The 256,205-nt window shown below is 42.1% G+C and overlaps 1 protein-coding gene and 1 pseudogene across 1 annotated transcript; both read left to right on the top strand.

Moving 5' to 3' along the window:
* The first annotated feature begins 24,331 nt into the window (after nucleotides 1–24,331).
* On the top strand, nucleotides 24,332–175,125 carry PAX2 (paired box 2). The gene is given in 11 exon segments (XM_032232084.1): nucleotides 24,332–24,434; nucleotides 27,262–27,430; nucleotides 28,128–28,325; nucleotides 88,786–88,871; nucleotides 97,887–98,006; nucleotides 143,969–144,144; nucleotides 148,435–148,561; nucleotides 164,946–165,047; nucleotides 170,120–170,206; nucleotides 174,985–175,025; nucleotides 175,027–175,125. Coding segments are annotated over 11 exon segments (1,248 nt in total). The 5' UTR covers nucleotides 24,332–24,391.
* A 22,713-nt stretch (nucleotides 175,126–197,838) lies between these two features.
* On the top strand, nucleotides 197,839–198,617 carry LOC116518717 (annotated as a pseudogene).
* Nucleotides 198,618–256,205: the final 57,588 nt, after the last annotated feature.

Below are 256,205 nucleotides of genomic sequence, written 5' to 3'. Positions count from 1 at the left end.
TAATTATTGCCTTTGATAAAGAAGTAAGAAATAAGGAAGTTATCAAATTTACAGATGATGAAAAATTAGATGGCACCATTAATATTATACACTAGAAGACCATCAACATTCAGAATGATCTTGATTGCTAAGAGCACTGCTCTGCAAATAACGCACTTGTATTTAATAGAGTGAAATGTAAACTCCATCCATTTAAAAAATCAAGTTTACAGGCCTATAGTGTGCAACATATAGCTTAAAAATCATGGATAGAAAAAGGAATGTGAAGTGTGATTCATCACAACTTTTATGTGGTTGCATCAACAGTAGTATACTTTTGTGTTGAAAAACCTATTGCTGTAGTTGCTAATGTTGTTTGGGGGAAATGCCCCAATGGCATCCTCGTCGTTATGGTTCTAAGGCCCTTTTCCCCATTGCATGTTAAAGCTGCATGATGAGAATGTGTTAACATTGCCAGTTTTCTGCACTGTTCCATGACATTGCTTCTAGTTCATCCACAGGCGTTGAGTGAAAGTCAATCATCAATAGCTGTAACAAGCATAAAAGTAGCATTTCCATCACAAGTGTTTGTGTGTCTGTGTGTAAACTCTGCATCACTTTGCTACCTTGGAAGTTAAGCCAAATGATCAACAATAGATAGGTCCAGAGATGGGTTGGGAGGCATGGCCACAGTCCATTTCCTCTGTTCTCCAGCCAACCTCTGTGATGGCCATTTCACTCTTTGCCTTTGTCTTCCCTGGTATACTGTTTCCTTTGATAGCTGTCAATTCCACAGTTCCTGCCAGTTCTCACCTCTTCTATAGAAGAGGTTCCACAAATCTACAGTGCTGTTTAGAACCGGTTCCAGCTCCCTCCCCCCACCCATCCACACATCATCAAGATGAAGAGCAAGAGGAGGAATTCTGGGAGTTGAAGTCCACATGTCTTAAAGCTTTCAAGTTTGAACACCCCTGGGTTTTTTTTCCTTAAGAGTTAGGGGTTCAAGGGTATTGTAATTTGATAGCTTTAAGACTTGCGTGCTTCAAATGCCAGTTTCTGAGCCAACATTTTGGTTGCTAAGCAAGAGCTTTGTTAAAGTGAGTTCCACCACATTTTACAAGTTGGCCACGCCCACCCAGACACATGGCTGGCAAGCTACTCCCACCCAGTCACATGACTGGCAAGCCACTCCCACAAAGCAGGCTACACCTACAGAAGAGGTTCTAAAAAAATCTGAAACCCACCACTGACACACAGCCCTATTTGTTTCTAGCATGAAGTTCTCTTCAGGGTCCCAGCAATATAAGAAATCATGCCTACACTCAAGGGTGGGCTTCAAAGGTTTTAGCAAGGAGTTCTCTGCCTGGTTGATGGGTGGGTGTGGCCATGGTGGGCATGGCATTGTCAGCCTCCTGCACCATGGCAGGATGGGGGAGTTTTTGCCTTTCCTGGACTCCAGAAGGTTTCCTCAAGTCTCCGGGAAGACGAAAACGGCCTCCCCAGGCTCCATGGGCCCTTTGGAGGTTGGAAACCGGCCCGTTTCCCGCCTTCCCAAACTTCCAGTAGGCCCGTTTTTCACCCTCCTTAAGCTTCCATGCACACCCTGCACTTACCTGCATCCAAAACAGGCTCCGTGGGGACTCCTAGGAAGGGCAGGGTGGGTGTGGCCAGCCAGGAGTGGGATTTGGGGGTTCTTCAAACTGTACAGAATCTTAGCTAGAGGTTCTCCTGAGCCCCTGTGAACCCCCAGCAACCCACCCGGGTGACTGTTTTATTTGGGAGAAGAAGGCAACCATAGGAACTCTATCCTGAAGTGAGTAGAGCTCCACCTTTCTAAGTGCGAAAGGAATCTTTTCACACACTGCAACAATATTCTGAAGTATATGTTTACATTTACTTGCAGCCACTCCGTTTTTCTTCATGGCAGTGCCTCGAAATCATGAGGGATGTCAAATTTGGCCTTGCCAATTTCCCTATGTTTGTTGATTAAAGTATTCCCTTTTCCTTCTCCCTGAAGGAAAAGGGAGGTGTAAAAGCATCTACTATATTTTTCAGAGTGTAATATGCACCTTTTCCCAGTATTTTTGGCCTCCCCAAACATGGTGCCCCCTTTGCAAAAATAGCCATGCATAGCCTTTAGGAGGCTTCCAGAATGCTCCTGGGAGCTGGGGAGGGCAAAAATGAGCAAAAAATGGGCCATTTTTTGCTCATTTTGGGGCCCATACAGCTCCCAGGAGCACTCTGCAAGCCTCCTAAAGGCTATGCATGCCCTTTTTTTGACAAAAAACAGGCCTGTTTTTGCAAAAAGATTGGGCCATTTTGGGGAGGTCTGCAGAGTGCAAAAACTTTTTTTTTAATTTCCTCTTCACAATCTTGGTGCATCTTATACTCTGGTGCGTCTTATACTCTGAAAAAATATGGTAATTGTACCATCATGGCAGGGCCTCTCTCCCCTCCTCCCTACAGCTGTTTGGTGTCTTCCATTATGTTTCTTCCCATTTTTTTTTAACTGAGGAGTTGCCCCAATGGACTGTGGGAGAAAGAGCTGACTAACTACCTTCAAGAAACCAGACCAGTAATGGTATCCTATTATCTTCATTACCAGTTTGGTAGGAAGGGCTCTTCTACAAGGCACCAATAGTGTTGACATCCTATGCAGGAGATGGCAGAAAAGACCCAAGGAACCAGACGGACTATCCCCACCAACCTGAAGGATCCTGATGGACAGGGAAGTGAGCAAAGCAATGTGAGAATATCAATTGCTTTGAGTTTAAGTAATGACGCACTCAGTGATCAGGACAGCATTATAGACTTAGGGCTCTTCTGGGGCATCTTTCCACCTCACCAAGCAGAAAAGGGGAACTACTAGAGGACTAGAAAAGAGTTGACTTGGTTCCAATCTCCAAAAAAAGGAAAGAAAATGGATACATGACCAATCACTTCTTCCAGCCCTTGTTGGTGCTGGGCATGCCTTGATCACTCCGGGAGGCATGCACCAGTCTTCAAAATGAAGTTGCTTGAGTTCCTTGATTTCAAAACAAATTGCAGCAGTTGCTGCCAATTAACCAATAATAAAAAAGTATATCATACCAAAAAATAAAAAGTCCCACCAATGTTCTCCAGGCTCAGCATACAGCTTCTACAACTGAAATGCTCTTGTGACATTTTATTGGTATTATTACCATATTTTTCGGAGTATAAGATGCACCTTTTCCTCCCCAAAAGAGGGTGAAAATCTGGGTGCATCTTATACACTGAATATAGCATTTTTTTGCCTCCCGAAACCCTGCCCCCATCACCAAAATGGCCATGCATATCCTTTAGAAGGCTTCCAGAGTGCTCCTGGGGGCTGGGAGGGCAAAAATGAGCAGAAAAAGTGCCTTTTTTGCTCATTTTTGCCCCCCCCCCTCGGCCCCCAGGAGCACTCTACAAGTATCCTAAAAGCTATGCATTTCATGAAAAACAGGCCATTTTTTGGAGGTCTACTGAGTGCAAAAACTTTTTTTAAAAAATTTGCCTCTTCAAAATCTTGGTGAGTCTTATACTCTGAAAAATATGGTAATCATATTGCCCAGTTATGGATTTTGAAGATTTTGCATTGGAAGGGAGAAGCGAGCTGGGAGGAGATGGGTTGCAGGTACATACAGTATGGTGGTGGGGAAATACTAGCCCTAATAGTGTATGTAATGTATACGTGAATACAATCAATACTATACAGTGGCAGATGCAGTCTTTGGAGTGCTTTGCATACATTTGTGAACATTTCTACTGTACCAAACTCTGCCATTAGAAGGCTTTGTGTAGGCCTGGTGCCTCAGCAGAGAAGGCCTTGTCCCTTCGGCACAAGAAGCAGCACCAAAGTCAAGAGCCGAGCAGCTGGAAATAAGGAGAAACTTTCTGACAGTGAGAGCAATCAACCTCTGGAATAGCTTGCCTTTGGAGGTTGTGGGAGCTTCATCACTGGAGGCTTTCAAGAAGAGATTGGACTGTCATCTGTCTGTAATGATGTAGGGTTTCCTGCTTGGGCGGGGTTGGACTAGAAGATCTCCAAGGTCCCTTATAACTCAATTATTCTAACAGAATGTTAGGTCTATGGGTTGCAGAACCAAAGAGAAGCAATGTACAGTAGTGGCCAAAATTGTCGAAACCTTTTTGGAAAAGTGTATTTTTGAGGTTTGATGGCTAATAACACCCCTTTTTTTTTTGAGTTTCAGGATAATCATATTCCACTGCTGGAATGGCCTGGCGATAGCCCAGACCTTAACCCAACTGAAAATCTATGGAGCCAGCTAAGGAAAATTGTTAGTCAGAAGCAATCCAGCAATAAAACCCAGTTAATAGAAGCAATCATTCAATCTTGGTTTCACATTATAACAGCTGCAGAACTAAAAGACTTGGTTCACTCCATGGGAAGATGTTGTAAGGCTATAATTCATGCTAAAGGTTACCCAACTAAGTATTATCTGACATGGTGATAATTTTTGTATATCTCATTTTTTCTATGGTGATAATTTTTATACATCTCATTTCACTTTTTTTTCTTAATAACTGCTATTCTAATAGCAAAACCTTCAAAAAAAAGTTATTGCATTACATTTTTGATTAAGGTATCTTTCCATTGATATATAATTTTATGGCATGACTCAAAAAAAAAAAGTAGTGTTATTAGCTCATTTTAGAAAATACACTTTTCCCAAAAGGTTTCCACAATTTTGGCCACTACTGTAGAACTAAGAAAAAATGTCCTAACAGTAAGAACAATGGGACAGAAGTTGCCTTTGGAAGTTGTGGGAGCTTCATCACTGGAGGCTTTCAAGAAGAGACTGGACTGCCATTTGTCAGAAGTGTTGCAGGGTCTCCTGCTTGGGCAGGGGGGGAGGTTGGACTAGATGACCTACAAGGTCCCTTCCAACTCTGTTAATCTGTAATCCACTCCTTTTCCAGCCTGCTTGCGACTCTTCCTGGGATTTTCCCAGGGGAGAAATGCCAATGGAAAGTCCTGGCTGGCTTTCTCAAACTTTCTTTTGAGAGAAAGATTTTTTTAATTGAGTTTTTTTTATGTTTTCCATTTTCATAACATATAATCACATGTATACTATTGCATAGCCAACATCATATTGTATTGTTATATGTTTATATCAATTCACCTTACCATCAGCTCCCAAAAGCAATTATTGGCTCGGTTCCACCACAAAACCGCGGTCGACTAAAGCGCGTGTGACTAAAGCGCGGTGACAAAACCGCGCCGTCAAAACCGCGCGACAACAGCGCGCCGACAGAAGCGCACTGTAACATAACCCTAAAAATAACCCTAAACCTAACCCTAACCCTAACTAAACCTAACCCTAAACCTAACCCTAAACCTAACCCTAAACCTAACCCTAAACCTAACCCTAAACCTAACCCTAAACCTAACCCTAAACCTTACCTTAAGTTAAATCACGCTTCTGTTGGCGCACTGTTGTCAGTGCACTGTTGTCGGCGCGCTGTTGTCGGCGCGCTGTTGTTGGCGCGCTTTTGACATCGCGGTTTTAGCACCGCGGTGTTGTCGGCGCACTTTTGACGTTCGCGGTTATGTCGTGCCACGAATGGCTCTTCTGCTCTCCATACACCATATTTGTACCTTATCCATCACTTTCTTCTTCCTCTGTCCTCCCCCCTCCCTACTTCCTTTCTTCCCTCTGTTGCCCTTCTCTTCTCTACTTCCCCTTCCTCTCTCCTTCTCCTCCTTGAGAGGAAAGTTTGCGGGGTCCTCCTGCCCACAGGACTTCCACCATTCCCATCTCCCCAGAGCCATGGATCATTGCCTAGGCAGGAACCTGGCTCTCTCAGGGCTTGTGGGCCATGTGGCAGGCCCTTCCTGAAAGGAAGTGCAAGAAGAGCAAGTAAGATGATGAAAGACCAGGAGGCTAAAACATATGAAGAACGGTTGGTTGGAGGATTTGGGTTTGGCTAGTCTAGAGAAATGAAGAACTAGTGGGGACATGACAGCAGTCTTCCACTATTTGAGAGGCCGCCCCAAAGAGGAGGAGGTGAATTTATTTTTCAAAGCACCAGAAGGCAGGACAAGAAACAATGGATGGAAACTAGTCAAGGAGAAAAGCAACCTGGAATTGAGGAGAAACTTCCAAATAGTGAGGACACTTAACCAGTGGAACAGTTTGCCTCCAGAAATTGTGGGCGCTCCATCACTAGATGTCCTTTGAGAAGAAACTGGCAGTCACTTGTCTGAAATGCAATAGGATCTCCTGCTTGAGCAGGGGGCTGGACTAGAAGACCTCCAAGGTCCCTTCCAGCTGCATTCTGATTCATGATTCAAGTGTCTTGAAGGGGGAGGGGGGGAGGGCAAGTCTTTTGCATGGAGGGGTGAACTGGCCATAGCTGCCCCTTTCCCTTTTCCTTTGGGCCTCTCTCAGGGCTGCCTTTGCCCTGGGAACTTTCCTGATGTCAGGTTAATGAGTAACCGGTGCAGAAGGAGGCATTTTCTTGGGAATGTGAACTATTTCCTTTCTGGTAAAGAAAGAAAGAGCAGGTGGGCGATTAAAAACTGGGGGTCCCAGGTTACCACGTTTTCTGCTGGGAAAGGCAGACCCAGACTCACTTCTTAAGAGGAGGAGCCTGCGTGAAGCTCCATCATGTCATCCCCCCCTTCCCTTTGTTCATTCATTCATTCATTCTATCTATCATCTATCTATCTATCTATCTATCTATCTATCTATCTATCTATCTATCTATCTATCTATCTATCTCTATTCATCTCTCTCTCTCTCTCTCTCTCTCTCTCTCTCTCTTAATCTATCTATCTTCTATCTCTATCCATCATCTCTCTCTCTCTCTATTTCTCTCTTAATCTCTCTCTCTCTCTCTCTCTCTCTCTCTCTCTCTCTTAATCTATCTTCTATCTCTATCCATCATCTCTCTCTCTCTCTCTTTCTCTCTTAATCTATCTATATCTATCTATCTATCTATCTATCTATCTATCTATCTATCTATCTATCTTGGTTTGTCAAGCATGTATGAGAAAACAAGTATATGTATGAATTTAACATATGAACATACGTATAAGTATCAGCAGGTATACATATTTACATAAGAAATGAGTAAAAATAGATGGGAGCAGTAGGACAGGGACGGTATGCACGCAGGTGTGCTTATGCACGCCCCCTTACAGACATCTTAGGAATGGGGTGAAGTCCACGGTAGAGAGTTTAAGGTTAAACTTTTTGGGGGTTTGAGGATGTAACAACAGAGTTGGGTAGAGCATTCCAGGAGTTGACCACTCTGTTGCTGAAGTCGTATTTTCTGCAATCGAGTTTGGAGCAGTTTACCTTGAGTTTGGATCTATTGTTTGCCTGTGCATTGTTGTGGTTGAAGTAGTCGTTGACAGGTAGGGCATTGTAGTAGACAATTTTGTGTCTTATGCTTCGGTCAGACGATAAGCTAGTTCTAGGTTGTCCAGGTCCAAAATTTGAAGCCTGGTGGCATAAGGTATTCTGTTCTGAGCAGAGGAGTGGAGGACTCTTCTCGTGAAATGCCTCTGGACCTTTGGAACTAAGAAGGGCAGTCTTGTCCCCCCCCCCTTGCCCCCCCACCCAAAAAAAGTTTCGGGCCATGCTAATTCTGAGAAGTCTCTTGGCTCTGGAGAAGGGACTTTGCCTGGCTCAGCTGCTTCAATATTCTGGCCAGCTGGGAGTCCTGGCCTGCTCCCTGTAAAAGGGACAAAGGACACAAAATTTGCTTTGGGTTTGCACTTCTCTGGGACTGCCCAGCCCTTAGTTCTCCCAGATGGTCCCTGCCTGCGACCCAAAGAGACAGAACATCCAGGAAATCAAGAAGACTTAAAGGAAGCCCCTTTGTAATTGGGCTAAGGAGAGGCCTGGATAAGGAGCTGCCCAGCCGCAAGCAAAACCCTCCTTTTCTTGGAACGAGAAATCGAGTTGGATGGGAATGGAGAGCTTTCCTGGCAGGATGGAGTTCTCTCCTGCTTTCCTTCTCTGGCCAAGAGTGCTGATGCCTCTCAACGCCCCACTTTCCCCCTCCATATCTCTTTCCCTTTGCTCCTTTTCCTTCCCTCCTCTGCTTCCTCCCCAAGCTCCTTCCTTCCTTCTTCCCTTCCTTCCTTCTTTCCTTCCTTCTTCTCTTCCTTCTGTCTTCCCTTCCTTTCTTCCTTCTTCCCTTCCTTCCTCTTCCTCCCTCCCTCCCTTCCCTCCTTTCCTTCCTTCCTTTCCTTCTTTCCTTCCTATCCTTTCCTTCCTTCTTCCCTTCCTTCTTCCCTTCCTTTCTTCTCTCCTTCCTTTCTTCTTTCTTTCCTTCCTTTTTCCCTTCCCTTCTGCAGCCCAGAACCGGATGGTGGTCTCTGAAGTTCCCAGTCTAACTGGCTGGTGTCAAGAATCCCTCACTCGCTCTCTCCTTAGCCAGCCTGGCGTGACGGATTAAACATCAACTAGTTAAATAAAAATTAATATCAACGGCTTCCTAACTTCTAATGTCATGTTGTTTATAACTAATGAACTGATTAGGGGGATAAACATCTTCGGAAGACGAGGCGGCTGCTTCTCTCGGCTCTTCGTCAGAATCGGCGGCTTCGCCCGGCTCTTCGGCGGTGGCTTCAGGGCGACCCATCCCCGCGCCCCCCTGCGCCATCCAAGCAGCCGCGGAGAGAAAGGAGAACGTGGAGCCCAACGCTGTGGGGCGGCAGGGAGGAGTGGAGCGGGGCGGTGTATTTGGGAGCAAAAAGGGCTTAGCTGGGTTTAGAGGCGGGAGGCTGAGGGTGTTTAAATTGTCACGGTTCCCATGGCAATAATGAGCAGCAAAGCTTGGCCGGAGGGCGGAAAATTATTCTTACAAAGCTGGGAGGGGAGAGAGGGGGGAGGGGTGGGGGGGAGAGAATCTCTTCCTTCTCTTCCGAATCCAGTTCGCGGCCGGTGCTCGTTTCAAAGTTACTTTGATGAGAGTTAGACGAATGTCCCTTCTTACAAATGATTAACTTTCCAAAGTCCCGACTTTTTCAAAAACTATATGAGACGAAGCTACAAGCTTACAACACTCTTCGGGTGCGCGCTCAGATGGGTCCCTTTTTTTGGGGCCGAGATTCGTAGCCCAGTCAGATCGCAGACTCTTTGGAGGATCTTAAACCGGGGTGAAATCCATCAGGTTCTGACAGGTTCTGGAGAACCGGTAGAGGAAATTTTGAGTAGTTCAGAGAACTGGCAAGCAAATGCCACCTCTGGTTGGCCACGTCCCATCTATTCTCTGCCTCCCGAGTCCCAGCTGATTGGGAAGGAATGGAGATTTTGCAGTATCCTTCCCTTGCCACACCCACCAAGCCACGCCCACCAAGCCACACCACACCTACCAACCCACGCCCACAGAACAGATAGTAAAAAAAAAAAAAAGAATTTCACCACTGCCTTTAACCTGCTTCTCCTCCAGATTGACATTGGAACCTCGCCTGTTTCCCCCCCCTCTTTTTTCCATAAAGTATCACGAGTCTAAGAAAGAATGCGACACCCCCTCCCCCCAAGACCACTTTTTACAATTTTGTTCAGCAACAAGTTTGACAAGACCAGAATAGCAGGGGGAGGGGAGGGGACAATGTTAAAAGCGATTTTAGCAAAAGGCAACTTTAATGGAAGAATCAATGGGATGATGGTTCATTTTTTTCCTGGGGTACCTAATTGGAAGTTGAGACACTTTCCATCAAGGAAATGGGGTTAGGGAAAGGATGCTCCCTTGAGTATCCCAAATGCATTCGTTTTTTGCCATTCTTAGTTAAGGCAAGCGTTGGATAACTACATCTCAGAGAGACACAGCAGGAAACATCTTAGGATCGATTTGACTGGCTTGAAATTTGGCTTGAAATCTTGCCAGATATTGCAAAAGCGGAATAGGCATTTATATTGAAGGGTACCCCTTAAGAGATCGTTTATACAGATATTTCAGAGGTTGTTGTTGTTAGGTGCCAAGTCATGTCCCACCCATGGACAATGTTCCTCCAGGCCGTCGTGTCCTCTTCCATCCTCTGGACATCATTCAAGCTCACACAGACTACTTTGGTGACTCCATCCAGGCACCTCATTCTCTGTCATCCCCTTCTTCGTTTGCCCTCAATCTTTCCCAGCATTAGATTCTTCTCCAGTGAGTCCTTTCTTCTCATTAGGTGGCCAAAGTACTTGAGTTTCCTCTTCCGGATCTGGCCTTCTAAAGAGCAGTCAGGATTGATCTCCTCTAGGACTGATCGGTTTGATCGCCTTGCAGTCCAAGAGACTCGCAGGAATCTTCTCCAGCACCATAGTTCAAAGGTCTCCATTCTCTGGCGCTAGCTAAGCCTTTCTTATGGTCCAATCTTCACAGCCATCCATTCCAACTGGGAAAACCACAACCTTGACTAGATGCTCTTTTGTTGGCAGGGTGATGTCTCTGCTTTTTAGCATGCTGTCTAGATTTGCCATAGCTTTCCTCCCCAGGATCAATCGTCTTTTGATTTCTTGGCTGCAGTCAGGGGTTCCCCCTTAAATAAGAGGTGGCTTATAAGCATCTTTTCTTTGGTCTCCCCCGGGAGAGAGAAAGGCAGGGGGGACTCAGCACAGGTGCTCTTCTCAGGGGTTTTCCTCTAAATGCTAGGGGGGGGGGGAATTTACATCACCTGGGATGAGATTTCTCCTGGAAATGCGCTGGCAAAATGGCAATGCTCCCAGTCAAAAAAAAAGTTCCCCTTTTGGTCCATTTTTTATGCTCTTCTACTCAGGTCCTGCTTTGCATCCCTCAAGAAGTCTTCCAAGCTGGAATGCTACCCCGAGAATCCACTAGAGAAAGAAAATAAGGGCAACAACGGAAATGAGAGAGGAAGAGGAGGGAAGAGAAGAAAGGGTAAAGCAGAGGAAGTAAGGGAGGGGAAGTAAGAGCAGCAGAGAGGGTAAGAATGAGAAGAAGGGAGGAGGAGTGGGGGAAGGGGAAGGGAAGAAGAAAAGAGGCAAGAGAGGAGGAAAGGAGAAGGCAGAGAAGGGAGGTTGAGAAGGAGTAGGGTTGTTGCAAAACAAGATGGAGATACTCGGTGGCAAGAAAGTGACCCCAACTGTGATTTCTATGTTTGTAAGAAGATTGTGATAAACGACAATAGTTAATAGATATATGTTAATACTATTTACAAGAAGGTATATTTGTGAATGTATATGAAAGGAAAAAATAAAACTTTATACAGAAAAAGGTAGAAGTCCTCCAAGCTTCTTCTACCTTAGGAGTATTATTGGATGCCTTGGAGCAAGAGGGTGGAATTTGCCAGCCAAAAGGTCTTCTCCGATGAAGTTCTGACAGACAGGAAGTCTAACCCGGGCGATGATGTTTTCTGGGCATATCAGCTGTACACAAGCTGGGGAATGTCCCTTTTGGTGCTCCACTCTACTTGTCTTTTTCTCGGGTGGGTCAGTGGGATGGCACAGCGGTGGCTCTCCTGTAGCTGGGGCGACGCCTCTTCTTCCCTTTCTCCCTTCCCTTTTTTCTTGTCTTAGCTCAACGCTTGTAGTTGAGGTGGTCGCAGCCAAGTCAGCAGAGCGGGGAGCCAGCGAGATGGCCAAGGGGAGGAATATGAACGGCTGCAGCTGATCTGGCGGGCTGGGGACCAGTGGGGAGACGCGCTGGGGCCTGGTTCACAGCTGTAGCAGGAAAGCAGAAAAAAGGAGTGGGTGAGCAGCTCCAACGGTTATTTATGGACTTCGAAAGAGGCGCATCCATCCCCAGAACAGCGACTTCTTGCAGTCAGTCCCCAAGTGAGTGCAATCTGCCCCAAACTCTGCTTCTCTGACTCAATCTCCTAGTGGATGGAGCGGCGCCAGAAGTTCAGCCTGAGCAGAAGGCAAATATTTGGGTTCAGGAACCTCCGCCGTCTCCACTCAGGGTGCGTCGAGGCTTTGGGCGGCGGGGGTGTGGAAGAAGGCACCTTTTTCCCGTATCCCCAGGCTACATCTTTAGCTTCGTGTAAACCAAAGGTACATAACTTCCTGGAAGGGAGATCTTGGTGGGGGAAAGGAAGAGGGGGCGAAGGAAGAAGCAAAAGCTCCCGTTTCCAAAACGGCGGGGGGGGGGGGGAAGGCAAGCCATTTCAGGATGTCCCCAGAGGTGGTTTTCTTTTTCAGACTTAGAAGTGGGGATTTTTCCAGCACGAAGAAAAAGAACTTGGAAAATTGGTTTTGCTTAGCCTGATGACTGTGGATTCGCTACTATACAGGCGTTTCCAACAGTCAGTTTTAATTAGTGTGGTGCTAATGTCTATTTCACCACTTAAAAGGCTTAGTTATATACATATACATACATCCACATATACATACATACATACATACATACATTTACAAGGCTTTTAGTTATATACATATACATACATATATATGTATAACAAGGCTCTTAGTTATATACATATACATACATATATATGTATAACAAGGCTCTTAGTTATATACATATACATACATATATATGTATATACATATACGTGTGTGTATGTATATGTATATAACTAACATTCTTGTAAGTGGTGAAATAGACATTAGCACCATGCTAATGATTAAAACTGACTTTTGAAAACGCCACACACAAACACACACTCACACCCATACCCACACCCACCCACACACAAACCTGGAAAACCAAACCCCACCAAATACCACTGATTATCTGAGCGTATTAAATATGCACATATGGCATATTTAGGGATTTTAGACCATCGTCAGCTGATGGACACAAAGAAGCCCTGTGCAGAGAAGAAAATGTTCGTTTCAAATAAATGTTTTCATGTAGGTTTCCCGTTTACAACATGAAAGAAGTCCTTCCCAGTCTTTTATTCAGCATTTTAGATTTACATTTTTTTAAAAAAAATAACATATGCCCTGTCCCGTTTGCAGTCCCCTCTGTTCTATTTCCCTTCTGTGTCTCTAAAAGATCTGCCCAAGTCGCTTTGCATCTGAGGTTTAAATAGGAAGATCAATAGAAAACAGTTGTAATGATCTAATTAATTATAGCAAAATTAAAAGCGAGTAGAAAATCAATCTCTGATGGTGTTGAAGATGGAATTAAATTGATAGTCCATCTGTTCACCTCCTAGACCGTATAAATTTGCAACCCAAGGACGGAGCTAATGGGATCAGGCTGCCGGGAATCTCTTCCGGTTTCACCCTCCACCCCCACCGCCCCCCAACTCCATTGATTCTTGAGTTCAAACTTGCAAAATCGGATCCTTTCGCCGTTGCTCCTTCCCAAACTTGCATTTTACCCCTCCAGGTACCAACACCTCTGTCTTCCCCCTTCTTTCTCTTCCCTCCCTCCCACTTTCTTTCTCTTCATAGAAACACTCGCCCGCTGCGCCTGCCTGAAAATCCCTGGCAGTTTACAACTAGATAAACATTTACAGGGCCCGGTTTTCTTCCCTGTTTATGAAGGTTGGATAAACCACTTCGTAGCGCAAAGAAAAATTGTGGCCGCTTCTCCCCTTATCCCCCCCCCCCCCGTTTTAAATCAGGCCCCATGACGAATGATAAATAGAAGCATTTTTTTTAAAAAAAACGGATGTTTTCCCTCCCTGACCCTAAGTCCACTTTCTTGAAGGATTTTTTTCCCCAGAGATTGGGAGATGCGGATTGAAACGCCCAGATCAGCTTGGCGGTGGTCCCGAGACTTCAATCCTTAGCTCTGCCACACAATGGACTCGTCTTGTTTTCTGGTTGTTTTTTTTTTTTTAAAAAACGACACCGGTTTAAAGGCGTTCATAAATTTGTACCGCTCTTAATCGGGAAGGAAAGCGGGGGAAAAGACCACTGATATGAAAGGAAAACACGGAATCCTCTGAGTAAATAAATGGACGAGGTTTGATTGAATGTTCGATTGAATTAAATCCAACAGCACCGTTCTCCCAGTATGCAAATATTAGCTTCAAGTACCCTGCCCGGGGCGAGGGTGAGAGGGAGAGTGAGGGGCTGAAGGCAACGAGGGAGCCCTGGGAATGGCAGGAGTGACCCCCCCCCCGCCTACAGATATTGGCCGATGAATTTGGTGCTGCTGACTGCGGAGGAGGGCGGCAGGCTTTGGGGAGGGGTGGGCTGGGGCAGCCTTTTGCTTCACGTACACCTCGGCCCACCCAGGTTACTACTACTCACCCTTTCCTCCAGGAAAGGGCGCTTCTGCCAGCTGAGCCACCCAGCAGGTGCCTGGTGACCTTCCAAGCGAGAAAAAGGGGAGGGGGTGTTTCTCAAAAAAAAAAAAAACCAGCACCACAGGCTAAAGCAAAAGTAATGGCACTGTTCATAACACCACCCCTCCCGCCCCGCAGCCACCTTAACAGCCCCGCTACTCCAGCAGACCTCTTTATCTTGCCGCCGTCCTCCCTTACCCCTGCGGCTTTGGCTTTGCTTGTCGGCCTATTGGGGGGGGGGAGTGTCCTCTCCTTCCCTCTTTTAGGGGTTAAAAAATGAAACGGGGGAGGGGAGCCCTGCCAGAGCATTATGAAATTAGTAGAGCAGAAACGCCGTCTATTTATTCCCTTGGATAGAATCTCCTACCTAGGGGCGGGCGGGCAACCAAGCCAGGTAGTAGTGGGGGTGGGGTGATATTGGTCAAAAGTGGAAAGGCAAACCTGGACACTCTTTAGGGTGCCCCAGCACTAGCTCTCTAATACCGGTCTGTAAAGCGGGGGGGGGGGGATGGAGGTTAACGAGGTGGGGAACGTTATGAGAGCGAGAGAGGGATTTCGGTTGCGTGGATAACTAAAGCGACTCTAGATCGACTTGCCTACTTGGTAAACTGTCCGTCTTAGAACGCTGTTTGTAATATCCTTTTTCCTTTCCCTTCCCTTCCCGTCCGCCTTTCTGCACACATTCTGCCCGAAGAAAAAGCTGCGTTTCCAACTCCCAGGAGAAAATTTTTCCTTGGCCTTGACGGCGACTGTACAGCTCCCCCCCCCCCCTGCGGCTGTTCCTGGCAGCATTACGACGGTCGGCACAAGAGAAAAGTTCTTTAGATAGTCCACCATACTTTCCCTCCCACCTTAAATTTGTTTTTTTTCAAGTCTCCTAAAGATGTACTAATCCTCTGATTAACTTGACCACTCAAAACCGATTCCCAACAAATCGCGAGAGCCTTTCTTTTCATGTTGAACCTCGCTCATTAAATTGGGCTGGAGAAAAATAACGCCGTTCAGTGCCCTACTCCTTCCCTGTTTCACGAGGGCCGAACTATGAAAAGCGCGCAAATTGCCCGTGCACGGAAAGTTTTCAGATGGTCGCAAGTCCCGAAGCAAACCTTTCCTTTCTCTACAAGATACGGACCAAGAAAACGGCCGTCTGAACCAACCCCTTCTGAGCAAATCCTGCCATTTAAAAAAAAAATAAAAATAAAAGAACTCAAGTTTCTTTCTCTTTGAGATGAAAGAGGTATTCCCCAACCCTCCACCTCCCAGGGAAAGGTTTCTCCCAGCAGCTTACCCTGAACCCGCTTGCAACGAATTGTGGAGCAAAGTTTGCCCAAGGCCGGCAGTCGTGAGCCGGGAGAGGAGAGCCGGTCTCAAGGCAAGGAAATCGGCTCCCGCTTTTCGCTTGCCAGCGTCCCTGTTGGAGACGTGCGAAGCCCCCCGGCGGCTGCGGCACGGAGCGAAGGCTGAAACGAAGCCACGCAGGACCCGAAGAACCCGGCGGGCGGGCGAGGGAGGGTAGTGCCGGGCTGGTCTCAGGCAGCCCTCTCCCAGCTCCGTGGTCTTTCGTTTTCTCTCGCTTCGAGTCGAGAGAGAGGCAGCCTGTGCGCCTGGAAGGGTCTTGGTGCCGCCACCGCCCGCATCCCCGTCCTTCCGCGCTCGCTTGATCCCCAAGAAACTCTCCGAGCTTCGCTGGGATCGCCCCTGGCTCTCTTGTAATCCCTAACCGGGGGTGGAGGTGCCAGGCCTTGCATTGGTTCACAAGTTCTATCCCCCCCCCCCACTCCACCTGGAATAATTTCCACTTGCAATTAGCTTGGCTCTACTCTAGCTTTTAACTAGGGGATTCTCCTTTACCCCTTTTTATTATGCGTGGTTTGCTTGGGGAGTTGCACGACGCGGGCATAAATAATAACTCAAGATCCCGAATCTGCTAATCCATAAGCGTTTTATTAGATCATTGTTTTGGGTACCCTGTATGTTATAAAATCCAATTTTTGAAGATTTTAAGTTCACTTAACTGAAGAAAGTTTTGCTTGGTGGATTAGTTCTATCTTGGCAGCATCAGATACAGATATGCTTTTTTCTTTTTGAGCTGGATTCCCTTTGGCTCCAGATATTTTCTGGTTGCCCCTTATTAATTCTCTCTTTCTCTTCCCCTCCCCCTCCTCCCACCCATAACAGTTCTTGCCAAAGTCAAGTGACTTGGACCATAACAGATTTAATTCTGAGATGTAGTGGTTTCCAGATTTTATACAAAGCAAGAACAATTTGTAACACAATGGTAATTGTCATTTAAGAAGGAAAATAAACTTTCGCCGGCTCTTCGCTTCTCCTGGCCAATGGAAGCTCATTACAGATTGGGAGGGTTAACTTGCAAGACGGAGAGTGAACTTTCCGTTTTGGATCCGGAAGGAAGGTCTGGTGCTACGACCAGTAAGAGCTTTGACAGTTTACTGCTTAGGCAAAACAATGCCTAAAGACAATACTGGTCATCCTTCGTAGGGATGAGCTTCGTTGTCAAACGATAACTTGTATCACCTTCGTTTATTTACTTAGTAAAGAAGTTACTTCATTCTGTTGAAATACATCGCCAACGTAATTTAAAATAATGAAATATTCGCCAGACATTTTGAGAATGTGCTGGTTACATTGAAAACAAAGATCCCACAATCCTGAAAAGAAATCAAAAGATAAGAATAGCAGGATTCCTCCCCCCCCCTTCCTATTCGGGCAAATATTCTCATTCCCGGAAATTGTCCAGATCAAATATGGAAGATTTAGAAAAGAGAAAGAGAGGGAAAGAAAAAAAAAACGAAAAAGAATTAGAGGAATTATGCTACTTTCTCAGAAGGCTATGCAATTAAGTCGAAGTCAGCTAGGAAGTTCGCAGAGAAACTTTTTGTCCACTTGACTTCCGGGCGCTGCTTGGAATTAAGATCAGGAGAAGCTTCCTGTCTTTTGAAACCTTCCTTTTAAAGGCTGCCTTGTTTCAAAATCCTCACCCTTTCCTTTAGCCCACTTTATTCCTGATTTTTTCCCCCAGAGAATTTCCCACAACGGGCAAACTCGAGGCGTTTTGCTCATCCACAGCACTTTCCCGCACAGATCGGTCTGAGTTTTATGGGGGCCCTTGCAGTGAGTGGCCATCGGCCACGATTTGCTTGCGACGTCTGTAAATCCAAATGTTTGCAAGAAAGAAAGAAAGAAAGAAAGAAAGAAAGAAAGAAAGAAAGAAAGAAAGAAAGAAAGAAAGAAAGAAAGAAAGAAAGAAAGAAGAAGCCGCCTCAGGCCACGGAACGCCAACCTTGGATGAAAGGATGGGGGTGGGGTGTGGTGGGATGGAGGGAGAAATGATTTAGGGGGAGAGGAATATTTCATCACCTCTGATTAAAACTAGGCTTTTTTAAAAACTAAGCTTTTAAATTCATTAACTGAATATTTGAAGGAAGAAACGAGAGAAGTCCAAACTATACCCACCCAGTAGGGAGGAAATTGCGCAAGAAGGCCTCTTTCCAGCAGATGCCAGTTGGCACTGCCAAAAAAAACCCGAGGAAACATACTGTGGGGTGCTGGGAGACCGGTTTGTTGGATCCAAAGATTTGGGGGCCTAATATACCTCCGTTTCTTCTCATCCCGACGGCTTCCTAAACATAAAAAGACCCCCCCCCCTAATAGAATCTAGTCAGGCCGTGGTGACCCTTCCCACGAGCAAGACCCTACCCTCTCTATTTCAGATGCTGTTTCTCAGTCCACAAAGTGCGCGCCTACAGCTTCCGGCACTATTCTCCTACAGACGTCTAAACCGTTCCTGAACTTTGGTGGAAGTTGTTGTGCCCCCCCTCCCTCCGCCCCCCCTCCCCCCGCAAGCCCGCTGGCTTTTCTGGGGCAAAGACCGAGGCACGGCGGGAGGAGACAAGCAGGCACCACCGCGTGGGGCAGACCTCCCAATTATTTTATTTTTTTTCCCCTGGCAGGAGCGCGTTTGGCCCTTGAGCGAGCAAGCTGGTCTCGCTCGCTGGCTCTGCAGCTCCCCCTCCTTAGTCTCCGACCTATTGTTGACTTCCCCTCAACTCAAACGAGGCTGTAAAAAGGTCTCCGGCTTGTCTGAAGGGGGGGGGGGCTGTTCTAGCAAACGCGCTCTTGTCAAGAGAAGAGGTTAAAAGTGCCCGGCGCCCGAATAAAAGAGCAGCGCACGTGGGCTTCTTAAGCGGTGGCAGGCAAACAAATGCAGCGCAGGGAAAAAGCCAACAACTGCAGGAGGCCATCAGCCCGGCCGGCCGGCCCGCCTGCTTTTCCCTCGGCTTGTTAAGTGCCCAAGGAAAGCGTCGCCTCCCTAGCGAGGAGGAGGAAGAAGGAAAAGTAATAGTATGAAATGGCAGCGGGGGCTCCATATTGTAGCAGAAGCCGCGTCTCCATCAAGGTGACGGGTGGGCGGGGGGGGGGGAAGCAGAAGGAAGGAAGGGGACGGATCTGGGCTCCAGGCCGACTACAACGCCCTTGGTCTCTAAACCTGTCCTGCGCGACGCGGTAAAAAGACGCGCGAGGGACGCCTTGGCCATTAAGTTGGAAGCACTTGAGCCGGAACTATTTCTTCACGCTTGGAAGCGGAAGTGTCGGAGGGCCGCGCGTGGGCGTCGCTTGGAACCCTCGGCACCGAGAGGCTCACGTGGATCCCTCAGCTCCCTTCTCGGTTACCCTGGCACGCTTTTTAAGCGGCATCGTGAGCTGGCCGGGATGGTGGCCCGTCTTGGTCTAGTCCGCTCCCTTCGCCCTTTCAATCTTTGCACTGCCCTCTTGCTCTTTTACTCCTAGTGGCAGGGGTGAAATTCAGCAAGTTCTGGAGAACCGGTATCGGAAATTTTGAGAAGTTGGGAGAACCGGCAAATGCCACCTCTGGCTGGCCCCAGAGTGGGGTGGGAATGGAGATTTTGCAATACCCTTCCCCCAGGAGTGGGGAAGGAATGAGAATTTTGCAGTATCCTTCCCCTGCCGTGTTCACCAAGCCACGCCAACAGAACCGGTAGTTTTTAAAAAAAATAAATTTCACCACTGTACCTGGGCCTACCCAGGATGGTGTATGCTTAGGTCCCAAGCCGGACTCTATCTCTTTACTTCCAAATTAGAGCATTGGCAGCGTCGTCGTGTTGCCCCAGCTAGGGCGAGGGTCTTCTGCCCCCTAGGGTGTCTTCCCAAAGTAGATTTGAGTGGTAGTGGTGGAGGACTGAGGAAAGCGAGAAAAGCCGATTTAACAACCTGGCAGGGGAAAAGGCACCGCCTTGCTTTTCCTTTGGTCTGAAAGCATCGTTGGCTGTGTAAAAATGCGGCAATCAAAGCTCCCTTATCAGGACAGAGCAATTAGTCGGCAGCGGTGGAGAGTTCGCTGAATTAGCAGACCCATCTCGGTCCCAAACATGACTGGAGGACTCAAAAAACGCAGTAACGGCCGAGGCACCCAGAAAGAAGCAAACGAGCTGCTTGTTCTCTATCCCAGGTCGAAGACCCCAAATCAAATAAAACCAAATAAAATGCAAGATTCTCCGGAAGGAAGAGAAACCACATTGTCCGTAGAGTCCAGGGAGAGGGCTGAAAGTTCATATTAGTTGGGGGTGGGGGTGAGTGAGGGTGGGGAGGGAGGATGAGATCAGTGAGTTCGCTTTGCTTGATCAGTTGGGCACTGGAGGTAATGAAACAAATGCAGAGATTGCTATCTTCCCAACCTTCCCAAAAGTTTATTTTTCGCCTCCTCTCCAAATTTCCGCAGAGACGCGGGTGCCGCGTTTGAAGTGTAAATGCTCCGAGTTGGAAGGTGTGGGGGTGTGTGTGGGGGGGGAGAGAATGAATAAGCGGGGAGGGGGAGACGCAAGAAGACCCTCTTTGAAAAAAAGGAGAAAAGAAGATTCATTTAAAGTAAAACTAGCGGGAGCACCCAAGCTTGACCAGCCGCGAGTTGGGCTCGGGGAGTTTTCCGAAAGATAACAGAGGAAGGGAGGGGAGGGGAGGGGGAGCGGGGGGGAGAAGGAAATTCTTTATAGTGATTGAAATCCCTTCCTTCCATCTCTTTGGGGCTAGGAGGAAGGAGAGAGGCAGGAGAGAAGTGAGTTCAGGGATCCTTGCTGGAGGAATTAGCATCCTCGTCGCTCACACACACACACACGCACGAAGAGACACACACCACCACCCCGCCCTCGGGCTGAGAGAAATTGTTAGGTAGGTTTGACTGTTGACAAAGCAATTCCTCCAGGAAGTCCCGCTCAGGAAGAGGTGACAATTTGGGGAGGTGAGCCGAGATTAGAGGCTCCTTAAAGGGGAGGCTCCTCTTGTGCTTTTCCACCAACAGAGATGTTAGCCCTACAAAGACGCTTCCCAAAGCTGCCTTTTACTTTCTTTACTATTTTCTTTTGTTTTGATTTTATCTCAAGATGGGTTGCTTTTGATAAAGGTGTAGCCGAGTTTAATTTTTATAAAGTACTGCTGCCAGAAGATTTCAGCACTTTTAGCAAAAGCTGCCCAACCCGCTTTGCTTGGATTCGCTCTTCCAAACCCCAACCTTCCTTAACGAAACTTGCCTGTGAATACCCACCGCGCTCAGTTCGTCCCGTTCCTTTCTTGACTTAGGAAGACCCGCCCGAGAGGTTCTTTCAGAGCGGCTGCCATCAATATCTCTTGGGGCGTGCCATAGGGCTAAGCGGGTTGACTGGGGAATGGAAAGCACTTAGCCAGGGGTCCCAGGGCGAGAGGCCCGATGTGGGGCAGCCGAGACAGGAGGCAGAGGCCGCGCTGGGGCTTGGAGTGAGGTTGATCGGCTGAGGCCAGAAGCAGTGGCCGGAGTTCAGTTGACTTAGAATTCAGTTAGAATTAGAATTGGAATTAGAATACAATAGAGCTGGAAGGGACCTTGGAGGTCTTCTAGTCCAGCCCCCTGCTCAAGCAGGAGAACCTATGCCATCTCAGACCAGTGACTATTCAGTCTCTTCAGTGGCAGGCGTTAGTTGAGGATTTTGGCCAGATACCGGTAAGTCCTGACGGCCCAGGTATTTCCCGGTAGACTGCGAACGCTCTGCCAAGGTGGAAAAAAGCCGGGATGAACTGCAGTGACCGATTAATTTTTATTTTCTGGCGTGGCTCAGACCAGAACAGGGGCCTTGAAATAGATTGGGAGGAGGTCTCGGGTTGGGGCAGATCTTAAAAGAGGGTGTGATTGTGTTGGGTGCGCCTCGCTCAAATACCAAGTTCATACAAAGCAGCGCGGGGGTGGGGAGATGGCTCAGCTTCGGGGTGATCAAAGGTCTTGGACTAAAAGTTCATTTAGAACAGAGGTCTTCAAACTTGGCAACTTTAAGACTTGTGAACTTCAACTCCCAGAATTCTGCTGGCTGGAGTATTCTGGGAGTTGAAGTCCACAAGTCCTAAAGTTGCCAAGTTTGGGGAACCCTGATTTACAAACCTGGTTTAGTTTGAAACTTTTCCCGAAATCTAAGAAGTAGCCAACCTCTCAACGCCCTCTGTAGGAGTCGCTTGGAACAATCTCGGTTGCCCCAAAACTACAGTGGCGTGGAGAAAACCTTCCCCCCACCTGCGTCCGGGATAGGGTCCGCCCCCCCCCCCACCGCCCGCCCCACACACCCCTCGGCTCCCTCCGGCCTCCAGCTCCGTCCCGACCCGGGAGGAGGGAGAATTTCTTTCACCGACCTACCGCTTCGGCTACCGCTGCCGCAACTGCGCCGGGGCCAAGCCATACCGGTTGAAGGGTGATTGGTGGAGGGGAGGTCAGAGAAACTCGTCTCCCTGCGCGTGTGAATTTGTGGACTTGTGTGAGTCCCCGAGGTACGATTTCCGTGAAAGGTTTTTCCCGGCACAATGTCAAAAACTGGAGAACTGTTTTCGGCCAACCGTCTCTGCCTCTTTCTCTGCCCTGTAAATGGCCCGCTTGATCCGAGCACAAGGGCCATTGCGTTGGGCATTAAGACCGGCCCAGTCACACGCAGACACACAGACACACACCCCGGTAGGACAGAAATAACATAACAACCAGCCGAGGCGCAGGGGGCAAAAGGATCATTGGCGGCAGCAGTGGCATTTCGCCACGCAACGTTCTGCTTGAAAGGCAGTCTGCCTAAGCTGTCGGAGCCTATAAGGGCTCCCGAAGTGGGCAGGCGAGAGAGACAGAGGGAAGTGTCACCCTGATTGATGTCATCCCGAGAAATATTCCACGCGAAGAGGCGCAGCTGGTTGCGAACCTGAGCCTTTCCTGCTGGCGAAGCGGAGAGGCAGGAAAGATCTAAGCAAAGCGGGGCGAGGGGGAGTTTCAATTCGCCTACCTGGAAAAGGACGAAAAAGAACCCGCGTTGAGGAGCAAATGGCAGGGAGTTTATTGATTTGCCGCAGGCTCCTCGCCCCCCCTTTCGTTTCCCAACCGTTTCTCAGAAGTGAAAAAAACACTTTTCCTTCATTTTGCAATCGATTGGTCTCTTTTATACATAGTAAACGTAAAACACACACACACACACAAACACACACACATACACAAATACAAAGTTATTCCCGGAGACGGTTGAAATAGCAAAACAAGAGGGTTTCTTTTAAAAAAGTCCTGTCTTTGGCAGAATGAAAATAGAAACGCAGGGCAAGCGCGCGTCGTAATGCCTTTTCTTAGGAAAAAAAAATCTGGGGTGGTCGAAATACGCATTGACGGATAGAATGCTTCCCCCTCCCCTTTTCTATGGCGCGTCCAGCTAAATGGGACTTACTTGGGCTTGGTACTACAAAAGAAAGTGCCCGCGAGTAGGTTTCCTTCCCTTCCCTTCCTTCCTTCCTTCCTTGTCCCCTTCGGACCAGCTCGGCGCCACAACCCGCAGCCCCCTAGGCCGATCCGCAGCCTTCTCCTTCCTCCAAGGTGAGTCTGTCTGGGGGGACGGGGGTAGGATTTCCAAGAAGGCCCAGTTTCAAACGGCGCCCTTGGTGGATGTCGTGGCGGCGGCTCTTCGCGCGGAGCGGGGGAAAGGCGCATCTCCGGAGCCGTGGCGGCCGGCTGGCCTGTGTCTTACGCCCGCCGCGCTCAGGCCAGCGCTCTTGGCGCAGAGGATCTGGCTTCCCCCAGCTTCGTTCGGACGCGACCTTCTGACGGCAGAAGGCCTGGGTATTGGGAAGGCGCGGTGATGATGAAGATGATGATGGCGGCGGAAGATCGGAGTTTACCGCCACACAAACACCCCGAGGTGGCCGGGAAGGTGCCGCCGCGGCGTCTGGGAGGTGGAAGAGCCCATTCCCGCCGCCCCCCTCCTCAAAAAACAAAAACAAAAAACCCCGGCCAACCAAGTAGCGAGGCGAGAGCAGCTATCAAACCAGGTGTTCTCGGGCTGTCCAGGAGCGGGGATGGGCGGATGTCAGGGTCCCCGCCAGCCCGAGGCCCGGGCGTGCCTGGCGGGGGCGGTTGGAGGATCGCCGGGGCCGAGCCAGGGAACCACTGGCCGGGGATGGGGCGCTGCGCTTTGGCGAATCCGCGAGTGTTGGAATCTACTGCCTTTGTCTGACAAGTCATCCATCTCCCGGGCCGGCGCGCGGGGGTGGGAGGGAGAGAGGGAGGGGTGGAGGTGTGTGTGTGTATGTATGTGTGTGTGTATGTGGACGAGGGGGGGTGCCGGGTGCGATCTGGAGGGGGCTTTGCCGCTTTTAGAGAGACGGGCACTGGCGGCGGCAGCTCCATTCTCGAGGCGCAGCTCGTGGCAAGCACATCCCCACCTTGGCGCAAATCCGCCAGGAAGGCAAAGAGGGGGAGGAGGAAGAGGAGGAGGAGGAGGAGGAGGAGGCAAAAGTCTGGCCGGAGCAGAAGGAGCCCTCCACCACCGTCGCCAAGGAACCTGGAGCTACAGAGGCGAAGAAGGCTGCCTGGGGAGGGAGCGCCAGCGTGCCCGGACTGGCCGCAGCGCGCCAACTTCAGCTCAGCTGAGCCCGGCCCGGGAAGGAGAGTCGCCGACACCTTACGGGGACCCCGCCATGCCTTGCTTCGGGCCCCCCTTAGCCAGCCAGGCAGGGATCGTGTGAACGCTGCAGAGGGCATAACTTCCCCCTCGGCTCGCCAGCTCGCTCGGCCAGCAGCGGGCTTAGGGCAAGGAGGCTCCCCGCGGCCCGCCGGCCGGGCTTCCACGGCTTGTCCTTCTGATTCTCCCCCAAGTCCTGAAGTCGAACCTCCGAGGCGAAACGGCGGCTTCAGCCGACTTCTTCCCTTTCCTGTGCCTCCCCATGGATATGCACTGCAAAGCAGACCCCTTCTCCGCGATGCACCGTGAGTACCGGCCGCAGCCTCCCTTCCCCCGCCCGGCGGCTGCCTCCTGAATCCCGCAGTCCGCTAGAAAGTTCGGGCTTTTGGTTTCCCACCGTCTTTCCGCTGGGGCCCGTGGAAGCCGCTGGCCGCTCGCCGCTTTTGGATCTGCCAGAAAGGCAGTTGAGGGCTCGGGAACTCCCGGTCCTCAAACCGGCGCGGCTCCTTCCACATATTCCCCTAGGAAGTCTGGGTCCCGAAGAGGCCTCACCGGAATGCCCACGGTCAGGCTCCGGCGTGCGGGGAGTCGAAGGGGCAATCTTGCTGCCTTTTCGACCTTTCCCTTCACTACTCCGAAGGCGGCCCCGGCGGAGGAACAAACGGCGGTTTATTTATATGCGTTTATTTCTTTGGGGAGGGTAAAAAAAAAAGCACACATTTCAAGGTCGAAAATATTAATTATGCCGCGTTTTATGGAAATGTGGGTGCGTGACCGATTTTTGTGTTTGATTCCAATTCCCTCTCCCCCCCACCACAACCTTGCCCTGCAATTTAAAACTCATAGAAGGAAGGAATTATGTTGATTCGTAAGAAATAAAGACGCGAGGCAAAAAACGGGTGGAAAATCCAATATCTCCGTCAGGCTGGTTCCCCTCCCCCCACGCGTTAGTCTATTTTTTTAAAAATACCCAAAACCAAATAAAATCAATTTCGAGTTTAGAACTTTGAAGTAAAAATAGAACAGGCGATTGAAACAAAGCTTAAGTAGTAAAATTAACTTTCTACCTCCTTGGCTTTTAGTTTTGCCTTAGCTAACAACAGGCTTATAAAGAAACGAAAATTGATCTGTTAATATTTTAAAATATTTTGAGGTTGTAAAAACTGGGAGGACAGACAAAACGCATTTTTTAAAAATGTTGGGAAGCTTTATTTTTCTGAAATTTTCCACGGCTTTTTTTTTTTTTTTTAAAAAGATTATATACAATGACTCATCTTCCTTCATGTCTTGTTCATCGCTTAAGGAACAAAACTGACTAGTTCTGGCTTTAATTCAGTTGGAAACGAGATCAGGTTTGCAGACCGATTTTCAGGTTGGAGCCACTAAAACAAAGTAAATCATTTATCTTTAGCGCCTTCTACAATATTTTGTGTTTTCCCCCCTAATGGAGGAAATTTGCTTTCTTATGAAGTATATCTTGCATTCAATACAAAGAAAAGCCAGGAAAAAAAGAAATACGGTTGAACCCCCCCCCCCCCCCCAACGACCTGCAAGGTGCAATGCTCCGGGTTAGGAAGTAGCAGGTGCAATACGCTGAATTATTAATCCCCGTGATCTTTTTTGCATCTGTTGCCTTTTTAATACTCTGTAATGTGAGTTATCAAAGGTGTTTTGAATTATTCAGAATTGAGGTCCGGGAGAAATTGCTTGGCCTGCTTGTAACTTTAGAGGCAACATCTGCAAAAGGTGAATCAGATAAATGAAGGGAATGAGCAGATACTTGGAGAGGCGAGTGCGGGATGGTTGGGGGGGGGGGGAGAGAAGGAGGCAAGGAAGGCAATCCGAAACTCCCACCGGCTTCCCCTTTCCCTGACACGGAGCACACAACCGTGGCAGTTGATGAGGGGCGAAGCACATTCGTGTTCCAGTACATGCTGATAAATAGCTACTAACCGGACGCAAGGATGGCGGTTCAGCATTCTTGAAAGGCCACCGCTATAGAAAGGAGATGGGGAGAAAAACTTAATTTGCCAAAGGGTTGGGATCGATAGAGGGCAAGAAGAGTTTTCACTGAGTTCAGAGACCATAAGTCAGTATCACAAAGGGGGGGAGGGGAGGAGAGAAGGAGAGACTGGGCAAAAATGCAAACAGGTCATTTTTCAACCCAGCCTCCGATTTCGGTTCAGCTGCTCCCGTCGGGTGGGAAGGAAGCTCAGGTGTGTTGTCTACGGGGAAGGTTGGGTGGTGGTGGTGGTGTGTTTCTCTCGGATCCACCTGCTTGGCCCTCTCTCGTAGCCATTCAGATCTCTGGAGATCGAAACCGCCTTGGGGATCCCTTTCCCTTCCAGAGCCGCAGCAGCAACAGCAAGCGCTGTAGATTTCCTCCGGAAAGCCGAAATGGAGGTCGCGAGGTTAACTGGGTTGAATAATCAAAAGCGAAGAAACGGGGCACAGAAGCGACTTCGCTTCTCAGGGCTGGGCAAAGAAGTAAAGTCAGTTTTGTGTTTTTTTTTTTTTTTTTTAAAAAATCGCCTTCCTGAAATTCTGGCTTATCTCAACCTCCATCCTGGTAGATTTTTAGGCTAAAAAACCAAAAAAAGGTCGAGGGTTGTCTTGTTTTAGAACGTTTGAAAAAACGACTTAAAAATCCAACGAAATGAAAACATTTCGACGGCTGTTGGGTTTTAAATCTGGAGAAATTATTATCCCCCCCCCCCGGAAAACGAGAAAGGAATAAGGAGCGATAGGAAGAGCAAGAGCAAGCGTCGTTGTAGTAGCAGCAGCAGCTGGCGGAAAAGCATTTAGGAAATAAAAGGAACATTGTCATTAACGGGGAAATGATGAGTCTCTGGATTTCGTTTTTAAGGGGGTCGATTCCCACGAGTGGCGCGACCAGCTTGGGAGCTTCAGTCTCTCGCCCGGCTTGCTAAGCACTGGGGGGGGGGGATAGGAAGGCCGAGACTTTGCCCCCCTCTTGGGCCCAAAAGTGCTGGCAGAGTGACCCCCCCCCCAAAAATCCGGCTTCCAGCTCGCCCGAACTGCCCCGACTAATGCCTTTCTCTCGTTCTTTTTTTTCTTCCCCTTCCCCGCCCCGCTCGCCTGCTTTTCTGTCTTTCCGTTCTCTCTCCCCAGCAGGGCACGGGGGTGTCAACCAGCTCGGGGGGGTGTTTGTAAACGGCAGGCCCCTACCGGACGTGGTGCGGCAGAGGATCGTGGAGCTGGCTCACCAGGGCGTGCGGCCTTGCGACATCTCCCGGCAGCTACGGGTCAGCCACGGCTGTGTCAGCAAGATCCTGGGCAGGTATGAGCGGGCGGCGGCGGCGGCGGGAGGGGAGGTCTGCTGCTCGGCTGCCCCTCGGGGTCCCTCGCCCTGCCCGGGCCCGGCGAGCCCCCACCCCGCTCCTTCCTGCCGCTTTCTTTTGTCTGGCCTGTCTCGACACAGGGACCTGCGGTGGGTTCGCAGAGAGGGGGAAAAGCCCGACGAGCCCGGGGACAAACCGAGCGCCGCCCCGCTTGCGGTGAGACCAGCCGGCAAGCATCCCCTCCCCGCCTCCCAGCTAAGCCAGGCCGGGCCCTGCTTTCTCTCCAGCCGCAGGTCAGCAGGAACCCGGCCCGCGCGCCGCCGCCGCCGCCGCCGCCTTCAGAGAGCTCAGCTAGGATGGGAGTGGGGAGCCGGCCAGCCGGGGCCGCCAAAGAGACCGACGGCCGGGGGGCAGAGTTCAGCCCGAGGCCGGAGAGAAGAAAGAGTCCAGGCGGCCTTCTCTGACCTCGGTCCCTTGCCGGCCTTCTCAGCCTCTTGGGCCCCTACGAAGGGACTGGCCGGCCCGGGCAAGGCGAGAGTGGCCCGGAGCGAAGGCGGGTGGGGGAAGCCCGGCCTTCGAATCGTGGCCCGGGCAGGCGGGTGGCGAGGTGCTGGCGGGGCTGCGGCGGGGACCGAGAGGCTGCGACGGGAGCAGCGCCGCTGAGCCGGGCTCTGCCCTCCTTTCCAACCACCGCAGGTATTACGAGACAGGCAGCATCAAACCGGGCGTGATCGGCGGCTCCAAGCCGAAGGTGGCGACCCCGAAAGTCGTGGATAAAATCGCCGAGTACAAAAGGCAGAACCCCACCATGTTCGCCTGGGAGATCCGAGACCGGCTCCTGGCCGAGGGCATCTGCGACAACGACACCGTCCCCAGCGTCTCCTCCATCAACCGGTAAGTCGCCGCGTTTTGTGGCCCTCCCCGCAGGACGGCTCCCCTGGGCTCCTTTCTCGGGAGCGGGGCCTTTGGAGTGAAGTTCTGCCCACCCGAGAAAGCGAAACACGGGCAGCGGGAGCCCTGGGACGAAAGCCCGCCCCGCAGGGATGCCCGGACGGGTCAAGGCGGTAGAGTGAATGAATTCCTCCTGGCGATTTCTCCTGGGCTATTTCCTCCTCTGGGCAGAGCGTCTGTGGGGCTTGGGGGGGGGGGGGCAAGGAGGACAAAGAATTGGGGGTGGCTGCCTGCAAGGCACGCCTTGCCGTGACTCTTGGTGGAGGTCTGCAAGAGGACAGAACAGTCGCTGGTTGATTGCTTGCTTTGAATGAACCTCTGAGCACATTCACTCTCGCCTTCGGAAGCTTTTGCCTGTCTAGGATCTCCGGTGGGAAATCCCTATTGACCAAAGCCTTGGGGTGGGGGGGGGGGTGGAGTCTGCTCCTCTACAGGATTTGGCCAGGCCTGCAAAGTCCCAAGCTTCCCCACCTTCAGCTGGGGCTGAAACACATTCCTGGGACTGAATCCAGGCAATGGCCGTAATTTAGATTTCCATGTGCTTTACAAGGTGATGCTGAGAAAGGAATTGTGCCACCTGTGCCAGGCAGATGTACAAAAACGCCCCATGGAAAAAGCAGAGTAGTGCTCCGGTCTATTCTGTGCACTGGTCTGGAAGAGAAACAGACGGGGGTGGGTGGATTGGGGAGGGGGGGAGAGATGCACCGAATGGTTCTTTGGACAGACACATAATTAACGATGCTTGAAAAGTGGGAGATGTCACCTATCCATAACCCATTCTCACAAATGCTGAGCTGTCACTAATTACAAATGAACAAATGCAGCCTGCATATTTGTTTGAGCTTTACACGGAGTACTTTTTCCGCGGGCATCAAATGTTTTCTGAAGCTTTTTTGAAGTTTCATGATCCTCTAGGAACAAACCTCTAACAATCTACATGGATCTCTTTTTCCGAATGCATAAGCTGAGATTTGGGTATCTTCAGCAACGAGCAGCTGCTGCAAGTATGCCATATTATAAATCTCCATGTCCAAAAAAAAAAGTAGCCCTATAAAGATATTTTGAGTCAGGCAGAACCCAACAGCCGACAGTTCCATTCCAACAGCTGTTTAGTTCAATAGTTATATAATAGTAAATTCAGCACTTTTTAAAGAAGGAAGCAATGTGCATCAAAAGCATAGAAACAGTGGTGTCTTTATGTAAAAAAAGATGGTTCTTTGTTCTTACAAATAATAGACGTTTTGTAAACTTGGCAACCTGGGTGGCTTTTTATAGTTTAGGGAAAAAACGATGTGGGATCTTTATTTATCTATGTATTTATTTATTTGTCAACAAGTACAAGGAAACAAGTATGAAAACACATGAAAAAAATGGCACAAATAAATGGATAAAAATAAGGAAAACGTAGCCATAAACACATAAAAAGAGTACATATAAATGGGGACAGGAGGACAGGGATGGTAGGCACGCTGGTGTGCTTATGCACGCCCCCTTAGTTTGGGACATCTTAAGAAACACATAAGGTCCACGGTAGACAGCTGAAGGTAAAAGGTATGGGGGTTAGAGGAACTAACAACAGGATCCGATATGTTGTTCCACACATTTACTACTCTATGGCTGAAATTGTTTTTCCTGCAATCAGGATTAAAACGGATTACACTTAGTTTGTATCTATTGATAGCCCTTGTGTTATTGCAGTTGAAGTAAAAGTAGCCATTAGAAGAATAATCCCAAATCATCTCAAAATAACAGGTGAAATTAACCAGGGAGCCTCCCTTGGGCAAACAGATGCCTCCTCGATGTGATGGCTCTTCGTAATATATGGCTATGTTATCCCACCAAATTATCCCAGTGTGTGCTATCAATATTAAAATGGCCATTAGGTTATGAACAGAGTTAAGTTCAGTCAGACTGGCTGACTGATTATGCACCTTCCTTCAAGAAAGGGAAGCTCCACCTGTCTCAGGGATGGAGATAATAGGAGTAACAATCGGAGCCTCTTGAGAAGCAGCTGTAGAGAGCTGGACCAGAAAGAGAGAGCTGTATGGTATTTTTTGGGGGGCAGAGGGGGGCTCAGAACTAGGCTTTCTGGTAAAAAAAAAAAAGATGTCCACTTCTCCGATGTTTGCAGAAAAGGTGACAAGCTACCTCAGGCATCTGCTCAGGTGGTTAAAAGTGTCCTGGGTTGCAGACAGGTGGGGCAAGGGGTGGTGGTGGTGAGCAAATAATTTATCCCCTCTCCAGGAGTTCTTCTCAAAGAGACCCCCCCCCCCCAGCATCATACCTTAGTGTAGTAAAGACCACACATTCGGTGCAGTGGGAAGAATCCTCTGCTAATAACTGAGATCATTTTTATCGAAGGATAAATATTTATCTGCCTCAGGGAATCTCGCGTGGATCTGCACTGTAGTGTTTCATGGCTTGGTCATTCGCATGTTTATCTCTAGAAAGATGCTAGCTTGGCCTTTTAAATGTTGACTAGATGGCAGTTCGCTGGAATAGCAAGAATTTTCCAGATAAACTGCAGCAGCCAAACACCAGGCATGCGGAAACATAAAAAAGTAAATACCACAAATTGTTCCTTATAAGCCCAAGGCAGCCATCAAGAATTCAGGATTCAATTGGTCTCTGTGAAGCCTTGACTTTTCTACCCATTACCTAATCTATCCCTGAAATGAGGTAAATGTGCCACATTGGGCAGCGTTTTGTCATTCAGTCTAAGCCAGTATTTCTTAGGGATACTAGAATCAATATGGGGAGCTTCTGAAATGAAACTAGGAAGAAGGTAGTCTTTTATATAGTCTTGATACTTACAAAGCTGATTTGGTGAATACATGTACACATACATATGTTGTGGTGTGTGTATTTCCTTGATCTCTGAAATCAATAAAAGAAATTGCTCAATTTGTCACAACAGAAAACAGAACTCCTGAAATTATATTGTTCGAAATTAAAAAGAAGTAATTAGATTTCTCTCTTGATAAATATTAGGATTAGGGCCAATAATTATTTCATACCCTGCACATACCATATAGATGTATAAACAAAGGAATTATTATAGAAAAACATTAAAAATATATTTTTTCCATCTTGCCTGAAAATTTATGTCTGGATATTTCTTAATTTTCTCTTCCTAATTCTCAAATCATAAAATAGATTTATATAAAGAATAATTGTAAGTGATATGTCAGTACTAAGTTTTACATTCAGCGCCTTGAATCTCATAAACAATATGACATTTTGAATTACGACTCTTAATGCTTGCCTCAAATTTTCCCATAATCTTCTTTTCGTATACTTTCTGGATTTAAAAGTTGTGTGAATAGAACTGATGATCCAGAGAAGTGGTAGTTTGCTATTTGCTAGATGTTTTAAAGCCCAGAATCTGGTATGTTTTAATGTGGACTCCTTCACTAAGTAGATGGCTAGATTCAAATAGGTTGAAATGGCAGAGAAATTTAAATTAAACATTAAATACTGAATTTTCAATACTACTACTACAACTACTACTTCAAGTTGTCACCAATATGGCCACATTGCAATAGGGTAGGTTAAAGGAGAAGTTTCCAACATGGCCCCACACCATTAAAACAGCTATTATTTGGTTTTGCTCATTTAGTACTTTTATTTCCCCTTCCCTCCTTCCTTTTTTCAAAGGGGAGAAAAATGCAAAATTGGCTAAGATGCTTCCTTTTGTCCCAATTACTATTTGTCTAGATACAATATAAATTCTTTGACCATCAGCGCCCCAAGTATCCCTGGCCACTTTATTCCCTCCGCTGCATACCTGACAGTTTTCTTTGTCAACTTTGTTCCTTATTTTTTTTTGAAGCAGTGGGTAATCAATAAAAGAGTTAAATAAAGCCACTAATGAGATATGTACAGAAAATGTCTCTGCTCTGATCAAATTAGTCTAACTGGAGAAACTGTCATAGGAATATCACATAGCAAGCCCTTGGAAAACATGGAAGTGTCCTTCTAGAAAGAAATTAAGAGTATTCCAGACCTTTTTGTGCTGTAGTATTTTATCTTAAGAGAAACGGGGGAATTTTCTGATGATACAAAAATGTAGTTGAGTGTGTGTGTGTTATCAAATGATGCGTCAGGATACTTGGAGGAAGAACTAGTTTTTTGAAAAGGGCAGCTACCAGTGATTAATAGGATAAAATTCCTCATACCTTAATTGTTTGTCAAACTAGGTGGTAAATTACAGTATAGCAAAAGTAGGCAGGTTTTATTGTTACACAGGTAATACGACACAAACATATCCTCAAAAGAATTCCAACCCTAGAGATTAGAAATAGCAAGAATGTCATTTCTGTGCTTCAAACAGCGGGGGACACTAATTTATGGAAATTACGTGTAGATTTTCAATATCTTTATAATTTTTTTGGGGGAGCGAATGCATTTCTCGCGCCTGGATATCTTTCATCTTGTTTCACTGCAGCTATTTATATGATTCTTAAGAACTATCTCCATCTGTCTTCTTTGGAGCTTCTAAAACACTGGTTTGTTTGGCAATTTTCGAAAGTATAAAGTTACCTTAAGCAAGAATAGTGCAGGTAGCATCGCAGGTGGCTGATTTTCTGGAGCATGAAAGTTTTTTAAAAATTGTGCTTTAATTCCGTCTGGGAGCATTCTTGTGAACTGTGAGAAAGGAGAAAAAGTCTTTATGCAGTTTTCCACTTTAAGAATGAAAGTATTTGGGCTGAATAGGATCTCTCTGGACCGCAGAGGTGGAGGCATTTGGTTGCTATTTTTCCTGTAGAAAATTTTGCCTGACTACCACTGATTCAAGTACAGTTACTCACTTCTGAACTATATCCTGTAATTTGGCTTTTAATGGTTGTTTAATTTGTAGTAGAAAATGGGAGCCTTATTTCTTTTTTTGCAGATTATATTGCTGTTAACAGCACAGGAGTAGGCATAATAATATTCATGTAACTACTTTGTAATCTGTTTATTTCTATGTGCGTCTGCATCATTCAACATTTGTTCCTTCATAGAATCCAATACAGCTATTTCATGCTCACCAAAATCCGGTGACAAACTTCCCTAGAGAGGGGAGATACAAATTTGCTTAAAAACAAGCCAAAATACTCCTTTTCTTATCATCTTCTTTAGAACATTTCTGACTTAGTATGAAACCTATGTGGCAATTGTATGTAATCCATAGGAAAGTAATATGGAATATTTTTGGTCTGATGCGAGAAAGAAATGTCTCCCCCCGCCCTGAAATGATATTTCTATTGTCTTAAATTAGAGGAGGGCAATCTATGCAAGATTTCCCTTTCCCTTCCCTTCCCTTCCCTTCCCTTCCCTTCTCTTCCCTTCCCTTCCCTTCCCTTCCTTATCCATTTACTTCCTTTCCTTTTCATACCTTTCCTTTCCCTTCCTTATCCATTTACTTCCTTTCCCTTCCTTTCCCTTTCCTTCCTTTCCCTTCCCTTCCTTATCCATTTACTTCCTTTCCTTTCCCTTCCCTTCCTTTCCCTTCCTTATTGATTTGCTTTCTTTCCTTTCCTTCTCTTCCTTTTCTTATCCATTTACTTCCTTTCTTTTCCCTTTCCCTCCCCTTCCTTTCTCTCTTTTCTTAGCTCCATGAGCTCTTTTCAATCATATTTGCTGAAGTTGAAGTATTTCAGCTGTGTAGTTACTGAGAATCATTATGAAACCATTTCTTGGAAATTTGAGAAAGAAAACAAGAAATGTAGTGGCTAATAAATGGGATAGACTTAGCAAAGATAAAAAGAGCAACAAAACCCTCTTAGCCTGGGCCGAGCTCTTCCCAAAGAAAACATCCATTCCTGCCAGTGAACTTGCTTCCACTTCACAAAATTGTTTTGCCATTTTAGTCCTCTCCCATCTAAAGAAAACATTCAGTGTAACCACTTCCAGACACCAAAATGTTGCCCATTCTACAATCATCTGACTGCATGAAAAAAATAATATGACTATTTCTAAAAGTAACAGACTGATTATGGCATTATTTACTATTTAATTGTTAACCAATAAGTAAAGATACACTGAAGCACATTATTGTCAATATTAGCATTTTCTATCATCCTGTTCGTGTACCACACTTTTGTGTTAAACCCTATTATGTCAAAATCACTGTTTATTGTCTGTCTATGTAGCACCCCAGGGCTGGCCGAAAACTCTTTAGATTCTGACACAGATGTATGTAAGGCTAAATACATGGGTAGATAAAGCCATTGATTTGGTGTGATAGATTATAAAATAACATAGCTGCAAATTTACTTATAGAAGTCTATTACTACAAATTATTAGTGACTTTAGAGAATGATTTTCATTTTACTAGCAACTGACTAAGAGGCTTCTGCAGGAGTTCCTATCTCTCTTGCCTCAGAAGTAAATGCCTCTGAATTCAATAGGACTTCTCGTTAAATAATCATAAATTGCAGTTTTACTCATAAATGTCTTGATTATGTAGCCTTTATTAATGAAGAATCCAAAGAGCAATAGAATAATTCATTTTGTAGAATCAGCTAAATTATAATTAGTGAAGTAGCTTTCATAATTTACAAACCTCTTCTTCAAATTAGCTATTAAACAAAAGGATGCTTTCACTGCATCCTTTACCATTAAACCCTTGGAATAGATGCTTATGAAAGGATCAAGGCATCCAAAGCAGAAAAATCAAAGGAGAAATTCCAAGCTGGTTCAAGCTGTGGAAAATAACAATCGCAGTAACATGCTAATGAAACCCTAGATTTCATGAACAGCACTATATAGTAGTGGCCAAATTTGTGGAAACCTTTTGGGAAAGGTGTACAGTATTTTTGAGGTACTATACTACTCCAAAAAGTAAGTGGCGTTATTAGCCATCAAACATCAAAAATAGACTTTTCCCAAAAGGTTTTCACAATTTTGGCAACTACTGTCATGTGAATCTGGCATTAGCTCTGTCATATATGTCCAATTCAGCAATATAGCTTAGGCGGGATATTAACTAACTTGAGCACCTTCAAAAATGACCAGCCAGCATGCTATGCAGAGGTGAGCTTCATATATTTTTACCATCGGTTTGCCGTGTACCAAAAATGTGAGCGCGCATTCCACGCATGCACTTTGCTTGTGCGTGCAGCTTGCACACCCACAGGTCGCCACTACCGGTTCGTTCGAACCGGCTGAATACCACCATTGATGCTATGGCATGGGGAAAAATGTTTATGATGCATTATTGAAAAACAACAAAATAAATAAACCCTAAAAATTGTCATACAGGAAATGGCTGCCTAGTGGCAAGGAAGTGGTTTCAGCTTAGCCTTGGGTACACAACCATAATGCCTCATGAGATGTAGTTTCACATTCATCTAAGATACTTAAGGAGAATCTAGACAGCCAACTGTTAGAGCTTTTTTTGTCACTTGCAGTTGGTTGAAATAGCTTGAGGAGTGCTACCTCTTAACTGGCAGCTTCTGAGGGCAACAGAGAGTGGTACGTAGAATGAGAGCTAGTCACAAATATTTGAAAACCCAAGAGAAAAAAAATATTTTATATTCCCTAGTTCACCTATGAAAGCTTCCAGTTTACATAGGCTGAATCTAATGTGCAAAGAAGGCTAAATTTTCTGGGAATTTTCTCATAGAGGCTTCCTTTGGCACTTGGTATATTCTATTTATATAAGGAACGCGGTGGCTCAGTGACTAAGATGCTGAGTTTGTCGATCAGAAAGGTCGGCAGTTCAAATCCCTAGTGCCGTGTAATGGAGTGAGTTCCCGTTACTTGTCCCAGCTTCTGCTAACCTAGCAGTTCAAAAGCATGTAAAAAATGCAAGTAGAAAAATAGGGACCACCTTTGGTGAGAAGGTAACAGCGTTCCGAGCTCTTTCAGTATTTTGTCATGCTGGCCACAAGACCATGGAGATGTCTTCGGGCAGCCCTAGCTCTTTAGCTTTGAAACGGAGATCAGCACTGCCCCCTAGAGTCGGGAACAACTAGCATATTTGTGCAAGGGGAACTTTTACCTTATTGTCCTTGGTTTTATTTACGAATGTATTAAAATATACATTGTACACTTTCTTTTTCTTTTAAATAATGCCTCCATGCAGATACATATGCATTCCGACTGAAAACATTTAATGAATGAGACATAATTCAAAAGCATACTTGTAAAATTCCATGGAAACTTTAAAAGCTGATATTTTAAACACTAGCTTTTCAGCTGTACGAGAAGGCAGCACAAAGACAGCACTGCTAAATGCTAAGCAGAAGCCTGATGCTGAGTTTACAGAATAGAATAGAATAGAATAGAATAGAATAGAATAGAATTCTTCATTGGCTAAGTGTAATTGGACACAAACAAATTTATCTTTGGTGCATATACTCTTAGAGTACATAAAGAAAAATAAAATACATTCATCAAGAATCATAAGCTACAACACTTAGTGATAGTCATAGGTTACTAAATAAGCAATCAAATCATAGTAGGAAACAAACAAAACAATGTAAATCACAGAGATACAAACATAGTCATAAGTGGAAGGAGATAGGTAATAGGAAGGATGAGAATAATAATAAAAATACAGTCTTAGTAAATAGTTTGATAGTGTTGTGGGAGTTAGTTGTTTAGCAAAGTGATGGCATTCAGGGAAAAACTGTCCTTGTGTGTCTAGCTGTTCTGGTGTGCGGTGTCCTATAGCATTGTTTTGAGGGTAGAAGTTGAAACACTTTATGTCTAGGATGTGAGAGGACTGTAGATATTTTCACAGCCCTCTTTTTCATTGGGGGCTATATCTCAATAGAGAAGAAAGTCCACCACTAGGTTGTTTTTTACAGGAGTTTTTTTTTTGTGTGTGTGTGGTATCCATTGATTTTGTGTTTTTCTGTTTTACTTTTTGGAAGTTCTTTTCTCTGGTTTTATCTGTGGAAAATATATTTTGTCTTAAAAACGAATACAGTCATCAGGTGGAATGAAATTTTTAATCAATAAATTAATATCTTTCTTTTTATTTACATAAAACTACTGACAGTTTTAAAAAAACCTCAGGTTTGAAGTTTGGTGATGCTTGTCCTGACCACTCAGTACAGGTCAAAGTAATTTGCAAGCAGAGCTCCTAATTCACGAGGCATTTCTTTTGGTCTGTTCTTGCCAATTACACATTATTGGCAAAGCCTCTACAATACTCTTAGAATCAGGACTGAAAGTTGAAAACACTGAGAAAAAATAACTACAAAAGGTCTCAGAAGAAAAATATCACCTGTAACTATGAATATCTGGAAGCTTTTGAAAGAATTCTTCTGTGCGATTTTCTCTCCAAATATTCCTTCCCGAAGCGATTGAGGCCAGGATGGAAATGCTACAAGAATATGAAAGAAAACAAATAGAACATTAGCCGCTTCTACCACATAACTCCTGGCACATCCAATACTGTATTCCATGCCTGTAACCTGAAAGAAGGTGTCTCAGTGGCTAAGATGCTTGTCAGTCAGAAAGATCGGCAGTTCAGCTGTTCGAATCCCTAGCGCCACGTAACAGAGTGAACTCCAATTACTTGTCCCAGCTTCTGCCAACCTAGCAGTTCAAAAGCATGTAAAAATGCTAGTAGAAAAATAGGAACCACCTTTGGTGGGAAAGTAACAGTGTTCTGTGCTCCTTCGGCATCTCGTCATGCTGGCCACAAGACCATGGAGATGTCTTCGGACAGCACTAGCTCTTTAGCTTTGAAACGGAGATGAGCACTGCCCCCTAGAGTCGGGAACAACTAGCATATTTGTGCAAGGGGAACCTTTACCTTAACTTGAAAGTCAGGCTAAGACTGCAATCCAAACAATGGACATGAGTTTGGGAATAAAGGATCTAGTGAAAATCTGAAAATTAAACACAAGAACAATAAAAAATAACTATCTCAACAATTAAAATAAACTCCCAAGAACAGAACAAGGGAAAACAGTGCCAGATATATTTTTTTTTGGGGGGGGGGGTAACAGCGGAAGAACTTTTTTAAAATCTCTATGTCATCATTTGCCTAACCAGCACAGGTCTAAGTTTTAAACATCTTCAGTTGCAAAGTCTGTGAAGTTTTGGAAAAACTTTCTACCTACAGGCACAACTGTTTTAAGCAGGACCTCAATTAAGAAGGTGTCACTTAATTAGCTATTCCAGATAAAGTGCTTTACTTGGTTTCACCCAGCAGGGGGCTTGTTCTGAAAATATTTTGGCATTCCTCCTTCATTCCAAGAAGTGAAGAGTTCCAAATCCACAAGAGCACTTTCTAAGCTAAAGGTATGCAGATATTTCCTAAAGAATTCCACTCAGGTTATTGTTTTGGGTGACAACAATACCTTACAACAGAAATGCATACAGGATCCAAAAAACTACAATCACTTTCAAATCCCTTCTGATGATATTATCTATTCAGTCAAGTTTGATTCTTGGTCATTCTATGGACCAGGTCTCTCCACGTCTTCTGATAACAGATTAACAGAATTGGAAGGGACCTTATAGGTCATCTAGTCCAACCCCCCTGCTCAAGCAGGAGACCCTATACCATTTCTGACAAATGGCAGTCCAATCTCTTCTTGAAAGCTTCTAGTAATGAAGCCCCTCGAGGCAAGTTGTTCCATGGATTGATTGTTCTCACTGTCAGAAAGTTCTTCCTTATTTCTAGGTTGAATCTCTCCTTGTTCAGTTTCCATCCATTATTCCTTGTCTGGCCTTTGGGTGGCTTGGAAAATAGCTTGACCCTCCCTCCGCTCTGTGGCAGCCCCTCAAATATTGGAAGACTGCTATCATGTCTCCCCTGGTCCTTCTCTTCACTTGACTAGCCACGTCAGGTTCCTGTAACCATTCTTCATATGTTCTAGTCTCCAGTCCCCTAATCATCTCAGTTGCTCTTCTCTGCAATTTTTCTAGAGTCTCAACATCTTTTTTATAGTCTAGTGACCAAAACTGGATGTCTTATTCTAGGTGTGGTCTTACTTAGACTTTATAGAGTGGTATTAGTACCACACTAGATCTTGATTATATCACTCTGTTAATTAAATTTAGGATTGTGTTGCCTTTTTTGGCTTTTTTTTAATCTTGCACTACTTTTTTGAATTTTTCTATGCTCTGACTGGTGTCAGCTTTGATGGTGTTCAACAATGGTGTTCTTTGATGGCTTGGTTACCACTGGCCTGGTAAAAATCACAAATTCTTCTTCCAAACCTAATTACTTTCTCCAGCAAATTTCCCTGCATGACTGGCCAAAGCAAGTGAGACATAGTTTCATGATTTTTCATTCTGGTGACCCGTTGGATCTGTGTTTATGTTTAAAAAGGGTTTGCAGAGGAATAATGTTAGTTCTTTTTAAGTTCATTCATTTATTTTTCATATTTCTTACACCGCAACAATCCAGAGTTAAAAATCTGCTGTTATGTAGCTATTTTAACCACCATAGTTTTGAATTAATTGTAGAAAAGGCCAGTTATGCATCTCGGTGGAAATGTACCACTATGAAGTGGTGGGTTCCTACTGGTTCGGACTGGTTCAGCTGAACCGGTAGTGGTTTGGTGGCCTCGGTTGCTGGAACTGGTAGTGACCCAGACCTACCATGCCCCCAAATTGGTTCTCCAGGTGGTGCCATAGGGGCCCCCATCTTGTTTTTCTATTCTGTGCATGCGCAGAACAATTTTAATTGCACTGTGCATGCGCATGCAGTGTGCATAAAGCGCATGTGCGTGTGCAGTGAGCCCATGAGCAAATCAGCAGTAGTGCCTGCAGCAACCCACCCCTGAAGTGGTCAATAGCAGAGGACAAGAGCAAACACAATGAACTAGCAGTAGTTTGGTATCTACCTGCATCTTGAGATTTCTTATGCTTCTTCTAGTATTGCAAATATGCAGTTGACGGGACTTGCGGAAGATTCATGTGCTTTCATCTCTTCCTCCTTTCTCCCTTTTCCCAGAATTTCCTGGTTACTAAGCATGATGCTCTGTTCTTCAGAAGCACTCTTCATTTCAGCACTTTTTCATTTGTCCATAAATTCCCTTCTTTTTGCAAAGTATTCATAGCAACTTCCTGATATATTCCCACGTTCATCAGCCGAAAGCAAAGCCGGTTTGCCCTAATAAAGTGTTGCATACGTTGAACAATTGGCTGCGATACTCTCCTGAGGATTTTTTTCCTCTAGTCTTCATTAATTTAAAATCAATTGCTTAGCTCTTGACCCCCTTTTTTTTCTCTAAATCCATTTCAAGTTAGGAAGAAATGGAAATAAAAACAGAATTATGCTATCTTTAGTGTCACTATAATACATTTGTAAAAAATACCAATAATGGTAGAAAAGATGTTCACAAGAACTAAATGATCAGGGGCTTAGTACTCCTTCCCAATAATGAGAAGAAGGAGAAGACGCTTTAGTGTTTTTAGTTTCAAGAAAGTGGAAGGGACATCAAGAAGGTTTAAACCTCATAGGCCGTATTGAAGAAAGAGAACAGGGAGAATATAATTGCTCTATCTCCTAATACAGTGACCCAAGGTCATTCACTTGGCAGGAGGTAGAGAGTAACAAGAACAAGTGGTTTTTTCATGTAAACCATAATTAGTAGGGTTGTGCAGGGAGCACTTAGGATTCAAAGGCAAAAAGATGTTTTAGTGCATAGGGTCATATTTTGGGGCCAGGTACCTACTTGGAAATATCCATGGAGCAACCAAACTCTGATCTTTCTCTTGTCTCACCCGGGAATTCATCAGAGAAAGAAAATAGGCGAGGGCAACAACGGAAAGGAAGAAGGATGAGGAGGGAAAGGAAGAAAGGGTAAAGCAGAGGAAGTAAGGGAGGGGAATTAAGAGTAGGAGAGAGAGTAAGAAGGAGAAGAAGAGGGTTCCACCACAAAACCGCGTTCGACTAAACCGCGCTCGACGAAACCGCGTAGCTGACGTCATCAGCAAGGTTGTTGCGAAATAAGATGGAGGCATGGGGTGGCAAGAAAGTAACCCAAACTGTATTCTATATATTTGTAAGAAAATAACAATAAAGGTTAATGATGAATAGATAAATGTTAATAGTAATTATAAGAGTGTATATTTGTGAATGAATTGGAAAGAGAAAAATAAAAAACTTTTTTTAAGAAGGGAAGTAACCATGGGGCAACCAAGCGCTAAACTTTCTCTTCCCTCATCCCTAGTCCATGAGTAAATCAGCCATAAGTTTTCATTAGTTATGTCAGCACAAACATTTGCTCTCTCCTGACAACATTCAATGGCAACCTCAGGATGTATACATTCTGGTGTGCTCTATACAGAGTGTGCTGTATGCCAGACTCTTCCAGCCTTTATCTTCTCCATTACATTTTTGTTTCTGGAGTTGCTTTCCAACCTGCCGCTTCCAGAACTTTCTAGTTTGAATCCATCTCCTTTCCAATGTCAACAACTGAGAGCAGAGCAGAACAGGGCTTCACTGTTTCATCCGAGGAAGAATATATGGTGTATTGGTATATAGAATACAGAATAACAGAGTTGGAAGGGATCTTGGAGGTCTTCTAGTCCAACCCCCTGCTTAGGCAGGAAACCCTACACCACTTTATACAAACGGTTATCCAATCTCTTCTTAAATTCTTCCAGTGTTGGAGCATTTACAACTTCTGGAGGCATGTTGTTCCACTGATTAATTGTTCTAATTGTCAGAAAAAGCTGTCATATTACATTATATTATTTATTTCTCCTTAGTTCTATGTTGCTCCTCTCTTTGATTAGTTTCCACCCATTACTTCTTATTCTGGCTTCTGGTGCTTTGGAGAATAGCTTGACTCTCTCTTCTTTGTGGCAACCCCTGAGATATTGGAACATTGCTATTATGTCTCCCCTAGTCCTTCTTTTCATTAAACTAGACATACCCAGTTCCCCTAATCCGTGGTGGGATTCAGCTAGTTTACGCCACTTCGGGAGAACCGGTTGTTAACTTTCTGAGCAATTTGTTGGAAGAAATCATTAGGGCAGAGAACCAATTGTTAAATTATTTGAATCCTATCACTGCCCTAATCATTTTTGTTGTTCTTCTCTGCACTCTTTCTAGAGTCTCAACATCTTTTTTACATCGTGGCGACCAAAACTGGATGCAGTATTCCAAGTGTGGCCTTACCAAGGCATTATAAAGTGGTATTAATACTTCACATGATCTTGATTCTATCCCTCTGATGATGCAGCCTAGAACTGTGTTGGCTTTTTTGGCAGCTGCTGCACACTGCTGGCTCATATTTAAGTGATTGTCCAGCATGACTCCAAAATCCCTCTCACAGTTACTACCATTGAGCGAGGTGCCACCTATACTGTACCTGTGCATTTTGTTTTTCTTGCCTAAATGCAGAACCTTACTTTTTTCACCATTAAATTTCATTTTGTTAGATAGTGCCCAATGTTCAAGTATGCCAAGGTTCTTCTGTATCTTAAGGCGATATGGTATTTATTGTCACTTTCTCTGCAATTGTTAATGAAGCCAGTTCTCCTCCCATAGCTAGTTGCACAGCCATGCCAGATTCTGTCTCTTTCCTTTGTGTAATTATTTCAGCCCTGGTGTTTTTCCACTGGTTTCTTTAGTACGCACGATTTCATTTTAACTTGGGAAGTGGCCAAGTGGGTTGTGTGAGGAAGGGGAGACCAATCAGTCCATGCAGAACCCCAAGTGTAACCTTCCCCATTCCTGCTGCAATGCCCCTGATTGGTGAATGTTGTCCCCGCAAAGTGGAAAGGGAGGGTAAACGATGTCAGAGAAGAAAACCAACAAACCTTGTCTCTCACAAGTGCAGGGTTGCAAATCAGGCCACATCATCTGATTCAGAATGGACACAATAGAAACAGGATAGGAATTGGCAGTGGGGTTGTGAATGCTACGCCAGCCTTGTTTTGTGCTGTTCCAAAGATAGGAGGTTAACACTTTAACAGCTCACGGCTATATAAGTAGTCTGTGATAAGATTGAACAGTGTCTATGTCAGTGATGGCTAACCTCTTTGTCCTCGCGTGCTAAAATCAGGTGCATGCATGTGACAGTGCGCATGCGCAGACCCACAGCCACAATGCAATGCACCCCCCACGCATGCAAATGACCCCCTGTGCCCCGTTTTGGGCCTAGCAAAACAAAAAACAAGCTCTGTGGGGACCACCTGCATATGCACGTGTGACCCCCAACCCCCACGTGTGACCCCCAACCCCACACGTGCGTGCACATCTCCCACATGCGTGGCAGAGACCCGAAAATCAGCTGGCCAGCAGGAGGCACGCAGGCATGCGCAGTGGAGTTGAGCTGGGCAACAGATTGTGTGCTCACAGAGAGGGCTCCGTGTGCCAGTTGTGCCATACATTTACCACTACGGGTCTATGTTCTCTGCCATTAACAGTGATGAAATGGAATCTCATCCACATCTGTATATTTATGGTACCATAGTAAAGTTAACTGCTTATACATTCATAGAGGTCTAACCCTAACCCTCACCCTGACCCTAAGTGGATTTTTCTGCCAATGGGATTTTTCCATGTATTTCCCCAGGAATATGAAATGGGCCAGATTTGAAAAGTAAGAGCTGTCCTAAACATATTCATGTGCTCTGAAATCGTTGGTGATTCCATTTTTCTGTCCAAATTCATGGAGACCTAATCCTAACCCTAACCTTAACCCTAACCCTAACCCCTAACCCTAACCCTAACTCTAAGTGGATTTTTCTGCCCATAGGATTTTCCCTTGTACTTTACCAGGAAATGCAGACAGGGCAGATTTGCAAAATAAGTGCCCTCCTAAATCCATCGCTCCAAATCCATCTGCGATGTCCATTTTTCTGTCCGAATTCGGGTTGTTTCAGCCTTAGTCATAAAAGCATTGCAGTTTAAACAAGAAGCACAAATTTAGGAAATGATTCCTGAACAGCTACAGATTAGAAAAATAATATTCTTGGAAAAGTCATGTTTCATGAATATTGTACATGTAAGGAAAAAATTGCAATATTCATAGTTAATGCCCTGTTCTTCGCATTGAAGCCTTGATATACCACCAGTTTTGATTCTAGACGTCCACAAGTTGTATCCACAAGTGTGGTCTGTGGGCTGACACAGAGGTTGCGTTACCTAAACAGTGTTGCCGTAATCACTGACGTAAAGGTTGCTAAGCAAGTATGGAAGATCCCTGGTTGTTTTCTAGCCATGTCTTTGTAGCACATAGAATATCAGTGTTTCATAGTACCTCTCTTTATACATGGGTGTCAGAGGAAAAAAATGACGAGAAAGGTTTCCTGGCCATTTAGCCCTTTACTGAATAATATTTTTTCATTAATTGCAGTATTTCTGGTCAAGGATGAGTATTTCTCTCCAAGCACTCAAACACGCACTCTTTGCTTTGCTTTGCTTTGTTCACCCCCACCCCCCGCACTCCAAGTAAACAGGATATTTCTCCTTCCTGCTGTAGGCATCTCCCGCTCCCGAGCACACAGTTTATGTTTCTTTAATGATCACACTATTTCTGCCAGGATCACAGCTAGAGTCACTGTAGCTAAGGGAGGTGGGGGGGGGGGGAAGGATGTTCAGTATATATGAACAGCCCTCCTTAAAGGGCTCATTTCCAAAGGATAGCGCTTCTTTTTCACAATCCCATCAGAGGAATGAAAAAAAAGGCTAGGGCAGCGCCACCAAAAAAAAAAAAAATCTATAACTAAATAAATAAATATAGAGCATCCCAACCAAATGGAGAACTCAATAAAACAATCACTTCAAATACGAGAAGATATAAATCTTGGGCCTGCACAGGTAACCCTCTCAATTGCTTTTATTATCACTCAGTCCGGCTCTATTTATTACAGTCGGTGGCCTGTGTGAAGGATGCTGCGTAGAGGGTGGTCTCCCAGTGCAACCCTATCCCCCGGAGAGGCACAATCAGCCCATACACTGGCAGATTCCACAGGAGGGGGGGGGAGAGAGAGCGGACGTTGACAAGCCCATCTGTCTGCAGGAAAACCAATCAATAACTTTGTAACAAGAGCCCTTGTTGCTGTGAAAAGGACAACAAGAGTGTTGGATGCTGGTGGGCCATGGAAGGGAGTCACTGCTATAAGCTATAATGGAGGACGGACCGCAGGCTCTGTGCGCCGAAGAACGGTGCCTGCATTTGCACATAGGCACCGAGGACTTAGTGGGGAAAGGCGAAGAGGGGTACAGTGCTTGCTTGCCCCTTTAAAAAGGCTGCATTTCATCAGGGAAGCCATCCCTTCTCAAGTTGTTTGGTGTCCTGTTTGAGCGGATGTTAAGAAAATACGTGAAATGCCATCGTTTCAAAGACACCTGCCAGATGAAGAGATAGGCTTCAGTCCGGCTCCCTCTTTGCGTGGTTGGCTCTGTGTCTTCTAAATTGGAATGTAGGCCCAAACAACAGCTATTGCCTGGTGTCCTTAGATTCATGCGAGCACAGAGTTAAATTTGCCTTGGAGAATTGTACCCAGAGCCCTTCTCCTCCTTGAATTGAATACAATTTGTTTGAGAGACAGTTTAGTGATTTTTTTTTTAAGCTGAGCCTCGGGGCATTTCCCTGCCACCCCCAGACTACGTACTTCTTCAATAATTGTACAGATGCTCTTCAGCTGTTGCAGTTGTTCTTTTTGTGGATCATTTTATCAGTGGAAAATACAGTCTCTCTCAGCAAGTAGGGGAATTAGCCCCACTTGCTGAGTGTGGTTGCACTACTATCTCAAGGGTGGGATTCAGAGGTGGGTGAGTTTTAATTTTACCACCAGTTTGGCGCACACCAAAATTGTGAGCATGTGTGTGTGTGTGTACACTTGCTTCGTGAGCACGTGCACCTTCTGCACATGCATTTTGCTTGTGCATGTGACTTGCATGCATGCACGCAGCTTAGAAAGCATGGCTAAATACAACAGCATAGAGCCGGGGCAGGGGGGCAGGTGGGCAGGTGGGTTGTATCAGAGGTGGGATTCACTTACTGTTACTGGTTCATCCAGCACCGGAAATGTGAGTGTGTGTGTATCCGTGCATGCATGCGGCATCACAAACCAGGCAATTCACTTGTGCATGCCATCCACATATGTGTGCGATGTCAAAACCACAGCAATATAGGATGGGATTGCGCCTGGGCGGGTGGGCGGGAGCAGTCCCACCCACAGGTCGCCACTACTGGTTCGCCTGAACCTGTCTGAACCGTCTGAATGCCACCACTAGTGTGATTGCACTACTATCTCAGGAGCCTACTAACTGTAAGGTATGCCATCACTCTAGCACAAAATCCAGACCATTTCTCCTCCCACATTTTGCATTATTTCATCTATATCTTTCAAAACTTTTTATTGATTTTATTTTATTTTTGTCCATATATATATATGGACATACATATAATGTATGTATGTATGTGTGTGTGTGTATATATATATATATATATAATCAGCACAAATAAAAAAACACAAATATAACAAAGGCAACAGTAAAAATATTGGGTTTCTGTCGTGATGGACTCTTGTGACCAGCCGATTGACAGATGATGGAAGCAGTTAGCTTCCTCCCATAATTGGTGCTTACCAGGGGTTGTGACTCTAAATATATCTATATATATCTATATATATCTGTATGTATGTATGTATGTATGTATGTATGTATGTATGTAGGAGAGACAACACTTTCTCCTGTTTTAGCCTGTTGTATTCATTTTCCAAAATGGGGTGGAAGAAGGGGGAGCTTTTTATGAAACAATTAGGAACCGCTACAGAGGTGGGTTTCTGCCGGTTCGGCCCAGATCGGGTGAACCGGTAGTAGCAGCAGGAGGCTCAGCCCACCCGTCTGTATGCTTCTGCTCATGCGCAGAAGCATCATGTGCATGAGCAAACCGGTAGTAAAAAAAATGGAAACCCATCACTGAAGCACTACCGTAGCAAGTTAGCCTACACAAATGAAATGTTTTTTTTTTTCCTCCTGAAAATTAAAGATAAAAGCACATTCAGTTCCTGGAAATTCTCAAAGGGAAGAAAGCCCTCAGAGGTCTCCTCAGGGCAGCCGTTGCAGTTTCAAGTTCAGGCAAAAGATGCCAGAGGAGGATAATATACCAGAGTCGCTTATGTTCTCTGATGTACAACTGCATTTGCTAACTTGTTTATTTTCCTATTGACAAATGCACAGTTGTAACAAGTTAAAAGAATAAAGTATGCATAAAATTATTCCTATACAGTATATTAAAAAGGCTAAGACTGTAACATTACCTTAAACTATGCAGATATGTCATATGCCTTGTTTTTCAACAGCAAAGGAAGAACTTCTGTTTGGAACTTCCCGTAGGCCTATTGGGCCCAATTTTCGCAGGCTTTCCTGGAACCTGGGGAGGGCGAAAACGGTCTCCCCAATCCCCTGGAGGAAATACCAAGCTCAGCTTGGAGGCGAGCAGGGGGGGAGAGTGGTGTGTGTGTGTGCACACATGCTCATGTGGAGGTGCCGGCACACGCGTGTGCTATTGCACATGCTCACATTTTTGGCACCCAACAACAACAAAAAGTTAGCCATCACTGTGCTAAATCATCCTGGATAAGTGGCTATCCACCCCAATCTGAAAGTCCCTGGTGAAGAGGATGCCACTAACTATTCCAGGAAGACTTTCCAGAATTTATCAGATTTTACTCTCAAGACATACTTCAAGTTAGTTGCCACAATTTTCATTTCTTTGAATGAATATCTATTTCTTCTTTTGTACCCATGTAAGGAAATGTCCATTCATTCACCTGCTCACCTACCCACCCCTACAGAGCAGAGGTGGTATTCAGCCAGTTCGGACTGGTTCCGGTGAACTGGTAGTTGCGACCTGCGGGTGGCCCCACTTACACCCAACCCCCCGGGTGCAATCCCATGACATATTGCTGTGGTTTTGATGGCACACGCATGTGCGGATAGCATGTGCAAGCAAATTGCCTGGTTTGTGATGCTGCATGCATGCCCAGATGCACGCACATACACATTTCAGGTGCTGGGAGAACCGGTAGTAACAGCAAGTGAATCCCACCTCTGATACAGAGTGTTGACCACACAGCATCAATCTATTACTGCATCAGACCGCCTCTCCTTTCTCTGAAAATATGACAAGAGAAGGAATCATTAACTGGATTTCATTTCTCGGATGAAATCATATCACAAGTCATGAAAAGTGATTCAGGTTGTGATCTCTCTCCCTTCCTCCCTCCCTCCCTCCCTCCCTCCCTGCCTCTCCCTCTCTCTCTGAGATATGTTTATTTATTGCATTTTGGATCCACCCTTTACTGGGTAAATTACAAGTTACTAAAACATTTTTAAAAATCAAGCAAATAGTAAAACAATGAAGAGAATAAAACCCTATTACAAGCTAGCAGTGGAAGGGTATAAAACTAGAAAATCTATAATGCTAGAACTATAAATCAGAGTTACTAGAATTTGAATGGCAAGTAAACTCTAGTGTTATGTACAGATATCTGCTGTTAGGAGCTGTGGAAGAAAAGAGCTTTCGAAGACACCAATTTAAACACTTTCAAGGTCAATAATGCATTGAATGCAACTGTATAAAGTAACTTTTCTGAAACAGGAAAATGAGGAGTCATGAATGACAAGAAGAGTTGATTAATTCCACTTAATTGATTTTATTCATGAACATATCTGTATATCAGGGGTGAAATCCAGCAGCTTCTCACAGGTTCTGGAGAACCGGTAGCGGAAATTTTGAGTAGTTCAGAGAACCGGCAAATACCACCTTTGACTGGCCCCAGAGTGGGGTGGGAATGAAGATTTTGCAATATCCTTCCCCTGCCATGCTCACCAAGCTATTCACCCGGTAGAGAATTTTTTTTTAATTTAACCACTGCTGTATATCTCTGATCATAGCAGACTACACAAAAGGCATTAAGGACTAGAGATAAAGTAAGAGAAATATAGTTCAAAGGTAGTCTATTTTTAGCAGTTTCTTTTCAAATCTATTACCATGTTTTCCTGAAAGTAAGACAGGGTCTTATTTACTTTTGACCCCGAAATAAGCACTTGGCCTTATTTTTGGGGAGGTCTTATTATTTTTGAGATGCAGGAAGTGGTGAGCGTGGTCACCTTATGGCTGCTGCTGTGTTGCAATATTTTCAGGAAGGGCTTATTTTTGTGGAAGGGCTTATTTTAGTGCATGCGCACAAGAGCCTGATCGGGTTTATTATCTGGGGAGCTCTTATTTTCAGGGAAACAGGGTAGAATTTTGCCTCTACTCAGCAACATAAATCAACATTGAATATGTGGAATGAATGAATATATATAATTTAATGTACATAAAAATATTGTTATTGATATATTGATATTATTATATCCCATAATTTAATTACTAACATGTCAGATGTATCAAAATTGGGATGCATGAACTTTTGAGGCAAGATTTGCATTATAAGACAAAAAATATACAGTAAGAAATGCTGGATTTTTGAAGAATAGACTAAAAAAGGTAGGTCTTCAAGGAAGTATCAGGATGGAAGCAGGCCCCTTCTTTGGATTTCACAAATTATCTGGATACCTGAATCAGATAATTGGATTTTGAATCAAATTGGAAATTGCTTTAATTTAAAGTAATGTCTTTTTCTAGAAAGTAAAAGAAACATCTTATTAAAGCGGCAGCCCTGACTATACTCTTAATGTTCATCACAGGTTTCATGTGACATGAGTATCCTACATGAAAATAGCATAGGATCCCTGCCAATTATGGTCCTTTCTCACTTTCAAATCCTGTTAGCAAAAGGACATTTATATCCCATCAGGAATGAAAGTATCACTTTACCCCATATGCTCTGAATCCTTGTGCAGTTTCCCAACCTGGCAGAGTAAATGGTGCTGAATTGGGAGACATTCCAGAGGAAAAGAAAGTAACAGGTGAGGATTTCTTATAAAAAGACAATTCAGATTTGCCTTGAACTATGAGATGGCTGGCAAATAGGTAGGTAGGTAGGTAGGTAGGTAGGTAGGTAGGTAGATAGATAGATAGATAGATAGATAGATAGATAGATAGATAGATAGAAACATAGATAGATAGGTAGGTAGGTAGGTAGGTAGGTAGGTAGGTAGGTAGGTAGATAGATAGATAGATAGATAGATAGATAGATAGATAGATAGATGATGTTCGCCCATTGTGTTCGAAGAGGACCTTGACATCTAACAGGTGGTGGGCTGTCTATGATGTGTCTGCAGGTGGCTGGTAAGGCCTATACGGGCACGAAATGTTCTGCCACATGTTGGGCAGGCATGTGTGGGCATCACTGTTGCAGCATTTGCAGCTCTGGCTTTGCAGATTGCTCGCATCTCTTGTACTATGGTTGTTCTTCTGTCCTCAAATGTCTGGCAGCCTTGGTGGATCAACGTGCACCATGTCGATCAGTCTTGTATTAGGGTTTCCCAGGAGGTGGTGTCGATACCCACGGACTAGAAGGAGGCTTTCAATGTGTCTTTGTATTGCTTCCTTTATCCCCCATGCAATCGCTTTCCTTGAGACAGCTCACCATAGAGGAGCTGTTTGGGGAACACGATGGTCAGGCATTCTTGTAACATGGCCTGCCCAGCGTGTGTGAGCTTTCATCAGCAGGATGTGAGCTGATGGCAGGCCTGCTCTGGAGAGGACTTCTGTCTCTGGCACCTTGTCCTGCCACTGGATCCTCAGAAGTCTGCAGCGGCAGGTCCTGTGGAAGTGGTTCAATTGCCTAGCGTGCCTCCTGTTTACAGTCCAAGTCTCACTGGCATACATCAGGGGAGTTAGCACTACTGCTTGGTAGACTTTGAGCTTTGTAGCAAGGCTTATTCCATGGCAGTCCCACATGTTGGTCAATAGTCTGCCATATGCAGAGATAGATAGATAGATAGATAGATAGATAGATAGATAGATAGATGATAGATAAATGATAGATAGATAGATGATAGATAGATAGATAGATAGATAGTAGATAGATAGATAGATAGATGATAAATAGATAGCTAGATAGAGATAGATGATAGATAGATAGATAGATAGATAGATAGATAGATAGATAGATAGATAGATGATAGATAGATAGATAGATGATAAAGAAGCATAATGGCCTTTAATGTGTTCTATTTTATACTTTTCATTTGTGGTTGGTCTGGGGGCATCTGGGGGCAGCAGAAACAAGTTTGCATAAGTTTTGGATGTGATTAACTTTCCATGAAACCTAACTTTCATAAATGTAGGTAAAAAGAACAGGATATGCAATTTCTCTCTCTCTAAACTTACTGAGGAAAAATACAGTCTGTTTCCTGCACTGTTTTTAATCATTGTTTGTTGAATAGCCTACGCTGGGTTGTGTTTTCTGTCATGCTAAGCTATAATACAGTTTGTTGGTTTTGGTTTATTGTATCACATAACAGGGACATACCTCTTGCACAAATTAAAATCACAGTTTTCCCTTTTAATAGAGTAAACACTATTAACATTCCCACAAGCAAATTGCAATTAAATCACATATACTCACATTAATTGCATCTCTTTTTTTTGTCAGCACCGTTCATAAAAACATATTTTTCTCCAGAGTCCTTGGTGTTGTCTGAACTTGGTTCAAGCACAGATGACATTACCTAGTTTGCTAATGAAACATCTGCAAAAGGACAACCAAGTATGAGAGCACTAAGGACTCCAAAATTCAGTCTTGAGCTACAAATATTCTCTTCTATCAATATTCTTTTTTCTTTTGCAGTCTCAAAAAAAAATCACATTTAATTCTTTCCTTATTATAAACAATATGTTTCCCCGCTCCTGCTTTCACTAGGCATATCCTGGTTAAAGGTAGTTTGAAAGCATGTAAAAATGCAAGTAGAAAAAATAGGAACCACCTTTGGTGGGAAGGTAACAGCGCTCCGGGTGCTTTCAGCATTTAGTCATGCCAACCACATGATCACAGAGACATCTCCGGACAGCGCTGGCTCTTTGGCTTTGAAATGGAGATGAGCACTGCCCACTAGATTTGGGACGACTAGCACATAAGTGCAAGGGGAACCTTTACCTTTAAAGGTTCCCCCGCACATGCTGCTAGTCATGTCCGACTCTAGGGGGCGGTGCTCATCCCCGTTTCAAAGCTGAAGAGCCAGCGCTGTCCGAAGACATCTCCGTGGTCATGTGGCCAGCATGACCAAACACTGAAAGTGCACGGAACGCTGTTGCCTTCCCACCAAAGGTGGTCCCTATTTTTCTACTTGCATTTTTTACGTGCTTTCGAACTGTTAGTTTGGCAGAAGCTGGGACACGTAACGGGAACTCACTCTGCTATGCAGTGCTAGGGATTTGAGTTGGCGACCTTTCTGATCGACTAGCTCAACATCTTAGCAACTGAGCCACCATGTCCCTACATCCTGGTTATGTCTGACAATTGTGGGGTGGTAGTTTTTCCTGTTATATTCAGTAAAACAGAAACAGGAGGCCTAAAGGACTTTCTGAACGTTTTCAACTTTTTTCCCTTCACCTCCACCCCCCACACCCCAGGGCAATATTACAGAATGACATCACAAAGGCCTAATAAAGTAACTATGCCCTGCCCACAAGTCATGCTCAGGTGAGGTAAGAGAGAGAACAGTGGTGCAGTGTTGCTTTTGATCCTGCAGATGCTTCTGTCTTCACCTTCCTTCAAAGTTGTCTACCTCTAATCATACCTGAGCTGTTTTATGGGTAAGCTTTGCCATCCTCTACTTCGCCAGAGCTTAGTTTTCGCCAAGACTTTCTCCAATTTAAGCCAGCTACTTCTCATAAACGCGTATTAGCTGCCCTTTGATTTCCAGGAAATCTGAGTTAAAAATAATTAAACTCACACAGGGACAGGCTGGAAAGGTTGCCATTCTGTGAAGTGGGCAGGATCAAAATGCATCGGTGATTTGCTTTTCCGAAACTTGATTTCTTGTAAATGGAGTCTGTGGCTGCAAATTTCCCCTAAAAATAATTAATAGGTAATCCTTTCACATTGAATGCTTAACATGCTTTTTTTTCCTACCAACCTGCCATTTTAATGAAAGCATGGAATTCTGTTTCTGAATAACTTTACCTGACAAACAGTAAGTTGGTAAAACTAATTCTCCAGTTGGTAAAAAAAACAAAACATTTCTCTCAATTTTTAAGTAAGAATTCAAAGTAAATAGAGGGACGTGGTGGCTCAGTGGCTGAGCTTGTCGATCAGAAAGGTTGGCAGTTCGGCGGTTCGAATCCCTAGTGCTGCATAACAGAGTGAGCTCCCGTTACTTGTCCCAGCTTCTGTCAACCTATCAGTTCGAAAGCATGTAAAAATGCATGCAGGAAAATAGGAACCACCTTTGGTGGAAAGGTATTATTATCCTTTTACATTGAATATTTAACATGCTTCTTTCTCTACCAACCTTCCACTTTTCTGTTTCTGAATAACTTGACCTGACAAAAGTTGGTAAAGATATTTCTCCAGTTGATTAAAAAAAACATTTCCCCCAATTTTTAAGTAAGAATTCAAAGTAAATGAACAAAAAAAGTTTGGTTACCCCATGTCCTTATCCAATTCCAAATCTTCTAGTATTGCACCGCCATCACTTTTGAGCTCTCTTTTGCAATGAAGGTGGATTTCCTATTGCCACAACAATCACTGGGTGAAGCAGTAAAACGCCATGAATTGCCCTGTGGAATTGGCTTTTATCAACATTTTGAAAAGAATAAAGCCACCCTGAGTGATGTGAGTGTGATAGAAAAAGACACGAGGAAGAAAACCAGACAGTATAAATTAGAAGGGAGAGGAAATGCACCTGATGCAGTTTTCAGATACATTTTTTTTCCTTTCAACAACGCAACATAATTAAGACAGAGAAGACAATTCATTTCTGGCTTTTTAACCTACGCAATCTTATAAAAACTATTGACCTAAAATCTAGAATGAGATGTTTCCTTTCCAAGGAAGCTAAAAAGCTAACGGTTACCAAGAGATTAATTCTCCGCTGTAAGGAGGCTAGATACAAAAAAATTGGTTGTGTATCTCTGTTTCATATGGAGCTTTTGTACTCTCTAATCACCCCCACTTTTCAAATTTACATTCTTAATAGGTTTCTAGGAAACCTATGTTTAGGTGTAGAGGAGGCCGATAATAACAAACCCAAATTACATATAATACTAAAGGTCATACACAAATTAATAAGAGACAAGGAAAGCAAGGAGGTAAAAAGATGCACAGTACTGTTCACCAATATACTCTTATTATGTAACTACCATTTTTTTAAATCATTGTAATACAACAAGATGGCTTCTCATCTGTAATTCATATATTTTAGCTATAGTGTAGCTACAGATAGCGTTGTTTGGTCTCCTTTGCACAATTAAGTTTGCTTGTAATTATGAGAAGAATATGTATTACGGGAGGTGGTAGGGTGCAGCAGGACCCGAGGAATGAAGGGGGAGTAGTGTAAAGTGGTGGGTCTGTTATGAAAGTAATGAAAGTGAGCTTCAAGGGGTGTCAGAAGGAAAGAAAGAGCCCCAAGTGGCAAAGAGGGAATGCTAGGCTTAAGTAAAGTCTTACTCCTGGGTTGCAAGTGTCATCACCCATGCCCAAACCACCACTCCAAGTGGAAATACATCAGAGGAAGGCGTAACATCAGGGGGGGGATTCAAAATTTTTTACTACTGGTTCTTCTGTGCATGGCTTGGTGGGTGTGGATTGGTGGGCATGGCAGGGGAAGTATACTATAAAATCTCCATTCCCTCCCTACTCCAGGGGAAGGATACTGCAAAATCCCCATTTCCTCCCGATCAGCTGGGATTCGGGAGGCAGAGAAGAGATGCGGGAGGAGCCAGTCAGAGGTGGTATTTAGCGGTTCTCCGAGCTACTCAAAATTTCTGCTACCAGTTCTCCAGAACTGGTCAGAACCTGCTGAATACCACCTCTGTGTCACACACTGTAACAACTGGTTCACCCAGCACCGGAAATGTGAGCACATGTGCCTTCCGCTTTGCTCATGTGCCTTATGCATATGCATGCGGCGTCAAAACACATGGCAATTCGCTCACGTATGCCTTTCACACATGCATGCAGTGTCAAAACGCAGTGATATAGGATGGGATTGCTCCTGGGTGGGTGAGTGGGGGCGGGCCTACTCCACCTGCAGAACACAACTATCGATTTGCTTGAACCGGTCCAAATGGGCAGCAGCCCACCCCTGAAATACACGCAGATGGAGAATTTGAATAATTCTGCTGCAAATACAGATCAAATAGAGTTGAAGGGAAGAAAAAGATTAGAACAAGACAGGCCCCTTCTATGTGGGGACATGGAAAACAATAAGGTGTTTCTCAAACACAAGCAAAATGGTTTGGCCAATTCCAGTGAAAATTCCTTGAATATGGAACTGAATCTGAATATGCTTGAGTTCTTCCGGGGAAAGTCAGTGGTGTAAGTTGCGCTTTGAATGTGAAAGTTTTACTTCAAAAATTACATTTGTATTCTTTAAATTGTGGGTCTTTCTGGGTTATTTTAGTTTCAGAAAGAAAATTTATATTGGGAAATACTTCTTTCTCCTTTGCAGGAAAAAAGCAAATGTTTTCTAGTAACCAAACAAAGTTCTTTTGTGAGCCATGGCATAATTGTTACAGATACATGGGATTTAAACTCTAGTTCTATGAAAATTGCCCTATTGGGGCTGAAATTCAACAGTAAAGGATACTGGAACAAAAATTCAAATTTTATTTATTTCACATAACACATAATATATTACTTTATACACATGCCTAAAATTTAAATACAATTATTAAACCTACTTCCCATATACCCTGTTTTCCCAAAAATAAGACCTAACAGGAAAATAAGTTCTAGCATGATTTTTCAGGATGCTTAAGCCCTACCCTCCCCCCAAATAAGACCAAGTTCAGATTGTAAGATTGATGGATGCATTTAGTACCGTATTCCCCTAAAAAAAAGACCTAACGAGAAAATAAACCCCAATGCATCTTTTGAAACAAAACTTAATATAAGATCCAGTCTTATGTTTGGGAAAACACGGTATTTATTAATGTTTGGACATCTAATAATTACTACTGTGGCAAATATTTGAGGAGTGCTAGTATCAACTCCCTAATATTTTTAGGGGGTTCACACCAATCTGGAGAATCAGGTTTTGTTCTTTGGATTTATAACTTATGCCAGTGATGGCTAACCTTTTTCTAAAGGCGTGCCAAAATTGTGTGCACGTGTGTGTGTGGCCATCCCATAATGGAATGGCCTCACCCACCTGTGCATGCACATGTAATTCCCCCTGTGCATACGTACGTGACCACCACTCCCCATGCAGGGGGGAGAGTTTACACCCTCCCCAGGCTCCAGAGACTTTCCTGAAGCATGGGGAGAGCGAAAACAGACTCCCCCAGCTCACCAGAGGCCCTCCGGAAAGCAGAAATGGTTCATTTTTAAACTTCCAGTTGGCCCGTTGAGCCCGTTTTTCACCCTCCCCAGGCTCCGGAGGCTTTCCTGAAGCCTGGGGAAAGCGAAAACGGCCTCCCCTGGTCCTCCGGAAGGTCAAAAACCAGCATGCATGTGCCGGAGCTAAGGGTTGCCATCAGGGGTGGGTTTCTCGCCCCGTTCCAACCGGATCGGTTGGAACGAGGCCGGCGGCGTCCTCGCGCACGCACGCGGCGTCCTCCCGCACGCACGCGGCATCCTCACGCACGCACGCGGCATCCTCGCGCACGCACGCGGCGTCCTCGCGCACGCACGCGGCGCGCGCATGCGTACTAGCGTCTGCGCGATGCTCCAGCTGCTCCTGGAGGATCGTGCAGGCGCTGTATGCGTTCTGCGCATGCGTGGAAAGCGCAGAATTCGTAAAAACCGGGTAAGGAGCGGGCGCGGGTGTGCGGGCGCGTGCGGGCGCGGGGGGGGGGCTTCGCCGTTCCCGGAAGTTACTTACTTCCGGGTGCGGCGACCAACCGGATCGCAGGGACCGGTGCGAACCGGTCGAAACCCACCCCTGGTTGCCATGCTGGCAAATATGGCTCCGTGTACCACCTGTGGGACATGTGCCATAGGTTCACCATCATGGACTTATGCCATGCAAAATGACTAGTTTTAGTACATTTAGACTATAATTGTTGGATGACCATGTCTTATAATTCCAGATATTAAAGATCTTGCTGATATTTGGTTATCTGAGGTCTCTAAGTTTTGAGGCTCTTCTGCTCGAATGAGGGGTGTGTGTTTGTGTTAATAACAAGAGTCCCTTCAAACTCTGTTATTCTGTATTCTATAAATGTGAGTTTGTATTGTAGTTATGGGAAGTCTTAGTTCTGCAGGGCTTTCGTCAGAGGTGGGTTCCTACCAGTTCGCACCAGTTCGGTAGAACCGCTTCGTCAAATCTACCAAACCGGTTAGAAGAGGTTCCACCAGAAAGCAGGCCACACTACAGAAGAGGTTCCAAAATTTTTTGAAACCCACCACTGACACACACACACACACACACACACACACACAGACAGACTCACACAGAGAAAGAGAAAGAAAAAGAAAGGAAGAAAGAAAGAAAGAAAGAAAGAAAAAGTGAGAGAGAGAGAGATGAAAGAAAAAAGGAAAAAGGGAGAGAGAGACAAAAGGAAGGAGAATGAGAGAGAGAGAGAGAGAGAGAGAGAGAGAGAAAACATGGCCGACAATCCACTCCCACCAGGTCACATGGCCGGCAAGCCACTCCCACAAAGGAGGCCACACCCACAGAGTAGGTTTGAAAATTTTTTGAAACCCATCACTGGCTTTCGTAGTGTGCTAAGCTGGCCTGAGGAATGGCTTTGAAGTGCCAGCTCAAAATGTGAGCATCCTCGCCCACAAATTTTTTTGGGAAAAGTGCAAATGCAATCCATTCTAAGGATTACAGCTATTTAAAACGGCCAAGCAAGTCTGTGTATGTGATAAATGATAACGGCACTAATCATATTAAAGAGACCCTTACACATTTTTCATTCTTTTTCAATGTCACTGCCACACAATGAGATTTTTAATGTGCAAAATAAAAGTAAGATTCAGCAGAATTTCCTTCTGTTGGTAGAATTATGTCCATCAGCATTGCCTGCCAGGTTTTCTGTTAGATGTTGGCAATCTTAATCAAGACTACTGATTGATGGAGAAAGTGGGGTTTTCATGGTAAAATTGTGCATACTCAAGATTAAAACTAGAAAAAAAAATGCATCATATTAAAGAAGGAAGATAAGAGGCTAAGTGAGCAAATAAAGGTAGCTGAATGCTAGTATTCAGTTTTGCTGTCAAAATACCATTTACAACAATGGTCCTCAACCTTTCTGCCTTGGCAGCCTGGCCCCGTGCAGGGTGTGCATGTGAGTGGCAGGTGCACACGTGCATGCACAGCTCCATTGGTGCAAATGAAGGGTGAGTGTGCCTTCCATTCGCCAAGTGGAGCTTCGTGTGTAAGCAGAGAGTGCTCACACTAGCATAGGAAGCTCCACTCGTTCAAGCGGTGGGCACTTATGCTTGCATGTGAAGCTCCACTCTTGTAAGTGGAGGGCACTTGAGTGGAGGGCACTTGTGCTGTTTCATGCTCCACTCGTGTGAGCAGAGAATTCTCAAGCGCAAAGCTCCATTTGCGTGAACGGAGCTTTGCGCGCAGACACAAAGTGGAACTTCGTGTGCACTCATGAGTTGTAACTCCGTGTACTCTCATGAGTTGAGCTTCATGCACGGGTGCGCTTGCCCACCACTTGTGCAAGTGGAGATTCACGATCAAGCAGAAGACCCTATACCATTTCAGGTAGGTGGCTGTCCCGTCTTTTCATAAAAACCTCCAGAAGCCCCTACAACTTCTGAATGCAAGCTGTTCCACTGGTTAATTGTCCTCACTGTTAGGAAGTTTCTCCTTAATTCCTTCTCTCCTTAGTCCTTCTTTTCTCATACCCAATTCCTGCAACTGTTCTCCATATGTTTTAGTCTCCAGGCCTTTAATCATCTTAGTTGCTCTTCTTTGCATTTTTTCCAAAGTCTCAGCATCTTTTTTTGTAATGTGGTGACCAAAACTGGATGCAGTACTCCAGGTCTGGCCTTGCAAAGGCTTTATAAAGTGCTACTAATACACGTGATTTTGATTCTATGCCTCTGTGTATATAACCAAGGATTGTATTAGCTATTTTGGCTATTGCCACATGCTGCTGGCTCATGTTTAAGAGGTCATCCACTAGGACTCCAAGTTCCCTCTCACAGTTAACTGCTTTTGAGCCAGGTTTTGCCTAATCTGTACCAAAGCCTTTGGTTTTTCCTGCCTAGGTGTAAAACCTTGCTTTTCTCCACATTAAATTTCATGTTGTTAGGCCCATTGTTCAAGTCTGTCAAGATCTTTTTTGGATTCTGAGTTTGTCTTCTGGGGTGTTGGCTATTCCTGCCAGCTTAGTGTCATCTGCAAAATTGGTGAATTCCCCTTCTATTCCCTCATCTATGAAGATATTGAAGAGTTCTGGGCCTAAGACAGAACCTTGTGGTACCTCACTGCTTACTTTCCTCTGTATAGATGTAGTACCTTTAAGGACTACTCATTGAGTATGGTTTGTCAGCCAGTTACAAATCCATCTGGTGGTGATGCTGTCTATCCCACATTTTTCTAACTTACCAGTATGTAGGCTGTGGTCTATTTTGTCGAATGCCTTGCTGAAGTCTAAGTATACTATGTCCACAGAATTTCGCTGGCCTACTAATTTAGTCACTTTGTCAAAGAATGAAATAAGATTGGTTCGGCATGATCTGTTTTTAGCAAACACATTCTGGCTATTAGTTATAATTTTCTTTGTTTCTAGATGTTCACAGATCTGTTTTTTGATTATTTTTTCTAGTATGTTCCCAGTATTAATGTTAGTCTGATTGGTCTGTAGTTTCTGGGGTCTGTTATTTTTCCCTTTTTTGGAGATGGGAACCACATTAGCCCTTTCCCAATCCTCTGGTAGTTCCCGGGGCTCCAGGATTTTTTAAAAAGATATGGTACAATCAATGAGATAACATCTGCCAGCTCCTTCAGAACTCTGGGATGAAATCAGTCAGGTTCCAGCGATTTATATTCATCAAGGTCAGACATGTGTTCTCTTACCATTTTCTTGCTTATTTTTATTTTAATTTCTAGTCCGTCTTTTACAGTTATGTTTTTGGTAGGTTGGTCTATAGTTTCTTTTTGTGTGAAAACTGATACAAATAATGAATTAAGCAACTCCTCTCTAATGCCTGTTACTTCCTTGCCATCTTCACTCTTTAGTGGACTGACTGTTTCCTTGACTTTTTTCCTTGTTATTTATATGTTGAAAGAAACTTTTTAAAAAATTATATTTGACTTTTGTTGCAAGTCTTTGTTCATTCTGAGCCCTTTGCTTTCATGACTTCATGTTTGCAGACTGAGGCTATCTGCTGATATTTTGCCTTAGTTATGTGCCCCTCTTTCCATTTTTTTTTGTATTTATCATTTTCAGTTTATCAGAGAGATCTTTGTGCAGCCATGCTGGTTTCTTCTTGGATTTCTTGTTTTTCTTTTTCAGTGGTGTTGTGTTGGACTGGGCTTTTCTGATCATATTTTTCAGAGTTTCCCACACTTCCTGAGTTATTTTCCCCTTTAGGATTTTTTTCCCATGAATTATTTTTTAGATTCTGAGTTTGTTAAAATTAGCTCCTTTGAAGTTTAAGACACATGCAGGATTATATTCTATTGATTGTGTTTGCATTATATTGAATTCCAATATGATGTGGTCAGTGTCGCCCAAGCTTCCAGTAACTTCAACTCCCTCTATCACTTCTTTTCTATTAATAGGAATTAAGTCCACTATAGCTTTTCTTGTGGATCCCACCTTTAACTTGACAAAGTTGTCAGCTAAATTGGTTAGGAATCTGTTCAATCTCCCACTTGCTGCAGAGTTTGTCTTCCAATTGATATCAGGGTAGTTAAAGTCTCCCATTACTATTGTGGTATGCTTCCTACATACATTTAATGTTAATTGATTAGCAAAGAGTTCATCTCAGAGCTGAGATGGCGCAGTGGTTAAATGCAGCACTGCAGGCTACTGCTAGATCAGCAGTTCAGCGGTTCAAATCTCACCGGCTCAGGGTTGACTCAGCCTTCCATCCTTCCGAGGTGGGTAAAATGAGGACCCGGATTGTTGGGGGCAATATGCTGACTCTCTGTAAACCGCTTAGAGAGGGCTGAAAGCCCTATGAAGCGGTATATAAGTCTACTGCTATTGCTATTTCTTCTGGTTAGTTGTGCGGCCTGTAGTATAGCAATGTCATTTACCACATTTTATATTGACCCATATGGATTCTAGGAGGTTTTCATCCTTGGTTTTGTGTATTTGTATAGAGCTGTGGTGATCTTTTATATATAATGCAACTCCACCTCCTCTTTTGTTAGGTCTGTTTCTTTTGAATAGTTTATAACCTTCCATCAGTACATTCCAGTCATGAGTTTCATTCCACCAAGTTTCAGTAATGGCAACTATGTCATATCTGCCTTCATGTACTAATACTTCAAGTTCACCCTGTTTGTTTCCCAAATGTTGATCATTAGTGTATAGGCATCTGAATCCTTTATGGGTCTTGGTTATGTTTCTTATATCTCCTAATTTGTAACTGGGATTTCTACCCTTTCCATCACCCTCTACTTCATTATGTTTCTCTTTTTTTCTTTCTTCTTTCTCTTTATTCCCTACCTCCTTATGTGATTGATTATCTAGTGGTTTTTGCTTAGAATTAGATTCTAATGTTTGTGATGATTGACCTCCCCCCTCAATTTTAGTTGAAAGCCCTTTTGATAAGGTGAGCCAGTCTTTTCAAAATATATTCTTTCCAATTCTTGTGAGGTGCAGACCAGCCCTTGCCAGTAGCCCTTCATGTAGGTAAATAATAAGAGATTAAATAGATGCTCATGGCACAGGAGAGAAAAAAAGCTATCGCCTTCATGCATACAAAAAATCCATGTATTGGCTCCTGCTAATGCTGTGATTTTTATAATGTATACTCTGTCTCGTTTACTCATTTGCAATGAAAATGTTCATCTTCATTTGGTACATCGTCCTTATAAGTTTTTAATAAAAGCCACAAATGAGGCATTCCCTGTATGGACTGAAACAGCAGGAATATTTTATCATGTTAATCATGTTACACATGTCTTAAGCTTCCATGGATCTCAGTCAATTTCATCAGGCAAGCTGAATATAATTTGAAAGAAGTGTTGTACAGATTCGTCTATTGGTGATCAGGTTAGGGGATGAAAAAGAAGGGAAAACAAGGCAGATAAAACAATCGGCATTAACGAAGTTGTACTTAAGTGAGACAGTTTATTTAGCAGTATTTGCATCCTATTTTCTTATAAATAGATCAAGATGGGGAAAATACCCAACACACCTTTGAAAAATGGCATTTTTCAAACAGCAGGCCACACAAACATACAAACATGCAATAGATAAGTAAAATATACAGGCTTGCAATCAGTGGTCCTGCATTTTTGCTAACACGTTTGAGTGAAATTATTAATGATACCTATGACTGATTGATAGGCTTTATAAGCTGGCTTTCAAAATAATATTTCCCAAGTGGAACAGTTGTAGAAAAAGAGGTCAACAACTCTTTTAATTACATGCTTTTTCAATACAGTTCACTTAAATGTAGTATGTATTTTAAAAATAATATAGTTGAATTGCAGTTACTTGAATATGATAAAAGAAATTATTGGAACTGTCGATATAAAAAAGCAAAATCATATTTAATATTGACAGAATTATGACATTTGATGTTATTATTTAACAGCTGAGAAACCTGAGATTCCCTGCTTAGTTAATATTGAAGAATTACAAAATAATATTAATAGGATCAGTAAAAATGCAACATTTAAATGTGGTAATGCAATCATACTTATTTACAATAGAAGAATCTAAAAAAGCAACCACATTTTTAGTATATGGGAGTAATACATATTTAACATTTACCAGACCTATTACCCTGTTTCCCCGAAAATAAGACCTCTCTGGATATTAAGCCCAGTCAGGCTTTTGAGTGCATGTGCTAAAATAAGCCCTCCCCCAAAAATAACCCCGGTCCGAAAATATTGCAACACACCAGCAGCCATGAGGTGACCATGCTTGCCGCCTCCTTCACCTCAAAAATAATAAGACCTCCCCCCAAAATAAAGCCAAGTGCTTATTTCAGGGGTCAAAAGAAAATAAGACCCTGTCTTATTTTTGGGAAAACACGGTAGAATATGTGGATTTATTTCTTCATTAAAACATTCTAAAAAAGAACTTTATAAATGGGTGGCATCAGAGCACTGTATATTTTGGAAATCTACTTTTGATAGGTTAAAAGAATATGCTTATGCAATGTCTTTGTGAGACACCTTTAAGAAAGAAAAATGCTGTGTTAGAACTGGATATAAAATATTAAATGCCAAGGGATTGATTCCTTAAACATCTTTGCTTGTCCTTGTTGAATATAATTAAGGCCTTGAAACACAATCTTTGCAGCTGGCTCATAGAACAAATCTTTTCCAGGCCCTCCATTCCTTTAAGGATGGTGACAACCTATGCCTAGTTCCTCAAAGCTGCCAAACCATTTAATTTCCCTAGTACCTCAGCATTTTTCTTGTCATAAGACAGTCGTTCGGGGGTTAAAAATATTGTTGAATGAAATACAAACAGTTCACCTGTACATTAAATATCAACTGTCTAAGGCAGGGGTCTCAAACTCAGTTTCATCAGGGTTGTGTTGACCTTGGGGGCCAGAGTGGGTGTGGCCAGCTTGACATCACTTGTGTTGGGAGCACCTTTGGCAGCCCGAGCGCTCTGCCAGCGAAAACGGGCTCCCGAACTCCATTTTTGGCTGCAATGGCCTCCTGCAACCCTCTGCCAGTGAAAATGGAGCCCAGGGGGGACCCTCAGCCCTCCTGAGCTCTGTTTTTGCTGGCAGACTAGTCCTTCGTTGTTTCCAGGGTGACCCCATGGGCCAGACCTAAGTATCCTGCAGGCGGGATCTGCCCCCCCGGCCATCAGTTTGTTCCCTGTGGTCTAAGGTTTGTCTTTATGGTCCTCTAGTTGTGACCAGAAAATGCCATTGTTTTATTGTATTATGTCTTCCTGACAATGGCCTTGGTTCATCTTTTGTCTGTTCTAGTTTTAAAACAATTGTATTCCCTTTTCTCCCCACACATTTTGTGATGAGTCCAATATATGGTGTTCCATTAATGAAGAGACTAATGATATAGTTGGAGGCTGGGACCTGCCCAGCCCCGGTTGGCCAGTTGAGACTGCTTCAAACATGCCTTCTCCCATCCAGACACTGAAGACTATCTTTTGCAGGAACAACTGCCTGTAAATTGTCTGGTCAATTCTTGACAGGATCTTTATATACAGTAATGAGGTAAAATTCTTGAAAAAGCTACTAGACCCAAACAGGAGCTTAGCATTATTTAGGAAGAGTACCAAAATTGATTTTTTTAAAAAAAAGAATAGGACTAGCTGTCAGGGCTGCTTCTGTCCATTTCCTAGGAAAGAAAAATCCTCCGTAGATTTAGAGAAAAGCCCTTTTATTAGGAACAAACCAAAAGCAAAAAATTCCAGGCAAGCTCTGAGGCAAAGTGCATGAAAACAGCAACTTGAAATAAACCGCATAGCCCAATCCCCTTGTAGCTAGACAACCAGGGGGCTTCTGCATACCAATGCTAGAACTGTCCTTAGAGAGATAAGCAAAGTTCAGGCTGTAGTTGCAAAGTTGCAATGAAAAATTCCCCACTGATCCCTCCCCCAACTTTTCTAGCAGCAGGCTAGCTGACATTTGGCCCCTTGTAACAGAGACTTTAGCCATACAGAGAAAATTTATGCAGGTAAAACACAATACATCACACCAAGAACACTGATTTCTTCAGGGTTTGTCGGGGTATTTTCTATGAAAAATCTGGAGGAGTTTAGGTGCCCTGTTTAGCATCCACCCATTCACACTGTGAAGGGGTGGGGGGAATGTTTCCAGGCAATGAGGAATTGGACCTTCCCTCTATGTTTCCTGGAATCTAGAATTTCTTTAACTTCAAAATGCTGCTCTCCTTCAATTAGAGTGGGGTACAAGAGGAGTGTCAGGTGCAGGGCAAAGAGGTGGCACAGTTTCAGGTTTCAACAAATTGCAGTGAAACACAGGGCGAATACATTTAAGGTTCTTGGACAAGTCCAGTTGAACAGTGATTGGGTTAATTACTTTAACAATTGGGAATGGTCCCATGTATTTAGGACCCAGTTTCTTAGATGTTTGGGTGGAGTACTTCATGGAGAGGTAAACTCTATCACCTACTTTAAAATCTTTTGGCTTCACATGTTTTTGTCAGCTTGTTTCTTATGTGCCTGACATGCCTACTCCAGTTTCTTATGGGCAACTGGGCAAGTGTTCTGCAGTTGGGCTATCCATTCCGCTAAGAAGGGTATGTGTGGTTCCTCCTGAGGCAGCTCTGGCATAGTTACAAAGTCCTGACTAGAGGCCACCTTAAATGGGTGAACCCTGTGCAACTATACACGGAATTGTTATATGCTGCTTCTGCAAAAAAGCAAAAGATCAATCCAATTGTCCTGTTTGTAATTAATGTAGCACCTGAGGGGCTGTTCCAGAACTGAGTTGGTTCTCTCAAATGATCCATTAGTTTGGGGGTGATGTGAGGAGCTTAAGCTGTATGCTGTTCCCACAACTTCAAAAAATTCCCACCAAAACTCTGAAATAATGCACTTGGGCACATTATTGTGCAACCTATGCACTTGTTGTGTGAAAAGTTTGGCTAACATCTTTGTGGAGGGAACAAAGTGCACCTGTTTTGAAAAAAGATCAGTGACAACTCAAATAATTGTGTTCCCCCCCACTTTCAGGCAATTCCACAATAAAGTCCATAGATATTTCTTTCCACAGTGTCTGGGGGCTTGCCACAGTCTGTAAATGCCCCATGGGATTCTCCAGAGGTCTCTTTGCCACAGCACAAACTGGATAACTAGCCACATAGCTTTTAATATCTTTCTTCAGGGAGGGCCACCAAAACTGTATCTTAACCAAGTGCAAGGTTTTTACAAATCCAAAATGTCCTGCTGACTTAGAGTCAGGAGTGCCCTTTAATATGGTGCCCCTCAAGCTTGAGGGCACAAATAATTTGACTCTGACCCAAGCCAATCCATCATGCATGGTGCAGTCATTCTTATGAGTAGTGAGCCATTCATCAACCTTTAGCAATTCTTTAAGCTTCCCACATAGCTCATTTGGAATCTCAGGCTCCTTCTTCTCCTGAACTGTAGTAGTTACTGAGGTTGGGCCACTTCAGCTTTAGAGCTGTTGTATTGGGGCAACCTAGACAAAGCATCTGTCATAAAATTCTTCCCCCGGGACATAATGTAGGGTGAAGTTGAAGTGATTGAAGTATTGAGCCCAATGGATTTGTTTAAGAGATAGCCAGCATGGAGTTTTCAGGGCTTCCAGATTTTTATGGTCAGTCCATACCTCAAACAGGGCCCATGCCCCTTCCAGGAAATGCTGCCAAATAAGTAGGGCCCACTGCACTGCATACACCTCCTTCCCCATTTCGCCTACCTCTTCTCAGTATTGGTGAGTTTCTAAGAGGTGTGTGTGCATGGCTGTAGCAGTTCTTTTACTGAATTACAAATGGAGTGTTTGCATCAGGGTGCTGCTGCAAACAGTCATTTGAGTTTTTCAAAGACTGCTTGGCACTCTGTGGTCCACTTAAGTGGCTGACCCGGTTTCGGCTTCCCCTCACCCTTAGTCTTTTAAAAGGTTGGTGATTGGCAATGCAATCTTTGCAAATGAGGGGATGAACTGGGGAAATTGACAAAATCCAGGAAGCTTTGCAATTGCCTCCTAGTGCAGGGAGGGGTCCACTATAATACTGCCTTTACCTTTTCTGGGTCCATTCCCACGTCTTCATTTGAGATACGGTAAGCTAGGTAATCAATTTTATCTTGGTGAAATTCACACTTGGAAAGCTTTGCACTTAGACATATACTACTTCACAGTGCTTTCACAGCCCTCTCTAAGCGGTTTACAGAGTCAGACCCCAACAATCTGGGTCCTCATTTTATCCATCTCAGAAGGATGGAAGGGTGAGTCAACCTTGAGCCTGCTGAGGTTTGAATTGCTGAACTGCAGGTAGCCAGCAGAAGTAGCCTGCAGTACTGCACTCTAACCACTGAACTACTGTGACTCACTATATGTTAGGAAGAATGACTAATATTTCCCCCCCTACTGAGAGGTAGTACTCTATGATGAGGAAATGAAACCAGGGAAATTCACTAACAGCTTTTCTTAACTTGTCCCACTTTAAAGGACAGGAGATTCACAAGCCTCATCACCGAGGCAGTAGTGGGTTTGGCCTAAGACTACAAATGAAACTCTAGCACATTTCTCGACAACTATAGTTGGGGTGAATTGCTCCTTAATATTCTGTGCAGTTGCACCCTAACTTATAATGGTCTCCCCACCAGGGATTGATGTTTCTGAGAAATCTGCTAGTCAAAGCAGATTGCGGCCCTGTGCCACTCTGACCAGGTAGCTTTAACCTTAGTCAAAGTGCTTCTACCCAACTTCGTCCTTTTTGTCTGTCAGAATATCAGAAAGTACTACAGATCTTAGTGAGCTCTCAAAAGCTGTTTTTTCTTTGACTTAGCCTAGTACCATGATGGTGAACCTATGGCACATGTGCCATAGGTTGCACACAGAGCCATATCTGCAGGCATGCAAGCCGTTGCCCTAGGGTCAGGTCCAGCGCATATGTGTGCACCAGCCAGCAGATTTCTGGCCTTCTGGAGGGCCGTGGAGGTCATTTTCACCCTCCCCAGGCTTTAGGAAAGCCTCTAGATCCTGGGGAGAGTGAAAAATGGCCCCAACCGGCCTACCCAAAGTTCGGAAATGATTGGTTTCTGGCTTCCCGGGGACTGGGGGAGGCTGTTTTCGTCCTCCCCAGGCTTCAGGAAAGCCTCCAGAGGCTGCTAGCCCCAAAACGGGATGGGAGTGGGGTCATGCGCGCATGCACAGGGACCGTGAAGGGGGCATTAAATTATGGGTGTGGGCACATGCACATGTGCTATGGCACGCACATGCTCAGCACCCAAGCCAAAAAAGGTTAACTATTACTGGCCTAGGAATAGGTACTTATTCTCTTACGATAGAAATATGCTTGTGAAAATATTTCAACGTTTATACATTCTCACTTGTTCTTGTGCATGTTTCCGAAAAACCTCTGGCTAGTTGTGTTCTTCTCTCGAAAATAGTCTCAGTGGTCCACTGTGGATATTTGTTTTTCTTCTAAGGCTAAGCTGTTAAACATTGAGGGGTTATTTTGTTTTTTCTCTGTTGCTGCTATTGTGCCAAACTCCTTTCAACAGCTTTAAATGTTGGCATACTTTTGGCATTGTCTAATCCATGATTGTCTTTCTAGTAGATGGATTTTTCCCCCCATCGTGGCATTTTTATAATCTTGTAGTAAGCAATTTCAAAATGCGTACACATTTAAAACAATATAAAGCATTTCAAATAAATCTACCACGTTCCTTCATTTTAGTTGAAATGAATGGCTGGCAGGCAGTATCTGGACTTGACCTCTCTCCATCCTGTAAGGGGTTGTCAGGTTAGGATGATCTCAGATGCTCGGTATGCTCAGCTGCTGTTTCTGTAGAAACACAAAAGAAGAGGAATTACCTTTCTCTTGTTCCTAAGTCAGAAGGCAGCTCTCTTTAAAAACCCGAGTAAGAGGAATCAGCTGATTCTTTTTTTGAAAAAAAAATGTAGTCGGGGTGAAGTGGATGGTTTATGCAGGAATTCCCCTTCCTTTTCCAAGTACTTGTTTCTCCAAGATCTCATGCTTTGGTGTTCAGTGAGTATTGATTTAGTCTGCAAGCAATTTTAATATTTCTTCAGGGACTTTCCAGCAACAGCAGAAGTCATTAATTCATCCTCCCAAATTGCTTATTCAATAGCATGAACATGGCTCCTGAATAAAGTCTCAGAATTTATATGACTTGTACGAGTCAGGAGGTCAAGCAACTGTTATGGAGTGAAGTTAAAAATCCAAATAAAATATTGACACTTTTTGGAAGAGTGGGAGGAGGAGATGGAAGGAGGCAAAGGTATTTAAAATAGGGGCATGCCACCATGCCTCCAGGATAACAAAAGAAAAGAGATACAAGACAAGTTAGGGTTTGAAAAATCAATGGGTTATCACATTCAACCTTCTATACAGACACATAAATAGAGATTTACCTTTTGAGATTATTTGGCTAAGAAAACACAGCCTCTTGATCTGCTTGTTTCACATAGTTTGCAAAGCTAAACTGGAGTTAACTACTTTATGACTCAATATATTGTACAAAGCCACCATGACTATTTAGTCTAGGGATCAAAGTGTTGTGTGAGCCTGAGCAACTGAGTTAATCCAATTAATCATGGTTCAGTGATATTTGGTTGAGATGCTGTTTTTATGCTATACATCCACTGCATTATGCAGCGCTGTTGTATAAACTCTGGAATTAACTCAGAATAAATATATGTATGCAAACATTTCTCAGCACATAGATGTTGGATAATATTTTGAATAGCATCTGCTAGGAAAGAGACAAGATTCTCTATATTAGAGTGGCTTTTTATTTAATATCTGTGGCTGGAAGATGTTTCTCCACTGGTATGGTCACTTTTACCCCAATACAATTTGGCCCCAAATATTCTAGATGTATTTGGAAAACGAATGATATAGAAAATGGGGTGCACATGTAAACATATGTTCATTGAGGAGACATAGGTAAAGGTACCTCACACATATGTGCTAGTCGTTCCCAACTCTAGGGGGTTGTGCTCATCTCAGTTTCAAAACCGAAGAGCCAGGGTTGTCCAAAGATGTCTGCGTGGTCATGTGGCCGGCATGACTAAATGCCGAAGGTGCATGGAACACTGTTACCTTCCCACCAAAAGTGATCTCTATTTTTTTACTTGCATTTTTACATGTTTTGTAACTGCTAAGTTGGGACAAATAACAGAAGCTGGGACAAGTAACAGGAGATCACTCTGTTACGCGGCGCTAGGGATTCGAACTACCAAACTGCCGACCTTTCTGATCGACAAGCTCAGTGTCCTAGCCACTGAGTGTCCTAGCCACTGAGACATAGAGACTATGAGGAGACATAGAGAATAGGACAAATAAGGGGACAGGATTGAATTGCAACTTATCACTAGTAAAATGCACTGATAACACACTTCTTAGGAATACAAAACACACATGCCATCATTTAATAAACCCTTATTAAGTTTTTTAAAAAAGATTGAAAACATAACATGAGAACTAAAAATACGTCTACGATGATTTTGTACTAAAATATACTATTCTGTTTCAAGTTTTATTGGTATGAATTACACAATTTTCCATCTTGACATCTATTCTTTCTATGTAAGCTAATATTTAACTTTGTCATTTACATAAAGAATAACGATATTAGTAGTGACTAATTGTTCTTAGCTACATACTGCATTAATTTTGAACATGTGAATTAAAAAAAGAAAAAGAATTATTTGATTTGATTTTATAGTGTAGAAAAAAAATCAGGAAGGAAATGTGCATGTAAAAAGCTTCAATGTAAATGTGTACTATATGTTGTTGATTGATTTATCAATTTAAAATACATAGTTTTGGATAGCTTGCAAAAATCTATTAAAATAGCTATACAAACAGTTATTAAAAGATAGAACAACAGAACAATAAAAGCAAATGCAAAGACTTAAATAGATCCATCTATTTTAAGCACTCTCCTAGATCTTGGGAGGGTTGCTGTTTTGTGAGCTTCATTACTGGAAAAAGAAGGGGAAGATTTTGGGAGGAAGAAACACTGCATGGTTGTTCTTTTTTTTACATAACACAGCACGAATAAAAATTAGGGTTGGTCACTTGAAAGAGTAATCTTGAATATGGATATGATTAGCGGTGGGATTAACTTAACTTCCCTACCGATTTGCAAATGTGAGCATGCACTCTGGCTTTACTCGCATGCACTGTGTTTCCACATGCGCACTGCCTTTTGTGCATGTACAGTGCTCGCACATTATGGCAGGGCAGGTGGGCGGAGCCTCCTCCAGCCACCGCTACCGGTTCACCCCAACCAGAGAGAACCGGCTGAATACCACCTCTGGATATGATCAGGGAGGAAATCTAATTTGCCTCTCCTATGCTGATTGGTGCAGCATAGACTTGATGATTATCCCTTGTAGTTAGACAGACTCTCTTCTGGACATTCACCATGGTTACTGAAGCCATGTGTTCCTGCATTTTATCATTCATAAAGGCTTCAAATACCACAATATTTTAGAGACCCCAATATAGGATAAGGAAACTGGAACTCTATTCTTGCTAACAGAGGCAATAGAGGGGGTTCACCTTGCTGGAACTTTGGGGGAGAATGACCATGTCATGTTGGAATTCAATATAATGCAAACACAAGCAATAAAACTATAAGCAAATGTTATGTTGGAGTGGGGAGGAGCTAAGATGGAGGGCAGGCAGCAACGGCTGTAAAGAGCTCTTCCAAAAGTTAACAGGTCTTTCTTTTTCATATCTATATATCTATATCTATAATGTGTGTGTGTGTGTACCAGGTTTCCCTGAAAATAAGAGGGTCTTATTTTCTTTTGACCCTCAAAATAAGCGCTTGGCCTTATTTTCGGGGAGGTCTTATTATTTTTGAGGTGCAGGAGGCAGCGAGCATGGTCATCTCATGGCTGCTGCTGTGTTGCAATATTTTCAAGAAGGGCTTATTTTTGGGGGAGGGCTTATTGTAGCACATGTGCTCCAAAGCCCAATTGAGCTTATTATCCAGGGAGGTCTTATTTTCAGGGAAACAGAAAATATATAATATTTTAACTCACTTTTAATCTGCAGCAGACTTTTTACAAAAGCACATATCGTGTGGCTACCAATTTGTTTTAGATACATTTTTAACAATACTACAAGTCAGGATTTTAAAGCTAACTTCAACCAATGTAGAGAGATCTTGGGAATGATTCCATGAAAGAAAATCTTAAAGGTGAAAACAACTCAAGAAGCTTGGTAAACTATGAAAAATATTATTATAAAAACCCAGCCAGCTAAATGCTACTGAAAAGAAAAATAAGAAATCCAAGAAGAAACCAACATGATTGCACCTAAACAGATAAACTGAAAGACAAAAAGGGTTAGTACAAAAAGTGGAAAGAGGGACATATATCTAAGGCAGAACACCAACTTGCAAAGATGGTTGGAAAAGCTGAGGCTTAGAATGAACTAAGACTTGCAAGAAATGTCAAAACCAATAACTAAATTTTCTTTCAACATAGAGAAAACAAAGAAAAAAGTCAAGGAAACAATTGGTCCACTAATGGGAGAAGATGGCAAGCAAGTAATGGGCTGTAGAGAGAAAACAGAACTGCTTAATTCATTCTTTCTATCTGTCATCACACAAAAAGAAAAAAAAATAGCTCAGCCTAAAAACATAACCATAAAAGACAGACTACGAATACAAATTAAAATAAGCAAGAAATTTGTAAGAGAACACCTATCTGCTTAGAGAAGTTCAAATCACCTGATGGATTACACCCCCAGATTTCTGAAGGAGCTGGCAGATGTGATCTCAGAAACATTGAACCATATCTTTCAAAGATCCTGGAGTACTGAACCAAGGAACTACCAGAGGACTAGAAGAGAGGTGATATTGTTCCCATCTTCAAAAAATGGCAAACAAACAAACAAACAAACAGATCCAGGAAACTATAGACCAGTGGTAATCAACCTGGTCCCTACTGCCCACTAGTGGGCATTCCAGCTTTCATGGTGGGTGGTAGGGGTTTGCTGTAACTCTGCTTTATAAATTTTATAAAGTAAAGTTACTTCCTTACTTTATAAATCACCATTACTGTGGAACTGGTGGGCGGTTAGAAAATTTTACTACTAACAGAGATACAAAAGTGGGCAGTAGGTATAAATAGGTTGACTACCCCTGCTATAGACCAATCAGCCTGACATCCACACCTGGTAATATCCTGGAAAATGTAATCAAGCAACAGATCTGTGAATACTTAGAATGAAGCAAAGTTAAAACAAGCAGCCAACATGGGTTTGTCAAAAAGAGTTCATGCCTAACAAATCTTATTTCATTCTTTGACAAAGTGACTAAATTAATGGACCACTGAAATGCTATGGACATAGTATACTTGATTTCAGTACGGCATTTGACAAAGTAGACCTCAACCTACTCCTTGGCAAGCTAGAAAGATGTGGAATAAACAGTATCGCCACCAAATCGATTTGTAACTGGCTGACATCACACTCAATGGGTAATCCTTAATGGAACTACCATATTTGTCGGAGTATAAGATGCACCAGAGTAGGGTGCATCTTATACTCCGACAAATATGGTAGTTCCATTAAGGATTACCAAGGTTTTGAAGAGGCAAATTAAAAAAAAGTAGGTAGGTAGATAGAGGGATAGAGATGGAGAGGGAGAGAAATACAGTAGGTAGGTAGGGTGAGAGAGAAAGTAGGTAGGTAGGTAGGTAGGTAGGTAGGTAGAGGGAGGGAGAGAGAGAGAGCGAGAGCAATACAGTAGGTAGGTAGGGAGAGAGAGAGAGTAGGTAGGTAGGTAGATAGAGGGATAGAGAGAGAGAGAGAAATACAGTAGGGAGGGAGAGAGTAGATAGATAGATAGATAGATAGATAGATAGATAGATAGATAGATAGATAGATAGATAGATGATAGATAGATAGATAGATAGATAGATAGATAGATAGAAAGAAAGAAAGAAAGAAATACAGTAGGTAGGGGGGAGAGAGAGTAGGTAGGTAGGTAGATGTTTCCAGGTGTATTTATCCATGTGCTCAAGAAGGAAATCACTGACAACCTGACTTCTTTCTGCTGGCACAGCACTTGATCAATGTAATTCTCATCAATCACTCTAACTAAAGAGCTTTCTGGAAGGAAAAAAAAAGTTTTTGCACTTTGCAAATCTCCTCAAAACCCATTTCGTGAAAACGGGCCCATTTTTTTTCAAATAAAAGTCATGAATAGCCTTGGGGTGGCTTGCAGAGTGCTCCTAGAGGGGCAAAAATGAGCAAAAAACGGCCTGTTTTTCATGAAAACGGGCCTGTTGTTTGTCAAAAAAAAATTGCATGCATAGCCTTATGGAGGCTTATAGGGTGCTGCTGGAGGCTGGGGGGGGGGGCGAATGGCCCATTTTTAGCTCATTTCTGCCCTTCCCAGCCCCCAGGGGCTCTCTGAAAGCCTTCATAAGGCTATCCATGGCCATTTTGGTGAAGAGGGCGGGGCTTTGATAGGCAAAAAAATGCTGTATTCGATGTATAAGACGCAGCCAGATTTTCAGCCTCTTTTTTGAGGAAAAAAGGTGCTTCTTATACTTTGAAAAAGGAGTAGTACATCTACTTGGAGGGAAGTAACAGTGGGGTACCCCAACATTCTGTTTTAGGTTCAATGCTCTTCAATATCTTCATAAAGAATTTAGATGAAGGAACAGAAGGGGAAGTAATCAAATTTCCAGACAACACTAAGCTGGCAGGTACTGCCAACATCCAGGAAGATAGGTCCATGATCTAGATGGATCTTGACAGACTTGAATACTGGGCCCTATCTAACAAAATGAAATTGAATGGAAAGAAAGAAAAAACAAATGTACAGATAATATATTAGGTGAAATCTGGCTCAATAGCGTGAGAGAGATCTTGGAGTCCTTGTGGATTATCACTTAAGAGCAAGTAGGATGCTGCAGCAGTCAAAAAAGTCAATGCAATCCTAGACTGCATTAATAGAGGGATAGAATCAAGATCACATGAAGTATTAGGACTGCTTTATAATTACCTAATATGACCACATTTGGAATATTGCATCTAGTTTGGTAACTGAATTATAAAAAAGATGTCGACACTCTGGAAAGAGTGCAGAGAAGAGCAGCAAAGATGATTAGGAATCTTGAGATTAAAATGTATGAAGAAGACATTTTGTCCTATTAGCACAAAAATGAGTAGCAGGGAAAGGACGCTACCAGTCTTCCCTTCTGAACTTTTTGTATTCTGCTATAGCAAAATGCCGAACTTCAGCCAAACGCCAAGAAAAACAAAACAAAAACAAAATTTTAATCTCAACTTCCCTTACGCAAACTGAAGTTGAAGGTGAATTCTGCTTCTTGCCAGGGTGGGAGTCTTGGGGTAGAAAAAAGAGAGAGATTTGATTGTTGTGTGAATTTCAGAACAGAATAATAAAACATGACCCATTGATTTGACTGATCCATTGCTCACTGCTCTTCTGAGCCCATTCAGTTGCTTTCCTAATGTTACATGTCGTGCTAGAGTTTGAGAGATAAACTTTCCCTCCCACCTGGAATGGTTTGTGAGGGGCCTACTTTTTGTCTGCTTCGGCTTTCTACACCTCGGCAGCTTTCATTAGTGCTGTTTTTACAGTGCTTCTTACACCTAGTCTGGTACGCATCCACTCACTGGGCCGGCAAGGGGACAGCAGTGCCTGTGGGTACTTGGGAATAGAGATGAAGTCTAACCCATTGACCCCTTGGAATGGGGTGAATCCAGTGCTACTATGCATTGCGTTGTTGTATGCCACCTCCGCAAACGGCAGAAGAGCTGCCCAATTGGTCTGCAACAGGGGTGGGTTTCAACCGGTTCGTGGTTGGTCGGCGAACCCAGAAGTAAGTAACTTCCGGGAACGGCGAAGGGCCCACCCGCCCGCCCACGCTCCTTACCGGTCTTTGAAGGCTTCTGCGCTTTCACGCAGGCTCATGGCACATACAGCGCCTGCGCGATTCTCCGCGAGCAGCTGGATGGCACATACAGCACCTGCGCGAGTCTCCGCGAGCAGCTGGAGCATCGCGCAGGCGCTAAGACGCATGCATGAACTGCACGCGTGCACGAGGACGCCGCCGGCCCCAAACCGTTTGGAACAGGATTAGAAACCCACCCCTGGTCTGCAAGTACCATAACATTTGTTCCGTCTGAGATTCCATCATTAGAAGGTTGTATTTGGGCAGTGCCTTGGCCTGCTTGTGAATCAGGTCACAGTGCTTCCCTTTACCTTCAGTTCCAAGGACTGATAGTTGTAGACCAAATTTATAGGGGTGGGTCAATGTTTGTTGCAGAAATAATAGCTTAACCAAAATGTAGAGATAAACTGTGTCTTCTATTCCAGCTGGGTTATATGTGACTCATCACAAAAAGCAAAGTTAAATACCCCTAGTTTCCTCCAATTTCTAGATTAAATGGCATCATGGGTAAAACCTGATGCCATGAAGTGACTGAACATGATAACATGATTTACAAAATTTACTAGTGGGAGTGGGTAGAGGAAAGTAAACTCATCTAAAGAGACTTGGCTTGGTAAAAGTACTTGTGAAAAAATATTTTGAAATAGCAATTAATTGCAAATTTAGTATGAGCTAATTAGAATAGAAATAGGATAACACTTCAAAACTAATTCAGAGATTCTGAAAAAGATTCAGAGAAGATGACCAATACCATGTTTCCCTAAAAATAAGACAGAGCCTTATTTTCTTTTGACACCTGAAATAAGTGCTTGGCCTTATTTTCGGGGAGGTCTTATTACTTTTGAGATGCAGGAAGCGGTGAGCGTGGTCACCTCATGGCTGCTGCTATGTGGCACTGCTGCAACACAGCCGCTCGTCAGCTGGATGCTTTTCAATCAAAGCACCACTCAGCTGCAGGAGTAAATGGTGGTAGGGAAGGAGTGGGGCGCATGGCACGTCGCTTGACCTGCCACGCTTGTTGCGGTGGCCATTAGTGTGACAAAACTGACATGGTGGCTAGGGTTGTGGCAGCAGCCATTAGGTTTAAATATTTTCGGGAGGGCTTATTTTGGGGAAAACAGGATGTAATAAACAAGGTTGAAGGAGCTGGTATATAGATGACTGGGGAGGCTATGTTGCTGTATTTCAAACACAGAAAGGCAGGTTCCTTCTTGTTCAGAGTATAAGACACAATACATGACCTGTGTTACAGGAAAGCAGATTCTAATAGTGTACTATGTGAGAAAAATAACCCTTCCTAATGGTTTGACAATGGAATTTATTACACAGGAGATAGTTGAGTTACCATTCATTTGATAGGTGCAATTAGGGGCTAGGCAGCCCTCTGTTGGAATGCTTTCATTTCATACTCTGTTGGACATTTAGATAATCTAAATAGTGACGTTTCATGTCAGGGTTCTCTGAACCCAAACTTATATCTACTGATACTTAACATGTGTTTGAAGTGCTGAGAAAGATCCTATGTGGGTTGTGAGCAAATTATCATCTATACACTAAGTTGGCTATACTTTTTTCTCCTGCAAAGATTCAGAGTTGTCTGTCTCAGAGACTGTTGTATGTGTCTTTGGGCTGTAAAATATTGGATTGTCAGAGGAAGCTGAAATTTAATTCATACTTGAGAATAGAATAGAATAACAGAGTTGGATGGGACCTTGGAGGTCTTTTAATCCAACCCACTGCCTAGGCAGGAAACCCTACACCACTTCAGACAAATGGTTATCCAATCTCTTCTTTAAAATGTCCAGTGTTGGAGCATTCACAACTTCTGGAGGCAAGTTGTCCCACTGATTAATTGTTCTCACTGTCAGGAAATTTCTCCTCACTTCTAAGTTGCTTCTCTCCTTGATTAGTTTCCACTCTTGCTTCTTGTTCTACCCTCAGGTGCCCTCTTCTTTGTGGCAACCCCTGAGATATTGGAACACTGCTATCATGTTCACCCCTAGTCCTTCTTTTCATTAAACTAGACCTACCCAGTTCCTACAACCATTCTTCATATGTTTTAGCCTCCAGTCCCCTAATCATCTTTGTTGCTCTTCTCTGCACTCTTTCTAGAGTCTCAACATCTATGTACATGTCATTTACTTCCTACTTTCTGAGAAGATTTATTTAGTGTAGGTCTTGGTCAGAATGCAACTCCAAGTGTCAACTGCTTAGATGAAACTGGAACCAGGAGAACATTTACTGCTCCTTTACACCAATGTGATAAATCAGTGCCTTTTAGTTTCATATTAATTTTTTCTGTCGTGAGAATGTAGTTTTAATCAAGCTGAACTTGGGTTACCTCCATCTCCATGCAAGTCTTTGATGCTTTTAGTTTTGAATGGTTTTATGTTTTATGGGTTGACTTGATTGAATTTTAGATGATAGAGCCACAGAAAGAAAGAGGGTGGCAAAAAAAAAGATTTGTGTGTTTGTGTGTGTGTTTGTGTGTGTGTGTGTGTATTTAAAATTATTTAAAACCCTAACTGTTCAGTTCACACCCTGCTGATGAAAGCCCAGACACACTGGGTAGGCCATGTTGCAAGGATGCCAGACCATCGTGTCCCCAAACAGCTCCTCTATGGTGAGCTGTCTCAAGGAAAGTGATCACACGGGGGGCAAAAGAAGTGATACAAAGACACATTGGAAGCCTCCTTCTAGTCCCTGGGTATCGACACCACCTCCTGGGAAACCCTGGCACAAGATCGACCACCATGGCACACACTGATCTACCAAGGCTGCCAAACATCTGAGGACAGAAGGGCAACCATAGCACAAGAGAAGCAAGCACTCAGCAAAGGCAGAGCTGCAAATGCTACAACAATGGTGCCCACACATGTCTGCTCAACATGTGGCAGAACATTTCATGCCCATATAGGACTTACCAGCCACCTGTGGACACATTGTGCACAGCCCACAACCTGTTAGATGTCAAGGTCCTCTTTGAACACGATGGACGAACATCATTTAAAAGTAGAAGTAGATGCAGATTATTGCCCATTGAGAGATCAAAATGAAGACCATGGGGTCAGGAGTTGGGAAACTGGCTCATAACATGCTATATTTTCTGGAGGCTTGTAAAAGTTGAGTAGCAAGTCTATGCAAAGCTTTCAGAAGACATGTTTCACAATACCCAGAAGTGCATACCACGGGCCATCTTGAACCGTGAAAGCAGCTGGACCCTTTGGAGGGCTTGGGCAGCTGCGCTGGAAATAGCTTTAGCTGTCTTTTCAGAAAACAAGCACTATTCTCAAGATTAAAGGTAAAGGTAAAGGTTCTCCAGCCATTCCCGACTCTAGGGGGCAGTGCTCATCTCCATTTCAAAGCCAAAAAACCAGTGCTGTCCAAAGAAATATGGTGATGTGGACGACATGACTAAATACCAAAGGCACACGGAACTGTGTTACCTTCCCATCAAAGGGGGTCCCTATTTTTCTACTTGCATTTTTACGTGCTTTCGAACTGCTAGGTTGGCAGAAACTGGGACAAGTAACAGGAGCTCACTCCATTACGCGGTGCTAGGCATTCAAACTGCCGAACTGCCGGCCTTTCTGATTGACAAGCTCAGCATCTTAGCCCCTGAGCCACCACGTCTCTTGCCATTCTTGAGATGAACTGAGTTTCAATTAAGTTGCAAGGGTTACGTCTGTTGACCAGAGCTTAGTTGAGTGACCCCCAGCATTGTTGGAATTTACATTGGTCCCAAAGGAAACACTTTTAATTGTGCATTAACTAAGGTAGTCAAGAGGTTTCAGAACTCATTCATTACCACGAGCATATTATTATATAATAACAGAATGTTCTATAAAGGATAGGCTTAATTCAGAAGCCCTCAGGCAGGTTTTGGATGCACAGACTGATGAATAGATACATTTATACTAAGTATACATACATTATATTGTTGTATTGATTTTTGAAAAGTTCCAGGTCTGACAAGCTGTAATGAGATTTTCGAACTTTGGGCTGTGATCAATGAAAGGAATATTATTGGCCTGCAGAATTGATATAAGCCCTCTCTGTGGATTGCTCCGCTCCCAGGCTGCTCCAGCCCCCCACATATAGGATTCCATCAGACACTTAACCTCTTTTACGGTGTCATCAGGCTAAAAGGAATCTAATAGTGACACAGGACTTGTGCGTATCTCTCCGGCACTATTGCTTTCCTGTCACAAATAATTTATAGCTTTCTATTTCCATTCCTTTTCCTGCACCCCATCACTGCTTCCTGGGGCTGCTGCAGGAGGGGGGCATGAGTAGAGATGCGGGATCAATATGCTCATACATGCAGAACCTTATAGTGCAGCCTGGCAGCGGAACAATGGTGAAATTTGTCCTTTCCTACTTTCAGTAAAGAATAGCTCTAGAACGTACCTCCACTACATGCTTCGTGTTACCTCAAAGCAGAGGTGAGTTGCTATCGGTTCGCATGAGCTGGTGGTGGTTTTTTGGCCTGGGTCACAGGCTAGCCATGCCCCCAAACCGGTTCCCTGGCTGCTGCTGGCATTGTCGGCATGGTTTATTTTGTCCATTTTTAATGTTCTGCCCATGCGCAGGACATTTTACAAGCAACTCTGCATGCACGCAAAGCGAACTGGTAGTAATGCTGGCAGCAAGCCACCCCTGCCTCAAAGCTACAGTGGAGGGGACATTTCCCCTGTGCTCTACCATAAGGTCCTTCCTTAGGTTGAGTGTCTCCAGCAGGATGTGAAAACCAGATACTCCTGAAGAAGTCATATGGACTTAATAACCATGGCTTCTCACTGTGGTCTGCTGTTTTGAAACAAGGTGCCTCTGAGTGTTGACGTTCATTTCATTATGCTGAACAGATGTTTTAAATTGTATTAGTGGAGACAAGTTACGGATTTTCTTTGTAAACACTCAAATATTGGCCATTTGTACCTCTAATAAATGCAATAGTACTGTATTTTTCAAAGACACATCAGAGTATAAGATGCACCAAGGTTTTCAAGAGGCAAATTTTAAAAAAGGTAGGTAGGTAGATAGAGGGATAGAGAGGGAGAGAAATACAGTAGGTAGGGAGGGAGAGAGAGGAGTTAAGTAGGTAGGTAGATAAAATGATAGAGAGAGAGAGAGAGAGAAATACAGTAGATAGGTAGGGAAAGAGAGAGAGAGTAGGTAGGTTGGTAGGTAGAAGGATAGAGAGAGAGAAATAGAGAGAGAAATACAGTATAGAGAGAGAGAGGGAGGGAAGGAGGGAGGGAGGGAGAGAGAGAGAGAGAGAAATACAGTAAGTAGGTAGGGAGAGAGAGTAGGTAGGTAGATAGATGTTTCCAGGTGTATTTATCCATGTGCTGGAGAAGGAAATCTCTGACAATCTGCAGTACCTAAGACTTTATTTCTGCTGGCACAGTACTTGATCGATGTAATTCTCATCAATCAAAAGGAAAAAAAGGGTTTGCACTCTGCAAACCTCCCCAAAACGGCTGGTTTTTCATGAAAATGGGCCCGTTTTTTAAAGGCATGAATAGCCTTGGGGGGGGGGGGGCTTGCAGAGTGCTCCTGCGAGAGGCAAAAATATGCAAAAAATGGCCCATTTTTCACAAAAACAGCCCCTTTTTGTCAATTTTGTTTTGCATGCATAGCCTAATGGAGGCTTATAGAGTGCTGCTGGGACCTGGGGGGGGGGAAGGGCCCGTTCTTTGCTCATTTCTGCCCTCCCCAGCCCCCAGAAGCTCTTTGAAAGCCTCCATAAGGATATGCACGGCCATTTTGGTGAAGGGGGTGGGGTTTCAGGAGGCAACAAATTCTGTATTCTACGTATAAGACACACCCAGATTTTCAGCCTCTTTTTTGAGGAAAAAAGTTGCATTTTATAATCTGAAAAATACGGTAACTATGCTTTCTGAAAAGAAATATTTCTTTTGTGAGTTAGATTTGCAAAGAATTTAACACGCTTCAGATTCCTTTACTTTTTAAAAGATTAATTGTTAATTATTGCATGCTTACTCCTAAAGTTACAATCTCTCTCCTTCCTTCCTTCCTTCCTTCCTTCCTTCCTTCCTTCCTTCCCTTCTTCTTCTTCTTCTTCCTCCTCCTCTTCTTTCTTCTTTCATGTGTGTGTGTGTGTGTGTGTGTGTTCCAGCATCTCTGGAACACCTCGAGCATTTTCAACCAGTTAGTACACAGATGGCTTATTCTCTGGAAACAAATACTATGGGGGAAAGACACCCCTAACACCCCATGGGGTTTGTGTTCTGTTAAGATACACCCTGTTGTACCTTAAAATGGCTTCTACCATACTGCTGTAAAATGGCTTCTACTGTACAGCGCTGTGGAGTTGCCGTGGTAACAGCTTCACAGTACTCCACAAGGAGGCTTCTTCTGGTAAGGGGGAAAATCCAACATTAGAAATTGCGGTGACGTTCATGAAAGGAGGGTTGGGATAAATAAATACCTGGGCAGCACCCAATTATTCTAAGTGGCTTGGTGATTCCCAGAATGGATCTTAAACCCTAGGGTTTAAACCATTTCTTATCGATTCTTTGATTATCTATTTGTTTGTTTGTTTGTTTGTTTGTTTGTCAAACATGTACAGGATAGCAGGTATAAATATGAACATGGACATAAAACAAAGGAAATGAATACAAGTAAATTGGGATAGTAGGACAGGGACAGTAGCCACGCTGGTGCCCTTATGCACGCCCCCTTTATGGACTTCTTAGGAATGGGGTGAGGTCCATGATAGACAGCTTGAGATTGAAGCTGTGAGGGTTTGAAGCTGTAACAATGTAATCAGGTAGAACATTCCAGACCTTAGTTGTGACACATTAGTTGTGCCTTGGAACAGTTATTTCCTTAAGGCCAGGCCATTAGCCAGTTTGTGATCCTCTTTTGCTCTCTTTCCAGGTCTTTCTGTATGTTTAAATTAGTGTGAGAATACCAGGTTAGTTTATGAGTGGTATTGGCCCCCAAACGGTATTCACTGTCCTGTGAAATCTTGGGGAATAAATATTAAACCATATCGTTATTTAAAATTTCATTATTGATGATCAATGTAGTTAAAGGATTTGTTTTATTAGTGCTAAAAATTTATCTTGTCAGTGTAGTGCAGGGGTGTTAAACTCAAGGTCCGCAGGCCGGATGTGGCCCACAGGGTGCTTAGATCTGGTCCACAGGGCCATCCTGGAAACAATGAATGACTGGCCCATGGTGCTTCAGCCAAAACACAGATCAGGAGGATCGTGTGTGGTTCTCCCAGGCTCCATTTTTGCTGGCAGAGGGCTGCAGAGGCCTTCACAGCTGAAATCAAAGCCCAAGAGGGCTGCATGCGGCCCTCCCGGGCTCCATTTTCATTGGCAGAGGGCTGCAGCAGGCCGTCACAGCCAAAATGGGCTGCATGTGGACTTACCGGGCTCTGTTTCCACCGGCAGAGAGCTGCAGGATGTCAAACTGACCACGCCCATGCCAGCCACGCCCACTGCCCTTTCCCCAAGGTCAAATACAACCCTGATGAGGCTCTTAATGAAATTGAGTTTGAAATCGAGCTTATCTATTCTATAGATTTGTAGAAGCCTGTGAGGATTTTTCCAGGGAGAGGAAAAATTGCAGTGCTGAAGCTAGTTTCTTCAGAGTCACTGACAGGCAGCGTACAAGTTGAATATATCATAATGATGAAGATGCACATAACAACACGAAATCATGGATGCTAGTTCCTAGCTCTGATTGGCCTTCATATGAATCAAGTTCTTCCAAAAAATCTAGGATGTTGTAATGTATCTGAGTAGTATATGAGTCACGGTGGTGCAGTGGTTTGAGTGCAGTACTGCAGGCTACTTCTGCTGGCTGTCGGCTGCCTGCAATTTGGCAGTTCAAATCTCACCAGGCTCAAGGTCTACTCAGCCTTCCATCCTTTCAATGAGTCACCTTGAGACCTCCTACAACATATTCCTGCTAATGATTAAAATGCTCAAGAATTCCAGGTTGTTTTAAACAAATATATCCTGGTGAACGGATAACAATTTATTTTAAATCCAGATGAAATGGATTAAAAAAAGTCAGATGAAAGAATTCCTAACTGATCTGAGTATCATTTTGGAGAGAAATGCAGAATACAACAAATCTGCTGAGTAAGCTAGAAGTTGAAGTCCACCCATCTGTAGGACACAAATTGAGAAAGTTACCTCCAAGACCATCTTCACTTTCACCAATTTTTCAGGCACTTATGAATTTTTCGAGCTTTTGATTTTCCATACAGTATGTATTTCTCTTTCTGCAGAGAATGGAAACAGAGAAAGATAAGCCCAATGCCTCTGCCTAAACCACAGGGGTAACATGGCTGTGAGTTGTAATGCTAGTGTCAGGCCTGTAAGCCATCTTGGGCATTAGATCTTCAGGCTTGCCACATTTAGTCTGTGGGAAACTGGGAAGGAGGGATTGTTTGGAGCTGGGGAGAGATATATAGTCATAATAATGTTCCTTTCTCAGAGAGTCAAGGGCAATTTGTCCTGCACCTGGAAGGGCATGACTAGGAGGTATCTCCAGTTGGGATGGTGCCTCATTGGGCCATGTGATGACATGTGGGTGCTGGGTAGGTGCTTGGACTTTATTTTGGGTGGAGAAAACCTGGAAGCTTTCAGATTCGGGCTTTCCCAGATGTGCCAATATGACATCGCTAATAAAATGGAACTTTGAGGAATTTCAAGTCTCGGAATCTTCAGTCATTGGGGATGTTATATGGAAACCTGACAGCTAGTTGTAGGTCATGAGAAAAAGGTTGAGATGGTGGAAGGGCATAGGGATATAAATTGTAATAGTAATGATGTCAATGATTGTGATTTTCTTTTTTTGGTGACGAACATCTTTGCAGACAGAGAAGAAAAAATAGTTGACATGCTCAGATGAGAGTGTCAAACAGAGGTGGTATTCAGCAAGTTCTGACCAGTTCTGGAGAACCAGTAGTTCGGAATTTTGAGTACTTCGGAGAGCCAGTAAATATCACCTCTGGCTGGCCCCGCCCCATCTATTGTCTGCCTCCCAAGTCCCAGCTGATCGGGAGGAAATGGGGATTTTGCAGTAACCTTCCCCTGGAGTGAGGTGGAAATGGAGATTTTACAGTATCCTTCCCTGCCACGCCCACCAAGCCGTGCCATGCCCACCAAGCCACACCCACAGAACCGATAGTAAAAAAAATTGAATCCCACCACTGGTGCCAAATATGAGTTTTAAAATATATTTATTGTATTTATTTACTAAGGCTTCTATGTCATTTTAATCAACCAAGACTCAGTGGCTTACAAAACCCTAAACAATAAGAGATTTAAAAACAATAATTTCTATCCATTAAAAAGAAAAAAAAAGACAATTACAATTAAAATCTACCAGAGCGTGAGTATCCATTTGGAGAAAATCAAACAGTGTGAGAGGATTTAATGGAGAAACTGTTACTAAGCATGAATGGACAGGGAAAGAGACTATATCCACACATTCAATTATCATTGAAATGATATTTTTCAAGCATGGGGCAATAAGCATGGCGGCACTGCAGCTGGCACCTCCATCTTTTTTTCATCAGTGCATACATTCATGCACAAATTCTGAAATGATGTGGTAGGTTAGTAGATCAGTAGCTTCCAAATAGCTATTTCTTTTTAGGAACAGATTTCTGATCTGATTGAGCTCAGGGGTAAACAGAGGTTCTACATATTGTAGAATCAAAGAATTGGAAGATGTCTGACAGCTCTACCCATCTGTTCCATGTAAGATCTGCAAAATATGTTAGTCAGATGGCTATGGTGGAAGATCTGCAGTTAAGGTGAATATGCTACTTTGTGAGGTACCTCTTTCACTTTATCAGAGTCACTTATAGAGATGGATGGATGGATGGCTATAGAAATCAAATGCATTTATAAATAAATAAACTGGCACTTTTATTTTCAGAAAATTCATTTAAATAATGTAACCTAAATTTACTTTCCTGGAATTTTTGATCCTGCCTACTGAAGCAAGAGAGAACAATACCCCTCCTCTTTCATTTGACATTCCTTCAGATAACTTAAAAAATACCTGCTTTTTGACACCTCCCCCCCCCCCTTGCTCTTCTTTCTTACAAGGTTTAGGTTGGTTTGGCATGAACTGTTCTTGATAAACTCATGCAGGCCCCTGCCATATTATGCATGCTTTACTAAGGCCATACAAACCAACTGCTTAAAAACTGTCCCACCCTTTTGTCTAGAATCACTTTCAAGCTGTCGAATCTGCCATCTCTTGGGTCTCTTTCCTGTTTTTGAAATATAAGCAACATTTGCCTTTCTCCAAATCTCATATCCAGAAACCAGGAAATCCTGCTTTCTAGCTAATATAAATCGCACGTCACAGCTGATCATCGGATATACCAGTTCGCCTGAACTGGAAGCATTTTTTTTGTTTGGGCGAACCGGTCCGAACTGGTAGCATTTCACCCCGGTCCATCCTCCATGGTTTCTTACAGAAAGGAGCTTTGGATAACATCCTCAGGTTCCTTCTATAAAATTGAATGTAGATCTATGTGGCTTAATAAGATTGTGTTGTCAAGTAACAAGAGATAGAGTGAAGACGGAAATAAAGGAACATAGGTTAAATTGCCATACATACACGCCAGTTGCCAAAGGTCCAAACTTTGATTGTGTGGCTATGTGGATGCTGCAACAGTTGTAAGTGTGAAAAATGGTCATAGGTCACTTTTTTCAGTGTCGTTGTAACTTCAAATTGTCACTAAACAAACGGTTGTAAGCCAAGAATGCCCTTGAGGCTTTTTTGGAAACTACTACTAGTTTCACAGGGATAGGGTGGTTCAGTGGCTAAGATGCTGAGCTTGTCGATCAGAAAGGTCAGCAGTTTGGTGGTTTGAATCCCTAGCGCCGCATAATGGAGTGAGCTCCCATTATTCATCACAGCTCCTGCCAACCTAGCAGTTCAAAAGCATGTAAAAAATGCAAGTAGAAAAATAGGAACTACCTTTGGTGGGAAAAGCATTCCATGTGCCTTTGGCGTTTAGTCATGCTGTCCACATGACCACAGAGATGTCTTCAGACAGCGCTGTCTCTTTGGCTTTGAAATGGAGATGAGCACCGCCCCCTAGAGTCGGGAACGACTTGCACATATGTGCGAGGGAAACCTTTACCTTTACCTTACAGTTAGTTCAGAATGCAGCCGCCTCCTGCGTGTTGGCAGATGCTCAATGCTGATGATCATATTACACCAAGGCTGCATTCAAGGAGCAAGATCTTATTTCTCTAGGATGGCCTGGGCTCACTGAAATGGGAAGAATTAGTAAATCAGAAACTAGTAAAAACTGAATTATTCCAGGAGGCTTTGGAAGTATGAATGTCATAATCAGGTCCTTTGATTTAATCGCTTGCTTTCCCCCCCATTGTGAATATGTCATATGCTATATCTTTGTAGAATGCTAAGTCACAATATTTGATGGTATATAAATATAATAAATAAAAAAATAAGTGATGTGAAAAGCTAAAATATCAAAAAGAAACGTATGAACCAATGTATAGGCATAGTGGAAACAAGGCTGGGTAAGAAGACTGCTAAGTTATGGAGGGTTATGGTGCATAATGTCAGCGTAAATTAAATTTAGACGCATATCATTTTCTCTTATCTCTCACATTCAACTTTTTTTTTGCTAATTAGTTCCTATTGTTTTCATTTTATATAATATTGCATACTCCAAAAAAACCTATGTAATGGGTATCTGGGTATCTATGAATCTTTCTTTAGCTGATGTCAGGTTGACTCCTTTTTTGCAATTTGCTTCATAATTTGTTTTGAAAATAATTTGTGCAGAGGGGCTCCATCAGGGGTGAAATCCAGCAGATTCTGACAGATTCTGGAGAACCGGTAGCAGAAATTTTGAGTAGTTCGGAGAACCGGTAGCGGAAATTTTGAGTCGTTCGGAGAACCAGCAAATGCCACCTCTGGCTGGCACCAGAATGGGGTGGGAATGGTGATTTTGCAGTTTCCTTTCCCTGCCACGCCCACCAAACCACACCCACCAAACCACACCATGCCCACCAAGCCTCAGAACCGGCAGTAAAATAATTTGAATTTCGCCACTGGGCTCCAGGGTTCTCTCCTAGGTGAACCAGCAAGGAATATGGATGCCTGCTGTTAATCAGTTATTAAGGATTAAAACATTAAATTTATTTATAAAAATGATTTACTTATAATTACAAAATATTTCTAAAATGTTTCAGATGATCAGAGGTTCTTTAGATACTCTGCAATTTCTTGGTCTTATAATAGTTGTGTTACTATTGTTATCAGAGGTGGTATTCAGCCAGTTTAGACCGGTTCACTTGAATCGGTAGTGGAAATCGCCCACCTACCCTGGCTCTATGCCATCCTATTTAGGCACGTTTTCAAGCTGCGCACATGCATGCAAGCCACATGCACAATCAAAGCACGTGCATGGAAGGCCGAGCACATGCACAGATGGGCATGTGCGATCACATTTGTGAACTGGTAGGGAAAGTAAATGCATACCACCCCTTATTGATATCACTATTATTTTAATCAATATAGGCCATTGTGCATGGATCAACATAAAATCAAATATTTTATTTGCAGTGCCTATCTCAGACTAATGTGCTGTGTTGTGTTATGGCGACAGGATCATCAGAACCAAAGTACAACAGCCTTTCCACCCAACACCGGATGGAAGCGGAACAGGGGTAACTGCACCTGGACATACTATAGGTAAGAGGAAAGTTGTTTAGGTAACATTAAAAAAAAAATCATGAAAGCATCATTAATACCAAAGAAGGCTCTAGTTGGACTTAATTAGCATATGGCGTCTAGTTGGATTGATGCCAGCTGAATTAGATTCAGATCTGAAACCACTGAAAATTTTATGAATGAATGTAACATTTAGCCAAATAAATCTTTTTGATGAAATGCTAAGCTAAGCTAAAATATTGTGCGTTATGCAGGGCACCCCCTTGAGCAACAACTGATGCACTGTTCCATAATCTTATTGGAGCTTATTTATGTAAATCAAAGAGCGCTTCTGTATTAATGGTGTTTGTTGATGCTCCACATACTATCTTATATGTACTTTATCCAGGAGTGGGATTCAAAAGTTTTAGCAACGGTTATCTGCATGGTTGCTATGTGGGCATGGCCTACTCAGCCTCCTGCACATGATTGTGGGGGTGTTTTCACCCTCCCCAGGCTTCAGAGGCTTTCCTCGAGCCTCCGGGAGGGCAAAATAGCCTCCCCTGGAGGCCCTCTGGAGGCTGGAAACAGGCCCATTTTCAGACTTCCAGAACTTCCGGGAGGCCCATATTTTGCCCTCCCAGAGCCTCTGCGCAGGCCCTGCCATTACCTAGCATCCAAAGCTGGTGGTGTGAAGACTCCTGGGAGGAGAGGGGAGGGGTAGGGGGGCAGCCAGTCCTTGCAACTACCGGTTTGGTGAACCAGATGTAAAATTAGCATCCAGTTCACTCGAACCGGCTGAATCCCACCCCTCATTTTACCCATATGATTGTTGCCCACAATTATTTCTAGGTTTTACAGCCGAGAAATAATTATCCCTACTTTCTGAATAAGAGTGACAGGGATCAATGGAGGCTCTGATAGAGTTACTATTCCAAGGATCAAAATAAAATCCTAATTTATATGTAACGAACCCCCACCGTTGTTCCTGTTAAGAAAATATTTATTTTCATCAAAGAATCAGAGTTTCTGCCAGCTGCATTTCTACCCCAATTTTTCCTTCTTCATCTGCATCCCTTATTTTTGAGGCTGGTGTATGAGAAAATATGCATCTGAAATAATGGTGGATAACAGATGGCTTGTTTTTGAGGCCCTGGAGTCATTTGCAGTTGTGATTGCTAGGAATTTGTTGCATAGTTTGTGAAAGTACATAAAAATGTATTAGAAACTTTAAAACAATCAGCTTTAATTTTCCCTATATGAGAGATTGCAACCCATGTGAGTCAATAATCCTTATCTGATGTAGCCTTCAGCCACCAGAAATTATTCACCTATTCCCCACATCCAGACAGAGATTTGAATGTCAAACCCAATAACAGCATGATACATGATATGCGTCATAGCAATAGTCATAGCACTTAGACTTATTTATCACTTCACAGTGCTTTACTGCCCTCTCTAAACAGTTTACAGAGATAGCCTATTTTCCCCAACAATCTGGGTCCTCATTTTACCCACCTCGGAAGGGTGGAAGGCTGAATCAACCTTGAGCCTGGTGAGATTCGATCTGCCAAACTTCTGGCAGCCAGTGATCAGCAGAAGTAGCCTGCAGTACTGCACTCTAACCACTGCACCACTGTGGCTCTTAATATACATAAAATATACATAAAACAGCATGGTTTGCATGCCAGTGATCAGTAGATCACATGATATGCATGCTGGTGATCAGCAAATCACATGGTTTACATGCCAGTGATCAGCAGATCACATGTTTGCATGCCAGTGATCAGTAGATCACATGGTTTGCATGCCAGTGATCAGCAGATCACATCGTTTACATGCCGGTGATCAGTAGATCACATGGTTTGCATGCTGGTGATCAGCAAATCACATGGTTTGCATGCTGGTGATCAGCAAATCACATGGTTTGCATGCCAGTGATTGGCATCCCATGATCAGCAGAAGTAGTCTGCAGTACTGCACTCTAACCACTGCCCCACTGTGGCTATTAATGTACATAAAATATACATAAAGCAGCATGGTTTGCATGAAAATCTACAATAGTTCTTGATTTATATATCACAAGTAGAAGCTGGCTTCAGTTTTTCTGTACTTGCTAGGGCACTGGACCTTTCCAAACAAAACTCCTCTCCAAAATTTGTTGCTGAGAAGATTTGCTTCTCTATCATCTTGGTACTCATTTCTTGCCATGCTTTTATTTAAATGATTATAAACGTGCCTACCTAAAACGGGGGAAAAACAAATTAAATGAAAAGGTAGCATAGCACTTCTTAAAAGGAGAGAGAATCTTTAACGAATATCCCACAATTTTAAGTTTAAGTTTAAGTTTAAACTTTAAGAAGACTAAATTAAGAGGACTGGGCCGAGGTCGCACAGTGGTTAGAGTGCAGTACTGAAGGCTACTTCAGCTGACTGCTAGCTGCAGTTTCGCAGTTCATATCTCACCAGCTCAAGGTTGACTCAGCCTTCTATCTTTCCGAGGTGGGTAAGATGAGGATCCAGATTGCTGGGAGCAATAGGCTGACTCTGTATCCCGCTTAGAGAGGGCTGTAAAAGCACTATGAAGCGATATATAAGTCTAAATGCTATTGCTATTCATGTAAATATGTATACTCGACAGGCACTAGCAGAGGACTACACTGTATAATAATTGGATTTGTATCAGATTTCCATTAATTTACAACCTATCTAATTTGTTAAAAAATTTTGAAACAGGAAAATATATTTGATTTTGATTCATATGAATAGTGCATGTGCTTCCCATTGGGTTTTGCCACTGTGTTGAATATACAGGTAGATGACCACAATGACTTATAATCATAACTGACCCCAAAATTTCCACTGCTAAGCAAGACAGTTGTTAAGTTGAGTTTGGCCCCATTTTACCATTTTTGACCACCATTGTTAAACAAATCACTGCAATGTTAAGTGAGTCATGTGGTCATTAAGTAAATCTGGATTTTCCCATTAACATTGCTACTTGGAAGATGGCTGAGAAGATTACAAACAACGATCCCATGATCCGAGATGGTGCCACTGTCATTAATATATGTCAAACGCCAGAATTTTGATCACTTGATCATGGGGCGGGCACAATGGTGATAAGCATAAAGAATGATCATAAGTCATTTTTTTTCAGTGCCGTTGTAATCTTGAATGATCAATAAATGAATGTTTGTAAGTTGAAGACTATTTGTACATGTGTTTCCTAAAAATCATATTTTATGGCATTAAAATGCCATAACAGTGGGATTCTTATAAATAAAACTTAGGTAATGCCAGAAAGAAGGAAAGGTTTTACAGCCAATATTTGCAGAAGAGCAGAGGTGGTATTCAGCCGGTTTGTACTGGTTTGTCCAAACCGGTGGTGGAAATCGCGCCCACCTGCCTTGGCTCCATGAAGTCCTATTTAGCCACATTTTCAAGCTGCATGCATGTATGCAAGCCACATGCAGGATTAAAGCGCATGTGTGGAAGGCTGATCACATGCATCGACATGCATGCTCGCATTTGCGAACCACTAGGGAAAGTAAGTGAATACCACCCCTGCAGAAGAGCCAACATAAACAGTAATACAGCTCTCTGAAAATGAAATACTGTAAGCCATGAGGAAACCCTGCAACCAAATTCACAATTTAGTGCAGGAATTCCAACTCCGAGTTTCCTAGTCCACAAGATTACATCAAGGAAATAACTGAAATAAATTGTTATTTGTTTCAAGTCAATATTCAACACATTTGGATTTTTAAATCTTTTTAAAAGATAAATCACATCAGAAAATGGGGCTGGAAATTAATATATGATATTTTTGGCATTAAATCAGGGGTGGGTTGCTACCGGCAATACTTCTGGTTCAGCGTGCAGATTTTTTGTGCGCACACACATTTGCACCTAAAAAGGTCTGAGAATGCGCATAATGTTAGAAAGGGGGAAAAATTTTTTGCAATGAAGATTGTTCTGTGCATGCGCAGAACCAAAAATCAAGATGGCGCCGGTGCCGATAGAACCGATTCGGGGGTGTGGCAGGCCAAGTTACTACCTACTCAGCCAAACCGGTCCGAACCAGTAGGAACACACCTCTGCATTAAATGTATCGTATTTAAGGAGATGTAATCTTGAATAAAGGATAATCTTTGAATTGCTTAGTAATGTACTTATTAAAAAGAACATAGACCATAGAATAACACAATTGGAAGGGACCTTGGAGGTTCTCTAGTCCAACCCTCTGCTTGAGCAGGAGACCTATACCATTTCAGTCATTTTTTGAAAGCCTCCAGTGATGGCTTACTCACAAATTCTGAAGGCAAACTATTCCATTGGTTGATTGTGGTCACTATTAGGAATGACTTCCTAATGGTGACTTAAATATTCTTTTTCTTCTTTGACATTCTATACTTCCAAACAAGAAGTGGGTCATGCTCTAAAACTGGCACTTTTTAGTATTTTTTGACTCTTGGTGCATTAATAAAAACAAAGAATTATTTCAAACAGATTGTGTGACAATCCTCACTATTTCCTAAGGCAGTTGAAATAGATATACACCTGGCTCAAAAAAACAACAACAGAATAACAGAGTTGGAAGGGATCTCAGAGGTCTTCTAGTCCAAACCCCTGCTCAAGCAGGAGACCCTATACCATTGTGGACAAATAGCTGTTCAATCTCTGCTTAAAAGCTTCCAGTTATGAAGCATCCACAACTTCTGGAGGCAAGCCATTCTGCTGATTAATTGTTCTCACTGTCAGGAATTTTTTCCTTAGTTCTGGGTTGGATTTCTCCTTCATAAGTTGTCATCCATTACTTCTTGTCCTGTATTCAGGTGCTTTGGAGAATACATTGATCCCTTCTTCTCTGGGACAGCCTCTCAAATTTAGGAAGACTGCTATCAGGTTATCCCTAGTGCTTCTCTTCATTAAACTAAACTTACTTACTTCCTGCAAACATGCATTGTATGTTTCAACTTCTATCCCCCTAATCACCAATGGTCGCCCTCAAAAAGTATTCACCAATGCTCATCATCAAAACTAAGAATAGTATCAAGAGGGATATCATAAAATTCAATGCTGGGAATGCTTCTTTTTTTTTAGCAGACTTGGATAAATACATAGGAATGCTTATGTTTTTGAAAGGGTACAGCAGTAGATAGAACATTTCCACAAAAACCTAAATAACTATGAAATTTAATAGAGACAAAGGCAAAATTCTTCACTGGAGGCAGAAATCGAGCCAAGAGCTATAAGGTGTTGATTTCTGACTAGGTCATAGCTGTTGCAGAAAAGCTGTTGGAAATGTAACTGACAAATTGAATATGACTCAACAGCTTAATATGAATGCAAAAAAAAAAGCAAATACAGTTTTATATTAACAAAATATATATTTTCTAAAACACAGGAAGTTATTTTTCCATTTCATTCTGTATTGGCTCACACTGCATCTGATTTTTGTATTAAATCTTAGACACCACGCGGTGAAGCAATAAAGAAACATGGAATTCAGATAGACAAGACAGATGAATAGGAACTAGTCTAGAAGAGAGATCTAGAAGAGGAAACCAGAAATAGTTAGCTCTGAGAAGATTGATGAATGATCTGATGACACTCTTTAAATACTGTAAAGGATATCAAAAGGCTAAGACAGATTGGTGTTACTGAAAAAGAAATGCTGGTAGTACCTTCTCCAACTATTTTTCAATGTTGCTTGAAAAAAGTGCTACCAGATTTCTTTTGCCACCATAGACTAATATGGTTCTATATTTCTGTACCTGCAGTTCAAGAGGAGGAAGCTAGATTATATAGAATTATATAGATTATATAGAAGTAAAGCAGTGATAGGTTCTGGCCAGCACTACTGCCGGTTTTCTCGTGTGTGCACTTCACTTGTTCTGCGCATGTGCAGAACTGAAGAACAAGACAGCATTGATGATGCCAACCAGGGAACCTGTTTGGAGGTGTGGAAGCCCTGGGTTGCTGCCGGTTCCAGCAACCCAGGCTGCCAAACCACTATTGGTTCATCTGAACTGGTCTGAACCAGTAGGAACCCACCTGTGAAGTAAAGGATAAAAGGACACAGTGGCTCAGTGGCTAAGATGCTGAACTTGTTGATCAGAAAGGTTGGCAGTTCGATGGTTCGAATCCCTAGCGCCGTGTAATGGAGTGAGCCCCTATTATTTGTCCCAGCATTCCATGCACCTTTGGCATTTAATCATACTGGCCACATGACCACGGAGACATCTTTGGACAGCGCTGGCTCTTTGGCTTTGAAATGGAGATGAGCACCGCCCCCTAGAGTTGGGAACAACTAGCACATATGTGCGAGGGGGAACCTTTACCTTTACTTTACCTTTAATGGCTAAACAGCCCTTGTTCTGAAATGCTTTAATGTAGATTCCTGCCCAGAGAATGATTGAATTTGGAGATCTTATTGGCTTGCTCCAAGTCTATAGATTGACCAGAAATACTTTCTGAAGCTGGGCCAGATAAATATACTGTAATGTAGATGAAGCTTCTCTTCATAGCAAAGGGCTACTTTAGTTCCTGAATCCTTTCCTTCTATCATTCTATAGAAGTTAAAATTGTTAAAATTCTGGCTTTGAAGAATAATATTTTTCACATGAATAGCACAATCTATTATTGCAGGACATCTATCAACTATTATTTTTTGTAAGACATGTCTGTGTTGACTGCATTAAAAGGAAACAGCACAATGCAAAGAGAAATGTAACAGGTTCTAGAAACAAAATTATTAGCTCAAGGAAGCGATATAAATCCCAATAGATTTTAAGCAATTAGGTCTTCACCAGGAAGCTGACAGAAAAAAAGTTATCTCACATTTATTGTAAGTTTAGCTACCCCTGTAGAAGCCAGTAGGTCAGTCGCTCAATTTAGGGATGGTCATCTAAGAAATTGTAACGGATGTGGATAATTTTTTTCCCTGGCAGTCCTTTGATGAAAATTGAAGGACTTGAAAGACTTCCTTTGTATCATTTGGCCTAAAATATTGTCTCTTGGCAGTGTTTGGGTTGCATTCTCTCCAGTGGTGGGTTTCTATTTATTTTACTACCAGTTCCGATGATCACACATCGCACAGCTGATTTTCAGAACTTTTTTTTTACTTTTTAAGCATTTTTTAAATATTAAAAAATATTAAAAATATCCCATTACTTGTCCCAGCTTCTGCCAACCTAGCAGTTCCAAAGCAGGTAAAAATGCAAGTAGAAAAATAGGGGCAAAAGTCTCTGATGATTTGATAGGTTAATTTAGGATTACTTAAACAGCATTTCATGAAGACTTGGAGCTCTTACAATACAAGCTCTTGCCCAAGGCAGAAGAATTAATTCCATCCCAGACAAATGGCTGCATAATCTTTTGTTGCTGGAAGTTTTCAAGAAAACATAGGAAACATTTGTCCAGGATGGAATAAGGTCTTGGGCAGGGTGTTAGACTGGAAGACTTTTAAGGACCCTTCAAGCCATATGATTCTGTGATTCTTTGGTTCTATGATTTGTTTGAAAAAGAACTCTATTACAATAAATGGACTGAAACAGTGGTCACCAACCTGTGGTCCGTGGATCACTGGGGGTCTGCGAGAAAATTTTGGTGGTCCACAGAAAAAATAATTGCATTTTTTATATTGTAGTATATTATTTATCTTTTTAAAAAATTAATATTAGTGGTCCATGGTGTTGTAATATAGTTCCTTGTGTAGGCGTAGCGGTCACCCATGGCCCAGTTCATACCAGGGCATGCAGAGCCACGCTGAACCACACAGGAGAAAACAAACTCCTAAAACCCCATAACATCCTGATAGTTCATAACATAACATCCTGAGATGTGCCCTACCAATGACGCCCAGGATTTGACCATATATAGACAGAACTTCCCTGAGCAGTAGATTAGAAATTGTACTTTTACAGGCTGTTTTTAATCACATGCTATTGCTCCTCTTGCCTTTGTCCTATCTCAATAAAAGGGGCTCTCAGATCCCCAATCTGGGTCGCTCCATCCCGAGAAAGATTGTGTCCTGTCTTTTCTCCACATTGGCCTCATGGACGAACCACGGGAACGTTACACCATGGGAGTTAAAATTATGAATTTAGTGGTCCCTGAGGTCTGAAAGTTTGGTGACCCCTGGACTATAGCCTGTTTCCCTGAAAATAAGACCTCCTCAGATAATAAGCCCAATCGGGCTTTTGAGCTCATGTGCTAAAATAAGCCCTCCTTGAAAATATTGCAACACAGCATCAGCCATGAAGTGACCTCAAAAATAATAAGACCTCCCTGAAAATAAGGCCAAGCTCTTATTTCAGGGGTCAAAAGAAAATAAGACCCTATCTTATTTTCAGGGAAACACAGTAATATTACGATGAAGCTACAGTACAAAGCTAATTAGGAATACAGTGGAAGTACATGTTCACCCATGCTCTCCCACAATTCTGGCCCTCAAATGGCTTTCTGCCTTTTTGTATCTCTCTCCCCCATCCCCAATGACAAATCTTACAGCTGGAAAATAGGGCTGGAAGGAGGCATCATCCCACCAGCAGCCAAGTTTCGGTTCCAGTTGCAAATACCCACATCAGATAAGCCAAGTTTAGTAATGGAGTTTCCCATTACTAAATTCTAGTTAGATTTGGAAATATTAAGATAGGCAATGTAAGGCACAGAGGCATTTTTTGAAAGTGATTCACAATTGGTGACACTCTTAAGCCTGGGGTGGTATTCACTTACCTTCGCTACCAGTTCGCAAATGTGAGCACGCTCACTCGTGCGCTCATTCCGCTCATGCTTGCCACCTTTGCACATGCACAGGTCCCATCAAAAATGGGACGTGATGACGTGCAGGCAGGTGGAAAGATCCTCCCTCTGCTGCCGCTACCGGTGCGCCCGAACCGGTGCGAACCGGCTGAAGCACATATTTCTGGATCTTGGCTTAACTGGAACTGGTCTCTTGGCAAAGGTCTTAAATGAGGTTGGGGATATATGTCACTTCCTAGCTGTTGGCTCCTACTCTTCTGAGCCCTTTTCCTTTCTCATTTTGTCCAGTTCCCAGTACAGCTTCCCCTCCTGTCTCCAGTGCCTCCAATGATCCAGTGGGCTCCTACTCCATTAATGGGATTCTGGGGATTCCTCGATCAAATGGTGAGAAGAGGAAACGTGACGAAGGTAGGGGAAAGTGTTTTTCTCCTTTATTGGTTCGCTTCACTTCACTCCTTTGGGAAAGTAATTGGAACCCTAATAAGTGCTGTGATCCACTGGTGGCCTGTGGAGCTGGTGGCAGAGTCAAACAGTGAGGAGGTTGGGGAGGAACATGGGCCAGTCCTTGAGTCTGGGGAAGGCTCGGATGAGGGCTCTGTGTCAGAGACAGAGAGGGGGCCAGGGCCATCTGGGAGTTATGTGCTGCATCCGGTGCCTCCGGAGTCAGACATCAGCAAGTCAGAGGAACAGGGGGAACCTGTTCCCAGTGCTGCATGCGCAGAGCTGCCAGAAGGCAAAAACAGTTAAAACAAAAGGGATGACTTGGGAGTAAGGCTTGGAGGTGATTGTCCCCTCCCATAGAACGTAAAGGAGAGGAGCAAAGGGTCATGAGCCTTTGCAGGAAGCAACTTTGTTCGTGGTGGTTTAATTCTGAAGCTCCATTTTGACTCTTTGCTCCATGTGGCCTTGCCAAGCTAATTGCCAATTAGGTCTTTGGCAGCATTTCAGGGAAGATAAAGGTGGGTGCTTGTCAGCCTTATTCCGAAAGACTTTGGCAGAGCACTATCCGACTCATAACGGGCTGTGAATGAACCTAATTCACAACCTTTGAAATAAAAAACGGTTTTGGGGACTAAGCATGTGCTTTTTACTGTATCAGGAAGCCTAGGTCAGCACAATAAGCTGAGAAACTATTTAAAATAAAGTAGGAAAGCATTTGAGTATCATAATCCAGAATACTTTTTGAAAGCAAGTCTCACTGAGTGGAGCAGTCAGAATGCAGCTGTAAGCATGGCTAGGCAATTGTACATGTGGATAAAGGCTCCTATCAAAGCAATTTTATTTCTGCTGGAACTGCAGGTAGTCCTGGATTTATGACCACAGTTGAGCCCAAATTTCCTTTGCTAAGCAAGACGTTTGTGAAGTGGATTTTGGCCCATTTTATGACCTTTCTTGCCACAGCTGTTAAGTGAATCACTGCAGTTGCTAAGTTAGTAACACAATGGTTAAGTGAATCTCACTTCCTCATAGAGTTTGCTTGTCAGAGGATCTCAAAAGGTTGTCACATGAGCCCAGGACACTGTAGCCATCATAAATACATGCCAGTCACCAAGTATCTGGATTTTGCTCATGTGACCATGGAGATGCTGCAACTATTGTACTTATGAAAAGTGGTCATAAGACACTTTTTTCAGGGGTCACTTAACAAATGGCTGTAAGTTGAGGACTACCTATAATTGTAGAAGACCAGACCCTCAGTAGCAGGAAAGGATGTAAGAGTAAGAGTCCAATCTTTAAAAGAGAAATTTAGTAGGATACTAGTTGGCCCCATTATTTCAGTAGCCTCCATTCCATTCATTTTGGTCGCCAAGATGTAAAAAAGATGTTGAGACTCTAGAAAGGCTGCAGAGAAGAGCAACAAAGATGATTAGGGGACTCAAGGAAAAAATATATGAAGAACGGTTGCTGGAACTGGGTATGCCTAGTCTGATGAAAAGAAGGACTAGGGGTGACATGAAAGCAGTGTTGCAATATCTCAGAGGCTGCCACAAAGAAGAGGGAGTCAAACTATTCTCCAAAACACCTGAGGGCAGGACAAGAAGCAATGGGTGGAAACTAATCAAGGAGAAAAGCAACTTAGAACTGAGGAGAATTTTCCTGATAGTTAGAACAATTAATCAGTGGAACAACTTGCCTCTAGAAGTTGTAAATGCTCCAACACTGGAAGTTTTTAAGAAGAGATTGGATAACCATTTTTTTTGAAGAGGTGTAGGGTTTCTTGCCTGGGCAGTGGGTTGGACTAGAAGACCTCCTTCCAACTCTGTTATTCTATTCTATTCTACTCCCAATGCAGCTTTATTCTTATTTATGCATGTCTTTGATATTCCCTGGTTCAATTCACATTACATAAAATACTAAAAATACATAAAAATCCAAGTTAATAAAACTTGACTCTTGGGCAGTGGTGAAATGGTGTGGCTTGGTGAGCATGACTTGGTGGGGGAATCATGTGACTAGGTGGGCATGGCCAACTTTTTTAGCATTTTTAACTACCGGTTCTCCTGAGCCAGTAGTTAAAAAATGCTTTTAAAAGTTTTTAAAAAGTTCCGATGATTAGCTGTGTGACCATCAGCTGTGCTGCACAATTGTCAGAACGTTTAAAAACTTTTTAAAGCATTTTTTAACTACTGGTTTAAAAATGCTTTAAAAAGTTAAAAAAAAAAGTTCCAACGATCAGCTGTGCAACAATCAGCTGTGCCGCATGATCGTCAGAACTTTTTTAAAACTTTTTTTTAGCATTTTTTGCTACCAGTTCAGGAGAACAGGCCTGAACTGGTAGCATTTCACCTCTGCTCTTGTGTCCACATAACATGTTGTGTTCAAACAAATAAGTCTCTTCAGCTAAACCCAATGGCTTGAGATAACCTGCTAATCCAAGGACTTCATTCATCTCAGCTGCTGTATCAGAAACAAACTTCTCTAGCCAAGCAGATTGTGTGGACTTTGGGTTGCCGAGAATGGGGTTTTCAAACAACACTCTGTGGAACCCTTCACATCAATGGGAACTCAATGGAATTCTGGGCACAAAAAGTAGACAGATGCATCTGTCTACTACCCTTAAAAGGTTGGATCTTGATCAGGTTCTATTTTTTCTTTCTTTTAAACAAACAGATTTACCAGCTTAACAATATTTGAAAGCCCATTTTAGGAAGCATATGAAAAACATAGAGAGAGCTGTTAGTGAGATTATGAGGATGACAAGTTCTGCAAGGATGCATTTTTGAGATGTTTTTCCTCTCCTGGCAGTCTTATAAATGAAACTGAATAGACTGTGGCTGATAGGAGCAATTTACCTTCAGAAAGAGAACAGAACAGAATAGAATAGAATAGAATAGAATAGAATAGAATAGAATAGAATAGAATAGAATTCTTTATTTGCCAAATGTGATTGGACACACAAGGAATTTGTCTTTGGTGCATATGCTTTCAGTGTACATAAAGAAAAATAAAATAGAATACATTCATCAAGAATCATAAGATACAACACTTAATGATAGTCATAGGTTACCAATAAGCAATCAAATTATATTAGGAAAGAAATATAAATTTTAAAGATACAAGCAACATGGTTATAGTCATAAGTGGGAGGGGATAGTATTAGGAAGGAAGAGAAGAATAATAGTAATAGAGTCTTAGTAGATAATCTGACAGTGTTGTGGGGATTAGTTGTTTAGCAGAATGATGGCATTCGAGGAGAAAACTGTCCCTGTGTCTAGAATAATAAAGTTGGAAGGCACCTTGGAGGTCTTCTACTCCAACCTCCTGCTCAAGCAGGAGACTCTATATCATTTCAGACAAATGGTTGTCCAGTCTCTTTTGAAAGCCTCTAGTGATAGAAGTTGCCCACAACTTCTGAAGGCAAGCTATTCCATAGGTTGATTGCTCTCACTGTTAGGAAATTTCTGCTTAATTCTAAGTTGCTTCTCTCCTTGCTTAGTTTTCAACCATTGTTTCTTGTCTTGCCTTGCCTTTTGGTGCTTTGGAAAATAGCTTGACTCCCTCAAATATTGGAATTCTGCTATCATGTCACCCTACTCCTTCTTTTCATTAGACTAGACATACTCCATTCCTGCAACCATTCTTCGTATGTTTTAAGTCTCTAGTCCCCCTAATCAATTTGGTTGTTCTTCTCTATACTCTTTCAAGAGTCTCAACGTTTTGTATTGTAGTGACCAGAATTGGATACAGTATTCCAAGTGTAGTCTTACTAAGACATTGTGAAATGATACTAGAACTTCATGTGATATTGATTCTATCCCTCTAATAATGCAGCCTAGGATCACATTGGATTTTTGGCTGCTGTTGCACACGGTTGGCTCATATTTAAGTGATAGTTCTCTAGGACCCCAAGATCCCTCTCACAGTTACAGGCATGAAGCCATATTTCACCCAGTCCATATCCTCACAGTTGGTTTTTTGCCTATGTGTAGAATCTTACTTTTATCTATGTTCAATCTCCTTTTGTTAGATAGGGCCCTGTCTTCAAGTTTGCCAATATCTTTTTGGAACTTGAGCTTGTCTTCTGGGATGTTGGCTATTCCTGCCAGCTTACTTCCCTCCATATGAATGTAGTTCCATTCAGGACTACATGCTGAGTTTGATTTGTTAGTCAGTTGCAAACCTACCTGGTGGTGGTGCCTATCCCACATTTTACTAGCTTGCCAAAACGTAGATTGTGGTCTAATTTATCAAATTCTTTACTGAAATCTAAGTATACTATATCCACAGGATTTCACTGATCTGTTAAATTAGTCACTTTATTGAAAAATGAAATATTATTTGTTTGACAGGTTCTCTTTTTGACAATTTTTGACAATGCTGGCTACCGTTATAACCTTGTTTGCTTTTGGTTGTTCATAGATTTGTTGATCGATTAATTTTTCAAAGATCTTCCCAGGAATTAATGATTGGTCAGGCTGATTGTTCTGTAATTTCTTGGATCTGGTTCTCCCCCCCACTCCGCTTTTTTTTTCCCTTTGAATTTGGGAAACACATCAGCTCTTTTCCAGTCCTCAGAACTGGATCCAAGAACTTTGAAAGATGTGTTTCAATGGTTTTGAAATCATGTCTGCCATTTCTTTCAGAACTCTTGGATATCGTCCGTCAGGACCTAGTGATTTGACTCCATCTAGAGCTGACAAGGGTTCTGTTATTTTATTTTTTTTACATATTTTAATTTGCATTTATGGTTCTGTTTTTAATAAGTTGAGTAGTGTTTTCTTTTTGTGTGAAGGTAGATGCAACAAATGAATTAACCAGTTCCGTTTTCTCTCTACTCTCCATTACTGCTGTGCTATCTTCTCCCATTAGGGGACCAATTGTTTCTTTGACTTTCTTCTTGTTTTTTATGTGTTGAAATAAACTTTTTTTATGATTTTTGACATTTATTGCAAATTTTATTTCATTCAAAGCCTAACTTCACCTTTGGAGGTTTGAGGTTTTTGTTGGTATTCTGCCTTAGTTATGTATCCCTCTTTCCATTTTTGCACTTGTCTTTTTTTTTTATCTCAGTAGTTTGAGAGTTCTCTGTGTATGTCCTTCTTGGTTTTACTTTTTTTCTTCTTTTGTGTTTTTTGAATGGACTGGGCTTTTATAACCATATTTTTCAGAGTTTCCCAAGCTTCTTGAGTTGATTTCACCTTTAAGATCCATGAGATCCTTCTCAAGCTCTCTCTGAGTTTGTTAAAATCAGCTCTTTTAAAGACTAATGTTCTTGGTTATGTTCTATTGTTTGTGTCTACTTTATATTGAATTCTAATATGGTATGGTCACTCTCCTCTAAAGTTCCTGCAATTTCAATTCCCTCTATCACTTCTTCTCTGTTGGTCCCTTTGTGGAGTATTGTGAAGCCATTACCATGGCAACTTCACAGTGCTGTACAGTAGAAGCCATTTAAGGCAGTACAGTAGAAGCCATTTTAAGGCACAACAGGATCTTAACAGAACATATACTCCAAGGGGTGTTAGGGGTGTCTTACCCCCACAGTATTTGTTTCCAGAGAGCAAGTCATCTGTGTACCAGGGTTAGGGTTAGGGTTAGGCTGGAACACACACACACACACACACACACACGCATCAATATTTCAGTCAGAAACTTTCACAGTGCTAGTTGTGTACATGAAAATGAAGTGTTTGTGTTCACTCCCACTGATATAAATGCATTGATGTTTTAATAAATTCCTTCTCTGGGTGGCGCATTGGATTGATCTACAAGATGATCTACAAGACCCTTTCCATTCTGATTTTGTGAGATAGACTGGGGCATTGTTTTGTCCATTGCCACAACTATACACAATAATACTGTTCTACAATAGTGGGTTTTTTTGCTCAGTGGGTTCAGCTGAATGTAAACCTGACAGCAAATGTACTATCAAGAACCAGAAATACCAGAAAATGCAGATAGTTTGCATTTGTTTTGCCCTTGTTTGACATTCATCAGCCTTTGTTTACTGTTGGATCAATGGTTTAGACCAGTGGTGGATTTCAAAATTTTTTAGAACCTCTTTTGTAGGTGTGGCCTGCTTTTTGGGAGTGGCTTGCCAGCCATGTGACCGGGTGGGAGTGGCTTGCTGGCCATGTGACTGGGTGGGAGTGGCTTGCCAGCCATGTGATTGGGTGGGAGTGGCCAACTTGTAAAATGTGGTGAAACTCACTTAACAATGCTCTTGCTTAGTAACCAAAATGTTGACTCAGGAACTCTGACATTGAAGTGTGCAAGTCTTAAAGTTGCCAAGTTACAGGACCCTTGCACCCCTAACCCTTTAGAAAAAAACCCAGGGGTGTTTCAAACTTGACAGCTTTAAGACTTGTGTACCTCAACTCCCAGAATTCCTCCTTTTGTTCTTCCTCTGGATGATGTGCAGATGGGCGGGAGGAGGGAGCTGGAACCGGTTCTAAACAGCACTGTAGATTTGTGGAACCTCTTCTATAGAAGAGATTAGAACTGGCAGGAACCCACCCCTGGTTTAGACATATTTTTTATTTAGTTTGTCAAACATGTAAAAAATAACAGGTATAAGTATAAACATAAACATTAACACAGCAAATGAGTACAAATAAATGGCGACAGTAGGACAGGGTAGGCACACTGATGCGCTTATGCACGCCCCTTACAGTCCTCTTAGAAATTGGGTGAGGTCAACAGTAGACAGTCTTGGGTTAAAGTTTTGGGGGTTTGAGGATGTAACAACGGAGTCAGGTAGTGCATTCCAGGCACTGACCACTCTGTTGCTGAAGTTGTATTTTCTGCTATTGAGTTTACCTTGAGTTTGTATCTATTTTTTGCTCGTGTATTATTGCTCGTGTATGTATTATTATTGTATTATTTTTGAAGTATTGGTATCTTTTGTCAGGATTCAATTGGCTAAGTCAGTTGATTAAAGAGACACACATTAAACTTGGTCTTACAAGTTTAGCAAATAAAACAAGATTTAGACATGATGTTCTGAGAGAAGGGAGGGGCTATTGCTTGTATGAGTCTGAGAGAGACAAATAGCATTATTTTTATCTGCTGTTAAGTCTTCCTAAGGCCAGATGTTCTACATTCTTGCCTGCCCCTTGCAATTCTTTTTAAATAATTTCCTCTTCTATCTTTGGGGCAGCTTTCCAATTTATATATTTGTACTACAATTTCAGTTTCCTTAGAAAACATTACCGGCTAGGCTTCTTTGCTACAAATCAAAATGTATAAAAATAGTTCACGTTTCCAATCACTGCATATATTATTTGCTGTTACTGTGATAAGTGCTTTTCAGGGTCACATCAGTGGTATACAAGGGATCTGCATCTCAAGGAGCATAATTTCCTTGAAATTCTACTTCAGCCATTTTGACTGGTCAGCTGTGAGCGTGTGGGCACAATTATAATGGTAGCTCTGTGTACCACAAATGGGCATATATAGAATATAGAATAACAGAGTTGGATGGGAGCATGGAGGTCTTCTAGCCCAACCCTCTGCTTAGGGGGAAAACCCTACACCACTTCAGACAAATGGTTATCCAACAGCTTCTTAAAAACTTCCAGAGTTTGAGCATTCACAACTTCTGGAGGCAAGTTGTTCCACTGATTAATTGTTGTAACTGTCAGGAAAAACTGTCATTTTATATTATATTATTTATTTCTCCTCAGTTCTAAGTTGCTTCTCTCCTTGATTAATTTCCACCCATTGCTTCTTGTTCTACCCTCAGGTGTCTTGGAGAATAGTTTGACTCTCTCTTCTTTGTGGCAACCCCTGAGATATTGCAACACTGCTTTCATGTCACCCCTAGTCCTTCTTTTCATCAGACTAGACATACCCAGTTCTTGCAACCATTCTTCATATGTTTTAGCCTTCAGTTCCTTAATCATCTTTGTTACTCTTCTCTGCACTCTTTCTAGTGTCTCAACATCTTTTTTACATCATGGAGACCAAAACTGGATGCAATATTCCAAGTGTGGCCTTACCAAGGCATTATAAAGTTATACTAACACTTCATGTGATCTTGATTCTATCCCTCTGTTTATGTAGCGTAGAACTGTGTTGGCTTTTTTGGCAGCTGCTACACACTGCTGGCTCCTATTTAAATGGTTGTCCACTAGGACTCCAAGATCCCTCTCACAGTACCTTGATCAAGGTACCACATATACTGTACCTGTGCATTTTGTTTTTCTTGCCTAAATGTAGAACCTTACTTTTTTCACCATTGAATTTCATTTTGTTAGATAGTGCCCAATTTGGAGGGGGGGGGGGGAGAAGTATCAGTACCATTCCAATTCTTAATAATTCATGGTTGAATAGTACACATGCACAAATTTTATTTCAAGAATTCCATTCCCGTCTATTTACTTATTGTATACCTAGAACATTTATTTGTGTGCTTTTTTAAAACATATTTTGTACATCTTATCTTTAAAAATCCCAACGCATTATACAATAAATTTCCAATTAAATTGTTTAATTAAACCATTAATGTAGTCATATCAGTGGTGGGTTCTACCAATTCAGATTGGTTTGGCTGAACCAGTAGTGTTTCAGAGCCTGGGCCGCTGGAACCAACAGCGAGCCAGGCCTGCCATGCCCCCGAACCAGTTCTCTGGGTCGTGCCATAGATGCCACCATCTTGGTTTTTGCTTCTGCACATGCACAGAGCAATTTTTTTGCACTGCGTATGTGTGCACATCAGGCATCAAGTGATTGCACATGCACCAAGCATGCGCAGGCTGTGCTCCCACAAGCGAACCAGCAGTAGTGACTGCCAGAACCTACCCCTGAATCATATAGTTATTATATGCATTAACTGGAAAATAAATGATTAAAACTCGCAATAAAAAATTAAAAGTATCATAGCATCATTGTTATTAAAATTGGTAAGAAAATACATATGTCTTCTACCCTAGCGGTTATATCTATTTTTTTGCAGTAGCTTCAGATACTTAGCTCATATTCAGTCTGTGATCCACCAAGGTCATATTATTATTTTTTTAATGTAGGACTTTACATTTGCCCTTAGTAAAATTAATCTTGCTGACCACTGCTCTAGCCCACCAGAATTTTCTTGATACTGTTTTGTAAGGTGTGCTGACTCCAAATATGATAAATATACTTTGTACAATCTCAGCCAAGTTCATTTCTAAATAGCACATAGCCAGATAATGAAGTACTGTGTATACCTCTTGATCAGGAGCCACTGACATGTACTTGTTAATATAACTGTCCAACCGGGTCTGAATCCATAGACAGTAGAACTGTCAAGCGTTTTGTCAAGTTATTCATTTGATCTTAGCATCCCTTCTCTGGCTAGGTGGGTAAAGGTGCAAACTTAAAAACATCAGTCTTCTCTCCATTGTGTTAATCTCCTACAATATTCTCAGTGCTCCTACTCTTTCCCTTTTACCAGTAGCAGTTGCTTTTTTGGTTTTATATTATTTACAAATGTAATTTCTTTTTGGATTTTTCTAGCTTCCCCACCCAATATTAATGGCTTGCTGGTGTACCTCTTTGATGAATTCACCTGCCTTTCATTTCTGATACAGTCCTGTTTGCTCTTAGCTCAGTCAAAAGCTGCCTGTGAAGCTGTAAATGTGTTTTAAACTGCTTTCCATCTTTTTTGTCACCATAATGGTGATTGCTGGCACTTCCAGTGTTTTATTGCTGAGAAATTCTTAGACTTCCGTGGCCTGAGGATTTCTGCCCATTATTCCATTATGCTCCAATTTTTCCACTGTGCTAAAATTTCTTCCTTATATTACCTTAAACCCTCAAATTGATGTGTCTACTTCCTCCCAAAGTTTCCAAAAGTTTTATTCTTCAGCCTCATCTTCCTTGTTCATTAGGATTAGGATTCAGTAGAATTCAGTAGAAAGTAAAGAGAAAGAAGAAGGAGAAGGAAAAGAAGAAAAAGGAAAAACACAATCAGTTAGAGAGAGATGGAAAGATGGAAAACCCAATTACAAAGTAGGAGATATAAGAACCATACCCAAGACCTATAAAGGACTCAAATGCCTATACGCGAATGCTCAAAGTTTAGAGAACGGAAAGGGGGAACTTGAAGTACTAGTTCATGAATGGCAACTATTACTGAAAAATGGTGGGATTAAACTCATGACCGAAATGCACTGATGGAAGGATACAAACCAGAGGTGGTATTCAGCAGGTTCTGACCAGTTCTGGAGAACCAGTAGCAGAAATTTTGAATAGTTCGGAGAACTGGTAAGTACCACCTCTGACTGGCCCTGCCCCCATCTATTCTCTGCCTCCCAAGTCCCAGCTGAGTGGGAGGAAATGGGGATTTTGCAGTAACCTTCCCTTGCCGTGGGGAGGGAATGGAGATTTTACAGTATCCTTCCCCTGGAGTGGTGAGGGAATGGAGATTTTACAGTACCCTTCCCCTGGCATGGGGAGGGAATGGAGATTTTACAATATCCTTTCCCTGGAGTGGGGAAGGAATGGAGATTTTATAGTATTCTTCCCCTAGAGTGGCAAGGGAATGGAGATTTTACAGTATCCTTCCCCTGGCGTGGGGAGGGAATGGAGATTTTACAGTATTCTTCCCCTGGAGTGGTGAGGGAATGGAGATTTTACAGTATCCTTTCCCTGGAGTGGGGAGGGAATGGAGAGTTTACAGTATTCTTCCTCTGGAGTGGGGTGAGAATAGAGATTTTACAGCATCCTTCCCCTCCCACACCCACTAAGCCATGCCCATCAAGCTAAGTCATGCCATGACCACCAAGCCATGCCAACAAAACCAGTAGTAAAAAAATGTGAATCCTACCACTGATGCAAACTATTCAAAAGCAATAATAAAAGAGGAGGTGGAGTTGCATTATAGATAAAAAGATCACTATATCTCTACAGAACAGCATCACCACCAGATGCATTTGTAACTGGCTTACAAACTATATTCAATGAGTAGTCTTTAATGTTACCACATTTACCTGGAGGGAAGCAAGCAGTGGGGTGCCACAAGGTTCTCTGTTAGGCCCGGTGTTCTTCAATATCTTCATAAATGACTTAGCTGACGAAATAGAAGGGGAACTCATCAAATTTGCAGATGACACCAAGCTGGCAGGAATAGCCAACACCCCAGAAGGCAAGCTCAGGATGCAAAAAGATCTTGACAGACTTGAACAATGGGCCCTATCCAACAACATGAAATTTAATGTGGAGAAAAGCAAGGTTTTACATCTAGGCAAAAAACCCAAAGATACAGATTAGGTGAAACCATGCTCCAAAACAGTAACTGTGATAGGGAACTTGGAATTCTAGTGGACGATCACTTAAATATGAACCAGTAGTGTATAATAGCAGCCAAAAAAGCTAATACAATCCTTGGTTGTATAAACAGAGGCACAGACTCAAAAATCACATGAAATATTAGTAATATTTTATAAACCCTTAGAAAGATCACACCTGGAATACAGCATCCAATTTTGGACACCACATTGCAAAAAAGTTGAGACTTTGGAAAAAATGCAAAGAAAAGCAACTAAGATGATTAAAGACTTGAAGACTAAAACACGTAAAGAACAGTTGTAGAATTTCTTTTGTAGATAAAAGAAGGGCTAGGGGGATATAATAACAGTATTCCAGTATTTGAGAGGCTTCCACAAAGAGGAGGGGAGTCAACTTATTTTCCAAATCACCAGAGGGCAGGACAAGAAACAATGGATGAGAACTAATCAAGGAGAGAAGCAAACTGAAATTAAGGATAAGTTTCCTAACATTGAGGACAATTAGCCAGTGGAACAGCTTGCCATCATAAGTTGTGGTCATTTTATCACTGGAGGTTTTTAAGAAGAGACTGAACAGTCACTTGTCTGAAATGGTAAATGGACTAGAAAACACCCAACTCTATTTCAGCTTCCAGCTCTATACTGATTGATATGGTCAAATCTAGGTGAGCATGCCTTGACTTTTCACTATGCTTGGTGTTACGATTTAGATGACACCCAATTCTTGGTAATGTATCTGGAAGAATGTAACTAAATTAAAGTTTGGTCTATTGTAGATAATCCTAAATCCAGGTAAAGGAGTGAAGGAAAAGACTCTTAGAGGGTGCTATATTTATTATTTTTCAGATGTTAATGAAGTGGTGGGTTCCTACCGGTTTGGATCGGTTTGGCCAAACTCGTAGTGGTTTGGTGGCCTGGGTCACTGGAACACCCCTAAACTAGTTCTCTTGGCAGTGCTGTAGGTGCCGCCATCTTGTTTTTTGCTTCTGCGCATGCACAGAACAATTCTTATTGACCTGCACATCAAGTGCACCTCGCATCAAGCACAGTGTGCATCAAGTGCAGCATGCACACATGGCGCACCCACAAGCGAACCAGCAGTAGTGACTGCTGGAATCCACCCCAGTGTTAATAGATACAAAACTCCTCTTGAATGGTCCTATTAGAACTGAGACCAGAACCATGTTATCAGTTTTGGCCGATTTGTCAGTTACACTGTCCTCTGGGGAAAAATAGATCTAAACACTGTAGTGCATACATCAACAATCTCTGTATTTTACCAACTCTGTGTCTTTAAATGTTTTATTATCTTCGTCTTCTTGAGAACACATCTTCTTTTTCTTTCTGCTTTTTGAGATAAAAGCATATCCATCCTGTAACCGCTGAATCACACTCCATATTTGTATTTTGGGTGATAATTCCTAAGCCCTGGAATTGATTACTAGTAATCAAATTTGATGAATAAAACCAAATGACTGGCAGATTTAAATAAAGATGTTCTCAGGCAACCTTTTAATAACTGCTATCAACAATTTTTATTGATTTAATCCTGTTGTATGTGAAGGAGGGAAGAAGGTTCTGATTTTCCCTCTCAATCTGATCCAACTCCCAGAATTGCCAGTTAGCATTGGAATTGCAGCAGCAACTCATCTGGAAGACCTCAGGATAGGGAAGATTATTTCAGTTATAAGAATCTATGTAGAGCAAATCTAATCAAGGAAGCAAAATTCCCATCCAGGTAATATAAAAAAGGTAGAAAAGGATACTCCAGGTTACTAAAACTGTGCACAACCAGTGTTACTATTTTGAGACAACCCAGGAGCAAAATACAGTAAACAGAGGTTTGCCTTTCAAACAGTGGTTTATCTTTACAAGGAATATATACATACATGTACTAGGCAAAGTCAGGCAATCGATCATCAACTATAGCGCAGAAGCACACACCAAGAGAGAGATATGCCCCAACAAGTCCTCTCTTATAATACAGTCTCTTTTTTATTTTTATTTTATTTTTTATTCTCTCACATACCATTGTAAGTACACATTCAAATATTTGTTATTCTTCTTTACATTTGTCATTCTTATACATTTATTATTTCATTTAATAGGTTATAATATACAGTTTGGGTTGTTTTATTTACCATCCCTTCATCCTGTTGTAATACCACCTTATTTTCCCTTTCTTTTCTCTCTCCCTCCCTTCTCTTTTCTCCCTTCCATCCTCCTCTCCTTACCTCTTTCTTCTTTCCCCCATCTTCCTTTCATTCTCTCCTCCTCTCTCCCTTTCTTTTTCTATTGTTATAGATGTCTCTTTCAAATCTCAGTTTATGTTTCCTTGGGATGGTATTTCCGCAAACCCAAATATAATTTGGTATCATTTCTTATCCCCTTACCTTCGCTAATCTATCCTAACTATGCCCCCCTCTTTATATCTCACTCTTGAATATATACTTGTATATTTAATATTTTCTTTTCTATTTTCCCCTTCTCCCCCCCCCTTTTTTCCATTTAATAGTGCATTGTCTGGGTTCTATAATACAGTCTCTTAAAGTGGTAAAGAATTGTTGGAAGAAATGTCCTTCTGGATTCAGTTCCAAGTGGGGAGAAAGACACTGTAAACATGAAGGCTGTTTGGGAGGTTGGTTTAATGGTGGACAGGATCACATGGCTTGAACTCCTGAACAGGATCACATGGCTTGAGTTCCTGAGCAGAAAAGGGATGAGATGCTGAGAGAGCCTGAGTTTTATACCCTCTCTGGGCTTTGAACTTCCTGGGGCACAGGAAGAGTATCCTGATTGGTTGCTGTCAGAGGTCACAGTCAGCTCTGTAGGTTGTCTGTGTGCTAAGTTTGGTTGAAACTTGGTGGGGCAATGAAGGGCAATGAAATAGGTAGAGCTTTGTTATGAAGAATAGGCTGGGTTAGGCCTTAATGGCCCATTGACAAAGTTGGTGGGGGATTAGTTTCAGCCCCCACTTTTAGGGGAAAATATTATGCCCTTTTAATATCTCCTAAAATATTTCTCTAAAATATTTCATTTTCTAGGAGAGGGGTGGGTGTTAGCTTCCTACAGAGTCAACCCTGCTGACTCATTACTACCGTTGCATCATCATTACAGCATTGCAGCATTACAGCAGCTGGTCAGCTATTATACCATCATTACCTGAACAAAAACTCAGAAGGAAAACTTGCATCGTAAATTCCATTTTGATATCGTGAAGAAAAGATGGTGGTATATTAGAGACATAAACCAACGGTAATCTGTTCTCAGTACAGGGATTCAAATTCGGGGACCATAAGCGCCACAACGGCAGCAAAGGCCTATTGGCATGTACAACAAAACAAAGATAACTAGAAGACCTTCTGACAAGCTTAATTCATCATTGTGCTGGCTTACTTTTTTTTCTTTTCATGTTCTCATTATATTTGTTTGTAAAAGTGGAATTCAATTTTGAAGGTAATTTCCCGGAAAGAATGGAAGGGGGTGGTAGGATGGCTAGATAAGGTGGAGATAGGGGAAACGGGAGAGAAAATTTAGGCCAGCCAGGCACAGCCCAGGGGCACCTCTTGGCAAGGTGAAAGAAAATTGCATATTCAGTCTCCATCCATGAATCTTTCTTAATGTTGCCCGCCTCCTTCTCAAAAAAAAAAAAAAAAAACCCCAATAAAAGCTTTCTCCCCTTTACAAGACAGGCTGGAAGTCCAGGACATCAGCATTCACTTTAAATTCAGGATCATTAATTCACCTGATTACCAGAGGAGACTGCAGTGGTGTCGTTTTGAAAGGGACCTTCTCTCCCCATCCCCCCAATACACCCGTTCTTGTAGGTGGTGGACATAGAATTGAACTCAAAGAGAAGCTTTTGCATTCTCAGGCATGTCTGTCATGAACAAAACGAAAGCTCAACCTGCGAGTCATCCAGGTTGTGTGAGGGAGGACGAGTGGATTGCAGCCATCACTGCTCCAGTCTCCATTGTACTGTTACTACAAATTAAAAGGAGCATGTTTTTGCCCTACACGATTGTCTCTTGAGCAGAGAAGCCAAATGTATGTCAGCGTGTATGTTGGGGAGAGGGTTGGGGGGGGGGGAGAGAAGGAGGATTTATCATTTCCTTCTTCAGAAGCCCAGGCGCTGTATCGCCATGTGAGATGACATTTGAATTTACAATTCTGCTGAGAAAAGCTATTAATTCACAAATTAACATCCCCCCCTTTCTCTTCTTCTCCCTCTTACGTGGATGTGCAAAGCAATTGAAAAGACAAAGGAAATAGCCTCAAGGAAGAGTCTTTACTACTTGTCTGTCTGGGTAGAGATTGCTTCCAGGTAGATAAACCAATTACCTGAGCGACTGCTCATGGCAGAGTTGCTATTGCCTTCCTTTCTAGAACTGCTTGGGCCATGGCTGGATTAAGCTTTATGTATCTCATTAATGTATGCAGGTAAGGAACTGGCCAGGCCCCCCTCATCCAATGTGTTTTTCAGGAAGGCTGAATGGGCTAAAAGGAGGATGGATTACATTTATTTATTTTATTTAGTTTGCCAAACATGTTCAAGATAACCGGTAGAAGTATAAACATGGACAGGAGCACATGAAATGAGTACAAATAAATGGGGACAGTGGGACAGAGACGGTAGGGATGTCGGTGTGCTTATATATGCCCCCTTAAAGTTTGGCAGTCCTATTTTCTTTCTACATGGAAAATGGGCAGTTTGAAGCTCATCCCACCAAACCTATTTTGGCACCAGCCCAAATCACTGTTGCTGACGTTTGATGGCATCGCAACTCGCACATTTAAGGCAATAGAGACATGAAGGGACAGAAAGTAATGGAAAGGTGTGGGAGTAGGGAGCAGGAGACACAACAAGTATTGTATTAAAGTGGTTAATTTTTATTTATTTTATTTATTTATTTGTCGACAAGTACAAGGAGACAAGTATGAAAACACATGAAGAAATGGCACAAATAAATGGATATAAGCAAAACATAGCCATAAACACTGCCTTGGGGAACACCACTGTTAACTGGTGCAGGATTAGATATAGCTTTTCCAATTTTGACTACTTGTTGCCTGATAGGAATGCAGCTATCCACTTGTGCAAAGATCCAGAAATGCCGTAAGAACTTCGTTTTAACCGAAGTTTGTCATGTGCCACTGAATCAAAGGCTTTGCAGAAGTCAATGTAGATTGCATCTAGTGCTTTACCCTGGTCAAGTTGAGAGGTCCAAATCTTTTTGTAGTGTATGAGTTGCAGATTACAGGATAATCTTTTTCCTAATATTTTTTTTTTGCCTGCTTAAAAAGGGAAAAAATTACGAGATGCTCCATTCCTTAGAGTTAGTTAGTTAGTAAGTAAGTAAGTAAATCTTTATTATGGTCAAAGACCAGCAATGCACATTAGTTTTACACTATGTTAAAAAATACTGACATTAAGATATAATTAAAAGGTATTGACGTTAAAAATGGAAAATAACATACATATTCTCAGATTGTTCGGGTCACTCCCGGGTTTACCTGGATACAAGGCTGTTAAGTATAGGAGTAAATACAATGGTCCAAAGATTGTTAGAGATATGTCCAGATAATTGGTACAAGATGACAACTATACTTCTGTAGCCAATTTTTTTTCTTATGGACATTGCAGCAGCACAGAACTTAGAGTTCATTAGGATTTAGCACCACTGCAACATAAATTAAAACACATGTAAGTAAAGTCAAAAGAGATGCGTTCGCTAAGACACTGAGCTTGTCGATCAGAAAGATTGGCAGTTCAGTGGTTCGAATCCCTAGCGCCACATAACAGAGTGATCTCCCGTTACTTGTCCCAGCTTCTGCCAATCTAGCAGTTCAAAAGCATGTAAAATGCAAGTAGAAAAATAGGAACCACCTTTGGTGGGAAGGTAACAGTGCTCTGTGCACCTTTGGCTTTAGTCATGCTGGCCACATGACCACGGAGACGTCTTCGGACAGCGCTGGCTCTTTGGCTTTGCAACGGAGGTGAGCACCGCCCCCTAAAGTCAGGAACAACTAGCACATATATACGAGGGGATATTCCTTTATCTTTTTAAAATGAAACTCAATGAAGAAATATATAATTATGATTAAACAAAACTATATTTTCAAACTTTATAATTTTAAATATTAAAAAAATATAAGTAGTGACTACATTTTGATTTTTCCATAATCTTCATTTTTCTCAAAGTTTCTCTATGCAAGAAATGATTTTTATCACTTCCTTCAAAATTTTCCAGAAAATTAATTCAAACGTTATATAAAGCACTAGATCACTTGCACAGGCATAAAATCCCATTATCTTCTAATCTTTTTATGCACAATTAAAACCCCATTTGCCCTTTTGCTCCAATTCAGATTTAATGCCAGATTAAATGACAATTCAGATTTAATGAAAATTCTGCTTTGAAATTTTAAGCTTATTAAAACATAAGGTCATCGTCATAGGCCAAACACTATTTAGGTTTAGTGCACAATCGTTCTCCAAGTAGACTGTTTTCCTGAGGTTTTCCTATAGAAGAGAGAAGAGTGTTGAAATAGGGAAATTGTAGTCAACATCCCTTAATAAGTACTTGACTGGTCCAAACTACAAGCATAGTAAAGAAAAGTATCTAATTCGTAGCAGTTCTACGGATTAGAAGCAGGATAAAGGTAAAGGTAAAAGCTCCCCTCACACGTATGTATTAGTCATTCCTGACTCTAGGGGGCGGTGCTCATCTCTGTTTCAAAGCCGAAGAGCCAGCACTGTCCGAAGACGTTTCCGTGATCATGTGGCTGCATGACTAAATGCCGAAGGCACACTGAACACTGTTATCTTCCCACCAAAGGTGGTCCCTATTTTTCTACTTGCATTTTTATGTGCTTTCAAACTGCTAGATTGGCAGAAGCTGGGACAAGTAATGGGAGCTCACTCCATTATGTGGTGCTAGGGATTCAAACCATCGAACTTCTGACCTTTCTGATCGACAAGCTCACCATCATAGCCACTAAGCCACTGCCTTCCAGTAGAAGCTTTAAAAAGGTGTTTCAAAGAGGTACTTCACTCACAGCTCCTTTCAAAGATCTGCAGAGACCTATAAAATTATTTTCTTTTCAGTAGCTGTTCATGTTTTCTATTTTCAATACATAAACTTTTTTCATCTTAAGTGAGCTTCCATTGTATTTAATCTAAATTAAACAATAAACCTAGGTCTTATTCTCCTAGTTGTGACCAAATTTAAGGGGCTGGGGCCATCTCCATTTCTTAAGCCAAAGAGCCAACATTTTCCGTAATAGTTTCCACAGTCATGTGGTTGGCGTGATATCATGCCGCAGCACAGAGTGTATGGCAAAACATGGATCACTGTGACTCTTCTTCTCTGTTTATCTGTGGTACCTATTCATCTATTTGCATTTGCATGATTTCAAACTGCTAGGATGGCAGGAGCTGCAACAAGTGACAGTATCTCATTCCGGTTATGGGAAGGTGAGGAGAAGTGATAACGTGAAAAACAGGGCATTTGTCCCAGTAATGGTATCCTATTATCTTCACTACTGTTTTGGTAGTGGGAGCGCCCCCCCCAATCTGGGTGCCTGTCTGGGCATGCACAGAACCTTATGTGCATGTGCAGAAGGCCGTGATGACATCTGGGTGGGTGGGCAGAGCCTCGCGCCACCACCAGTACCAGTTCACCCAAAACAGTGCAAAGCGGCAGAATACCACCTCTGATTTGCCCACATTGCTGATATCTGAATAAAAGATGGAATTCATGGAATGGCCATTCCATTTTGTCAGGTTTGCTACCGTTCAATGGTTGATAGCTTTGGTCTGTATATGAGGCAAGTCTTGCCATGAAATGGGGGAAAGCTGAACGCAGTGATATCTATTCTTCCAGTTGCTCAACTTTAATAAAGCTCTTAACACCAGAAAACATAACAGAAAATTAATGGCTTCTACTGTCATTTTGATGCAGTCATTTGCAACCCAGCTTTCCGCACTGAAGACTTCATCAATAGAAGCACTTCCTTTACACAAGGTTGGTTAGGAACTGAAAGCAAAGTCATTTCCTCCCCACCTCCAGTCCACTGTATGTCCTCTGAGCGAACAAAATATTTTGAGGATATTTGGAGACAATATTGATGTCTATAAAAACATTATAGTCAACATTAAGGAGGCTGCTCTTATAGGATAAATATTACCTACTGCTGTGATGGTGAACCTACGGCACGCATGCCACAAGGGGCACCCGAAGCCATATCTGCTGGCACGCAAGCCGTCAGCTCCAGTGTGCATGCGCATGCCGGCCAGCTGATTTTTGGCCTTCCAGAGTGCTGGGGGAGCCCATTTTCACTCTCCCCAGGCATCAGGAAGCCTAGGGAGGCCGAAAAACAGACCCAACAGGCTAACCAGAAGTTCGGAAATGATCCGTTTCCGGCTTCCGGGAGGCCAGGGGATGCTGTTTTTGCCCTCCCCAGGCTTCAGGAAAGCCTCTGGAGCTTGGGGAGGGTGAAAACGGCCTCCCACGCCCCCTGGAGGAAATACCAAGCTCAGCTTGAAGGCGCGTGGGGAGGGGTTGTGCATATGTGTGCACCCTCACATTTTTGGCACCCAACAACAAAAAGGTTAGCCATCACTGACATAGAGTCTTAGAACATAGAATAAGTTGGACGGGATCTCAGAAGTGTTCTAGTCCAATTGACTGCTCGAGCAGAAGACCTTATACCATTTCAGACAAATGGTTGTTCACTTTCTTTGAAAGCCTCCAGTGATGGAGCACCCACAACTTCTGAAGTCAATCTATTCCATTGGTTCATTGCTCTCACCGTTAGGAAATTTCTCCTTACTTCTAGGTTGCTTCTCTCCTTGATGAGTTTCCATCTGCTGCTTCTTGTCCTGTCTTTTGGTGCTTTGGAAAACAGTTTGGACCCCCCCCCTCGTCTTTGTAGAAGCACCTCAAATATTGGAACATTGCTCTCATGTCACCTCAGTCCTTCTTTTCATACCCAATTCCTGTAACCATTCTTCAGCCCCCTGCTCATTTTTGTTGCTCTTCTCTGTACTCTTTCCAGAGTCTCAACATCTGGAAAGAGTACAGAGTACATGTATTGTGGTGACTAGAGCTGGATGCAGTATTCCAAGTGTGGCCTTACTTGGTACTTACTTACTTACGTGGTATTAACATTTCACAGGATCTTGATTTTATTCCTCTCTTTATGCAACCTAGAACTGTGTTGGCTTTTTTTGGCAGCTGCTGTGAATGCTGGCTCATATTTAAATGGTTGTCCACCAGGACTCCAAAATCCCTCTCACAGTTACTACTATTGAGCAAGGTACCACATATACTGTACCTGTGCATTTTGTTTTTGTTACCTAAATGTAGAACCTTACATTTTGTACCATTGAATTTCATTTTGTTAGATAGGGGTCAGTGTTCAAGTCTGCCAAGATCATTTTGGATATTGAGTTTGTTTTCTGGGGAGTTAGCTATTTGTGCCAGCTTAGTGTCATCCACAAATTTGATGAATTCCCCTTCAATTCCCTCATCTGGATCATTTATGAAGATATTGAAGTGTACTGGGCCTAAACTGGAACCTTGGGGTACCCCATTGCTTACTTCCCTTCTTGTGGATGTAGTTCTGTTGAGGGCTACATGTTGAGTACAATTTGTCAGCCAGTTGCAAACCCACATGGTGGTGCTATCTATTCCACATTTTACTAACTGCCAAGAAGTAGATTGTGGTCTACTTTATCAAATGTTTTACTGAAATCTAAGTATACTATTTTTGCTGATCTACTAATTTGGTCACTTTGTCAAACAATGAAATAAGATTAGTTTGGCATGATCTGTTTTTGATGAACCCATGATGGATACTGGTTATAACCTTGTTTGCTTCTAGGTGTTCACATTTGTTGCTTCAGTTTTTTTGAAGATGGGGATCACATCAGCTCTTTTCTAGTCCTCAAGTACTTCCCCGGTGATCCAAGAACTTTGAAATATATGTTTCAATGGTTCTGAAATCACATCTGCCAGTTCCATCAGAACTCAGGGATGTAGTCTATCAGGACCTGGTTGATTTGAATTTGTGCAGCCCTTACAGGTGTTTCTTACATTATTTTTGCATATTTTCATTTGCATTCCTAACCCGTAATGTATGGTTTTGTTTTTGGTAAATTGAGTAGTGTTTTGTTTTTGTGTGAAGATAGATGCAACAAATGAGTTAAGCAGTTCTGCTTTCTCTCTACTATCCATTACTGCTTTGGCGTCTACTTGTTTTTTATGTGTTGGGAAAAAACTTTTTTTGTTTTTGACATTTGTTGCAAGTCTTAATTCTTTCAAAGTCTTAGCTTTCCTAATTTCATTTCTGCATGTTCAAGCTATCTGGTGCTATTCTGCCTTAGTTATGTGTCCCTCTTTCCATTTTTTATACTTGTCCTGTTTTTTCTCTCTCGTGTGTGCTGAGAGTTCTTTGTGCAACCATGCTATTTTTTTTCTTGGTTTTCTTTTTTAGTGATATTGAGCTGAACTGGGTTTTTGTAATAATATATTTCAGAGTTTCCCAAACTTTCTCTGAGTTTGTTAAAATCAGCTCTGGTTTGATTATGTTCTATTGCTTGTGTCTGTTTTATATTGAATCCAATGGTGAAATCTATTTTTTTTGCCCACTAGTTCTGTGGGAATGGCTTGGGTGGGGTGTCATGTGACTGGGTGGGCATAGCCAACTTTTTTTCACTTTTTAAAGCATTTTTTCCTGCGCATTCGGGTGAAAAAGCAGGAAAAAATGCTTTAAAAAGTGGGGGGGGCTTCTGACGATTGCGTGGCTTACAACTGATCTGCGTGTTCATTGGAAGCTTCTCCCCCATTTTTAAAAGCATTTTCCCCCTGCCTATTCACCCGAACCGGCAGGAAAAAATGCTTTAAAAAGAGGGGGGAAGTCTCTGAAGAGCAAGAAAGGAGCCGTGATCTAACCTTATTCATGGCCCAGAGTATACTAGGGTGTTGAATGAATCATAAAATTATAGAAAGCAAGGATTGGGAGAGATCTTGGTGATCATCTAATCTCATGCCCTACTACTATCTCATGATCCTGTTCTGACCCAGCCTTAGCAGAAGCAAGAAACAGACTTCTTATCACAAAAAAACCCTCTTTATTTACCTCTTGTCAATTAATTGCATTCACCCACCGAAAAGTCCAGGCAATAGTCCTTCAAGGAGTTAGTGCCCCAGCACTTTAAGGAGGCAGTGGTCTGCTCTCTTCTTAAGAAGCCATCACTGGATTCCACCCTGTTGAATTCTGTTGATTCTGACCTGTCTCCAATCTTCCCTTTTTGGGGAAAGTGGTTGAGAAGGTGCTTACGTAGCAGCTCCAGAGATTTCTGGATGAAATGGATTATCTAGCAGTCAGGATTCAGGCCCAGATATAGGACAGAAACATCATTGGTCACACTTTTGGATGATCTCTGGAAGGAGCGGGATGGGGGTAGTGCATCCATCCTTGCTTGATTGCCAATATGCTACTGAGTGCAATTCAAGGTGCTGGTTGTCATCTTTAAAGCCCTTCATGGCTTGGGATCAGGTTATCTGAAGGACAGTCTTTTGCCAGTCATATCTATCCGACCCATCAGAGCAGGGAGGCAGGGAATGTTGCAGGTCCCATCCCCAAGGTAGATACACTGTTGGGACCCAGAAGAAGGGCTTTCTCCATGGTGGCTCCCTCCCTCTGGAGCATCATTCCCCCAGAGATTAGAATGCCCCCCCCCACTCTAATACTCTTCCGGAAGGTGCTGAAAACCTGGTCTGCCAGTAGGCCTGGGGAACCCAGAGCCCATTAAATGGCTCATGTGATATATTATTGCCAGGGAAGGGGGTTATTTCATTAAGTAATTTTATTAATTTATTATTGATTCTATCTATCTATCTATCTATCTATCTATCTATCTATCTATCTATCTATCATCTATCTATCTATCTATCACATTTTTGCTGATAAAGAAATGAAGGGAGACTGGTATACATCTATTTCATGCTATTTAGCTCTCATCAGCTAGTGATAACTTGAAATAGATCTATACTAGTCTCCTTTCATTTCATTTCATTTCAGCAAAAATATAACACAAAATGGTTTGTTGTGTAAGCAATTGCCTGGAAGGCTCCTGGAGTGGGGCTGAAAGGCAAAAGGGAAGCAGTATGCTCCCTCCCATATTTGGGCAAACCAGGTGCTTTGACAGAAGAAAAAACAATCTCTCCCCTGGCTCAGCTGATAAAGGGAGGAGAACTTGTGGCTTAGAGGTTAATACAACTGCCTAATATGTAAGCAACCTAAGTTCAAATCCCAGCAAGAGTATGCCTAGCTGATGAGAGCTAAATAGCTTGAAATAGGTCTATACTAGTCTCCATTCATGTCCGAATAGGCCCAATATAAATTTCTAAATAAATAAAGTACTGAAGTTTGCAGGTGATACAACAGTCATTGGTCTCATTCAAGAGAATGATGAGTCTGCCTATAGACAAGAGGTAGATCAACTGGCCCTGTGGTGCAGCTGGAACAAACAGGAGCCGAACACTCTTAAAACTGTAGAGATGATAATAGATTTTAGAAGAACCTCTCCTATTCTACCGTTTCTAGGCTCTCTTATCTCCAAAGACTTGAAATGGACACCTAACATTAGAAAAGGCACAAAGAATGTGTTTCCTGCATCAACAGAAAGCTCAGATTGCTCTGCTGATCCAATTCTACAGAGGAATGATTGAGTCTGTCATTTGAACCTCACAGCACCAGGCAGGACAGATACAGACTTCAATTAATAGTTAGGACTACATTATGGTACCATATTTGTATGGTCACTTATTTAAAAAAAGAAAAGAACAATTTTGTTTTTCAGGACTTCTTATTGATATTACTAAAGAAAATAATGCATTCTTTACTGAATGTTCACAAATTTTGTAATAATATATTACAGAGTTTGGCCTGCTGATAACCTCAAGCTTCACCTACCTATGCCATCTTCTTTTCCTTACAGGGGGACAGTTAGATATAGGACTAATATTTGCTCTTCTTCAGTCCCTTAGTACTATGCTGATCTTCCATGATTGCTCAAACACCACACAAAAAAGACTCTTATGTTGACATCTGTAAATGCCTTCAAAACTCTTGGATATAATCATCCATGGAGACCTGCATTTTGCAATTGACTGATGGGAAATTTGTAAATGCCAATGATGTTCAAGTGGTACTCAGGTCCCGGTGATTTGTATTCATCAAGATAATACAGGTGTTCTCTTACCATTTTTTGTGTGTGCTTATTTTAACTTTTATTTCTGGTCTGTTTTTTTACAGTTATGTATTTGATAGGTTGGGCTATAGTTTCTTTTTGTGGGAACAGCAGTGCAAAGAATGAGTTAAACAGCTCTGCTTTCTCTCTGCTGCCTGTTACTTCCTTGCTGTCTTCTCTCTTTAGTCGACCAACTGTTTCCTTGATTTTTCTCATGTTATTTATATGTTGGAAAAAACTTTTTTTTAATTATCTTTGACTTTTGTTGCAAGTCCTTGTTTATTCTGAGCCCTTTGCTTTCATTACTTCATGTTTGCAGATTGAAGCTATCTGCTGAAGCTATTTTGCCTTAGTTATGTGTCCCTCTTTCCATTTTTTCTACTTGTCCTTTTTGTCTTTCAGTTTGTCAGAGAGATCTTTGTGCAACCATGCTCATTTCTTTTTGGATTTCTTGTTTTTCTTTTTCAGTGGTATTGTGTTGGACTGGGCTTTTATGATTATATTTTTCAGAGTTTCCCAAGCTTCTTGAGTTGTTTTGCCCTTTAGGATTTTCATACAAGGAATCTTTCCCAAGTTCTTTCTGAGTTTGTTAAAATCAGCTCTTTTAAAATCTAAGACTCTGGTATCATTATGTTCTATTGCTTGTGTTTGCATTATGTTGAATTCTAGTATGACATGGTCACTCTCACCCAAGGTTCCTGCGGTTTCAACTCCCTCTATCAATTCTTCTCTGTTTGTAAGAACTAAATCCAGTATGGCTGTCCCTCTAGTTCCCTCCTCTACCTTTTGGACAACAAAGTTGTCAGTTGATTGGTTAGGAACCTATTTGATTTCTCCTTTGGTGTGGAATTAGCCTTCCAATTGATGTCAGGGTAATTGAAGTCCCTCATAACTATTGTAGTGTATTTCCTACATATGGTTAGCAAAAAGGACATCTATTTTTTCTGCTTGATTGGGTGGCCTGTAGTATACACCTATGGCAATGTCATTCTTTTTTCCCCTTTTGTGTTAACCCATATGCCTTCTAGGAGGTTTTTGTCTTTGGTTTCATGCATTTCTGTAGCAACATAGTGGTCTTTTACATATAGTGCAACTCCACTTCCTCTTTTACAGGATCTGGGTTTTTTTTAACAGTTTATATCCTTCTATCAGTATGTTCCAGTCATGGATTTCATCCTACCAAGTTTCTGTAATTCCAACTATATCATATGTATCTTCATGTATTAATAGTTCATGTTCACCCTGTTTGTTCCCCACACTTTCTGCATTTGTATATAGGCACTTGAGATCTGTATGTCTGACTCTGGATATGCTTCCCATGTCTCCTATTTGGTGTTTGAGTTTATCTTCCATCCCATCCCTTCTTACCTCATTATTTGACTTACTTTCTCGGGTTCTTTGCTTGGAATCAGGTCCTGGAGATCCTAAAGAATGGGCACCCTCCCCCATCTCAATTTTATTTCAAAGCCCTCCTGATAAGTTGAGCCAGTCATTTTCCAAAAACATTCTTCCCAGTCTTTGTGAGGTGCAGTCCATCCCTTGCCAAAAGCCCATCATGGAGATAGTGCAGACGATGGTCCAGGAATCCAAAGTTTTTTGGGTGACACCAACCCTTTAGCCAGTGGTTCACTTCTAGAATCCTTTATTCTCTTATTGGATGTTTTTCCTTTTGTTGGCAGTACACATGAAAAAACTACTTGTGCACCTAACTCCTTGATTTCTTGTCTAGCAGCTCGTAATCACTCGATATTGTTTTCAAGTACTTTTTTTGTGTCATTCATCCATCCCTACATGCAATAGTAGAAAAGAGTAGTAATCTGTGGGTTTTATTATTTTGGTTAGATTCTCAGCCACATCTTTGATTTTTGCTCCAGGGAGACAACATATCACTCTAGATTGACTGTCTGGTCTACAGATGGCTAATTCTATTCCCTTGAGAATTGAACCTCCTATCACCAACACTCACTTTTTTTTCCTAGGAAGGTTTGGAGTATTTTTCTACCTATCACAGAAGCATTTGACAGGGCTACATTTTTAGGGACATTTGATGGCACTTCTTTTCTATGTGTCTACATGTTTTCTTCCAAGAAGAGTCCATGAAATCGATTGCTTAGCACCAGTGGGGGGTTCTACCACAAAACCGCGCCCGACTAAACCGCGCCCGACTAAACCGCGTCGCTGACGTCATCAACAGGGTGACAACAGCGCGGAGACAGAAGCACGCTGTAAACCCTAAACCTAAAATTAACCCCTAACCCTAAACCTAACCCTTAACCTAACCCTAAACCTAACCCTAAACCTAACCCTAAACCTAACCCTTAACCTAACCCTAAACCTAATCCTAACCCTTAACCTAACCCTAAACCTAACCCTAACCCTTAACCTAACCCTAAACCTAACCCTAACCCTAACCCTTAACCTAACCCTAAACCTAACCCTAAACCTAACCCTAAACCTAACCCTAAACCTAACCCTTACCTTAAGTTGAATCGGCTTGCTTTCAAAGTGCTATTAAAAGCGCCCTTCTTTCTCTGCGCTGGCTGTTGTCACCCTGTTGATGACGTCAGCAACGCGGTTTAATCGGGCGCGGTTTAGTCGAGCGTGGTTTTGACGGGTCACGCCAGTGGGGCTGCATCAGACAGGGGTTTTGTACAAAGTTTTGTGACATCACAGATCATTACTATTATTATTTAAATTTTCTAGTCTCCAACTCCAAAATGGCTCTGGCTTATGGTTTAAAATAGAGAAAGAAAAGAAAAGCTGTTGCATCCAAATATCCACATATCACCAACAGGGCTCCATAGGTACAGTATGGTACTGTAAGGCCAGGGAGAAAAGTCAAATTGTAGGCTCGCAAAGAATATCTGGATAGCATTCGAAGATCAAGCATGCTTCCTGGACTCCAATAGGTGGCATTATTTGATTGAAGGGACTGTTTTTTAATCAGTTATTCTGTTAACTTCACTTTTGGGGTGCTACAAAAAGATTCCCTTTCCTTAACGTGTCTATGCTTGTTAGGATGGCATGATGGACTCCTTGAGCCACATATTTGTTCCTTGTTCTCTCTACAGAGAAATTTATCATAGTCTGAAGAAATGTTCTGGCTGAGAGCATTACACTTGTTTGCTCCATCTCCCGTTTTGTAATTGTTCAGCTACATCCTTCCAGGTTGACTAATTCTGCAGTTGTATACCTCGGGGGGGGGGGGGGGGTGTCTGCATTTTCTTAACTATGGAAATCTATTCTTTTTTTTAAAAAAAAAAACTTGCTTTATTTTTTTCTGATAGCTAAGCTCATTTAATTTGATTTGAAGAAGATGGAAGAAATGTAGTAGCAGAGGGGTATTGCAAAGCATGCACGAAGCGAGCCAGTTGTTAACTGGTAGGATCGCACCACTGGCTAAGTCTACCAAAGATTATCAGATATAAAAAGTAAAGGTAAAGGTTCCCCACACACATATATGCTAGTCGTTGCCGATTCTAGGGGCAGTGCTCATCTTTGTTTCAAAGCCGAAGAGCTAGAGCTGTCCGAAGATGTCTCAGTGGTCATGTGGCTGGCATGACTAAATGCCAAAGGTGCACGGAATGCTGCTACCTTCCCACTAAGGTGGTCACTATTTTTCTACTTGCATTTTTATATGCTTTCGAACTGCTAGGTTCGAAGAAGCTGGGACAAGTAATAGGAGCTCACTCCATTACGTGGTGCTAGGGATACGAACCGCCGAACTGCCAACATTTCTGATCGACAAGCTCAGTGTTTTAGTCACTGAGCCATCGTGTCCCTTGTGTCTGTTGTGTCAGATATAACAATATATCTATTTTAACTTTGATTAAATAAACTTTATTTCTTTTCATTTCTTGGTCCCTTTGCACAAAATTCTTCTAAACTTTAATAAGCCTCTTTTGTAAATCCAGAATAGGACAATTATCTAAGTCACTGTTTTGGTTTGTTACTTCTAAATCTCTTTTAATTATTAAGACATTGTTTTTTTGTGTCTAGTATAGCATCTTTTCCTTTATCATTCTTGCAATTTGTCACTTTTAGTTTCACTTTCACATAATTAGTCTTATCTGTAAAGCTGATTTCTATTCCATAACATCTTTTAAACATGGCCTATTTATAGAGGCAGATATACTTACAATAATTTCTAGGGTTATTATTCAAAACTATCCTTCAGTATATCCAATGTTAAAATATTTTGGTTCATTCCCTACTCATGTTTCCCGAAAATAAGACAGGGTCTTATTTTCTTTTGACCCCCAAAATAAGCACTTGGCCTTATTTTGGGGGAGGGTCTTATTATTTTTGAGGAGGCAGCAAGCATGGTCACCTGATGGCTGTTGCTGTGTTGCAATATTTTGGGGGAGGGCTTATTTTAGCGCATGCGCACAAAAGCCCGATTGGGCTTATTATCCGGGGAGGTCTTAGTTTCTGGGAAACAGGATATTAGTAAGTTAAATTTAACTAAATTCCTTTAATTCTAATATTTAGTTCCTACTAATTCCTCCAGTGTCTTCTTCAAAGTTCCATCATATCATTAAAAAAATTCAAAATGGAAGTAATTTCCCATTGTGTTCTCCTTGAGTGAGGTAACTGTATAGAGCATATGTGAGTGATCTCAAGCGATCTCAAAAGGAAAGAGAGAATCGACTCCTCGGCTGTTCATTCCACCGGTCATTGCCTGCACTTTTAGCAGATTTGTCTTCAGTTTGCGATTTCTTCCTCCCCCCAGAGTCAGCATAGGATTGTTTAGTTTTAGCTGTAGATTCTGGATTTGTCAAAATCAGTTATATACATACCGTCATTGAAACTCCTTTACAGAACAGCTATTTTCTTAGGCAAGTCTTTTCATTGGGGGATTAAAAACAGAGTTATTTTCTTCAGATGGGGCAAGGAAGATTGCAAATACCCTACAAATTGTCAATCTGAGTTGTTGAGTAACATGAATTGGACCACTTCAGATAACAAGAGGAAGATGACAGTTTGAAAGCTGATATCTTCTATAGTGAAAAAAAATAGCAATTTCATTTATAATCCTTTTGGTGCCTGCCATGGCTGCTCCTGTTCCTTTGTTTAGTCACTCCTGACTCTGTGGAATTCAAGGGGCATCATTTCACAGTATTTCCTGTCAGTAACTGATTAACAGAATAACAGAGTGGGAAGGGACCTGGAGGTCTTCTAGTCCAACACCCTGCTCAAGCAGGAGATCATGTACTATCTCAGACAAGTGGTTGCCCAGTCTCTTCTTAAAACTTGCCTTCAGAAGTTGTGTTTCCTCTGAATGCTAAAGGAAATGGAGTCTGGCTTCCCACAGGATTCACTTATTTTTGGAATGAGGGTTGATGGGTAAAGAATGTTCCCCTCGCATAAATGTGCTAGTTGTTATCGACTCTAGGGAGCAGTGCTCATCTCTGTTTCAAAGCTGAAGAGCCAGCGCTGTCCGAAGACATCTCTATGGTCATGGGGCCGGCATGACTAAATGCCGAAGGTGCACGGAATGCTGTTACCTTTCCATTAAAGGTGGTCCCTATTTTTCTACTTGCATTTTTACATGTTTTCAAATTGCTAGGTTGGCAGAAGCTGGGACAAGTAATAGGAACTCACTCTGTTACACGGTGCTAGGGATTCAAACCGCCAAACTGCCGACCTTTCTGATTGACAAGCTCGGCGTCTTAGCCACTGAGGCACCACGTCCCTTAGTAGCCTGCGCCCCCACGTTCCAACAATACAGTTTGGTATTTGGCTCTGGCCACTAGATGGAGCCAGAGAACAACATCAGTATATACACAAATTATATGCTGCGGGCATGACAGTGACCACAACAGGATACAGTATTCCGAATGAAAAAGGCCTGAAAATGGGGCATGCAGAGCCGAAAAATGGCTGGTGGGTGGGCGGGGCTTCAGCAATATTCGGTCTATAAGACACACAGACATTTTCACTGCCTTTTGGGAGACAAAAAGGTGCATCTTATAGTCCAAAAATATGGTAACTGTCTTCAATGATAGAAAAGCAACCATTTTTACTGTAATGAAACAAAGAACTTGCTAAGAGTTTAAGCATAGCAAACAATATTTTAAGTTGGACTCACAATGATTACGTAGAAGTAGTCCATTCTGACACATGGAAACATGTACTTGTAAGCTTAATGTCATTGGTGGAAATTGGAAAAAAATAAAACCACTACAATCATAACATGAGATTCTGGAGAGCAACCATTAGATTAGATCAGGGGTGTCAAACTTGATTTCATTGAGGGCCGCATCAGGGTTGTGTTTCACCTCAGGGGCCCAGGTTAGGAATGGCCAGGGTGGGCATGGCCACCTCAATGTTACTCGTGTCAGGGGTCCCTGTGATGGCCTGAGAGCTCTGCCAGCAAAAATGGGCTTCCGGGCTCCGTTTTTGGCTGCAGCAGCCTCCAGCAACCCTCTGCCAGTGAAAACAGAGCTCAGGAGGGCCACCCTTCCAAGCTCCATTTTCATTGGCTGAGGCACCATGGACCAGTCCTTTGCTGTTTCCAGGTCAGTCCCGCGGGCCAGATCTAAGCATCCCGCTGGCTGGATGCGGCCCGCGGGCCTTGAGTTTGACACCCGTGGATTAGATGATCAGTTTAGGTAAAAATTTCTATGAAAACAACACAGTTTTCAAAATATGTATCAGTTTTGATGCAAACATAAATGTATAATAATAATTGCATTTTTATTCTCCAATATAACTATCCTGATTTCAAGGTAACATAATACCAAATGAAACCTAAGAAGCATAAAAGGAGCCATACAAAAAACCCTCCATAATTAGCCTAATCCTACTAATAATATTTATCAATTATGGGTCAAAGGCTATCATGACTAAGTTACACTAAATTTATGTAAGTAACCTTATCATTAATATCAGCCTAATTATAGACATTTGCTCACTAATCTTTGTGGCCTGCCTGATCAATCCATTATCTGATACCTAGATGCTAATGCGCTTACTGACATATTTGTTACATATTTACTTATTTTTCTCACTGTAATATTTATTCTTGTAATTGCAAAGAATGCATTTCAAAAACAAATATGGGAGGGTACCTCATAATGAACAGGAATTCTATCATCCCTATTGGCTGATTGACACAGTGACTACAGTCATAAATCCTTATATCTCACATTAGTCCTTCTGGACTAACCTTCACTCTGACGGGATTGTTATAAATTCATCATGGGACATTTTTTCTTCCAATTAAAAATTACTAACAATATGCCCTTGCCTAGGAGTAATCCAAACAGCAAATGATAAATAAATTCAATTTAAAAGAATAATAGAGATTACCTTTTCGCACTTTATTTCCTCCCCGCTTAAAGGTGAGGAAAACAGGATCGGGGTTGCATTGAATTAGCTCATCTTCTTTTGTAATTGTAACTTTTGCACCTTTCTTAGTGCAAAGATCAGCAGTGTGCTATTTTTGATTAATATCAGACCTTAATTTTAATGGTGGAGGTTTTTGGGGTGGGGAGTTGGTTAAAATATACTGAAAACATCTGAGCAAACTCACACAATATTCAGCAGCACTTTCTGTGGTTTAATTTAACTTAGCATATCCATTTTTCTTTTCCATCTTGAGTCTGTATTAATTTTTATATAGTCTCCCTGGCTTCAAGTTAACATACCACCGTCAAGCTGAGTTTGGACTCTGTACTGAGCCAAATATATATTTAGGTATTTATTTATTTATTTATTAGACTTATATACCGCTTCATAGGGCTTTCAGCCCTCTCTAAGCAGTTTACAATTTTTTTAGCAAATTGAGTCAGCAACTTGTCCCCACAGTCTGGGTCCTCATTTCAACCACCTCGGAAGGATGGAAGGCTGAGACAACCTTGAGCCGGTGAGATTTGAACCGCTGAACTGCAGATCACAGTCAGCTAAAGTGGCCTGCAGTACTGCACCCTAACCACTGTACCACCTTGGCTCCTAGAGATACGAGGTAGAATCTCATTTGACCCAGAGGTGGTATTCAGACAGTTCTCTCCAGTTTGGGCAAACCAGTAGTGGCGGCTGCAGGAGGCTCTGTCCACCCACCCTAACCTAATGTATGAGCACTGCTCATGCACAGAAGGCGGTGTGCATGCACAGAGCGCGCTTACACTTGCAAACCGGTAGGGAAGGTAAATTAATCCCACCTCTGTCTGGTCTGACCCCAACATGATGAAGTTCATTTTTATGGCCCAAGATAAGACACTTATCTGCCATTTGACTTGCGTAGCCTGAGGGGGGCTTTGTTCAGAAAAGCAAGTGTTATGCTTTGGTGTTTCTTTTTTTTTTTTTTTAAATAATTTTTATTCAACATTTTTTAAACCTTAAAATCACAATTACACTTTTACAGCTTTCCGTTATCGGTATTCTCTTTTCCTAATTTCGAATTTTCCATTCTAAGGCCTATTGTTTTATACATATACCTCCTTATTTCACAGTTACTCATTTATATAATATATACAACATTTACATCTCTGTTACTCTCTAAATATATACCATTTCCTTTTATTGTATTTTCTATGTATTCATTATACATTAATTTTACATCTCTTTGCAAGCCAATTATACCACCTATTCCATGTCTTGTAATATTCTGTTTCCTCTCTATCCTTCAGTTCCATCATTAATTTATCCATTTCCCGGCATTCTAGCACCTTTTTTTATAATCTCTTTGTTTGAGGGGACATTTTTTTGTTTCCAATTTTGGGCGAATGTAATTCTGGCTGCAATATGAATATAATATGAAGCATAAAATATTGAATTTCTTTGCTTATATTTCCTTTTATTATTCCTAGAAGGAACAGCTTTGGTGCTTCTTACAGATTCTTTTTGGGAAAGCTTCTGAGATATTGGGGACAAATATCTCTTTTTCCTGAGGTCAATTTGCAAGCAGCCTGGAGTTTGCACGGCTAGAATTGTTTAGCCTCTTGCTTGGCCTAAGGTGTGCTGAATCTGCAGGGGGTACAATAGCCTAGAGTATCTAGGCAAGCTGGAGGAGCTACTGTGAATGACAAGCACAATGTATTGATTGTTTTCTAAACTCAGCCCAGCCGATAGAAGGTAATTAATGACTCCATTTGCCTCTGTACCAACAAGAACAATTGAGTTTGAAACAGCGACAACTGACAGTGATGTGAAAGCTCCCTGAGGGAGATATTGTGAAAAGAAGGTGACTGGCTCCCGTTGCTTGGGGACACAGGCAGGAATGAAGCCAAGGAGGAGAGGGCGAAAGGAAGAAGGCAGGAGCTGAGGCAGACTGGAAGACCAGGATAAAAAGTATTTGTGAGGCAATTTCAAAAATAGAAGATGCTTTGAAAATGTGATCCCTGAAATAAAAAAAGGTAAAGGTTCCCCTCGCACATATATGCTAGTCGTTCCCAACTCTAGGGAGTGGTGCTCATCTCTGTTTCAAAGCTGAAGAGCCAGCGCTGTCCAAAGACGTCTCCGTGGTCATGTGGCTAACATGACTAAATGCCGAAGGCGCACGGAACGCTGTTACCTTCCCGCCAAAGTGGTCCCTATTTTTCTACTTGCATTTTTACATGCTTTCGAACTGCTAGGTTGGCAGAAGCTGGGACAAGTAACAGGAGCTCACTCTGTTACACGGCGCTAGGGATTCGAACCGCTGAACTGCCGACCTTCTGAACGACAAGCTCAGCGTCTTAGCCACTGAGCCACCGCATCCCGCTCACTGAAATAAAGGGCACCCTTATATATTATATTCCCTCCCAAAAGTGGGTGCCAACTTAAAAGATTCCTTGCCTTAGTGAAGACTTCAGCTGGCTTTAGTAACATGCTAGGCAAAGATAGACTCAACTACTTTATGGTTCAACATGCTTTCCAAACTAGCATGATTATTTGGTAGATTGGTTCCATGAATTAGAAAATGAGGTAATTTAGTAGTCCAGGTTTGCATGAATAAATCTTTGCTCTTTCCACTGAGTCATAGAATTTGCTTGCTTTCTACTTGAATACCAGTTACATCGGCAGACAGACAGATCTGCAAATCAAACCCCTATTGTTCAAAAATTCTTGCATGAGCTTTATTAAATAACCGAACCAGTGGCGGGCTCCAAATTTTTTAACAACCAGTTCTCTGCCCTAATTACTGTTTGGGTGGGTATGGCTGTGTGGGGTCATGTGACTGAGTGGGTGTGGCCAACTCTATGTCACTTGTGTGGGTGGTACCTGCATTTTTTTATCTGCTTGTGCTTTGTAAGCCAGATGTGCCTTTTCTAAGGCCTTTCTCACAACTGGCCATGTGATTTGCAGTTTTTGTATCCACTCCTTAAGGGAAGTGGATAGTTCTAGAATGGGGTTAAACTTTTGGCCAGTGGCTACTCTAAAAGGGGTAAACAGTTTGACTGCCTTATTGCTATTGTAATATGGCAGTCTGGACAGAGCATCAGTCAGAACCCCCCCCCCCCCCCCCGGGGAGGTATCAAAGGGTGAGGTTGAAGCACTGAAAGTATTGAGCCCAACGTACTTGTTTGGGGGATAATCATGTGGGATTTTAAGGGCTTCCAGATTCTTGTGATTTTTCCCCTTCCGGGAAATGGCGCCAAGTAAGGAGGGCCCAATGGGGACAGCATAAGCCTCCTTCTCCCAATCTGCCCACCATTGCTCTGGATCTGTTCACTTTTTTGAGGTGTATGCACAGAACTGCAATTGCTCCTGCTTGTTTTCCTACAGCAGGACAGCCCCGACTGCCACATCGCTAATGTCTACTTAGATTACGAAGGGCTTTTCCGGGTCCGGATGTTTTAACACCGGTTTGGCAAAAAAGAGTTTCTTTGGTTTCACCTGGCATTCCATAGTTCACTTTAAAGGTTGGCTCGGCTTGGCCTCCCCCTCCCTTTCCCAAGCAGGTACATTGAAGTGACAAGAAGGCCAGAAACAGGAAAGAGGTTGTAAAGGCACATCCAGCCCCCCCCTCCCCATCATAATGGCAGCATCCCGATAGGGATCTCAGGGACCTGACACTGAAGCCACTTTCTGAATGGTGACTCTAGCCTTGAAATGGGAAGTGGTGCATCAGTTGCTAAGCAGAAAATCTATGGACTAGTCATTGCCATTAATTTTATTGCAGAATTAAAACAGTAGCATCTGAACACAGAATGTTACTTGATGCAGAATCTGATTACATTTGCTACTTAAACCTTAGTCTCCTGGTCTCATGTTTGACCCTTCTTTTGATTTATTTATACTGCACTCCTGTATTATAGAGGTAAATCTGAGCAAGTATGTCAGAATGCACACTTACCCTTTTCTGCTGCTTCTTTCATTGGTTTGCCATCTTTCTCTGTGCAAGGCCTGTCATCTCTGAGATCCTGAGTTCGTGTAGATAGCACCCATAATCCTTGAGCAGAACTATCAGTGGGGTATGATTGATCAATTGAATTCCCTAGCAGCTGAAAAATGCGGGATTAAGTAAGGCATTATACACACACAGTGTTGAGACTGAATGTTCATTTCAAGTTCATCCTGCACGTCTTCTGCCACAAGATCAAGCAATCAATAGGGGAGCAGATATCATATATCACTTCTCTCCATCCTAGGGAGAGCACCATAATCTCTTGCAAATTTAGAGTGACAGTCTTGTCAAGATCTTAAGGGACCTGAATAAATGAAGGAAAAGGGAGCTTGCACTGGCTTTGAGAAAGCTCAGGTTTCTTTTGCAGATTGAATCAATCAGCAGATATTCAGATTGAATATCTGTGTATACATGGATTTTTATGCCATGATACCATTGTTATAAATACTAAGATAGCTACTGGGCAGAGTGTATTAATTAATTCATAGTTCAGTTTGCAGTATGTAAAGTGAAGATCATTTAGGTTTTAGTACAGGGGTCGGCAACCCTCGGCTCTGGAGCCACATGTGGTTCTTTCTGCTGCAGCTCCCTATCGCTTAAAATATGCATCACAACCAGCAATGTGCAACACCCACCAGCATGTGATTTATTAAATTTTTTGACACATCGTTTTTTTTTTCAGGGTTTGAAATCTTTTTGTTGCAAGCAGAAATAAAAATGTGTTTTCTCTGTAGCAGATCATTGATTTCATAAATGCAACACACTATCAGGTTTTTTTAGCCTAAAGATTAAAAAAAAACTAATATATGCAGTGTTATCTTCATTTTAGATATCAAAAGAGTTTTGTGGGCCCCAGCGTTTTCTTTTTTGTGGGAAATGGGTTCAAATGGCTCTTTGAGTGATTAACGTTGCTGACCCCTGTTTTAGTAGAAAAAAAGGAAGAAGCTAAATGTTCATTATTTAATAGGTGCCACCATCTTGATTTTTCCTTCTGTGCATGGGCAGAACAATTTTATTGCACTGCACATGCATGCACTGCGCATGCGTGCATGAAGCACACACAAGTAAGCCAGCAGTAGTGCCTGCCGGAACTTACCCCTGGCCCCCCATGTTTTATTTATTTTATTTATATAACATTCAATTTCCATCAAACAGTGTGTGATCTGGTACAGTTATTTTTAAACAGTCATAATCCACATATTTGTTGTAGTATTCATCACAATAATATTGATAATCTAATAATCTAATAACAATAATACAACGTCTTCTTTAACAACTCTTCACATTAATATTTCCTCTTTTTATGTCTCCTTTCTAACTTCTGTTTCTGTTGTCTAGCCATTGATAAAATACATCCCATATCAAAAAGTATTCAGTTTCTTCTTTAACCTTAATAGTGAATGTTAATCTATCCATTTCTGCGCAGTCTAATATTTTCTTTAGTACATTCTCATCTGATGGAATCTCATCGTTTTTCCACTGCTGTGCAAATACAGTTCTGGTTGCAGTTAGTATATATAAAACCAGATATATAGTCCTTTTATCATATTTTTCCGGTATAAGGCCCAACAAAAATATCTCTGGTTTCAAGTCTATGTGTTGCTTTATCATTTTATCCAACCAAGTATGTATTTTCATGCAATGGATGCAGTATTCCAAGTGTGGCCGCACTAGTGTAAGTATAAAACGGTAGTATCATTGTTGGGATTTTGATGGTATCCCTCTGTTGATATAGCCTAGGTCTGTATCAACTTTTTTGACTGCTACAGCACACTGCTGGCTCATATTGAAGTGGCAGTCCGCTAGGACACCTAGATTCCTCTCACAGTTGATCCAGGTACAATTTATTCTATACTTCTGCACTTGATTTTTCTTGCTTAGGTTGCAGGATCTTACTTTTCCCTTATGGCATCTTATTGGATAGGGACCGATGCTCAGATTTGTCAAGATCCTTCTGAACCTTGAGTCTATCCTCCAAAGTGTTGGCCATTTCCCCCAAGGTGATGTCATCTGCAAATTTGATGAGTTTTCCTTCTATCCCATCATCTAGAAAATGTAGGAAGCTGTTGAAGAGCACTGAGCCTCAAGCCAGAACTTTGAGGTTCAATTGAAGACTACAGGTTGAGTGCAGTTGGTCAGCCAACTGAAAATCCATACCGGTAGTAAAAAAAAAAAAAATGAATCCCACGCAGGGGTGAAATTCAGCAGGTTCTGACAGGTTCTGGAGAACCGGTAGCGAAAAATTTTAGTAGTTTGGAGAACCGGCAAATACCACCTCTGGCTGGCCCCAGGAATGGGGAGGGAATGGGGATTTTGCAGTATCCTTCCCCTGTTATGCCCACCAAGCCACGCCGACAGAACCAGTAGTAAAAAAAAATGAATTTCACCACTGATCCCACCCCAGGTAGAACATTATCTGACCTTAAAAGTTAAGCAAAAAGCAAGATTGCACACAGAAAAATGAATGCTACTGAGAAAAAGGGACTGGGTGAGCATTTACTTATCCCAGCTTCTGGCAACCTAGCAGTTTGAAAACACGTAAACAATGCAAGTAGAAAAATAGGGACCACCTTTGGTGGGAAGGTAACAGTGCTCTGTGCGCCTTCAGGGTTGAGTCATGCCGGCCACATGACCACAGAGATGTCTTCGGACAGCGCTGGCTCCGCCTTTGAAACTGAGATGAGCACTGCCCCCTAGAGTCGGGAACGACTAGCATATATATGTGAGGGGAATCTTTCCCTTTATTGTCACATCATCTTTCTCCTATTGTTTTACTTTAGCTTAGGAATGGATTGGACAGGAATTATCCTGGACAGCAAGCTGACTGGCTCCAAAACGTCTTAATTTGCACTCCCGAGTGTAATAATTTTCATTTTTCTTCCGACATTTTGCCATCCAAAGCTACAAGCCATTTCGGTCTAAAGAAAGATGAATTACAGTTAAATTAAAAATGATAATATTTGCAATAATAGTTACAATGCCATAAATATTACTAATTATAATATAATCCCATGCCTGACTTAAATGAGGAAATTAAAGAATGACTCCCAGGTCAGCAAGTGACACAGCTGGGGGCAGTGGCTACTAATTTCAGAGGACAGAGGAAAGATTCAACAAGACCTAAGCAGGCTTGAAATTAATACGATGGAAATTAACCAGAAGAATTCTACAGTTCTATATCTGGGTAGGAAAAATGGAAAACACAAGTATAGGCTGGCCATGATTTGGCTGAAATGTATAAAGGAGCCAGTTGTCTTGGGAAAAAAACAAGTTAAATACTGGATAAGCCAGGAGTGTGAAGTGCAAAAAAAAGGCAAATTATATTCTAGAGTGCATTGACAAGTGCATAACAAGCCAGGTGATAGAAATAAATACCACTCCTCTCCAGACATATTAGTTCTACTTAAAATACCATATTCTCAGGGGTGGGATTCTACCAATTCAGACCAGTTCAGGCAAACTGGTAACTCTGACTATCAGCTGGGAGCGAACCGGTTCGCTCTGACTTTGAAATGGGCCCGCCCACCTGTTCCTGCTCTATACTCACTTATAATTCCTTTTCTGAAACCCAGCTGATCGGTGAGGCAGAGTGGATTGCCGTACCTCAGCTGTTTTCCTCGCCAGCAGTAATGCTGAAGGCGAGTTTTCAGTAAACTCTGCACATGCGCAAAGTGCGTCCTCAGCAAACCGGTCCCACCCCTGCATATTCTTGCACCACACTTCAAAAAGGACAGTGACAAATTTGTGCAAGTTTAAAGAACGACGGCAGGATGATGAGGGATCTGGAAACCTATCTTTATAAAGGATAAGTAAATTATTTGGGTATATTTAGCCTAACAAAGAGGCAACTGAGATATTACAGAAGTTTTTTAAACATCTGATGGGTTGCTACATGGAAAATAGAGTGGACTCATTCTTGATTGTCCTAGAAAACAGAAGTTAAAATTGCAAGGAAGGAGGTTCATCCACTATCCCAAAAATTGAGACAATAATCGGACCAAGGTAAATTAGATGAGGTGCCTAATTGGTGCTGAACTGTTTCCATCAGTTAAGGGACACCTGATTAGGCTCCCAGTAGAATATCAGTCAAACCACTCCACATCCTAAAACTACTATGTACCATATTTCCCCAAAACTAAGACAGGGTCTTATATTCTTTTGCCCCCCAAAATAAGTACTTGGCCTTATTTTCGGGGAGGCCTTGTTATTTTTGAGATGCAGGAGGCGGTGAGCATGCTCACCTCATGGCTGCTGCTGTGTTGCAATATTTTCGGGGAAGGCTTATTTTAGAGCATGCACTCAAAAGCCCTTTTGGGCTTATTATCCAGGACGGTCTTATTTTCAGGGAAACAGGGTACTAAGGGAGAAATGCAACTTTAAATAGTTAAGCACAATTTATGGTTGTTCCAATGAAGAGTAGATGAAGGCAATGGTATGGAAGTAAAGCAGAAAAATAGATTGTGGGGCATATTATATATACTGCTGTAGTTATTGTTAGTTGCAAAGTTGTGTCTGACCCATCCCGACCCCATGGACAATGTTCCTCCAGGTCTTCCTGTCCTCTACCATCCCCTGGAGTACATTTACTGTATTTTTTGGAGTATAAGATGCACCAGAGTATAAAACGCACCAAGATTTTGAAGAACTAAATTAAAAAAAAAAAGGTTTTTGTGAAAAACAGTGCATGCAGAGAGTTTGAGAGGCTTGCAAAGTGCTCCTGGGGGCTGGGGGGGGGGGCAAAAACAAGCAAAAAACAGCCAGCTTTTCATGAAAATGGCCTCATTTTTTTGCCAAAAAAGGGCATGCATAGCCTTTAAGAAGGCTTTCTAACTTTCCCTTTTTAATGGCGTTGATGATTTCCCTTGGCTTTTCCACGCAGCTTATCACCTCCTCATTTGTGATTTTTTTCAAGCCACCTTATACATAACAGCCATCTGTAAATCCACATTTCAAATGCTTCTAGTTTCTTCAAGTGGTTTTCATTCATCCAGGGAACTAAAATTTGTATCCTTGAGATTTAGCTTTAGTAGACCTCTTGGATTTTGAACATTTTGAATCAGTGATCACAGCAAACAGCTTCCTCCCCTCCCTCTTTCCCCTTCCATGCAAGTGTTGGAGAAGGAAAAGGAAGAGGAGGCTGCAGGCTTGTTGTCAGCTTGTACTAATCAATATATAACATTGTCCATGGTCTTATTGCATTAGTTTACAGTATATAATGCAGTATTGATTATATCATATTGCAAAACCATACATAGCCAGGAAGATCAAAACAGAGTAGTAAAGTTGAGGGATATATGATCTACATCCCGAGAATTTCCTTTGGTTGCAATAGAAAAAAAAACAATCTGCTGCTTATAGGAGAAGATGGATATTGCCTTCATAGTGCAATTAGCTTCTTCTATGTTTCAGGTTGAAGTCCAGACTTACTTTTAACTCTCTGGGCGTAGCAAGAATATGCTGTAGACCCGGGGTGTCAAAACTCGATTTCATTGAAGGCCGCATGAGGTTTGTGTTTGACCTCGTGGGGGCGTGGTCAGGGGGCATGGCCAGTTCAACATCACTCCTTAGCGGGCCCCTGTGGTGGCCTGAGCACTCTACCAGTAAAAACGGGCTCCTGGGATTGGTTTTCAGCTGCCACGGCCTCCTGCAACCCTCTGCACTGGCAGAGTATTGCAGGAGGCCGCGGCAGCTGAAAACAGAGCTTGCTAGCCTGTTTTCACTGGCAGAAGCACCAGGGTCCAGTCCTTCGCTGTTTCCAGGGCAGCCCCGCAGACTAGATCTAAGTACCCCCCGGCCTTGAGTTTGATACCCCTGCTGTAGACACTTAACATTTTAAATTGATTTTTATATTCACTATTAAGAGAATATGGAAGACTCTTCTCTTTTACATAGGTGCCGTATTTTTCTGGTCAAAATGAGAAAACAGCAATACTTTTAGTTCAAGGCAAGAATGGTGCAAATTAAGTAGGATGTATGCTAAATAATTTCCCCCTCAAAAAGTTTTGCTTTGTGTAGCTAAAATGTTATCAAGAGGTCTTACACTTGGAATCTGTAACAAAAGATACTATGGAGTTACCTACACAGATCAGTCTACCTAGTGAGGCTGCACATGTACTCATATGGCATTAACAATGTTGATGAACCTTTTCGGCAATGAATGCCGAAACAGGAGCATACATACAAAGGAGAACACCGAAAACTGAAGATCAGCTCTCCAGTGCACACATGGGAGAGTGCCAAAAATTGGAAGAGCAGTTTCCTGGCATGCATGTGTGCACCGGGAAGCTGAGCTTCCAGTTTCCAGCATGCACATCAGTCATCTGATTGTTTGGTTTCTGGCACACATGCGTGCACAAAGACCACTGGCTGGCATGCACCTGCGCACCAGGGAGCTGCTCGTCCGGTTTCCAGCACTCCTGCATGCGCGAAGACCAGCTGGCTAGTGCACATGTGGTTGCTGGAACCCGGAAGAACAACAGGTGATGGCTGGCATGCCTGGAAATTGAATTGAATTTTATTATTTGTATGCCGCCCTTCTCCGGGAGGGACTCAGGGCGGCAAACAACTCAAAAGGGGAAAAGGGGAACATAGAACAGAATACAAGTAATTAAAATAGCCAAGAATCAGACAACCACACAAGTCGAGAGGGGAGGGGAACTCATCAATCCCAGGCCTGCCGGCAAAGCCAGGTTTTGACGGCTTTTTGGAAGGCCTGGAGAGAGGTGAGGGTCCAAATCCCTGCGGGGAGTTCGTTCCAGAGGGCCGGAGCTGCCACATAGAAGGCCCTCCCCCGGGTAGTAGCCAGGTGGCATTGGCTGGTAGACGGAACCCGGAGGAGGCCAGCCCTGTGTGATCTAATGGGTCTTTGGGAGGTAATTGGCAGCAGGCGGTCTCTCAAGTACCCAGATCCAATACCATGAAGGGCTTTATAAGTTACGACTAGCACTTTGAAGCGTATCGGGAGACTAATCGGTAGCCAGTGCAGCTCGTGGAGGATAGGTGTAACGTGGGTGTACCGAGGTGCACCCACAATCGCTCGCACGATTCTGGCACGCGTGCCATAAGTTCGCCATAACAGGCATATAAGAAAGATCGCATCTTGAGTTAACTCAATTTTTTCTGAATCACTCTGAATATGTCTTATCTTAGGTGATATGGTCTTTCAGCTGTTGCATAAGAGCTGCTCCTGTTGAAAAATGGAGGCATTTTTCTTTCAAAGAGCAATGAAAGCAATGGCACGGGAATGGTGTGAGAAATGTCAAGATGCTTTCTTTTCAAATGTACAAATTGTTTGCAATTCACATAAAAGTTTCTTTACGCCCCAGTTTTATTTATTTTCTTGCTTGTGCTGCCTATAGTAGATTTATTTTTTAACCCTGGCAACTTGTCAAACATTCACCACTAGGTTATAATTCCTTGCAGCCAAAGTATACCAATCGATATAAAGGACAAACTCTAAGTTACAGTAAATATCTCAGCCGAAGATTAAATGTGGTTTTGAAACTAGTATATTTTCCCTAAGAAAGAAATGATGCGATCTTTAAATAAATAAATAAATGATTGAGATGACAGAAAGGGTGGACTAATTTCTAGATTTACAGGGATTGAAGGAGACAATTGGATGTGGTAAGATAGAACAATGTGGGACAGTAAATACCACCACAACAGTGGTGAAATCCAGCAGGTTCTGACAGGTTCTGGAGAACCAGTAGTGGAAATTTTGAGTAGTTCAGAGAACCAGCAATTGCCACTTCTAGCTGTCCCCAGAGTGGGGTGGGAATGGAGATTTTGCAGTATCCTTCCCCTGGAGTGGGGAGGGAATAGAGATTTTGCAATATCCTTCCCTTTCCATGGCCAACAAGCCATGCCTAACAAGTCTCACCCAACAAGCCATGCCCACAGAACCAGTAGTAAAAAAAATGAATTTCATCTGCACCACAAGATGGATTTGCACTTGACTAACCAACTGCATTCAGTGTGTGATTCTCAATGGAATTACTGTGTTTCCCCCAAAATACGACATGTCCTAAATTAAGACCAAGCCCTTATCTCAGAGGTCAAAAGAAAACAAGACCCTGTCTTATTTTGGGGGAAACACAGTACATCTCCATGGAGAGAAGCATGCAGTGTGGTATCGGAAGGTTTTGTCTTGGGGCCAGTGTTCTTCAACATCTTTATAAATAACCTAGATGAGGGGATTGGAGGGGTACCCATCAAATTTGCAAATGACATCAAGCTGGTGGGAATTGCCAATGCTTTGGAAAATAAAATCTGCATTCAGAAGGATCTTGACAGACTTGAGCATTGAGCCCTATGCAGTTCAGTGGTGAGAAAAGTAAGGTATTGCACTTAGGCAGGAAACACCAAATGCAAAAGAAAAAGGGAAATAGAAACCTAGACAACACACTACCAGATGAAGGAGGGGTGAAATAGAAAGGTACTAATATACAAATATAGGTTTAAAGAATGATGCATGTGTAACTATGAAAATGGAAAATAAATTGTGGAGGAAGGAATTTAAGATTGTTATGTAAATACAGAACCAGGTTTGCTGGAATGCCATCCTGAAAATACACCAGATTGAAGAGGAAAATATGTAAACACAACAACGGAAAGAGAGAATGGAGAGAGGAGTAGAGGGAAAGGCAGGAAGAGGAGAGGAGAAAGGAGAGGGAAAGAAGAAAGGGAAAAGGAGAGGAAGAAAAGGAGGGGAAGTAAGAGTAGGAGAAAGGATAGGAGGGGGAAGAAGAGGGGAGGAGTGGGGGAGAGGAAGGGGAAGTAAAGAAGGGAAAGGAGAGAAGGAAAGAAGAAAGGAGAGATGAAGGGAGGGAAGGGAGGAAGAAGAAGTAGGGTTGTTGTAAAATAAAATGGGTATATGGGATGGTAGAAAAGCAATCTCGATTATATTTTTAACTTTGGGGGGAGGCAAAAATTGTTATAAATGTTACAAAATAACACATATTATGAAATTGTATATTTGTGAATGTATGTATGAGAAATAAAAATAAAATACTTTTTTCAAAAAGAAAAACCAAATGCATAGCTGTAAAATAAGTGGTACCTGGCTGAACAATACTTGAGGAGCAGTCATAGAGAGGAGGGCACAAGCCTATTCTCCAAATCACCTGAGGGCAGGACAAGAAACAATGGGTGGAAGATCATGAAAGAGATACCTGATTTGAAACTAAGGAGACATTTCCTGACAATGAGAACAATTAACCAATAGAACAGTTTGCCTCCAGGAATTCTGAGTGCTCTATCGCTGGAGGTTTTCAAGTAAAGATTGGACTACCATTTGCCCATGATGGAATGAGTCCCCTGTTATGGACAGGGTGTTGGACTAGAAGCAGGGGTGAAATTCAGCAGGTTCTGACAGGTTCTGGAGAACTGCTAGCGGAAATTTTGAATAGTTCGGAGAACCAGCAAATACCACCTCTGGCTGGCCCCAGAGTGGGGAGGGAATGGGGATTTTGCAGTATCTTTCCCCCAGGAGTGGGGTGGGAATGGAGATTTTGCAGTATCCTTCCTCAAGGAGTGGGGTGGGAATGGAGATTTTGCACTATCCTTCCCCAGGAGTGTGGTGGGAATGGAGATTTTGCAGTATCCTTCCCCTGGAGTGGGGAGGGAATATATATTTTGCAGTATTCTTCCCCCGGGAGTGGGGTGGGAATGGAGATTTTGCAGTATCCTTCCCCAGGAGTGTGGTGGGAATGGAGATTTTGCAGTATCCTTCCCCAAGAGTGTGGTGGGAATGGAGATTTTGCAGTATCCTTCCCCCAGGAGTGGGGTGGGAATGGAGATTTTGCAGTATCCTTCCCCTGGAGTGGGGAGGGAATATATATTTTGCAGTTTTCTTCCCCCAGGAGTGAGGAGGGTATGGGGATTTTGCAGTACCCTTCCCCTGCCACACCCACCAAGCCATGCCCACAGAACCAGTAGTAAAAAAAAAATGAATTTCACCACTGACTAGAAGATGTCCAAGGTCTCTTCCAGTCCTAAGATTCTATGATGTTTTGAGCAAATACAAGCCACGCTAATGCCACACCTTATCTCTTCCTCTGTCTCACAGAAGTAACAGAAAGCTCGGTCCCCAATGGCGATTCCCAGAGCAGTGTGGATAGTTTGCGGAAGCATCTTCGTGCTGATACTTTCACACAACAGCAACTGGAAGCATTAGATCGCGTCTTTGAGCGGCCTTCTTACCCTGATGTCTTTCAGGCATCTGAGCACATCAAATCTGAGCAGGTGGGACCCATTTGGAGAAACAGACTTGATGGGAACCCTACAACTGCAACGGGTCACTGTTGATTCCCTTCTCTTACAAATTTTCATAATCATGTCTTTCAAGGAAATAGCAGTTGAAGGGGGCAAATTCTTAAAATAAATCTTAAAATGAGTTACCATTCCAAGAACTGGGGTGGCAGCTATGGTGATTAAATTCCCATAGAGCCAATTTGTAAAGTAAAATGTGCTGTCTGTTGTACAAGTCTTGTGCAAAAGGTTGTCCACTTTTCTATGCCGTACAGCATATTTTTATTTGCAATTATGGCAGGTGCTGCTATAAGGAATTTTTTTTGTCAGTTTCTCATCATTCTGTAGTCTTTCTGGCTGGCTTTCACAGTATCTTCATTTTGACAGGGAGGCTGCAGCTCCTTGGAGGGAGTATCGCACAATGAAAGGCAGGACAATCACAAGGCTCCTTAGCACTTTATCACCTAGATAAGTACTAGTAGCGTCCAACCAAAAGCCTTTTGAATGGAGCCTGTTTTCTGTCCAGTTGAATACAAATCCTTGATAAAAGATGGAGGAAATGTTTGGCTCAGCCGAGTTTTAAACTTTACAAACTTTTGCAGAATACATCAACAGTTGACTACAATTCACATCTATTCTGACCCCCTCCTCCGTCCAGTAACGAAAGCTGAGACAAGCTTAATTAGAACGTCCTTTAATAACAAGACCAGAATCTCAGTGGCTGAAAGCCAAGTAAACAAACAGATAAGGACCTTGGCAGCAAGTCCAACAAACCTTGGCAGCAATTCAGACAAACCTTGGTAGCAATCAAGCCTGCCAAGTTAGTTTCTCTTTAGTCAATGCGTTGACTTCTGCAGAGGGGCGTGTCACAAGCAGTCTTTTTTATAGCCTGGAGAGGAGCCTAATGACCCCCAGCTGAGCACAATTACCTCCTGTAATTGCGTAATTGCTCCTGACGCCGAGTAGCTCTTCGATGGCGTGCATCCAGTAACAACTCACTGCTGATTTCTGGATCACTCTCCCTTGTCTCCTCCCCACTGGTCCAAGGCTCAGGCGCCACCTGGTAGCCAATCAGTCTCTCTGCGCCCTGCTCGGAGTCGGAACCCTGTCCAGGGTCCTCCACATCCTCCAGGGCCAACTCATAGGGCCCCTCGCTGTCGGAGTCTGGTGGCAGCTCCAACGGCTCCTGCTGGGCCACAACACACATCTACACAAATAACAGTATATACAGATACAGATACACATGTACAGATTTAAACCATTGTAGGCAAATACACCAACTCTCATATGCTACTAACATTGACATAGCATCCATGTCATTATTTAAGAATTTAAAAATATACCTGATATATCCTTAGAAATATGCCCCTGTATTCTTTATTTTACTGTAAATAATTATTTACAAGAGACACTACCATAGGAATCTGATTAAGTGGATCAAATTACATTGCTACACCTACGAGAGGATGCAGTGGCTCAGTGGCTAAGACACTGAGCTTGTTGATCAGAAAGGTCAGCAGTTTGGCAGTTCAAATCCCTAGCACCATGTAATGGGGTGAGCTTTCGCTACTTGTCCCAGCTTCTGCCAACCTAGCAGTTCGAAAGCATTTTAAAATGCAAGTAGAAAAATAGGCATTCTCTGTGCCTTTGGTGTTTGGTCATGCCGGCCACATGACCATGGAGATGTCTTTGGACAGCGCCGGCTCTTCAGCTTTGAAACAGAAATGAGCACCACCCCCTATAGTTGGGAATGACTAGCACATATGTTCGAGGGGAACCTTTACCTTTTATCTACAAGACAATGTACTTGTTATTATATGGTCTCCCCATATAGATTGCACAATAGAGGCAATAAATTCCACAGTTGCATAGAACTTAAAAAAACAAGAACTTTCTCAGTGGCAGTCCTCTCTCTCTGGAGCAACTTGCCCCAAAGTCGGAAGTGCCTTCTTGTAAGATTCATATTTTTATGGTTAGTGTTAGCTTTGCATATTGTAAGCCTCTTAAAATCATGAGACCAGGCAGTGTACATATGGAAGGGAAGGAAAAGTTTGAAAATTGGTCCTTGAAAAAAAACTTCATACGCAGTGCTATTCCAAGAGTGTTTGTATAAAATGTGATAGTAAAGGAATATTTCATACATTAATATTTAATACTTCCTTTAGTCTATAATTTATCCTTTCTAAAATTTAAAAATTACTTTAGAACTGCATAATATACAGTTACCACGAGTTTTACTATTACTATTGTTCCAGTATAGAAGAGTAAACAATATGTCTAATTTATTTGAAATAAAACTTACCATAAAAGAAGAAACGAAGTTTAAACTTTGAACAGGAAGGATGCTGAAGCTGAACTGCATATATTAGTTTAACAAACCCTGCAGTTTACCCAAAAAAAAAATATCTTCTGATTTTTCTACTGAAGTGTATTTTGTGCTGTCCCAAGTGGTTACATGTTGTACCCTTCCTTATAAAAGAAAGGAATCCAGGGAGAAACTAGTCATAATACACTATATTATGCATTATACACAGTGGTGGGATTCAGCAAGTTCACACCTATTCAGGAGAACCGGTTGTTAACTTTCTAAGCAGTTCAGAGAACCAGCTGGTGGAAGAAATCTCATTTTGTTTTTTCTCACTTTACAGGGCTAATCCTATAAGAAAGGCAGGAAGGAAAACATTCTGGTGTTGTTTCTAGCCTAATCTTTATTGCCCTGCTTACAGAAACTGCCTCTCAGGTTAACCTTTATTACATTGTAATAGCTAAGGTGAAGCGCCCATCGACCTGAGTGACATTGAGTTAGCCACGCCCACCCAGTCACATGACCCTTGAACCCCACCTACCTAGCTGGTCATTAGGGCAGAGAACCAGTTGTTAAATTATTTGAATCCCATCACTGATTATACCTTTTACTCTTCCTTCCCCCCCCCCTTCTGGTCAGCCCAACCCATGGAAGCCTCATTCAGAAGGAAGTAGGACTTTTCCCTTTGCTTGAAATTAAAACCCAAGCTCTGAAAAGGCCTCCTGCATTTCCTGTCTCCTGGATTTGCAATTTATCTCCAAAGTGATTTGTCTTCACACAAAAATCAAAGGCTTTAAATCCCACCTCAAGCAGTAAAACCAAACTACTAAAAGTTGGAGCCAGGTTTGGGTTTCTGCTATCTGGAGTCTCTGCGTTTATTACGATGAATAACCTTTATTTACTTTCATTAGACTATTAAATACCAGCCCAGTCATTCTTCCTCCAGAAACTCTGAATGGGGCCCATAAAACAAACCCAAAGCCTAATTGAGTTCATTTTAATTTCTCTCCAATCACAGCGAATTACTCCAGTGATAAATCAGGGCTAGCCTCACCCCCAACAGAAAGCCTAATTTGCAGCTAATTACAAAACTGATTTCTACAGAAAAATCAATACAAGAAGGAATTGGAAACGACTGGGCAATCGTGACCGGCCAGGGAGAGGGGGGGGGGGGCAGAAGAAAAGTAGCTCGTAAGGAACTAGCATGAGAAATAGGGGGGGGGGACCCACCACAAAGCAAAGAGAGAGAGAGAGAAGAAAATCAGTTTTAATTTAAGGTAATATTAATCAGAAGAACTTTTCCTGCTTTTTTTTTTAATGTCTCTCTGGTCCCTGTGTCTGGTTTGGAGGCGACCACAATAAAAAGGCAATTACCAAATGCCTCTTGGACAGGGGGATCCTTTCAGATGCAATGAATTTTCCCCCTCCCATCCTTCTGTTAGCCATGTGGCCTGCCCCCACCCCAATTTCATACCCCAATGCACAAGGGTTGGGGAGAAAAGAAGAGAGGGGTGGGTTGTTTTTTTTTAAAGGATCCCAAGAGTGGATTGGAAAATGCTTTCCACAATGCAAACATCACAGACAATCTTCCCTGTTCCGGCAAGAACTTAAACCCACTGTAGGATGTCGCCTTTCCTTCTGTGGGGAGAACGATTATGATTTTCACATTTTCTTCAACTTATAAGCCAGTCTTCGAATCCGATCTCCCATGTTTTATCTAAGGTGGCTGCCTGCTGGGAATAAAAGCAGTCACCCTAGATAAATGGGGATGAATCTGTTGAGAGAACTTGTATTCATCAGGAAGTTGGCAGCTCTGGCCAAACCTTGCTCTTCATTTCCTTTTATTTATCTCTTCTTTGCTTCCATCTGTGCAGGGACTGCAATTGCGCCTCTTCCCAACCTTTACTCCCCTCCATCTGCCTGCTCTTCCCTTTCTTCTAATCCATCAGTTAGAGAGCTTTCTTTTCGTTTCTCCCTAGGGTAATGAGTATTCCCTCCCAGCTCTGACCCCTGGTCTTGATGAAGTCAAGTCAAGTCTATCCACCTCTGCTAACCCAGACCTGGGGAACAACGTGTCAGGACCCCAGACATACCCTGTAGTGACTGGTAAGTGATGGGCCCACTGATGAGAGACTATTCTTTTGCTTTGTCATTATTCCCAGTTGCTTGATAGGTGTGTTACCCAAACACAAACGGAGGGAGGGAGGATAAAGGGAAAGAAAAGGAATAAAGGGAAGGGAGGGGAGGAAAGGAGGGAGAGAGGGAGGAAGGTGAAGGAAGGAAAGAAAAGGAGGGAAGGATAAAAGAAAAGAAAAGGAAGAAAGGGAAGGGAGGGGAGGAAAGGAGGGAGAGAGGGAGGAAGGAGAAGGAAGGAAAGGAAAGGAGGGAGGATAAAAGAAAAGGAAGAAAGGGAAGGGAGGAAAGGAGGGAGAGAGGGAGGAAGGAGAAGGAAGGAAAGGAAAGGAGGGAGGGAGGATAAAAGAAAAAGAAGAAAGGGAAGGGAGGGGAGGAAAGGAGGGAGAGAGGGAGGAAGGAGAAGGAAGGAAAGGAAAGGAGGGAGGGAGGATAAAAGAAAAGGAAGAAAGGGAAGGGAGGGGAGGAAAGGAGGAAAGGAGGGAGAAAGGAACGAAGGAAGGAAATGGAGGGAAGGAGGGAGGATAAAAGAAAAGAAAAGGAAGAAAGGGGAGGGGTGGAAAGGAGGAGGGAGGGAAGGAGGAAGGAAGGAAAGAAGGAAGAGTAGGGAGTGGGTAGGCAAGATTGGAATCAATACTTTCCAGTTTTGAACTGGCAGCATAGCCCTTGGTCTGTTCTGAACCCATAGAAAGAACCTCCTAAGAAATGTTGTTTTAAAGTACTTGAATATTTCAAATATGCCATAATGAACCTTAAATGAAACCAAACCTTAAATAAGATGTCAGCACAGAAACTTATTCAAGACATAATTTATTCCGAGCAAAGTCTTAATAAGCATCAAAATATGATAATCCATGGAGCTAAAAACAAAAAACAAAAAACCCCACTTCCGTGGGGAAAAGAGCCAGGAATTACAACTGAAAAAGTGACACGCTGTAGAGTGACTAGTTTTGTTTCATATGGTAGAGTATTCGGATCCTTGCCTAATTTGATCTGTATAAAATTACCCCATTTCCCCAAAAATAAGACCTCCCCAGATAATAAGCCCAATCAGACTTTTGAGTGCGTGCTCTAAAATAAGCCCTCCCCCCAAAAAGCCCTCCCCTAAAATATTTACCACTAATATGATTTTTTTAAAAAAAAGATAAATAGTATTTAGTGCAACCTAAATAATGCAAATAATTTTACTGTCGACCACCAAAATTTTCTCTGGACCACCAGTGGTCCGTAAACCACCGGTTGGTGACCACTGCACTAAAAGGTATGTAAGGAACAATATTTATGCAAACGTAGTATGATTCCCCCTCCCTCTTTTTTTCAAGTAGATAGCAAAAGTATTGGATTTTAGCTAGGAGTAACATATTCTCATAGTTTCTAAACGAATGCATGGTCATCTGTATTGGTAAGTGCAGTATCTTTTCAAACATCTGGGAGGTGTAGCTGGAAATTACTTTTTTTAAAGATATACTGTCTTTTATAATTCTTAGGTTAAATGACCTTTATTAAGATACTTAAAAGATATAAACTGCTTCTTGCTGATTTTTGTTGTTTTTAAACCACTTATGTTTTGACATGTGTGGGGTTTTCCATTGGGAAATTATTCTGCGTTATGTTATCTCTGAAGATATTAGTGTATTCATTGTGTAATCCCAGGTCTTGACTACATCATCATCCACCTCATTGACAAATATCCTAGATCAAGGGTGTCAAACACAAGGCCCGGGGGCCGGATGTGGCCCGAGGGCTGCTTAGATCTGGCCCATGGGCCGCTTAGGAAATATCAAAGGACCAGCCTGTGGTGTCTCTGCAAGCCAAAAACATGCTGCGGGGGGGGGGAGGACTGTGCATGGCCCGTTTTCAGCCTCCACAGCCTCCTGCAGCACGGGGTGGGGCGGGGGGGCGGTGGCTCACACAATGTAATGAGTGGTTATATGGTAAGATGAATGATCTACCTTTTGAATGGTATCACCAACCCTTGGGATTTACTGCATTCCCTAAAGAAATTCATTATTCTTCATTGCTCCAATGAGTTGTGAGAAGGCAGCCCGTGCACTCAAAACCGTCAAGAAAGGCTGAGTTAGAAGGACTAACTGGTGCCATAAGGAGGTTTTAAAAAAAGTAAAAACTGATTTTACTACAGTAAGGCCTTACGACTCTGCCCCCATGACGTTTTATTACTTCTCTTAAGGAAAGGAATCTGAGGGTGTTTTAGAGTTGAACAATATTTGAGAGTGAAATGTAGCAGTTAACTATCCCAAACACAAAATCCTCTTTGGAATTTTTAAAAGATTATCGTATTTTTTGGACTATAAGATGCACTTTTTTTTGTCTCCCAAAAGGGGGTAAAAATGTCTGTGCATCTTATAGACCAAATATTGCTGAAGTCCCACCCATCCACTGGCTGTTTTTTGGGCTCTGCAGGGCCCTTTTTCAGGCCTTTTTTTGGGGGGGGGCTTTTTCAGGCCTTTTTCAGCCCGTTTTTTTGGCTTTTTTTCAGTCTGTTTTTTTCCTGAAAAAGAATTGGGCTTAAAAATTCTCAAAAATGGGCCATAAAACGCCTCAAAAACGGGCAGAAAAAAATCTGGAAAATGGCAGAAATAGACCGCAAAAAAGGTCCAAAAATGGGGCACATGGAGGCATTTTATTGTTTTCCACTTCTAAATTTAGGCACGTCTTACAGTCAGGTGCATCTTATAGTCCGAAAAGTACGGTAGATAGAAAATCCAGGTAAGCATTCCCTTCACCTTCACCTAAAAATATGTTTAAACAGTTCTGTGCGTCCAAGGGAAATGAGTGTGTGCTACAACTCAAAAGTAATGGGAATCCCTGACTTACAACCATTCCAGTGGTGGGTTCCTACCAGTTGGACCAGTTTGGCTGGAACTGGCAGCAACCCAGGCCTGCCATTCCCCCAAACCAGTTTTCTGGGCGGTGCCATAGATGGCGCCATAGGCACTGCCATCATGCTTTTTGCTTCTGCGCATGTGCAGAACAATTTTAATTGTACTATGCATGCATGCACAGGGCGCACATGTGGAACACCCACAAGCAAATTGGCAGTAGTGACTGCCGGAACCCACCCCTGAACCATTCGTTTAATGTCTGTTCACAGTCACCATGGCTACACCCACTCCAGCCACGCCACACCAGTGCCCTCGACCCTTCGAGGTCAAACAAAACCCCTGATATGGCCCTCAATGCACTTGAGTTTGACACCACTTTCCTAGATCATGTCTACGGCAAACGTATTGCATCAAGATAAGAGGAAAAAGACTACTTTTAAATTGAGAAAGCGAAAGATTATTTTCAACTACATCTGTTGGAAGCTGGAAATAGGACAAAATAACATCATGAAGACATGTCATTTAACAATGGCTAGCAAGGCATAATTAAAGAAATGGAGAATGACCCCCAATTCTCTTTTCCTTCCATTGTTTGTCTTCCTCATGATGATTGACTTTCTTTCCCCCATATATATATATAATGTTTTCTGAGGTTCTTTCCCCCATATATATATATAATGTTTTCTGAGGTTTTCGCGGGTGTTAGTATGTAGGTCTCTAGTTGTTCGGGTTTTCTCCCGCGTAGAATTGGAGATGTCTTGGCGACGTTTCGACGAAGTCTCATTCGTCATCTTCAGGCTGCTTCAGACTACTTCAGGTTTGGTGTTTCCAGGAGTTACTACTGGAAACACCAAACCTGAAGTAGTCTGAAGCAGCCTGAAGAGGACGAATGAGACTTCGTCGAAACGTCGCCAAGACATCTCCAATTCTACGCGGGAGAAAACCCGAACAACTAGAGACCTACATCTATCTATCTATCTATCTATCTATCTATCTATCTATCTATCTATCTATCTATCTATCTATCTATCTATCTATCTATATACACATACATACATACATACATACATACATACATACATATATAAGGATGATATACTGTATAAAACTGACAGAAATAAAAATACAACAAATAAACAAGGAATTTTTGCCTTCATTCATATGGAATTTTAAAATGTTATAGAGGTCTCGGTTTTCCAGTATATCATTAATGATCAATAACGGAACTTGTTCTGTGGTTTTAAAAGATTAAAAATTGCTATTAAGCTCTAAGGCAGGGGTGTCAAACTCGGGTTGTCATGGCGTCGTCATGGCATCATCATGTGACATATTGGGACTTTCCCCCGTTCGCTAAACCGTGTGGGGGCGGGGCCAGCACACGACGCATCTGGACTGTGGGCCGTGAGTTTGACATCCCTGCTCTAAGGCAATCAGAAATATCAAGAAGCATAGTAAACACAGAATAAATCATCAAATAAGATTATATGCTAGAGTGAATTCAATCCGTGTTACTAAGAATCTGTCATACTTCTTTCGGTACCTGAAAAAATAAAATATGGAATCTATGCATAGAGAAACTCAGATTTGGGATATGGTACAAATCCATGTACTAAGTTGTAGTTTAGGTATAGTTTTTAGTTTCAACTCAGTTCTATGTCTGATTGCTCTGATGAGTATAAATCTCCTGAAGTATTATAATCCTCTGGATTCACCACATAGGAGCATCCCTCAAACGAAAATAGCTCATCTACCCCATTTTTTTAATATTTATCAGCCTAAAAATAATTCCTATATTGTTTATAGAAGATCATGTCTACTGTAAAAATCACCATCATGAAAAAAATAAAACTACCTTGATTTTTTTTATGAGTGTTACTCCCTGTAACATAGCTTGTAAATATATGCTATGTATATTTCAGCCAAGAACGTAAACATAGACATGATATTTCAGGCCACACTTGCAAACTCTTCTCCATTATTTTCACTTTTGTTTCTTAAGGCACTAGTAGCAAAAAGGCTTATATTTCACCATTTTCCCTTCTCAGGCTCACAGGCTAGTCAAGAACAAATTCTTAATTTATATGAAAATTTGTTAGGGATTATCTCACCAAACTATCCTAGCAAATTCCAGACAATATTCCCAGATCATTTTTTCAATACCATTGTTCTGACCTAGGCTTCCCCAAAAAGCACGAGGCAGAATCCTGGTCCTGACAAAACCCCTTTTATTAAACAAATGTGAATTCCTCTCATTTGTGTTCAGGAAAGGCCTGGCAAACAGTCTTTCAAAGGAATATTTATGACTACAGACCTTATCTATCTTGAAAAGCTGCCATGTAAATATTTTCCAAATGAGGTACTGTGCAAGAAAAGACTGGCACAGAGTCTCTGAGATTCACAGGCAGATCTTCACACTCTTGAAATGAATCTAACGACCGAACGAACGAATTGTTTCCTGCAAAAGCCCACTCCCCTTTCTCTCCTCTTTTATTCCTTATGGGAGGGGCCATTTACTGCCCATCTGTGGCTTTACTCCCAAGTCTACCCTGATTTCTGAGTTGTTCTTTTCTTCTGGCAGCTCTGTGCATGCACACATTGGGAACAGGCTCCAGCTGTTCCTCTGCTTCACTGCTGTCTAGCTCCATAGGCACCTGATCTTTGCCAGATGGCCTCAGCTCCGTCTCTGCCTCCAATGCAGAGCTCTCATCTGAGCCTTCCCCAGCCTCCAGGACTGGCCCATGTTCCTCCTCAACCTCCTCTGTCCAATTCTTATGCCAGTTCTGCTGGCCGCTGGTGGGCCACAACAACCATAAGCTTGGTCCCTAGAATCTGGCTGCCTTATTTTTTTTTCTGGCAGTCTGCTTAAGCTGCAAGAAGCACTCATATAGTCACCCAAAATGAATAAAGACAGGGCCACAGGCCATCACTTGCAAGTGCGCAGCTCAACTCCTTCAGGTGGTAGACTGTCACAAACTTGCAGTCGAGCTATGTGTGTGCACACTGGCCCACCACTCTTTTGAGTCAATCCGCACACATGCGCTTGCACGCTGGGCCACCACTTGCATGGCCCAATTCTCCTCTCCCCACCCCCAACTGGGGCCACCAAGCTGCAAAGGTTGGGGACCGATGTCATAGAGTATCATAGAATATCAGTATAAAACCTCTTATCATCAGCATACTGATAGTGATGCATTCTGAATTTTTTAATTCTTTATTTAATCTAGAATATGTATTTTTTTCATTATTTGTCATGAGTGCAGCTGTGGCTTTCAGGCACAGAATGTGAGGCAACTGGCAGTTGGAACAGAGTTCTTTTCAGGTGGGGAGGGGGAGTAGAATGTCTAACTCCTTAGCATCAGAGCATGTTAATATAAGGCAACTGGCAGTTGGAACAGAGTTCTTTTCAGGTGAGGAGGGGGAGTAGAATGTCTAACTCCTTAGCATCAGAGCATGTTAATATAAGGCAATTGGCAGTTGGAACAGAGTTCTTTTTAGGTGGGGAGGGGGAGTAGAACTTTTTACCATCAGAGCGTGTTAATTACTGTATAAGAAATACTAATAATATGTTGGTCATTTCAAAAAATCCTTTCTTAGTGAGCAGCTAGAAGCCAAGAGGAACATATGTGCTAAATTTCAAGTTTGTAGGCTTTACGGTTCTGGAGATTTCGTGATGAGTGAGTGGTATTTGGCTTTTATACATAGAGAATATTATATCTAGCTGTAAGCCTCAGGAAGTAGAAGTCACACCCATTCAGAAAAAAATGGGTGTGACAAAGTGTCTGCAAGCATTCCAGACATATCTATTCTTATTTCCACATCAGTTGGGCAGAGTCTGCAGTAATGAGCAAGACAAAGTCATGTGCTTTTACCTGGGATTCATTTGATCTTATAGAGCCCAAGGAAGTGGATAGGATGCTGTATCATAGGAATCCAGCCACCAGTGGGCTGGATTCATATCCCTCTTGCATCCTTTGGGCAGCCAGATAGGGAGGGTGTTGAGGTGCTGAGGTTGAGATAAGGGTTGCATGCCTTGAGGAGACAGTAGCAGAGGTGGGTTTATACCAGTTCAGACTGGTTCGGCTGAACTGGTAGTAACTTGGTGGCCTGGGTCGCTGGAACCGGCAGCGACCCAGACCTGCCACACCCCTGAACCGGTTCTCTCGGTGGGGCCATAGGTGGCGCCATCTTGGTTTTGCCTTCTGCACATGCACAGAGCCATTTTTGTTGTACTGCGCATACGCACAAAGCACACACCAAGTACATGTGCACGCAGCGTGTCTCTGAGTAAACTGGCAGTAGCGGCATCCAGAAACCCACCCCTGGACAGTAGTGTAACATCTCCTAAAAAGAAACCCTCCCTTGGTACAGCCAATTTTTCTACAACTTGCACCCATCTCCAATCTCTCTTTCTTGGTAATTCAGCTACAGGTCATCCAAGGTGAACTAGATTATCTGGATTCCTTCCAGTCAGAATTTAGTTAAGGTCGTGAGACAGAAGCAGCCTTAATTAGATAATGGCTGGACTATCTTTGCCCAGGACTCAATGTACCTCTCTTGCTAGTATTGTCTTTGTTATTATGGTATATTGCTGGACCATCTGTAGGAATTGGAAGTCAGGGTCACTTTATATGAGTTCTGTTGGACTTGTTCCAGTGCTTGACTCCATAATTGATCCAGTGCTTTCCCCTATGTATTTAACATCCATAAGAAGCCACTTGATGGAGGTCAAACATTATTTGCATTGAACTCTGCTGACAACATCCAGTTTTATCACTTTCCCAGGCAAAACTGCAAATGCTATAGAAAGATTGAACCAGAGATTCTTGGGCAGGGGTGAAATGCTACTGGTTCAGATTGGTTCTCCCGAACCAGTAGTAAAAAAAAAATGCTACCAGTTCAGGCAAACCGGTAGCTCCAACAATCAGCTGTGTGACAACCAGCTGTGCCTTGTGATTTATATTTGCTAGAAAGCAGGAAAATCCTGCTTCCTAGTGAATCTAAATTGCGCGGCATAGCTGTCCCCTCCCCCTGCTGTTCTACTTACCTTTGCAGACTCAGAAAAGGCATCTTAATCCTCCTTTATCAGCACTGCGCAGTAGTGCCGTGAACCGGTAGCAAAGCGAACCAATTGCAAGTGAATGAGTACTGAAGCAAACTGTTAGCAGGCTTCAGAGTGTTTCACCCCTGCTCTAGGGGCACAACAAGTTCACATTAAAATCTACCAAGATCAATGTTGATTGTGGTAGTTACTCAAAACAGAGTTGTTCTACAGGCAAAGGAATTGTCTCAAGACTTGGCAATCTTCTAAACTTCACAGTTCCTGCTTAAAAATCAGGTGGCAGACTCTTAGAAAGTCTTAGAAAGTAAGAAAGTAAGCCAGTTGTGACTTTACCTGGAGCAGATGCCATGGCAAAGGTAACCAGCAGTGTGCAGCAGCTGCCAAAAAAGCCATCACAGTTCTAGGCTGCATCAACAGAGGGATAGAATCAAGATCACGTGAAGTGTTAATATCACTTTATAATGCTTTGGTAAAGCCACACTTGGAATACTGCATTCAATTTTGTGCCATGATGTAGAAAAGATGTGGAGAATGTAGAAAGAGTGCAGAGAAGAGCAGCAAAGATGATTTTGGGACTAGAGGCTAAAACATATGAAGAATGGTTTGTCTAATTTAAGGAAAAGAAGGACTAGGGGAGACATGATAGCAGCGTTCCAATATCTCGGGTTGCCACAAAGAAGAGGGAGTCAAACTATTCTCCAAAGGACCTGAGGGCAGAACAAGAAGTGATGGGTGGAAACTAATCAAGGAGAGAAGCAACTTAGAACTAAGGAGAAATTTCCAGACGGTTGGAACAATTAATCAGTGGAACAGTTTGCCTCCAGAGGTTGTGAATGCTGCAACACTGAAAGTTTTTAAGAAGATAATGAATGGCCATCATTCATTATGGGGTGGTGTAGGGTTTCCTGCCTGGGCAAGGGGTTGGACTGGAAGGCCTCCAAAGTCCCTTCCAATTCTGTTTCTGTTTTATAATGTCTTGGTCACCATATCGCTGAGTTATTGCAACACACAATCTTGCAAGATGATTCCGAAGCTGCAATTGCTTCGGAATGCAATAACTGCTATCAGGGGAATCTTTACTATTGCAAGATAACAGCAACACTGAGATTTCTAATGGCACTAGTTACCCATACATTTCCAGGGCCAGTTCAAAGTGCTACAACATATTTTTGCGGAGCAGCACTAAGATACATTAGGTCTTGCCAAAATTGATTTTGCCTCTGGGCTCAAAAAAAAAAAGAGTCATCTCACTGGCTTATCTCTCAGGAAAAGCTTCACAAGGCAGCAGAGAGTAGGAGAGCATCACATAAAATGTATCCCCTTCTTTCTCACCTAGCCAAGATTTAAATTTATCTTCACATGCTTTGGATTGGGGCAGGGGTGAAATTCAGCAGGTTCTGACAGGTTCTGGAGAACCAGTAGCGGAAATTTTGAGTAGTTTGGAGAACCAGCAAATACCACCTCTGTCTGGCCCCAAACTGGGGTGGGAATGGAAATTTTGCAATATCCCTCCCCCAGGAGTGGGAAGGGAATGGAGATTTTGCAATATCCTTCCCCCAGGAGTGGGAAGGGAATGGAGATTTTGCAATATCCTTCCCCCAGAAGTGGGAAGGGAATGGAGATTTTGCAATATCCTTCCCCCAGAAGTGGGAAGGGAATGGAGATTTTGCAGTATCCTTTCCCTGCCATGCCCACCGAGCCACACCCACATAACCGGTAGTAAAAAAAAAATGAATTTCACCACTGATCAGAGGTCTCCAACCTTGGCAACTTTAAGACTTGTGGACTTCTGGCTGAGGAATTCTGGGAGTTGAAGTCCACAAGTTGCCAAGGTTGGAGACCCTTGCTTTGGATTGATAAATAAGAAAATGTTTTCAGAAGTCAGATTAATGTCTGAATGGTTCGATGCATGCATGGTGAAAGGATTTACTGGTGATATTTCATCATTGCCTGGGTAATGCCCACTTGAAGGCTCCTTTCCTGTCCCCATGAAGTTGCCCACTAAAGTGGTATCCATTGATCTACTTGCAGTTGCTCGCTTTCAAACTGGCTGGGTTGAAAGGAGCGGGAGCATGTGATGGGAGCTCACCGCACCCTGTGGCAGCAATTGATCTCAAAAGCGAGCATCCCAGTCGGCACCCAGCGTCCTTACCGCATGAGCCACTGCACACCTATGCTTGAATGCTGTGTAGGCATGATACATACATGCAGTTACACATTCTAATTCTCCTAACCAGTTCAGACTGGTTTGGGCGAACCGTCAGCTCCGACAATCAGCTGGGGAGCAAACCGGTTGGCTCCTATGATTGGATTGGCCCGGCCACCTGCCCCTGCCCTTCACTTATTTATATCCTCTCAGCTGATTTGCATGGCAAAGAGGATTGCTGTGCCTCAGCTGTGTTACTTCCCAGAAGTAACGTGGAAGGTAAGTTTTGTTAAAACTGCTGATACACATAGGTGTGCATGGAACGCACATGGTGCATGCAGAGCCCCCAGTCATTGAACTGGTTGTTAAAATGGCAAGATCCCACCAATGTCCTAACTTCATATTAGTCTCAGGAGTTATAGGGCCATGCCTATCCTGGAAAAGCTGCAGAATGATGAATAGCAGTGGTTGAAATACAGGTCAAAACCTCATGTGAATGAGTACTGGTTTCCCCTCGAAAACTGACATTGAAATTCTTCTCTTCTACATCCCACTTTACTGCCCTAGCTGATCCCTTTGGTCTCATAAGGTTCCCCCTCCCTTTAAGTTCATTTCAGGCTCAGTTTGAGGGTCCCAAGTGGCAGTTTAACGCTAACATCTCAATCAGAGTGTGACTCATTCAATCAGGCACAGAGCAACAACAACAGAAACAACAAAAAAGCAATCATTAAGATTCAAAGTTGCATGCCAGCAGGAAAGAGAGGAAATGCAGGCAGAGTGATGTCAAGAATGCTTACAGAGAGGTATGAGGAGAAGTGGGAAGGGAAAAGATAAGAGGATAATTGGTGGATTTCAATGGGAATCCAATATTGGTATTTGAGAAATACTACAAATACAAATATTCCACACCATGGCTTAAAACAAAGTGGCAGGTAATGTTCATTTAAAAAAAATAGCCTAAATTTGTTGTTTATATGTAAAAAAAATGTATTTGTTACAGGCCAGTATTGATTTTATGAACTTCCAATTTGCATAGTTTATTGAAGATAGTACAGGATTAATGAAGGAAATGCCTATACTTCATTCGAGGAAATGATTGTTGATGTGACTACATCAATGGACTACATCAGTGGTGGGTTTACTACCGGTTTGGGCATGCTCACTCGCGTGCACAACATTTCTGCGCATGCACAGAAGAGTTCAGGTGGGTGGGCGGAGCCTACTACCACCGTTACTACTGGTTTGCCCGATCCCGGCCGAATCAGCAGCAACCCAGCTCTGGACTACTTAGTCAAAGCATTTTAAAGAGGGAGCAAAGAAGAATTTTAAGCAGAATGGCCTAGTCCTTTTTAGTTCTATTTATGAAAAGTTTTCTGGATCTTTTTTCTTTTCAGGTTGGTCCTGATAAACCTGATTACTCATGGTGGGGGGGGGGGGTTCAAGTCCATTTCTTTAATATTTCTCATTGGCACGGTCATCTCTCCAAATGACAAAGGCGGTTTCTCTATCAAAACGAACCCAAATGAAGATTGAATTAATTTAGCTTCAGCCAAGGTGTTTGAATAGGGACACTGTGGCTCAGTGGCTAAGACGCTGAGCTTGTCGATTAGAAAGGTCGGCAGCTCGGCTGTTGGAATCCCTAGCATAATGGAGTGAGCTCCTGTTATTTGTCCCAGCTTCTGCCAACCTAGCAGCTTGAAAGCAGGTAAAAAAATGCAAGTAGAAAAATAGGAACCACCATTGGTGCGAAGGTAACAGTGTTCCGTGCGCCTTCGGCATTGAGTCATGCCAGCCACATGACCATGGAGACATCTTCGGATATCGCTGGCTCTTTGGCTTTGGAATGGAGATGAGCACTGCCCCCTAGAATCAGGAATGACTAGCATGTATGTGTGAGGGGAACCTTTACCTTTACCGAAGCTGTCTGAATTTTGACAGCAACCATTTGCTTCAATACCCTGTTGAGGAATAGAATATTTGCAAAAGGCCCATGATTATTCACCAGTTTTAGGACCAAGGAAGTCTTTGTTAAGAGAAGTCTTGATGACAGACTTTCAAAGAGGTTGATATTTCTGGCCAACAACTTTCTAATTAAGGAAGAATTAACCATCTCCTGGACCCAACTAGCCATCTTCTCCTTGCTAGAGAGGATGGAACTCCATAGGTTTGTCAGTCTTATTTAAGGACCTTCTTTGCATCCACTGTCTCAACAACTGGAACTCCCCAAAACAATTGGATACAACAGTGATCTGGGTGTAACTGTGATAATTATGTGATCAAAGCCAAATGGACATGGTATTGTCTTCAATGTATCATGCAAATTTATCACGATAGGCTGTTGAAGATATAATCTGATATCTTTCAAAATCCAGACCTAATTTAAAAGTCCCATTACTGTAAAAATACAATAGAGGAGAAAAAGGACTTCTGTATTTTTCGGACTATAAGACACACTTCCTACCCTGCTTCCTGAAAAAGTGGGTGGCCTCGAGCAATTTCAACCAAACTTGATACACAGATGACTTACCCACTGGAAACAAATACCAGGAGAGAGAATACTGGATGTTTTTGTGTCTGTGTCTGTGTCTGTGTGTTCCAGCATAACTCTGGAATGCCTGGGCCATTAAGGAGAGCGAATGCTGCGTCCTAGAGCAGCAATTGTTTGTGATGTCATGGGAGAGGAAAGGTAGAGCCTGGGTCATTATGGAGATCGAGTGCGGCATCCTAGAGCGGCAATTGTTTGTGATGTCAGTTCCTTCACAGCTTCCTCTGGAAAGCCAGCCATGAGGTTCGCCCTCCAGTGGACCAATGGGGAAGCGCCTGATGGATTTGGAGCAAAGTGCCAGGATTGTAGACAGGGCAGGAAAGAGGAGTGCATGGGAGGGGGAAGGGAGAGAGCAGGGATGATGGGCATGGGAGTGGAGGGAAGAAAGGCCCCTCTCAATGGCTCCCTATCAGACAAATGCTTCAATATCTATAAATACCCTGGCAATACCGGGTTACCAGCTAATAAATCTATAAAGCATGGTTAACAAATCATAATGGCTAGGTTATGTATGTACTTCATGTAACATATACAGGTAGTCTCCGACTTATAATAATTCGTTTAGTGACTGTTTGAAGTTACAACAGCTTAGAAAAAAGTGACTTGTGACATTTTTCACACTTACAACCGTTGCAGCATCCCCATGGCCATCTGATAAAAATTCAGATGCTTGGTGACTCATATTTATCATATTTGCAGTGTCTTGGGATTATGTATGAGCTTCTGAAAGCAGACTCACATAACAACTATGTTACTAACTTAACAACTGCAGTGATTCACTTAACAACTGTGGCAAGAAAGGTCACAAATGGCGTGACTACTGTTCCTGTCCTACTGTCCCATATACATTTATTTATTTTATTTATTTATTAATTAGACTTATATACCGCTTCATAGGGCTTTCAGCCCTCTCTAAGCGGTTTACAAATTTTTTAGCAAATTGAGTCAGCAACTTGCCCCCACAGTCTGGGTCCTCATTTCACCCATCTCGGAAGGATGGGTCAACCTTGAGCCAGTGAGATTTGAACCGCTAAACTGCAGATCACAGTCAGCTGAAGTGGCCTGCAGTACTGCACCCTAACCACTGCGCCACCTCGGCTCTGTACTCTGTACATGTACTCTTTTTATGGGTTTATGGCTATATTTGCTTATTTCTATCCATTTTTGTGCCATTTTCTATGTGTTTTCATACTTGTTTCCTTGCACTTGTTGACAAACAAACAAATAAACAAACAAACAAACAAAATAACTAACTTAGAAAGAATCTTCAGGGATGTTGCCATTTCTTGATGCTCCAACTATGAACTTATGAAATTGGCCAAGGTCAGTTGAATAAAGTTTATCCTACCAACTGAAATCTCTGGTTACTGATGGCTGTGCATAAACAACAGTCTTCTTAGAGGGAGTGGATCTGTCACAGAAGCAGTTTGCGTGGAAAACACCCAAACCTGAGGGTTGAGGACACTGCATCCTGCAGCGGGAATAGGGGAGCCTTCCACACAGAGGTTGTATTCAGTCGGTTTGGATCGGTTCACCCGAACTGGTTGTGGAAATCACAAGTGGGCCCACCCATTCGCTCGTCTGCCCTGGCTCTATGGTGTCCTATTTAGGCACGTTTTCAAGCTGTGCGCATCTGTGCAAGCCGTGCATGTGATCAAAGCATATGCACAGAAGGCTGAGTGTATGTGTGGATGTATGCACACTCACATTTGCGAACTGGTAAAGGAAGTAAGTGAATACCATCCCTGCTTCCATGGGTTTCACTGAATTAGGAGGGTGCCTGTCCAGCCCTGTATTCTTTTGAGATGAGCTCACAGTCTCATTTTTAGTCAGATAATTGACTAAAGGCAATTAAAGGCAAATAAAATGTGTCTCTTTAAGAACGAATAAAAGATATGTTTTGTTCCAAATGCTTTGGAGTATTGTATAAATTATCAATAAAACAGGAACAATTTCTTATGCTGAATAAGGTGGTATAAGAAAAAAGTAGATAGTAAACAAAGTTCACCATTCATTACAAAAGGGTGTCAAGACTATTCCAACTTAAAAAAAAAACTTTGACAAAAACACTGAATAATTGGAAACTATCACCAAATAAGATATTATGTACCCAATTATATTTCCATATAGCATTTGTAGTCTATTAAACTTTTGATTGCTCCAAATATATTTAAATTTATCACCTTTTATTAAATTTGCAAAAACAGACAATTCTTTTAGTATCTGAAGGAACTAAAATACATCATAGATTGAGAACTAAGAAGGAGAATGAGTAGTTTTTGGGTAGAGGTAACTAAGTAGGCTTCGAACCCTGAATTGACATATGTGTAGCCCTTTTAGTTAGCTCTCTTATCATACTCCTGTATTGCTTTTCTTTCTTTTTACTATGTAAGGAGGGCATTTCAGGGCTCATCACATTTTTAAGGTGGTGGGGAACAAATAGATAATGAGGATTATTTTGGCTAGGCGGGAACAGAGGTTGCTCCTGCTGAGAACGGAAGGTGGAGTTTGATGTGTATTGAGTGTTTATTGGAGAATGTGACTTTTGAGGATGTTTCTAACTTACAATATTATTGTAAGTAATATGGTGTAATTCCGGTTTGTGTCAGATCCGGAATTACAACAGACTTTGCCAGTTTGATGTCTACCTAAGTAAAAAGAAATCTGTTTTGGAAGATGGACTTTGCATGTTTCTTTTTTCTTTAGTTGTAAGCCTTTCTTGAAAATTTAAAACATTAAGATACAAATACCTTTAAAAATAATTTTGTATAAGTTACAGTCCTTTTTGACAGTACTAACATAACCATTTGTTATTCAAATACATTTTTATACATTCCTAATTATTCCTATATCTATACATACATGCTTCTAAGCTGTACGTTTCATATTCCTCTTATTTATCCATTGATACCAGTTTTCCCAAACCGTATAATATTCTGCATCTTCCTTGTCCCTTAACTCCAATGTGAGCTTATCCATCTCTGTGCAATCAATAATCTTTTGGATTATCAAACAGTCTGTCGGCATGGTATCACTTTTCCAACATTGTGCGAGCACTATTCTGGCTGCTGTAATTATGTGCAAAATTAAATATTGTATCTCTTTCATATACTTTCCCTTAATAATCCCCAGAAGGAACAATTCTGCTTTGAGCTCTATTTGGGTGTTTGTAAATTCCTGTAACCATTTTTGTATTTTAGCCCAATATTTTTTAGCTTTCGGGCATAACCACCATGCATGAAAGAAGGTACCCTGCGCCTGTTTACACTTCCAACAGTTTGGATTTAAGTTCGGATACAAGTTCGGATACATTTTTGCCAATCTCTAAATGCCACCGATAAAACATTTTGTATTGGTTTTCTTTGTACGTGACAGATTGTATTATTGTGTAATTTTTATTCCAAATTCTTTCCCAATCTTCCAGCTGAATATTATGGCCAATTTTTTTTAGCCCAATGCATGTTTCTTTTTTGAATGGGTTTCATCACTTGGAAACCTGACATTCAAAAAAGAAACATGAAAAGTTAAGAATGTGGCGAGCCCTACCCCCCCCCCCCCCCCAAAAAAAAACCCCTTACATAGTAAAGAGAGAGAAAAAGAATAAAGGAATATGATAGAGTGTAAAATAAAGTGAAATTTGTTTTGGAAGATGGACTTTGCATGTTTGTTTCTTGAATGGATGTCATCACTTGGAAGCCCTGCTTCAGACTCATCATCTCGAGCAACCACATTGAAATAAGTTCTCCCTCCTTTTTTCTTCCTAGGTCGTGACATGGCGAGCACAACTTTGCCTGGCTACCCACCACATGTTCCACCAACCGGACAAGGCAGTTACCCAACCTCAACTCTTGCAGGAATGGTGCCTGGTAAGGTTCCTTGCATCCCATTTCAGTTCAGTTCATTACATGGACACTACTAACTTCTGACATCACCCAGATATCATGGAGGCCATAGCAGCACAACTATAGTTGAATAACGTAGGGGGTCACCAAAGGTTAGTGGAGTAATGCTTAATAGCTCCACAAGAAGCAAAGTCTTGGTCCCGGCAAAACCCCTTTTATTTACCTGACTATGAATGCCTTTCATTGACAGTCCACAAGGCTTAGCAAACAGTCTTTCAGAGGGCTGTTTATCAAATACGAACCTTATCTTGTTTGGCGAGCTGCCAAATAACTAGTTTCCAAATACAGGGCAAAGCAAAACTTGGCACAGAGTCTCTTATAGTTACAAACAGAACTTTCCGCTTCTGACACGACCAAATGAATATATTTTTTCCTGAAAAAGCTCAATCCCAGTTCGCTCCTCTTTTGTTTCCTATGGGAGGGGCCAATCACGTCCAAGGTCTGGCTTTACTCTTGAGTCGACCCTGCTTTCTTAATTGTTCTTGTCTTCTGGCAGCTCTGTGCATGCACACACTGGGAACAGGCTCCAGCTGTTCCTCTGCCTCACTGCTGCCTAGCTCCTTCTCTGCCTCTGACACAGAGCCCTTGTCTGAGCTTTCCTCAGCCCCCAGGACTGGCCCATATTCCTCCCCAACTTCCTCACTGTCCGACTCTGCTGCCAGCTCTGCAGGCCACAACAGGGTGCTCCATTGCTGGAGGTTTTTAAAACAGACTTGACAGACATTTTATTGGGTTGGTATAAGAAAGGAGTCCTGGACCCCTGGGCCACAGACCAGCACCAGTCCATGACCCACCTGGAACTGTGTCAGCAAGCAAATGAAGCCTCATCAACACACATACAGGATTCAGAAAGTGCGTGGAACCAGCCCCCGCCCCCAGGGCTGGATTTAGATGAAAAGAGGCCCTAGGCTATTCCACTTATGAGGCCCTTTCACCTCCCATTTTTAAGTTTGTAAATTACATGAGAGACAATAAAATACATCATTACTGTGATATATATCAATATATATCAATATATATAGCTGGCCTCCTGACGGAGGGCAGCTCTGCTCTGCGGCAAAGGCAGCGAGGCCAGCCACCTCCCCTGCTGCGCTCAGCTGCCCAGCTCGGCCCCCTCGCCCTCACCTACCTGGCCGCTGGTGGGCTCCGCATCGACGGGGCGGCTACTGGGAGCGGCCGCGCCTCTCGCCCCACCGCCGGTGCCGGGAATGTGGGCGGGCTCCCCAACTGCCGCGGCGCTGGAACAATCTTAACCAATAGATTTTTTATGTTTGTTTATTAGTCATATGCGTAGAATTTCTCCTTATTTTTGGTTCAGTGTTTTAGTGTTCACTGTTTTTAGAATAATGTAATTTTAATTTTGCTAACAATTTGAATGTAGGCCCCTCTTGATCTTGAGGCCCTAGGCTGAAGCCTAGTTAGCCTATAGGAAGTTTGGAGAAAAAGTGCACTACACAGAACCAGTCCCTGGTGCCCCAAAAGTGGGGGCACGGATATAAGATCTCCTTGAGCAGGATGGTTAAACTAGAAGACTAAATTCCTTCCAGATCTATGATTCAGTGTGGGATTCAAAAAAATTTACTACCGGTTCTGTGGGCATGTCTTGGTAGGCGTGGCAGGGGAAGGATACTGCAAAATCCCCATTCCCTCCCCACCCTCCTAACCTGCTTTTCAGCTCCGTTCTCCTGTTCAGGACAACAAAAGAAGATCAGCTGGAATTTTGAAATATGTATACCACTAAAAAGAGGATGTCTGTAAAATTATAAATATGAAAGATGTTTATTGGAATGTAATTATCAATACTAGCAAATATTAAATGAAATGGGCTCAGATGCTGAAATACACCATGTAAATTAATTGGAGAGAGTGGAAAGGAAAGGTAGAGGTAAGGAGAAAGAGAGGAGACAGGAGAGAGGGAAGAGGAGAAGTAGGAGTGGAAAGAGGAGTGGAAAGAGGAGAAATAGAGAGGAAGGGGAAGTAGAGAAGAGAGGGATGGCAGAGGAAAAAAAGGAAATAGGGAGGAGGAGAGAGGGAGAGGACATAGCATGATGGTGAAATAGGGCATAATATAGTGTATTGAAAGCAGAAGAGCAAATGACAGCAGTTCTGGATTGAGGGAATGATATAATAATTGACAATACATTTTTTTTTGTTTAGATGTAATGGGATACTAGTGGTTATATAAAATAAAATAAAAAACTTTTTCAAAAAAAGTAGATCAGCTGGGAGACAGCAGGGCCAGCCTATTTGCCAGTTCTCCAAACTACTCATAATTTCGAATCCTAATTCTCCAGAATCTGTCAAGACTGGCTGAATACCATCTCTACTATGATTCTCTCTTGGCTTATAGATAGCATATTTTTCAGAGTATAAGATGCACTGGAATATAAAACGCAACAAGATTTTGAAGAGATAAATTTAAAAAAAGTTTTTGCACTCTGCAGGCCTCTCAAACCCTCTGAATGCCTCATTTTTTTTTTTTGTGAAAAACAGGGCATGCAGAGAGTTTCAGAGGCCTGCAAAGTGTTCAGAGGGGAGCAAAAACGAGCAAAAAATGGGCCATTTTCCACAAAAATGGGCCCATTTTTTGCCCCAAAAGGGCATGCATAGCCTTCAGGAGGCTTGTAGAGTGCTCCTGGGGCTGGAGGGGCAAAAACAAGCGAAAAACTTCCCATTTTTCGCTCATTTTTGCCCTTCCCCACCCCCCAGGAACGTTTTGCAGGCCTCCCAAACCCTCTGCAGTCCATTTTTGTGAAGGGGATGGAGTTTTGTGAGGCCAAAAATGCTGTATTCAGTGTATAAGATGCACCCAGATTTTCACCCTCTTTTTGGGCGGGGGAAAGGTACGTCTTAAACTCTGAAAAATATGGTTCTGGAATTCTTGTATAAAACCTGTTTTTGCATTATTGCTAATGAGATTAGTGACTCAGTGAGCAGGCCTGCAATGTTCAGTTATCCTAGGGAAACTGGCCTTTCCTCATTTCTTCCTCTGGGGCATTATTTTTTCTGGAGCATTTTGAGCTTCAACTGAAAAGCTCTTAGGACTGCTGTGAACCGGTCACAGCTCTAGCCTTCTCCAAAGAGAGCAGTTAAACAGAATCTAGCATTGATGAGAAAATTACATGTTTCATTAGTGATCACAAAACGAGATAACTGGTTCCTCTCGGTCCGCAATTGAGCTCAAAAGCTCATTATCCTGCAGCTCGTTTCCTTTAACTCCTTGTCAATAAACATTGTGCACATATGGTGCTTCTGCCTTCTCTTGACTGGTCTGAGAGAGAGAGAGAGAGGAAGAGTGAGTGAGAAGTTCTTTACTTAACCTGCACTTCAGAATAAATGTAGAAACAAATTGAGTGACAATATAGAAAAATAAAGGAAACATTTAAGCCCCCTTTTACATAAACCAGCTTTGTAAAGAATCTTCCACCTGACCTTTATTGGGAAAAAGCCTGTTGCTTTCTTATTGGAAGTTCTACTTACATTCAACCACCTTGAAATGAGAAAGCTTTTGCAACTGCCCACTTTGCTGGCTGCAATTTGTCCCTAGATGTGCTGTGGTCTTTATTAGCAATCTTTCTTAGAGGATTCTTAACACAAATCCCAAAGGGAATTGCACCTGAAAACTCTTTATTACATTAATTTGTTGGAAGAAATGTCCATCTAGGTTCAGTTCCAAGTGGTAAGAAAGACATTGGAAACATGGAGACTGCTTGGAAAAATGGTTTAATGGTGGACAGGGCAGGGGTGGGTTCCGGCAGTCACTACTGCTGGTTCGCTTGTGGGCGTGCCATGTACGCATGAGCAGTACAATACAGATTGTTCTGAGCATATGCAGAAGCATAAAACAAGATGGTGCCCACAGCAATGCCCGGAGAACTGGTTTGGAGGTTCTCCAGGCATCGCTGTAGGCTGCCAAACCCCTACCAGTTCGGCCAAACCGGCCCGAACCAGTAGGAACGTACCACTGGGACAGAACCACATGGTTTGAAAAGAGCACATGGGTGAGAGAGGGAGAGAGATTTATACACTCTGTTGGGCTTTGAACTTCCTGTTCCTGTGGCAAGAAATCTATCCTGATTTGTTGTCAGACTCACATGGAGCAACGCAGTGGTGGGATTCAAATAATATAACAACTGGTTCTCTGCCCTAATGACCAGCTGGGTAGACGGGGCTTGGTGGTCATGTGACTAGGTGGGTGTGGCCAACTCAACATCACTCGCGTCAATGGGCGCTTCACCTTAGCTGTTACAATGTAATAAGGGTTAAGGGAGAGGCAGTTTCTGTAAGCAGGGCAATAAAGGTTAGGCTAAAAACAACACCAGAATGTTTCCTTCCTGCCTTCCTTATAGGATTAGGCCTGTAAAGTAAAAAAAACAAAAGGAGATTTCTTCCAACAACCGGTTCTTCGAACTGCTTAGAAAATTAACAACAGTTCTCCCGAATAGGTGCGAACTGGCTGAATCCCACCACTGGGGCCAGGTAGGGGTAACTTCGTAGGTTGTCTTGAGTCCCAGGCTTGGTTGAAACTTGCTGGATGATATAATCATCTCAGGTGTCATGTAGTGAGATGGATAGAGGGCTAATCCTATTATGTCCTGAGAGTGAAGTTCTTTTGTGTTGTGTATAAGCTGGGCCAGCCTTTCTGGGGCTATTAACAAAGGTGGGGGCTATTTTCCAAGGACATTTCTCTTTTTCTCATCCGGGGAGGTGTAATATTCTGCCTTTTTAAAATATTTCTTAGAATATGTCATTCTTCTAGGAGAGGGCTGGGTGCTAACTTTCTACAATGTATTAGACTAGACTTCATTTTTCCCAGTTTCCCGTTTTGTCTTCTTTGCCAATCGACTCTTAAGACTTTCCTGTTTGCTGCAATGTTTTCTTGGGACTTGTAGAATTGCATTACAAGATACCCAGCAGATTGTAGCCAGTAAAATGACTTTCTTCTACTCTTGTCAAGCACTAATGCAATTTTGTTCTCTTTCCTCTCTGTCTGAATTATAGTATGAATGACACCCTTCTGTGCTTTATTTTTCCAGGGAGTGAATTCTCAGGCAATCCTTACAGCCACCCTCAGTACACAACCTACAATGAGGCTTGGAGGTTCAGCAATCCTGCATTACTAAGTGAGTATTCCCTAAGGTTCTCTCTGCCCTTTGCCATCCCTTTCTGTTGACCTACTTGTTTCTTTGCTTTCTTATTCCTACTTATTTCTATCTTACTGGGGATTCTAAAACTTTTACCACCATCCCAAAAAACTGAAAATGAACTAACTTTGGGCTTAACTCCTGTCACTGAATCCAGTATGCCCCGTTTCATCAAGATGTTTTATCTAAACAAAGTGTTTACATTTATATTTTGCCCATATTTTTTTGGGGGGGGGATGGTGAGAAGATAGTTGCTGTTTGTTCTGATCTAGGCTTCCCCAAAAAGCACGAGGCAGATTCCTGATCCCAACAAAACACCTTTTATTAAACGAATGTGAATTACTCTCATTCACATTCAGCAAAGGCCTGGTAAGCAGTCTTTCAAAGATGAAGTTATGACCACAGACTTTATCTATCTTGGAAAGCTGCCATGTAAATATTTTCCAAACGGAGTGCTGTGCAAGGAAAGACTTGGCACAGAGTCTCTGAGATTCATGGACAGATCTTCACACTCCTGAAATGAACTAACAAACAAACAAAGAAATTGTTTCTTGCAAAAGCCCACTCCTTTTCACTCCTCTTTTATTTCCTATGGGAGGGGCCATTCACTGTCCACCTGTGGCTTTAATCCCAAGTCGACCCTAAATTCCGAGTTGTTCTTTTCTTCTGGCAAGACTGCTGTCTAGCTCTGAAGGCAGTTGAGAACTCCCAGATGGCCTTGGACCCACCTCTAGCTCTGATGCAGAGGCTTGTCCGAGTCTTCCCTAGCCTCCAGGACTGGCCCATGTTCCTCCCCAACCTCCCCACTGTCCAACTCTGCTGCCAGCTCCACTGGTCGTTGGCGGGCCACAACACTGTTTCCTCTAATTTTGAATTAGAACAGGTCATGCTGGAGCTGTCCTCTCCACTTCAGACAAGAGTCTATTCTGAATTCTTCTGAATTTGAGTTTCACACCAAGTTGGATAATATCCCTATAAAGTAATGGATATGGAGGGAAAATAATCCTATTTTCACGTGCATTGATTAAATCTTAGCTGATGTGAAATAAAACTGCTAACATTGTAATACCTTTATATAAAACCATTGAGCATTTGCAATATTTTTCTTTCTAAAAATTACTAAAAAGCTGGAGGGGGGAAACCCACGTAGAGTAAACCATAAACAAAATGTCAAGGAAGCTAGAACAATAGTGTCCTGTAAATGGAAAAATGGCAACATTTGGCTGATTTGTTTAAATACATACCAAAACAAAAAACAGATACAGTTTTATAGATACATACCATATAGATACAGTTCACTATTTCTAACCTCAAAGTGGCCATCCTAAAGAAATATTTCATCCCAAAGCAATGAGATTCAACTTTATTTCTCCTTGACAGCAATAGCACTTAGACTTATATATGGCTTCACAGTGCTTTACAGCCCTCTCTAAGTGGTTTACAGAGTCAACCTATTTCCCCCCAACAATCTGGGTCCTCATTTTACTCACCTTGGAAGGATAGAAGGCTGAGTCAACTGTGAGATTCGAACTGCCAAATTGCAGGCAGCCGACAGTCAGCAGAAGTAGCCTGCAGTACTGCACTCTAACCACTGCACCACCTCGACTCTGATTAAACAGAGATCAGGATATCTCAAATCACACTGCATGTAATAACTAGTTCATCAACGCAAAAATGTCACATCTAACTACTGTTTTGCTTATAGTCCATCCTAACCATCCCATCGACTTTTTTACCATCCCCCCCCAATACACCCTTCATTCATTTTTTAAGATGTCACAAAACCCATTCTTGTTTTTGCTGCAAGAATCTACAAAGCTACCCTTCTGGGATATATTAGCAAATAGTTTATTTCCCAATTCGCCCATCTTTAAAACATTAATGTTAATGAGCTCCTTCACAGTGAAGAGGAGGTTGAGCTTGATAGTTTAAATGACCACTTCCAACTTAATGAATTAACGTAATGAATTAAGGATTACATATTTCTGAGTGGGAGCTGCCCAGATTTAAGCTTTGTATATGTTTTGAATAGATAAATATTTCTTAAAATTGATAATATGGAATTTTTATCAATCATATTTCTGTAGTAATTGCTAATGTATGACCATTGTGTGCACACCCAAGAGTATAAATCACAAAGCATACTGTGTTTCTCCGAAAATAAGACAGGGTCTTATTTTCTTTTGACCCCTGAAATAAGTGCTTGGCCTTATTTTTGGGGAGGGAGGTCTTATTATTTTTGAGGTGCTGGAAGCCCCTTAACCGCAACCCGCATCCCATGGATCAGCTGATCCAGAGAGGGCCAGAAGTTCTGTCTCTGTTTCTGGCATACTCTTGCCAGCCCTAGCATCACTGGGCTTACCATACTTTTTGTGGCCATCACTAAGAGAAAGGGCACAGTAGCTAGTGCTTGTGGGAGCAGCCTCCACCAGGCCATTCCTCATGGATGGCAAGTGCATGTGGGGCCCTCCCCCCCCAGAAATGGCAGTGACCAGCTGTGCATGCGTTTAAATATTTTAGGAGAGGGATTATTTTGGGGGCAGGGCTTATTTTAGCACATGCACTCAAAAGCGCAATTGGGCTTATTATGCAAGGAGGTATTATTTTGGGGGAAACAGAGTAGATCTCTTGAAAATTATTGGGAATGTGTACACCTACTAATAAAATATGTGTCATATGGTCTGCATTTAGTAATAATCTTGCTATTACATATGTGTAATCTTGTGAATTGTGTGCCTTAGTTTATTTCAAAACTTAAAACTTCATAAAATCCAGTTCTTAGGATCAGCTACCAAAGTTCTTTGAATAATTTTTGACTCTTACACATTTATTCTTACACATCTTACACTTTATTCATAGATACCTTCAGTCCAATCAACAATTTTATTGCCTCTTTTTAAACTTGGTTTTCAGATCTGTTCTAAGCCTGACTTTGCTAAATATTTAACACACAGAGAGAGTCAGTTCTCCACAGATCTGGTAGTTTTGTTTTATATTTAAAAAGTACTTTACTACTCCATGTACTTCCTCAGAATGGAAAGTATTCCAAATAATGAAGATGCTTATATTTCTTGCATAGTTTTGCTAAGGTGGGCATTTCTGCTATTGGAATTAGAAATATTATAAAGTATTGTTAGATTCCCTCCTTCTTTTGCAAGCTTCTACATTTCTCCATGAGGACTGAGTATCATCCAGAATGGTTTTGGAGATTACCATGGAAATGAGAAGAATCAACAAAAATGTTCTATTTTTTATATTTACTCACTTTTTAAGACCACCCACATTAATGACTTTTGCAGAGGGCTGACAAAGTAAAAAGAAATTTCCAGTATTAAAACAAAAACCAGCCAAGCTGTCAAGAATAAATTAGATAGCAATAGCAATAGCAGTAGACTTATATACCGCTTCATAGGCCTTTCAGGCCTCTCTAAGCGGTTTACAGAGAGTCAGCATATTGCCCCCAACAATCTGGGTCCTCATTTTACCCACCTCGGAAGGATGGAAGGCTGAGTCAACCCTGAGCCGGTGAGATTTGAACCGCTGACCTGCTGATCTAGCAGTAGCCTGCAGTGCTGCATTTAACCACTGCGCTACCTTGGCTCTAATGATGTATTCAATTGTTGCAGGTAGTCAATAGGACCACAGATGAATCTAAGTAGAGCTGCCAAGTTCTTGTTTTCCTCTTCTTCTGCGTGGAATGCCTTGAATATAGCTGCGGTAGTGCAGTGGTTAGAGTACAGTACTGCAGGCTACTTCTGCTGACTGCCAGCTGCCTGTAATTTGGCAGTTTGAATCTCACCAGGCTCAAAGTTGACTCAGCCTTCCATCCTTCTGAGGTCGGTAAAATGAGGAGCCAAATTGTTGGGGGCAATAGGCTGACTCTGTAAACTGCTTAGAGAGGGCTGTAAAAACTTTGTGAAGCGGTATAGAAGTCCTAAGTGCTATGGCTATTGGTAATAGGTCTCTGATAACAAGTACTAGATACTCCAAGTAACTTAGCTTTCCATGAATGATATAGTACACATATACTGTGTATATTGTTTCCTTATCTTACATCAGGCCAGTGATGGCGAAACTTTTTTGCCTTGGGTGCCAAAAGCACACACTCCCGTGTGCTCACCCCCATAATTTAATGCTCCCTGCACCATGGCCACTGCGCATGCATGTGTGACTCCCCCAGCTGCCCCGCACAAGTGCGCGTCATTCTCCTGGAGCCTGTGGCGGGCGAAAAAAGCCTCCCCCCCTGGAGACTCTCCAGAGGCCTGAAATGGCCCATTTTCCGAATTCTGATGGGCCCGGTTTGTCTGTTTTTTGCCCTCCCCAAGCTCCAAAGGCTTTCTAGGAGCCTGGTGAGGGCATAAAATGGGCCATCATGCAAACTGGAAGTTTGTTCCCGAACTTCCAATTTGCATGTTGGATGGTTTTTTGCCCTCCGGAGGCTTTAGGGAAGCCTCCGGAGGGTGAAAATCAGCTGAAAATCAAGACCAAAAATCAGCTGGCCAGCGCATGCATAGATGCTGGAGCTGACAGGGTAACGCCTCACATGCCCTCAGAAATGGCTCTGCGTGCCACTTGTGGCATGCATGCCATAGGTTCGCCATCATGGATCTAGGCCATAAAGAAATCCTTATTTCCAGATTTCTATTTCCAGTTCCTTTTAATATGCTTTCTTTCTTTTCTTCCTTTCTTTTTTTTCTTATTTTATTTTACTGTATGTCCTTTCAATCAGTCCATTCTTCTCCTGTGTTAACTTTCAGGTTCCCCTTATTATTATAGTGCCACATCCCGGGGCTCCGCACCTCCCACTGCTGCCGCTGCCTATGACCGCCACTAACTACCATGGAAACCACATGAAACTGCAGGGTGACAGCCTAGGCCTCCATATCGTCCCTGTCTGATGGACATTCTGCGCCACCTGGAAGAAAACGGCATCCCTCCCCTCCACCTTCTATCCCTCAGTATTTTTTCAGATGGCAGAATTTACTGACATCCCAAGACAGAAAATGTCATATATCCCTTGCAAACTAGCCAAGCTACTCCACTGGGTAATGGCAAAACCAAGTTTGTGGCCAGTGGTTCTGCTGTCTTCTGTTGCTAATGCCACTGCAATATTTCAGACTCCATCTTGGTGAATTCTTCAATTTCTTCCACATGAGTCTTCTCTAACTGTAAGAAGAATGGAGAGTGACTATGGGCAGTCAGTAGCAGAGGAGAAGGTTACTTAGAATTCATTGTCCCCCCCTCCCCTTAAAAATGATCGTCTATGAAAAAAGAACTTGGAATGATCAACAGTCAAATTTCCAGAAGCATGAGAAAAACACACGGCTCAGCCTAACGAAGGGGGAAAAGACGGTGCGTCATCTGCTGTATTTCACAAACATTTCCTTGTGTGGTACCTTCCCTCTCATTCCTATCTAGGTTGGTTGAAGTAATTAGGTCTTGCTTTCTTCTCATTTGAAGATTGACCATTTCCATCCTATTTGTCAAAACCTTTACAAAGCGGAAGGTGAACAAGCAATCACCCCCATAAATCATGTAGAGTCAAGTCCGAATGAAGGATGGCGAGATGTCAACCAACCATCGAAATGAAGAACTATACAAGTGGATATATAACTATAACTGCTTTTAATGCTTTGTCCTGAAAAGTCTATTCAATGGAGGAGGAAAATAAATAATACCCCAGTTTTCTGAGAAAGTAAAGTCATGATAGAGTAAGCTGAAATACCACCCCAATTTCAATGATAGTCACATTTTCCTGGGTTTCATTCTTTTCCTTTTATGCACGTAGGAATATCCATGTATGGCAGAGAGGCGAGCGAGTACATTTTGTGTGCAGCCATTCTGTACAATATACAAATTTGGCAAAAATTCAGAAAAAAAATGAAAATCCATTCTTGATGTGAAATGTGCATTTGATTAGTTGCCAGCCAAAATATATTGCTTTTTGCTGGGCAATTTAATAGTTTGGGCAACTGACAACGAATCCAAATAATTTCATTTAGAACACAGATGATTATTTTGGTTCTCTACCTTTCAGTTTCTGCCATTCCTAGAGAAAACATCAGGATGGAATTAAAGAATGACAAATGATATATTGCAAAAGAAATATTGAAATAGAGAAAAAAAATTAGATTTCACTTCTAGAATGTTATGCCTTCTCTTCTTATTGAGAGTAACAAAAGAAAGGACAAATTGTTGACAAATTGGTTGCCACTTGATTTGAGAATGGGCAGATAAGCAATTGTGCCATTGCCAATTCATGCTAAATCTAGAATTTCAAACTCATTTTCAAATTGCCATCTAATGCCACAGACAATATATTGTTAAAAAAAAAAAATCACACACAAAGCCTATCACCCACCTCAGGGGTGTCAAACTCAGTTTCATTGAGGGCCACATCAAGGTTGTGTTTGACTTTGGGGGGGGTAGAGTGGGTATGGCCAGGATGGGCATGGCCAGCTTGATTTCATACGTGTCAGGGGCACTTGTGGTGGCCCAAGCACTCTGCCATGGGCTCCCGAGCTCCGTTTTTGGCTGTGATGGCCTCCTGCAACCTTCTGCCAGTAAAAGCAGAGCTCGGGAGGGCCTCATGCAGCCCTCCCAACCTCCATTTTCACTGGCAGCGGTACCATGGGCCGGTCCTTTGCTGTTTCCATGGCAGCCCCAAGGGCCAGATCTAAGCACCCCATGGGCCAGATCTGGCCCTCGGGCCTTGGGTTTGACAACCCTTACCTATCTCGATCAATCTTATTACCTATCTTGTTTTGGGGTTGTTGTTTTTTTTTGCTATGCCATAATTCTCTCTCTCGCCAATTGCTCAAGCCAGCTATTCTGTGTGAAATAATTTGAAGAACCCCCCCCCCCCCACATTGACCATATGTTTTCTGTTTCCTTGTGGTTGCCCAAATCTGTTGGGGGCTTTGCTTGGGCCCATTGCATCTCAAATGCTAATATCATGGCCTTTCCTTCGGCTCTGCTTTCTTGCCTTCCTTCCCTTTTATTGAAATAAAAAGTTCTAAGATACATAATAAAAGAAATTTTAAAACTCGGATTTGTGAAAACTTGAATACGTCGAGTAGGGTCTTGTCCTCAGAGAATAGAGAAGAACAACCTACTCCCCTTTTACCAGAGTGAGAATCGTGGAGAAATTCATTCCCATCCACAAAAGTGATAGCATAGGATGCCTCCTCTAGCAAAAGGTTTCATATCCAGAGCTGCTCTTATGTGTTCTAATTCCCATGTAATTCTCGCTTAAGCGAATGGCATGCAAACAAAGTGGACCTTTTCATCGTAACTATCTTACCTCTTCTTGCCATAACAATATCCCATTATTAAAATACCCTTCATGCAAATTTCCTGTCATAATGTAAGAATGCTGTAAATCATCTAAAAACGTGGAACATTATGCATGATCATGGTGGATTTTGGACTTATTAAAATCTAGCATTTCCTTCAGCGAGTTAGTGAAGTCTCTCAATATAATCCAGTCTAGGATGTCCTAATCTATACAGGGAAGTGGGAAGAAGAGGTCATCTTTGACAAGGTCTGTCTTCCCTGCACTCTTGAGCACTATCTCCCACGATATTGAAAATTATTTTTCCCTCCTAAGCAAAGAGAGAGAAGAATTGTTACTTCCCTTTTCCACAAGTAGAGATTTTCTGTCAGATCTGGAGAAGAAAGGAGATATAATTTACCTAAATGACTGTAGGGAGCACAAGATGCTCATGTGTACCATATTATTCGGAGTATAAGATGCACCTTCCCCCCCCCCAAAAAGAGGATGAAAATTTGGATGCATCTTACACACCAAATGTAGCCCCACCAACCCCCACCAGAGGCCAAAAATGTGAGGCATGTAGGCAGTGATGGTCTGTGGCAATACCTGCAGCCTGGAACAGCTGATTGGGGGTATTCCAGCAGTCTGATCTACCCACCAATCAGCTGTGCTGAATCAGGCTGCAATAAGTGCTGAAGCTGACATGGCTGGTCAGAGTTTTCAGCAGCAATCACATTCAGAAAGCACAGTAACTGATTCAGCAGGATTCAAAATAATAATAATATATAATACATTACCAAAAGCAGGTTTTCCAAGGTAGCAGTAAATACAAGCAAAACACAAGCAAGCAGTTTCGCTTTTAGTTCTCGGCTAAGCCAGGCTCCTTCCTGTCTCCTTCTTGCTCACACAGTAAATTTCAGAGTCCAAATAGCCCTCATTGGCTGACTTAGTTGCTATGCTGATTCATTGGCTGACCATGTTACCATGTGTCAGCTGAATACTATGGATGCTGGTAGGCAGAGGCAGAATTTTTTTCTTCTTATTTTCCTCCCCAAAAACTAAAGTGCGTCTTATACTCTGGAGCATCTTATACTCTGAAAAATATGATATCTTGTGTATATCTAATGTTTAACCCTCTGAAGGGAAGCAAGGGCTTCTCATGAGGAGCTTTTGAGGCAAGAGAGGGGAGAAAGTGTTCATAGAGAACTAAATATACTTGCCGCCTCCCATTTGGTACATCTTGACTTCACCTGGAGGCACTTGATACACTTTCAGGCAAACTTAAACAGGAGGCTTTGCAAATCAACTAATTTGTCACTATTGGGTTATAAGAAATGGTTGTATTTTGCTTTATAGAGCCTTTCCATGAGACTATTACTCATGACCATTGCCATGAGCCAAAAACTCTTTCTGTTGTTGTCCATAATACCATTGAAATGTGTTGATATTATTGGATCACAAAAATCATCTACATTTTAGGCTGTTTTTTTAAAATTAATAAAAGATTTTTTATTGATAGCCCCAGATGAAAAGATCTGGAAATGCACTTATTCTTTTATACCTCCTACAGCCTGCTAATGATTTGCAATCCAAAATCATTTCAATGATACCTTTAACTATCTTATCCCAAAATAATTTTAAGATTAAGGGCAACAAAAACCAATTATCATTAACACAGAGAGTTAATAATCTGGTTATTTTAATATTTAAAATTGCCCACGCAATAGCATTAAATATGGATCCCCCAAAATATTGGGAATAGCTATTTGGGCCATTCTGAAAACTTTCCAACATATCCCTGAAGATCATGCGTGTATTCCCTCAACTTGATTATGCCAAAATGGAAGAATAATCTCATCTTTTAAAAAAACCTCAGACCCAGGAAATCATTAGGGAAAGAGTAACAGGAATAATCTGATCTGATATTCGTATTTTTTTAAAATAACATCGGTAGAAAAAAGGTGAGTGTCTCATTGTTCCTAATCTTTGGCTTAACTTCAGGCCATTAACACAGATAACATTACAAAAAAATTGATTTTGTTAGGCATATTCACTAGAAGTTTAAGTTGAATTTGGAACTTCCTATTCAAAACCCAGGCTGTGACTTGGTCTATCTTCCAACTCTTTTCCAGAGCCGCTTGCGAACGTGTGCATAACATTTGCCAAAGAATTTCTATGTTGGACCCTTGGTTGTTTTGAATTCCATTTCAACATTGCATTGTAAAGCAGACTTAAAGTTACAATTAGGAACTGAAATGGGGATTTATGTGATGATATTATACAAAAAAAAAAAAACCACCCTTCATTATTCATACAGATTCCATTGGAGTGGACTATTCAGGAAGCACAGAAAAAAAAAATCTATCAATTATTTAATATTTTATTTGTCGGGGGGGAACGGAATTACTGCTTTGTAGAAAGATGATGTGTGTAATGTGAAGGCAATGCCTCTTGTATATAAGCCCATCCTACATCTTTATCGTGCTAGTGGTTGAAACTGGCTCATTCTCATCGTGTAAATAAGGAATGCATTGTCTGTACTGCTTGAATCTCATTGTGCTCACTGACAACAAAAACCCAGTGTTCAATAAAGCACAGCAGAAATTCAGAATCTGTGGGGACAACCCAACCTGTTAAGGCCTTTTGCCCAGGGGTGAAATTCAGCAGGTTCTGACATGTTCTGGAGAACCAGTAGTGGAAATTTTGAGTAGTTCGGAGAACTGGCAAATGCCACCTCTGGTTGGCCTCAAAGTGGCGTGGAAATGGAGATTTTGCAATATCTTTCCCCCAGGAGTGGGGAGGGAATGGGGATTTTGTAGTATCCTTCCCTTCCATGCCCACGAAGCCATGCCCACAGAATTGGTAGTAAAAAAAAAAAAGAATTTCACCACTGCTTTTGCCCCCAAACCCCCAACATCTCCCAAAAGATGTTTGCCACTTCATCTTGTTAAGATAATACTAATATGAACCATGCAGGGAATAGAAAAACTGGGAAAATTGAACAGAAAAAACAATTCTATGCAAAAGGAAAAGATGAAGATTTGGGTATCTTTTGCCTCTGTCCATACATGCTGATTCTTCTGCTTTTGCTCCTATAGTTTTGTCTTCCTTTGTTCATTGTTTTTTTTTATTGCTTTGGCTCCCCAAATCTGCAGGGTGTGGTTCATGGATGGATTTTTTTACTTTGATTTTCTATGGGCAAGGTAGGACACACACACACACACACACACACACACACTTTTCCTCCCCCTCCAGCTGCACAATAGGACTGGGAATTAAAACATACAGAAATCCAAGAAATACACAGAAATTTGCAGAATATCCTGATTCTTTCTTGTTCGTATTGGCTACCTATTTCAATATCTTTCCTGAGAAATCCTGATAAAGTTTTGTTGCTATCACTAATACTACAAATACTCTGTTTTCCTTCACTTGATAACTTGTCACTTTATTTGTTCCATTCTTCTCCTAGCAGTTTCTGTTATGTTTCCTTCTAAAAAAAATAATTTGTTGCTAAAGTTCTGTAATTCATCTAAACCAGGGGTGTCAAACTCGCGGCCCACGGCCCGGATGCGTCACGTGCTGCCTCCGCCCCTACCCGGTTTACTGAAGGGGGGAAAGTCCTGATGCATCACATGATGCCGCCCAGAGGTGGTATTTAGCAGGTTCTGATCAGTTTTGGAGAACCGGTAGCGGAAATTTTGAATAGTTCACAAAACCGGTAAATACCACCTCTGACTGTCCCTGCCCCCATCTATTCTCTGCCTCCCAAGTCCCAGCTGATCAGGAGGAAATGGGAATTTTGCAGTATCCTTCCCCTAGAGTGGGGAGGGAATGGAGATTTTACAGTATCCTTCCCCTGCCATGCCCACCAAGCCATGCCCACCAAGCCATGTCTCGCCCACCAAGCGCCAACAGGACCGGTAGTAAAAATGTTTGAATCCCACTACTGCTGCCGCTGTGATGACACGAATTTGACACTCCTGATCTAAACAAGCAAAAGGCTACATTTACTTTTTCAGGAAAAGTAACTATAGCCTCACAAATTCATACCAATGGTATGGTTCAGAAACAACAGGAATTGTTTCCTTAATCATGTCTCTTTTAGCTAGTATATCTTTAAGGCTTGGTAACAAAAAGAAAAGAAAACATATAGCAAAAACATCTTTATGACAAGATCCATTGTGAACTGTAAAATTCTTTCAAAGTAACATACTTAATAATCCTGAGCCTTAGGTTGAGCCAGTACCATTGCATGATTTCTCACCCAGGCTTACAGTAGTAAAAATCAAAATGCAGCTAGAAAAGATTCTGAACTAATCACAAATTTACATGAAGATATTAAACAGCCAAAAAATGAGAAAAAATCTTTTCTGCAGTCTTCCTTTTGAAAACCTTTTTTTCCCTCTGTTGAACAGTCTAATATAGCAATACCATCCTAACATCCCTTTCTCCATATTCTGAGAACTGGAGGAGGAAAATCAAATGTGAATTATATCCCAGATTAAAAGCAACCTACATTGAGATTTCCATAAAGTTTCCATAAACTTCAGAGGACAATGCTGAAGCTTATGAAAATACTTGATCTTGTCCACTTCTATCATAAAAAGGAATGTAGCTTGTTTTTCCCTTTGTTTCATGCTTTATTTTTCTTTTGTTGGATTTTTAACACATTCACCTAAAAATGTTTGGGATAAGAAATTGTTAGATAGAATGACACCTATAATCCATTATATTCCAAATCTTGGACATTATCAATCAATTAATATCAAGGATTCAATGAAATGCAAAATTCTGTCCCTCGGTACAATTGTATATAAAACAAACAAACTACAAACAAAGGTGGCTCAGTGGTTAAGACACTGAACTTGTTGATCAGAAAGGTCAGCAGTTCGACGGTTTGAATCCGGAGTGAGCTCCCATAACTTGTCCCAGCTTCTGCCAACCTAGCAGTTTGAAAGCATGTAAAAAATGCAAGTAGAAAAATAGGGACCACTTTGGTAGGAAGGTAACAGTGTTCTGTGAACCTTCAGCATTTAGTCATGTCGGACACATGACCATGGAGACATCTTCAGACAGTGCTGGCTTTTCAGCTTTGAAATGGAGATGAGCACACACACACCCCACTAGAGTTGGGAAAGATTAGCACATATGTGCAAGGGCAACCTTTATCTATTGACTAGCCCATCAAACCTTTGCCAAAAAAATTGTAAGTATAATTCAAAAGGCATACATAATAAGGTATGGGTAGGTTTGTGTATCTCTTCAAGTCAGTGTTGACTTCTCTCCTTAGCAAGAATTTCAGAAATGGGTTGCCCTTGCCTTCTTCTTCTTGGGGTTGAGCAGGGGAGACTGATCCAAAGTCACCCATCTGGCTTCATGCCCAAACTCACAACCTGTGATGTATTAGATGTTTTAATGGTCTGAAGATATCTGAAAAGATACTTTGTGTGCATTGTAGAAGAACATTTCAGCAAGAGGGAACAATACAGTAAGGTATTATCTGTCCAAAGTTAGGAAATGCAAGGAAGAGAAAACACAGAGTTAAAGATGAGAAATTGCAAGGTGGTTACTGACTGTGAGCCCTGACAAAGTTTAGGATAAGACAATGTGTAAATTCTGGAATTATTGTAAATCTGATTTGGTTTTAAAGAGTTTAAAGGAATGTATAGTTTTCATCCAATGTATTTATGCCAGCATGAGCATCTTCAAGATATTTTCTGCATTACAAGCCTAAAGGTTGAGATTCCGCCTACAATTTTCTAGTAAGTTTTATATTTGAGCTGACTGATTTGCTCAATCCTAGTCCAGCAGTTTTCCATGCTTACTGTTAGTTACAATTAAAATTTATTTAACTATATATTTCTTGCTCATTGGTAAATATATGTGAATTTTTAACATTTAGGACTAGATAATTTTCTAAAACTTTTCTAAAACTCTAATCTTTGGCCGCCAAATGAGAAGGAAGAACTCACTGGAGAAGAGCCTAATGCTGGGAAAGACTGAATAAAGAGGAAGGGGACGACAGAGAATGAGGTGGCTGAATGGAGTCACTGAAGCAGCTGGTGTGAGCTTAAATGTACTCCAGAGGATGTTAGAAGACAGGAAGGAGTGGAGGAACATTGTCCATGGGGTCAAGATGGGTCGGACATGACTTCACAACTAACAACAACAATTTTTCTAAAAACAGAATGAATCATTATTAAAATCTGTTTTAAAATATACTCAGTCCTTACAACTTGGTTAAGTTAGAACATTTTCAAGCCTGGATATTGCAGGGGGTATAAGGAAGGCATCCAAACTTTGGAATCCATTATAAAAAATATAATCCCACTGTCTGCCAGCTGAGACATAGTTTGCACTTTACAGCACATGGTTCTGATTAGCAGAGAATAAAATGGCAGTGATGCTTCAGGGCTTCAAGGTAACAAGCAGGATACTAACTTTCATTCAAAAACTTAACAGTAGCTTTTGAATTAAAAAAAATTTTTTAGAATGAAATATACTAAAATAGACTCAAATATTCATTCAAAAAGAGTCATTAAACTATGATTGCTGCCACTTAAAGAAGTTTATAACTTTTCTGCTCTCTAGGGACATACATATATAAATCAATACATATTCTGAGATGTAAGCAATTAGTAGTAGCAGTATTATGCACTAAGCCCTATCTAACAGAGGACCATCTATCTTCTATTTTTCAAAAGAACAAAAGAGAACTCACCATTACATATGGCAGTATGTTCCATTGCTTTGCATGTCATACTGTTGGAAAATTCTGCCTAAAATCTGAACTGAATCTCCTTCTTGGTAATTTAACTTATTGGTTTTGGTCCTGCCTTCTGAAGAATACAACATAACATTTTATGTTTTCTATGGGGCAACGCTTGAGTTAAAATAGTCAGACTCCCTTACAAAGTAACTAAGTTAGCGGACCAACAAAATGCAGTGGGCATACTTGGATTTCAGTAAGACATTTGATAAAGTAGACTACAATCTACTGCTTGGTAAGTTTTTTTAAAAATGGGATAGGCAGCATCACCATCAGATGAATTTGTAACTGGCTAACAAATTGCATTCTATGAGCAATCCTTAATGGAACTTGACCTACATGGAAGGAAGTATGCAATGGGGTACCCAAAGTTCTGATTTAGGCACAGTACTCTTCAATATTTTCATAAAAGATTTAGATGAGGGAATAGAAGGGAAACTCATCAAATTTGCCAACAACACTAAACTGGTAAGGCTAACCAACACCATAGAAGATAGACTGACAAGCCAGATGGATTTTGACAGACATGAACACTGGGCCCTATCTAACAAAGTGAAATTCAAAATAGAGAAAAGTAAGGTTTTATACTTAGGCAAAAAAACAAAAAACAAAACCCAAATGTATACCTACAGATTAGGTGAAACCTGGTTCAATACCAGTAACAGAGAGTGATCTTGGAGTCCCAGTGGACAATCATTTAAATATGAGTCAGTGGTGTACAACAGTAGTCAAAAATGCCTATACAATCCTAGGTTGCATTATTAGAGGGATAGAATCAATGACCCCAAGCGAAATAGATGAGCTCAGGAACTTCGTGGACAAAAATCTAGCTAGGACTTCCTCCAACTGGCGAAATCCAGGATGGCAGCCCGGGTGCTCTTCAAAGAAAAGAATTGTTTGAGATTATGCATGGATTATCAAGGGATTAATGAGTCTGCATGGAAAATATGTACCTCCTCCCACTTATGAAAGACATGCCAGGCTATCTGGCCAAGGGGAGGGCATTTACCAAACAAGACTTGAGAGAAGCATACCTCTGAGTGAATGTTAAGGAGGAGGATGAATGGAAAACAGTTTTCAATTGTCCCTTAGGTTGTTACCAATTCTGGCTGATGCCTTTTGGGCTGCAGAGAGCACCTTCAGTGTTCATGCAGCTGATAAATGAAGTGCTGCATGAGCACCAGTATAAGGGGGTGTTGGTGTACCTAGATGACATCCTCATTTTTTTCTGAAATGATGGAAGTTCATGTAAAGTTAGTGCAGGAAGTGCTAAGGAAGCTATTGGAAGCCAAGCTCTATGCCAAGCTATCCAAATGCAACTTCCACAAAACCAGTCTGGATTATTTGGGGTACTGCATGTCCAGTGAGGGAGTGGAGATGGACCCTGGAAAGGACCCTGAAAGCAATACTAGTGTGGGAAGCCCCCCAGAGCTTCTTGGGTTTCGCCAACTTTTACCACCAATTCAGTCCCCCAATGAATTAATTAGGTGGTTTTCACCTAATTAAAAGTAAAAGTTTCCCCCCCTTCTCAAACTATCAGCCACATGGTCCAATCAAGGTGCTGTCAAGTTGCTAGGAAGCTTCACTTCTCCTCTCTTCAGCCACCTGTGGGAATGTCCTTGGTTCTCAGGGGAACTATTTTGTTTTGGCTACAAAGCCCAAGCTATACCTATTTTCCCCTCCCTATCTCTCAGCACCATTGTGGCAACACTGAAGCTTCCAAAATGACCTCAGTCAGGCCAACTTCAAGTACTGGACAGATACTCTTGTATTCAATTTCTGAAAGTCATGATTTAAATGCCATGATTTTTCTTCATCCAGATAGAGTATGGAAAACATAACACCCTCCGTTTGGCGAGTAGGTGGCATTGTTAAATGCCTTGGTTCTGAGCTTTCCACCCCTTCATCCATTACCAAGAAGGCTGACATAATGCATATTGTAGCCAGGAGGAACATGAAAGATGTTAAGAAATTTGCTACCCTTCTCTGTCATTCACCTCCTTGCCTCAGTGTGGTTTTGGGGTAGTTTACTGCTGCCACCCCCTAATTTTGGAGAGAGGCACCCTGATCGGCTCCTTCCCCTGAACATCAGCATGTGGGGCAGCTCACAGTTAGTGAAGTGAGATCAGTAATGAAGATATCAAATTAATTACAATAGTACATGATGATGATGATGATGCCTTTGTATAATATTACTTCTTGGCCTGTGCTTCTGTGTAGCTTCAGATTTACAGGCAGAGAAAAATACCTTCTCCCTCCCTTTTTCCCACCTCAGGAATTGCAAATAAAAGAAGAAAGTATACATTATACATATGGTCAATCATTTAGCAAATGTTCAAAGTTACAGCAGTACTGAAAAAAAATTGATTTCCAACTAGATCCTTGCATTTACAACTGTTGCAGCATCACCGAAGTCCAGTGGTGGGATTCAATTGGTGTAACAACCAGTTCACTGAGCGCACACAGTGAGTTTGAAAACTTAACTTCTATTGCAGCCTCAGTGCAAAACAGCTGAGGCACAGCAATCCTCTCTGCCACACCTATCAGCTGGGCTTCAGAAAAGGGAATACAGGTCAGTATAGTGCAGGGGTGGGCAGATGGGCCCAGCTGATTGTCAGGGCGAACCAGTTAGCAATAGCAATAGCAATAGCAGTTAGACTTATATACCGCTTCATGGGGCTTTCAGCCCTCTCTAAGTGGTTTACAGAGTCAGCATATTGCCCCCAACAATCCGGGTCCTCATTTTACCCACCTCGGAAGGATGGAAGGCTGAGTCAACCTTGAGCCGGTGAGATTTGAACAGCCGAACTGCAGAACTGCAGTCAGCTGAAGTAGCCTGCAGTGCTGCACTCTAATCACTGCGCCACCTCGGCTCCCAGCTGATCTTTGGAGCTACCGGTTGGCCTGAAATGGTCCAATCCAGTAGAATCCCACCCCTCTCTAAGTCACATGATCAAAATTCAGCTGCTTGGCAACCAATATGTATTTACAACAGTTGCAATGACATGAAGTTGTGTGATCACCATTTGCAAACTTCCCAAACAGCTTCTGGCAAGAAATGTCAATGGGGAAGCTGGATTTGCTTAATGATCATGTGATTCATTTAACAAAGGTTGTAAACTTGGGCATGCCTCATTTAACAATCACCTCACTTAGTGACAAAAGTTCTGGTCTCAATTGTGATCCTAAGTCAAAGATTACCTGTACTGTACTTTAAAAAAAATATTTTACTGAAATAGCAAAAAGGAAACTTCCTTTCAGGTTTTTGTAATCTAATGGCAAAAACAATTACAAGCGAATGAAATAAGGATTAAAGTATGTTGGAATACATGTTGTTGGAAAAAAATATCCATCTGGGTTCAGTTCCAAGTGGGGAGAAAGAGACTGGAAACATGGAGGCTGATTGTAAAGATGGTTTACTGATGAACAGGACCACATGAGTTTGAAGTCCCGGTGCAGGTAAACACATGGAATGGAGAATGAGGGTTATTTGTATCCTCTCTTAGTCCTTGTGTCAGGGCAGAGCTGCCATTCAGGGGAGAAGACTGGGCCAGCTGCCAAGACTCACCTTCCCACCTACACAAACTGAAGAAATTCATGCTAACAATCCATGATCAATTGATGGGTGGTTTCGCTCTGGGTCACAAGGTGATGGGTATGCGCACGCGCGGGGTGTAACTTATCTTAATTACCAATGTAGCTATAAAAGGTGGTGGGAAGCAGAGGGTGGCAGTTCTGACAACTTATTTATTGCCTTAGTGCTTTGTTGGTCAGTTCATGCTGAAGGAAGAATACAAACTGCATTTCAAACAGTTTCTGTGTTTGGCTGGTTTCATTATCCCTTTGGACACCTTGCCCTTGAGCTTCCTGTTCCTGTGGCAACAGCATGTATTCTATTGATTGTAGTCAGACTCCTATGTGGATTCATGTTTGTCTGAATCACGTTTGGTGGAACCTTGGGCTGATGTAATGTCCCCAGGTGATTTTGCAATGCAGTGAGCCTTGCTGTTAAATGAGTAGAGGGCTAATTCTATTATGTCCTGAGGGGTCATGTCTTAATCCCATCACCCTGGAACTGGAGGACTTTTGTCTTGTAAATAGGCTGGCCCAGTCTTAATGTGAACCAAATATCTGCTGCGGGCAGGGAGCTGCTTTGTCTTTAAAAACATGTTTCTCCTTTTCTCATACAGGGAAATATAATATGCTACCTTTTTAATATCTCCTAGTATATTTTATTCTTCTAGGAGAGGGGTGGGTGCTAACTTTCTCCAATGTTTTCATGGCTTTTGTGCAACAACTACAGCCAGCCAGTAGATGGCAGTGTTTATAAGTTTGCATCTATGGTATATACTCCATATCTTTTTGTTCTGAGTAAACTTTCCTGTTTCCTGTTACAGTTAAGCAGAAAGGCTTATGTGGATGGTGCACTTTGTTCTGTAGGGCTATTAATGCAGAATTTCTAACAGGTTATGGGCCGAGTCATAGCCAGCTACAGTACATAAGTGCAAGATACAGCAACAGAAAGAAGACTGCAAAAGAATGAAAGAAAATGCCCAGTCAAACAGCTGCAACAAAGCTTTCATTTGCAAACCTGACAAACCAGTTTTAGAAATTCAAGATGAAGATGCTGCTAATAAGAGAAGGTATGTGGAAATGTATAAATGAAGTTAGGCCAGAACACCCTTTAGATGAGTGGATAGAGAACGATCAGAAAGCTCTGAGCACGATCTGTCTTAGAATAGAAGATGATCAAGTCATATACTGTATATACTATTGTTGCAGGCATGTAGGGCGGTGGCTGGGGCAGTTCTTCCGGGGCACTGGCTAGGACAGGTGGGTTTCGCTTGGGACACTTCGTGAGTGTAGCCCGCGTGTACATAAGCATGCACTGTTTATTTTTGCATTTTTGCAGCCAGGCCGGGGGTCTTCTCAAGAGATTATACCACACGTCAATATAAGGGGCCTGATCCGGGTGTCCTAAGTAGGGATCGAACACTAATTGATGGACTCTCAGGGCTATGTTGGGATCTAAGGTGCCTTTATCGGGCCATCCAAACCCAAAGGTTGGCCATTCTGATTCGCAAAACTTTCTGAGATCATGAGATCATGTCTGCTCCACTCAATGCCATAGTCCTGGGTCCTGTACCCTGCCTTAAAGTTATTCAACATACATTGTAGGGGGGTGAGGGGAACGCTGCTGCCACCACCCATGGTCCTCCCAGGGCACCAGACAACAAAGAGAGTTAGCGGTTCCCCACTCAGGCTCTGACCCAGGGTGCCAGGTACACACGGCCACCGTAGGGAAATGTAGTAGCCCCCCTCAAGCACACACACTCACACACTAAACAATCCTCCCCAAAATTTCCACCTAGCGAGGGAGATCGGGCTTTGCCTCCGGCTCAACAAGGAGTCCGGGCCTAATGGGGTCCCCACAATACTTGCCTGGGGGCTTCCCTCCTGTGATGCTGGCCAGCCTCAGGGTCCTGATCTCTGGTCCTTCTCTGGTGGTTCTTGGAATCGCCAGCCGCTGCTGCCGGTGCCCTCCGTCGCTGGGAAGTCCCTCAGATCAAGCGTCCGTTGGTGCCAGGGAGGTTCCCCCTGACAGGACGAGCCCTGACACCGGGATGGGAGCTCCAGAGGGTCCCAAGACCCCTCACAGTCCTGCCGTGGTCGCCAGGAAATGTTGCAGCAGATGGAGGCTTTTATCCAATCTACTTACAAAAGGAGCAGGACTTGAGACCACAAAGGTGCAAGAGAGACAGGTTTATTGATGCATCGAGTTCAGCGTGTTCACACACCAAAATCTGAACTGTCCGGGCTAAGCCCAGGGCAGTGATTTTATACCTTTAATCAAACTTCGTCAATCCGAAGGCGTGTAAAGAGGTGAATTCATACAAAACGTAAAAGCCCCCTTTCAGAACAGGGAAGTACATTTTGGAAAAGTACAAAAGCAGAAATTCACACAAAAGTATCAAAAACAGGAAAGCAAAGTGCTGATTTCGTACCAACAGTTTTCTATAACTTCTGTGTTCTAATATCTTACACCATGGTGATTTCCTGTGCCCATCCTTGTACAGTATCTTGCCATAAAGTTCCAGTAATAATACTTATGAGGAAGTAAAGAATCAAAGTGTATCAAGGTTAAATGCAAAGCTAATATGGAGTTATAGTAAGCATGTTATAGGTACCTGGCCTTCCTGGGGCTGGGTGGATTTACCTGAGCAGCCCCCTCCTGCCTCACTATATTTAAATCAGTGGTGGGATTCCAAATGTTTTCCGACCAGTTCTATGAGAGAGTGCTTTGCACGTGTGCGTGTGCAACACTCAAAGACCACCCTCAGTGTCAGCACTGGCGAGCTGAGCTGTTTTTTAGCTCAGCCTGAGGTGCAGCAATCCGCTCTGCCATGCAAATTAGCTGAGCTAAAAAAAGAAAGGAAATATAGGGCAGAGAAGGATGGGGTCAAGAGGGCAGGGCCAGCCAGAGGTGGTATTTGCTGGTTGTCTGAACTACTCAAAATTTCCGCTACCAGTTCACCTGAACCGGTCCAAACTGGCTGAATACCACCTCTGATTTAAATGTGAAACTGCTAAAGAAATGTGGGAATCAGGGATGAAATTCAGCAGGTTCTGGCAGGTTCTGGAGAACGGGTAGCACAAATTTTGAGTAGTTCAGAGAACTGGCATATACACCGCTGGCAGACCCCAGAGTGGGGAGGGAATGGAGATTTTGCAGTTCCAGTATCCTTCCCCTGCCACACCCACCAAGCCACGCCCACAGAATTGGTAGTAAAAAAACCTCGAATTTCACAACTGGTGGGAAGGATTATAAAAGGTGCCTGGAAGAGCTAATCACAGCAATAAATTGTATTTGATTACAAAGCAGCACCATTTCTTAGTGATTTACCAAACGTTATGAAATACTTACCACAGCACTTAGTTCCCGTCTAGTTGATGAACTGACATTGGAATATGTTAAGGGCAAACTTATGGATGAATATAAGCATAAAACAGAAAGCATAAATTGGGACAATGCTTCTGTAACAGAGTCTGCTTTAAAGATGAAAAATAGGAAGAAAAATAGTAACATGCAGCAAGAAACAAGGCGGTTGCAAAGCAGATTGCAGAATCTGAAAAGCTAGAATGCAAAAACAAATTAATCTACAAAAAGGCCAAAAGTGTGAAGGAAGAAACTGGTTTTGCTTCAGATAATGAATATGTTTTTCAATCCAAAAATTGCAGCCTCATCTTTGCAAACATGTGGTGTTGACTTAGGAGCTATGAGTCACTTGACAAATGACAGAAATGTCTTTATTTGCCTTGACCAGAGTAAAACAGAAGAAACCACACAACTGATGAGCAAATAATGGAATCAGAAAGAATAGGAGATGGTTTTCTTTATTGGCCCATTTCCCACAATGTCGGCAGAAAGATAATTGTGAAAAATGTCCTGTATGTCCCTGATCTTGAAACTAATATTTTGCCAATGAAGAAGCTCACAAAACAATGCAATGTAGTGACCTTCCAAGGGAACAGTTGTGCCATCACAAAAGAGAATATCTTACTTCTTGTGCCATATCCATCATTGGATGTTGGTGATCATGTTGCCAATCCTATTTTTGTCAACAGCTCCATGAAAAGGTGCTGCTGAATTTTGTCCAAACCAGCCCCTTAGGTTTTGAAGCTATGATGTTCTTCTGCCTTGACCTTGCTTGCCTTCAAATTTTAGGAGGATTACTGTATTTTTGGACTATAAGACGCACTGGAGTATAAGATGCACCAAGATTTTGAAGAGTTAAATAAAAACGTTTTTGCACTCTGCAGGCCTCCCAAACCCTCTGCATGCCTTATTTTTGTGAAAACAGGGCATGCAGAGAAGTTGAGAGGCCTGAAAAGTGTTCCTGGGGTCGGGGGGGGGGGGGGAGGCAAAAGCAAGCAAAAATGGCCTGTTTTTCATGAAAACGGGCCCATTTTTTTTGCAAAAAAACAGGGCATGCATAGGTTTTGGGAGGCTTGTAGAGTGCTCCTGGGGGCTGGGGGGCAAAAATGAGCAAAAAGCAGTCTGTTTTTTACTCATTTTTGTCCTCCCCAGCTCCCAGGAGCACTTTGCAAGCCTCTCAAACCCTCTGCACATCTATTTTTGTGAAGGGGCGGGGTTTGAGGAGGACAAAAATGCTACATACAGTGTGTAAGGCGCACCCAGATTTTCACCCTCTTTTTTGGGGGGAAATGTGCATCTTATGCTCCAAAAAATGCAGTAAGTGAAATACGCCATATTTTTCTGGGTGTCATATCACATGTCCAAAATATTCCAACTTTTGCTTTTTAATGGTTTTGATGATTTCCCTTTGATTTCCCAGGTGGCCTATCACCTCCTCATTTGTGATTTTGTCAACCCAGCTTATACATAACAGCCGTCTGTAAATCCACATTTCCAATATTTCTAGTTTCTTCAAGTGGTTTTCTGTCAGACACCAACTCTCTACTCTGTAGAGCAGGGTAGAAAAGGTGTAACATCTGACAAGCCTGATTTCAAGTCTTAGGCTTATGTCTTACTTGCAAAGGTTAAAATCACAGATGAACTAGATCAGCTGAGCTGCAATGAGCTGGTTAATACTGCCAAGGAGGAAAAATATTCAAACTGCATTCACACAGATGACTTGGGCACAGAAGTCCTGACATAATAAAATAAATTAACTCAGAATGACTATGCAAGTGGAATAAAAATTAGTCCTTCTGATCAAACAATAAGCACCAGCTGCATAAAAGGAAAAGGGACAAGAAAAGCCTTTCCAAAGCAGAGTAAAAGCAGAGTTTAAAAAACCATCTGGACTTAATTCATTCAGAACTTTGCTGTCCAATGAAAACATTGGCAGGTATTTTTTCACTTTTATAGATGACTAGCTGATAACTGGCATTGCCCAAGTATTTATTTATAGGGGGAAAATGTCCAGATCAAATGTTATTTCTAATGATTGGATTTTCCTCCTTATCAGAGGGATCTCCTTGTGGAGTACTGTGAAGCCATTACCATGGCAACTCCACTGCACTGTAAAGTAGAAGCCAGTTTGGCAGTACGGCACAACAGGCTGTATCTTAACACAACTGAAACCCTGAAGCATGTTTGGGGTGTCTTACCCCCACAGTATTTTTCTCCAGACGGTAAGTCATCTGTGTACCAAGTTTGGTTGAAATTGCTCAAGGCGTTCCAGAGTTATGCTAGAACATACACACACACACACACACACACACACACACACACACACACACATTTTATATAGAGAGATTATTCCAGGTATACTACACTATATCTGTTACACAACAAAAATGAAGTTCCAGAGAAACGTGAACAGTATTTGGCTCAAGTAAGCAACAAATTTGGCAAAGACACTGCACACAGACAATGGAATTGAATATATAGGTGAAAACACACAGTCGATTCTCAGAAAACATGGCATATTTCAAACTACTGTATCTTACAGCCCAGAACAAAACAGGGTTGCAGAAAGAATGGACCATACTCTATGTGAGAAAGGAAGAACTGTGCTGTTTGATACAGTTATGCCAATCACATATTGGGGAGGGAGGCAATTATGACAGCATCCTTTATTCAAAATTGACTACCAGGAAAATCAACTGACAAAACTCCATGTGAACTGTGGCATGAAAAAGCCCAGAATTTGTGTCATCTAAAATTTTTGCAAGCAAAGCCTATGTGCACATCTCAAAAGAAAAATGTACAAAATGGGATGCCTGTGCAAAGGAAGGTATACTTGTGGGGTACAGTGAATTTCATAAGGGATACAGAATTTTACACCAAGATGCAAACAAGGTAACCTTCAATAGAAATGTAATTGTCAATGAAACTTCAAAAAATTATGAACTAACACAAACACTTCAAACTGAGTAGAGGTGATATTCAGCTGGTTCGGACTGGTTCACCTGAACCAGTAGCACTGAACTGTGGGTGGGCCAGCCCATCCTCCCTGGCTCCAAAATGTCCTATGTAGCCTCGTTTTCAATGCCACGCACATGCGTGCATGCTGCCACATGAGCAAAGGGCATGCATGGAAGGCCACATGCAGGTGTGGAAGGCGACCGTGTGATGCGAGTGTGCACACACACTCACAGTTGTGAATTGGTGGTAAACCTAAGTGAATCCCACCACTGAAACGGAGGGGAATTTGCTCCACCCAACAAAGGCATCCCAGCCAAATGTTGCTTGCGTATTATCAAACCAGGGCCAGATTTATGGGATGAGATGCAAAGACCTCCAACCCATGAGAAACAAAAGTGAATCTGAGCTGCTGATGAAGAGATGACATCTTTTAGTGAACTGCTAAAACAGGACAGCACCCCAGGAAAAAACCTAGAGATGGGAAGGAGAAGCCAAAAGAGGTTGCAGCTGCTGCCCTGCTTCTCTAGCCCAGTCCAGCCTCAGTGCCAGTGTCTTGGGCAGTCACTGTGGACAGTCAGGAGAGCAAGAAGTAGCATAAGAAACAGATTTTTAGCTGAGGCAGGAGCTGTCGTCACAACGACATGACGTGCAATCTTGGAGCTCCGAGATCACAGTTGATACTTTTGCCACTGGACGGTCCATTTGGACCTAAACCCTCCCGAAGAGATGGTGACAGGGAAGAGTACGTCTTGCTGATCTCAGGGACACCACAAAGTCTCTGATTGATCAAAGAGAATCTTTTCTTGCCGGCGACAGAAGCGCAGCCAAAAGCTGCTGAAGTTGGGACAGCTCCGGAATGGGAGGAAAGCGGAAAGAGAAAGTGTGTCCATCTGGTGAGGAAATCTTATTGTTATAAAAGAGACTCCCCCCCAAAAAAATTAAAGCTAAATTAAATTTGAAAATAAGCGGCGAAATTAAGCTACATTAGACAATGTGTTATCTTTTTTAAAATTTTATTTTATGAATGGAATTTTTGCAAATATTTCCTATTTTTTAAAGTGAACAGATTAGTTTTTCTTCTAGTACTTCTTTTTTTACCTATGGATTAAAATCTTTTTCTTTATTTTTATAATACTGGTTTGGATGGTTGTTTTTTTCTATTTTGCTTCATTTAAGAATTTCGTTTCTTTTAAGCCTGGAATATAAAGGAGGACCCGGATTGTTGCTGGGGACAATATGCTGACTCTGTAAACCGCTTAGAGAGGGCTGAAAGTCCTATGAAGCAGTATATAAGTCTAACTGCTATTGCTATTGCTATAAAGAAGATATAAAAGGAATACAAAGAGGGTTGTAATATCAGAGGGAAAGGAAGTAACACTGCCACTTGGACGCTGGAGGCTTGAGTCCTGGAAACATTGCCCTATTTTTCGCTTTGATCATTTTGATTTTGCACTTCAAGGTTCTTCAGCTTGTTTATAGAGAGTGATAAGGAGAAGAGCAGGGTTGTTTATACAGGTGTTCTTTGGAAGCTTCATTGGCAGCTGGAGAAAAGTGAAAACAAAGCCTTGTTTTGAAAGATTATAAATGAACTTGCGTCAAATCTAATAAAAACTTTGAATGCTAGAGTGGCAGTGTCTACCAGTTGGAAGAATGGCACAACATCAAAAAGAAACCTTAACATTGCAAAATATTATGTTTGAAATTCAAAAATTATTAGAAGTAACAGAGAAAATAGAGAAGAGATTGGAAAACATAGATTGTAAAACAGTAAAATTTGATGGAAAAATTGAAGATGTTCATCAAATGGAAAAAGTGGAGGCTAGAGTCCTAAAAACTGAAGGGAAAAATGAACAAAGAGACAAGATAATTGTTGATTCCAACAGTAAACTGAGCATGGTTGGAAATGGAAAGAGTGGAATATGGAAAAGGGAGATAGATGGACAGGAGTTTACCCCAGATTTCAAGTTATAGAAGAAGAAAAAAGAGAAGAATTGATGGATCTAAGGAGAGAAATTTTGTCAAAAGCACTATTGATAACCAAAGATAAGCTGATTAAAGAAGTAGATGTAGGGTTTTGAGATTATATAAGGTATGCAACAAGCAACAAGTTGTGAAGAGAAGTCCATACAAATCTTATTAAGGAAACAACCAGAAGACTAATCCCACAAATGGCAAAAGACATAAGACTGCACTATTACTGGAAAGTCACAGGTTGATATATGAAAGCATATAATAAAAAATTAGTTAAATTTAGAGCATTATGTAAAAAAATGAAGCGATAATGGATATAGTTAGATAAATAATTGATAATGATGTATTGGTTGGATAAGAGGAAATTTGATATAAATTGCAAATGGTGACTACAAAAGAAAGTTTAGAAATTTTATTATGTATGAAAGCTTATAATAAAAAATTAAGTCAAATTTAGTTAAAAATAATGTATATATATGTACTGGTTTGATAAAAGGAAATTGGATATAAATTGTAAACAGTGATTAAGAAAGGAGGTCTAGAAACTTTGTTATTAAATATAATCAATTTTTTTATTTAGAACATGTCATAAAGATGTAATGTTACCGGATGATAATGGAAACAGTTAACGGAATGCCATTATGTGGTTTTTCTTTAAATTTTGGAATATTTTATATAAAAGGACATAAAAACAATTATAGTCAAATGAAGGTTGAGATATGATAATAGTAATATATATATATATATATATATATATATATATATATATATATATATATATATTTGATTTAAAATATTTAACTTGATATGAATTATAGGTGATGACTGTGGAAGGAATGCATGAAAGTTTTTTGTAACTAATTGACACACTTTCTACAATTTGTAATGAAAGATGGTTTTGTGGTGTTTTTTTGTGTTTTGTTTGTCTGTGTTTATTCAAAAATAAAAAAATTCTTTAAAAAAAAAAAAAGAAATAATTTCTAGAACTAAGATCCGAAATGGACTAACAGAAGGAGTAGTTGTTGAGTTGAGCTGAGGTGTTTTCATGTATTTTTTGTGTAACAACTACAGCCAATCACTAGACGGCAGTGTTTATAACTGCATCTGTGGATACGCTCTATGTCTTTTTGTTTTGAGTAGTTTCCTGTTTCCTGTTCCAGTGAAGCAGAAAGACCCATGTGGACTTTTGTTCTGAAAGGCTATATACAGAATTTCTAACAAAGTGCTAATAAAATCCTGAACTTTTGGTGAGGCAAGGGAAACAAACATTTGCATTTTTCTTCACACAGATTGCAGGGACATTACAGCCTCCCCCAAAAGCAGCTGGATGTGAGGTGCAGACTGCCAAAATTCTCTCTGGAACAAAGAGAGATCTGGAGATTGTCCATATGTCTTCTCAACAATTGATTTTGAACCCACTTGTGATCAGCTGGAAGTAATGGATTTTAAGCCTTTCATGGCTTAAAACCTCATCTTTTTAATCACTTTTGAGGTTTTTTTTATTTTGTACTGCCTCGTTAAGATTCAAAAATCTTCAAACCTACAAGTTGCTGTGTGAGTTTTGCTTCAACCTATTTTTTTAAAAACCTATCTTTTCAGCTTTGTAAGATCTTTATTTTATTTTTTGTAATGGTAATGTAACTTAATCAATCATATGCTGATCCCAAGGCCGCATAAAGAGAGGGTTAGGGAAAGCAATGGTGAACTACTTTGTAAAAATCTCCCCAGAATACTTTATTGGACATGAAGATATGGATATGGATACCAACAGCGGACCTTCCAGGCTGGATGGTAGCCTCCTAGTTACTGGGGAAGACATGGCTGCTCATGAGTTCGATGCCTGTCGGCAAACGATCAGCAAGCCGTTCCACCATCAGTTGAGGGTGGGTGAGCGCCAGCCTCTTCTTGGCCCCCCTGAATTGATGAGAGAATATGTTATAGCAGCATCCAAGGCTATGAAGAAGGGTGACTGGAAGACATGTCACCATTTCATTGTCAATGAGAAAATGAATGGGAAAGTCTGGGATCTGTTTCCCAAGGCTGACAAAGTGTGCAGCATGCTTGTCCAGAAGATCTAAGAGGAGTCTCTCCAATCCTATCTCTTTACCTACAGCAGTGTTTATGATTCCATCAGGATGGAGATCATGTCTGATATGTTTGAGCTGGACCTGCCCACTGTGCACAGCATCATTGGCAAGATGATCATCAATGAAGAGTTGATGGCCTCCTTAGATCAGCCAACCCAGACAGTTGTGATGCATTGAACAGAGCCCATCACCACCCAACAAAACCTGACATTGCAGCTGGCTAAGAAGCTGGGAAGCCTTGTGGGAAACAATGAGAGGGTCTTTGACAAGAAGCAAGGCTGGTCAAAGGTGGCAACTTTCAGGACCAAAAGGATGGCTATTGTAAGAATGAAGGGGGCTATCTGTGCCCTGGAGGATATCGGCAGCAAGAACATCAGAGCAAATACTAAACTTGGAGCCACTTTTATTCAGTTAATTTGGAGAGAGAGAGATTACCACTCATCATAATTCAAACATGTCCATTAAATAAAACTTGCTTTAAAAAAGTTACTGGGGAAGAGCAAAGACAAGCTTTTAGTAGTCTGAGTTTTTAGGAAATTAATTAATTAATTAATCAACTAATTAATTAATTTGTCAACAAGTACAAGGAAACAAGTATGAAAACACATGAGGAAATGGCACAAATAAATGGATACAAATAAGCAAATCATAGTCATAAACACATAAAAAGCGTACATATAAATGGGGAAACTTAGGGCAGGGACGGTAGACATGCCGGTGTGCTTATGCACACACACCCCCTCCCCGCTTAGGGACCTCTTAAGAAATGCATAAGGTCCATGGTAGACAGCTTAAGGTAAAAGGTATGGGGCTTAGAGGAAGTAACAACAGGATCAGGTAGGGTGTTCCACACATTTACTCCTCAATGGCTGAAATCGTTTTCCCTGCAATCAAGATTAGAATGGATTACATTTAGTTTGTATCTATTGATAGCCCTTGTGTTATTGCAGTTGAAGTAAAGTAGTCATTAACAGGTAGGACGTCATGGCAGATTATCTTGTGCACTAAGCTCAGCTGTCAAGCATGGCTCCTTCAACATCCAAGAAAGAAAACCCCCAACTTCATAGATTTAGAGAAAATGTACTTTTACTGGATATGAAATGAAAACAACAAAAGTGAAGGAAGATCTGAGGCAAAAAGGCACAAACTTGTACATATCAAACGTTTACCCAAATTCCTCCCCCCCCCCAATTACCCTGGCCCAATGTCCAATCTCTAACCCCAAGGTTGTCATGTGGGGTGCATCTTCAGGTGGCCTCATCCAGCTGGTATGCAGAGATGGTTGGCCTTGACCAAACCCAAACACGAGCCTTCACCATGCACAGAAGATGATGAGAACAAAACTCCCTATTTTGAGATCTCTCCACCAGCACGATTCCCCTCCCAAATACCACGAACCCCCTCCCTCCCTGTTACTATGGTAGCCAATAGCAAGCAAAAGGTATAGAGGCTGGCAGAATGTAGACGGTATAGTTCAAGGTTATCCAGACCTAAAATTTCAAGCCTGGTAGTATAAGGAATTTTATTGCAAGCAGAGGAATTGAGTCAGGGGTGGGTTTCTCGCCCCGTTCCAACCGGATCGGTTGGAATGAGGCCGGTGGCGTCCTCACGCACGCACGTGGCGTCCTCGCGCACACGCGCAGCGCGCGCATGCGTACTAGCGTCTGCGCGATGCTCCAGCTGCTCCTGGAGGATCGCGCAGGCGTTCTGCGCATGCGTGGAAAGCGCAAAATTCAAAAAAACCGGGTAAGGAGCGGGCGCGGGTGTGCGGGCACGCGCGGGCGCGGGGGGGGGCTTCGCCGTTCCCGGAAGTTACTTACTTCCGGGTTCGGCGACCAACCGGATCGCAGGGACCGGTGCGAACCGGTCGAAACCCAGCCCTGAATTGAGTACTCTTCTTGTAAAATACTTCTGGACCCTCTCTAAGGTTTTAATGTCCGAAATGCAGTGTGGATTCCAGGCAGATTCAAGTATAGGTCTGGCAAAGATTTTGTTGGAGGAAAGCCTTCAGAAGCCCAACAACTGATGATTTCCATAATGAAAGAAATCACGTATGCTATCTACAAAGTTATGTCAAATTGGAACATGGAATGTTAGAGACATATCCCGTGGGAAACCCGAACTTGTAAAAAGAGAAATATTAGAGCTAATACAGACATCCTTGGCATCAATGAGTTACACTGGACAGGCAGTACTTAATTCAAATAAGAAGATTTTATGGGGGGGTTTCTGGAAACAATATCAGATGAAAAGGAGTTGTATTTTGAGTAAGCAAACAAGTGGCTAAATGATTGGGAATCACAGAGCATATAGTGATCATGTCAGAGTTCCAAGATGTAGATCCATTGCAAGGGAAAACTCTGAGGCAGGTGAATTCCTCAAAGAATAGCTTTAATTTGTTAGGCTACGCAGCTCAGAATCTAAACAAAATCCCAATGAGACTCTGAACACGAGGCAATGAAAATTCAGCTTTATTTTTTTGAGCAAAAGCGAAAACTAGGCGTCTTTAATCTCCTGCCTCAAACAGCAAGGCAGAGAGAGAAAAGGTAGGTCGCACACTAATTAAAACTTTTTTGTTTTTACAGTTTATGCACAACCTGTCATTGTGTAGGAAACATAATTTCTTATCCATTAGTTCATGTTTAAGTGATCATCCATTAGGACTCCAAGGTCCCTCGGAGTTATTTTTTTTCAAGCCAGGTTTTGCCTAATATATACTTGTACCTTTGGTTATTTTCTGCCCAGATGTAAAACCTTGCTTTTCTCCACATTAAATTTCATTTTGTTGATAGGGCCCATTGTTCAAGTATGTCAAGATCATTTTGGATCCTGAGCTTGTCTTCTTGAGCGTTGACTAGTCCTGTCAGCTTGGTGTCATCTGCAAATTTGATGCGTTCCCCTTCTATTCCCTCATCTAAGTCATTTATGAAGGTATTGAAAAGTACTGGGCCCAGGACAGAACCTTGTGGTACCCCATTGCTTAGTTCCTTCCATGTAGATGTAGTACCATTAAGGACTACTTGTTGAGTATGGCTTGTCAGCCAGTTACAAATCCATCTTGTGGTGATGCTGTCTATCCCACATTTTTCTAGATTACCAAGTAGGTTGTGGTCTACTTTGTCAAATGCCATGCTGAAGTCTAAATATACTATGTCCACAGACCACAAATAGTTTTCCATTGCCTTCTTCTAGGCTTCAATCAGGATTTTTTACTAATCAGGTTGGCTTTTTTCATGCCTGCAAAACCCCTCCTAATATTGCCACCGCTGTGGATTAATTTCCATTCTATACATTCAATATTTCTTCCAAAAACTTTACTCTGTTACTTCTAACCCTAAGACCATTTTTCCACTACTTCTTGCAAAAAGCTTGCAATGTTGCAAAACAGTGCACCTGAAATGAGAAACTCCAGCTGTCTCTTCCTTACATTTTGTCTATTATATCAGTAATGAAAACTTTACCAATGGAACTTTACTCATGCATTTGTTAAGAATATTGGCAGAACCCAATTCAGTTTATAATTCTCTACTGTGGATCCATTAAAAGTCAATGGGACAAACTCTCAGCTTGATGTAATATATGATAAAGGCTGAGATTCTGAATCAGTAGGATTGCTTATTCATCCTACAGAGTCAACTTCCCCAGTGTGAATCCTAAATTGTTTATAAGTTTCTGTAAGATTTCTTTTGAAGAGGGGGCTTATCTGTAATGAGAGAAGCAGCCATTTCCTTCTGAAAGACCTGGGACTCTTTCAATTATCTAATTTTGCAGTTATTGAAAATAGTGCTGACATCAAATAGGACACCAATAAAAGTTGCATTCTGCCTATGTGAATATTTATTAAAACTATACTCACACACTTTTTACTTGATTCTGCCCCAGATTCACTTTTATAATACATTTTATACAGTAGATTGGAAAAAGAGAAAATGGAAACGGAGTACCTAAAGTAATCACTAGCTAAGGTAATTGTTATATGTAAATTATGAGATTCAGTTATTTCACTTTGTCAAGCAGAAAAAATAATGACGATATTAAAGCTGTGCACCCATTACATTACTCTAATCTGAAGATCACTGAAAATGAATGCATGTTGGCCAAATCTGATTTCTCTAGGAAAGGACACAGTTATTTTGAATCAGATTGAGTTAAAAAAAGGTGGGCTCCAAGATCACCGCAGATGGGGACTGCAGCCAAGAAGTTAAAAGACACTTGATCCTGGGGAGGAGAACTATGGCAAATCTAGACAGCATACTAAAAAGCAGAGACATCACCCTGCCAACAAAAGTATGTATAGTCAAAGCTATGGTTTTCCCAGTTACAATGGATGGCTGTGAAGGTTGGTCCATAAGAAAGGCTGAGCGCCAAAGAATTGGGGCCTTTGAACTATGGTGCTGGAGAAGACTCCTGCAAGTCCCTTGGACTGCAAGGCAGTCCAACTGGTCAGTCCTAGAGGAGATCAATCTTGACTGCTCTTTAGAAGGCCAGATCCTGAAGATGATACTCAAGTACTTTGGCCACCTAATGAGAAGGAAGGACTCACTGGAGAAGAGCCTAATGCTGGGAAAGTTTGAGGGCAAAAGAAGAATAGGATGACAGAGAATGAGGTGGCTGGATGGAGCCACTGAAGCAATAGATGTGAGCTTAAATGGACTCCAGAGGATGGTAGAGGACAGGAAGGGCTGGAGGAATATTGTCCATGGGGTTGTGATGGATTGGACATGACTTCACAACTAACAACAAGAAGAAAAGGTACTCCTACTCTCATTATTGCCAGTTGCTCAGCTTTTCAGCTGTTCTAATCAATCTCAATCCTATTTTTGATATGGGAAACTTGAATTTATCCAAGTATTGGAATCTTCTAGGCTTCCTCTGTGGATTCCTTAGGGAATAGAATGAAATCAGTTTATAGCAGAAACCAGACTGATGAAGTGAGTCTGAGGAGAACACAATTGACTTAGTAAGACCATTTTTCAGCACCTAACCTTCTGAGAGATTTTAAAAATCTAACATATAACTGGAATCTATTGGCGAGAGAATACCCTCTTCTGCTTAGCCTCTATAGATAGCAAGCATATACAGTATATATTTTACATTGTCTTATCATCATGCTCCAGTCCTCCTGTGACTGAACGCCTGGAAAGTTTGGAGCAGAGGGGATATTCAGCAGGTTCTGACCAGTTCTGGAGAACCAGTAGCAGAAATTTTGAGTAGTTCGGAGAACAGGTAAATAACACCTCTGACTGGCCCCACCCACATCTATTCTCTGCCTCCCAAGTCCCAGCTGATCGGGAGGGAATGGAGATTTTGCAGCATCCTTCCCCTGCCACGCCCACCAAGCCATGCCCACAGAATCAGTAGTAAAAAAAAATGAATCCCACCACTGGATTGGAGCCACTGAAATTCATACTGATGATTAGTAGGATACTTTTGGAACCAGAAATGAATCTGAAACAGATATTTGTCCATCCACTTTAATAGTCTGAGAGTTTTAGCTCAATTGCCAATGGGTCTCTAGGGTCTGAATGAAAGGCAGGATTTTTCCAATGTTTTTACCTTAACATTTTAAAATTAGAGATGCTTTTTTAGAGACTGCAGGATATCTCCTCCCCAACCCATTTTCTGCTCCTCAAGGTTTATGTCTAAAGGGAGAAAAAAAATCTTTGCAGCAGCATCGTATATGCTGCATTTATTTATTTATTTATTGTTATTATCTCTTGAAAGTAGAGACTGTGTATCATCATTAACCACCCTAAACAGTGACAGTCAGAGAGGCAGGTACCAGTAAACGGAGCCATTAGCAGCTGAGCAAGCGAAGTATATTCAATCTGAAAGCTTTCTTTCTCAATCCATCTGTGCTCATCACACAAAGTGCTGATCAGAGACATTTTACTTTCAATTACATTCATCAGGTTAATTCCAAGTTAAAGTCAACATTTTAATCAAGAAGCAGCAAACTCCGACAAAAAAAAGAAGGCTGAGAAGAAAGAAGAGGAGGAAATTGCATAGAATTAATATTCTTGTGAGAATCTCTATCAACCGCAGGAATGTTTCAAGTTCTACATTCCTCACCCCGTGCCAAATTCACACTCATTTTTACAAGCACCTGATATGTGCAGTATTCAGCAATTCACTGAAGTAGTTTGCACCTTAAAAAATATTTAAATCCAAGAAATTCTTGAATTCTCTAGGCCAATTTTGAAGCAACATGGCAGGCATCTCAGTTTGAATGAAATAGACATTAAAAGCCTTTATTTATTTATTTATTTATTTATTTATTTATTATTTATTTATTATTTATTTATTTATTTATTTATTTATTTATTTATTTATTTATTTATTTATTTATTTATTTATTTATTTATTTATTTATTTATTTATTTAACAAACATACCAGTGGTGGGATTCAGAGTTTTTTTTACTACCAGTTCTTTGGGTGTGGCTTTGTAGGTATAGCAGGGGTAGGATACTGTAAAATCCCCATTCTCTCCCCACTCTCAAAATTTCCACTACTGGCTATTTCTACTTCCACAGAACTGGCTGAATACCACCTCTGAAACATACTCATCCATCTACTAGAATGAGGTGGCTGGATGGAGTCGCCGAAGCAGTAGGCCTGAGCTTAAATGGACTCTGGGGGATGGCAGAGGACAGGAAGGCCTGGAGGAACATTGTCCATGGGGTCGCGATGGGTTGGACATGACTTTGCGACTAACAACAGCAACACTTAAAAAAAGTCAAAATAGCTTTGAGGTTCTGAAAAAAACCACATATATACCCCATAACAGAGGTGGGTTGCTCCTGGTTCAGCCTCGATCAGCTGAACTGGTAGTGGCGGTGGCAGGAGGCTCCGCCCACCCACCCGGACATTTCTGCACATGCCCAGAAGTGTCAAGCACATGCATGCGCATAAGCGAATCGGTAGCACTGGGATTTGAAACCCACCTCTGCCCTATACCAACTCCATGAATATCCTGATCCCAAGCCTTGAAAAAAAGCTGTCTATTCACAGCGTTCCCAAAGCTGAACAATGTCCATCTGTATCTCCTGGAGAAAGCTGTTACAAGGTGTCATGACAGAGATTGCATACTTCCAACCTTCCGAATGGGCAAGCTTCATTACACTGGGTGATTTTCCTTCAATTCTTGGTGAAAATCATTTCATGGACTTTTAAAAAAATCTTATTTGGAAACAAAGAGCAAAAGGGTGATTAGAGCATTGATACTATAATGTTATAAATGCACTAAGAGGGATTTGAAGGATTTGAAATAAGATTTTGAAATTAATTACCAGATACTTCCCGTAGGTTGCTTAGAATTTTATTAAAAAAAATATATGAAGACTTTGAAATTAAGCATAAGAAATCTTCCCATTGGGAGATGCTGATAATTTTATTTAAAAAAAACAATATAAAATAGGACTTAAAGGTTGGGCATTAGAGAGAAGTAGAAAGAATTAAAAATTATCATCATAGTAGAAGAGACCCACTGAGCAAAATACTTTAACTTTGCATGAATTCAAGGATAATTTGGAACTATGCACTAAAAATTAAGATAATATAAAAATGAATTTAAAAAGAATGACAGAAGATTTTATATATATATAGAATCTCCAGAACTTTTATAATATATTGCTCACTTAGCTTTCGTTAGTCTCTGCTAACATTATCAGAGTGTAAAAACCATTAAAGAGATATCTGCCTTTATACACTATTAATCAATTTGGCCATTGCGCATGTGATAGGCCCATCCATCCATTTTAAAACTTCCAGAGATCTCAATGGAACTTGCATTTGTAGGATAATTCACGAGAGAGATGGGGGGAGGGAGGGAGGGAGGGAGGGAGGGAGGGAGAAGAGGGTGAGGGTTAGTTAGTTAGTTAGTTAGCTAGCTAGTTAGTATCTGGAAATTCTTAATGGGTTTTTGCTGACCAGGATTAAATGAGTTTAAATATTTGTTTATAGATAAGAAGTGAGCTATAGAAAGAAGAGATCTTTTGTGGTAGTATCACAGTAGGTATCCCAACTTGGTCAGTTAGAAAAGAAAAACATTACCAGGTGTACTGTACTACATATACTTTAACTAAAGCCAAATGGTTACAGAAGAAGCGAAGCTGGATCTGAGATTTTCCCATCCAAAATATATGGTTAAATTTTCCATGTCCCACTTCAACCCCACACCCACCGCCACCCCAGTTATCCAGAAGTATCCAATTAGGTGCTAACAAATTGTTTTGGAAAACAGTCCCTGTCTGCAGCTGGCAATTCTTTCTTGTCCTAGAAGTAGCTGAAATAAAATTAAATTGCTCACTGGAAGCAGCAATAATGAAGTTAAAAGTTAAATATTTTTTGACAAATAATGCAAAGAGGACAGACATTTGAAAAGACCCTGATGTTTCAAGAATCAAAAGCAACAGAAAAAAAAGTTCAAGAAAAGTCATGATAGTTAGACATATCATTGAGGATACAGTGTTTGCTTACAAAGACTAATTAATGACAGATAGTCCTGACAAAATGACATATTTGGCATCACAAAGAATTGGAAGAAACTAAATGACTGAACAGCAGTAGGGGAAAAAACCATTCAAAGGAATATATTGAAAATTCATTGGAAGCATATATTTAAAACAAAAGCTAAGAGGTTGTGATAATGGAGACCTAAACGCCTCAAAATGTCCCATATTGTCCACAGTCAAGGAAGAAGTCAACAGGAGGTCACAAAGAGCAATCATGTGACTGTGGAATGCTGTGACTGTGCAGGATTTGCCTAACAGCAGCAACTGAGACTGCTGGAATTGCCATCATAAATCAACGTGAAATCATGACATTGCACTTTATGACTCTGTTGCTTAGCAACAGACCTGGTTCCAATTAGTATGGTTATGTGGGGATTACTATAACAAATTTCACACACACATTTAAGCTATAATTGGTTGTTGGTAGCCTATTTATACATCATATTTAAGAACTGCCCATCTCCCTCACAAAGGGAGTCTGGACAGAGTACAATAAAACATTAACAGGATTAATATATATATATATATACATTTTAAAAGAGGCAAGAATTGTTAAAATTATGTGTGCTTATGCACATCGCCTTTAGGGACCTCTTAGGAATGGGATGAGGTCCATGGTAGACAGTTTAAGGTTGAAGCTGTGGAGCTTAGAGAATGTAACAACGGAGTCAGGTAGCGCATTCCAGGAGTTGACCACTCTGTTGCTGAAATTGTATTTCCTGCAATCGAGTTTGGCGTGGTTAATCTTGAGTTTGTATCTATTGTTTGCCCATGTATTATTGAGGTTGAAGCTGAAGTAGTCTTTGACAGGTAGGACGTTGTAGCAGACAATTTTGTCTACTATGTTTATGTGCACATTATTTACTTGTGTACATTATATATTTCCTTCCCAAACATTAGACAAAATCAATCAGCAAAAGCTCCTGAATAGATAAATTTACTCATAGAATCATAGAGCTAGAAGAGAATTGGAGGTCTTCTCAAAATCTTCCTGAATCTTGAACCTATCCTCCAAAGTGTTAACAAGTCCCCCACAAGCTGACACCAGCTTGGAGTCATCTTCAAATTTAATGAGCTCCCCTCATCTAAATAATTTATGATGATGTTGAAGAATACTGGCCAAGACAGAATCTTGATATATCCAACTACATGCTTTCTTCCATGTAGATGTAGTCCCATTCAGGACTGCACACTGAGTGCAGTTCAGGGATTTTACCAAGAAATAGGCTGTGGTCTACTTTGTCAAATGCCCTACTGAGTCTAAGTATACTATATCCACAGCATTTCCATGGTCCACTAGTTTAGTTACTGGCCACATGATCATGGAGATGTCTTCAGAGATTAGCACTGCCCCCTAGAGTTGGGAACGACTAGCACATGTATGTGCGAGGGGAACGTTACCTTTACCTAGGTTGGAGAAGTGTTACTTTACCAATTTCTTACTTCTTTTGACCTTTATTCCTGCTCTGGGTCCCATGGAGCAAATTGAATGGAGCCGGGGGGGGGGGGGGGGACTAACTGTTGGGGTTTGAGCATTAATATAGCTCAAATAGCATCTTACAGATGTATGCATCTGGTATGCAACAAATAAAACAAAAGCAGCATGAAAAAAGTATTTAAAATATTAACATTATGCTTATTGTAGACAAGGGAAACAAGATTGAAGGTAATATTTTCTGCTGTGGTGTGATGGCGCAGAGTTAGAGTGCAGTATTGCAGGCTGTTTCTGCTGACTTCCGGTTGCCTGCAATTTGGCAGTTTAAATCTCACCAGGCTCAACGTTGACTCAGCCTTCCATCCTTCTGAGGTGGATAAAATAAGGATTGTTGGGGACAATAGTCTGACTCTATAAACCCCTTAGAGAGGGCTGTAGAGCACTGTAAAGTGGTATATAATTCTAAGTGTGCTATGGCTATTCTGGTATGTTCAATATGGCATAGCGCAACAGATTCTGAATTCTGACATGTGATTCAGAAAAAAATGGAGCTAAAATCTTCCTGAGATAATTTCCCACATAGTGTTTTTTTTAAGTGTCTGCTGAGAGACTTGTTTTTGTTCCATTGTTTAATAAGGAAAATATTTAAACTCAGATGAAGCTAGACCTTTTAAACACCAATCTATGAGCAGCTAACCATCTAAAATTTCTCAAAAACTGCAAAGATTTCCGACACATGTACAGGACTTGCTCCAAGTCTTAACAAGAAAGGTAGCATAGGCAGTCATTTCTACAGAGAAGTTACGTTATTCTTCCAAAGAAAGAATTCTACCACCCTTTCAGATAACAAGCATTTTTAAACTCATGATAAGCATCTCCACCCCACCTCATTTTTGCTGAGTTCTCAAAATTTAGCAAGCAGAAGTTGACCAAGACCTGCTTCTAGAGCAGGGGTCTCTAACCTTGGCAACTTTATAACATGCTGTCTGAGGAATTCTGGGAGTTGAAGTCCACAAATCATAAAGTTGCCAAGATTGGAGACCCCTGCTTTAGACCAGGGGTGTCAAACTTGATTTTATTAAGGGCCGCATCAGGGTTGTGTTTGACTTCAGGGAGCCAAGATGGGCATGGCAGGGGTGGACATAACCAGCTTGACATCACTTGTATTGAGGGTGCCTGTGGCAGCCTGAGAGCTCTGCCAGCAAAAACGGGCTCCCAATCTCCCTTTCCAGCTGCAACAGCATCCTGCAGCCCTCTGTCAGTGAAAACGGAGCTCGGGAGGGCAACATGTGGCCCGCGATAGGGCAACATGTGGCTGCGATAGCCTCCTGCAACCCTCTGCCAGCAAAAACAGAGACACCACGGTCCATTCCTTCACTGTTTCCAGGGTGGCCTTGCAGGCTAGATCTAAGAACCTCATGGACCGAATCTGGCCCCCGGGCCTTGACTTTGACACCCCTCCTCCAGACCATTCCCTCTTCAATTTTCTTGACAATCTTCTGTTCTGTCCAATAAGTACAGGAAGAACCCTATATTTCAAAACTTTGTCACACATCCAAATGAAACCCCTACACGAAACCCAAAATTCTTAGAAGATAAATCATTTTACTACCATATTTTTTGGAGTATAAGACGCGCCTTTTCCCTCTATAAAAGAGCATGGAAATGTGGGTGTATCTTATACACCGAATACAGCCAATTTTGGCCTCCCGAAGCCCCAACCCCGCATTCCATTTTTGTGCAAAACAGGCAAAACATAGGCCGTTTTTTGCAAAAATGAAGGCATTTTTGCCTCCCCCCCAGCCCTGCTGAAGCCTGCAGACAGAGTGCTCATGGGGAGGCCAAAACCTTATTTTCTTATTTACCTCTTTGAAATCTTGGTGCATCTTATACACCAGTGGTCTTATCATCCGAAAAATACAGTAAATCATCCATCGCTGTTTCAACAATCATTTTACCAAATTCGGTCATTTCAGTGTAGAGGTATACTACGTAGAAAAAGACTTCATTCTGAGCTTACTGATATTTTAAAAGGCTGACACACTCAACTTTCAGGCATACACTCTCTCCATTCACATATAACTCTAAAGTTGATGAGCAAGCAAACCTCTGCATCGCAATAGAAAGGTCACTACAACAAGTTGATGCCAAAAAGTCTTTCTTTGCCACCCTTCAAGCAGAACCCTGCAGCCGATGACACTTTCTAACTTTCATCCTCCAGCCAATTGGCCAGTTTAGACCCTTGAGCCCATCATTCTCTTCTCCCAAGTGAGAAAAGCAGGTGTTCTGATCCAGGCTTCCTTAACAAGCATGAAGCAGAGTCTGGGTCCTGGCAAAACCTCTTTTATTTGCATAACTGTGAATTCCTTTCATTCATAGTCAGCAAGACTAGGCAAACAGACTTTCAGAGGAATATTTATCAACACGAACCTTGTCTCGCTTGGCAAGCTGCCAGATAACTAGTTTCCAAATGCAGGGCAAAGCGACACCTGGCAGAGAGTCTCTTATAATCACGAACAGAACTTTCCTCTCTTGAAATGACGGAAGGAATGAATTGTTTCCAGAAAAAGCCCACTTCCCATTCACTCCTCTTTTGTTTCCTAGGGGAGGGGCCAATCACCTCCAAGGTGTGGCTTTACTCTTGTCAACCCTGCTTTCTTAGTTGTTCTTGCCTTCTGGCATGCACACACTGAGCTTTCCTCAGCCCCCAGGACTGGCCCATGTTCCTCCCCAACCTCCTCACTGTCTGACTTAGTTGCCAACTCTGCAGGCTGCCGGCGGGCCACAACAACAGGGATACTAGAAACCTAAGTTGCTGGCAGCTCTTTCTGGCTTCATATTGGGACTCTAAATTTACCTCTTTCTAACCTAAAGAAAATAAATGCACTTTAGTCTAGAGTGATTTTAATGCACTCTCTCTATCTTTTATTGGGTAAAACTCTGACTCCATCAAAATCTATTTGCATAATGCCATTTTGCTTTATTCTTTTCTGCTGCAGTTTCTTGACCTCTGCAAGCCAATGTGTGATTAACTGAAAAATTCATGGCAATGCTACTTTAATAAAAGGGGACAGAGGTTATAGCAGCTCAATATTCATGATAACCAGCCTTTGATTCCCTGGGCTCAGTAGAGGGTGGCAAGCTGGCAATGAGCAGACTTATAATTGGACCTCCAGTGGGAAAATAATTCCCAATTAACCCCTTCAACAGGGGAGAAGTGAAGAAGAGTTACTTTCTCCATCCATAATGTCTCTAAATTCTAGCTCGTTGCCTAAATATATTGATTGATATTGCTGAATTATTCCATCAAGTTGGAACTTACGCTGTTCACCTAGTCCCCTCCATATGTCATTGTGTTGTAGAGATCTCAGTCAAGGGCTGCAATCAGTCATGTGAATCTTCAGAGTCAGCTGTAAGATCAATTTTAAAATCTGGCCTTAAAAGTAGATGAAATATTTCTAGATGATGTGAATAGTATTGAGGACAAAGAAACATGACTTCTGCTTAATCAAATAAGTCTCTTTTCCCCCAATTTTTTTTATAAATTGTTTAATTTAAACAATTCTAACAATAATAATACAAATCAGTATGTGTCGTCCTAATCTTCCAACTTCAACAATACTATTCCCTTTTCATAATCCTTTATCATTTTCCCATTAATTCATTTAAACATAAATACTGTGTTTCCCTAAAAAAGAAAGAATCTTATTTTCTTTTGACCCCCCGAAATAAGCACTTGGCTTTATTTTCAGGGAGGTCCTATTATTTTTGAATTGCAGGAGGCGGTGAGCGTGGTCACCTCATGGCTGCTGCTGGGTTGCAATATTTTCAGGGGAGGGCTTATTTTAGCGCATGCACTCAAAAGCCCAATTGGTCATTATCCGGGGATGTCTTATTTTTAGGGAAACAGGGTAATATTTCTTTGCACCATGTATTTGTTATTCCCCACTAAATACTATTAATTAATATTTTAAGAATTACTCCTTATTCCACCATAACTTCAATATTCCAAATGTGTAGGATTACTAATAACGCCAAAAAGTCAAATAAGTCTTGAAATTAAATATTTAGAAATGTTTGTTTCATAATTCTTTCTAATTATCTGAGTTTTCTAGATGGATTACAGAGTTCTTTAAAACATCCAAAGTAAAAGCAAAATGCATGAATAAATATCCCAGGAAAAGATAAGGCAACTGCACATCAAAGTGTAAAGACCTTCTTATTAAATAGTATGAAGAAGAAGCAAATGTAAACACAATAAACGGGAGAACATTTTGTTTATGCAATTTTGTATTGCTATGTTTTTAATTCTAGGAAGGATAAAATGACTACAGAAATTTCTGTCTTGGTGCAGAAACATGGTTAGAAATTTGGAGTGTTAATTTTATCAGGTTGGAGTATCCAATACAACCTGATTTATGGGAAATATTTTCTAGTGTTTTGCTTCAGGCAGAAAATGTCTTTTGGATAAAGCCGAAAGTAGTATGTTTGGCACTAACAGGCTTTAGCTGAAACATAAACAAAACAAAACCCTCCAACTCAGTTAAATAGTTCATTTCTATCCTGCCACTCTTCCCCCATGGAGCTCAAGATACCATTAATGGGATTTGGTTTTAGGCAGTCTGAATAAGAGAAAAAAGTAGCATCATAGCACCTGATTTCAAAAGGTAAGTGGATCATTTACGTTGTTAACTATTGTTCTCAATGTTATTTTAAAATGAGGAAAACACTAATACCACAGTATCTCTTAAAATATATCAATTTGTGCCAATGTTTACTGGCCAGGGGTGTCCTTTTGGTGCTACTTCCCTCATGTGGCACATGATGTTAAATAGAATAGAATAGAATAGCAGAGTTGGAAGGACCTTGGAGGTCTTCTAGTCCAACCCCCTGCTTAGGCAGGAAACCCTACACCACTCCAGACAAATGGTTATCCAACATCTTCTTAAAAACTTCCAATATTGGAGCATTCACAACTTCTGGAGGCAAATTGTTCCACTGATGAATTGTTCTAACTGTCAGGAACTTTCTCTTTAGCTCTAAATTGCTTCTCTCCTTGATTAGTTTCCACCCATTGCTTCTTGTCCTGCCCTCAGGTGCTTTGGAGAATAGTTTTGACACCCTCTTCTTTGTGGCAGCCCCTGAGATATTGGAACACTGCTGTCATGTCTCCCCTAGTCCTTCTTTCTATTAAACTAGACATACCCAGTTCCTGCAACCGTTCTTCATATGTTTTAGCCTCCAGTCCTCTAATCATCTTTGTTGCTCTTCTTTGTTCTTTTTCTAGAGTCTCAACATCTTTTTTACATCGTGGCGACCAAAACTGGATGCAGTATTCCAAGTGTGGCCTTACCAAGGCATTATAAAGTAGTTTTAATACTTCATGTGATCTTGAGTCTATCCCTCTGTATATGCAGCCTAGAACTGTTCCCCAACTCATTCTGACATAACTTATTTCACACTATTATGTTGTTGTATCTATATGTTTTTAAACTACACTATGGAAGCCATTCTAATCTCAGTACAAATTGCAGAACAAATTTTAATTGGGTATCCTCAAGCCTGATAAAATAACTTTCACTATTTTGACTTTTTTTTTCTTTTAAATCAGTGACTGGATATACTTACATTTACCAAACAGTAGCAATAGCAGTAGCAATAGCAGTTAGACTTATATACCGCTTCATAGGGCTTTCAGCCCTCTCTAAGCAGTTTACAGAGTCAGCATATTGCCCCCAACAACAATCCGGATCCTCATTTTACCCACCTCGGAAGGATGGAAGGCTGAGTCAACCCTGAGCTGGTGAGATTTGAACAGCTGAACTGCAGAACTGCAGTCAGCTGAAGAACTGCAGTCAGCTGAAGTAGCCTGCAGTGCTGCATTTAACCACTGTGCCACCTTATGTGGAATATGAAGAATATGAAGAGACTAGAAAGTCAAATTATAAACCATCTATGGCTGTGATGGCGAACCTATGGCATGTATGGCATGGGTGGCACACGAAGCCATATTTGATGGCACATCAGTTGTCAGCTCCGGGGTCCATGCGTGTATCGGCTAGCTTATTTTTCACCCTGCGGAGGGGCAGAAGAAGCCATTTTCACCCTCCCCAGGCTTCAGGAAAGCCTCCAGAGGCTTGGGAAGGTGAAAAGTGGCCCCAACGGGCCAATCGGAAGTTCGGAAGTGAACTGCGCATGTACAGGTGGGCAGGGAGATTGCGTGGGCACACCGTAAGAAAGCGGTTCGCAATCACTGGTCTTTCAAGCTTCTCCCTCAATTATAACTATGTCTCATTTTAAAGAAAAGTAACACTGTACCACAGGGGTGTCAAACTCGATTTCATTGAGGGTCGCACCAACGTTGTATTTGACCTCGAGGGGAGGGAGTGGGTGTGGCCATGGTGGGTGTGGCCAATTTGACATCACTGTGGTGACCCGAGTGCTCTGCCAGTGAAAATGGATTCCCAAGCTCCGTTTTTGGCTGCAATGGCCTTCTGCAACCCTCTGCCAGTGAAAGCAGAGCTTGAGAGGGCAGTCTGCCACCCTCCCAAGCTCCGTTTTTGCTGGCAGAAGCACTGCAGGCCAGTCCTTTGTTGTTTCCAGGTTAGCCCTGTGGGCCAGATCTAAGCACCTCATGGGCCAGATCCAGCCCCTGGGCCTTGAGTCTGACACCCCTGCTGTACTATATTGTAAAAAAAGTATTGCAGCAGGATGACCAATAGAAAAATAAATTCCATGTCAAAATATTACTTCCCATGGGGATCTATTTATAGGTTATAAAACCCTTCTGCCTGTAACATTTAAGTAAATGAAATGCAACAATATATCATATGGAGCAACATTTTTTAAAATCAAGATATCTCAACTAGGCTCACTTAAAGAATGTAGCCAAAATCCAATTACACTCCCAAGTAATTGAAACTTCCCTAGTAGAAGGGAAAATGGCAGATGAGTGGGTCCTCCTCTCTTTCCTTCCTCTCTCTGGCCCCTGCACCCACTTGGCTGGTAGCAAGGCCAAGTGACAATTGCCTCTTTTGAAACCAAGGCCCATACCTGAAATCTCTTAATAGTGGTAAGTTTATTTTATTTAGCACATGGCAAATACATGGACTTGTAGTGGTTCAAATGCTAATATCCAGTCCACCCAGCCATTCAAGGACCCGGTGTTCTCTGTTGAAAAAAAAAATCAGACATTGGGCCGGTGTAAGCTCTTTTTTGAAATTTTTTAATTTTATTCTCTTACATACCATTGTAAGTATACATTCGCATAATTGTTGTTCTTCTTTACATTTGTCATTCTTATACATTTGTTATTCCATTTAATAGACTATAATATACAAGTTGGATTGCTTTATTTACCATCCCTTCCGCCTTTTGTAACACCACCTTATTTTCTCTTTCTTTTCTTCCATCCTCCCTTCTTTACTTTCTTTCTTCCGCCTCTCCTTCCCCTTTCTTCTTCCCTTACCTCTCCTCTACTCCTACTCTTCCTCTTCCCCTTCCTACACTCTCTCCTCTTTCTCTCCCTTCCACCCTCCTCTCCTTACCTCTGTCTTCCTTCCCTCCTCTTCCTCTCATTCTCTCCTCCTCTCTCCCTTTCTTTTTCTGTTGTTATAGAGGTCTCTTTCAAATCTCAGTTTATATTTCCTTGGGATGGTATTTCCGCAGACCCAGATATAATTTAGTATCATTCCTTATTCCCTTACCTTCGCTAATCTATCCTATGTTTTTTCGCCAGTGTAAGTTGTTGATGGACATTTGGACACAATGTGGTGGATATTTTGTTAAGGAACACCACAGTCATACTGAGGGGTATAGACAAGACCCCACTTAAACAATGAATCCTGGCAGATACCATGTTGGGTACAGATCCTTTTCAGAGTTGACCAAAGCTGGTCAGGAAGGTCAAAACCTGGCACCTTTTGTGTAGGGTCATCTATGTAATTGTCTATATCTGGGCATCCAGCAGCCCATTTGGCTTTCCACTGTGTGTTGATGTCAAAGTTGTTAGGTAGCTGTTGAGCGAGTGCCAGCAAGTGCCAAAGTGGTAAGTGATTGGGGAAGGATGCCTGCTGGCAAAGTAGGGTAGCTGGGAGATGTTGGCAATTAACCAGTGAGCCCTTTTTCTCCCTGGATGGGGTGGGCTCAGCGTGGAATGGGTTTGGGGAATTGATGAGCAATTTTCCTCATGGTCCTTTCCCCCCTCCCCCTTTCTCCCCAGTAAAGTAGTGGAAATTTCCACAGGTCAACCAAAAATGAGAAAGGGAAGAAAGCATCACTGGGGCTCTGCTGGAAGTCAGGAAGGGAAGGGGAATGGTGCTAGAATCAGTGGTGGGATTCAGCCAGTTCGCACCACTTTGGGAGAACTGGTTGTTAAGTTTCTGAGAAGTTTGGTGAACTGGTTGTTGGAAGAAATCATTAGGCCAGAGAACTGGTTGTTAAATTATCTGAATCCCACCACTGGCTAGAATATATTATATGTGGCAAGAAGGATGATCCATTGTATCTTAAGTTGTCTAGTAATACAATGTTTCTCATAATTAAGTGCTAGAATGGAATGGTATGGAATGGAATGGAAATGGAAATGGAAATGGAAATGGAGTGGAGTGGAATGGAATGGAATGGAAAGGGAATGGAACGGAACAGAACAGAACAGAACAGAACAGAACAGAATAGAATAGAATCTGGAAGGGACTGTTCTGACTCAGCCTTAGCAGAAACAAGAAACAGACTCCTTGTCCCGAAAACCCTCTCTTCATTTAGTTACTGTGAATTACTGGCATTCACACACCGAAAAGTCCAGGCAATAATCTTTCAAAGGGTTAACTGCAGTACAGACCTTATCAGTTCCTTGGGATAATTGCCAGGCCAGGACCTTCCAGCTGCACAGCTGTAAATTAAATTTTGGCAAGCAGTCTCTGAGGCACAAACCACAATGAGCAAATCTTCAGAAATAAATCCGAACGGTTGTCTTCTACAACCACCACTCCCATTTATTCCACAGCCAGGGAGGGGCCATTCAACATCCATGTGTGCCTTTCTTCCCGAGTCGGCTCATGCTTAGTTGTTCTACTTTCCTAACAGCTCTGTGCATACGCACATCTGGAGCAGGCCCCATCTGTTCTTCCTCACCACTTATCTCCAACTCTGAAGGCAGCTGGGAAATGTCGGGTGGCTCTGGCTCTATCTCTGTCTCCACCATAGAGCATCCATAAGAGCCATCCCCAGACTCCAGGACTAGCCCAAGTTCCTCCCCAACATCTTCACCATCCAAGTCTGCCGCCAGCTCTGCTGGCAGCTGGTGGGTCACAACAGGGACCACAAAGGCTTTCTAGTCCACCCCCCTATTCTGGCAGGAGACCCTATACCATTTCAGACAAGGAGCTGTCCAGTCTCTTCTTAAAAACCTCCAATGATGAAACACCCACAATTTCTGAAGGCAAGCTGTTCCACTGGTTAATTGTCCTTTTTTTAATAAAGATTTTTATTGACAAACATGTAAAATACACACACACAAAAAAGTTAGACATACACCAAATTTATACAATACAGTACGAACAGGAACTTCCTATTTTTTATAATAGCAATCATCAATCGATACCGCTCACCTTATATTATTTCCCCTTCTATTATATTTCATTTAGATTTTACCATTCTTAATTGTCCTTAATGTTAGGAAGTTTCTCTTTAATTCCAGGTTGCTTCTCTCTGATCAGTTTCCAACCGGTTCCACCACAAAAGCGCGTAGGACAAAATCGCGCTCGACAAAAGCGCGCTGTGACGTCATCACAGCGCGACGAAAAAGTTCGAAAAATGTAAAAATAAAGCGAAAACCTTACCCTAAGCCCCCCAAACCTAACCCTAAACCTAACCCTAAACCTAACCCTTCACCTAACCCTAAACCTAACCCTAAACCTAACCGTTAAAGTAACGAAAAACCTAACGCTAACCCTTAACCTAACCCTAACGCTAACGCTAACGCTCTAAAGCTAACCCTAACCCTTAACCTAACCCTAACCCTTACCTTTATGTGAATCGGCTTGCTTTAATTTAATTTTTATTAATTTTTATTTGAATTTTTCAATCTTTTTCGTCGCGCTGTGATGACGTCAAAGGCGCGATTTTGTTGATCGCGCTTTTGTCGTCCGCGCTTTTGACGGGTCACGGCTTGAGCAGGTGTTTGGACTAGAATTCCTCCAAGGTCCCTTATAACTCTGTTATTCAGAGATGATATCCTCCCGGTTCAGCCCGGTTCAACCCGGTTCAGCCACACTGGTAGGAACGATTATCATTGGTTCTGTGAACTGGTAGTAAAGAAAAAGCTTTTGAGGATCGCACAGCTCAGCTGTGAGCTGCACGATCGTTGGAAGCTTTTTTCCTCTGCTTTTTAAAGTATTTTTTCCCTGCCAGTTCGGGTGAATAGACAGGAAAAAATACTTTAAAAAGCAGGGAAAAAAGCTTCCGAGGATCACGCAGCTTAGCTGATCCATTGGAACACACACCCACCCACCCACACACACACACACACACACACACACTCTTTTTAAAACATTTTTTTTCCTGTCTGGCAGTTTTCCCAAACTGGCAGGAAACAAAATGCTTTAAAAAGTGAAAAAAAGTTGACCATACCCATCCAATCACATGACCACCACCACCCACCACCACGCCCACAGAACCAGTGGCCAAAAAACCATAGATTTCACTACTGCTGTTATTCTGTTACTTAAAGCAACAGAATGAAGTCCCATGTTCTTTGCTCTAATCAGACACTACTGCATGTATTGTGCCCAGTTCTGGCACTGCTTTAAAGGGATTGGGGGAAATTGAAACAGATTCGGAAAAGAGCAACAAAGACGCTGAGGAACTGAAAGGTTGTTAGAGGAATTGAATGCATTAAGTCAGTTCGTTTTGAGAGAAGATGAGAATATCCTAACTCTCCTCAATTATCTAAAAGAATGACCTAAAGAAAACACCCAGAAGAAGGTCCAGATGTTTTTTCTCCCATTCCAGAATGCCAAAAGATTGGGTTTAAGTTACAGAAAGACAGTTGTTGGATACTATAATTATTATTACACAGGCAAGACTCCCTTTTGTTGTAAGTATTGAGGCAGACACTGGATACTTCAAATACTTTGGTGTCCTGCACTGATAAGGGATTCCACCAATTGTCTTAAAACAGTGATGGCTAACCTTTTTGTGCTCACGTGCAAAAAGTGCACGTGTGAGTGCCCATAATACAATGCATGTGAGACCCCTGCGCGACCCCTCCATGCCCTGTTTTGGGCCTAGCAGGCCTCCCTGAAGCCTCCTGGGACCAAAAACGGGGCACGGATGCGCGCCGCACCTCTCCCAGGTGCTCCCCGCCCCCGCGCATGCGCATGCAACCTACCCACCCACCACGCTGTCTTCCACCTGCACAGCAGAGACCCGAAAATCAAGTGGCGGGAGGCAGGGCTGGGTTTCTCGCCCCGTTCCAACCGGATCGGTTGGAACGAGGCTGGCGGCGTCCTCGCGCACGCATACGGCGTCCTCGTGCATGCACGTGGCGCGTGCGTGCACGCACACGGCATGCGCATGCGTACTAGCGTCTGCGTGATGCTCCAGCTGCTCCTGGAGGATCACGCAGGCGCTGTATGCGTTCTGCGCATGCGTGGAAAGCGCAGAATTTGTAAAAACCGGGTAAGGAGCGGGCGCGGGTGTGCGGGCGTGCGCGGGCGTGGGGGGGGGGGCTTCGCCGTTCCCGGAAGTTACTTACTTCCGGGTTCGGCGACCAACCGGATCGCAGGGACCGGTGCGAACCGGTCGAAACCCACCCCTGGCGGGAGGTGAGTGCGCATGCTCAGTGGAGCTGAGCTCAGCCAACGACTCGCGTGCCTGAAAAGAGGGCTCTGTGTGGTACATGTGCCATAGGTTCGCCATCACAGTCCTAAAAGGATGCTTCCAGTTAAGATTCTGCAATTCTATAAAATTCAGCACTTCACAAAAATCAGTAAAATTATGGAATATTTATTTTGTATTTATATTTTTTTATAAATAACTAATTTTGATAATTATATAGTTGTTGCACACACTTTTCTTTCCAATTTTCTTACATATCATATCAGTCAGATACAGATCACTGCTCTATCTCTAATTATTTATTCCAAAAGGAATAAGAAGGGATAAGTACATACGGATAGCTGCAGCGCTAAAGACCAGAAGGCCTTCAAACTTTCCAGTTCGGTGCCCTTGTAATCAAAAAGTTATGAGGCCATGCAAGGGGAAAGGTGTGAATGAAGGTTACTATTAGTTGCGAAGTTTCTATGAATTAGTATGATAATTTTCCTACAATCGATATATGAAGTTGAATATCATGGAACCGAGTTTTAGGAGTGAGCTTCAAAATTTTTTAGCAATGGGTTCTCTGCCCAGTTTCTGGATGGGCGTGGCCATGTTGGGTGTGGCCTAGTCAGACTCCTGCACCACGGTGGGAGGGGGGCGTTTTCACCCTCCTCGGGCCCGGAGGCTTTCCTCGAGTCTCCAGGAGGGTGAAAACGGCCTCCCCTGGGCTCCAGAGGCCTTCCACAAACTAGCTGCGTGGAGACTCCTGGGAAGGGAAGGATGCGGTGGGTGGTATGGGCGGGGCCAGCCAGGGTGGGATTTGCAGGTTCGCCGAACTGGGCAGATCCTTAGCTAGAGGATCACCCAAACCCATGCGAACCTGCAGCAGCAGTATTGTAAGAATTGGTATATGGTACCAACATTTAAATGACATCTTATAGTTCCCATGCAAGCAAGCGACTGTTCACACCACCACCCTTGTACATATTCATTAACTGGTCTCTGACCTTCCTCAGAATACATTTCTCTACATCCTGGGGGCAGGGAAGCCTCCTGATTCTTCCTACTGCTACCATTAAGATGGGTCTCGCATCATTGTGCATCTCACTACAGCAATACACACGCGGATCCTTGTTCCTTGAGGCACATCATTTCCAATTGGGAGCAAATACTGTTGGTTTTCATTAATCTGCCAGTTTCTTGACTTTCCTTTCTCCCTCCCCCCTCCCTCTTCTCTTTCCCTTTTCTGCTTCAAGGCAGGTGAGTGCATCAATTTTCTTCTCATCTATGGCAGTTAAATTAAATGGAATCGGCCTGATTGCTGAAAATCAAAGAGAAGGCTGATAAAGCAATTAAATCCCTCTAATTCCTTCTCTTGAAAAGGTGCAGCTTGGCTCACAAGCTAATTAACTTCATAATGAAAATCCTTCTTCGCCCTTTTAGGCTTTCTCTTTTTTCCTTTGTTTTTGATGGGGGCTTTCCACTGCCTGAGGAAAGAAGGGGACATTGGGTTAAGTAATGTCACAAGAACCCCAAATACACCAGTTGTTATGGCTACTTGTGGCATTATCAACTCCTTTCAGGATTTAGTAAAGAGCACTTACAGGTACACAAGCACATGAACACATACTTGGACGTACGTATTATCTTGGGCAGTGATGGGATTCAAATAATTTAACAACCGGTTCTTTGCCCTAATGACCAGATGAGTAGGTGGGGCTCGGTGGTCATGTGACTGGGTGGGTGGGGCCAACTCAATGTCACTCATGTCGATGGAAGCTTCGCCTTAGCTGTTACAATGTAATAAGGGTTAACCGGAGAGGCAGTTTTTGTAAGCAGGGCAATAAAGTTTATGCAAGAAAACACCAGACTGTTTCCTTCCTGTTTTCCTTACAGGATTAGCCCTGTAAAGTGGAAAAAAACATAATTAGATTTTTTCTAACAACCGCTTCTCTGAACTGCTTAGAAAGTTAACAACTTTAACAAGAGCCAAAGTTCTCTTGAATGGGGATCTAACAGAAAAAATAGAGATAAAGAAGGGAGTAAAACAAGGATGTCCCCTTTCTCCACTCCTGTTTATATTAACATTATAAACACTACTAAACAAAGTTAGAAAGGATCAGGAGATACCAGGACTAAAAATTAGAAAGGAAGAATATAAAATTCAAGCTTTTGCCGACGACCTAGTGTTCATTTTGGAAGACCCTTTGGAATCCGACCCCAAATTAATTTTAAAATTAGAGGAATTTGGAGAGGTAGCAGGTTTAAAGATTAATAAAAACAAAACAAAAATAATTACCAAAAACATGATGAAAAAACAAGAGTGTGAATTGGAGATTATGACTAAAATGCAAATAACTAAAAAAGTTAAATATTTGGGAATCTGGGTGTTGGCAAAATACTCTTCAATTAAGGAGGACAATTATAATAAATTAATAACACAAATAAAAAAGTACAGAGAGCTGGAAAAACATACAACTGTCACTCATGAGATGCATAGTCACAATAAAGATGAATATACCTCCAAGAATTTTATTTTTATTCCAAGTAGCATCAATAAATTCAGGCAAATTATTTTTTCAAGAACTAAACAAATTAACTTCTAAAATTATATGGCAAGGAAAAAAGCCAAGGATTAAATTAAAACCACTGCAGGATAGCAAGGAAAGGGGAGGCTTAACACTCCCAGATTGGGGATTATATTTCCAGGCAGCATCACAAACATGGCTGATGGAGTGGATTGAACCGAAAAACAAGAGAATATTGGTGTGAGAAGGGCATGACCTGCATTCTTGATGGGAAAGATAAAAACCACAAGTATTTTCAACGACACTTAATTAGAAATGCGCTGCTACAAAATTGGCAAAAAAATAAAAAAAAAGTCCATTGTATTAAAATCCCAAATTGGTTTTCTCCAATAGAAGCAATGAAGCACCCAAATTTTACAAAGTAACAAGATATAAAGACTTAATAAGTGAGCAAGGGAATTTGAAAACAATGCAAGAATTGACAGATCAAGGTACAAAGGTAAACTGGCTTACATACATGCAAATCAATTTGAGATAAAATAGCGACATTAAAACATATGAATTGCAACTGGAACAACAGGAATTAGATAAGATAATTCAAAATATGGAGAAGAAAATGATTGGGAGAAGATGCAAATTTTTGCTGAAATATAAAATGGAGGAGAAGGTTGTCAAGGAAACTATGGTAAGATGGGCAAAAAATTTCGGCTATAATATTGAATTGGAAAGATGGGAAAAATTTTGGGGAACAAATTTGAAATTGACTATGTCTGTGGCATACAAGGAAAACCAGTACAAAATGTTTTATAGATTGCATTTGCCACACGCGAGACTTGCAAAAATTTATCCCCAATGTGTTGGAAATGTGAGAAATCATATGGGGCATACTACCATACATGGTGGACATGCAAGGCAGCAACATAATTTTGGGATAAAATAAAAAACTGGTTGGAAGCTATAATAGGGAATGATATAGATTGGAAACCAGAGACATTTTTATTAGGCATAACCACAACAAAATACAATAATGAGACTTTATACCTAATTCTACATATCATCACAGCAGCTAGAATCGCATATGCACAGAAATGGAAGAATAACACGATACCGAATGAGGATGAGATAATACGGAAGATCTTAGAATGCGCAGAGATGGATAAATTGACCAAGTAAATCCAAGGAAAGGAGGAAACTGAGCACTATTTAATTGGTATAAATGGCTAGATGATAGAAACAGCAAATAAGAATCTGGAAAATATAGTTTGTATTATAGAAGAAGTAGAAATTAGTGATATGAAGGTAGGAAAAGTAGGATTTACAGAAGTAGAAAAAGTTATTTATTAGTAGAAGAGCAATAAGGACTGTCTGATACAAATAACCAAACATAAATTGATAAGCAAAAGAGTAAGAAATAATAGGATGATAAATGTAAAAATGTATAAAGGTGGATTGAGAGGGAAAAAATGTTTGTAAAGATGCACCGATAGATATCTGCTGTAAGAAGGAGTGGGGAGGTCTGATGTTATTTGTAAGTGTTGTGTATGTTTTTGTCAATGTACATAAGCGTTTACAATAAAAAAAAATTTTTTTTTAAAGAAAGTTAACAACCGGTTCTCCCCGATAGCTACGAACTGGCTGAATCACACCACTGATCTTGGACATTTTGCTTCGAATCACTTACCCTAAGAGTTTACTTTTATAATTCATTCCCCATTCCGGAAATGATAGGGATTTGTATGCAATGTGTGGTCTGGTGACTACTGTGGTTCACAAGATAACTGAAATTGGTTCCTAGTGCTTCTTTACCAAGCCTCTTGAGATTATGAATTCCTACAAGATTTCAAATGGGGACACCATATTTCAGTTCCATGGTGCTCACGGGTTCTATATTGCTTTTGAGAACATAGGGCATCTTTTAGCTTAAAGAAAAGGCTGATAGAACATCTAGGAAGAGGAAAACACCTAATTCATTGCAGTGTTATATAAACTACCAAAAATTAAATTTTGTTATGAGGCATGCTTTAAATATGGATTATCCCTAAAGCATCATTAAAAGTTGAGAGAGTATTTATGAGAAAGACAGCCAATGTACATTGGCAGAAAGTGGTGACTTTCAGTATTTGTTGTTGTTGTTGTTAGTTGTGAAGTCGTCTCTGACCCATCGTGACTCCATGGACAACATTCCTCCAGGCCTTCTTGTCCTCTACCATCCTCTGGAGTCCATTTAAGCTCATGCCGACTGCTTCAGTGACTCCATCCAGCTACCTCATTCTCTGTCATCCCCTTCAATCTTGCCTTCAATCTTTCCCGGCATTAGGCTCTTCTCCAGTGAGTCCTTCCTTCTCATTAGGTGGCCAAAGTACTTGAGTTTCATCTTCAGGATCTGGCTTTTTAAAGAGCAGTCAGGGTTGATCTCCTCTAGGACTGACCGGTTTGATTGCCTTGCAATCCAAGGGACTTGCAGGAGTTTTCTCCAGCACCAGAGTTCAAAGGCCTCCATTCTTTGCCACTTCAGTATTTAGTTTTAGATAATTTAGAATTGAAGTACTATCCAGTTTTGCAATATATAAATCTTGAGATTCATATAGAACCATATCTGATACACAAAAAACTTGTTTTTTACACATAAAACTTTTTTAAAAGGGATACTTATGCTGATAGTTTATTTATTTTATTTGTCAAAGAAAAATTACAAATTCATACAATAAGAAAATCAAAGTGTGACAGGGATGATTGGCACACCTCTTAAATATAAAATAGGCCCACAGAAGTTAAGTTGGAATTAAAACTGTGAAAGTTAATGACTGAGACAGCTGATACAGGTAAAATATACCCTACTTTGACAATTCTGTTACAAAACATGAATTTTTGAAATTGAGCTAAGAGCAGTTTACATTAAGTTTAAAGTGGTTGTTTGCACACAGTACATTACAATTAAAGCTTAAAAAGTCATTTACAGGTAAAGCGTTACTATGTACAATTTTGTATGCACTGCCCAGAGCTTATCTCTGAGAGAGATGGGTTATGTGGAAATAAAAACATAAATAAACAATTAACATGGCTCCCCAAGCTTTACAGAAGCATAATTTCAAAATTCCAGGGTATTACAATAAGACTAGCAAACAATTTCACTTCAACTTACAACAATTCATTTAATGACTATTTGAAGTTACACTGAACATTGCTTGGAGGGTCGTTTTGAGCGCTCCGAAGGCTTCAGGGACCTTCAGGAGGCTTCCCTGAAGTCTCCAGAGCTGTCAAAACTTCTGGTTTGCCCATAGGGTCAGTTTTTTGCGCTCCCGAGGCTTCAGGGAAGCTCACGAAGCCTCCGGGGCGCCTCCAGGTGCGCGGGGTAGGCTCTTTTCGCCCTCCCCAGGCTCCTATAAAGCCTCTGGAACCTGGGGAGAGCGAAAAATGGCTTTAAAAAGGGTGAATTCAGCTGGCCAGTGCGCGCATGCTGACAGGGCAGCACCTTGCGTGCCCTGACAAATGACTCCATGTGCCACCTGTGGCACGCGTGCCATAGGTTCGCCATCACTGAACTACTGTATACTGTCTATACTGTTTGCTGTTTATTGCAAGGAGGGAAATTGCTGGGAGGCAGAGGCAAATATTTTCCCCTTATTTTCCTCCCTAAAAGCTAGGTGCGTCTTATACTCTGAAAAATGGTACTGTCACCACATTGAAGAATAAATATGCACTTACACAATTAAAATTCTACTAGAAATGAACAATAGGAAAATTAATAAAAACGGGAGAATTTTCATTATTGATTGCATAACTGATGTCAATGGGCAAAGGGATGCCAAATATTTAACATTGACTCAAATTTCATTTTTAATTTAATTAAGAGTTCCTAAGTCTTATTCACATTTGGATGCCAAAAAGATATCATCTGCATACCTTAAATTATTAGTAGTTTTGGTTTCATGTTTTGATTCCAGCTGTATTATCTTCCATTCCTGCTATTCTTGTAATTTATTTGCCGCACCTTAAGCAGGTGTGGGTACATTATACATTATTTTTTCCCTACTTTTTCTGTTCTCAACCACTGTTTTACCAGATGCAGTTTTTGCATTAATTTCTTGTTTGTTGTAAAGGTTATGAATCTGAAAACAAAAATGATTATTTTTTACAAAAGATAATTTACTATATTTCCCAGAGGGTCATATTACTAATTTTACCATGCCTCTTTCACTTCCAGAATTTACAATAGTATTACATTAAATCTAAAATGGGACTCAGTGGCTCAGTGGCTAACATGCTGAGCTTATTGATCAGAAAGGTCGGCAGTTCGGCAATTCGAGTCCCTAACGCCACGTAACGGAGTGAGCTCCCATTGTCCCAGCTTCTGCCAACCTAGCAGTTCAAAAGCATGTAAAAACGCAAGTAGAAAAATAGGAAGCACCTTCGGTGGGAAGGTAACAACGTTATGTGCACCTTTGGTGTTTAGTCATGCCGCCCACATGACCACAGATACGTCTTCAGACAGTGCTGGCTCTTTGGCTTTGTAACAGAGATGAGCACCGCCCCCTAGAGTTGGGAACAACTAGCACATATGTGTGAGGGGAACCTTTACCTTTACCATGGAGACATCTTTACATGCTTTCGAACTGCTAGGCTGCCAGAAAGTGGCACAAGTAACGGGACCTCACTCCATTACGCAGCACTAGGGATTCGAACCACCGAACTGCTGACCTTTCTGATCAACAAGCTCAGCATCTAAGCCATAGAGCCACCACGTCCCTGCACCTTTACCTTACAATGGAGCTTTTCAGCCAAATCTCTGATTTTTAATTTTAATCAGATAAGTATCACAGAACCTAGCCATTATTGTACGTTCTAACCATACACCTTCTTCCTCAAAAAATGTGGATGCTAAGAAACAGCTGTTGGATACTGGACATTAAAAGTAGCTATTTTAATACAGAGAGTATAGACTGTTCCAACTATAGAAGAGCCAACACAGGCAAGATTAAGATGAGAGTGTCAAATTTCTGGTAATAATAGATTTTTAATTAGAATTTTCAGGAAGACTTCAATCAAAGAATGAACACTCAGATTGTGAACTGTTCTGACCCCCTTGTCGAGGCAAGCTTAACTGGAATGTACTTTAATAGCAAGATACCAAGAGCTCGGTGGCTTAAAGCCAAGCAGAACAAACAGATAAGGACCTTGGCAGCAACTCAGACAAACTCAGCAGCAATAAACACAGATAAGGCTTGGCAGCAATCCAGTCTGCTAAGCTCACAGTAATGTCCTCCAACATTCAATCCTGCGTTGACTTCTGCAAAGAGTGGCGTGTGCACCAGTAGCTTTTTATAATCTGGAGAGGAGCCTAATGACCACCAGCTGAGTTCAATCACTCCTGTAATTGTGTAATTGTTCCTGATGCCTAGTAGCTCTTTGATGGCATGCATCCAGGAACAACTCACTACTGGCCTCTGGCTCACTCTCCCTTGTCTCCTCCCCACTGGTCCAAGGCTCAGGTGCCTCCTGGTGGCCAACCAGCCTCTCTGTGCCCTGCTCGGAGTCGGAACCCTGTCCAGGATCCTCCACATCCTCCAGAGCCGACTCAAAGGGCCCCTCACTGTTGGAGTCTGGTGGCAGCTCCAACGGCACCTGCTGGGCCACAACAGTGAACATACCTAATATTCTCTCTTCCTATTTTCCCCAAAACAGCACACTATCAGTTGAGTTGGGCTGAGAGAGAGTGATTGGCCCAGGCACCCAATTGGCTTTCATCATTAAGGTGGGATTAGAACTCAAGTCTCCTAGTTTCTAACCTGATGCCTTAACTAAACTACCACTATTGGTAGTAAGGTTTCAGTGTCAACTTCAGGTACAGCCTCATGTAAAGTGAATTTCATTCATTCATATGGAAGATACAAGGGGCCTGAGTGAAGTACATTCACTCTAGGCATGACTAAAATTGGCACACCATCTTTAATTGAATTATGGGTCTCTTTAACAATTTCCTGGATCTACTTCCTTACTCTCTTCCCTTATTACCTTAACTAGCTAAGTCCACAAAAGCCGAGGTAGCACAGTGGTTAGAGTGCAGCACTGCAGGCTACTTCAGCTGACTGCTAGCTGCAGTTCAGCAGTTCAAATCTCACCAGGCTCAAGGTTGACTCAGCCTTCCGGTGGGTAAAATGAGGAGCCAGATTGTTGGGGGCAATAGGCTGACTCTGTAAACGGCTTAGAGAGGGCTGTAAAGCACTGTGAAGAAGTATATAAGTACTAAGTGCTAAATTTATAACAGATTTTTACATCAATTTTAACGTCTGGATTAGTATCAATTTGGCATGAAAAAGGGGCCAAAATGCAATTTTCCAGAAATATTATATCACAATTTTTGAACAGATCTAAAAGTAAAGACTAAACTGATCCAAAATGGTGGCAATGGAGAAAGCATTGTTATATCTCATGGAGTAAAGTTGCTATTAAACTAAGATAAAATGGTAGGAGAGGGTATCTATTCTATTCTACTTCAGTGGTAGAAGCCTCAAATCACTGAAGTATTTTTGATTTTGGGGTTTTAATTTTAAATGAGATTGTGGAAGAAGGATTTGAACAGTCCTTTTCAAAGGGCACGCATTAGAAGTTCCCACATGGGGCAAAGGGCTTGGGATTCACCTATAGTAGAAAGTTGTTGTGAGTTTCTTGTAGTCTTTGTGGTGCAGCGATCTTCATTCTACCTATCCTCACAAGCCAAGCCAAACCCAACCCACTTGACATCAATACAGAAGGACTAGATCAGACATTCAGACCTTGCTTATCAATGGAGACTGAGTGGAGCAAGTGGCCAGTTTTAAGTTTTACAGTGCTGTCATAGTAGAGGACCTGACCTGGGGTGCTCACATTGCAGCACTGGTCAAAAGAGCCCAGCAGAGATTATACTACCTGAGACTTCTCGGGAAACAACAATTGAATGAAAAACTGCTAGCGACCTTCTACCGCTGCACCATAGGGAGTAGTTTAACTTATAGCACCTGTACAGTATATGGTTTGCCAATTGCACAGTGGCAGATAGGACAGTGCTCCGGAGGGTTAACGCCATTGCCCAGAGGATCATGGGTTGCCCTCTCCCCTCTTTGGAAGAGCTTTATAGCTCCCACTGCCTTAAGAAAGTTCAAAACATTCTTAAAGATCCATCTCATCCTGGGCATCCTTTTTTTTAACTATTACCATCTGGCAGACGGTACAGGACAATTAAAAACAAGGACAAATAGGCTGAAAAACAGCTTCTATCCCAGAGCAGGAACTATATTGAACGCCACTCTATAGTGTAATATTAATGCAGTGTCAGGGGTTTTCAATTCAATTCTATAGAATGTGAAGTGTGTTTCTTTGTGTTTTATTTTTTATGTATAATGTACATTGAAGATGGCATTTAATTTCATTGTATGAGGTGCAATGACAATCAGGTAAACTTAAACAATTTAAATCCTGTACACAATCTTTATCAGATGATGCTGAATTTTAATGTATGGTTGGGTAATAAACTTGCAGAAAATGAATGGAAGTTGTAAATATTTTATTTTTTATTTCTTTGAATCTATTTTATCTGAATGCAACTAGCTTCCCTGTATACTGCTCGGCCGCCTCCACTGCTTTCTTGCCAATTGAGCCCAACAACATCTGCTACCCTGACACATTTGCCATCTTGCATTCTTGGGCCATGCCCTCACCCAGGGCCTGGATCCCAGAGCAGCAGTGGGAGAGAAAAACAGTAGTCAGCTGGAGGCAGCAGAGTTAGGTAAGTGGTAGCAGAGAGTGCATAGAGGCCAAAAAGCTGTGATGGATGGGGAATGGGAAGACACAGAAAGGTGGTGGAGTTGAAGTGCCCCCGCAGACCTGCATCACACCAATTGTTAAGCCCCTGAATTTTGATAAGCGGAGGCACTGCAACAGCCATAACATCAAGGACCAGAGGTAACTACCATAGTCACTTTAGAATTTTGAAATGCAACAATCAATGGTGGGATTCAAAATTTTTTACTACTGGTTCTGTGGGCATGGCTTGTTAGGCGTGGCAAGGGAAGGATACTGTAAAATCTCCATCACCTCACCACTCCAGGGGAAGGATACTGTAAAATCTCCATTCCCTCCTCACTCCAGGAAAAGGATATTGTAAAATCTACATTCCCTCCCCACTCCTGGGGGAAGGTTACTGCAAAATCCCCATTTCCTCCTGATCAGCTGGGACTCAGAAGGCAGAGGATAGATGGGGGCAGGGCCAGTACTACTCAAAATTTCTGCTACTGGTTCTCCAGAACTTGTCAGAACCTGCTGAATACCACCTCTGCCAACAATGATTTCCTGAAGTTATTCCTCCTCCTTCTAATCAAATCATTCAAGATTTAAATATGAACATTTAATAATATTTTTAGTGAAATGTTTTTTTTTTTAAAGATAATTTTAAAAGGCTAACATTGGGGTTTGCAATTACGGAAGAGAGGGAAAATCAAATACGGTAGAAAGAGCAATAACAGGAAGTGAAAGAACTTGAAGCTGTGCTAAAAATATGCCTGTCCATGTAATGTGCCCTGCCCTATATTGGAATTACATCTACAACTTATCGAAGCAATATTTTGGAAAAAAAGGATGTTTATTACCAATAAAGAAGAATATTTATGGTGACACAGTGGTTAGAATGTAGTATTGCAGGCTGACTCTGTCCACAGCCAGCAGTTCGATCCTGACTGGCTCAAGGCTGACTCGGCTTTCCATCCTTCCGAGGTGGGTAAAATGAGTACCCAGATTGTTGGGGGCAAGAGGCTGACTTTGTAAACTGTTCAGAGAGAGCTGTATAATACTATGGAGTGGTATATAAGTCTAAGTGTTTTTGTTATTCCCATTGGTAGCTCAGGGTTGAAATAAGGGGTCCTTGGTCCTCTCTCAGCTTGATTAAGTATTTGTTTGTTTTGTTTGTTTTTGTTTTTTGTTTGTTTATTTGCTTGTTTGCTTATTTATTTATTTATTTATTTATTGTAATTTGTCAAATAGAAACAAAAACAGGAATAATATAAAAATACAATGACAGGGACTATAGGCACGTTAGTGCACTTATGCACACCCCCTCTATGTACCCCCTAAGTATGACGTGAGGTCCACAGAAGTCAATTTGTGACTAAAACTGTGAAAATTTGTAGCTGAGACAACTGAATCAGGTAGAGCATTCCAGATTGTGACAACTCTATTACAGAAATCTCATTTTTTACAGTCAACTTTAGAACATTCACATTGAGTTTAAAGTGATTGTTAGCTTGCATATTATTGCGATTAAAACAGAAAACATTACTATGTACAACTTTGTATGTAATCCCTAAGTTTGACTGCAAGGGATGCAGTTCCAAGTTATCCAAACCAAGAATTTCGAGCCTAGTAACATAGGGAATTCTATTATATACAGAAGAGTGCAAAACTTTTTTTCGTAAAATACTTCTGAACCTGCTCAATTGTACTAATGTCAGATATACGGTAGGGATTCCAAACAGTTGAACAATACTCTAAGATTGGTCTAGTGTACGTTTTATCAGCTCTAGTTAGCCATACAATGTTTCTCTGTTAGAAGTACCATATTTTGCAGAGTATAAGACGCACCTTTCCCACCCCCCCAAAGAGAGTGAAAATTTGGGTGCGTCTTATACACTGAATGTAGTCCCACCCACCCACCGGCCCCAATCCTTTGGCCTCTGCCTCCCAGAAATTTACCTCTTTGCAGCAAAAGGGGGCTTATGGAGGCTTCAATAAGCTAAAGCAATCCCTGCAGCCTGTAACAGCTGATGATCAGGAGAAATTGAAAGTGAAACTTGCTGTTTGTTCCATGAGGCAAATTGCTGGGAAGCAGAGGCAGATTTTTTTTTCTTGTGCTAATCAGGCTGTTTGCTGCAAAAAGGTAAGTCAACAACTATAAATGCCTATTGAATGTTCAAATTATTAATCTTATTTTTTTAAAGACTGCTTTATTATTATTCTAGACTACTTAACAAAATGAAGAAGCTTTTTGAAATAAATGCTTCATCTGAAGAGGCCCCATGCTATTGTTTTAAAAAGTGCTATTCTTTTAAATAAGCAGAGAATAATTATACTTCCAGAAAGGACATCAATTTTAACAGCCTCTGTACAAGTATAGTCTGAAATATAACACTACAAACAGTGTATATTGTCTGTACTGTTTGTTGCAAGGAGGCAAATTGCTGAGAGGCAGATATTTTTCCCTTGTTTTCCTCCCCCAAATCTAGGTGTGTCTTATATTTTGGAGCATCTTATACGCCGAAAAATACGGTAGACCTAACAGACAATACAGATATGTAAAGAAAGGGGGGAAAGTGAAAAAATTGATTTGGAGTAACATAGTGGTTACCCTTTTGTTCAGAGTCAGAGAAGTTAAGTCTTGTTAAAGGCAGTATCACAGTGCTCAAACAGGAGGCTTTGTGTTTTCCTACAAATGAGATTATTTCCTAAATTGTGCCATTTGTTCTGACAGGCAGGGTGGCTGGGAAAGCCGAAAACAGAACAGTAGGGGGGCCGACTACATGCACAGTGAGAATCTGGGAAAAGAAGAGGCAGAACAGTGTGAGATCCTGGACACAACCCAAGTGCCTGCCTCAACCTTCTGTCGCAGCAGCTCCAAAAAACGGGGAAGAGAACAGCTGGCTGTAGTGCTTCAGAACAAATGCTGAGAAGCACCTGCCCATCTTCCCAGCACACTTATTCCATGTTGACTGGAAGGTTGAGCGGACTTCTCCAGCACTGGATTTCAGGGAACATATACATCTGTCATTCAGGGATGGTTGCATAGGTGTTCTTTATATTTCTGCATAGGTAACATTCTGGCTAAGGGGACTCCAGTAGCGAAGCATAGAACAGGAAATCAGATCATCCCATCAGCAAGTAGACACACACCTCCTCACACAATGCAGTTAGGATTTGGAATATCTGCAGATCATCCCATCTGCAGCCATCTGCAATTTATGCTGAGCCATCAACTCTTTCACAGTGTAGATATGTGACAACGGTGATGGGCAGTTGTGGACAACTCTAAATTAGCCTTTAGCAGTGCTATTCTACCAGCATTAATCTAGAGCAGTGTTTTTCAACCACTGTGCCGCGGCACACTAGTGTGCCGTGACATAGTGTAAGGTGTGCCATGGGAAAATTACTTTATATATAGTCAATATAGGCACAGAGTTAAATTTTTTTCACATTTTCTAATGGTGGTGTGCCTCGTGATTTTTTTTCATGAAAAAAGTGTGCCTTTGCACAAAAAAGGTTGAAAAACACTGATCTAGAGTAGGGGTCACCAACGTTTTGGACCTCAGGGTCCACTAAATTCATATTTTTTTCAAAGAATTTTTAAAATTGTTTTTATTCTCTTACATACCATTATAAGTATATATTCACATAATTGTTGACATTGTTTGGGTTGACGGAAATATCACCATTAAGGAAACATAAACTGAGTTTTGAAATATACACCAACAATAACAGAAAAAGAAAGGGAGAGAGGAGGAGAGAATGAAAAGATGACGGGGGAATGAAGAAAGAGGTAAGGAGAGGAGGATGGAAGGGAGAGAAAGAGAAGGAGAGAGGATAGGAAGGGGAAGAGGAAGAGCAGGAGTAGGAGAAAGGTAAGGGAAGAAGGAAGGGGAAGGAGAGGAAGAAGAAAAAAAGTAGGGGGGGGAGGGAGAAAAGAAAGGGAAAAGAAGGAGGTGTTACAAAAGGAGGAAGGGATGGTAAATAAAGCAACCCAAACTGTACATTATAACTTATTAAATAAAATAATAAATGTATAAGAATAATAAATGTAAAGATGAATAACAATTATGTGAATGTATACTTAAAGTGGTATGTAAGAGAATAAATTCTCTTACGGACCACTAATATGATCTGCCTAATGATCGGCTGGGTGGGCGTAGCTAGGTGATCATGTGACTGGATTGGCATGGCCAACTTGAGGTCACTCATGTTGAAGGGTGCCTCGCCAATCTCTACTCACCCCTCCCTTCCCAGCTGCTCCTCACCTGCCTGCCTGGGCTCCTTTTTTTTTAGTATTTTTTTCTTTTTTTTTCATTTTCATAACATATAATCACATGTATACTATTACATAGCCAGCATTGTTTTGTATTATTAAATGTTTACATGAATTCATCTTATCATCAACTCCCAAAACACAATTATTAGCTCTTCTGCTCTCCATACACCATATTTGTCCTTATCCATCACTTTCTCCCTCTCTCCTCTCCCTCCCTACCTCCTTTCTCTGTCATCCTTCCCTCCTCCCCCTTCCCCCCTCCTTCTCCTCTCTCCCCTTTCCACTCCTCATTTTCCTCCTCCTCTTCCCCACACCTTCCTGCCTGGCCTCCTTAGGGCCCCAACAGGAAGCAGTCGATGGAGCTAAGCAGCCACCATGAGAAACAATTGGCTCAATTCAAATTGGATCTGACCGAGAAGGAGGCTCAGCAGAAGCACCTCACCGAGGACTACAAACATAGGCTTTTCAAGCAGAGGGAAGACCTGCGGGAGTGCAAGGCCAGGTACCCATGCCTGAAGGCTCAACGGGCTGAGATGGTCAGTCAGTTCCAGGCCATGATGCAGTCCCACTGAAACAGGGCCCTCCGGCTCTTATCCACCAGTGGCACTTCCCTCCAGCCTTCACGCAAAGTGAAGCCTTCCATCCTTCCAAGGTGGGTAAAATGAGGACCCAGATTGTTGGGGGGCAAGAGGCTGACTCTGTAAACCGCTTAGAGAGGGCTGGAAAGCACTGTGAAGCGGTATATAAGTCTATTATTGCCATAGGGAAGAAAAGGAAAATGCTTTCAAGTCCAGCTTGAGAGATTAAAACAGAGAAATATAACAAAGAAGAGGAAATCAGCTACCTGGACTGATTTGATTGCTTTGACACTTGTTATTTTTTTTCCTAAGTACTTAAGGAGAAGAAAGCAGCAAATTCCACATGAGCAGAAATGGGTATGTCCAATCTCAGGCCCAGTGAAAAGGCAAAGGTTCCACTCTAGAAGGACAATGGTGCAGAAGTATATCCCTTTCCTCTCAAAGCTAAGGTGATCTTAGCTCAGAAAAACATATGATACAGTCTTTCTTGGAGGGGACATGGTAGCTCAGCGGCTAAGACACTGAGCTTGTCGATTGAAAGGTCGGCAGTTTGAATCCCTAGCACCACGTAATGGAGTGAGCTCCTGTTACTTGTCCCAGCTTCTGCCAACCTAACAGTTCGAAACCATGTAAAAGTACAAGTAGAAAAATAGGGACCACCTTTGGTGGGAAGATAACAGCGTTTCATGCGCCTGCAGTGTTTAGTCATGCTGGCCACATGACCACGGAGACGTCTTCAGACAGCGCTGACTCTTCATCTTGAAATGGAGTTGAACACCTCCCCCTAGAGTCAGGAATGACTAGCACATATGTGCAAGGGAAACCTTTACCTTTATGATAACAACCATTCCATTTTAATACCCTAGGGCTTACCAAAGGAAATCAAGTTCCTTTTTAGAACACCCTTAATACACAAAAAGGAGGGTTTAATTGAAAGGGGAAGTGCTATAATCAATATTGGGACTTAAGCAATAGAATGAACATTTCCAGATGAAAAATGTAGAAAATCAATCTATGTCTGTGAGCAAGACTGGACTTCTATTAGTAGCTATTGCCACCATTTTAAGTCTGTGGCAATGCAAAAATTAGCATTACAGTTCTGGTGTTTGACATCACTTCTATACATTGGTAGGGAGTTAGCACCCAGCACTCTCCTAGGAAAATGAAATATTTTAGGAAATTTTAAAAGGCAGAATATTCTCCCTCCCTGGATGAGAAAAGGAAAAACATGCTATGGGAAAGCAGCCCCCACCTTTGTTAATAGCTCCAGAAAGACTGGGTCATCCTATCTGCAAGACAAAAGGCCTTCAGCTCCAGGGTGATAGGATTAGCTCAAAGGTGGGTTCCTACCAGTTCGGACTGGTTCAGCCGAACAGATAGCAACTCAGGCAGACACGTGACTGTACTGGTTCTATCCTGGGTGCCGCCATCTCTATTTTCTGTTCTGCATATGCGCAGAACAATCTTCATTGAAAAAATGTACTTCCCCCCCTCTTTTTTAATGGTGTGCGCATGCCAGTCCCAGAATGGTCCCAGAGATGGGCCGTTTTTCACAAAAACGGGGGCATTTTTCTCTTTCCCCAGCCCTGCTGAAGCCTGCAGAGTGTTCCTGGGGGCTGGGGAAGACAAAAACCATTTTTCTTACTGGGTAGTTTGTAGGCGCTCTCTTAGCTCCAGTGAGGCTGGACTCCCTTCCCCCGCCATCAAAACTTTTTGCCACCATTTCGGTGGTCGTGGCTTGGTGAGGAGGCCATGTAACTGAGTGCTTGGTGAGGAGGCCATGTAACTGAGTGAGTGACGTCAAGTTGGTCGTGTCATTCAGTCACATGCCCCCCATCTAGCCACGCCCACTGAACCGGTAGTAAAAAAATTTGGAAACACCCCCCCCCCCCCAGATTAGCTCTCACTCAAGATCCAAACCAGGACAAAGCCATTAAGCCATAATAGGAATTGCCCAACTTCTTTTCAGAACACAAGCCTCTTCCTTACATCATCACCCAGCAAGATTCAACCAAGCTTGACTCAGAAAATCTATAATGATACTTATGACCCCTACAGCAGCCAATAGCTTGCCACAGGAATAGGAAGTTCAAATTCAAAGCCCAAGAGAGGGTATACATCTCTCTCTCTCTGTCTCTCACCCATCTGCTCATTTTTCCCAGGACCTCAAAAAACCACATGAGATTCTGTCCACCATTAAACCATTTTTTCCAACAGCCTCCATGTTTCCAGTGTCTTTCTCCCTGCTTGGAACTGAACCCAGATGGACGTTTCTTCCAACACATCCAACAGCAATAATGAGGTTCTTGCATGTAGAAATGAAACATGTATTCAGCATATTAGATCATTCAGAAAGAACATTCACTCCTAGAATGCTGTGAAATGCGATGCCATGAAGGGACATCCAGCTCCTTGGAGTATTAAGGTACACAAAGAGGATAACTATTATCAGTCACAGATATCCTTTTTTTTCCTATGAGGTTATGATATCAGTTTTTATCTCAGTTCCATGCAGAAAGACTAACCATTCATTTGTGCCCTTCTCAGAGAAAGAGAAATAATAATGGATATGCCAGCCCTTGGCCTGATGGGGTTATCTTACATGCATACCTCTAATTGCCTTTTAATGCATTACAATGAATTTATCTATTGAAGATTGTCACCTTAAAAAAGTATCTTTTTTTCTTTAACATGGATGAGAAATTCTCTCTCCTTAATAAAATTGGAAACCCGCCATCCTGGGCCCAACGTTTGGGAAGTCAGGCTCTGCCTGTCCTAAGTCAGGACAAAGGGTGAGTGATGGAGGAGTAACACCTCCTTAAAAAACCTTGGTCCAGCTGGCCCCGCTGGTAGCACCTCGTAAGGGCCCCTTTCTAGGGTTACAGGAGAAGATGGTCAACAATTTTGAAGGCAAAAGAGGGCTCTACGTCCCAACAGCTGATAAAGCAGCAGAACCATCTTCTAGGAGAAGGGAAACTCTGATTACAAACCTCCACTGCCTTGTGGTTATATCCATTACTAGAAAAGGCGTCAGGAGTCAACCTCGAGGCAAAATCTGGAGTCCTGGAAGCAGTTCATCACTGTGTACACCACGTTCTAGTAACTCCTGTGACGCAGCTGGAACCCATCGTATTGGTTCTGCCGTTCCATTGGACTATTTCAGCAATGTGGAGAGGGGGGGATCTGCTCCTTGGGTAACAGTCTATCCTCCATATTAATCTACCCAGGCTTTGTGCTCTGGAGAGGACACTCCAACTTTACCTCCTTCCAGAGCGTGTTACCATAGTCTTCTGGGACTGATGGATACCAATGCCAATAAAATTGGAAACAGCTTCTAAAATGTTTCAAAGATTACAAAAGTAATGTATGTTTGAGTCTTTGGGGTCATTTTTAGAAAGCTATTGCGGGAATGTTTTTGCTCCAGTCAGATGCCATACAATGTTATTATTAAACATTTTAAAGAAATATGTACACCAGGAGAGATGTAAAAACATGTAAAAGGGATAAAAGAGACAAATACAAGTAGTAGGATATAAGTATAAACAAAGGATCCAACATGCCATTATAGTTTCCCAATGTATCATTAATTCAATTCAAAGTTTGATCCAGGAGTATCAAACTCAAGGCCCAGGGGCCAGATCCAGCCCACAGGGTGTTAGATCTGGCCCATGCGGTCACCCTGGAAACAGCAAAGAACGGCCTCCAGTGCCTCTGCCAGTGAAAACAGAGCTCAGGAAAGCCACACAGGCCTGCCCGGGCTCCGTTTTTGGCCGTGACAGCCTCCTGTAGTCCTTTGCCATTGAAAATGGAGTTGGGGAGGAGAGGGCGCCCGTCGCCTGCCCGGGCTCCATTTTTGGCCATGACAGCCTCTTGTAGCCCTCTGCCAGCAAAAACAGAGGCACAGGGAGACCATCTATTAGAATATTCATGACTGGGAGAGACATGGTAACAAGGTCAGCCAATGAATAGGCATGGCCAAGATCAGTCAATGGGAGCTGGAGTCTGGGTGTGGCTTAGCTGAGAATTGAAACTGAAACTAGTCTGTAAGCTCTGAGTCTGCTGCTCTGAGAAGTAAACAAGTCTGAACTCTGAAATGAAACTAACTGTTCTCTCCTGCTTGTGTTCTGCTTGTAATGTCTACCAAGTTGAAAGAATCTACTATTGACATTGTACATTTATTCATCTGTTATTATGTATATAAGGAAGTTGATGAATCTAGCTGAATCAGTTATCTCTGTGTGCTTTCTATAATTTGATTTTTCTGCAACAAGCTGACCCCGTGTGCTCCATTTTTGCTGGCAGAGGGCTGCAGGAGGCCATTGCAGTTGGAAACAAAGCCTCGGTGAGTGACATCAAGCTGACCATGCCCACCATGGCTACATCCTCCCCCCTGAAATCAAACACAACCCTGATGGGGACCTCAATGAAATCACGTTTGACACCCCTGCTGTGATCGAAGACAATTAACAAACTGCTTGGTAGAAAAAGAGGAAAGTCAAGTATATAATGCAAGCTAATACAGAATATTTCAGTTGGTTTAATGTCCACTCGTTGGCGAACTGGTGATGGTGCCCAAAAAGTGGTACTTATGGCTACAACGTAAGCTGCTCTAAGTCACCTCAAACTGTGAGGTGAGCAGCATATAATTTTAATAGATAAATTCAAACAATAATGGCCAGTCCTTTATTTAATTGTCCTTTTTGTCCCCCAAGTTTATTAGAAAGCTCCATATTGGTTTTACCTAGGTAGCTATGGGGAACACAATAGAATGAACTAGCCCCAAATTTGGTTGCCAGGCAGATGTTTTTACTTTTTCATCATAGTCCTTAGATATGGTTTTCAGGTTCTTTATTATATTGTTTGGCCCAACATGAAAATGTAGACAGGGATAATAATCTGTGGGCTTGATTATTTTGGTAAACCTCTCTGTCACAGCTTTGATCTTTGCACCTGGGAAGTAACATACCTCCCTTAAACAATTGTCAGGTCTACAAATTGATGGCTGTTCCTTTGAGAAGTAATCATCCCAAAAGTGTTTTTTCAAGAGCAACTGGACTCTCTTTGTTTTTCCTCGAAAACGTTTTGCTTTTCATCCAAGAAGCTTCTTCAGTTTTGACTGAATGGCAGGGAATGGGAGGATTTATATTCCTTGCAGTCCTCTGGTCATTAATACTCTTTCTGAGAGTCATTGAGGCCATTTGGAGGTTTATATGAGTTCAGTGGTGAAATTCATTTTTTCCCTAGCGGTTCTGTGGGCGTGGCTTGGTGGGAGTGGCAGGGGAAGGATACTGCAAAATCCGCATTCCCTCCCCCCCCAAACCTGCTTTCCAGCTCCGTTCTCCTGTGCAGGACAACAAAAGAAGAGTCAGGCTGGGAGGCAGCAATAGACTGACCATGCCAATCAGCTGGGAAGCAGGGCCAGCCTATTTGCCAGTTTTCCCAACGACTCAAAATTTCCACTACTGGTTCACCAGAACCGGTCCGAACTGGCTGAATACCACCTCAGTGGTGGGATTCAAATAATTTAACAACCGGTACTTTGCCCTAATGACTATCTGGGTAGGTGGAGCTCCGCGGTCATGTGACTGGGTGGGCTTGGCCAACTCAATGTCACTCAGGTCGATGGGCACTTCGCCTTAGCTGTTACAATATAATAAGGATTAACTGGAGAGGCAGTTTCTATAAGCAGGTCAATAAAGATTAGGCTAGAAACAACACCAGAATGTTTCCTTCCTGCCTTCCTTACAGGATCAGACCTGTAAAGTGGAAAAAAACAAAATGAGATTTCTTCCAACAACTGGTTCTCTGAACTACTTAGAAAGTTACCAACCGGTTCTCCCGAATAGGTGCGAACTGGCTGAATCCCACCACTGTACTACCTCTGGATATGAACTCACAATGTGATGAGAAGTGTCTGCAGAGTCCATTGCAGAGTTCCTCAAAATGACAAAACAGGTGTTTAGATATTGCTCCATTCTTGCTCTAATATGGTAGTAACCTGCCAAGTTGAGCTTAGAGAGGAAGAGTGTTTGTAGGCAGGATGAGCCACAATCTCACTTTCTGACCCTTGGCCTGAAATTCACACATCTTAGCTTCTGTGACAAGCAAGGCAGCCTGTTGTTGCCTCTTTTGGATATAGTTACAGACTGTTTCATTGCAGTCCTCCAGAAAAATCCCTACTTTATGTTATTTATTAGATTTCCTCAAAAAAAAAAATCCTTGCTTTTTCCAATGCAGGCACTTTTTCATTGCAAATAGATGCCATCAATGGAAACTGTTGCCAATTAAAATAGGCCCCAGGCCTTGCTGTTATCTCTATTGTTTGTTCTCTTTATAGGAACTTTTCCCTTCAGGGTACTTGATACCGGAAGCTAGAAGTGCTGGATGACATGTTTGATTCAGACAGTTCCCCCTCTCTACTTGGCAAAGTATCGCTTCATCTTCCACATGTGGAGAAGCCAGTTGGCTGCCGTGTCTTTCCTCTCAATCTATTGCTGGCCTTCCCCAGAATACTTCAGCCATCTGGGCACAAGATGGCCGGTCATCAGTTGCCAACTACTGGCTGTTTAATTTTAGGGATACTTTACCCTTAGTGCTTCTAATTCTGTGTTCTCTCCCCTGAGGAGGTGCCGGCATCAGAATTGTATAATGCTAGAAACCAGCACAAGGCATACAACAACTGAATATAGGCAAAGTGGGTTAGGGCTGAAACTGCTTAACACATAAAGACACATACTTCCATATGGCCATTATGGGGTGGAGAAAATGGCACGTTTAAAAGAAGCCACAAACAATATATATATATATATATATATATATATATATATATATATATATATATATACATGTTAAGTACATGGTAAAAAAAGTAATAATGACAATATGATTAGGCGAGGAAAAACTAAGTGAAATAATTAACTGATAGTCATTTTTTCTTTAAAATCAGAGAAAGAATAGAGTGGAGTGGAGTGGAACGGAACAGAACAACAGAACAGAACAGAATTCTTTATTGGCCAAGTGTGATTGGACACACAAGGAATTTGTCTTTGGTCCATATGCTATCAGTGTATATAACAATAATAAAATACATTCTTCAAGAATAAAAAAATATAACACTTAGTGATAGACAAGGTTACTAATAAGCTATCAAATCGTACTAGGAACCAACAAAAACAATATAAATTGAAAGATACAATCAGCGTGGTAATAGTCATAAGTGGGAAAAGAGATACTAGGAAGGAAGAGAAGAATAATAGTAATACAGTCTTAGTAAATTATTTCACAGTGTTGTGGGAATTAGTTGTTAAACAGAGTGATGGCATTTGGGAAAAAAACTGTCCTTGTGTCTAGTTTTTCTGCTGTATAGTGCCCTATAGTGTCGTTTTTGAGGGCAGAAGTTGAAACAATTTATGTCCAGGATGTGAGGGGTCTGTAGATATTTTCACAGCCCTCTTTTTGACTCATGCAGTGTATAGGAACTCAATGGGTAGGAAAGGAGAGGTATGAAAGACAGCTAAATTGACTTCTAGGGTCCCTTCCAATCCTACGATTCTATGTCCTGTGCTCTAATGAGTCAAATGAAAATAGCAGAAAGGACAGTGAATTATTTATCCTTACTCGGAGTTATAAAAAAAATAGCAATCATGAATTGTTGTGTTTTGCTTTGAAGTTACAGCTTGTACGAGGAAGTGCTATTCAAAACAGAGTGATTCCAGGCTGCTTACTACTATTGAAGTTTCTAACACAAAGTTATGTTCATCGCGGCCTGCCTGTATCTGAACTAGCTAATTCTCATCTTTATGTCCTTTTTTAAATAAAGACATGTATAGATCCATCCAAAGTCTTATCTAGTGAAGCTACTCATGCATTTTTGATTATTGATTATAGATGATCACACAGTCAGATGTTTAGACTGATTATGGCATTTTACCCACCTATTGGGTCCTTCCCAAGGACCTGGTATAGGCAGTTGTTGTTTGATGGTGTTAAAGGTATAAGCTGTTCCAAGTAAAACTGCCTTTTGCAATTGACTGATGGTGATTTTGTCAATGCCAAAGTTGTTCAAGTGATGCTTCAGATGTTTGTGGATTGCACCCAAGTTAGTTATCAGTATTGGTACTATCTTTGCTTTCTTTTGCCTTAGTTGTTCTATTTGTAGCTTTTTTTAATTTTGTGATTTTCTCCAGTTCTTTCTCTTCTCTTCTGCCGCCTCCTTTCATTGCAACATCCACTATCCAGACTTTTTTTGAATGTTGCTTATCAACAATTCTTAATCCTGGATTATTATCTGACAGATGGCCCATCTGTTTGAATTCTAAAGTCCCAGAGTACTTTAGTTTCTTCTGTCAGCCCTGCCTCAGCTTGCATTTCTAAGTAAAAATGATCCTGGGCTCCATTTGTTGCAAAAAATACTATTTATATTGATTGTTTCCTATTATGATTTGATTGCTTATTTTTGCCCTATGACCATGGTGGGTTCCTACTGGTTTAGCAGCCTGGATCGCTGGAACTGGCAGTGACCCAGGCCTGCCACACCCCTGAACTGGTTCTCCCAGTGGCGTCGTAGTCGCTACCATCTACATGGGGAAGCCCTTGAAGAGCATTCGGAGACTTCAACTCATCCAGAATGCAGCCGCGTGAGCGATCGTGGGTGCACCTCAGTACACCCAGGTTACACCTATCCTCCGCGACCGATCGGTCTCCGGATACGCTTCAAGGTGCTAGTCGTCACTTATAAAGCCCTTCATGGTATTGGACCTAGGTACTTGAGAGACCGCCTGCTGCCAATTACCTCCCAAAGACCCATTAGATCACACAGGGTTGGCCTCCTCTGGGTTCCGTCTACTAGCCAATGCCATCTGGCTACCACCCGGGGGAGGGCCTTCTCCGTGGCAGCTCCAGCCCTTTGGAATGAACTCCCCGCAGAGATTCGGACCCTCACCTCTCTCCAGGCCTTCCAAAAAGCCATTAAAACCTGGCTGTCTCCAGGCCTGGGGTTGATGAGTTCCCTTCCCCCCTCGAACTGTGTGGCTGTTGGCTTTTTTAAATGCTTGTATTGTACCTTTTTGTTTCCCTTTTCCCCTTGGGTTGTTCGCCGCCCTGAGTCCCGCAGGGAATAGGGCGGCATATAAATAAAACAAACCTCAACCTCAACCTCATCTTGTTTTTTCCTTCTGTACATGCGCGCACAATGTGCATCAAGTGCATGCATGGGCCGTGCCCCCAAGCAAACCGGCAGTAATGATTGCTGGAACCCATCGCTGCCCTATGACTATCATTAAGTGTTGGAGCTTATGATTTGTGACAAATGTATTTTTTATGTACACTGAGAGCATATGCACCAAGACAAATTCCTTGTGTGTCTCCAATCACACTTGGCCAATAAACAATTCTATTCTATTCTATTCTATCCTATTTTATTCTGTTCTATAAGCTACAGTTTTATTAGAAATCTAGTGAACTGCAGTAAAGCAAAGCCAGTACTGAAATTTGTGCACTAATTCCCCACGTGAAAACCTTTCCCCCTTGGGCACGTCTCATTGCTGGATCCCCCATTGTCCAATCAATCTCCAAGAAAATGTTTTTGAAATGGCCACTTTGATTCTAGGCTGGCTCACACCTGCATTCTTCTCATCACAAGTAGACCTTGAAATGCTGTCTCAGAGAACCACCTTCACTTTTGTAACTTTCACTTCCCCCCATGCACTCCCCCTCCCTCTCATTCTCCCCCTCCCCTTTTCAGGGTTCATGGCAGACTAGTACCAAATTGCAGGCATGGGTTGATAGTTCTGACATTCTATCCCCTCCCATTAGAAAGAAAAAGCTAGGCCTGAAGATGAGAGAGGAAAGGGTTATTAATGAGAGTTATTTAGTGGAGTTTGTAAGGGTTGTGATCATGAAATCTACACAATAGCTTCAAGGATTGCACATGCTGGGCAGCCAACCATGCAACCTCAGAAGAAGGCAGTGCTTCCAGAAGATTAAGTACTGGAGTTTGCCCCTATGGAGGCATGAGTCTAGGGTTTCCTTTAGTTCAAAATGTTCACCTTCAATGAGATCAGGAGATGGAGAAACTGCTGCAAGTGGCTGTATAGGGGAGCTTTTGGCTTGTTTTAAGTAGGCTACAATGAAATACAAGATGTATCCTCCTAAGGTTTTATGGTAGCTTTAGCTCGACAGTCACTGGATTAATAACTTTGTGATGGGGAAATATATTTCACTTCGAGAGTTGCCTGGAGTGTAGGTACTTGGTAGAAAGGAACTGTCAGATCTGCCATCACATCACTTCAGCCCTATTTGCTTAGATGGCAGCCTCCCATAAAATTTGGGGAGAGGGAAAGGTGAATGGGGGGGGGGGACAAGAACCAGAAATGCCAACCAGAGACACTGGTTAAAGATCCAAGGATACAGACATGGGGGCAGAATGTGAATGCCTATTAAAGAGGCACCAAACTTTATTAGACACTAGTACAATGATCGGGGAGAGGGGACATCCGGTTGGCATCATGGTCATACAGATGTGGGTTAGTGGAGTTCCGCAAAACCCAGCTGATTCCTGTCTGCCACAAGGTCCTATGAGGCTAAAGTCACCCTGGATGAAGATAGGAGGGACTCTTTGCTGATCAAAAGGAAACAGCGGTCCCCTCGCTAGATCTAAAGGCACGTTTCTGTCTGACAAAAAAGAAGATAGCCATTACAGCCAGACTGAAGCTAGGACAACCGGGACATAGGAAGCATGAATTAACGACTTGAGAGCAGTGTACCAGAACTGGGTGAGAACTCTCTAATTTATAGAGATTATTCACCCCCTCAAAAAAAGATTATTCCCCTCAAAAAAGAAAGTTTTGAAAATTGGGACTCCATAGGGAAGGGAAGGATTTTTTCCCCTCCGCAAAAAAAGTGGCGAGTGAGATTTTGAGCCGATGACAGATTCCCTCCCCCTCCCCCCCCAAAAAAAAGAAAGAAAATTTAATGGGAAGCAAATAAACTAAAAAAAGGGAAAGACCAGACTGGACATTATAATAACATAAAAACTGTCTAAGAAATGGGGAAAGATTTTCTTTCTCTTTTTTATTTAGAACAGATAAACTTTTGAGGAATGAATTTTTAAACTCTTAAACTTTGCTACATAAATGGGAAGAGAAGGAGTTAGGGTGATATCTACTAGCTGGAAAAGACATTATGCAAGTGGAAATAAATGCTGGGAAATAAGAGGAAGAAGACGTGCAAACTGACTGACATAGATAAGAGAAGAGAGACAAGGGAAAAGTTGCAGAGTTATTTTGCTGGTTGCTTACAAATTCTCTTGATAGGGTGGAACAGTGGAAGAACTTAGAATTGTTTTGAGATTAAGGGAAGTGTTTTTTGTTTTGTTTTACCAGATAATTGGATTACTGAATCTGTCAGGTTTCAAAGGGTTAAGGAGAACAGAGAGACAGTTTGAAAATGCAGTTTATCTTCCACTGGCATGAACTGACCAACAAAGCACTAAGGCAATGAATAAATTGTCAGAGCTCACATCTGGTGCTCTCCACCACTTTTTATACTTTATTTGGTATTTAGGCTAAACTTCACCCCCCATGCACGCACACACCCATCACCTTGTGACCCAGAGTGAAGGCTCCACAGGTGCCCGCCATTTTCTCGATCTCCATCTTCCCTGAGTCTTCCCACTGCCCGGGTAGATCGGGTAAGCGGCTGGGGATCTGGACCCCGGAGAGCAGCTTCAGCTGGAGCATGACGTTTTAGCAGAGTCGGTTTAATGTCAGGGTTCCAAGTAACATACCCGTAGCAAGCAAAACTCTGATGCAGGCAGATTCCTCAAAGAATAAGTTTATTGGATATGTCATATTGGCACAAACTGGTGAAAACTGACTATGAACATTCCCGCGGTTTTCAACTAATTAAAAGTAGAAGTTTGTCACTTTCCCAAAACAACAGGTCACATAATCCAATCAGGATATAGTCCAATTGCTAGGTGACCTTAATCCCCTCCTTCCGAACACCTACAGGAATGTCCTTGGTTCCCAAGAGAAAGTATTTTGTTTTGACTATAATACCCCAACTATCTCTACTCCCGCTCCCTATCCTTCAGCTCCAGCGTGTCAGCACTGAAGTCTTGAAATGGCTTCAGTCAGGCCAGCTTCAGGGTTGACAGGTTGATCCTGTAGGATAATTTGCAGGCTCGGGTACCTTGGGTGCAGGGGGGCCGTGTCAACAGAGGTGCAGCTTTGTTTGGAGCCTTTTTGTTCATAGCCTTGAGGTTTGTTGCTGGCTTGTAGTGGTGCTGTGTAGCATTCTGCTTGCTTACCACCCGGAGGAGGGCCTTCTCTGTGGCTGCTCCGGCCCTCTGGAACGATCTCCCCATGGAGATTCGGACCCTCGCCACCCTTCAGGCTTTCCGTAAAGCCGTTAAGACCTGGCTGTTCCAGCAGGCCTGGGGCTGTTGAGTTCCATCCCCTACTCGAATTGGTGTGCTTGTTGTGACTTTTTAAATTGTTTTGTATTGTTGTTTTGTCTCTGTTTTACTCTTTTGTATTTGTTCCCCTTCCCTCCTGGTTTGTCAGCCGCCCTGAGTCCCTTTGGGAATAGGGCGGCATACAAGTCGAATAAACCACAGAAACCAACCAACACAGAAACCGCTTCTTGAAGGCTTTTCTATCTAGGTGAGCATTTCTGCTTGGCCTGGAGTACTGATAGACATACTTTGAGGTGTGTTGTGGAGGATCTTGGAGTTCAGCTTCTGGCTCAAGCATGTTGCTGCATTTGCTGCATTCATCGTCAGGATATACAGCTCTTTCTATGGCTTCGACTTCAGCTTACCAAGCCACTCTAGGTTCACTTATAACAGAGCCTTCTGCAATTCTTTCAGCCTCTAATGCTGAATTCATGCTGAATTAATCATGCTGAATCTCCTTTTTCATTTCCATTTCCTGTTCAGCAAAGGATGCTCATGTTTTTGCTGCTTCAGCCTTTGCACTAGCAATGGCAAGTGCTTTACTTGCTGATGACTGTTTGAAAGATCTAGAGATATTGCCTTTGTTCTGACCTAGGCATCCTGAGAAAGCATAAATCACAATCTTGGTCCCCAAAACCCTCTTTTATTTATACGGCTGTGAATTATGGTCGTTCACAGCCCACAAGGCTTCACAAACAGTCTGTGAAGATTCTGACAGATGTCTGCTCGAGTTGCCACTGTCTTTCAGGAGAATGTTGATAAACACCCACCTTATCTCCCTTGAAATGCTGCCAGAGACCTAACTGCCAAATTAGTTTTGCAAGGCCAAACTTAGCACAGAGTCAAACAAAACTTTTCAAATCTTGAACCAACCAGATGAACTAATTGTTTCCTGCAAAGATTCATGTCCCATTCACTCCTCTTTAATGTCTTATGGGAGGGGACAATCATCTCCAAGTCTTATCCTGAGTCAACCCTGTTTTCTTAATTGTCCTTGCCTTCTGGCAGCTCTGTGCATGCCCACACTGGGAACAGGCTCCTGCTGTTCTTCTGCCTCGCTGATGTTAGACTCCAGAAGCTTCGGAGACAGCAAATAACTACCAGATGGCCTTGGCCCCCTCTCTGCCTCCGACACAGAGTCCTCGTCTGAGCCTTCCCCAGACTCCAGGACTGGCCCATGTTCCTCCCCAACTTCCTCACTGTCCGACTCTGCTGTCAGCTCCAAAGGTTGCTGGCAGACCAAAACAGTCTTGTATGAAGATGCCCAACTCTGTGACATGGTGTCTTCTGGAGGTGCTCGATTCTGTAGAGACTGCTGTACAGCCATATGCAGGTAACTGCATTGGCAGAATAGTAGGCCTCTATGTAGTCAATATCCTGAGTCCCACTTGCTGGGAAGCCATTACTTCATGGTTCTGTTCTTGCTATACGTTACTCTGTGCAGCTTGACATGCAGCTAAATCCACCTATCCCCCAATAAAACAGACAGTGTGCATAGATCTGGATGCTTTTTTAAAGGAACAAAATGGGTAAAACTGGGAAAAATAGAAATACATACAATAAGAACCCAAATACTAAATAAGCAGTGTTGAGTTGCTGGTGAGCATAACAATTAACAAATACAGATAAATCTAAATCTCACTAGTGATGCTGTGTTTGTGTGTGATGTGGATTTTTGTCCCCAGATGGACATGTGCCACGGATTAGGCCAGATTCTTCTTGGTGCTTCTGTTTCCTCCAAGTGCTAAAGGAAATGGAATCTGGCTTCCCAGAATGCACTTGTTTTGAAGTGAAGGCTGCTGGGAAGATGACGCCTAAATGACTGGGTCTCAATGAAGATTCTAGTTTGGCCACAAGGTGGAGCTCAAGATATATTAAAGAACAACAATAGCAATAAAAATGCATAATTATATATATATATAAACCTTTTTGCTAGAAGCATTACACCTTCTGTCTCTTTCTTCAAATTTCTTGCACTAGCCATTCCCAGGGCGTGTTGTTCACTGCTTTGCCTGCTATTTTTTTATATACTAGTCGATTAATATTTCAAGGGCATTGAAATTGCCCGAACCTTGGGCAAGAGTGACCACATCATATTGGAAGTCAAATGAAAACATAAGCAATATAATATAATGATACAAATACTGAGCCGAGGTGGCGCAGTGGTTAGAGTGCTGTACTGCAGCCACTTCAGCTGACTGTGATCTGCAGTTCGGCTGTTCATATCTCACCGGCTCAGGGTTGACTCAGCCTTCCATCCTTCCGAGGTGGGTGAAATGAGGACCCAGACTGTGGGGGCGATATGCTGACTCTGTAAACCGCTTAGAGAGGGCTGAAAGCCCTATGAAGCGGTATATAAGTCTAACTGCTATTGCTATTGCTAAAATGAATCTTAAATTTTTAAAGAGTTGATTTTAACAAACTCAGACAGAGACTAAACAAAATTTCATGGATAAAAATCCTAAAGGGGAAAATAAGATGTGTGGGAAACACTGAAAAATATGTTCATAAAAGCCAATCCAACAAAATACCACTGAAAAAGAAAAACAAGAAATTCAAGAAGAGACCAGCATGGTTACACAAAGATCTCTGTGATAAACAGAAAGACAAAAAGGATAGGTACAAGAAATGGGAAGAGGGACACATAACTAAGGTAGAATATCACCAGCTAGCCAGACTATGAAGTCAGGAAAGCAAAGGCTCAGAATGTACAAAGACTTGCAAAAAAAAAAATCAAAGATAATTTAAAAAGTTTCTTTCAACAAATAAATAACAAGAAAAAAGTCAAAGAAACAATCAGTCCACTAAAGAGAGAAGATGGCAAGGAAGTAACAGGCAGTAGAGAGAAAATAGAGCTGCTTAACTCATTCTTTGCATCAGTCTTCACGCAAAAAGAAATTATAGTCCATCCTATAAAAAATATAACTGTAATAATAATAATAATAGCAGTAGACTTATATACCGCTTCATAGGCCTTTCAGGCCTCTCTAAGCGGTTTACAGAGAGTCAGCATATTGCCCCCAACAATCTGGGTCCTCATTTTACCCACCTCGGAAGGATGGAAGGCTGAGTCAACCCTGAGCCGGTGAGACTTGAACCGCTGACCTGCTGATCTAGCAGTAGCCTGCAGTGCTGCATTTAACCACTGCGCCACCTTGGCTCTTGGAAACTGTAAAAGGCAGACTAGAAATTAAAATTAAAATAAGCAAGAAAATGGTAAGTGAACACCTGTCTGCCCTTGATGAATATAAATATACCTTAGTGGCACAGTGGTTAGGGTGCAGAACTGCAGGCTACTTCTGCTGGCTGCCTGCAGTTTGGCAGTTCAAATCCCACCAGGCTCAAGGTTGACTCAGCCTTCCATCCTTCCGAGGTGGGTAAAATGCGGACTCAGATTGTTGGGGGCAAGAGGCTGACTCTGTAAACCGCTTAGAGAGGGCTGTAAAGTGGTATATAAGTCTAAGTGCTATTGCTATTGCTACATCTGAAAGAGCTGGCAGATGTTATCTCAGAACCATTGCACCATATCATTAAAAAATCCTGGAGCACCGGAGAACTACCAGAGGATTGGAAAAAATGTTCCCATCTTCAAAAAAGGGGGGGGGAAAATCAGACCCAGGAAACTATAGACCCATCAGCCTAACATCAATGCCTGGGAAGACACCAGAAAAAATAATTAAAAAAACCACGTCTGTGAACATCTAGAAACAGGTAAAGTAATAACTAGCAGTCAGCACCTTCAAATCTATTTCAGCCTATGTCTTCCTTGGAATATACTAACTCCTCCTTTCTCACATAAGGAGTGTTACAATTGTCCTACTTCCAACTATCCCGAGCTTCTAGCAAAGCACTGATTTTTTCCATCCATTCTGTGTTTTCCTACCTTCTTTTCCATCCCAAAATCCTTCAGCTGACTTTTCCTGTCCGTTCATCCTTATTTTTAAAAACAATTGCAGGTTTACATTTAGAGATCTCCAACGTCATTTAGTTTAGTTTACTTGTCATTGCACATGGTACAACGAAATTAAGTACATTATAACTATAAAAATAAAAACACAAACGCACATTCTTCACATTCTATATAACTAAAATTGAAAAACTGATATTGCATTAATATTGCACTATGCAGTAGAATTCAATATAGTTACTGCCCTGGGATAGAAGCTGTTTTTCAGTCTATTTATCCTTGTTTTTATTGTCCTGTACCGTCTGCCAGATGGTAATAGTTCAAAAAAAAAAGGATGAGATGAATCTTGAATAATGTTTTGAACTTTCTTAAGGCAGCAAGAGCTATAAAGCTCTTCCAAAGAGGGGAGAGGACAACCAGTGATCCTCTGGGCAGTGATGTTGACCCTCTGAAGCGCTGTCCTATCTGCCCCTGTGCAATTGGCAAACCATACACAGGTGCAGTAAGTTAAAATACTCTCTACGGTGCAGCGGTAGAAGGTCACCAGCAGTGTTTCATTCAGTTGTTGTTTCCTGAGAAGTCTCAGGTAGTATAATCTCTGCTGGGCCCTTTTGACCAGTGCTAATATTTGTTCTCTGTGATAAGCAGCTGCTTCGAGTTTTAAGATGCCTCTGAGCTCCTACCTACTTTTCCATTCCTATTCCCCCATTACCATGTTTGCACACAAATACACATGCATGCACATATGTGCACACACCACCCACCAGGGGTGGGTTGTCCCCGGCATTATTGCCAGTTTGCTGCATGCAAAAAAATTGCACATGCATGGTTGCTTTGCTCGTGCACACACCAAATATGCACTATGCGCATTTGCACAAAAATAGGTCTGTGCGTGCGTAAAATGTTAAAGAAAGAAAAAAATAAATTTCTGCAATTACAATTGTTTTGCGCATGTGCAGAACTGAAAATCTCTGTAGGAGAACCAGTTTGGGGGCATGGCAGGCCTGGGTCACTGCCGGTTCCAGCGATCCAGGCCGCCAAACCGCTACCGGTTCAGCTGAACCGGTCCGAACTGGTAGCAACCCACCTCTGCACCCACCGCCTTTGTTCCATGATTTTGCTTATCCAGCTTCCAGCTGCATCTCCTATCCTGGATTCTTCCCCAAGTTTCTGTAATGAAAGTGCCAGATTGGAGTTGCTTTGTTATAAGTGTTTATTTGCCATTTGCTACCATATGGGCCCAAAAGCAAAATTGTCAGCTAGTCAATTAAAACAAGTATGTTGAACAAAATGTTATGAACTGACATTATGGGTATATGTTTTTTTATATGCCATTTGTTGCCATCTGTTTATCTAAACAGTTCTGTTCCCCCCCCCCCAAAAAAAATACATACAAATATCTGCCACATGGAAACTTCAAGCACAGCAGCCTTTGCACTCAGCTCTGCCTTTTGCCCTCTTTTTCTCACGTACTTGCCTATCACCAAGGAGCAGGGGGGAAAAAAGGATTATTTGTCTTATAAAGGAAATAGGGAAGGAGCTCTTTCAAAGGATAGTAGAAGAGAATCTTTTTAAATTTCCCACTTTTGCCTCTATATTAACAGGAAGATAACAGGATGTCCTGAAATATAATATTAAATATATACTGCTTATATTGGATATTGGATAAAAAGAACCCATTTGGTCCGTATAAAGAATCCATCCTATTTAGCACTATCTTGAAAGCTGTAAAAGTACATAGTCCGTCTATGTTCAAAATGAATAATTCAGGAGAACATTTACATTAGTATATTGTATACTATACAAAGCCGAGGTGGCGCAGTGGTTAGAGTGCAGCACTGCAGGCTACTTCAGCTGACTGCAGTTCAGCAGTTCGGCAGTTCGGCTGTTCAAATCTCACCGGCTCAGGGTTGACTCAGCCTTCCATCCTTCCGAGGTGGGTAAAATGAGGATCCGGATTGTTGGGGGCAATATGCTGACTCTGTAAACCGCTTAGAGAGGGCTGAAAGCCCTATGAAGCGGTATATAAGTCTAACTGCTATTGCTATTGCTACTATCACATTCTCGGCGACTGCCTAGACTGGTTCGGCAATTGCATGTTTTGCACGCTGCGCACACCTGCACAGTTTTACCAAAACTTACCTTCCACATTACTTCTCGGGGAGTAACGCAGCTGAGGCATGGCAATCCACTCTGCAGCACAAATCAGCTGAGACGATATAGGTAAGAAAAACACAAGGGCAGGCTGATGGGGCCAACTTGAGCGTCAGAGCGAACCGGTTCATCTGAATCAGTTCAAACCGGCTGAATCTCACCCCTGATTGAGATGGTGTGTCTGGTCCAAGGCCATCCATCTAGCTTTGTGCCTAAGGCATGACAAGAACTAGGTGCTTTAATAGTACATCAACCCAGTATACAATAGCATAAGATCCAAGTACAAGATGACATTAGAGTCTCAGCATCATATTTTCACTGTACTTGTAACCGCTATGAAAAATATTGGAAGCCGTTTTTGTATCTTTTTTATTTTCTAATGTTTTCTTGTCTTGCATTTTCTGTTTTCTGTTTTCCCTTATTTTATATTAGTTTGTATTAGTTTTTGTATCTTCTTTTAAAATATTTTTAATAAAATTATGTATAAAAATATTCTCATGTTTTCTAGCAGTTTTTCCCCTGAATTACATTTGACATGTGTTTATATTTTTCTGCTTTGTTTTTGCCCAGGTGTTACAAAAAATTAAAATGATCCAAAACATAATAGCAATAGCACTTAGACTTATATACCACTTTACAGTGCTTTACAGCCCTCTCTAAGTGGTTTACAGAGTCAGCCTATTTGCCCCCAACAATTTGGGTCCTCATTTTACCCACCTCGGAGGGATAGAAGGCTGAGTCAACCTTGAGCCAGATGAGATTCAATCTGCCAAACTGCTGGCAGCCAGTGATCAGCAGAAGTAGCCTGAAGTACTGCACTCTAACCACTGCACATTGGTAATCTATTCATAGCTTTTGTAATTGCTATAATTTCAGTCATCCCTCTTAGAGGTACTTGTCTAGCATCAGGTGTGGTACCTCAAAGTTCTGCCTTGGGTGATGTGTTCTTTCAACATCTTCATAAAAGATCTAACAAAACTGTATGATGAACAGCTAATTGAACTAGGTATGTCTAGCCTATCGAAGAGAAGAATTAGATGTGACATAACAGTTGTCTTCCAATATTTGACAGGCAGTCATAGAGACAGGGGAGTTGACTTGTTCTCCAAAGTACCTGAGGGTAGGACAAGAAGCAATGGGTGGAAGCATGTTAAAGAATGATCCTGACAGTGAGAGCAAGTAATCAAAGGACCAGCTTTCCTCCTGGTGTTGTGGGTGCTACATCACTGGAGGTTTTCAAGACAAGATTGGATATTCATTTGTCCAGGATGGTATCAGGACTTCTGCCATAGGCGGTGGGGTAAGTGGATGTTGAACTAGAAGATCTCCAATGTCCCTTCCAGCCCTATGAGTCTCTGATATTCTGGATTTATTTTAATAGAATCTTAGATTCATAGAGTGAGAAGTTGACCTGCACCGAGTTGGCCATAGCAAGTTGGGCATGGCAAGTTCTATGAACCCAACTGAGCAAACATAATCGGGATGATCCAATCTCTTTAGGCAAAGCTTTGTTGAAAACATCATTTCAGCACATTGTATCAGGGTTCCAAGTAACACCCCCAACAAAAGAAAACTCCAAGGCTTGAGGTCCCTCAAAGTTTCATTTTATCAGAGATGTCATATTGGCACATTTGGGAAAACCTGAATCTGAAAGCTTCTGGGTTTTCCCCACCCAAATGAAAGTCCAAGCCCCTGCCCAGCACCCACATGTCCATCACATGGTCCAATCAGGCACCATCCCAACTGGAGATACCTCCCAGTCACACCATCACAGCTGCAGGGCAAGATGACCTTAACTCTCTGAGAAAGGATGTTATTTGGACTATATATCTCCCATACTCCATATAATCCCCCCTCCTATTTTCCCACAGTAGAAAATGTGGCAGGCCTGAAGGCCCAAAGATAAAAGTTGACTTCCAGGTCTGACATATTGTCCAATTAAATGCATCCAATTTGTAATGAGAAAGTACTTCTGAGGATCTTAGCCATCTGCTGAAGAATCCTTGATTCCTACAGGTTTCTCCCCTGATGTCTGGAGCCTACATTCCAATTCCCCCCTCTTCTTTCCCTTACTTTGTTGGTAAGCTGAGAGGTGATGTGCACTTCGAAGCTCGACAAATGCATCAATAACAAGTGTATTTCCTTGAATGGCACCTGCAGAACCCCACTTATAGGTTGGCACTCTGTTTTTAAGGATGTCTCAGTGATCCATCAATGTTGCACAAATGACATCAGCGTCATTGACAGTGAGTCAGTGCTGACAGAATTATATATTCTAAGCATGAAGATGACTACTTGGTTGCAGAAGTAGCTGACATAGAAGAGAGAAAAGGAAATAGGGTATCAAATGCCACTTTTTGGGGGGACCAAAATTTTAAAAGTGGCTCAAAGAAATAATGGGGAATCATATAGACTGGAAACCGGAAGTATTTTTATTAGGCACAACCACAAAAAAGTACAGCAGAGAAACACTACATCTAATTTTACACATTATGTAAAAGCCAGAATAACATATGCCCAAAATTGGAAAAATAATGTAGT

This window comes from Thamnophis elegans, chromosome 15, assembly GCF_009769535.1.
Source record: "Thamnophis elegans isolate rThaEle1 chromosome 15, rThaEle1.pri, whole genome shotgun sequence".
NCBI lineage: Eukaryota > Metazoa > Chordata > Lepidosauria > Squamata > Colubridae > Thamnophis > Thamnophis elegans.
The sequence above is the reverse complement of the archived record's forward strand: the minus strand, read 5'-3'. Positions and strand labels throughout refer to the sequence as shown.